Source organism: Hirundo rustica, chromosome 4, assembly GCF_015227805.2.
Source record: "Hirundo rustica isolate bHirRus1 chromosome 4, bHirRus1.pri.v3, whole genome shotgun sequence".
NCBI lineage: Eukaryota > Metazoa > Chordata > Aves > Passeriformes > Hirundinidae > Hirundo > Hirundo rustica.
In genome coordinates, this window is record NC_053453.1 from 55,847,262 (window position 1) to 56,135,619 (window position 288,358).

Here is a 288,358-nt window from a genome sequence, read left to right on the forward strand (position 1 = left end):
CAGTAGTCTGACCCCTTGCATGTCTTAGAGTGGATGTTTCTACCTATCAACCTAAAAAGACAGCACCTACTATCTTTGAGTTAGTCCACAACTAGTCATTAAATGCCATCAAGTATCTTTACAATTGGCTGCAGAAGATCCTTCCAAAATTATTATACCTGTGACTCAGGAACAATTCAAATGGTGCTATGCCATCGGCACATCTTTACAAAGTGCTTTACAAAATTTCTCAGGACAGATTAGTTACCATCTACAAAGTCTTAAATTATTGCAATCAGGTAGGATTACTGAAATATCCTTAAAACCACTGAATAGTCATATACCCCTAAAGGGTATCACTGTACTTACCAACTGGTCTGGGAAAAAGGGAAACGCCATTTTGACAGATATAACAGATATAACACAAAGACTGAGGACTGAGCCTTGCTCAAGGAGATTGACAATGCACAATTATTCAGTATATTAAAAGGTCCTGCAGCATACCATCCCGGCCAGAGATTGTCCCTACTATATTTTACATGTTAGAAGTCACACAAATCTACCAGGCTTCATTACAGAGGGCAATGCCTGAGCAGATCATCTAGGAAGCCCTGCTTGGAAGCACCACAACTGGACCTGCTTGCACAAGCAAAGGTTTTGGATGCCTTTTTCCATCAAGGTATGTGAGCCCTGCAGAGACAATTTACATTATCAAACTCAGAGGCTCACAACATAGTCAACTCCTGCTCCGATTGCCAAGGTTACACAGTGCCACCACAGCTGGGAGTTAATCCCTGTGGCCTAAGAGCCTTACAGATCTGGCAAACAGATATGACTCACATTCCAGAATTTGGAAAACTAAAATACGTGCATGTGTCAATTGACACATTTTCTTTGGCTGTATGGGCTCCTGTACACACTGGAGAAAGGAGCCAGGATACCACTGCGCATTGGCGATCAGCCTTCGCCGCTTTGGGTATCTCGCACACCATAGAAACAGATAATGGCCCTACGTATACCGCACACAACATTAGACAACTCCTTCAACTCTGAGGCGTAAAACACCACACAGGTATCCCCTGTTTGGCAACAGGGCAAGCCATTGTTGAACGTGCCCATGGCACTCTAAAATGTATTTAGAAAACCAAAAAAGGGAAATGTGTGGTGAGACCCCACGAAGTAGAGTAGCCAAAGCCGTCTGCACCTTGAACCACCTAACAGTCCCAGAGAAATCCCAGAACCTAACAATCCTGAATAATTTTCTATTCTTGCAGTCATCTGGGGATGCTCAATTATCTAGATGTAAGGTAATTGAATATTATGAATAAGTGGAAAGGTCCATGGGACCTTGTCACATGGGAACGTGGATATGCACATGTTTCTATGGACACCAGAATACAGTGGATACCTGCCAGGTGTGACCATCCTGCCCTACATCATGCTCAGGACCAGAGACAATATCCTCATGATGATGCTCCAGCAGATGTCAAGGAATAGTGACTTAAACAACTTGCACAGCTGCCACACAGAGAACTGGAATTTCTTGAGATGACAAGTCTATTTAAGGATTTTATCTATTTATGGACATGAAGGTTTTATACATATTTAAACATGAGGACTTGACTTGAAGATTTTGAGACAGATTATTTTTCTTCTTGTAGTTTTTCCCGGAGTTCTGAGAGTTGCAATGTTTCCTGTTTTTAGAGTTAAGTTGTAAATTTGTAACCTTTAGCCATAAGCCTGCCCCATGCCAATTTGGTAACTTGTTATATTAGCAGTCCCGCCTGACAGCTCCCCGAGAGTGAATGCTACAACTTCAAAGGTACATGGGGTACATCGCCACCTGAAAGGGGGCTGCAGCTGTTGCATTGAGCTGAAAACCTCATTAAAGCTTTTCAAAGCCTAGGTCTAGTTTTTTTCAGAATGCCATGTATGTTATCTTGTCTGCAAGGGCCCCACAGAGGGTGACAGACACTGCTTTTGTATTTAAAAACAAAAAGGGGAACTGTGGTGCCCTATATCTGGCCTGGAGGCCTCATAGTTAGAAATAATCCCAACACATCATTGCAACAGTTGGGAAAGGGAGAAATATCATTCCAGTTTTCTACATGTGAAGGCTTGCTTTGTTTTCTTCCAGATACTGGGGAGGCAGGCAAGAAGGGGCTACATCTCCTGCAGAACTTGAACAACTGCAGGGTTCCCTATGAGTTGCTTTTCAAAGTCTGCTCCTGGACAACGAAGTCTGCAAAACCTAAAGGCACCTGATAGAGCCACCACTGGTCTGGGCAGTCACCCAATCTGGTATGAGTGGTGTCTCACTCCCACAACATACGACAAGATATGACAGGACATGAAAGGATGTCACCCTCTTTTGCCTCCTGAACCAACCTGTTCCTTAATAATCTGGAGAAAGATTCTAATTACAAAGAAAGAACTTGATTCCAAATCCACTAAAACATACAAGACAGAATACACTGCAAATTAATTTAAGGAGTAAAAAAAAAAAAAAAAAAGCTAAACCAAAAATATTTTTAAAACTCATGCCAAGGTTAATCAAGTCCCTCTGCTTATACCTGACTTCCCTTTGAGACACTCATTTCCAATGTATTTGTATGCACTTGCAGTAATGCTGTATAATGGAGCAAGCTTCCAGCCTTTCGGACCTTCCTGCATCCAAACTCTGGCTATGATGCACTTGCAGATGCTTAATTTTAAGCATCATGGAGCTCCATTCCCAGGTCTTATGTGCCCCTTTAATGGCAGACCAGTGCTCAGAGAAAGGTTTTTGGTAACCAACTCCGTATCACTTCTTCACGTGCACAGCAAGCATGCTGAAAGCAGTGTGTATGGGGAAAACAGCACCAGGACTTCCAGATGTAAAATCCTGAACACATGTGGTTTCTGGAATATGGTTCTTGGGAGAAGCCCAGTCCTGCTGCTGTCTGAAATACATCAAGAAAACACCTTAAGGAGAGAAGAAACAACAAAAACACTCACAGCAGCCATTTCCTAGGCTAGAAAACAATGGAATTTTTATTGAACAGAGATGGCTCATAAACACACTCAAAGGAGTTCCACCTGCTGTTCAGCAATATTCATTGCTATCTGGTAATAACCTATGGGGGCAGCTGTATAAAACAGGAATAAAATACCAAATGGCTATATTCATTAATAACTTTGCCTCCTAAATACAGAACCGTAAGTATTTCAAGTCTGAAAATAGACCACAATTAGCATTTAAACCAAACCTTTATGATAACAAATATACAAAAAAAAAAAAAAAAAAAAGGCAGTCAATATATTAAACATTTAAATCAATAGCATACATTTCTCAGAGGTAAACATTGAGCAAACAAAGCCCCCGATGACGTTCAGGAATCAGGTAGAAGTTTCAAGGTCAAGCTCCAAACACTGTAGCTTTTCTAAATCCCTACTGGTATTATACTTTTATCTAGCCCCTACATTGAAAACTATGTAGCATGAACATTTGAAAATATAACATTGGCTATCCAGCAGGGAATTGGGAGTTACTTAAGTCCTCCTTGTGTTTTTATTGGAGCACCTGTGGAGATAGAGGGCAGTAGGAGTCAAGCACTTTGTTTTGCAATGTTGGGGTTTGAGTTGTGTTCTAGATGAGTGCAACAGGATCCTCATACCAAACACGAATTCCAGCACTGACAAGAGAGTATTTGCCTGACAACCTGAATGAGGAATCAGCCTTGCAACTTGCATTAAACAGAATGGGACTTGCACACCTGCCTATTTACTGAAAGCCTGTGCTATTTCTACTGCACAGAAAAAAAAACTTCCTTCAGTAGCTGATCTAAGCCTGAGGTTGAAAGCTTAGGATACGTACATACACTCAAAAATAATGTGATAAATCTACTATCGACAACTAATAAAAGTTTGTATTGCAATATTGCTCACAACATAAATGTACAATTTGCACAAAACATGGCTCTTCAACATGAATATTTTGCAAGCTACTATATATATATATATGTATATATAATATGTATAATTTCTTTTCTTAAAGAATTATATGCCAGAGTGCATGCAAAGAATTTCAAAGCAGTAGCACAACAGGAGCAATCACTTGTTTACAGGTTACTGAGACCATTCAATACAGAAACAGTGGGATATTAGATAACAGACAGACAAGTAGGTAGATGTATGTACACACTGCTTCTTCAGGGACCTCCCCATGTGATACCTGAATCTCAGACCCCTTTGAAAAACCAAACAGGGTTCTGAAGGTTCCCACACTCTGACCATAAATCACTTCTGTTGGAGATGACAGCAAAGGAGGCACTTGTCCTTTAGCCAGGAGTAGAGGCAAGCAATCTTCTCCATAGCCAACATCTATTCCATGTCCTGCTCCCGCATTTGTAAGCAGTGAGTGGTGAGCATCTATCCATCCAATGTTTTAGCTGGTCCCAAGCAGTCTCCTGCAGCCTTTACAGCTGGAAATCCAGGACTGAGAAGCTGGATCCCGTAAAGAGCAGTGCACAGCACTGCCACCATTCTAGTCAGATATGTACAAGGAATGACATGTATCCTCTGGTTTCAAATTTACATAGAGTATATACAAATAAAGCTATTCTATCAAGGTGCAAGTTTATTATTCTCTGGTGTGTTCCAATGAAGATTTCTTAAAAAACCTTTATACAGACCCACCGGGAGAGTTTACACAAAGTTGACGTTTTGTCAAGTTCATTATGTAGGCTTTCTTGTGCAAACTCCGTAATGGAAACTCCTGTTACTTTCACTTGGAGTTCTGCCTATGCACAGGGTTGGATTTGATAGACTACAGCCATGTCTAGAATAATTTCCTTGATTTCAAGACATTTTAAACTCTCATGAAGTGGCACCAAATGTTTGGGGTTTTTTTTCCAGGATATCATTCATCTCTATGAAATGAGGCAGGACATGTAACTGGATGTCAGGGCGCTTGCACTTCATGCACCCAGTCCAGCTTTCCTCGCTTTTCATGGGACTGTGGTGTGTGAAGCTGGCACAGTTTGGCCCTATGGGTATGTCTGGAAGTCCTTGGTGCTATTTTACACTGGCTGACGACAGGCGATGCCCTCAAAAGAAAAAAAAAAAAAAAGTCCAAATGCAATTTACTAAACAGACTGATGCTCTAAACAGATGGATATGGAATGCAACTTGTCTAAAATTAGAACGGTTGTTTTCTTAGGCAGGTCTAAATTAATAAAAATCTTTCCCATCCCACGCAGGCCTCATTCTGCAGCATGTAAATATATGATGCTTCTAATAAAAGTCATTGGGAATGCAAAGCCTGTGATCAAGGAGCAGGAGGAAGGCCTGCCCTCTCCCATTTCTCTTCAGCAGAAACCTCAAGTAACATCAGTACATGTTTACGATCCCTGCTGAAGCAGAGGGGCTGTGTGCAGTGACAGCAGGATTTGGCCTTCAGCCTTTATGGTGTACCAACCACAACTGTGCAGATGACTGGATGGGAAATTACATCTGCTAGTGCATTAAAGAACCATACAGCCTTGTAGTAACTCCCATTAAAAATTCCCACTGACTTCAGGAAAGATAGAGCAAGAGAGCAGTCTTTAGCAAGGGCGTGTTCTGCTCCACTGGAATTATGTCCCACAAAAATCTTTCTGTAATACTATTTTCCACCCTTTTGTAAGCTGATTATATCAAGGCATTCACAGCAGAGGGTTTGCACATGTCCTCTCAAGCTAAGGGAGGCATGTCACACTGGAAACAAAGATCTCATTAGGTTTTTTCCTTTTTCAGAGTAATGCAATAATAAAAAACAACTTGCTGATTTCACATGCTGCAGTGCCTTTAGACAGCCTTAACAAAATGATATCTTATGACAAAGGAATCATAATCTCATTGGAGATTTTAAAAGGATCAGCATCAGACAGACATTAAATGGGGTTTAAGATGACCTAAGGTGCACTTGGAGAAGATGCTGTGAGAGTGCTGCAGCAATTAAAAAAAGAATTCAAAAGAAATTAAATACAAACACACCCTTTAAAATAATGTTCAAGTTGTGGACGCAGTGGACAGAAGCAAAGCCATCACCTCAAATTATGGCCGAGCTCCTCTATTTTTTATACATTCCCTTCTACCTTGGTTCTGAGTGCCCCCAGTTAGTCTCTCTGGGGGTGGGGGGATTGTGCCGGATCCTTAACAGCACAAACCAGGCAGTTTTCAAAAGCATCTAACACACACAAGAGAATTGTATCTTTGAATGAGCTACAGATGCTTATCTGTCCTTTTCAGAAAAAAATATTTGGTTCCAGAAACATTTGTATTTCTTAGATATAATCTTTCTCCATTGAAAAATGTCTGCTACCCTATTGTCCATACTCTGTTATTTTGTTTTTATCCACCATAAATGGGTAAACAAGGGGGGAAAAAGCTTCACCTGTGTTGTTAATTATAGAATTATAGATGACCTCAAACATGCCTGTGAAGCCACAAACCAGTATTTAAGCCGCATCTGCGGGATGGAAGACAGGATCTGTGTGTTTGCTGATGATGGCTGTTGGGTTATGTGATCTTTCATTTCCTTCTCAATAAAAAGTGAAATGAAACCTTCACATAAAACCCCAACAAAAGATGGCAGCAAGCAAAACCACTTTACTAGGAAAAAAAAACCAAACCCAAATTCATAACAACCATAACAAATGCAAAACAATCATAACCATTACTGGGTTTGTATTACACAAATTAGGAGTCTGCCTAAAATCTGAAAAAAAAAAAAAAATCAAGATCAGCACAGTGGCTCTGCACATCTTATTTCTGGGACATCCTGTCCTCTTGTTTTCACTTTTCTTTCTTAGCTTTCAGTCCCAAGACATCTCAGGGACAGGTGGGAGTGTATGTGAAGAGGGAGAAAGGAAGTAAAGAGCTGTCCCACAGACAGTGCTGCTCTTCTGTCTTTTCGGGATGCTCACACAGGGACTTCTAATTTAGGTGTTGCTTTCAGTGATAAAGACATAAACCCAGCCCTTCAGAAGCTGATCATTCTCCATTTGAAGTTCAGACTGTGCTTTCTAATTACATATATGCATTTGGCCTGCAAAGACTTCAAAGGTGACACTATTATGAGAGATGGAAAACAGACCTAATCCACAGACTAGAGAAATCAATGAAAAGGCTTCCAGCCATTTTAATGGAGCAAATTTCATCATGCTGTCACGTTTTGGTTTGTGAATGATGTTATAGTAGAATCTTAACTTGTATTTTTTCATAGAACGTTCATATATTTTTAACATGTAAATTACTTCTTGAACCCTGTATCAAGTATTTATAAATGCTAAACGAGGTACAAAGTGAAACTCATTTGGGAAAGTGAAGCAGAGGGTGGTTTAGCTGCACTAATGGATATTGCATTAATGCTTAGCATCAAGGAAGGCTGACTGCCTTTAACAAGAAATCTCATTACAAACGTGACTTCACACCTCATAACATATCCTGTATATCTATTTACTGTCCATCTCTCTCTCTTGAACATACATACAATGATAACTATGGACACAAAATCCAAAGCACTGCACATGCTTCATCTTTTCTTCCCAATAACAAACCAAGCAAAACCCCCTCCAAATCCCCCCAAAACCAGCCAACCAACACAACACCAAAACCCACAAAGAAACAGAAAATTCTCAGCATGGATGACTGCAATTCAATGTTTTACAATCTCACTTCTGCTGTGAATGACTTAAGACACTTTCCAGACTTTAACCTAATGAAAAGCCTGCTCTGAGGATAACTAATGTACAAATAGCATTACAAGAAGCTTTCAGAGGAGTAGGACTGAAGGATGCTCTAGCAGCCCACCTGTTACTGGGGGTGGGGAGGGCAGGTTGAGAGAATGTGTTATTTCCTGTGGGTTTTTCTTTTCTCTCCTCTCCATGGTAGATGGCACAGCTAAGAGAGAGTGGAGAAGAGGAGCACTGATCCTAACTTGGGGCTGTAAACAGCAGAGATCCATTATTCAACCTTCCCCAAAATGCCAAAGAGACCAGTAGGAGGAATGTCCTGCACTGCAGAGAGCGGGATTTGCTTAACTTGGTGTCTGCATAATGTTCAGGCACCTCTGTTCCCCACTGGCACAGCACATATGGCTGCAGAACAGCTGCAAGGCTCCAGAGAAACAGGAACAAGAAGCAACCTTCTGGTCAAAATGCACCGATGGGATTTAAAAGGGTCAAGCTTTTCTAGTATGAATTGGAATCTAGCCAGGAACATGAGGTCAAAAAGCTCTGAGATACATTCCTATAGTTCATGTATTCTTCAATGGATAAACATTACCCACAACCGAAGTAAGACTGCACATTTTACTGCATCCCCAAATGGCACAATTAGTCATTGGCTTAATAATTGCAAGACAAAACTCAGTTCCCAAGGTATTGAACTGACTGGGTTAAGCAGGGTATTTGACCAAAGAGACTGCTCGGATGCTGGGGAAGCAGCTTTCACTCTGAAGAGGCTCCAGAGGCTTCCTGTGCTCCTTCCTACTTTCTGCCCCAGTAAGGCACAACTGGGGTACAGGGGGCTTTCGACTGTGCTGAGGAGCAAATCCCAGCTTGCAGATGTGTTGTGAGCTTTTCAAAAGCTATGCAGAACAGAGAGAACCTGACTTTGGAAAGGCTCATCTGAAAGCCTCTCATGCAGTAAGCTACCAGATATTCAATTTATCCACTGCTGGGAAGGGGAAAGGGTAAGGCTGGACTCTCTTGAACCTGTAGCTTTAACAAGTCCAGATGTTTTGAAACATGTTAATCTGTCCCTGCCAAAATAAGGTTTTGACCTTAATTAATAAAAATTACCTCCTAGCACACTGATTTTCCTAAAGTGGCAGTCTCTTTTTTTTTTTGTTTCTGAGAATCTCTCCTTTCTTTTGTGGCTTATTATAAACCATAAATGATTTTCAATTGGGTATTTCAGCAAGGCTTTCTCCCTGTCTTTGTTTGCCCTAGAAAAGCAGTAAGAAACAAGATTGCCTCTCACTGTGCTGGGCAAAGCCAAATAATGGAAGTTTTAATGATACCACAGCAGCAGAGATGATGGGGAGTGGGAAGACCAAAATTAACCAGCAGCAGCAGTGCAGATATTTGTAAGGACAAGAAAGTGCCACTGATTGCTTCAACTCCATGGCTATATCTGAGCACAGGACCAAACAAACCCTCTGTGTGAGCACCGAAGAGACTGGAGCCAACTGGGCTGGTTGGGAATGCCAAGCAAGTGGTGGGAGATGGGGCTGCTTCCCCTCTTCCTGCTCTCCCCTTCCCTTTGATTTCATGGAAACTCTGAGTTGGGGGACAAATGAATTAGGCAAGAGTGAACACTATACCTCTGGAATCAGAGGCAATGACCTGAGGTTATACATTCAAATTCTTGGACCTAATCCTCTTCCCTTACTAAGACCTCTTCATTAGTGTGCCATCCAGCATGGCCAGAAACCTGTGCCTAAGCTAAGCACGCCCATTCCATGCTGTCACCACCTCTACGGGATGAAAGAACAAAACGGTCAGCCCGAAGGTGAAAAATGCCTCTCCAAAGGAAAGGAAACAACCAAGTAGTTGTTCTGGTACAATCAAGTAGACAGATTTAGCCAACTAAACACGCAAAGCATAAGGTGATTGTAGAATTTAACCTACCCAACCAATACAACCTCGCTTTTAAGTTGCTGCCATGTCTCCTGTGTGTTTTAGCAATGGGTAGCCCAAGCAAATCACAAACCCCATCATCTAATGAGACTCTTGACTTTGAGGTGGTAAGACACCACATTTTAAGTCCTGTGCAGGCATGCAAGGTAAACACACTCTAGGCCAGTCATGGCTGTTCCATGCAAGAAGCCTTGGACAGAGCTGAAGGAATGACAGCTTAATGGCAACAAAAAGAAACTGAACACCCTCCTCCTACCCACACTGAGCTTGCTTCCCCAGCTCAAAGGCTCACTGAAGGGAGCCAACAAATTCCCATTAGTCTTTCTGCAGGTTTCCAGATTTTTCTTCTGCTTTGGGCACCACACACATAATATTCTCAGCAGTGGTCTCACTGAAGTCATGGAGCATTGAGCAACTTGGCTTTGCTGGTTTTTGCACTTGAAGGCCAGTTACAAACAACAGGTCAGGTGAAATTGTACTGAAAAGTGATAATCTGGTCAGAGTGGGCATCTGCTGTTTTCACCCACTGGAGATAACAGGCCTTACCTCAAAATAAATAACAAGATTAAAAAATAATAATTTTGTTATAAATGTATGGTAGTGCTGCAGGTTTGTTTGCTTATACGTTGACATCTAAAATTAGTAATGTTCTCATCTATGGGGTTTCAGATATTATCTGTGGGCTATTTCAAGGCTAACATCTTGCAAACTAGTTTATTAAATTTTAGGAAAATCCTAGGCAGCTTTTTAAATTCTTATAAATCTCAACATCTCTGTGCCAGAGGATGAAAGCTACATCAGGCCCTTCACTTCTGCAAAGCACTTGCAGAGCCTCATGAGAAAGACACTTTGTCAAACAAACTAACGTAAAGTCTTCGGCTTTATGTAAGTCTCATTCACCACCCTCACAATCAAACAAACACAACAACAAAAAACCAACCAACCAACAACTAACCAATCAAACCACAACCCCCCAAAAAAACCAAATGAAACAAAAACACACACACACACAAAACCCCCAAAAAACCAAACCCAACCCAAAAAATACCACAGTGGCTTCAGAGGCAACTTTAATGAGTGCAGGTTTCAGGCTGTCATCTTTCAGCAGTATTTTTAAAACAGAGCCAGAGCCAGCTCCTGAGGGACCTGAGGGACCCTGAATATGTGCAACTGACTTCAACTAGTTCTGGAGGTTCCCAGCTTCTCCCAGGATTCAACCCATAGACGGGAGCACTAGGGATGGCTACTTTTTCTAGGACGGCCTAACCCTTGCCTTGAGTATGTGAATGTGTTAACTTTAAAAAAAAACAACACTTAAACAGGGTCCTGGCATGCCTGAGTCCCCACAGACCTAGCAGCATTCCACACCTTAACAGAAGCCTCCTCTGATTTTAGGCAGGTACAGCTAGGAAGAAGAGATGGCCTTTCCTTTTTATCCAGAGCAGTTTATTTCAGTGCAAACTTCCCTTCTTATTTCTCACCTTTAAAGAGCAGCACATGTTGCTATGCTTTGAAACAAAACTGGAATTTATGAAAGCCCCCAGCACATCACACACTGCAGCCCATCCAGGACTTGTGCAACGTTTGGTATGAAGCCAGAGGATATTCAGTGGGAAAAGGCTCAGTGTCCAAAGCAGCACGTGGAGGATTCAGCAAGCAGCTCTCATTAGTGCCAACAGGAGCCTGGCTACTAAACCTTCACACCTTTTTAAAGATGTCTTTACAGACATTTGCACAAATCTACTCCGGAGCTGAAACCAAGCAGGCAGAAGTTTTAGCTGGGGAAAAAATAGTCTTAGCCATTAGAAAGCTGGCCCTGTTCCAGAACAGACAGCATCTGGCCACCAGCTGTGTTTAGAGGACAGCAGGCCTAAGGAATAGATCAGGGGAAAATCAGAGAAATAAGTAGACAGTGCTGAAATTTGAAATTAAAAGAATGCCAGCCTTCCCCTGTGATGTCCAAAACCTTTGCTCTCCTACATTCCCCATCCTTTTCTCTTTCCAGCTCTTGAGCCAATTATTGGAAAATCAGCTATTCAGGACAACAGATACCACTTCTGGGCTTGGGAAGGAATCCAGCAGGGCTCTAGAGTGAAAAAAAACCCCAAAAAACTGGGAAGTGTGGAAACTGGCAGGCAGCACACGAAGCTAAGTAGGAATCTGAGGAAATTCTGGAAACTAAGGGAGGACTGTGTAGGGATATAAGGAAAGATCTGCCATGAGGCAGGGACAGGATGTCTGTAAGTCCTCAAATATTACAGCAGTGGATTAGTATAACAATGACAGATGGAAAGGCACCTTCACTCATTACAGGCTGGAAAATGATGACTAAAAAAAGAAAATCCTAAGTTTTTCTAAGGATGTTGTATTTTTTTCCATTTTACCAAGTCTGGAGGCAATATTTGGCCTCAAAATGTGTAAATTATTGCAACTCATACAAAGACTAAAGGAAGAGAAAGCTTTTTATTTTCCAAGATGATAACACCATGTCTCAAAAAAATGCTAATAAAATGCTCTGTTGGAAAGAGCCTTATCTGATAGGGATGGTATTCATGGGCACCCACTGAAACTCACATTGTTTTTTAGATTAAATTGACAAGAGCCCTTCCCCCAGCCCCAGATTAATGGAATGAAGAATCCATGCATGAAGCCACATATAATAAAGGTTGGTGATTATGAAACAGGCTAGAAGACACGATCAGAATTGAAATTGATCTTGATGAAGTGGGGAAATTGCCCTGATTAGAGCAGAACAAATTTAATAAAGAGAAATTAAAAGAGTTATATTTTGAAAGGTGTAGTAAACAAATGCACAAATTAAGATAGAACTCCTTGGGAAGGCAGCAGTGAATCCCTCAGGAATTATAAGACAGACTAGATCAAAGTCAGCCATGGGATGTTCTTGTAGAAAATATTTAGAGATGTATTTTCTGATATGCTTTACATAAACCACAGCAACAGTTTCCCTGCTTTGCTTGTTAATGTATAAAACTCCTGATGAAGTACAGAAATTTGAGGAAAATGGGAAGCCATGAGGGAAATGACAGCAAAAATCAGAGCCTTAGAAAACACTAACAAAGGAACTAGGAAAGACTATACTAGTGATGCAAGGTGGATAATTCCTTTCATACATAGAATAACTTTCTAAAAAAATCTTGTAAGATCATCTGTTTTTCTTGTCAATCAGGACTTGAAGGAAAAGTGGCTTGATTTGCAATGAAGAAATTCTCATGTCTTTTAGGAAAACCTTCTGATTAAGAGAGTGGTGAAGATCATGGATCCCTGTGAATGGATTTTTGAACAGCCTGCCAGCTGCACATTGTCTGGCATGGCTCAGCTGGACCTCACCCAGCCTCACATCAGGAGAGGCAGACTAAAATCACCCTTTCTGAACTCTGCTTTTTGGATCCACAAAGGTTTGCTGGCTGCTTCCAGGAGAAACGAATGGCAAGTTTACACAGGCTGGCTTTTCTGCTGGCAAATGTCCTGGGGACCACTGGTCAAAAAAAATTGAAAGTTATGACTTTTTTTCTTAAGGTTTTCTTCAGTTATACGTCTGTGATGTTTCGATTACCAGTATTTTCAAGAGCAGAAGTTATTCCTGTATAAATCCTTAGCTGCAGTCCCTTCCTGTAACAGCTCGGGGTGCCCAAACACAGTGACCACGCCACGTACAGCCACCAAAGGCCCCACTGAGCCCTTCACTGCTGAAAGAAACCCAGAGAACTTCACCACAGGTACTCTCAACTCACAAGAACTAGCGCGGAGTTACCAGTGTTTCCCTCCCATTTAATATAACGATTATTGTTTTAAAAACTTTGCTATTTTAAACCATGAGGCTGCAGGGTGAGGTCTGCTCTTAGCTAGTTATTTTTGTCATAGAAGGATGGGTTTCCATGGATCAGAAGGCACACCAAGCAACAACAATCACCCCTGTGTTGCTGTTGTATTAACTATGGTCTTGCTTCTCTGTGATCACAACATTCACACAAAAGTAGCCATTACTTTAAAGTTCCAGACAACACCTTGAGTGAACACCTACTGTGCAGAAAGCAGTATCTAATTGACTGATATGCTGTGTCTCTGCAACACTGGTGGCAGTTTAGACATTTTGTCATTTGTTGCAGAAACTGCAGAGGCTTTAGAAGACCAAGCACAAGGAGGATTTACACATCAGAGTCATAAAACAGCTTCCTACTGATAGCTAAAGCCAAAACTGTGTTCTCTGAGCATGGGAAAAGCTGGAACATGGAAGGGGCACCTGATGTAGATGCTTCAACAAAAGAAAAAGAGGTTAACATGCAAACTTCTAAATTTCTTAGAATGGCACGCTAGAAAATAAATATATTAATGTCACCTTGCCATGGAGAAGACAACATCTTTGCCTGCTTCTGTGGTTTTCAGAGAGAAGGCATCCGGAATGTTGTGGCACATAGATTTGTCTTGCTAACAATATGTTGCAAAATAAACAAAGCTTTGACATTTAAATCACAACCCCCACCCCACCCAAGCCCTGCATTTGTAGATTACCTATACATTCTCTGGATACAGTGAGAAATCATTCTACAGTACATATTTAATTATAATTTTAAAAAGTCTTACTCAGACACAATCCCTGGCCAGTAGCAAAATATCCACACATCACTATAGTAGAGATCTGTTATTATCTCTTCACTGCAACAAACAGAAATCAGCATCTCGAGAAGGAGCTCCAGGGGTATCATATCGCAGCCAATCGCACCAGATAAAAAAATAAGCTAATTTCACAGATGAAGTTTGACAAGAAGTAACATTGCATTTGTCCTGGCAAAACGAAGCACGAACGTAACATTTCACAGGTACAGTTACCATGCAAACGCATGTTTGTTGAGTTTGTCATTGAATTCAACCCAAATCACGAGTAGCATGCAGTTCTCCTGCCCCCCCCAACTACTGTATTAGAGACAGTCTGGGTAATGTGCCTGTCTGGCGTAACCATAGCCCCTTAGGCAAGATTATACCACCCTAGGAAGGAATACAAGCAAAAATTGATCATACGTGTGTTTACACAATGTACATTTTTACCATTTAAAAAACCAAAACGTGTTACATAGATTCTCAAACACAGCTCTGTTGAAAATGAGAAATTAAGCTTAAGAAATAGGTTTTAAACTACAAGGCCACCCCATTATTTTTTACGAACAGTTTAAAAAGTTCCCACCCCTAAAAATCTGCCAGTATATTTCCTCAACTGTAACAGTCTTACCCACTCTCTAATACAGTTGATCTTTGCTGGACAGCAATAACAGTTCTTACATTTCTTAAATGCACGAGATAATGGACTCTGGGATAGATACAGTTCTTAATTCTGTAACACTGGAACAAATCTGACTTAAATGATTAATTGGTCAATTCAGGTGTTCCCCAGCACTACCCTTCAGGCAGGGACTTCTGCTGTTCACTGATGTGAGTTCTGGCTTTCGTTGGCATCAAGCTCCACGAACAGGCTCGTGTTCAGCATGTGAGTACAAGGGCAATTCACTGGATACTCTGGTACCCAGCTTGCTCAAAACCAGGGAGGAACTTTGTCTTCTGTATTCTCTCATCCAGGTGGGGACACAGCCCCAGCGCAGTGCCTTTGGCTGGAACAGAACTATTTGGATGCAATGTAGAATTTTTTACATTTTCTCTTTTTTTTTTGTAGTCATTTAAGCAACTGCAACAGGTTTGAGCAACTGCAACAGCAGACTTAACTTGCAGGGTCTTTGATTAGAGGGTTACCATCTTCCTCAGCTTTACACAACAGAGCCCTTTGAAGAAGACAAATGAATTGATTGAATCCTTGTGGCCAACGTCCTCTGTAAGTCCTCTAGTACATTCTGACCAGATGTTTCTCCATTCTTGTCATACAACAATTGTTTGAAAGCTTCGTTTTCAATGAGGACCATCATATTTTTTAGAAAGTAGCCTTCACAATAGGCAGATAGTTCTGTGACGCCGAGGAACTACAAGAAGTGAAATTAGAGAAAGATAACCATTCTGATAAAACCCAGGCAGCAAATACAGTGCATAAGAGCTGCACACAAACAAATACAGAAGCTAAGCCTTTTAGACAGGCACAGTCTAAAATGTGCTTACTTACACATATGAATGCGTGGAGAGGAAGGAGTTAATAAAACAGTATTTTATGCTATGATTCTCATAATAATTCCATGTTAAAAGACCCTGGCTGTTGGGGAAACAAAATTCCACAGGCTGAAGCTTTGCTCCCTTGGAAATTGATGGGAGTTTTACCACAGAGTTTACCAGACCCATGATTTCATGCTAGAAGTTACACCCTAAAACTGCAGGTTTGGGAAAACTTTACAGACCATGTTTCAAGAATGCTGTCCTTAGTAATGATGGGGCATATGACTGCAGAAAGATGTCATGCAAAATTTCATGCTTTGAGGAGAAATGGAAATAATCATCCTTTGAAAAACATCTCCCCAGAGCAGAGGTGGATTTCCCAGCATTGGACCCTTTAAGATGCAGCTGAGCAGGGTGCTGGGACATCTTGTCTAGACTGTACTTTTGCAAAGAAAGGTTGGACCTCGTGATCCTTGAAGCCCCTTCCAAGCCGGTATTCTACAATTCTATGATTGCAATTTTAAAAATGGAAAGCCCATAGCGATATTAATGATATCAATACTCTCTAGTCAGCTTTTATTTGTAAATATGACCAAATCCACATTACAGAATCACAGAATATGCTGAGTTGGAAGGGACTCACAAGGGTCACTGAATCCAACTCCTGGCCCTGCAAGGGACCATACACCAAACAGTATCTTTCTCTCAATCTTGATGACAAAGGCTGTGCTCCACGCGTCCCAGGGCCTCTGAAAAGGCAGGGAGGTCCTGCAAGGGCAGATGAGCTTGCAAAGCAGCAAGGTCAAGGAAGGTGTCCCTGACCATGATTCTAACTAGATGATCCTTAAGCGTCCCTTCCAACCCACTGAATTCCAGAAGTCAAAGATTCATGCACAGCCAGGCTGGCTATTGCTGCAATGCCTTCCACCCAGCAGTGCCAACATGACTCTGGCTGCAAAACCCACCCAGGAACCCCATTTCCACTGCTTCCACTGGGAGGTGCAGGCACAAATAACTTGAAGGTTCAGGCTCTTACAGGCAAACCAGGAGCTGGATTTAGCCACTGGGTTTGTTAAGTCCCAGCATGTAAGAATTTTCTTCAATCAGGATGTAAATAACAGACCCATTTCACAATTCAAAGAAAACATGATTTTAAAGCAAAATAATCATTTTTACTGACAGCAATACAAATTGAGAAGCTCACACATGAGCTAGAAGACAGATCAAATATTTTTCAAATGATTCCTGCACTGCAATTTTTTTCTTTTTACATTAAATGGACCTGCAGATATACCTCAATGCTTATTTTTATAGGTGGACCTTTGTGCTATTTCAAACACTGATTGCATATTATCTGTACATGAAGACCTAACATTACTATTCTCTGTAGGAAATTCCTGATGATGGGAATGGAGGTCAGATCGGCAGGGGTTTGGAGCAATCTGCAGGATTACTCTGTTCCATCAAACCTCCATGTCACAATGCATCAGTTTATGTTTTGTATAGACCACGCAAGTTAAGGGGAAAAAAATCTCTTAAGAAATGCTTGAAGAATATTTCACTGCATTTATTTGTGCGTCATTTCCATCTTCCAAGTGAAAATCAAACTACTACACACGAGGAGAGAAAAAACTGAAACTAATCAATGTGGTAACCACCTCCACCAATGCGTGAAAATAGGTTTTCTAGGACAAGAAATGCCACGCTTTTGTGTCTAATGACTTAGGCAACCTCACAAGCTAAGTATATAATTTGATTCCAATAAGAAACTCTCCAAGACATAAAATTCTCATTACCATCCTTGCAGGGCTCTGAGCCATTGCACTTCCACAACATGGCATTTTTATATATTGACAAGGTGTCAGCAGCATTGAGTGTATCACCCCACTGGGCTTCAGACAGGAAGAAACAGGTAATGGAAATGGGAAAATGCATCTTGGAAGGTGCAAGCAGAGATGCCTACTTCACCTAGTGATTCCTGTAGAATCAGCTCAGCAGTTTGTGCTGCTGTGAATAAGGGACGGATCTCCTGCACGATGGTACACTCAAATTGAGTTTGAACTGCTCAGGGAAGGGGCTGAGAAGCTGCCACCTTGGACTTAGACTACCTAATTTTGGATTGTCACTCGATCAGGTACCTATTAATCAGTCCCAGTAAGTGAATGACAAATCTTAAACATGCAACAAATGTACTAACCATATGAGATACAGACATATATATATAAAAATTTACTTATTATAAAACTACCTATACAAGGATGATGGCAGACACACAACATGCAAGCATATGCAGTTATTTTTACCTTGGCATGATTATAAATATCCACGCAGTTTTCTGTATTAATGCTTTTTGCACAAATTATCTCACAGTGTCGTTGTAAAGCTTCAAGCTGGAAAAATTTAGCAGCAGAGAGAAGCTAAAAAAACACAAAAGGCATGGAAAAAATAGTCAAAAACTGCTGAGCGATACAAAAATCAGAGCTTGCTTCTTTACTGTTTCATTATATTTTTTTCTCTGCCCCTTCTTCAGTTAGCATGAAAGTACTAAAAAAAGTCAGAATGAGAAGATTGCTTGGTTGTTTTAACCCTCTGCAGTCCCTTCTAAATCAGTGGGAATCTATACACAGAGAGAACACCAAGGACTGCTCAGGTGCACATGCTGACTTTGGAATGGGACAAGGAGGAAAAGAAACAGCGGCTTGAAGAATATTCTGCCACTTTGTAAACACTACTCTGCAATAAGGGACCCGCAAATACCTCCCCAAACCCCAAAGTTCTGGTTCAACTTTCAACTATTCCCCAAGATCTTATTGAAAAAGAGCACCTGGCTGTGGGGAAGTCAGCAGAAAGGTCAGGATCAAGAGTATAGAGGAATTCAAACCAAACAATGACGACCATCCTGGGCAGTCTTAATCTAGAGAGACAATAAACCTCAAATCTTCCACCTCAGCAGGCTCAAGGGAATAGAATCAGATTCCCATATGCTCCTTGTCCTAGCTTGTGAGCAGCTGTAAGGGGATTTCCAGGCCAGGAGCGCTGAAACACAGTCTGGGGTCCATGTTACTCCAAGGAACAAGTGCACAGAGGTGGGAACCAGCTTTGTGAATGTCATGTGTCTGTCACTGCTCTACCACAGCTCTCCTGACACCAGCACTGATGTCCCTCTTTGGCCCTGCATCCCCACTATGGCTATACTGCCTACCCCAGCACCTCCTTGGCATCTCTGCATGCCTGTGGGGTGAAAATGGCTTGAATTTTGAGTTCTCCAACTGATGTCAGCAGTATTAAGATTTCCTCTATTGCCCTTTGCCCTTTTTCTGTCCTTTTACAGCAGGAAAAGTAATTTCATTTTCTGTCTTTCCATGGTAGGTTACTGGCTCTCTGCTCTGCTTTAGAAAGCAGGTTGGAGTTCTTCATTGCTTGACACCTTGCTGTAACCCAGCCAGACCTTAGGCCAAGCTGTTCACATGTTTAAATAGCACTTTTTCAGGTACTCAGGCTTTTACACAGCCCTTGTTATTTGGGACTCATAACAAAAAGCTAACGTGCATCCCAAAGGGGCTCTCATGCTGCACTGAGGAACAAACAAAACCCTGAAACTTCCATGACATTATTCTGACTTCTCCTATGCAGTCTGCTCAAGATCTACTTTAATCCATAAATAAATCCAAGTGCTGGAAATCTGCAGTGCTGATGTGATAGCAGCCAGCTGGCCCCAATTATGAATTGCAGTAAAGATTTCTGTGGAGTATTTCTGGTGCTTCTTGTTATCATATTTGTAATAAGGCAAGTTACTAAATGCAGTTTTGAAAGATAAAGCCAAATCCTATTCCAGCTGCCTCTGTGGCTCAAGCAGTCATGTGCTGGTTTGTAATTACTTTAAACTGTGAGGAACCATGGCCAAATCTGTTATCAAGAGATCAATCAATCAGTCATACATTCTGGAGTCTCAGAGGTTTTGAGATGTCACAAAAGTAGAGCAAGCTGCCAGCTGAAATGCAGCACAAGCTTTTTAACAGCCTAGGTGATAACACACACATCTCTATAGAGCCACTGCACTGCCTGGTCTAAGATTCTCTTTTTCAGAAAAGGTTAGAAATTCAGGAAGTCTTTCAAAACTCTGAGTGAAATAGAGAATAGGAGAACTTTTCCTGTACAGCTCAGGAAGTCAGTGTGGGTATGCTTACTTAAAAATCCACTGCCTGCACTAGAGAGGGGTAATTTCAGTGCTGACCAGTTCCATACTCCAGCTGCCAGACTGTAGTGTTACAGGGACAGAATAATACAGGCAACAGTGGAACAGTGACAGGACACCAAGGAAATGGAAAGCAGCTGCACCAGGGGAAGTGCAGATTGGCCATAAGGAACAGGTTCTCCACTGAGATGGTGGTCACCCACTGAACAGGCTCCCCAGGGAAGTGCTCATGGCACCAAGCCTGCCAGAGTTCAAGGCACATCTGCACGACACTCTGAGTGATGTGCTTTAGCTTTACATTGCCCTGCAAGGAGCAGGGAGTTGGACTTGATCTTTATGGGTCTCTTCCAACTTGAGTTACTCTATGACCCTGTGATCATGGTGGGAGGCACTGATGATTACCAGCTGTTTAAGTAGCTCTGAATTCAGTATTTACTGACCTGCATTCTTTTTGGCTGCCTGAAAAGTCCCTGAATGATTATCAAGAATTTGCTCAGTATCTTAGTTCTGAATAGCTGGAGTGGTTTTGCTGATTATAGCTGACAATGACAGCACACAGTATTTGGAAGGGGATGACTTAAGGTGATCCATGAGGTTTGGTTGCATGGCTACACTGAAGGTTCAGTCAGCTCCAGCTGGATTGGTTTGCCTTTTGCAAAAGGCCACAACAGCACCTGGATGTTTTAGATCCAGTGAGAAAGGGGCAAAGAAGTGTCTATATCCCAGGGAGCAGATTATGAATGTATTCATAAAATTTGAGAATCACATGCTTGAAACTGAACTGAACTGTGTCTCCTGTGGACTTCTCTCATGGGTAAAGCCCAGCACATGCCCAAGACTTCTCCAATGTGAGGAACCAAACTGGGTGTTTTTAAAGCTGCTGAGATAGGGAGGATGGAACACTAAGCTGCTGGAAATTGGTTCCAGATTTTGGTAACACCAGTCTTGCCTCTAAGTAGGTATTCACAAAGTCTCCCAGTCTCCTGCAGGACTGCAGAGATCCTGGGCACTGCGGGTGAGGCACTGCTGGCTCTTACAGGAATGCTCAGGTCTTGCCCAATGGCAACGTGCCCTCAGGTGAATGGTACAGAGATCAGTTAGTATCATTCCCACCGCAATTAAATAAATGTGTCTTACCTCCATAATTTCATTATTTTTAATCAGGAGTGACTCTGCACCTCCATAATAAAGATACTGCATAACCAGCTGTAACAAAACAAAGGGAGTGTTTATAAAAACCAATCCAAGACATAGAGGAACAGAGGACAATGCAGGCAATACCCAAGGCTCTCCTAACTCCACCACAGATTTGCAGGTAAAAATGGCTCAAGCCTCCTGATTTCATATTCTCTCTCCCTGCAAAGCTCAGCATTTCCTTCTCACAGGTAGTTTAATGTCTCAAACCTCACCCCGAAATTGTCAGGATTTCCTGGTGAGCTCCAAACAGTTTGGATCCAAATGATTAACTCATTTTGAATTTTCAGTGTACTTCCCAGTCTGTTAAGTCCATCACTGATTCAGGCAAACACAGCATATATAACTGTTACTCCCTTACCCCTTCGCTGGCAAAGGCCACCTTCATCCAGCTGTGCGTGGGCATGCACGGATGGTAAGAAAGAGGTGGAAGAGGCTTTGCACTGTGATACAAGCCAGCTAAGAGCCCTCGGTGGGGAGCCCAGTTATTGTAGGCAGCTGGGAATTATGTGCAGCAGTAACAGGCGATACATGGAGCTGCCTGAGCTCCAGCTCAAGGCAAGGGAAGCATATCCATGTACATGCTACAGGAACAGAGAGCAAGCTCTGCCTTTTCATAGCAAAAAAACTGATTGGAGAGCACTGCTAAGGACAGGAATGACATGTATGTCTTCCAAACCTGTCCATTAAGTACAGAAAGAGCCAACTACAGAAAGAAATGCCTTATGCTGACAGGCAGTGTTTTGTGTGCACAGCCCATGTCAGTGAAATGCATGTTGTTTTATCTGCTGGGGCACATTTGCAATCAATAGCACTCTGCAGTGCTCGAACGGAGATGAAGCCTGCACTTGTGAAACCACTGCTCTGGTTTATCAGATATACAGGTACTAATTTGGAAACCACTGTGCTGGTTTATCAGATATACAGGTACTAATTTGGACAGGGCATGCATGGTGTTCCTCTTACAAGTTCCATTCAAATTCAGCGTGGGGACTGTACCTGAAAGATGGGGTACTTCACATAGTTGATCTCAATACAAGTACTATCAGACGAGGGCTTGCTAGACAGCAATGCTTTAAACCTAAATAAAAAGAAGCAAAATTGAAATACCAGCCCAATTATCTCTGTGGAAAAATGCAGCAGAAACAGTACAGAAGTGCAGTGGAATGACAGCATCAACTCTTGCAAAAACAGTATATTGAAATGAATGTATTTGCCAACAAAAAGCATTAAGATTTAGACACTAATGTAAAGTTCAAACCAAAAGGAAGATGCTTCTCTCTAAAAAGATTTCAATTTGAAATTTTTGAAAAATACATCTAATATAACAATAGCATAAAATGTACATCCAAAATTCAGATTCAGTAATGATGCATATTACGGATCAAATTTTTTTTCTTGAAGGCAACATGATCTTTTATGAAGGTTTGCAACATTTAAAACCTGAACGTTTTCCTTTTTTGAAGGCAATATATTTTGGTTTATGCCCATTATACTGGTTTAAAAAATGTTTTGGAACAAAATATTTTAAAAAGACACTAAAATTTTTAACGCTCCTATGCACGCTTAGTATAGTTGTGTAAGAAGAGGCAGGAGAGAAAACTGCATAGGTTGCTGTTCTCTGATTATGAAAACCCAAAATTCAGACACAAGTTTCAGGACAGAAAACCTGCATATTTTTAGTTAGGAGTTTCAGACTTATGTGAGATATAGACATATGCAACAATCTACCTCTCAAAAACCAGGTATTCCCATAGATCAAATGGTGAAAATGGGAAATGTGCTGCCAGAAACATCTGCCCTTGTATTTCTTCTCTTTGATAATTCACCTGACCTTCCAGTAGTAGTTCAAAGCTCAGATTATTTATCAAGACCAGCATTTTCTGGATGGTAACCTTTTTTTTCATATCAGGACTGCATCATCTTGTTAATTAAAATACAGATGACAATTTACTTGCTTTCACTAGTGCCAAACTCTTATTATGAACACAATTTAAAGCTGGAGCTTGGAACGTATTTGTACACCTACCAAGATGCTCTCCAAAACCCCAATATCCATTTCTTAACTGAAGGCAGGGTCAAGGTACTGCAGTTACTTTATGCAAATCTCCTCACTCTGTGCTGTGGGTTGGCAGCACAACTAGCATCAATTCCCATATATCACTTAAATTATCTAAACTTGGTGCTTTGTCTTTGCCACATCTTAAAATAAGCTGTTACGGAGGGTCAGTAAGATTTGTTTAAAAGCACACCTTGAATTATACAGCTTCACACAAATAATGTTTGTGAGCAATTCCTGGGTTGGTTTGAGCTGGGTAACCCACATTCAGCCTTCTGAGAACAGGAAACAGACTATAAATACTGCCTTTCGATACAGTATGGTATGTTTCACAGCTATTTAATTTTATTTAGAAGTTGTCAAATGCTGTCAATGAATTGTGTGATAGTAGCTTGTTTTTCCTGGAGACTGCTGAAACTGATGCAAGGCAGGATTCAACCACTCGTAAGACAAATCATTAAGAACCAAAATATCACGACTCCTCCATGGTCGAGAACTGTGTGCAATAACGAGCACCATGCCAATGTGCCTCAGTGGAATGAAGTCAGATACATGGCCAGAAGCGTGGATCATTCACTGGATGAAAATCTATTGACAGGAGCACTTGCTAAAAGTCTGGCAGATCAACCAGAAACAAGCTGTGGGGATGTTCTGATTAAGAAAACCTTGAAGACTGGACCACTAGACCACCTCAAAGAACTGTAACAGCAAAACAAACTGAAAACCACCCACAAATCCACAAAATCAAATTCTCTTTTTGTTAAAAACCAGAGATGTATCTCTATTTTACCTTGGTGATGCAGTAAATAGCAACACTCTATGAGCATAAAATGGTCTTCCTTCCACCAGAAATGTGACATCTGACATCTCTTTATTGTTAAGAAAATGGGGATCTAGAATCACAAAAAGAAGGAAACAAAAAAGCCAATAACTTTAATTTGGAAGAGGTCAGGAATGTACTGAGTACTTCCCTGTTTTGACAAAAGAAAGCAACGGAGTAGAAGGATATTGTTTTTATTGAGTAAAGCCCATAAAGCTATTTTGGACAGCCTGAGACAACCACACAGAGTTCAGACAAAGGGAATTCAAAGCTCTCTAGTCCATGATGACCTCTGCTGAAATGACAGCCAGCCGTCCCCGCCATGTGACGCTGGCACAGCCTCCCAGCTCTGCTACCCAGAGCAAACTGCAGCTCAGCAGCTGCTGGGGGGCTATGCTCATTTACACTCCATTAGGCCACTCTCCCCGTGCAAGGAAGTCTCTGTCAAGGGGAAGAGGGTCCTGGAATATTGCTTGGATCTTCTCTCAGTCCCCTGAAAGCGTCCTGGGCTCTGCTGACCAAGCTGGGAGGGCTGTGCCGGTGCAGCATCATCTGCAGCCAGCCAGGGTGGTTTGAGATCCAGACAGACCCTGCCTCCAGGCCCAAGGCTTGGATCCCAGCCTAATTAGCAACACAGACAAATCTTCGCAGATTTACGGCCACGCTCCAGCGCACCTGATGCCCTTCCGATGTCAGTGGGAATTTTAGGTCAGGCTAAGTTTGGGGCCCTTCCTTCTTCTAATTCTTTCAAACTGAGATCTTTCTGACTTGTGGCCTCCTCAAGCACCTGGCCAGCAACAGCCTTCCCACAGCTCTCCCTGGAGAGCCGACAAGGACCTTCCAGTCACACTTACCCAGGCGGGAGGTCTGCTTGCGCTTAATCTCCACAAGCTTTGGAATTGGGTAGGGTCCATAGCAATGAGTGAAAATGACAGAGAGCTGCTGGCTGATCACCTCGTTCTACACAAAAGAAAACAAATATATACAACGTAAGATCAGTATGCAAAGGATATGTTACGTTGCCCTCAACAGCTGCCTGTTTTGAAGGTGAAAAATGTGATTGCTGAATCTTGATTAAAAATAAGAGCTTACGATTATTAGCATTTGTTAGAAACTGCAGTTCTCATTTACTTGATTGCTATGTCTCCTGTATAAATCATTTTATATGAAGAAGTCTTCCCCTTGGATGACATGTCTTCTTTGCCTAAAAAACTTCATAGCCCAGTCCCCTCTGCAAAAACAAAGTTCCTTTACAACAGTGATTTCATTTTATTTGCAGACTTACTGTACTGGAAAATAACTTTTTTCTTTGCGCTGTAGAAAATGTTCACTGGTCACATCTTCGAAAACCCGAGCTACAGAGAGATGCAGCTGCGCAGCCTGCACAGATTTCTAAGTGCAGAAGTCTCACAAACAGACGATTCCCCTACAGAGTGACTGAGGAATCAGAGCCAGCCACTCATTTAATCCCAAATGTTTCATTAATGTGCTCTCACACCTCTGGCACCAGTGGGCTGTGGAAGCCACCAAGACCCTCCTAGAACCAGGTCTGGTCCCTGGCCTTACCCCTTTCTGCCCCAACTCTGGGAGCAAAGCACCCACAGGATGTTTTCCTAAGCACCTTGAGTATTTGTATGCTTAAGATGCAAGGGCAGTGAAATGGATTTAATGCTTAACTACCTAAGTCCCAGATGAAAGCGGGATTTAAAAGCTTTGGCAAATTTTATCCCACACTTTGCTGAGAACTGGAGCCAGTCTAGACAAGTTCAGCAGTGCCACACTGTTAATTTATGGTGCCATCTTCTAACTACCCTGTTGGCTGGTGAGTCTCCCCACACCAGGAAAACTGTGAAATGGCATGACACTTAGACATAAACAGGTCAAAGGCAAAGGTAATGAGGAGGTGAGGGACAAAAAAAAAAAACCAACAAAAAAACCTAGTATAAAAACTTGAGGAGCATAGTTGTTATACTAAAAATATCTCCAGGCTTTAGAAGCAGAAATCGAAGCTTTCCTTGCTCTGAGCACATTTCAGAAGTGCTCCTTAAATCCCACGAGTGACAAGGAGGAGTGGCAGAGATGCTGTAATGACTCTCTTACTGAATCTAATCAAACAGGGTGGGAAGGGGTAGAGCTGTTCCCCCACAGGCACATGCTGATGTCAAAGGAAATTACACACACTCGCCTGCAGGCAGGAGTTGGCTCCTATTACTACGTCAGACATAGCACTGAAAGAAGCGCTAAGATAAGAGAAATACTCATACTGAGAGAGAGCATGCAGCAGGCACAGGGCCCAGCCCTCAGCGAGGGGCTCACTGCTGTGGCTCTGAGACAAAGACGGCGTCTCACCCCAGGAACATCTCACTGCTCAGCATCCTCCCGTCCGAGCTGTGCAAAGTGCCTCACAAAGGGAGTGAGCCACAGGCTAAAGAGCAAAGGAAGATTTAAGGCCAGATTTAAAGAAGGAAGTGACTCAGCTGCTGGGAGGGAAAGCTTTACACAGACAGGGCAGAAAGAGAAACTTTTTCTCTACTTGGAAAGGCTGTGCCGAAGCACCAGGGCCAACTGAGTCAGCCAGGGAGGAGCACATCCGGGGGGATGCCGATTACCAGCAGGGCAGCTCCCGGTTGGGTCTGGCAGATGCTGGAAGTCAGAAAATACAACAGAAGATGGGGACAATTCCATGGTTAGAGCGGAGGGAAGCCTCTGGAGAGGAGAAACAATGCTCACCTTTACCTGCAGTGAACAAAAGCAAAGTGCACTGAAGAGTGCACTTGAGGCTGCTCCTGGCAGCCCCCTCCCCAGTCTGCTGGGGACACGACTGGTCCTGTCTGTGTCACTGAGGTTTTAGTGGGTTCCATGAACTCACCAGTCCCAGCCACAGCTGCGCCTACGCAACAGCTTTTTAAAAACACACACATGCATCAATAAAGACCGTGAATCTTCTCCTTCCAGGCTGTCTGTGGGAACGTGCTAGAAAATCTGGGTATTGGCTTCGTAGTGCCTTGTTCGGAGCTGGAGGCCCAACTCACCAGACCAAACCACTGCACCATGGACCACGACATCCAGCTCCACAGAGACCAGGGAAAGGCAGGCCAAACTCAGCCACCCAGGTGTGAGAGGGGGATCCCTGTTACTGAGTCCAACCAACATAAACAACCAGTCGTGCCTGGGGACAATCCCATGGGAGCCTGCCTACACGGGCGAGGTGCTGCCACCTCCCTGGGTCACCAACTCTGTGTGCAGATACAAGTCCACTAAAAAACCACTTTGCTCACAAGCCTGTGGAAAAAAAAAAAAGCGTAAACTAAGCTCCAATTAGCTCAAAATGTGATACATTTACAAGAGAGATGCTTAAAAACTCCAAGACATGGAACAGCGATGGGACAAAGAGAAAAGAGACCTTAGGATGGACACATCAAAGAAAGCAGGGCCACCAGACAGACAGTGGTTCTCGACCTCCAATGCAGAACACTGACCTCATTTGGCAGAGAGGAGGCTGGAGACCTTTGGCTTCTATTGGCAACATTAAATACTCACATCTCATGCCATCCAAAGGCCAAAAAATGTGCTCAGCAAGAAAGCTTAAGCAAGTGCTTATTTAGAATCACTGCTAACCAACAGCATCTAGGGAGGGGATTGGTAGGTTATTACAGCACACCAAGCTTGCTTCCCACACTCCTAGCACGTAGCCAAGCTCACAGGGCTGTGGCCCTGGATCTACTCCCCACCGTGCCTCTGCTGACTTTTACCAATAAACCAGGCAGAAACAGGAAAGGGAAAAAGGATGCTTTATCTGCAACTAGATGGCTGGGGGAAAAAACTGGCTTTTTTTAAGCCAAATCCTGCTCTTGGAGGACTTGGGCTGCCTGTGAAGTAACTGGGAACAACTGCAGCAGTCCATGATCTGGGGCACAAGCATTGCTCTGGAAGACAGGAGGACATGTTCAGCCTATTCAACCTTCACCTTCACACAGTGCCTACACTGAGGTGCTCAGAAGCTCCCATTTAAGCGCCAAGATGGATAATTCTTCCTCCTTTATCCTTTCATTCTGTCAACCTAACTGTGAAAGCCCAGTTGTAAGAGCTCACTGCAGCAGTTATGGGCAGCATTATGGGCAGCAAGATTAATACTGGAGGAGCAAATCAAAGTTTGTTTTCTTGCTACAGTTTGATGTTGGAAAACATTGTGCCAGGATGTGTGAGGCTGATACCTGGAGCGAGGCCAGCCTCCTTTAGACACGGGCATTCATTTGCACTCAAAGGGAGCTGATGCACATCTTCTGTGGGAGGGGGAAGAAAGCTTGGCACAGGATGTAATAAAAATATTTACCTAGCCATGGGGTAGTTTACAGATAGGCAAGAGGGAACAGGGAACAACAGCAAGTCTTCTAAGGGAGATGGTGCTTCCAGCAGAGAGCTGGTTGGTGAGCAAGCAACTTTGCTTTGTAGATACAAGCAGTCCTCTGACTTAAAAGCATTCTTCAGCAGAGATCTAAAGGAACTCCCCAGTCCTGCTGAATGCACTTGAACTGTGAGGGGAATTAATAAATTCTTTTGAAGCAAAGCTGGAGGCTTTCAAGTTGTTGGACCAGAGATGTCTCGTTGATTGATCTAAGAAAAGGTGAAGACCTGGGTGGGAAGTGCAGGGATATTTTTTTCTGAATGTCCATCTGACAAATGTCTGTGGCAGGATTCAGGGAAGTCTCCTCCAGGCTTCAGCACACACCCTGGGAGAACTTGCTCCGTTCCAGATTACACGGATCACTACAGCATAGCCATTCTGGGATGTGTTCCTACAAGGTACTGGACACAACTGGGAAATACATAGCCAATATTCTCCAGTACCTGTGCAAGACACGTGTCTATGCCCCAAATTCTGCAGGGTAAAATGTGTGTTGCAGACTGCTCAAACCCCACTGGTAGTTCCTACCAGCCTACAGACACCTACCACCTCCACATGGCTGCCCTTTACAGTGGTAACAAGTCAGGCTTCTTTTCTTTACCTCTGAAATCCCAAGCACTATTTTGAGGTTTTCTTCTTCTTCTTCTTTTTTTTTTTTTTTTTTTTTTTTTTTTTTTTTTTTTAATTATTTCTCTTTTTTCTTCTATTTCTATTTCTTCTCATCAGCTCAGCTCCATTAATGTTTTACCCTAAGTCTGCCAGGCCCTCAAATTCCTCTACCACATAGCCCAAAACACAAAAGCTCACCACATTAAGGCAGAAAAAGTAACACTTATTCTTCTGGGCTTGGTGTCTGCCTGTTAATACACATCTCCCCAGCAAGCTGAAAAATCACACTGCTCAGAGAACAGGGCCACTGGCAAAGATATCTTCTCTGATCCTGAGAATGCTCAGGGGACCCATTTCTCTGCTAAATGCAGCATGGCAGAAGTGCTGTTTCCAGTCACCATCTCACACACAGCAGCGGTAGTCTCAGGATACCCGGAGCCCACTGAGGACTCATCCACGACATGCTGGGATACCCTTGAATTAGTCCTCTATTTATGCCCCCCTTTCCCAGAAAAAGATGATAAAGAGTGAAGTAACAGAGAGGCCTTTTTGCTGTCCCCCATCCCTGAGACCTTCTCAAACTCTGAGACCTTTGACATCTCAGAACCGTCTCTGCCCTTGCACAGCTGTTCCCACTACCATTCTCTTGCATAATTCATTTTCAGCAAATGCCTCAAAACTAAATAAATACCACTTCAGATGGTCACTTCTAGATGGTTAAGCAGCATACACATAATTAATATTAGTCAACAGCTGGAAAGAGAGGGAAACCCCAGAGGTTGGAGCTACAGTTAGAGGCAGTGAACTGCACAACAAAACAGGTTTTGTTAGCGCTGGGCACAAGCCCCTCCACTGCAAGCACAAACGGAAAAGAATTAATCACAGGTAAGGCAGAAATGGACCCTTCCGTTGCTTCTGGGAAAGCTGCCAAGCCTCCTTTTCAAAAGGCTCTTTATATCAGAGCTGTGCATTGTATGTAAAAAGCTCAGATCCATGGGCACCGTCTAAAACCTGGGTGAGAGCCCAGAAAAGGGCAGGTGTCCCATCCACGGCATTTATTTATTGTAAATGAAGAAACAGTTCCTGCCTCTGGCAAGGAAACGTTTTAGAAGGTAGCAGAGGGTAAGAACAAAATCAAACCTGTGTTAGTAAGTACCAAGCTGAGTGTGTGTTACGAAACCACAGGATGGGGTTAACAGTGCGTTATTAACATGCCACTCGGTACCTGGCGCTCGCATCTCACACGCAGAATGCAGGATGTACATGTGTGGATAACCTGGGTCCGCCTGGCTCGGAACTGTTCAGACACAGAAGGGCTACAAGTGACAATGGGCAATGCTACCGATCACTGCAGTTGCTTGAGAACAGTGAAACCTGACTAACAAAATCACAGCAAGTCCCAGCCGAAAGATAGATCGCCGCGTGCTGGCTGGGCACTGGATGGCACACAGAAGGGCATTTGCCACTCCATGGAATCCATAAGCAGACCCTTTAGCCTGTTTTCAGGGTTGTTTTCAGGGATGTCTTCAGGGTTATTTTTAGTGCAGGTTTTGTGTATCTGTCTCCTCTGCGGAAACTCCACATTTTTCTTCAGCTGAAGTATTTCAGTTGCCAGCCAAAATATTCCATTTTCAGGTGTTAATTTTTTCAAGAAAGGTAAAATATCTGGGAAACAAATATCCTAGTGAAACCTTTCATTACAAAAACCTCAGTGTTATGTTGAAAAGCAGTTTAACGAGACCAAGAAGAGTCTTTCCTGATTGTCTCCAGGTAAGAGAAACTCGCACAGCACTCTACCAGGGGAAGACTTTCCCTTGGGACACGATTATGATAGAGTGCCTGCCCCACTGCTAGGCAGGGCTCACCTCTCCTCTCTACCCATAGCCCTTCCTGCAGAACAGGGCAGTCTGGCTTCACACAACAAAAGACAGCTTCACACAAGCTCATCTGAAACATTCATTTCAGCCCACCACGAAGCAACAGAAAAAAGTGGAAATTTCTATCTCCTTTGTCTTCCAGTGCCACTTTCTAGGTTACATGCAGACCCTGAGAAAATATTGATTTTTTTGCTGGCCACCATGCTGGGACTTAGTAGAACAGACACATGAGCTGAGTCAGTTGACATTCTTCAAGGAACCTCACCCAGCATCTGTTTTAGAAGAATCAAATCCAGAAAAACCCCAGCAACAGAGAAACAGAATGCTCATCTCGAGCTTCAGCTTCTGAAAGTTTTCTTGGAATACAACAGGCAGATGTTTCAGTCTTTCCTGCTGCCTCCTGTTTGATGGAGACACGAAAATACTTTTTCAGAAGTTAGCGCATCTGTGACGGAGGCTATTTCTGAAAAGATATATTTTAAAAAACACTCCAAGACTTTCCTTTTAAGAGATTTTGGTTTCCAAATGGAGAAGTTACTGCTGAAAGTGTACTTTAGCTTTTAAACATATAGGCTACATTTCTCAAGATACCCACATGCCTGAATATGAAATTCCATGCCGGAATTTTAAAACTGGTTTTTGTTCTGAATTGCTATTTGTTCTCAATAACTGTAAACACCAGACTAACGGTTGTTATTCAAACAGCTCAGCCTTCCAAAAGGACCTGTGCACTCCTGCACATTTCTTCAGCTGCCTGTAGGTGCATTTGTAAAGGCTGGAAAGCTGCAGTAATTTTAAATCCTGAAGAAACACCTTTGCAAAGCAGTTTCCTGCATTTTTCAACAAGCCTAGCTGCCCAACACCTCACTAATGGGCTAAATATTAAAATAAACTAAATGAAATAAACATGTCACTGACGGAAATGGATGGGAAGGACAAAGAGAGAGCTGCAGAATGCAACGAAGGTATGGCAGTGAAGGGTCGCTCCTGTGACTTCTCAAGCCGGTTTAGTTTTAGACAATACACTAGCAAGAACACTTACAGTCCTAAGCCAAGTTTTCATGGTGTGAAGCACCTCTAGGAGCTTCAGACAATGCTTCAGCACATGTGCTCAATGCATGTATGGACTCACACATGCACTTCAGCAATGCATGGCCTCACAGGGTCCAAAGAAATGGGAAAGAGCTCCTTACCTGTCCTATGGCGGAAAGAAAGAAAGCTGTAAGAGAGATTATTTGGAACTAAAAGATTGTGTATTTTGTCCAAAAAAATAGGCCAAGGACACACTGATGTAAATTGCTGTAGGCAGAAAAAGTAGTGGATGAAACTGGCTCATGACCTCATACAACTGGCACCAGTGCTGGCTCATCTACATGGATGGAGCTGGGTGATTTAATGACAATTCAGTCTTATGCAGAGCCCTGGAGTGGAAAACTAAACCCAACCTCCCTCAAAGGCCAGATGAGTTTAACTTCCAAGGTTGTGGGTTTGAGTCTCTCTTTCCAGGTTGTGGAAATGTCAAGATCAAACTGAATAGCACCAGGATTTTTGTAGACAGAGGACACAGAAACACCTCTGCTCATTCAGTGTATTATCCTTAAGAGAGTCTCTGTAAAAACAGAAGAGCTGACCTGCAAGCCTCACCTCAGACACTACAAGCCCACAGACCTGGATGTAGCCCCCACACAGCTCTTTTAAAAGCCTCTACTAGTGGGGAGCACTCCTCAGGCATATCCAGTCCTCAGGTAAATATGGTCCTCTGACATGGGGCAGGTGGGCAATCCAGCTCAGAGTCAAGCTCAGGCAATGCAAACATCAGCCTCAGCTGGAGGGAAAGAAAAACTTTTAGTCAGGAGTTTGGGGGAGTTTTCCCAGGCCAGGAAGAGCACAACACAGATACCAACAGGCAGGAATTCAGTTGTATCTTCCTATTGTTCTTCCATAACAAGATCTCCAGCATCATTTTAATTTTGAGGGACTCGACACTGCTCTACACAGCAGCTAAAGTTTAGCTCAGGGCTACTCACTCCCAGAAGTGACTCTCTGGCTTCTGCCTCACACAGCCCTGTCCAAACCACTTCTAGCAGGTTATGTTTGTGTGCTTGTCATCCAAAGAGACTGAATCCATGCCTAAATGGCAGTGCCTTTCCTAGCCATGTAGTGTCTCAAAACCATCACGTGTCATCGACATTTGTAGTGTCCGAGTTTTCCTGGTTTGGGTTTTGCTTGCTCTTAGGAGAGGTGCCTTAAACCAAGCTCTCCATGTCTTTGCCCCAGATGTTGCTTTCTCCAGAGTACTTTGACCCTGGTCTTTAATTTGGTAATGACCCAAACTCATTGCAGGACAGCAGGAGCCACGGAGGGAGCGACTGCAGAGCGAGTCTCTGTTCTCACAGCTCTGCCTCAGCAGCATGGAAATACTGCTACCTCCCCACTCCCCATGCAATTCCCAATGGTGCAGCCAACATTTAGAGGGATGAAAGAAAATGAAAGAGCTCCATCCCACTGGAAGCCACCAGGAGCTGGGTATCAAACCTTCATCTGTGCTTCTGGAAGATTTCCTCCAGGGCTTCGGTGCAGTAGTGAACAACCCATATGCAACCCATACACTATTCTTCCCCATTAACTTCACAGTTTGAAGAAAGGCAATAAACCCAGGGACTTCAGCTCAGCCAGTTTTGCCTGACTCGCCGATTTTTGCTGCTGTTCTGTGTTACAGCATCAGGACTTCTGCAAATTTTATTTTTGTTTCTACTGTCAACATCCTGGCACATAGATGGGAATGGAGTGCAGCCCTGTCACCAGCATCAGTGCTGGCAGAACTCCCACATAAATCCTCACATCTGTATCCTCTAGAAACAGCACTTTATAAACCATCTGTAAGACAAAAGGGATTCCTCATATCTGACACTGTTCTTGCAGGTACTGGTTACATTTTCTTTAATGTTTTCGTATGTGTAGCATTTAGCTTTTTTTTGCACGGCCTGAGAACCGGCAAGAACACTTCGTACGACAGTGGAAAGTAGAAGGTGGGGGCAGAAAGTTTGCTTCCTACCATGAAACCTGCCCTTATGTTTCCATGTGATTTTTGGGGAGCTTCTCTCACCAAATTACTCAAAACTATGAATTGCAGTCTAGCTTATCCAGGTTATCACAGCCTCTGAGACTGGGACTCTCACTCCATGAGACACTGAAAATCTGCCTGTTTAATTACCTCAGTTTCCCTGTTGGTGAAGGGAGGATAAGATCTTCTTCCATGTTAATATTAGTAAATTGTTCTGAGATTATGGGAAAGCTGGAACTATTTATAGTAACACAAAATGCCATTTCTAGGTGCAAGTTGCCATGCAATTAAAATATACCGAGCATCACAATATGTAGCAAATGGGACATCTTGTTTTACATCAGCCAAGAACTGCTAAGTGGCCCTCTGCTTCCTACTTGCTTATTTTATACTTTTTGCCCTGAAAAACTCATTAAGGAAATGTACTGGCCCAGACTGTGATGTTTAGCAAGAGTCATAATCTCTCTCGAAGTTTCCAGCCCACAGGGAAAAGGATGTCTGTGTGGGCAAATCAAGCTCCTCTCTCCACAGCTCTACAAAATGCATAGATTACAGTTTGCTGTCGAGAGAGGGATGTGAACCACAGTTATGGCCCTTCTGCACCTCTTAAAGGAGATTTCCATTCTGTGGGTATACACAAAAATCTCTGCTCTCAGCCCTTCCAGAGAAGGGGAACAGAAGATCCTTTAAATCTCAGCTTTCCTCAGCTGCCTTCTATGGAGTGACCAGGGAGAACTTTTATTGGCTCATTCTCCTACAAATGATTTTATGTAGATTCCTTCCAAAGGGTTGCATAGTCTCTTTCCTCATTTCTGTCTGGGAGAGCTTTGTAAGAGGCCATTTGGACAAGACCACCACAATAATTCATAACATTTGCAGACAATTTGTAAACCCTTACAGCGTCCCAGAATGATTAATTATTTTTTCTAAGACTATGAAACCTTGTGTGACTGTGTGTTTGTGAATATGCACGAAGACAGGCAGTTCCCCTAGGCCCAGGGGCAGGCATAAAGATCAGCACAGATCTCCTCCTTCTCATGTAGGGTTTTTTGTGATACTTCAGTTGTTTTGCCTCTCCATATTTTAGGTTTCTAAGTGAACCCAAAGCAGAAGGTAGCAGTCTTATTTTTTTCCCAGGTCTCCTACAACAGGCTGTGGAAAACCTAGATGTACCAAAGGTATAATCCTATGTAAGTGATTTGTTCTAATGATGATTGCTGGCCTTAGCTTCAGCCACCCAGGAGTAAAGCAATTAAAGTCACCCCTCATCCTAGATTACAAGGCCTAAACTTATTCTCTGTTAAGTTTTCAATATGATTAGTTTCATATCAACTTTCAAACCAAACAGCACTTTGCTGATAGTTTCTGGATGAACATACATTAACTCAACTGAGTACAGAACAAGGAATCTACAAATCCTAGGATTTGGAACAATTTCCTAAAACCTATCTCAAAATATTCTCCATAAATACCCATCCAATACAAACTAATCACAAACACAAGGCTCTTGGGAGCAAAAATCAGAACAATGCTGGAACAAATATGCAGGATTTGCTCAGGACTCTAGTCCAAGCCTGCTTTTGCAGCAAGATACAAGAAACAAATCCGTGTAAGCCATCATTAGTTAAACCAAATCTGGAATATTTAGTATTGAATACCTATACCAGAACCTCTCCCCTTTTCACATTATTTAGGCTATTGCTAAAAATCATTTGCTTCTTGCTGTTACACAGAGACTTGGGTGATAAAAGTTACTTACTTTCAATTTAACAATTAGAAGGCCATACCAATATGTATTGTGGAGCATGAGGAAAAAGAACACAAATCAAGTAATTTTGATGCTTTTCATCACTACAGTGGTCTTCTGGTAACAGTAGACAGTGACTGGGCATTCCTTGGGAGTGACTGGCTCTCAGGGTGGACTAGTAGAGAAGAGACTATTGGTTGTAACAAGTCTTAAATTCTTCACTAAGTAAGACATTTTCCTCTCCTTGCCAGCCCCTTCATCATCCCTTTTGCCATTACACTTGCATGCCCAATGGTACCTCCTTGGAAAGGTTTTGTTAGTCTGATTTGCTTGGTTAAAAAAACAGCTGAAAGACTAAATCTGGGGAAGCTGCAAGTATAAACATGCACACGGAACATTTGAAAAAATTATCCAGTTCTGTGCTTGTAGAAACCAGCCTCCTCACAAAGAGTCCAAATCCCACACAAAGTGAAGAGAAAGTCATAACAGGTTAAAGAAATCCAAGCTTTGTTGCATGGTTCCATAAAACAAGTTGTGTGAAATTACTCTTTGGGTTGGTTCGGTTATCAAGGTCTCTTGCCACACTGCCATGATCCTTTTTGTCTTTAATTTCACCACTAAGCACCAGCTTCTATTGTCTCTCCAGCTTATTGTTAGCACCTGTTATTAGGCTGTTCTAATAGGAGCAGTGATTAGCCTGTGTGTTTATAACCCATGCTTCCACAGTGAAAAAACCCAAAATACATAATACAGATAATAATAATCCTGTGCAGTATAAACAACCTTTGGGAGAGCTGTTCAAAAATAACACTGCAAGCGTCCATGTCTTACACGATGGGAATAAAGCTGATTTCCTTTAAAACACACGATTTATCCTACCTTGCTGGCCTTCAGTATCTCAAACATCAGAGGCAACCCTTGTGTGATAAGCTCCTCAGTGTACTCCTCTTCCTGAATGGACTTGAACTCCTTTAACAAGCACTGGATGAGGGGCCGTCGGTGCTGCTGGAAGGATGTGCGCAGAGACTCCAGCCACGTGTGCAGTGTCCAGGGAACACCTGCAGACAGAGGACACAGCTCAATCCCAGCTCCAGGGAAGGACGCGCCCTTCTGCTTTTTTATCTTTACTGATGCTAAGATTTCAAGCAAAAGCTGCCAAATCATTCAAGAAGTCAAATTCCTATTTATCCCGAATTGTGAAGGCTGACAGACATCAGTGCATCCCAGAGCTAATGCACAGAGGCCTTCCTCCAAATGCTAAGGGAAGACTGTGGTCTCTCTGCTCATCTAGCCTTCAGCTTCTCTGCTGAGACTACCAATTTGTGGTAATTGCTGTGGTGTTCTGCATTGCAAAAGCCTTTTGGAAACTAGATTTACACTAGCTCATTAATTTGAATGTGGTCCTGGAGAGCCATTAAATGGTGAAAAATCCTGATTTTGGTCACTACCTACCTGGATTCAAATTGGTGGTCTTCAGATTAAAACTTGCTTTAAGTGATAACCCATGTCCTCTCCTGATCATTGGCATTTTCCCTAAAGAGCGAGTTAAGTGATCAGCCCTTTCAAGCAGCTTGTCACGGCAGAACCACTCTCCAGGAAGCTAAAGGGAACAGCTCCCATGCACTGAGCGAGAAAACACATGGAGCTAAGGTATCTCTGCAGGCATGAGGCTGGATGTGACCTACTTTCTGCTCTTACAGAGCAGAGTGGAAGGAAATACAAGCCTGGTGTTTGGCAAGTGAAGGTTTTTCCTTCCATGTCAGAAAATGTTCAATGCCTGGAGAGCATCCCTGCCTCTCTCCTCTCATTCATCTCCACATCTTTGCTTGCATTGCACACTCTGACCCATATCCCATGTCCCCAGGGCTGGAGCACTGCCCCAGGCAGAGGTACACCAGGCACTTGGGTCTCTCTTTCTCTGTGAACAGATGAATGGGGATGGTAAATACACAGTCCAGATCAATTTCCATCTGTGCCACACAACCATCCCTCCCCGCAGGCAGAAGCAACTTCACAGTGGGCAGAAGCAACTTCAAGTCCCTCACTGGTAGAGCTGGCATATAAAGGAGTCAGTTTCCTGCTCCTGCCTTTGGAGTCTCAGAAAATAAAATTGTTTTAATGGTGGATTGCTTTAATGGTTGCTTTAATGGTGTATTGCTTTACAGCCGAGTGCAAAGGAGAAGCAGCTGGAGGTGGCCCATGACAGCTGAACGCTGCTCCAGAGCCTTACCTACACTCTGCCATGCAGCAGTGCAGATGGCTCCCAGTGGAAACCACAGTGTCCTGCAGAAAAAAGCCATTGGCCCCTGAACAGGGTGCGCTGTGGAGCTGGAATGGGCCGGGAACCTGTCAGATCTCCCACCACCTTCTATTCCAAAAGAGCTGAGGAAGATGTGGCCGTGGTTGGTTAAACAACAGCCCGTCAAGAGGGACGTGTTTCTCACAGTGGTCCTTCCCTGGACGAAGAGGAGGAAGGAGCCCAGGACTGACCTATGCTCCGGATGTCGATGGTGACGTCCACGTAGCCGTGCTCGGCGCTGTGGTACATGGCCTCCTTCAGGGCCTTCAGCTTGGCCTTGCTGTTGCGGCTGGCACAGAGCGGGGCTGCCGCCGAGTCGGGCAGGTCCGTGCCCTCAGCCAGGATCTCCTCCAGCGACAGGATATCACTCTTCTCCTTCTCCGGCTGAGCGAGCAGCTTGCGGAAAACATTCCTGTCAATCACAGCATGACAGACAGAGAGAGAAGGCAGGAGAGGAGAGGAAAGGAAAGGAAAGGGAGAGCAGAGTCAGTGGCCCGGCTTTCTCTGCACCGGGCTTACTTGCTGTGATGTGGCAAGTTAGAACACCTACCCAATAAATTACTCCATTTAATGGCAGAACCAGCTGAGAGCAGTCCCAAGGCAAGCACAGCTCCTGCTAGCACACCTGCACTGCCTGGGACATGTCTGCAAGTCACTGCTGTCATGACAGGAACCACAAAGATGTCACATGAGTGGTGGCATCTTGTGGGAACAAAGACTCGTAAGCTAAACGTGACTCAAGACTTCTTCAGCAACCAGGGAAGGCCAAGGTGCCTCTGGACAAGCTCTTGGGACTCCCACCATGGCAGCCACCCGAGAAGGGAGCTGCCCAGAGCTACTGAAAGCACCACCACTCGATTGACACTGAAAGCAGTCCGGGAAAGCTAGAGCAGCTAGACATTCAACAAGGCCAGTCAGAGCAGGTTCAAGCACAGCCAGGACTACTCTACAGATCCAGCTGAGCCATCAAATAACAAAGCCCAAACTCAGAGACTTTGTGCCCTCAGGTTCACACCAGCATAACCTCATCAACCTCAGTAGATTCCCTTGGTTTTGCAGCTGTGAGAAGAGAACCTACACTGGCTCCCAGCCCACCCTCCTTGTAGGCCAGGGTCCCCCCTGCTCCCGCTTAGACCGTAGCATGGTGCGTCCCAAACAAATTTAGGGCCGAGAGGGAAGGAAGAAGGTGTGTGAGTGTCATACAGGTGGGAACACAAGAGTTAGAGCCTGTGACGTGGACAGCCAGCAGCCAAGCTATGGAGAGCCCCAGGCTCTCCTCGGGCTTGTGGCCCCCATTCACATGGGGTGAATGTGAGACTTCAACCCCCAAAGCGTCCTGTCTGTGCCGGGGACCCCCGCAGGCCCCAGACGGGCAGAGCTGTTGAACCCGCCCTGACGTGCCGTGAGCGTGTTGTTAGACTGGCAGCTCGTCTCTAAGCAAACACACGGTAGGTACTGGCTCTAACCTGTATCTATGTTCCTCTGGATGGCTACAATCAGAAAAGTAGGAACGTGAAGATCATGAGACTAATTCATTACACTGCAGTCAACTCCTGAGTGTTGCAAGGTCATGCATGCCAGGTGCTCATCTCAGTAGGTTTTGTTGTTTTTTTTTTTAAATTTGCAGCATACGAACAACACTAAGACAAACAGGACTTTACAGTAAACAGATGCAGAAACTCTATTCAACAAAATTAAGGCTGCAGCAGTACAGACACGATTCACTCCAACCTGAGAAAAATATCGAGAAATTCAGAAGGAATGTTTTGCACATTCCTTTCTGCTGTCATATCAGCTGCCATTTAACAACCACTGCATTGAACACACCACAAGAAGTCCCCTTCCTTTTTTTTTTTTTTTTAATACATCAGAAATCAAAATGCAGCTTGTACCACCAACTGGTTTAATTCACGTGCTAGCAGTAAGCCTTACATCTCCGCTCAGTTGGTGGCACGTTCAATTGTTCATGCAGAAATTTCACCCATCTGTTCAGATTGGATGCCCAGGCAAAAAAAGTAGCACTTGAAGGATTCCACTAGACTTGTTCCCACTCTACCTGTGTCCATGTGCAGCAGCCTGACTGAAAGAGTTCATGTCACCTTGTGGAGTCATGGAAATGCCATTCCTGTACATTGTTCCTATCATGGGGTCAGCTCCTCGCTCCAACAGCAAACTGACCAGTTCAAAATTTCCTGCAAGGCAAGAGGTGCATTTTTACTCCTTTTAAAATCCTGTACTTGCTCACCTAAACCACAGATCCCACCTGAGGAATAGTTACAGTGGGAGGAGGAAGAAAGTCCTTACCAGCAGCTGCTGCCAGCTGTAGAGGAGTTTCAGAGTAATTTTCCTCTCCATGCTCTAAGGAACCTTCTACCTTTGCTCCAGCATCCAGCAATAGCTAGAAAGAAAATTCACCATTTAGAGCAACTGGGGATATCACAGTCTTCAGAGTTCATGAACAGTGACAAATGAGAATCTCTAGTGAACAAGAATGCTTCTTGTTATCTGCAAACCAGATACAGTGGAGACACGTGACATGCAAATTCTGCCCATTGTTTCACAGAGGCAAATTAATTCCTTTTTTCGCTCATTACACGCTGCCAAACACCAGAAGCACCAGCGTCCAACTTCAGAGCCAAAAAAGTGTAACCCAGTGTTTTTGAATGGGAAATGGGGTAAGGTCAGCGTTAGGAAGTAATGCACTGGAGATGGAAGAAAATTAACCCAACAAGCATCCTTCCTTCATGGTCTTCTAGAAGCCCAGCACCATCCAAAAATGGATCAGATTTCAATTGTCCCCATCTTTCATATGAAGACATGGCCAAAAGAAAGGCAATTCTTAAGAACCAATTGCAGCAATGAGTCCAAAAGCTGTGGTCCCCATCGGGGACACCTCCACATAAGCAGCAACAATGCTCAAAACAAAAGTCACCAAGGAGAGCAGGATGGAGCCTGTACTCCAGCCCCCTCTTGGCCACTTCTGTCTTAAGGCCTTCAAAGTTTTGGTGCTTGAGCGTGTCTCAGACACAGCTGTTTCAAAGAATAAACCTTCTCAACCTCTGAGATGCCAAAGCACAAAACCAGCACATCCCATGCGACACCTGGATGGGGTAAGGAGAGTGGGGGATTCTCCCCCTCAGGAGCAGCACGAGAGCTGTTGTCCATCTCTCTCCCACCAAGGCAGCAGTTTTGTGTTTGCTAGAATATTACAGTGTAAGAAAGTGCAATGAATGAATAAACAGACATATAAAACAAGTGGTCAGGAAGGAGCACAAGGAGTTGTCAGACTTTCTTTGGTGCAACTTTGCTTTAAAATTGTCCTTTTTAAGCCTCATATTGGTTAAGGTCTGAACACCATATTCACTTTGTAAGTCTATCATGTATCAGTACACTCTTGAAGAAGCAGAAGTAACCAATATGAGTATGACAAGAGGATGCTGGTTTGAGATGGATGTTATTAGAACTGAAGAGGAGAAAACAAAAAGAATGAAATGCAGGTAGGGAAATACAATAATACCTGAACTACAGGAATATGTCCATGCAACACAGCAAATGTCAGAGCTGTCCAATGGCGGGTCTCAGGGTGGACGGATGGGTATTTATGAGCAGTACTGACAACCTATAAACAAATTAAAGTTATTTTTTTTAAAGAGCTATATGTAACAAAATTCAACCTGACTGAAAGCCAGGCATGTGAGGGAGTAAGTGAAATAGAAAACCTGGGGAAAGTGCTTTATAAAATGATTTGCTTCATTTTTTTCCTGCAAAATTTTTTTCTCAATATTAAAACTGTTCATGCTGATTTGACAGCTTGATTTGAGATCTTACCAAATGAAGTCTTTTACCAACTACTGTAGCTCCATCTAAACCACTGGCCACCAGATTCTTTTGCACAAGGGCAAAACATCCACAGCTGATTACAACAGCACACACTGGGGAAGTAAGGATGTATCAGGACACTTACAGCTAAGGACCACTCCCACTGACTTCACCAGACCAGGTACTAACAGCCCTGATTCTTAGGACTGCTCCAGGACCAGCCAAATTTCTTTGCATTTAAATCGGTACTTTTGTCACTGCTGTCATGAAAGACACATCACAAGCCCTACCCTGGAGTTTGCTTCCAGGTTCCTTCTCTCTCACCAGAGGGGAAAAAAACAAAAAAGGTCTGAGAAGCAATGAGGCTGAGTGTCACTTCAGAAATGTTTAAGAAAATCTCCTTTTTACTTCCTTCTCCTGTCTGAGTTGAGCTAAAAGTGCTGGGTGGGGACAGCTGAAAGAGATGCAAACTATATCCTTAGAAAACAAAATGCTGGTCCTCATATTGCTCCTTCCATTTTCTATGCCTTAGTGCCTGGTGCCTCTAACGTAGATATTGGGGAAGATGAATAACCATCCTTTGCTTCAGTTTCCCTGCCTTAAAGATGAGGGTATTAATATTGATGAGGTTCACAGAGCTGGTAGAACCTAATGAACATTTGCAATCCAAGGCTGCACACTCAGATGGAGCGTGACACTAAAATTCAAAATCTTGTTATGGATCTTCAGAGAAGGACTAAAATCAGAGTAAAAGTTGCACCATCTCTCTGTCTCACCAGCCAGATCTGCTCTCACTACCTTGTATGAAATACTTTTATCCATACAGGGGAGCAGGGCCAGTCATTAAATATTCGGTTCCATCAGCAGCTCGCATTTCCAAGCACCACATGCAGCATTTTGCTAGAAGCAGGCCCTCAGTCCCAAGGACAGGGATGAGGGCAAAATCTGAAGACTCTGTGCAGATCCCACAGCTTGCCAGATCTGCACCAGCACCTGGCTGTTACCACCCAGATCTGCCAAAGAGCGAGCTCAAAGGGCACCACAAGGAGTCTGCTGGCCTCTGAACAAGGACACAGGGCTCCTTAGGGACTGATTTTGGACAAAAGGAAGAGGATTGAGCAGCTCAAGCCTTGGGGTTTGGGATGTAGAGCAAGAGCAGCAGAGTGTAAGGAATGGGCAGGACCATGGTTCAGTGAATACATCCAGCTTCTCCTCAAGCATGGTTCCCACCACTGTTCAGGGCAGTCCACGGAAAGCGGCAAAGAAGACGAAGTCATTTGAACTCCTTTGCTCCTTTTTTTTTTTTCCCCTCAAGATAGAGTTCTCTCCAACATAGTGTTTGCCAAACACCTGCAGCTGGATAAGCTTTTAAGGATGAGATTGGCTGAGCAGCTACAGGCCCCACTGAGTACAGAGCAAACTGCAGGTTCTCAGCACATCTGGAAATGAGTCCATTTTCAGTAAGGATGGGCAATCAAAAAGGGAGGTGCCCAGCATTTGAGGCTACTTTTGGAAACATATTTGCAAAATGAAAGGGAGAAAATTATGCAGGCACCTGACAGAGTATTTATTTTTGTTCATGGTTGATTTGCCTTTTTTTTTGCCATAATTGCCCAATTTGCACAGTTGGTTGTGGTGTGCACAAATCATCTTGTAATTGCACGCCATAATTATTCACAGTTCTCGTCCAAAAGTGTTTTCATTTGATTTTAGAGCAAACACTCTACAGCAATGAATTGGGGAGGTTCACATTCCTCACTGGAGCTGTTCTCTCATATGTCAGCAGTTTCAGGAAGACAAAACTGTTTAAATTTGCATTTGATTCAAGCCTGGAAGATTACTGGAGCAATCAGGAGGACTGCTCCTAATGAAAACTCGTCCTAGGAACCAAATAATGCCACCTCACATCTGAGCCACAAGGCAGGGTTAAGGAAGAGATCAGCCTCCCTGCCCATCCCGTCTTTGGTCTGACTAGGGTGTTCAGTTACTGCCAGCTCTGAGGGTGGTGTGCTCAACTGTGGGGAACTGAAATCACCAACCAGATGATTTCACAACATGGTAGTAACACTCAGTCTCCTACGTGTGACATCCATTTCTACCTTTTTAAATAAGATTTTTTAGAAGTGCAAAATGTCTGTCTGAAGCTGTGACTCCAATTTATCCGCTCGCTCGAGTCCAAACAGAACAGATGGAACACAGATAAGTGAAGCAGACAGCTTAATTTACTCATGACCTCAACAAATTGAAACTGGAATCATTAACAAATAACTCTTCCACAGATTTTCAAATGGCTCTTTAAAAATGTACATACCTGCATTGCACTGAGTTGGACAGCAATCTGTTTGGTGGACAGACTGTCTGAGTTTGTGATGTGCATTCATCAATGAGACATTTATATTCTGGAAGCTTCAAGCTCCTCATCCAACGGTTTTTAGCCCCAGGCACTTTGTAAAACAAAACAATGGAACCTATATGGCACTTGTGTGCTGGGGATGCTTACTTGGAACATCCATATGCATAGAAATGCTTTGGCAGGTTACCAGATGGGTGTTTCTTTCACCTTCTTCATTTAAAGTCAGCTGAGATGCAGTGAGTCCTTCTAGTAGCATTAGAGCTGTGCTCAGGGCTAGTGCTAATTATTGCCTGTTATTCATTTGCAGTGTGCAAACACAACTAAATCACTGTTACCTGTGGGTTAAGTCCGATGAATGGAGCCCTTCTCTGCAGCGAATCCCAGCATTAACCTAATGCCATTTGATTTCACTGTTCATTTCAGGTGGTCCCAATCCCAGATAAAACAGATCTGTTATCTTTTTAATTATTGTGATTTTTGCTCTGCTACAGTTTCAGGGGGGTAGTTTAATATATAAACAAACAACAGAAAAAAGATACAACCAACACAAAGTCCTCACCTCAGCATTCAGATCTGCTCCAGCATCTAGCAGCATCTGCACCATAGCCTCATCACCCCTGACACAAGCATACATCAGTGGAGTCATGCCCTAGTCATTTTTTGGAGTTAAAAAACAAAGGAATTGACAAATTTAACAGAGAACTCACTTTGATTTTAAAAAACAATTATTTAAGTATATATCATCAAGACTAATAGCATGTATTTAATGAAAGCCATTACCTCTGTTACAAACATGCCCCTCAGTGTAGCAAAAGTCAAACATTTCTGTAAAAATCTCCATTTTTGTTGTCACTTCTGCTTACTGCTTGTGTTTTTCATGCTGTCTTCAGCATGGTGAGTGAAACTGGGCTTGCTAGCCTCACCTCCATCCTATACTAAACTGAGCACCTTTGTCTTTGGGGCCCCAGCAGAGACACGTTTTCACCAAAGCAACCATTATTTCCACTGGTATTTTAAAAAGACAAGAATTCTATTCAGTTTTCTATAATCAGAATGTCTTAAAACTTTTCAATTACTGAAAGAGCCTTTAAAACATCTCAAGCTCCTTTTAAGATCAGTCAGATTTGAGGACAGCTTTTTCAACATGGATACTGTAAGGGGCTGGAAATGTCACGGCTTTGTATAGCACTCCCTAGCAAACACAGACTTAATTTTAAATGAAATGTCAGACAGCTTTGTTTCAAGTTGCTGGCTCTAGGAAAACATGGCCCTGCTTGGAGAAAAAGTAGATTAAGTGACCCTTCACTACAGAATCACCACAATGCAATTTGTATTAATCTGAAATACCTGCTACGCCTGATCACCATTTCCCTTAAGGGAAAGGAAACACTGCTGTGGCTGTGGCAATGAGTCCAGATGAAACCATGAACAAAAATATTAGATCTACTGCAAAGTATAACAGCAAAAGCTGCTTATTAAATACAGTAGGGGGTGTTGACCAACAGCCACCAGTTGCTTTGCAGTAAATCTCCTAAAGCATGCAGCTACTTCTGAGGCATGTTTACAGCCTGCCTCGAGGTCCCCCCATAAATCTGCTGTCAGACCACAGCCCATTTGCTCCTCAACCCAAGTGCTGCTATGAAGGGAAGTTATTTTCAGAGAAACTGGAGGTACCTGTCCTGGCCAGACACCGAGCTGTGACACTGCTCTTCCTAGCGGAAGCCCATCACCACTGTTTTTTGCTGAACTACCCCAGTTTTCTTGTTTGAAGGGCTAAAGGTAGTGGGTGCTTATGTGTGGAAGGGTTGCTCCTGTAGAGACAATATAAATTAAGATTTGTCCCTGCAAGGTCCTTAGATCCTTCTTGAAAGACATTGAGTATTTCACAGGATCCAATCTGCAGTGTACTCATGGAAAAGGCACTTGGGGCCCCATGCCATTATTGAGAAAAAACAAGTTCAGCCTAGGCAGGGAGAGTTCTTGGGTGACTTGAAGCTATTTGCAAAGAGAATTTGAAAGGATTTCAGCCAGAGCCAGTGGCAAAACATTTCCTTTGGCAGTCAGTAAACACTATGTGAACAAACAGGACCACGAGAATTACAAAAAAATTGTGCTTGGCCTTGGAACACGAGGATGGGGTAGCAGCTTCAAATTATGTTCCTTCAATTGTTTTTTTTTAAATTTCTCTAAGTGGCATCACTGGATAATTAAATCTTGTGTTCATTCAGAACAGGGGTCTGTAGAAAAGAATCTGAAAACCCGATGCTGGGGCTCCCACCGCAAGACACAGCACATGGGCAGCCACAGTGAGGAACTCTGCGGCAACATCTGGAGCAAAAGCTCAACTTGGGAACCACACAAGATGTTCTGACCCTGCTGCAGCTGAAGGAGGAGTTTACACGGACTAAAAGGGGCCCAGAATGTCATGCTGCAGTGTCAGGGTTTTAAAGAGTTAATGAGGATTTTAACCTCCCCTTGCCCTGCACTGCTGTCCTTGCTGCTTTTGCCTCTGCCAGTACCCCCAGGCTTGCCCACAGCTCAGCCTTGTGCTGCAGCACCACTCTACCCCCTCCCAAGCACATGGGAGGAATGGATTTTTAATGAGCCCATCATTAGTGTTCGAAGCACACACAGGAACACAGTAACAACGGGTACAGTCAACACAAAGGGCATTTGGCTTATGGCAAAATACAAAATTACTGTCTTTCTTCCAGCTTTGCATGACTTAGGGCTCTGTCCTGCAAGATGTGGAAGCCTGCAAGATGTGGGACATTTGATCCGGCAAAACATTTAAGCACAGGCTTAACTTTCACTCAAATAGGATGTAAAAGCATGTGTTCAGAGTTAAGCATATGATTAGGTACTTTGATGAATCAAGCCAGAGTGTTCCTGGTTTTCAGTCTGAACGACAGAGGAAATATGCTGTGAAAAGTTTCCAGGTTCAGACTAACTTAAAATAACAATAATTTAAAAAAATGTAAAGTATGAACCTTGGAATGAGCGGTCCGATACTATTTTTTTTTTTTTTGCAGGAAGTATTGCCCACTTCTAAAGCTCTTCTCAGAAAAATCCACAATACTGACTCAGACTGAAGCTACTGAACAGCAACATAATTCTCATGTTCCTGGAACAGCTTTCATCTCAGAAGACCTAAACCCATGAACAGTCCATCTCTTGTCCCACGTGACCACCTGAGAGGTGGCAGCTACCTGCCAAAAATGATGCCACGGCTCTGGAAACACAGTGACAAACTTTCATTAGGGGCACCAGAAAGGTCAGGGAAAGGTTAGTATCCACGGCTATCATTTCCCTCTGGGAAGGAGGAACCACCTCAGTGAGCACCACAGTCCAGCAGACAGCTGCCAGTAGGTAGCTGCAGAGGGCCGCTTTATCCCCAGGCACAACCACCAGCCTCACGCAGGCGTAACTCCAAGGAAATTTAGGCTCTTCAGCTGGTGGATGTTGGCCACAATGACCAGCAGAGGGGTAACTGCAGAGATACTTTCCCATCTGCGAGGTCCATTCAAACTGGACTGAAATCCATTAAGAAGCACGAGCAATTTACCATTTACTGACAGGCTGGGTGGTGCACATGAAGTGGTGACAGATCCCAGAGCTGTGTGCTCACCTCACAAAGCCCTGTCTCACAGCACTGTGCACGGCACAGAAGCAGTTTCAAGTATTCAGCTCAACACTAAGCTCTCTTGGGATCTTCTGCCTTCACTCGATTCAGTTCACTGTTAAGATTTCAGGGATGCAGTCACCCTCATGCTGAGTTACCTCAGAACTGGCAAATCAGTACAACCCAAAATGACCTCGCTTAACACGGACGTTCACCTGGCAGCGCTTTAACTCAATGCAGGGGAAGCATTAAGGTCCTGTCTTGTAGAGCTGAAAGCTGGGGCTCATTTCCTGTGACAAGCAGACAAAACTCTCCCATTTCACAGCTGCCTCTTTAAATGTCCATCCCCTTACCTGCTCGCTCATGCTGTTGATCCCATCTGGCCCCAGCAAGGATATGGCTTGCTTAACCAGATCCGTCCGGCCACAGTTGAGCATCCGGAAACCCAGGTCCTGCTTGAACTTGGCCTCGGTGGCAACTGCATCCAGCTTCCGAGAGGCACAGAAACAGTCGTCGATCCTGCGGGGGTGAGAAACGAACTCCCTCAGAGGACAAGCAGAGGACAGACCTCCCCAGGAAAATAATACTGTGCCCTGGTTTTGAAGGATTTAGGTCATGCACGCATCCATTCTCCTTTGACCTGCATGTGCAAGGGAAACGCTGAATGGGAAATGATAATGCAAGCTAATGGGAGATTGCCCTTGGTCTACCTTTCATGGGACAAGTTATACATTTCAATAAAAACTGGGGAAAAAAAGCACAGCTTTCATGTGATTTTGTGTCCCCGTTTAAGCAATGCACAGTACATTCTCGCCACAAATTTCTCTCTGTATGGCAAGGTTATCCAGTTCCCCTGAACCCTGAAAACTTTCAGTGACTTCAGTAAGCTCTGAACTTAGTTCAGATGGATGTATAATCGTTGATAATACACCAAAGAGAAAATACTGTCACTCCAAACCTTCAAGGATCTTACCAGCATAGTCCCAGTAACAGGGAAACCTTTTTGGAGCAGAAAGTGCAAGTCACAGAATTCCCAGGCTGGCTGAGGTTGAGAGGAACCTCTGGAGGACACCTAGTCCAAGCAGGGCCACATGTTCATAAGACCACCATGCAACTGGGGAGAAGGCAATCTTGCCAGGCAGTCATGGCAAAACACCAGAAATCCTTGCTGGCTATGTCTAACAGATGAGGTGTCATTCTTTTAAGGTCTTATTCAAAAGGTCTTCAAACTGTGAACTGATATCCACTTTAAATGAAAGAAGGGCTAGGAGTTATTTAGCCAAGATGTGAATCTACAGCTCCAGAGAGAGCCAGGCAATTCAAACCTAATGTTTATCCAAGTTGGTTTCATCTTGTTAAAAGACAGATTTGCTTTTCTTTCATGCTGAGGAGTGTCTGGGACAGAGGGTGGAGTCCAAATCCACAGTGCTTTTGGTGTGAACTTGGATAAAGAACTGTTTGGAAAAGCACCGCTTTAAATCTGCAGAAATGCTAAGTCAGAAAACGAGGGGCTACTTATGAAGGAAAAACAAGATAAAGATCAAAAGTGAAAACGTCAAGCATACATCAAATATTTGTTTTCTATTTCATATGTTAAAAACTGCAGCAAATCAAAAGAAAAATAGGAACGGCACATCACTATCATTTACATTTCTTCTTCAAAGTGCTTTATCAGACCTTTATAAAATATATAACACTGCTTAATATTTAACAGCACTATGCAACAAATATGCTGTTTATATAGAAGCAGTGGTATGTAGCAATAGCTGCTGCTCTTCCTCTTTCAACAGAGGAAGGAAAGTGAAATGCAAAATACAAAGTGTTTTGATCAAAGCTTCAGCAGGTTTGAAGCTGGCGTCTGATCGCAGACTCCAGTTTCTGTCTCTGCTCTCTGCTGTGCTGGGCCACAACCAGTCTGGAGGACACCAGATGTTTAGTTGATGTTCATTCTACTGCTCAGTTTGGGTTTTGACTGATAAAAAAGTTCATGTCCTAAGAATGGTAAAAAAGCTATGCTTGGAGTATCACCACTCAAGGGAACAAGGATGACGTTCCATCACCACAGGATGCTGCAAGATTAGTGCACAACACTCAGCCACAATAAACACACTGCACCAGCAATAACAGATTCTGCACCAGCAACATGCCCACAGCAGAGAGGAAGAAAGCAACACAGTAAGGCTGGGTTTTCTGCAGTAGTTTCTGATTGAATTTAAGCAAAAAGCAAAACCAGCACAGATGTATGCAGGGCTGAGCTCACTGACACTGAGATCCATGGGAGCAATCAAGGCTAAATACATTCACACCACGTTGCACATTTCTGACACAGGAGCTACAGCAACATTTGGTGCTTGTTACCCCCATAGCATGAGATGCTGGAGATCATCTGTGCCCTCCTTTACGGCATGGCGAAGATAAAGCATGCTCAGAAGTTAGGTGGTGGGGGTTTTGGTGCATGGAGGAGAGACCTCCCAGCTGCAGATGGCATTCCCAAATGATTCTGGGCTGGAAATGAGGTGGTTCCTCAGCAAAGTGCAGCTATGGAAAGATCCAGACATCCTCTGCAGAGGTGTCTGTTGCTATGAATCACTGCCTGTGTTAAGTCACTGCTTCATCATCTGTACTGAGGTATGTAACATACACTGAATAAAATGGGTCAAACTCTGAGAGAGCTCCACTGACGTCAACCCAGCTCAGTGTATGTGAAATGCTATCTGATCATCTTCCTCTTTAAAAAAAAAAGCCAGATTTGACCTGGGTTGCACACCCACAGAAGGGAGGAAGGAGGAACAAGGACCTATCTCACTTAGCCTATATGGGCTCCCCAGATCTCTACTCTGGCATGGGTTCAAAAACCACCAGGAACTCAACCAGGAACTGGCTCTGGTCTCCAGAAAGTGCGTCAGTTCACCTGCTTACTGTAGTCAAGGAAGGAGAGCCATAAATTCCTGCTGATATTTAGTATCAGCAAATGATTACTTCTCAATCAGCTGGGGGGTAAGTGTCTTGGTCCAAGGCGCTACAGCTGTAAAATCAGTGCAACAATGACATGGATGCAGAGGAGTGCCTGGGCTGCACAGTGGGGGGGCACCAGAGCTAACAAAGCCTGAGCTAGACGGAGTTCCACAAAACAAGAAACCACAACCGCCACCAGTGGCCCACTGCCTTTTTTATACCCCAAACAGGACCACTGTGAGTTACAATCCATGGGACATGGCAAAGGAAACTACAGAACAAAATTTGATACAGAACACGGCCTGTGCCACGATTGTCAGATGTTGACTAATAAACTGGATGGAGATCAAACTGCTGAGTTTCTTAGAACAGGAGCATGACACAAAGGAAAGGAGCAGAGCATGAAGAGAGAAAGCAACATCTCGAAAAGCCAGAGAGATGAATGAGTTAAGGAAAAAGAGATTAAACATGTACTGATAAAAAGCAGTGAAGAGACATAAAAAAATGATCAGGAACTACAAGTACAAATAGAAGAGCACAGCATCACTTTTAACTCTGGAGAAAGCCAGCTGGGAAGATGGCACAGCAGACAGACTGAGCTGTCGCATTTCAAAATGAAAACTGGAAAATTAAAAAAGAACCAAACCCATCAAAAATCAAACCTAAGCCAACACAGCACTGCACTTTCTCCCAAGTTCTCCTTATCATTCACTGCATATTACTGATTCCAAAAAGAAATGGGGGGCATCTGCTCCATATTATACTGTATAAGGGGGACACTGCTCCATCATGAACACCATGCAAAATCACAAACATTAAAGGTGCAAGATTAAAAAAAAAAGAGGAAGGGAATAGACTCTCAGGCTTGACTCTCTCGACTCTAACTTTGGACTGAAGCAAACATACTGACAAGCTCTGAAGAGGTGGGAAAGGGATGGGAAAAAGCTTTAAACATAAGGCTGACAGGGAACAAGTAAAGTCAGCTAAATATACAGGGTCACTTTTTAGAGTTGTGAAACTGTACCTGCTAAGCAAGAGAAGAGAGCATATGCACACACAGAGCTGGAATCCTTCCCAGCTGCACTGTCAGTGCGGGGCCCTTTTCCCAAAAACCTTTGTGATCTTTCCAAGTGCACAGGAGGCTGACACAGCCCAACAGCAGGATGGCCCCTCCAAGGCCACCCTGGTTTGTTGCCAGTCTGCCAGCCATCAGCACTCACACAGGTCATCCTTTCCCCAAGACCCTGCCCTGCCAAAAAGGGGCTGGGAAGGCTGATGGGAGGAACAGGAGATCACGGAGGGCCAATGCTCTTCTGCTCCTCTTCTACCTAGGGACAGTGCCAGGATGGCAGGACATCACCACACCAGATGCTGGTTGCATCAGGCAAACTCTGAGGTCTCCCAGAGGTGATACAGTGTCAAAGGTAGGACTGACCAACATCCTCAGAGACTGATAAGCCCTCTCTAACAACAGAGTCCGTTCTGAACTTTCCTATTTAGCAACCTGTAGGGCCGGGCAGACTGCTTGGCACAACTACCACTGCATAATTGTCCCATTCCCAGAATTGAGAAATAATATGTTTCAATTAATAATACACACTGATCATAGTCCTTGTGCTCAACAGCATACTCACCCCTCTAATTCAGGGGTTCAATCACATAGCCTGTCAACTCCCTCCCTTCCCTATTGTGAATCAAGCCAACAATTGCCTTTATAAATAAAAGGAAAATTAGAAACAAGTGAAATAATCCTAATTTTGCATCTGCAGTAAAATTGTGATCACATTTTTAAACTTGCAATGCGACACAATTTTCCCCAAGTCCTCTTTTAATTCCTGAGAGATACTGCCTGTACAGCTGTTATCTTCAAGATCATTACAGCGTTGCCACTGCACATAATTAAATGAACTGTGGCTTTATGTGGGGAATGCCATGGTAACATTAATTATTTGTAAATGGTCACTGTCAAACACTGCATGGTGACCACGATACTCCATCATATCTGAAGTACTCAAACGTCTGAAAGGAGTTAGAGGTAATCTTCTTCATTTGTAAAGGGTCCTAGCAGTACAGCAAATTGTTTTTCTTTTCCCAAACTCACATTATAAAAACATAACGCAGCACTTCTACAGCAGCACTTTAAACACAAGGGATGTTGCTTTTTTTCATTTTCACTCCAACTGGCTAAGAGAGAGTCTGTGCAGATCTTTAATAAGTTACTCATGGGTTGAATACATTTGGGAAAACGGATGATTCAAAGGCGAAGCGTTTCCATCGTAACTGGCAGACACAGTCGATTCAAAAGGAATGGAGTGCAGTCTGTGATGAGCAGCAGAACAAACGTTCCCCTTGGCTCAAATGAACAGATCACCGCACTGATAGCCAAGCATCAGTTTGTTCACCTGGGACTCCATGACCAGCCCTTTTAACTGAAAGAATGATCATCTACTAATTAAGTCCATCTTTTTAGCTTTGTAGAATTTATCCAGTTTGTCCTAAATATGAATGAGGTCTTGAGTCAGAAATTACAGTTCAGCTGGTTGGAAGCCTGGAAGGAGTCACATTTTAGTAATATACATGCATTTGCAATGCTGAATTTCTTAAGGTCATGGATCACCGTTTTGATCCGGGCTGCACAGCCCATGGCACAAAAGGGTCTTGCTCCTTGCCTGGGGCTCTTCAGTGAGACTACAGACATAAACAGTAAGACTGGGAGCAGCAGACAATTTGATTTAAATTTGTGAGCACTTTTTATTCCAACATGGTGCTTTAAAAAGGACTATAATGCTGATATCAATAGAACTGCAATATAAATACTATATTGAGGCAATTATTTGCATTTTCAGTTTTGGAGAGAGGAAAATGTAAGCACAAATGTTGATCAAAGTGAGGAAGAGCACTACTTTTTATTGCAGAAATAGAATATATCCATTTACTTTAATCAGGAGCTAAATTCAGACAAGAAAAAATACTCCAGATGTTTATTATCCAACCTCTTATTCTTGTCAAAGGTCTGAGAATAAGTTGGTTACAAATACTGGAAAAAACATTAAAAAAATTATGTGACTATCAAATCAAGACCCAAATCCGTATTTCAAAACAGTCTAAATACTCCAGTTCTGTGTATATAGGTCAGGAACCATGTTCAAAATTAAATCTGAGCTCAGATTTTGAACAAGGCCACAATGCCACAGGAAAGTTTCAGTACAGATTCATCTTTCATATAAATTGACAGCACAAGTCTTCACTAATGAGTGGAAAATGGTGTGTTATCTGTATCCTGATTACTGTATTCAGGAATGTAATATAGGGACATGCAATATATTTAAGGATGCAATAAAAGGGGCAGAGCATATGAGACACCGGTAAAGGATGCTGCTTGCAATGGGAAAAAGAAGGCTAGATCCTAAAGCCCATTAAAATGCAAGAGCATTCTGCCCTAAAAGTGAAGGAGAACATGAGGCCCAGGTCCTCCCCTTCAGTATTTTTTTTATTACTGCTGTCTTCAAGCAGACAGTTGGCAGGACAGGTTGAGATTCACCTCAGAAATCCATGCTCTAAGTAATAAAATCTTCATCAGCTGGCACCATCTGCCCCAAGGGACTGCTGGATTTTGTCAAGTAGCTTGTTTGCTACTGCTCACATTTTTATATCTAATTACAGCAAGAGCCATGGCTGGTGTTAAAAGATCAGTGAAAATTTGTGGGAAGAACAAGGACATTCAAGAGGCTAGGCAAACACCAACCATTCCTACTTAAAGGTGGCTGTATCTAATTAAACAGCAGAATTTCTTGGCACTTTATACTCCCTCTCTTTATCCAAGAAACCCAGCCCCTTTTCCCAAGAGATTTTAAGAGAGAAGGAAGAGGAGTGGAAATATTTTTTTCTGTTTTCTAATCCCTATTTATTAACCTCCAGTCCCTCCATTTATATTTCCATGCTCTAGTACAAGCACAAGATCTCCACAAATAAAACATTAAATGCAACTCTTCTGCTTTCACTTTCAAGTTAGAATTGCACACATGTGGTATAGCAGTGGGATGACACAGCAAATGGTATAGACTGCTCTGAAACAACAGAATAACAAATCTTCCCTTTACATCACTTTATTTTCCCCTTTCCATAGTTCTAAGAAAGCTCTCTAGAATGCACCAAGGATACTCAAGTAATATTTGCTTTTGAGATTGATAATCCAATTTGCCTGGAGAGCCTTCTTTAAGAGGGATGGTCCCAGACAGAAAAGCAGACTTAGGTATTCCCCAGACACAGCTAATTGGAAATCAGGACTGATTTTCAATTAAAGAGAGATTTTGTAAGGCACTCGGATCCTGCATTTGCCCAGCGACCTTTCTGAATCATAGCTGCAAATGCAACTCTGAGCACTGGGCAATGCAAAGGGCAGCAGCTGAGGGAGTACATGGGACTGGAGGTTAATAAACCTGGTCCCACGCTGCAGCAAGGCTTGGATACATCTACGCCTTCAACCTGAACTTACTCACAACTTGCTAATACTCACATACTCCTATGTCCATGCTGACCTTTAAATGGTGTATTTTTCCTTCCAAAGTGTTTACTCCTGATGTGTTTCTGGAGAAGAGCCACAGGTTCCCTCAGCACACACTTCGCTCAGCTGAATGAGCCCCTTTCTTCTTGTTTGCCTCCATGAGAACATTTTGTTAAAAAAACAAAACACCTCAGCCCATTTCTTTCCACTTGGTCCAAAGGGAATATTTTTTTGACCAGGACACGGGATTTGTGCTTCCACATCCCTTCCTACCACTTTCACGTGGCACCATTACTATTCTGTTTCTACTAGAAATACCTCTCCCCATGCAGCCTCAAAATGCATTTGCTTTTTTCATGGCTGAGGAGAAATCCACTTTTGTGGTTTACAATAATTCTGAGATTAAATACTGCTCCACAGCCTTTACCACCACCTTTCCAACACTCTGCTATCAACATAGTATACATTAGGATGCATATAGAGTGTATATGTTACATATACGGTGCAGTTTGTATATTTTTATTGAAGAACATATTTGCCTTCCATTTGTGGAGAACTGCATTTCCATTTGTGGAAAACTGCATTTCATCCCATTTATTTTGTCCCAGCCCTCAAGGTCATCCACTTTTTCCTGGATGATTTCCCAAACTTCCTCTGTCAGGACAATGCCTCTCAGCATCATGGCATCAGCAAATTTTAACTTCATGAGCACACTGCTAAGATTTGTGCCAAAACCCTTTCTGAAAATTAAAAAATACCAGTTTTCAAGAATGAGAGCTGAAAGTCCCTGCTTGCAACCCCATCTCAGCCAACCCAGCCCTTGCAACCTTTCTCAAAGCCAGCCCCTGCTCACTTTCCAATTTCCTTACTAATCCCCATCTACTTCCCCGCATGGACTGTATCAAATCTTCACTCAAGTCCAGAGAGATGCAATTCTACTGAATTTCCTTGGGGTAGAAAATCAGTTATCTTATCAAAAATGTTATTAGATTAGCCTGGCAAGTCCTATCTTTAGAAAATCTGTGTCACATTTTATCCCATTTTTCCCTCAACAACATGTCTTTAATCAGTCTTTGCTTGAAAAAACATTCAGAGGCCTTGCACTAACAGCCTGGAATTTTCTTTGGATCATTTCTCATCCTTTTCAAATGTTGGGCATTACTATTATTAATCCTTAGAGTTATGGCATCACTCCAGGCTTTGTTAAAAATATTTCCCTCTGACCCCCTAATTTTGTGAGGCAGCTTTTTCTCATCGTTGGGATAGAGGTTATCTGGTCATCCTGGTTTGAGTGCATTAAGCTGCATAATTTTCTCTTCTTCTATTACTGTTTCTCCATTTTCATAACCTTGTCACTTATTATTCGGTTTTCCTTTTCCAACAGGATTTTCTTCCCCCAAACCAGAGGCAAAGTGTTCCCTTAAATTCTTGGGTGACAGCCTCTATCTGCCCTGATGCACACCTCTCAGAGGCGCTCCAGCATCTTTACATCCTCCAGGATTGCCACCAGAAATGAAGACCGTGACCCTGACGAAAGGCACAGCAGCCTTTCAGCTGGGCAACACAGGATGCTCCTCAATTCCTCAGCCATCAGCCTCCAGCCCCCAGATGCAGTCACGCACCAGTGATCCTCCCCACCACATGCCTAACACACTGGGGCTTGTTTTAAACAAACATCCCACAGAATGAAGGAAGGAAAGATGTGCAAAGAGCTTCTTGTGTTTAGCTGGAGCAAAGGGAAAGGTACCCCTTGCAGATGTGGAGATGAGGGGAAGCAGATGAGGAGAAGCCAACATCTGTTTGCAGCCAGACAGTGCCTATGCAGGCTGAGCAGTGATGCCACCTGTTCACAACAGAAAGACAGGTCAACAAAGTTTTTACCACCAGGCCCCTTTCTGACAACAGATTGCCTTCATTCCTGATGCCTTCATTAACAAAAGGTCTAGAATGGGAAGCAGAGTACCCTGTTCATGATTCATGCCAGCAGAGAGCCACCTCAACTGACTACATCCAGCTGCCTCAGGTGCCCAAAGGGCCTGGGCAGAGGTGAGGCTTTAAGTGTGCTGTCCCACTGTGACAATATCCTGGACACAACTTGGGTTTCCGTCTCAGTGAGCTGTTGTGTATCCAGTACTCAACCCATCTGTGAAATCTAGCTCCTTGCAAAAGGTGGAAACAACCGGTCTGTCTAAAGCTTTCACTCCTGGGGGAAGGTGAACACTTACATCCCTGATCATCTCCCAAAGCTGGAGAGAGGGAAGAAACTCTCTGGCACATCTGCTGCTGTAAAATGAAAAGAGAATTGGAAGGAGACAGGCAGCTCCTGAATGATTCCAGCTTCCCTCACTCCTCTACTCAGAGCAAGAGCAGCTCCTCTTTCAGAAAAGGAAAACATTGCCAGAAATTAAGGTGATGGGCTCTGCTAAAAGGCTCAGAAAAAGGGCAAAAGAGAGGAATGAAAGGCAGTAAGAAAGCAGGGATGATGTACAAAACCGCAGAATGGGAACCTCACTGCTGTAGTATGTGATTGTGCTGGGAAGTGTAACACAGATTTGTGAGGAGACCTCCGTGCTGTAGTTCAGCTAAGAAGCTGAACATCTGGGTCTTATCTGAACTGATCCAGAACTTCAGAGCCTTTGAGATGCTGCCAATCTCTCCCTCTCCCCATATGCATGCTTTTCCAGCATGGAAGCTGATTTTACTTTATGCACTTGCAATGACAGGTAGTGAACCAACACCATGGAATGATGCAGTGTCACCTGGGACCATGGGAACTTCTGGGTTCAGGTCTCTGTTTTAGGGACTAAAGAAGATTGCTACAAAAAGCCTAGAAATGGAACCATTTTCAAGGTTCTACTTAATAAACCTTTCCCATAGAAGTCACAAAATTTATCAAGCTAACTGCACTTAAAATCCTTCCAGTTTCCATCCGTCATGCAGCTTACTTGAAAAGTCATCCCCTGCAAAGTCACTGTTTTCCCACCCCCAGTATGAGAATTTATGAAATTGATGCTCTTTGAGGAGTTAAGAGTTGGAAAGGCACCCTCCCTAACGGGGGCGAGCAAAGGGTTGGTGTTTGGCTTATGAAAATCAGGAGCGCTGAGGGTCTGCTGAATACAAATAAAATTACAGGCTGCAAAGTTCCAAATTAACATCCTGATGACTCATATTATTCTTCAGAAAAGCTCAGTCTTCCCTTTGATCTCAGGATTACAGGCAGCCAGAGTCTTATTTGCAGCTAGGCAAAGAACCTGCTGCACTACACCAGGCACAGACCTCCAAATAAAGCCTAAGGTACATGAACACTCATCTGCCAGCACAGCAGAGAGATTGTCATTTTGGGACATCAGTGGATGAATCCAGCCCCTGCAGCCAAATACAGGCACACTGCAAAGGCTGGTCTCTCTGAAATCTAGAATTGTCTCAGGAATAGTTTTCCCTTTTCACTCTCATCTGATTAATCTCAGGCTGTGCTCTTCAGGCTCATTCCCACTTTTAGGACGACCAGGACAACAATCATTTGCACTCTTTATGAAATGAATTCTTGATGGCAACCTCAAACTAAGAGCGGATTTGTTCCCCAGAATTAATACAGTCTTCTTCAGTATATTACAACTCTCCACAAGTTTCAATTGTTCTGAAACTTCCTAACAGAAACTAAAATAATGTAACAGTTGATGAGATTTTTTAATATATATGTGTATACATATATAAACACACACACATGTACACAGTGTCAAAATAAAACTTCGGGTTATATATTGTGGGGGGGGGGGGTTTTAATCCACAGGTATTTTACTGTATCTACCTTATTTTTTAAGCCAGAGCATATAGAATAGAAGCATTACTGCCTTATTTGCAATCCTACCTAAATACTTGGAGAAGTGTTAAATTAATTGTGCCTTTTCAGAACCAAGTGCCAGGTCTTCAGTCAGTGTGTAGTGCCTGTATATCTAAGTTCTGACATTTCAGCTGGGACACAGATTGTAGCACTTCTGGAAATGAGGGCCTTGGTGGGCACACCAAGGGGGAGCAATTACAGCCAAGGTTTGAAATCTGAAATGCTCATGATTTGGCCTTTGAAATTCCATATATTTCTTCAATTAAATATTGAATAGCTGTGACTATAAAAAGCCTACGTAGATCTGGCAGTAAAGTATTATACTCTCTGGTTAAAGAGCATGTCAAGGCCAGAGTTAACAGAAGGCAGCTGCTCCCATGCAGGCTGTCACAGCTAATCACGTAAATCAGCCCCCTGTGTTCTGTGTTGCAGGAAACAACGCATCTACTGCTGTATCAAGAGGCAGACTGCTGAAAATTGGGGATTCGGTACAAATTTGTGAAGCAATAGCAGTGAATCATTTCTGCTTTGGCAGATTCAGAATGCCTTTTCATATGAGCACCAAAACCAAACATATTCTTGACTCCAGAGCAGTCCTAGAACATACTTTTATCCAAGTACCTAATAATAAGGCAAAACAGACACTAAAAACACATCCCGGCAATAAATACTTTAAGACTTCATTAGAAAACCAGAAGGTCACATCTGATACATGAAAAAGTCAAATTATCTAGGCTGACATTTACAAGTAATTTGAACCGACATTAGCATGAAAAATACAATTTTACTGTACAAAGTAGTCTTACCTCTAAGTTTAAATGTGCCCTTTAAGCATTAATGCTGAAAACAAAGCCCTGAAAAATATCTGCAGCCCTGCCAAATACATTTCAGTATTTTATAGCAAAGCAACACGAATCAGACAATCAGCAGAAGGTTTCAGCCCCTCATTAGCAAGCAGACCCTAACAGGAAAAGGAAAAAAACCACCACCGTGTAAGCTCTGATGAGCAGTGAGATAGGCACCCATCACCACGCAACCAGCTCATCCACGGCTGCGAGCAAACACCAGGAGCTGATTTTGCAATGCATGCGGTGAGAGCCGGAGCGTGCCTGCGCCTCCCCGGGCAACACCAGAGCCCCGTGCCCGCCCGCTGTTCCCCGGGAAAGAGAGACAAAGCAGCCGATCCGCATTCCCTGGACTTACTTTAACTGCCGAGGCTCGCAGTCAACTCCCGGCAGCAGGAGCCTGGCCGCCTGCCGCACGTCATCGCTGTCCACCGAGAAACTGCGCCGGTGCCCGGCGTGAGCCACCGCCACCCGAATCCACTCCATCAGGGGAGGCAGCACGATGAACGGCCTGCGGAGCACACAGACATCAGTGCCAGGGCACACCAGCATCACAGAAACAGGTAGAGAGGAGCAGGGAGCAGGGGGGTGCGGGCGTGTGCGTGTGCATATGCGTGTGAGAACATAAACACAGAGAGAGAAGGGAGCACGGATAATGAAAGAATGGGAGAGCAAACCAGCTCAGCAGTTTTCATATAGGCCTAAATCAAGATGTCTCATCCTGTCTCCAGAGCAGGACTATTTGGAGAGTGAGACTGATGAGCCATGCTCATCCACGGGGCTCCGCGAGGTCAGCGCACCCGACTGGCAAGCCCTCCTCCCATCCTTCACATGGCGTAATCCCAAAAAGAGCACAGGAGTCTGGCACAGGACCATGTCCCGCGCTGGATGACACGCTGGCCTGGGTTCCTTCCCCTGTCTCTTTGCATCAGGGACAGGAGAATGGACCTGGGCAGAGAGAGGGGATGCCCCAACACTGAGATGCCAAGGATGGAGAAGGAATGCTGCAAGAAGTCGCCACCACCTCCTGCCGATGCAATGGGCACCTTGTGCTCGCTGCGGAAAATGGGAGACTTTGCATCCAGTGTGAAGGGTAGCTGTGAGAGAGGTCAGAAATCAGAAACCAGACTGTTTGGTTTCACTTTTAGCAGCATCAAACTGCTACACCTTCGGGTGCCAGCTGTTCTGCCGACAGCGCAAAACCACACAAAACTACCACCAAAAGTGAATGCTGGGATTCTGGGCCACAGCCTCACAAAGTGTGGGCAACTATCAGAGACATGGTCCTTCACTACACAATACCTGGACAGCCCCATGTCCCAGCAAGAGCTGCCCAAGCTGTAGATGAAACATGCAGCACACAGTTCACTCCATCTATGCTAAGAATTATTTGGGAACCAATAGAAAGATGCCAAACCGTAAGTAAAAACCCTAGCTTCAAGTCCTGTTTTAGAGGAAAATTAATAAAATAACTGCAGCTGAACACCTTGAAGGTCACTGCAAGTCTCTTGCTTGCCTTTCCTTCTGTGGTCCCTTTTCATGGAGGAAGGGAAAAAAAAAAGAATCTGCATTAGGTGCAGAGTAAGCAAATATTTTACATTTTAAATGTACAACTTCACCTCAAAAGGATCTGCCCTGAGAAAAATTATTTAAGAAGATGTTGATTCTGGAATATCCTTTTCCTATTTATAGCTCTTTATGCATTTATTTCCCTTTTTGAGGACTTGGCTTTACATAGCTCTGATATTAATATTCTTGAGGGCGGATGAGATACTTCAGAAGTGCCGAAGGACAGAGAAGCCCTGAGGCCAGTAACTCTCCCTAGGACACCGGGTTCCCAAATCTCACAGGCACGTAAATGAACAACCTCCTTTTGAAATATGACATCTTTGGCTGAGTTGCCACTTCTATCATTTTTCTATTCCAACACATCACCTCAAGACCAGGCTGCATTTGTTTCCAAGTTTCCAAGGCTTTTGCTCTCCCCAGACTTGCCATGGCCACATAAGGAGGCAGATAAGGACAGAAGATCATCTCCCACGGCTAACGTGAAACAATTTCCTGACCCAGCTCATTTGTCGTGACGGTGATGGGAGACAGAGAAGGAAAAAGGGGAAGCAGGGGTGTATATATTCCTGGACAGTGACTTCCAGGTCATCTTCAGAGCAGGAGGGACCCTCTTTTGAGGCATGAAATACCTGGGAACAAGTTATCAATGGGAGTTTTTTTATCACTCGCTGAGCGAACAGCAGAAAGTGAGCTGCAAATCACACTGTTAAACTGCATGTAGTTACAGATATAACTTGGTTCTAGGAATACAATTAAAGGAAAATTCAGTTTGAGGTTATGTTTTGCATGAGTGAACACAGTTAGGATCAGAAAAATTAAGACAGGCTTGTACAGGGCCTTCCTGTAACATCTGCTGGGCGAACAGAAAAGCAGAGAGCTGTGGCTGAACAGGGGGCTCAGCAGTTCACACTTTTTCCTTCTCTTGCGCAGGACAGAAACTCACCCAGAACAAAATCTGCCCCATCACAATAAGGAGAAGAGCAAATAAAAATATTTACAGGAACTCAGATAATTGCACTATAAAATTGCCTTTTTTTTTTTTCCTTTCCCAGTCTTGAAAATTTCAACAGAGAAATAGAAATGAGCATGGCTATTTGGTGCAATAAATCCCAGGACGGAAGAGAATCGGTGCTCTGCAGAAGCGGGGAAATTTTCTATAAAGTCCAATTTCAGTCCCTAGATGAGGATACGGAGTTTGCACACAACATATTACATTCCTTTTTCCAAGGGGGGGGGAAAAAAAAATCATCACTGCATATCTCAGCACATAAGAAAATCTGTATTTTGAGAAGAGAACCAGAGAACCAAATATGGCTGAGTGCAATAGGTTAAAAATACCCTTCAAGAGGCTGTGCACCGTGTGAAGGGCTGGGTTTTTTCTTTTAAATACTGTTTGTGTGCCAAAGAGGAAAGAGGAACACAGTGTTATAAGGGTGTGACAATCCACAAGACAATGTGACATCAGCAAGAAATATTTCACTTTTCAAACAGCACTGTGTGAAAATGGGTTAGCCAAATGCATCACATCACTGGCATATACACTGATTTATCTCTGGTACAAAGGCAGGTACCAACCAGGAGAATTCAGTAATTTTGTGTTCCAGAGCACACACAGAGCAGATAAGTCACCTAGCTACATGCTTTGGAAGCACATGCCTTAATTAAACTAATCTAACCATGGTGCTGGGCTTGATTCTGCTTGAAGGTTATGGGAAATCAGGAGCAGCTCAGCTGCTGCACAAACACTTTACCTGGGCTGTAGGTGAGTGAGTGGTCTGACCTCCTCCTCCAGCCCTTCTCTGTACCTGTGCTTAACTTTAAATGCATGCTTCCATCCTCTAATTCCATGCAGTTTAAAGTCAAGTATGGACTTAAGTTACAAAAAAAAAAAAAAAAAAGTTTTTTTTTGGCACAGACTTTATTTTCCTGAGCTCAAATCTAAATGGAAAAATATGCGAGATCAGGATGCATGGAGAGGTTTCTGCACAGAGCAACTCCCATCCCACACACAGGAGGTGGGAGAGGGCTGGGAGAGACGAACACAAAGCAGATCCCCATAGGGCTGGACCCTTTTGGGCCCTGTCCCCCTGCCCTTGGCAAGCGGGTAGCTGGCTCCTCTTGGGATATGCCTTCTCCTATTTCATCAGAAAAGGCAATTATGAGTGCCCCACCAAGCCTCACATCTCTGGTTCCTCCTCCCAGGCAGCATCCTTCCCTGTTCCCCCCTGCCACCCAGCACTCCTCTCACATCTATTTTTTTGACAGCTCAAGGTCCATAAGCTCCTATGCCTTGAAGACATCTGCAGGGAGCAACACCCTGCTGGCACTGCCCCACAAGAGACAAGTCCTCACTGTCCTGGCTGTCAGAGGTCCTTCTCCTCACTGCCTTCAACGCTGCAGCTCCCTGCCAGCACCCTCCCTCTTGAGGGGGGCAAATGACCCCTCCCTACCCCACCAGACCTCAAACTTATCTCAGTTTTGTGGGGCCGATGTCTCTGGAGCACTCTGAATTACAGAATGACTCATCAGAAAAGCAGATGTTATGGGGGAACCTAAATGTAACCACATGAGGGCTTCCCTAAAGGCTGCACTCCCCATCCAGAGCCACATGCAGCCTTCCTGAGCTGCCCACCGCTCCCCCTCCCTCGCCTGCTGGCACACAGAGATATTAAAAATCCTGTCATGCATATGCAATAACTCAGACTTTTCCATTATTATTAGCAGTAGTAGTAGTACTGTTACGGTTATTGTTGTTATTGTTGTTGTGGTAGCAGTCTACCTGTAGATAAACAGGAGAAACTGTCAGGCGGAACGCCATGAGAAATTGTGCACCATAAAATGCAATAGGATGCTTCATTATTTTTGCATGGGTCTGTGAGAAGATGGATGAAGCTCCTGTCTGGACACCACCCGCTGCAATGCTGGATTTGCAAAGCACTAGGGCCAGCACTCTGACAAATTCCAGCTCCAAATAATTCCTGGCCCTGGTTTTTCACATTTCCTACCATCTTTGCAGAGTGCAGAATCCCTGCTGGCTGCTGACCAGCTTCACAGTCCACATTCTGCCCAGAGCAGGGGCACTACACACAACCACTTTCTCTTTGATTTCCAGCAGCTGGAGCAGTTCCCCTCACCAGCTGCTCCCTCTCCCCTGGAGAGAGTAAGAACACTCATTACCTTTGAATGCTCCTCACAAAGGCTCACAGAGCCTGGATGGACCAGCAGCCCCCCGTTCCCAGCAGAGCCTACGGCGTGCTCCAGGTCCCAGAGCTCATCAGCGAACATGAGAGACTCCCAGACAATCACAGCGCTCCAAGGAAAAAAAATCATCATTTCAAGTGCAGCACAACAGCCTCTTTATTTCCAGGGGCACTTCACACTACTCTTCTCTGGACACCTATGGAGTCCTTGCCCCACCACAGGCACTCATTCACTGCCTGTAATAAATCAAACTTTAGGGAGAGGACTGGCTTGATAGTCACAATGGGAAGAGAGAAATTCCCAAGGCCTAATCCTCTCTGGATGTGAATTCCCACAGCTATCTCCTGTTGTCCCTTCCTCAGCTTCCCCAGCTGTGAAGTGGACACAGCTGAAAGACCTGACCTGGCTTAAACTTGGTTCAATTACTACAATTGCTTCAGATGATGTGTTTGCAGGGTCCTCTGGCTACTGAGGAAGGTGGTGGTGGTGGTGTAGGTGTGGAGCTCCTTCTCTCACTCCAGCCAAGGGTTGCCGACTGCCAACCTTTGTGGCAATGACAGGCAAATTGGTACACAGAGGTCGCTGCTGTTTAAATTTGCAAAAGCTACCAAGTAAAAGTTAAAGGTGCTCCTCAGAAGCATAAGGCTGTACTTTTACACAAAAAAGCCTTTCTAGATAAAGGTATGGAGATGGGGTTTTTTTGCAGATGTGAGTCAGCAACTTTAACATTGTAAAAAGCTCTTTATGTTTGTTTGGTTTGTTTATGTTTTCATGTGTGTTTTTTTTAAAAAAAATCTCAATATATGAATTGAAAAGCATCCTAAGTTCTGACAAGTCTTCACTTGGAACATATGATGAAAATTCATATGAGATGCTAGTCCATTTTTAGCATTACTGAAAGATAGAAAAGCATGGGCTTTTCCAGTGTAGAGCATGAATTTCATATGGGTTTCTGGGCTGCAAAACTCATTTATATTTACACTATAAGCTACTTGTCTTCAGAGGGAGTAAATACTTTTTGATGCCCTTAAAAAGCTGCCAGTCCCAATCCTTCCTAGAAACCCAGCAGTGCCAGCTGATGCTCCGTGTGAGTTCATGCAGCTACTCTATGCTATGCAGCTGCTCTGCCACCCCAGAAGCCCACCTAAGGGTGACCCAAATGGCAAGTTCTGCATCTTGTTCAGGCTGAAGGATCAAACCTCCTTGCTCTCACAGGCCTCATGAGACCTGCCCAGGCAGAAGAAGGATCTACCCTTAGGCTTTTGGGCACCAAGCCATTGGTGCTGCAGGGTCCACAAATGGATATCTGCAAATCATGGGTTTTGAACCCACATCCAGGGCTGGAATGAGCTGTCCCTGTTGCCTCTCCTGCATGAAAAACATTAATGGCCAAGACTTGAAACACAACTGAGTCAAAGTGATGACTCAGCCAGCAAGCACACAGGCAAGTATTTCACTGGCAGTTTTGACATCAGATTTGACACGACTGGCAATGGCATAAATCCCTGAGGACACAGCATTCAGAGAGCAGCACAGAACAGCCTGGATACCATGCAGTTCTCACAGGGCTGCATGCAGTTTCCTCTATTGAGAAAATCTTATAGCCATCCCACAGACAGAAGAAGTCCAGCCTGAAAAATTAGATGTAGAATACAGATCCAGTCCAGCAAGGATATTGCTGTGTAACAGCCAAGCTACAAATAATGCCTGAACTATCTCTTGTAACATGTGCCATCTCACGTGCTGCAGGCAGCTCCAATAACATTGCTGAAGGGATTTCTAGAAAGTGGGAAGTTTGGTATTTAGCATGCAAAGCTAGAGGATTTAGGTAAGGATGCATTGGGATTTCTTTTCAGTGGTTCCAAGTCAAATCAACCCTGCTCTCAATTTTGACTTCAGCAAGGCTACAGCTTTACTATGTGAAGTTTCCAATCTATAAGAATAGACAGGGTTACATGGGGACTATGGCATACTGGCACATCAAGCATGTGTAATCCCTCCTGCATATACAGGTTCATTCAGGTTTCACTGCAGGACTCCCATATTCCCAGTGCTTTACCTGTTTTTCATTAGCATTCCTCACCACTCTCTCCACTCTCTCCAGGTCTTTGCTGGAGACTGCCCTACCCCAGGGAGTTTTACCACATAGTAATTTAAATTAGGGACAGTTTTCCCTAGTTCTCTTACAGAATTTTTTCTATAGGTATAATCTGTACTACACACATGGCTGTAGCAGTTACAAAAATGCTCTCAAAGAGTTCAAATTATTTAAAAAATTGTTTTAATAGCATGGAACACTCCTCTCATTAGAAGGGCTGCATCACATTAATTAGTCAACTACCCAATAGCTACCCAAAGCATGAAACAAAAATGAGGTAACCCAAACTTCTTCACATTAATCCTGAATGACCACAGTCTACAATTCACAGGTGTAGGCATGTGCAGGGAACATGCATCTTTTTGTGTGTGTGTCCACGTGAGCGTGCAAGGCAGGCAGAAAGATGAAAAGCAAGCAATAACAGCCCATGGGAGTTTCCTAAGGGACAGCTCCCCACACAGGGAAGGAAAAGTGAAGGTTAAAAGCAGGTTATCCACAAGCTCAATTAAGACTGGAGGAGAAAAGCAAACGGCTGCCAGGTGGTACAAGGAGCTAATGCTCCTCCAAGGTGGAGCAGCAGAGGAAGCACTGCAGAAGGGACTTGGCTGCCTGTGAGCAGAATTAATGGGTGGTTCTGACTGGCTGAGCTGCTGAGCCACAGTTTCTCAATGAGTTGTTAACAAGGAACATGGCAAGTTAGGAAGTAATGAAGACTTTGTCAATACAGCTGTGGATAAAAGTGGGTAAGGAACCACTTAAGAAAAAAACCAAAAACATCACACAGATCTGCAACTACAGATTCTGCACTTTCCGGTGCTTAAGAAATTATTTGCAATAATTTTGGAAGCATTATAGGGGCTGACAAGCCAAACATAACCACAGGACAGATCTTTTTATTAAGATCGAAGCAGCAAGCAAGAAAGCAAGCTTGACAACAGTACCCTCATCTACAGTTCTTTCTCTTTTAATTCCCAGGAAAGCAAAAGAATCACAAACCTAAATAATCAGCAGCCTCCTGCAGGTGGAATCACTGGAGGAGCATGGCTTTTGTAGGCAACACCCAGCATAAGATAAATGGCTCCAGCACATCCCAACTGGGTGCAAGAGGGAAAGGGGACCCCACAAAGAGTCTCACCCTCTTCCCGTACCTCCATGCCTGCTGAAACAGCCATGTACATGGTATCCAGGGTCAGCAGAACTGCGCTGTATTGGTGCCAAAATTCAGAGAGTCTCTGCCAGAGGGGCCAGGGACATCCATCTTATGCTTGGGTTTGTCAGCATTTAGGAAGTGGGGAATATTTTCCAAGTTTTCTAAGCAATTCTGGCCATTCTCCACTCCTCCCCCTCCCAGGAAAGCAGCCCCCTCTGCAACAAGAGCTTCACTATATAATCATTTTCCCCTTTCATTTTCTGTAAAGATAAACACTATTAAAAACATAACTGCATTCTCATTTCTTTACCTCCATGAAGAGCAAGCACAGAGAAACGCTCCCTAGAAACTAAGTGCCGGATTTATTCAAAGGTAAAAACCCCTTTTTATGTCTCCCCCAAGGCTCTGAGGGAGGTACTGCTTTCTGAGCTGGAAAGTGCTAAGCCAGGCAGCAATGCCACCACACTGGATTCAGCTCCCACATCCAGCTTCTGCAGAAGCACATACACAGGTCTTGCAGCTTGGTCTGGTTCAGGGTCAAAATCCATGTGGACTGGAGATGTGTGGGAAGAATGGGGTGGCATCACGGTGCCACCAAGCCCTACAAGGGCTGGGAGAAGCCTTTGGCTGCATCCCACAGTGCTCTCCTCCCTGGGCTTGCACTGCCAGGGAGGAGGGGGCCAAGACAGTAGCCAGGCTGGCTTCACGAAGAGCCTATTTCATGGAAATACTGCCTACAGCCAGATCCACACCATCCTGGCTTCTCTGCACCAGCAGGGACACAGAGAGGCCAAGGATGGGGAAAGATGCCTGGACCTTCTTGCTTCCTTCTGAGCTTCTTCCAAAATAAAAGCTACTGCCGCAGCTGGAGAGCAAATACAGCACAGAGCTGTACACCACGAATCCTGCAAATATTTTGCATATAAAAGCGTCACATTTAACAAACCCATCTCCCCGCAACGCACAAAACCCCATCACGGAAACCGAAACCACCAAAGTTAAGTCATGGACCACAAAGCATGACTGCATGTAAAAAGCAAAATATGGGAAATGGGTAGGAAGGCTCTTCAGAGCACTACAGAGAGGTCGGCCTCACTGTTCTCCTTTCTGAGCAGCACAGGGTGCTTCCATCCAGCTGGTGAAACTCCAGAGCTCAGCTCCATGGAAATATCCGGGCTCACACTCAGCCCTGCACCGCTCCCACTCCAGCACTAAGTACTAATGGCTGTTTGATTAGGCAGCAGGAGATGAATCTGCTCCTTCCAGAAGTGACCACGGGCTCTTGGCAGTAACACCACGTACTTGCTCCGGCCCTCACCGCACGCTGCAGTCGTTCACCGCCCTGCCAAGGGAAGGCGTCCTGCCAGACAGAGCGCTCAAAATAAAGCCAAGAACAATCGTTTTACATAATCGGTGCTTCAAGCGCTATAACGAAGAAGATGTGTATTAAGGCAACCTCAGAGAAAGGAAAACCTATTAAAGCAAATGCTGAAAGCGATTTTTCAAATACCCCTGCCCTTTTCACTTCTGCACAGGGAAGTCTGAAGAAATCTCACAAAACCAGAGGCTCGGCTTGATTTACCCCTATATTTCCTCTGGTTCCAGTGACATTATTCCCACAGATGGGAACTACAGATCAGGTAAGGGTATATTCAAAATATTTTGTGCATACACTCTTGGAAATGATTTAGGCTTTCCACAATGGCAAGACTGGATGACAAATCATGAAATTAAAAACAACAACAACAAAACAACAACAAAACAACAACACCCCCCCCAAAAAAAAAAAAAAAAAAAAAAAAAAAAAAAAAAAAAAAAAAGAGAGAGAGAGGAGAGAGAGAAAAAATTCTGGATTCTTGTCATTTCCCTTCTGGTTTGGGTTTTGGTTTTTTTTTTTCATACTTTGGAAATAACAGAACAAAAAGTGACAAGCATGCTCACAGAGCGACCCAAACTTGAAAAGAAACAAAATGCCATCCAAAAGCAAATGGCAAAATTCCCAGTAACATCATTAATGCCAGAATTTCATCTTGTATGCTCTTTTGCAACTAATAAAAAACTGTATCAATTAAGATATCATAATACATACCATTTACAGCTACACATACAATGAGACCCTCAAATGCTGCTTTTGAGATGCATACCTCATCCTGCAACAATAGCCAAGCTCCGTAAGTGCAGATCAGAGTTCAGCTCAAATGTACACTGCAATACATACTCTGGGATGTAAATGTGCAGCCCAGCCTGACAAATCAGGTTGCATTTGCATCACCATAATACCCATCCTAAAAATTCCTACCCAGCGCTTTCTAAGCACAAGCTGTTCCTCTCATCTCTGTACTGGGGATGCCTGGTTTAGGGCTGGTGAGAGTGTGGCAAGGAAGCAGTAGAGCGTGCCCCAGCACACAGCTGGAGACATGGTTTAAAAGAGGGTTTGCTGGGCTTCTGATGAGAGATGGATTTATTTTCTTGGTCATCAATCCGTCCCCTGTGCTGGGCACCCTGCCTACCAGCTTCAGAGGCATCACCTTCTCGCCTTACATCAGACCCTAAGTCAGGACAGAGCCACAGGTGCACCTCCCCAGCCCTGCCCATCCCTGGAGCAGGGACAAGAGCAGCACAGCTGGCACTTGCCACATCCCTGGCCAGGGCAGCTCCGAGGTCACTCCTGTGCTCTGTTACTCAGCGCAGCTAGAGCCCAGCATCTTTAATGACTTCTCCTTTCTACACACTACTCTATTCATTTTCCATTTCCCCAGCCACAGGTGCTGAGCCCTATTAACACGCAGGAAAAAAAAATCCACACTTTTAAACCCAAACCTGCTAGGCCAGAAATAGAAGTTCTCATTTTCTTTTCCAAAACATAGAATAGCTGAGCAACAACGAAAGGAAAAGGAAATCTCTCCCAAGCGCACATCTGGAACCAATTTGCTGTCTGTAGCCACTGGGTGTCACTTTTGATATATATTGGTTCAGCCACGCAGCAGTTTGGGGAGAGCAGCAGATTTCAAGGAGAGGATCCTAAACCGAACCAGACTGCTCCGCAGCCTCTCGCGCGCAGGCTGTAATTAGCAATCAGCCAGCCAGGCTGATTTATTAACAAAACATCCTCGCCGCTACACCAAGCACCGTGCAGAGGCTCTCACCTCTCAGTCTGCAGCGTGACTTTCGAGGGCTCCACGTTGGGGTTTTCCCACTCCATCTGCGGACAGTGCATGAAGTAGCAAAGGGTGTACAGAGCCTCCGGCTCCCAGTAGAAGGATCCCTGCTTCTGGTGCATCGGCGTCCCGTTCCCGTGCTGCTTGGCATTGAGGGGCTGCAGGTGGTGCATCGCTCGAGACACCAGGTCGCCTGCAAAAAAAGCGAGAGCCAGGTGAATGCCAGGCTGCCTCTCCTGAGTTGCAAACTGAAAGGCACACCGGGTTGGTCTTCCCTTCCATTTAACCTCACCTACGCAAAGAGCAGAGGGTAGGACAGGACCCTGGGTGTTACTCGTCAGCAGGCTGAACTTTTCCTGGTGGTTTATGTGGTGTGGTGTGACATATCCAGGCTGCAGACAAGCCCACAAAGGCCTGCAGGAGACGTGTTTCTGCCAAGATGGTGCTGTGGGCAGCATCAGGCTGGCCCATCTCAGCACCACCACGAGAGCTGGCATGCTGAGGCCAGGATCACAGTCAACTGCTTGGCAGCCTTCGGAGGATGCTAAAACCCCACAGACCCAAAAAATGACAATGCAGGGTGGCACCAAAAGCTGCGTGCTCCTGGTCAGAGGGGCAGTGAAATCCAGCCCCTTGGAATGAGGCAGGAGGCAGTCAGATAACGCACAAAGCACTGCAGGAGGATGTGAATGAGAGTGTGGGTGAAGAAAAAAGGGGGGAAATATTGCTAAAAGACAATATAAACCATGTGCAACCAAAATTAATTTTTTAAGTACAGGCTAGGCCTGGAAAACCTCTTGTTAGCAGAAAAACAAAACCTATGAAGTAGGCTTACCTGGCCCCCCCACGTTTCCAGAGCACAGAAGACAGACAAAGAGGAAAACGCTCATCGTCCCCCCTGCACTGATATAGTTTGGGGCACTCCCTCACAAGGCACATACAGGAATCCAGCCACAACATGTGGACTGGGATCAGCAAAGCCAGCAAGTGAAATTACCAGGCAAACACATAGGCAAGAAGCAGCGCAGTCTCTTAGCACAACACTTATTGTAACTAATTAACTAAAGCATCTCTCTCCAAGGCAGTGAATTTTATGTCTATTGACTAGTGACCACTCTATCAAAGGCAGGGAAACAACTGTGGTTTAAAATGCCTTTTTTCACATGTTCAAATCACTCTGAGAGTGCTTTTGGGGGAAATAATGATCTCAAAACAAATCAGTTGGTTTGTTTTAAATGAAAATCTGAGCAAGAGCCCTTTGGGTCATTCTTAAGCTATACAAAAGCAAGTGGTGAGAAAAAGAGGACATAATTTTCCACTGTTAAGAAAAAGTCACGCACTTTCTCTTACTCGCTTTTCCCAAGTGACTACTGAGCACTGAAACTTGGAAGGAAAAGTTTAGAATGTACACCAAGGCAGGAGCATAAAACCAATTGCAGGGGGATAAAAAATGAACTCCTGGGTAAACTTAGGGGGAACCACTCTGACTGTGTGCATGGCTAACTACAGGTTTTTACAAAGGCCCACCCCTATGAACACAACACATCACCTCTCTCCAGCCTGACTCACACAGAAAATGCTGCTGCTGCAGTGATAATGTGTGCCAGGGAGAACAGAAATGTCTCACTTACAAATCTCAGCCCAGTCCTCCAAAAACATAGCCTTAAAACCATGAAGAGAAGAAAACCACTGGCATGAGGAAACTGTAGAGTCCATGATTTCAGGCTTTCCACACAAATTTTTGTTTCACTTTGCAATATTCTTCTGATTCAAAGCTTTCATTAAAAATAGCTTGTGTTTTTTACCTCTGCCAGGAAATTGCTATGATAGGACCAATCTTGCAGCCTTGCATGCTCAAAATTTCCAAGAGAAACCATGCATGTGGAAAATATGCAGGATCAGATCTGCAGAAGAGACAGATGTGCCTCTGAGATGACTCCCCAGTCCTGCACAAGGTTATTTGCAGGCAACCAAAAGCAGCAGGAAAGTTTGGGACCTCCTTCACTCAGCCCACTCTAGTCACAGTAGACGTGCACGGCGAAGTCTATCACAGGCCAATTTAACTGCTATCAGCTTTGTTGATAGTAAATTCCTCCATTTTCCTCCAGAAGGCAAAAAAAAAATGCATAGAAATGCTGTCTGCAACATCCAGCTCTAACAATAATAGCAAAGGCAGAGAAAAGGGAGACACACACACTAAATTCAGCCTTTTCAAACCCATGCCATTACAGCACTGAAGAACGTGGGTAAAGTTTAGCAAACAGCCAGTCTGATTTCAGTGGATCGAGACAGCAGGCACTAGAGAATGCCTCTGACTTCTGTCATGAATGATGAATAAAAATTAAGATGCAATTTTAGCCCAGATTCTGGCAGCAGCATTACTTCATCCCACTCCTCCCTGAGAGCTGGGGTGATGTGACCTCAACGCCACGCCCAGGACCAGAGGAAGCTGCACGGTGAGTAAGAAGGGAAAGCAGCAGCAAGAATGACCTGGGCAGGACAGGCAGCTAAGCAAGACTGCTGATGCGAGGCTGGAGGAACTCAAGCTCTGCTGAAAGGGAAAGATCCAATCCATATCAGTATGACCAGGAGTTCATCCTTTTATGCTGTATTTCCTCTACTGCTTCCTAAAAAACCCAAAACAATTCAGACCATTAAAGCTGAATTAATGCTTTTTATATTTAAACCTCATTTAATTACATTATACTAAGAACTCATTGCTTAGATCTTTCTTTTGCCTTTCCTATGCTTTCTCTGGTCACGTTTGAAATAATTTCTATATTAACAATTATTGTAACATTTCTTTGCCAATAAGTTGATTTATTTCTTTGGGTGAATCTAAAGCCAAAATAACCAATACCTGTAAAACACAGCTTCACAGAGCAAACATGAAAAGCCCCATTATATTGGTACCTGACAGACAGAGCTGTGGAGGCAGGACAGGAATCACTGCTGTTTTATTCCACAGCGTAACCTCGAACAATCCGATCGCTGCCCTAGTGCCCTTTGCCTCCTTAGCTGCATCCAGTTACACAACAATTCTCCAGGGCAGAGACCGTGCCTTAGCATATCTGTTCTCCAGGATCAGTGCCAAGAAGGCACATGTGCACGCTGCGTGGCAGCACCTAGGCAAACTGTAAAACGCAGCACAGTGCAACATCTGCTTCTAGGTGTGTGTGTGTTGTCTTGAATCCCTACCAGGTTTTGCTCCTTCTATTGTTCCTTGCTCATATGCTTTTGCTTCTCCATTTCCTTCCTTAGAATGTTTCAAGAGCTGAGACTCTTTGATTCCAAAGCGCCCCAAAGCCCACGGACGTGAAATCAGCTTCATGATGGGACTCACTAGTCCGTTCTCCAGCAATCAGCCAACTCCAGTCTTATCTGGCAAACCCAAAGTACACATGCTCTCCTTGCCACCTGTAAAAGCTGTGTTACGTCTGAACAACGAGGGCAACCTTGAATTTATGGCCAAGCACAGAGAGACAAGCCCCCTTCACAAGTCTGTGCTACCCGTTCATCAGTGTCAGCCATCTCTGTTCTTCAGGGCTGCACTCATCACAGAAAGGCTCTGCAAGGGCAGGCTACCTGCTCATAGCACTGCTGGCCTCCTGCTTATTTTTTCTTCCCTGAAAATATGTCTCAGCTGTATCAGCTGAACACATCTGAGAGGCCAATAAATTCCTCACGGCATCATTTACAGAAAAAACACCTCTAAAATAAAGTCCCCAGCAGCTGCACTGACCTTGTAACTCCACGAATGAGGTTCCTGATGGCTGTGGCACCATGACCCAAGGGGCTTGGCAGGGATCCCTGCCTTGCTCTCCACTGATGAAATTTTCACCCTGTACCACCACCTGAAGAAGCGACTGGGGAGCCGATGTGCCTGACAAGAGAGCTTGCCAATTTTATTTTGTTTTAAAATTAAACTCAATGAAAACTTCCGTAATTTATGCAACATAAGCCAAGTGAGCCAACGCACAAACTGCTTCGCAGTCACAGCCAGGGAGACAAAAACATCACACTGTGCAGGGTAAACACGAGAAAAAAGAAAAAGAACAGCGAAGCGGGGGGACATTCCAGGATATTTTTGCTGCCAAAGCTGGGAAGCCATAACTAGAGGACAGGATCCCAGCAAAGGCAGCGGCAAGCCCCAGGCCCCATTCCAGATGGGGAAGGGCTCCAGGAATGCGGCTCCACACTGGAGCTTGTCAGCCCAGAGGGGAAAGGTCGTGCCTCGCACACCAGCTACCAAAACCCCAGGAAACCACCTCTGCACCGCAGTGCGTGCAGCGCTGTCACTGCAGCTCCCGGCATTTCACCCTTCCCAAAAGCAAAGCAGGGCTCCCCCAGTGCTGCTGCTGTCAGTTCAGCACAGTCAGGGAACGCAAGGTCCACACGCATTTGATTTAAAGATTGAAAATGTTATGTAATGCGCGTGTTGTGACACGGGCCTGGTTTAAGGCAATAGTGAATATTTAAGGAAGAGCTTCACTGATTTCAAGCCACAGATATGATGTGACAGGCAAAGTAAAGCTGCTCCCATCTGCATGGGGGTGCAACACAATATACAGCATACAAGTGGGAAGCTCCAGCCTGAGCCCTCTCTGCAGTGACCAATGAAGCTTTTTTTAAAATTGAGTTTGGCTTCAGTAAAAGCTATTATCACTGCTTTTACTATGTTAGAGCCTGGTGTTTAAAGAATAACACATCTGTTTCCAATTCTGTACTCGGGGGGAGGGGGAAGAGGAAGGCAAAAAAAGAAGGATGAGAAAGAAAATGACAGATACCCAATGCCCATGTCTGAGAAGCTTCCTGTGGGATTTTCTGATCTATCACAATGGACCTGATGATGCTATCTATCCGGCCTGCCTACAAGCAGCTAACTGTCTTCAGACCGAACAACTGCCAGAGCCAAAACCATTCAGCTGAGTGCATGCCTGCAGAGCCACAGCCCTGAGGTGAATGACACGGACACATCCTTACACAGCCGCTCCTTATGACACCTACCTCATGTTTTTCTTGTTCCAAAAGCATGTTCTACAACTACCAGAACAACTTAGCAACGATGTTTTTGCACACTGAAAATGAGCCACTCAGTTCTTAGACCTGTGTCTTTCCTTCAAAACTCAGGGGGGAGAGAGAGGAGCATCTGTTTCTACCATAGCTGTCTTCCCACCTCATGCCCCGTTGGGGCACCGTGTGAAGCACCAAGAGATCGTGTTTTTAGCATTGTGCAGGCAGCACCCCTAAGTTTGATAACGCTCGTCTGGTCATCCTTCCAGCTGTCCTTGACTCCTACGTGTGTAGTCTGCACTTGGGAATCATGCCCTGCAGCAAGGCATGTTGATAGCAGCAGTGTTACTGCTTTGCTGTGCTTCCTGGGTGAAGATTTCCTCCTGCAAAGAGCAGGCCAGAGCCAGAGGCAGGAGTTGTGTCTGTCTTTCAGCACCCTTAAAACCTCCTGTGTCCTGCCCAGACCATAAAAAGGAGGAGTATGCATCAGGGAGCTGCATTCTAGATGCCAACTTCACATCATGGTCAGTAGATTTCCCCTTACAAGCACGCGAGCCAGGTGCAAAACTCATTTTCTAGATTCATTTCACACTTCAGTACAAAAGTCCTGGATCTATGGTTTTGCTCACAACCAGTTCTGGGGAGACTGTATTGAAAACGTGAATTTATAACCCTGACAATAAACCAAGTTCTATTTAATCAGACTGCTAGCTGGTAGCCACAGCCATTCTGCATCCTTCCCAAAGTGTAGCTAAGTCTCTTTCCCTCTCTACCTCCTGTTGCCTCTGGTTTCTGCACCAAAATGACAAATTGGTGCAGTTTGCCCCAGTACACACCTGTCAGCACATCACTGCAGGTGAATATGAGCAGTTCAGCTGTGTGTCCCATACCAGGTCACCCTCAGCCACCTGAGCCATCCCTACGCTCCTGATTCCAGCTGCGCTGTTACTCCACATTCCTCTGCCTCCAGTGGGACATCAATCTCCATGTTTCAAAAGTCGGCTGAGCCAAAACTGCTCGAGCAAAACCTGTCCTCAAATGATTTATTGTGAGGTTTTCTATTGTTAACTCAACACTACTCATCTATACTGGAAAAGCAGTGTGCATAGAGATAGGGTGGCTGCACACTAGAAAGTGTGCAGAAGGTACTCACAGTTGTGCATGGTCTTATCACAAAGTATCTTCAAACATAAAAAAGTTAAGTTGTTCTAGGTACACAGTATATTCCAGATTTTATTCCAGCTGCCTCAGGCTGTGGGTGTGCTTGGGGTGCCTTAACCCACAGTTGTGGGGCATCCAACGTGCAACAAATTCATCGTTGAGCTCACGTTGCAGAAACCTCCCCAGCTCTGCCATCTCTGCTGTCCCACGCTGCGCCCCTATCCGCTACCACGGGCAACCTCTTATTCTCCTAAAAGCCATTCATCCCTTCCACACGAGAGCACACGAAGGAACTGTGGCCCCAGATTCAGAACGGAGAAAACAGGACCAGGATGCAAACAGCCCATTTCCTGGCAGTGGTTTCCCTGTGGCCTCCCACAGATCATTTAATCTTTTCATCTTCACTTACTCCACCATACCAAGAACCTTCTATTTATATTACAGAGTAAATGTTTGCATGCAATTTAGTGTTTTCAAAGCCTTTGAAGACTGATAAATTAGGGATTGGCTATATCCCATTAAAAAGCCACAATAATAATTAAACCCTCTCAAGTTCACATACCTATTATAACAACACTTACACGTTTAGACTCTCCAATCCAACGTGGCAAGCGTGATGTTTGTATCTGATTCCCCTTAAGCCACAGCAACTTCAAACAAAACAAGCTTTGACTCGGATGAGCTATTCATGTGCCGACCTAATGCAGAGCCTTCACTCTGCAGAACACCACAGCCTTATGGACCACCAATCCCATATTTTCTCTGGCCTGACACAGACCCCCATCCTCAAACAGAATTTAAGAGTGCCCATGGCTGAGCAGGCCAACTAGGAGTGCTCACCCTGACCTGACCAAGGGCCTGTGCTCTGCACAGCAGGGAAAAAGAGGACTACAAGGAAAGGAAAATGCCATTTGGATCCCGAGTGTGTTGTGATGCAGGGGTTCAGACGGAACAGGAGTCTGTGCCTCAAATGTGGTGTACAATGGGGAGTTCTGACTTCTGTGAAAATTCACACTGGTGTACTGGCAAAGACTGGTGGAGAGTTGGAGCTCCAGCACTCCCCAACCACCACAGCAATACCTTTTGCCTCTAAGCATCAAACCTGAGTAGGCTTAAACACAAGAGATAGAAGCCCTGGAAGAACAAAACCACCCTGGGCTTGTCTCCAAGAAAGGCAAAGGTGGCTGAGTCTCACCCATGGACGCATCCAGGGAGCCCCCAAAGGAGCACTGAGGATCCAGACAAGCAGCAAGACAAGCTGCCCTTGTTATCCAAGACAGAAATCCACCGTCTTGGTCAACAGGGCAGTCAAAGGGAAGATAAAGTAGGGTGCGTAGGGTGTAACCTGGTATTTTCAAATCATCCCCCCTCACACTTCACCTCACCTCAATAAAATAAATTTATTGTTTTATGGCTGATGGCAGTGGGTGTCTCAGGGAGAAGAGAAGAAAAGCAAGATGTTGTTTGGGACTAAGTACCCCACAGCCCTTCCTGTGCACAGAGGCAGACAGTGAATGGAGGCTGTGGTCCATCACTCAGAGAGGGCAGCAAGGAGAATGGGGTAGCAGCTAGGGAAGCCTGAAACCATGCAGCCCTTAACAGAGGCAAGAAAATACCTACCATTTAAGCACTGCATTCATCTGCTTTCGGTTCTCTACTGGGGGGAGGGGGGAGCTTTCTCTGTTGAGGAGCATCTCAACAGCTTCCAACTTTTACACACAGACTGGATGATGTGTGGATATCAGCAAGGAGAAGCTGCAAATTAAGACACCTAGAAAGCGGGTGAGCAAAGATCTAGAGACCTGGGGCAATAACCCAGTGGAGGGCCCTTGAAAACTGGAGAAAGCATCACTGTATCTGGAGAGGTGATACACAGGCTGTCAGTCTATGGCCAAACACTATGCTGAAGGGAGCACTTCCATCTAAATGGTAGGTTTTGGCTAGTACCTCTGATTAGCTCAGCACTGTGCTCCATGAACCAAACCGTTCACAGGGAATAAGTTGGTCTTACTCTACAGGGCTGATTAGTCTGAGAAATACATCTGACAAACAGGGCTCTTGTTCTGGCAGTAAATCAGCAGAGCACGTACAACAAGACTCCTTCAGATGCCACCTTCCAGCAAATACCTTCACCCTGGCATTTGCTTCTAAGCCTAGGTTTAACCTCTTATTTAGAGCACATAAATCAATTTGTATGGCTCCAGCAGCGCTCCTTCCTGTTGGCTGCAGAGGATTGAGACTAGATGAAAAGGCAAAGGAGGAGATGCGACTTTCATCATCTCCTCCGCTGGGGCTTCGAGGAGAAATGAAAAACCGTATCAGTATGTGCAATCACATTCCTACTTACACTTGAGCAGTAACCCTCCCTTTCCTCCCTGAAAGGGTGCCAAGATCCAGTGGGAGGCTTTTATTTTGGAAATATATACATTCAGCACTGTGGATGCAAAGTAAGGAGGATGTGTAATGAAAAGAGGGGATGGAGGGTGGGATTTTTCCAATGGCAAAAAGGAAAACCTTGCTGAGACCTGAGTGGTTACAGGGAGGGAATACCAGCCTGAACATCACATCTGGGGACTCCTCAAAGTTAAAAAATATTCAAAAGCCAAAAACCTCTGATATCAGCAGTGTTAAATCACATCTTCAGATTATCACAGTCTAAAATAAAAATGATCATCCACTGCGGTTAACGCTTAGAGTGATACCAGCACCAGTCACCGTGGTTTGCACAAGTCTGGGTGGCAAACTTCTCACTCAGGGAAGCCATAGGAGATTGGCCATCTTTGCAGTCAAAACCCCAAAGTTTTTTGCTCTAACCTTAAGACATACACTAAGAGATGCTTTGGATGATATCTTAAGCCATAGTTTATCTCCCTGTTTTGCTTGAGACACAGTCTTTTGCAGGCCTATGAACACACATCAGCACAGGGTGGTTGTCCCACATCAGACACTAACCCATTGTCAGTCTTTACCCCAAGGCAGTGAGGGACAAGTATTTCTTGGTGCCAGGACTGGTGCCCAGTGCACCTTAATGCTCTGCTCTGCCTTCTCACCACTTACTTAGTGCACACTCAAGAGAAAGAGGGTCCTCCTTCACCCCAACAAACAGCAGCGACCTTCAGTTATGAGCCTCATTCCTTCTGCATTTGGTCTCCAAGCCAGCAGCAGTATTTTTAGATGGATGATGAATAGGTGTCTTGGAGCATTATTATGCAGTCAAATATAACATAAATTTTTGTAGATTGCAAACATGCATATAAAGAAGTTAGGAAAAATATTCAAAGATCAAAATGCAGTATCATGGGATCTCTCCACAGTAAAAGCTCTCCCTAATGCTCCCGTATTTTTCTATTCAGTCTACTTATTTCCATCTGAAAGGGGAAGAAATGAAAGAGAAGAACTAGAAATCTAGGAGAATCCCAAAAACTTTCTGAAAAAGCCCAAACAGATCTACTCCCTTTCTTTTCTAAGTCTGGTCTAGAAATACAGGAAACTTCAAGGAAAAAAAACTGGGGGAAAAAAAATTAAACAAACAAACAAACAAACCCAAAACAAACAAACAAAAAAACCTTGTGAAATATTTTCTCTAAGACTCAAAAGTGAAATACTGTCAGGCTACTGTTTAAAATCCTATTATTTTTGCCGTGCTTCAGTTCTTCCCAATGTTCTCTATATAATAAGCATTTCAAATGAAATTACATTATTTTAAAACACACTGTAGTAGGCAATTGCAACTGCTGAATACTAAATGCCAATATAACATAGACTAGATTTATTGTTGTTCCTTAACTTTCTGCCATGTTCATTATATTTTAATGAATAAGGTTTCACATTAATTTTTTAAGCCTTTGCCTTGGAATCACGCATTACTGCTGTAATTGTGGTGCGGAATTAGGTGTCTATTTACATTCTCCTCCTAAATCCTGGAGACAAAACCTCCCTTTCTTTTCCCCCTAAGTCAGCAACATGCCCTCTTCTTCCTATTTTCTGGCCCATGGCCAGTGGCGTTGCTTCACCGGGTCACTGCCAGCCAGGCCGTGTCCCAGCGAGGACCAGTGCCTGCTGAGCCCGGAGATGAGAGCAGAAGCACCAGGCAAGCAGGATTTGGCAGGACCAGAGCAGCATCCAGGAGTCCAGCTGCACCTGTCTGACTTGGAGGACTCCTCAATGGCAGCATCACCAGACGGTGATGCCCTCCCCATCTGGTCATTTTTGCCATCCCACCTTTCCCCAGTTTTCTCCTACCTTCTGTCACACCCATGGAGACCCAGGTTTACCCAAATAGTCTTTTCTAAAACACTGACAAGACATGAAAAAACCAAGGTTGCAGACACAGGAGGGCCGTCATGGGTAGGGCAAGGTAAAGGTACCACATGATACAAGGCTTTTCACACTGTGAAACTCTTCTTCCCCTAGGACAGACTGTAAAGAAATTAAGACAATTTGAGCTGAAATACAGGTGCTGGGCAGGACACAGGTCTCATTTGCAAGCTATTGTCTTCCATGGGACAGATTTGTTTCCCCAGTCTCAAAGCCTCCAGCAGCTCAGCTCACACTGCTCCATGCAAGGATGCTGGGTAGAACTGAGAGCAGGGGAAGCCTTTCCTCTGCACACAGACACTTGTTAATGCCAGTTATTCCATGTACTTACAATACTTCAATTATTCATGTCAATAAACTAGAAGAAATCTCATTCAATTAGAATTGGTTTTTAAAATATTTTTTTCCTGAGATAAAATTAAACTGCAAGATCAGTCTTTGCTGTTGTTTTTGTGCTCTTTTGAAGAGAATGAAGTAGCTCGGCCCTAAATGTGTGACAATATTTCCTTTACTTATTGCAGCCTTCAGCTTTCTGCCTGTCCATCATAAAAGAGACATCCCACTGAAATGAGACAGAAGACCAATAGAGAAGTGAAATCCTGGCTCTGGGGATACTGCAAGCTGATGGGACAATGCAAACACATGCCTGGGGACTGCTCACTCTGCTGGTCCACAAGCCGAGCTTCCGCCCTTGTCATCCACTTCTGGGTGCCATCTCCTCCTCCTCCTCCTCCTCATGATCCTCTTCCCAAGTGCTATCCTCTTAATTCCCTCCTATCCAGGGAGTCTCCCACATCACCTTTATTCACCCCCACAAAAGCAGGCGCTTTTCCTTATTCAATCCTTTCCTCTTATCTCATTTTCTCCATGGCAGTGCTTGCCATATCCTCCTTCTCCACAGCGTCCATCTCCCTCACACCACCAGGGCAACAATAAATCCTCCTTTGCCTTGTGCCTTCATGCCTTTATGATCCTCAGGTGTTCCCCTCACCTTCTCCCCAGTGCTCTGCATTTCTGCCCCACACTGTGGTTCCCCACCCACTCTCCATTGCAGAGGTTTTACTGTGACCTCTAGCTCACAGCCACTGCTGATGCCAGAGACAGACAGACAAGCACTGAACAAAGAGCAAACCTACTTGTACCCCCTCACTGCTCCATTTTCCTCCCACTTCGTGATTTTTCCTCCAAACTCAGGGGGTTTTCCTCATCAACATGCTGCAACTCCTTCTACATTTCACAGCTCGGTTTTGAACTTTGCACCGGCACTGCTCCACAGCACAGATCTCAATCCAACTGAGCATATCAAGCCTTGCAAGCTTTGCCAGTTACTGCTCCTCCCACTGCCGCTTCCCTAACATGCATCTGCTTGCAGAGGCCAGGGAGGATCCCTCGAGTTGGCCACAGGGCTTTTTGGAGGTCTACCAGCCAGCTGGATGTGCCAGCCTCTCCGACAGCTGCATCCAACTCCCACTGACGTGCTCTGTTCTTCCAACTGGCCACCCTGAAGAGCGTTTCGCCTGTGTTTGCAGTCAACAGATGTACAGAAAGCAAACCCTACCAACCAAGCACATGAGTCTAAGGTAGGACACTTAGAGGTGAAAGAGTTCAAACTCTAAAATGGGATGGGGTGCTCCATCTAAGAAGTTTTTTGGGTTGAGTACAAAATAAAAACCCCACCCATCCTGAAATACCCGCAAATTACTTATTTATTAAACCCCAATCATATGAAGTGTAAGAAAGAGAGCTGTATCATGCATAATTTAGTTGGCACACCGGCAGTACTGTTGTGTGTTTCATTCGCGTGAAATAAATGAGCATAAATTACAATTACTTCATTTGAATAACACCGAACACCTGATTCCAGAGATGGAGCAACACTTCACACTAAGGCTCTTGGCATGTTGGCACTGCACCAGAGCAAATGAAAATTAGCAAGCTGAAAACAGAAATTCATCTTGTGCCTTGTAGACAAACATCCTTGGTGCACCCACATGGCTCATGAACAGGAGGAAACTGAACCATGATGATGGGATGGAGCTACAGAGGAGACTCCCACTGCTACAGGAAGTGATAAAAAACGAGCGAGAGCTCTTTATGATGCATACTGGTAACACACAACTCATTAATAAGAACAGCAGTAGCTTGGGCAGCCTATATCTTCATGGATTTGAGTATTTTTAATTTCTCCCCAAAATTTCATAACAAACCATAGGAAAAGAATCCTTGACAGTATTTCTCACAAACTTCAGAAAAAACCCACTTTTTTTGTCTGAATGATTCTGTTTTCCCACACATAGCTTCCTGTATCTAACCACACCACAAACATGTGATTGGAATGCCACTCTCTTAAGAAAAAAGAAGTTTAAATAAAGCACTTCTGGTAACTTGATCTCAATGTCACATAAGGATGCATATGGCCTTTGCCTCCTACCATTTATTCGTGCCAAAAGCCAAGTTTTCAGATTTTGACAACTACACGGATTCCCATATTTCTCAAAAAGTGCTCTGATTAATAGCAAACAAATTATCTTTCAGGAATTAATTCCTCTGGTGCAGGGAGTTTAAGTTGTAGATCTGGAGAAGGAAAAGCAGGTAAAGGATCTTCTCTAACAGAGGATGAAGTAGCTCTGCCTTAAATATGTGTATTTCCATCACTTTTTGCAGCCTTCAGCTCTCTGCCAGCCCATTAAAACAGACACCCTACTGAAATGAGCCAGGACACCAATACTACAGACACTTGCAAATCTGGCCAGGCTGAGAGGTGCTCTCAAATACAACAAAGGGAAAGATGGAATAAAGCATCTTTCACCTTTAAAACTGGGAGCAATGTATGCAAACAAGCCTCAGACATTGCTGTGAGTCTGCACACTTCTTTCCTCCTGGAGCTTCAGCTTCTGAATTAACAAGGGAGCATGAACACAGCTAGATCTGCCCAACATGTCCTTCAACATTATGCAGCCCCCTCATCTCTCCTCAGCAGAACCAGGCAATGCACTGAACTTTGCTTTACTTTAAGGAAAGAAATCCAAACATCCTCAACAGCCTGGTACTTACTGAGTTCAGCGATGCTCCCCACGCGTGTGGCAAGTAGAGACTGCTCGATGGTCCTTAGCTCTGACTGGCTGAACATCTGCACCTCCCCGGGCTTGTTTGACCTCTGCTGGTCCTTGTGAAGGTTCAAGCTGTCGGGCAGGCAGAGAACACCTACAGTGGAATAAAAAGAAAGGGTAAGTCCAGTGTAATTTCAGCGAGTATGGTAACTTTGCTGCCACCACCACATTGTTTTGGGGAGATTCCAAGACACAGCCTGCGTATGCAGAGCTCGAAGTCAACCAACATCTGTAACAAATGTCACAGATGACTCATGCAGAAATGGCCCTTGTTAGCCCTTCTGAGTATCCTCAAGCTGATTACGATGTCACCTTGGGATAATTCTTACAGAAAAACCTAGGAGGGTTGATCAAGGAGGATTTCAAAGAAACCTCCAAGAAAATTCTCCAAACCTATAAATAATTATTAGAAAATGGTATCTAATGGTATCTCAGAATTGCTAAAGACTGGTTTTAAAATTATATATGAGACAGCCAACACATTTACAGGGTTTTCCTGCAAGGGGATTTTACTGTCAATTGCCAAAATAAGGGACAGCATCAAGATGCTGTAAGTGTCATTGATGGCTGATTGAATTTCTTTTGTAAATACAGCTCCCAGCAATTGAACTGCTTAGGCTCCAAAAGCCCATTATGCAGAAGCCCTTAGAGCAGTGAATTTTTAAGGTGCAGGGCAAAAGTAAAGCTACTGACATAAAATGATTTACATACACATTCATTCAGGCACAAAAGTCACTTTCTGCCATGACATGTAAACCCTCAGGAATAGATGGAGGGCATCTATTTATTCACCAAAATCATTGTCATGCTAAAAATGAGAACATATTTACAAGAGCAAACACTGCATTACCAGCCTTGGGCAACAGCTGCATTGGTCCAGCTAGCAGAGGAAGCTTTCCTCCCTTCCCAGGCTCTGTGTACAGTCAGCTATAGCTATGTTTTTCACAGCATCACCTTCCCAATCCCTCTGGGAAATACACAGGTGGAGAGCCACTAGAGGCAGTGGCATTTTACCTCTTTATGATGACTAAATAACATCTTATCTCCAAATATTACCTTTGAAAACAAGCCAGAGTAGGAAATGTATTTTTTCCATTAGTTTTTACTACTCCTTTTTTTAAATACAGAGAATAGGTTCTGCCCTTATAGACCAAGCAGACTGCAAAATCCATTAAGGAAGAAGTACATACATAATGTTTTCCTTCAAGGGAAGAACTTACTTAGTTTCCCAGCTCAGCAAATATATGACATCTAACTCTACCAACCAATAATTCTGTCAGTAGATTGATAGAACTGTCAACTGCTTTGGGGCACTGCAAGACCGGGAAACACACCTGAAAGGAGATGCTTCTCAGACATCTTGTTAGCTTCACCAAACTGCCTTGGATTCCCCTTCTCATATCCATCTCCTCCCTGCAACCAATTGAGTCTGCAAGTTATATCTGCAGCACAGACCTAAAAACATCCATCCTGGGATGAGAGAGGTGACACAGGTTCAAATGAGCCCATTCCAAAGGAAAAAGCAGGGGTATAACCTGGGAAAAATGAGGCCAAAGGTCTTGTCCACCACGGCCATGAGATAGCAACCTAAACTAGGATTATCCTCTGCACGCAGTATTAGCACCAGAACAAAATCCCCAATAGCCTGTTCGAATCTTGGAGATGGAATAACAGGAACAGATGTAACTCCCAGCCCGTGGCCCTGGTCCCAGGCTTCTAAGAGCCCCATGAATGTGTAGAAGGTCATGAGGGAGTAACAGAACTCATAAGAAGGTGCCCCGGAGAGAAAGAGCAGGATACCCTACACAGCACCGGGGAGGGAAGAATTCAAAGCCAAGAGGTAAGGAATGAAAAGTGACAAGAGCTTACAAACAAGCTCTTCAAATTTTACTGCCATCGCTCAGTGGGCTGACTCTCATAAACACTTGGTGCACTGATCAACATTTATATTCTGCTGATGTACAAAGCTCAGGAACTACAACACCTGCATTTAAAATGCACGCTTGCCAGCATATTTTAGTAAGTATTCTCTCTTTTTTTTTAGATTCTTCTTTATCATTTTAATGGATAGAAATTAAGACAAAATTGGAAGAGTCTTCCCTGCAGAAAACAGATGTAAAGATGATCTAATATTCTAAGAGATTTCTAAAAATCAGAAAATAGAGCACGAGCAGCTTTATGGCATCCTTAAAAAACGAACTGGATAATTCTTCTATGAAAACACACCTTAAGTGCAGAGAAAAAAAAATATTGGTTTAAGATAACTTTACAAATAAAATTCAAATGGTTTTAAATGATAATTATGTACAGAAGATGTTTCTCCGAGTGATTTACACAATGGGACAGAAAAATGTTATTCTCTACTTTGCCTATGACTCTGTTCCCACAGCCAGGCCTCTTCCTCACTAACAGCCCTGATGATTAATTACTCTGGTCTGTAGCGAGGGGAGAATATTCTTAGGCTCTTGGAGAAAAGCACCAATGAAATGCAAAATGAGCCATTGTTAGAAAACTTAATAAATTATAGGATGTGTCATGCCAAAGGGTTATACTTGGGTTGGAGATTGGCAGAGACGCACAATAGCCAAACATCTGATTCCTATATCAGCTTCAAAACTATAATTGACCACAGCGAGTGACCAGTGAAGTGATGGAAGATTTGTTTGTAACTCATAATTTTGCTGGATCAAATCTGGTTTTCACAAGCATGGAGAAAAATAATTTTATGGCTTGGGCATGCAGCTCAGCCAATCTTCTATCTTCAACTGTTTACCTCAAAAATATTAAAGCTACTAAAATATTTTTTAGAAGAAAAACCCACTCTCTTTTCATCAGTGTTTGATGTAAAGCTCAAATTTTCTGATGAAAGGCTACAGCAGGGAAGAAGAGAGCATACCAAACTGAAGGGGAGGGGGGAAAAGATAAAACACCTTCTGATTATAAATATCTTTTTTATAGATAGAAACATCTAAAAAGCCATCATGATCTTTCACTGGTTTGGCTACAGTTCAACTTCCTTATTTAAATTCTCTGCCAATTGGTATTATTCACTTCTTTTTCAGCCTTATTGTGTTGAACTTGAGAAAGAGGTGAGGACAAATTTCCAAAGGCATGAAAACCAGGAGTTCTTCCCTGTTTCTTTTCTGGCTGTCACCGCAAATTCTATCTGTCATTCCACACTGAAGATTTCTGTGCAGTATCTTCAGATATGAACAGTGGTACCTGTCTTTTCTCTCAACTGGCACCGTTCAATGTCCTTCCTTTCTGCATGGTTACTCAACCCTGTGCACTTCTTTGCCCATTATTTTATCCCTCTTCTTCCCTGCGAGTCACTGGAGTGGAAATCAAGCAGTCAGCTGCTGCCCGATGAATCCCGGGCCAGCCCCCGTCGGTAAATCCCTGTCTGCTCTGTGCCACCCAGCAATGTGCAGCCACCACACACCAGCTGCTGTGGAGTGCTGGAGCAAGGCAGGCCAGCCAAAGCACTCCAGTGTATTTGGATTTTGTCATCTCTTTTGGTGCTTCCCTTTATCTCTGTACCCTCCTTGGGGCATGGATCTGCCTAGCACCTGATTGCACGGACACATCCAGAATGGGCCATACCCAACATTGCTGTATTCACTTTGCCCTTGGCCTCAGAGTACCCTGCAATCTAGAGGTAAAAGACCGAAGAGAAATCCATACATTTTAAAATGAGCAGGATGCCAAAAAAAAAAAAAAAAATATCACAGTGATAAGCTCCTAATGCTCCCCCCACAAAATCTCTAGAGAAAAAGCAACATCATAGAGAAAATCTGATGCATGATTCATACATTTCACATTTTCCTACCTTCTGGGCTCAGCTAAAGCACAGGTCAGAGCTCAATCCCCAAGGACTTAAAAATCCCAAACTAAAGTATTGCACAAAATGACAAAGTGAAGGTGTCCAAGCTTATAAAAGGAGCAGTTATTGTAAACCTTCATGCAAATTCATCCAGAGACTGGGGTACCTGGTAATTCTTTCAGCTTCCCTGTGCACATTCCCACCTCTTGGGCTTTAGCTGATGCACCACCCCTGCACTGCAAAGCAGGTTTTGGCACAAAAGTATATGCTTTCATGCACACTCCTTTCAGAGCTTGCCACAGAGCTGACCAATGCTGTCCTTGCAGCACGACAAGTATGAATGCATCAGACAAATAACCCAAACTCAGTGCCCAGCAGCAGTCCCAGCAGAGCTCTTCAGTGCCTCCCCAGCAAAACAGCCTGAAGGACCTCAGAGTCAAGAGCAATTCCAACACAAGACACAGCAGGCATTGTGTGACCTCTTACAGCTTTTAGAGCAGGAGAAATAGAGTGTTCATAGACCAAATTTCACCTAAATAGAGAAGAGTTGTTTAAAAAGTATTTTTAAAAACCTGAGCTTTCTCCACGGCTTCTTAATATAGACAGATACCTGCACTTATATACCAGCTCTTGACCAAACACTTAATTCCTGATGTGGTGGCACCTATTGGTGCCCATACTCATATCTCATGACCATACCTCAACTATTGCTGAATTTATACATATACATACATACATATATATATAAAGTGATAAAACAAGGCAAGTAAAAGTGTGCACTGTCTATATTATGAGTCTGAAATATCTAATGTCACTCACATTTCAAATTATTTGCCTCCTCCCTCTCCTTTAGTATTCAAATCTCATGCTCTAAACAAAACAGATTTCCAAAGACATTAAATTAATCAAAATGTCCACTGAACAATGTGATTCAAATTCCTATGGCTGAGGAATCTAGCAGAAACCTAATACATATGTGTGTTTGCTTTCACTAAAAATTATAAGTGCTGTAAACACCATAAAATACTTCTTTCACATTTTCCCATTCATTTCTTTGGAAAGATTGCCAGACTCCTTTATACCAATTTAGAGCCTGAATAGAAGCGTGAACGCTTTCCTGTTGTATTTCTTTAAGTGCTCCTACTTTCAAGAGAAAGTAATTCAAATAATCTTTGACCTTCCTCTTTATTACATCTTAAGCCAACGTATATATCTGGAAAAGAGTTTATACTCCCACTGCAAGGAATAGCTGGATACTACTAAGAGTTTATAGAATTTAAGGGTGCAGGACAGATATAAGGCAAATTGCTATACAAAATGAGCCTGAAAATGGTAGTTAACCCTGAGCTGTCCCCAATACATGGTGGTGCATATTACATTGCTCAAGTAAATGCCAACCTTACCCAGGAGGACTACGTTCAGGAGTAGGAAATCCCCTCAGTCATCACAATTTGTAAATTTTATTACATGGGAACGCAGGACTAGAAAGTCTTTGAGTCCAGTATCCTGCTCTCATAAATAATCATGTGAAGTTCAAGAGCTCACAAAATATCCAATTAAAAAAAAAAAAAAACAAACCAAAACAACAACAACCAAATAAAAGCAAACAAACAAAAAATAAACAAACAAACAAAAACAAACCAAAAAAAACCCCCAAAAAAGCCCCAAAACAACCAAAAAAACCCACAACCTTTTCTTCTACAAGCTCATGTACAAAAATACTTTCTGGCACCAGAGAATATTCTTGAGATGTACAATATAAACATCTATGGGAAAAAATAAAAGGGTCAAAGGTATTGCCAGCTGCCTTTGCAACAGCAAAATGCTTGACTAGTTGCAAACCCCTCACAGTTGGTATTCCAACACGCAGGAAAACTCTCCTGACCACACGCTCTGCAGTAGTGGCAACCATGAGTATATGAGAAGGGTACCATCCAGCTGCTCAGCAGATTTTGAGGGATGATATGGGAACAGCAGCGCCCTGAGCTCGGCACACCTGGTGTGCAAGAGCTGGGGAATGTAAAATGACACAAACTGCTATAGTCAAAGCTCACACCTGGAAAGAAACCCTACGGTCTCCATTGTTTTAAACAACCTGCGCTATCATTCCCAGGCTCAGCCTGTCCACCTGATGGGCAAGGCAGATGGAAAACATTCTCCTTACAGAAATGAGACCACGGGGAAAACTTTAAAGCTAATCGAATCAGCCACTGCTTTCAGCTAACAGACGACCTGGAAACCATTCAAGACAAGAAGAGCAAAGTGTCTTCTTTGCACGCATTCCAACCCGGTTAAATAACAAGGAGTGGCTTCGCATGGAGAAAATGCAAAGCACTTGGGACAGGCTAGGTGGTGAGATCAAGTTTCTAGAACTGGAGTCTTACAGTAGGCAGAGCAGCCCAAACGAGGAAGGGTGGAGCAGGCACAGGAATCGGGAGACTAAAGAGACACTGCCTTTGTGTGTCTTTAACACCCAGTATCTCAAGACATGAAAAGGCATTCCAAAGCTCTATATTTCACCTCAAGACACTGGCATTATGCAGGTACGGTAATATTCATGTCTAGTACATAGAGAAAGTGAAAGTAAAGCATAGGAGAGTTTAGTAACTGATTCAAGGTGAAATAAAGAGTCCACCTTTGTTCTCCTGGTCAGAGAAAACCAGGAAAAGACCATACGGCCTCTAGTTATGCATTTTAACCACAGGAGACCACCCTTCCTCTCCTGGAAAAGCCAGGAGAAGAGCAAATGAATAATGCTTAAAAATTACAGAACTGAGAGCCTAACTGAATCATCCAAAGTAGAGCACCTCTGCGAGATACCAGAGCAGATGCTACAGGAAGGCAAGATAATAGAATTATATTACAAAATGTGACTCTGACATCTTTTCTTGTACCGAAGTTTCTTAGCACGGCACATTCTACTTAACTGGGATGTCCTCCCTATTAGGATCCCTCTAAAGGCAATAGTTTTGGCTTAATGATAATGAGTGGCAATCACTGCTGCTTAAAATGGTATACAAGTAACAACAATTCAACTAAATTAGGATATATTCTGTTAGCACCAAGCAGTTAAGTGGTGCACAACCAAGTGGAACGTGGGATGGATTTGATTGTTCAGGCTATATATACTACAAAACAAAGAAGAATCAGAAAATTAAATCCCCATAAACAAAGAAACTGAGCTCCCAAATCACCAACTGCAGCTTTACATTTATTTTTATTAGGATATAGAGAAAAGAAAATCTTAGGTCTTGACAAAATGAATTGCTAACCTTCAAAATCCTCAAAACCACCACAGGAGCAACTACAAAAGCAGTGAAAATGGAGCAAGCCAGTCCACGAGAAAAGAAATGGAGATCCATCTCCTCATGCTTATCCCCAAAGCCTCGCCCTGGTTTCCTAAAGCGGTCTTTGTGGTACTGCTGAAGATGCTGTTTTCTGGCATGCATCCATGGGCTGGACAGCACAGTGAGGGGCAGCTGATGCCACAGTGGGGGCACTGATGTGCACCCTGTGCCTTCATCTTCCTGTGACTTTCACTACTTCTCTCTCCCTGTTGGCCACAAAGGGGCTTTTTATCAACTTTGCAACAGGAAAATTGCACAACGGCACACTCTGCTCAGTCATGGTGTTCCACTGTCACAGTGACCATAGAAGTTTCAGTGAGAGTTGTGATTTTTTTGGCAGGGAGATGTTAGAGCCGACATAGTGCATTAATTTCACGTTGAACACCCATCAGCTTGAGATTTCCCTGATTTAAGCTATGCTGCCCTGGAACTCGCGACATGTGAGAAAAAGGCTTTGTCTTACCCTTTGATAGGAGGCATTCAGATAGAAAAAAAAAGGGAAAAACAATTAGAAATGCCAGTACCATCTTCCTTCTCTGCCACATGCAAATAAATGTAACACATGCAGCCCCCAGTGTGGTGAGCCAAGAAGAAGCCGAGAGGTCACCCAGAATCTGATGGAACAAAAGATAACGATGAATGTGTTGGCAGTACCAGCACCTGAGAAAGTTTGGAGAAACGCAGATTTGATGGCAGTCAAACCATGAGAGTGCCTCTTGGAGCAGGACCTAAGACACATACTCAAGGAGGAAAGGATGTGCACTGGTAGAAACTTGATTCTGGGCACGCACAGAACGACCAACTCATGCAAAAACGGGTTTGGCTGAAAACAAACACAAGTGCCTCTTAGACTAAGAGCTCAAAGAAGGTCTAAGCCTTTGAGTCACCAAAAATGACTAAGAATCTGTTAATAGGTTTTATTTTACAGAAAAAGACCTGTCAGCTGGTAACAGCAGAGGGAGAGAGGATTCAGTGATTCACAGCTTATAATACACTTTCCCAGAGCCTGTTATTTCCTTCATTCCTTACCTGGCCTGGACTGAAGCCTTCCCCTTCAGAACCATGATGTGGGCGCAGCCCGAGAGCCCCACAGTGCTGATACAGCACCTCTCCTGACCCAGCCCTGTCTCCTCCAGTGTTTGACACCCAAGGCACCAGAAGCTCTTCGGGCACTATCATGTATGAGCAGTCAGCTTCTTGTAACAGTGCTGGTTTGAGCTTCCTGAGGAGACCGACTGAGTATCAAACTGCAAATGAGTAATCCCATGCAAATACATAATCTTCTGTTTGTGCGAGACCTACAATCCAAACAGGCTCGTGTTCCAGGTACTGCAGCTGGAGTAAAACAGCACAAAATGCCTGGTTCAAAAGAGCATATCTTCTGTTGCTTTCTCTGTGTGCCACCATCCTTTTGGCACAGGCACCACATGTAAGATGTCTTCAAGGGTCAGGCACATCATTTCAAAAACACCTTCTTGCTTCCATTTCTGGGCAGTTGCACTAATACTCTACAATACACTTGGCAAGGATACTTTAAAAACCCTAAAAAACACCTCCTCCATTTGCTTCAATATTTGCAAAGATTAGTATGCTTTTTACAAGAGAAGGAGCTGTTTGCCAAAAATCCCTCCTTCCACTTCAAAATACCATCAGCTTATACAAAACTCTATAGATAATACACAGCAGACCAGACACACAGTGCTGAGACTGAGCACGGGGCATTCCCATCATAGGTACCAACTGCACCCTTCCTATTTCCCAGGTGAAAGCAGCTGGAAATGGGATTGAGGGGAGTGTGACAAAGCACCTGTGGTCTATGGAGCAATCGCTTGCACTTGGGAACCAGTTACATATGCAAAAGCTGATGCAAACCTGATACGTACAACAGGAATAAAGATGATTTGCAATTCAAACTGGTGAAAATAACTGATCGTGCAAGGGTGAGGCGACTGGTTGATGTGAGAATGACACCACTTCCTGCAGAGCTGGGTGTTTGCTCTTGGCTTCTTTAGTCACCTTCCATGAATGCAAAAACCTTGGACTCAGGCCCAGGCAACGCTACCGTAAAATCACAGAGCTGCTAAAATCATCACCAACCTTCATTTCAAACAACTAAACCATCAGGTCTAAAGGTTTATGGGAAGGCACTAGGTATGTGTTTTAATGAAATAAATGTAAAATTAATAAAATTAGTTAAGTCTGCAGTCGGTAAGCCATCAAACCCAAAACCACAACATACAGGGACTGCAAGGAAACCCCTGAGCCAATGAATACAAGTGAACAAAATTGCACTGCTGCTGCATGTTGCCATGCCTCAGCAAGAAAATGCAGGCAGCTCTGACAGAACTCTCACTGACTTAGGGTCAGGATGTTAGCCCCTCAAGGAATAAGTTTTGGACAAACTGGAGTGTGTGGAGCCCACAGAAAAGGTAAGTAATTAGGATTTCCTTTCAACTGCTTGCACAGATGACTATCAGATTAGCCATTCCACCCTCATCATGAAAGCCCATGCTTAATGAAACTAAAGAATGATAAAATGGTTTAGAAACACAAGCTACTGGCATTAGGGCAGTATCCCATCACCCCAAGAATTGACTATTCCCTCCTACCCTGCTAAGGATGCACTAAGCAAACGGATTATCACAGCAGGATAAAAACCACCTCCCCACGAATGGTACAGGATTATGGCAATCTCCCGAACTGCCTACAAGCCCTCAGCAGGACATGCCCCACAGTCTCTGTGTGGTTTGGTACATCACTTGGGGTATCCCAAGCAGGTGAGATGATAGCCATGACCCCCATGGGACCGAGGTACCCATCCTCCCTCAGGAAAGGGGCCACCTTCAGCATGTGCTTCAGTGGAGTTCTGCCATGTATTTAAAGCCAAATGCTCACCTAAAACTTTCACTGACTGGAAACCCTGGATGCCAGCCAGGTGACAGTCCTTTCTAAAAGTAACCTTTATATTATTCCAAAATTCCACTTGGCTTACTAAATAGAAATGGCCTGTTAATAGCATGTATTTCACTATTCAGACCTGCGATACATAGACACCCACAACAATAAATTAGTTCTGACCAGTAAAGGTTAACCTATATACTTATATATATGGCAAAATCATTACAGACAATGAGAAAACTTACAAGAAGAGAGGTTAGACTATGGTGCTAGCACACATTTATGACTGCTTGCCCTACAGATTGCCTGGCTGAACCCATTTCAAATAATTTAGGTTTTAGAAAGCTGATCGACACACTCTTCCCTACCTAGCTATAATACAAACTACTGCGTTCGTGTGCATGTGCTCTTTACATGGCTACCAGTTTATCTGAAAATGACTTAAGTTTATTTTACAGACATCTAATAGTTCTTTTTAATCCATGCAGGGTATGCATTCATATAGTCTGGATTTTACGTGAAGATACACAGTTTTATTCCTAAAATATCTAATAAATTGTTTAAAAATTATGCCCTCTATTACTTTTCCCAGAGAGAAATGGCTGCACATTTATTCTCAGAGTGGTTAAAGGTCAAACGCAGTTTTTATTTACGCATAATCTGAAGATTTAAACTTTTGCATTATTAATCTTCTCCTCTGCTTCACCTAGGAACTCGCAGATCAACACAGACCAACAAACACCAAAAACCCTGTAGTACAGGAATATGACCGTTTCTATGTCAGAGCCTTCTCCAGAGCACTGAACAGACAGTAGTTATGAATAAACACGCTCACTGTTTTATCTTTGTGGTTCAGTGTGGTTTCCAGCATGACTTTCACGTGACCGCATCTTATCCATCCTCTGCTCTGAATAAATGCCATTCCATCTGGGCTCCCATCTTCCCCATCGTGCCCTTGCAGGGATTGAGACAAATCCTCAGCAGTGCCTTGGCCGCTCTGTGGAGCTGCTTCACATCCAAGCACTGTTCCATGCTCCACCAAATACTAAAGCACCAAAACCAGGCTGAGGAACAAACCACAGAGCAGTTCTGCCCCCACAGCCTTGGTTTTAGAAACAGCTGAGACAACTCTGCTGAAACTAAAAAAAACTTTTAAAAAAACTTTTTTTAAAAAAAAAAAAGTATTTTTAAATCATTTTGGGGGAACTGGCTGCCCTAGAAAAAGCTAAATACTGCTGGACCATATCAGAAGCAACTGAAATCAGGAACAAATAACAATACAGCAGGTAGCTGTAACTGCCTTGCCAGCTACATCACATCTGCTGATTTTATCTAGCCTTTTCACTTTTAAGCAGACTGAAAGAAACCAAATGATGTTTGGAAACTTCCAGGCAGGGCTTCAGCAGGTGAGCATTACATAACTGATTGGCTGACTTAAGCAGAAGCACTACATGCAATGAAGGACACAGAAACTCAATGTAAATCTTCAAATTTGATTCAAGTCAAAAGCTTAGACAGGAATGACCCCAAAATAATAAACCAGTAACAATAAACTCAATTTTCTTCACTCAGGTACAGTCCCCAAACAGATGTATGTTCGTGGCATCATACAGGTGGTTATAGCTCCTAAACTAAAGTTGTACCTATTCCAATCACATTCTCTGTGGATAGACACAACAAGATGCTCCCTGATTTAGATTTCTTAATACTAACAATTATATGAAGCACAGGGAATTACAAGAGAATTATGAAGTTCATTTTATTTGTGAAAGACATGGATTCAGTGAGAACTACTGCTTTGTAGCATAAAAGCACACCATTAAATTTAATTGCAATTCACAACACTACAAGACCTACAAGCAAGTTTTCATTGCCTCAGCTGCACGTCGGAAGCAAAATGAACAAAAATAGACTAAATTTCCAGTTTGAAAATAAAATAAAATAAATTTGTAATTAATTATTTTAATTCTATTCTAGTAAAAAAGCAGAATTCTGCAGTTTAAATCATTTGCAGATTTGTGGTATCCAGCCATGAGAGGACGACACACTACTGTTGACCCTAACCACAGGGACTGCTACACAAAGCCAAGAGTGATCTATGAGCTTCATTAAGACATTTAAATAGAGTTTATATATACATATATACACATAAAATGTGAAAGTTGTGAAATTAAAGCAGGCATTTATATCTACCATACTTCCCAGAGAGCATCCACTGTTAAAAAACTGTCACTTACTTTGAGCTCATTTGCCCAGAAATATATAACCATGGAAGTGATTCTTGCTGCTCAGAGCTGGAATAGGAGTTAGGCTTGGCTGTGCAGAGATGCTTGGAGGGCCTCCACATACACCCCTCTTGGTGGGTCCTCACTGGAGCCAACAGACAACACGTACACAACGAGTTACCATGCCCTGTCCCCTGTTCATTTGCGCTTCCCTTCCACCTCAAAAGTTAACAGGCAACAGGATCTGACTCTTCTCACAGCATTTCGAGCGAGGGCTAAGTCACAGTACAGTACTAAGGATGCCGCCACGCAGGCATCTGACAGCTTCTGAACAAAGCACCCAGAGCACCAACCCACCAGCAAGAAAATACCGTATTAAGTAAATCAATGCAATTTCTCTTGCTGCTGTGGTCTTTTAAATGAAGTCTTAATGCACTCAGAGACAAAAATTTACTAACTAGTCTGTGCACAGGAAAAGCTAAACTGTTTTTAAAAGTAAATATTTTAAATGGGACACTGCAATTTTCTCTTATACCACTATAGGCATATGTTACACAGATGCAACATGTGAAAGATATGCTGCACATGGGTCATCTTTTCTGATGTGAGGTTTTCAAAATGAGAAGTTTCTTTCATCCAAATTCTTCATGTTAATCATGTCTCTAAATGACTAGCAATGGATTTAGTGGACACTCAGAATGGTTTGTTGTGTAAGAAAGTTGCTTCCAACCCTGGTAGATGTGGAAGCAGCCTCCCTCCTCCTCAGTTCCACAAGTGGAAGGGTATGGTACTTCACTGGTAATCCAAAACATGCAGGTCACCACGAGCATGGCTGCTGTGGGCAAAGCCTTCAGTATGAGAACCGAAAGACTACATTTAATCCAGAGGAATTTTGACAAAAAAGGTAAGCATCTTTTATTTTTCCATATAGAAATTGTTCTTGGTATTTCTATAGCATAGGAAAGCAGTGAAACTTTTTCACTTCATATATCTAAAGCTCCTTCCTTGGGCAGTTTCATCTTTGCTCAGCACTCAGGTGGTATGCCTTGTCCACTAAGCTTAGCTATGGAATTTGACACATTTCTATTTGGTTTCTGAAACCAGTTGTGTGAACACATCACCTGTACTGGTTTATGACCATGGGTTCTCTCCCCACTCTGCTTAGGCAGCCACTACTTGAAACTCTGAATTCAGAACAAACTTTATGGCAAACAGACAGGAAAAAACCTCCAACTCAAGTGATTTAAAGCAATGAGTGTAACAATCATGGCAAAAGCAATGACAATATACCTGTTGAAAGCCTTCAAAACCAGTGCTAAAAATGACAAACATTGGGAATACAGGTTTTACCCTACACTGAACCCCATAAAGATTAAAAATTCTACTAGTTCACATTTAAGGATCCCCAAGTAACCTTGACTTCGCCCTGATCACAATGGGAAATTCTGAGACAAGTTTTTCTTCTTCAGAGAGAGCTGGAAAGAGGAACTGAGGAACTGTCCTTTGGGTTTGACTATGGATTGATTATAAAGCTGCCACCTGGAAATTCCACCACCAGAGCTCTTAAGCTAAAAAATGTTTCAGAAGAGATCTGACTCAGAAAGGGCAAGTCCAGCAGCATGGCTTTCCCCAGCACACTCTGAGATAGGGAAACAAGATGCAGATGTAGACAACAATGCCCAGAACTCATTTCTCAGGATCCATAGCCACAATAATCTCAATTGTTCATACAACAAACGATACATTCTGGGGTCAGCACATCATGACAGGAAGTGAAGTAAAATAATGACTGCTACAGACAGTGCTTGAAAATCTCAGAAGAAAATGAGCAAAATATTCTTGTGATGACTTCAGAATCATGGGAGATAGGCAGGATGAAGCAATGGTTTTCATGTGCTATAAAAGTATGATTAAACCGTCCTTAGGCACATAACTCAAGAGTCAGCACAGACCAATATGATGTAGAAAAGAGAGATAAGGAGCTCGTGAACTGTGGTTTACTGATAGGACATACAAGATTAATGCAAGCAGCAGTAGAGAAGGAAAACAATAAAACCATAAATGATGGGAAAAAATCCTTACACTAAGCCACTCTGTATGCTTTTGGGGAATGATCTGACAGCTGAGCATGTGATAGCACTCATGTGATCTACCATCCTCTTCACTTTCATGAGCTAACGGCAGCTTACTGGGGTCTGTGGCAGCAACATATAAGGACAGCTCTGTTGAAGCAAACACTAGTTTGCACTTCATTTTAACTGTGCAGCATGCCTTAATTTAGGTACTTCAGAAGAAGATTGACCAAGAAACCACTCTGAAGCAAGCAAGGAGAGAGATTCAAAATACGTAATACTAACGCAGAGACAGATCATGCATCCTGGGGACAGCCAGAACATGCAGATGTTCTTTGGATGAAGGCAACATTCAGGACAACAGCTAAGGAAATGTTTTATTCAAAGACCAGAAATATATTAATAGAGATGTATTGCATCCAGCTCTGGGGTCCTCAACATACAAAAGACATGGACCTGTAGAAATGGGTCCAGAGGAGGTCACAGATGATAAGAGGGCTGGAGCACTTCTCCTAAGAAAACAGACAGAGAGTTGGGATTGTACAACTTGCAGAAGAGAAGGCTCTGGTGAGACAAGGAGAGTTGATTTAGGTTAAATACAAGGACAAAATTTGTTGATCATGAGGAAGTTAAAACACTGGCACAGGTTTCCCAGAGAGATGGTGCATGTCCCATCCTTGGAAACATTCAGGGTCAGACTGGACGGGGCTCAAAGAATTCTGATTGAGTTGAAGATGTCTCAATCATTGCAGGAGGTATGAATAGATAGCCTTTAAAGGTCTCTTCCAGCCCAAACCACTATATGAGTCTATGAATCTAGACTGGGTAGAAACATGTTTTTGTCAGCTTTCAGCTAGATAATGGCAGTTCATCTACTGACCATGAAGCCTTCAGGCCCTGCCAAGCCCCAACTTGTGCAGCCCATCATCTCAGCCACACAAACCCCTACAAGCACCTAAGCCGTCACATTTCCCCCTGAACTAAGAGCTCCATGGTGTCCCACCTTGCAGTCCAGGTGCAAGATACTTGACTAGTAACAACTAAACTGTTTGGCTAATATCCTGTTTTGATACTGAATACAGATGCACACCGGACCTGCTGGAAAAGCTGCCGCTAAGCTGGGCAGACCCCAGAGTTTTGGATGTGGAAGGTGACTTCCAGAGGCCTGCAAGCTGCCTGCAGCGCTGGAACTCGGCTGGTGACAAACACCAGGGAGCTGGCTGCCTGTGGAAATCCTGTTCCAGCAACAGCTCCCCACCGGTGCGGCCGTGCCCGTGCCAACACCTGCTCTTTATTCAATTCCCTCCGTTAGTTATTTTTGGCTGCTGACCAAATCTCCACACGCCACAGCCTACAGCCAGGAATCTGTGAGGGTGGCCAGGGAACAGCAGAGAGGCTGATGACACAGCCACACCGCTGCTAGCCCAAGAGAAGGGAAAGCAGCACTGCCCTGAGCTGGGCTGGCTCCTCATGGCTGCAGGAGGGCTCTGCAGCCACCCCGGCCTGTGAGAACGACCTGTCCCCCTGAGGGACTTCTGTGGCAGCCGCAGGCGCCGTGTGGTTTGCGGGCTGTGGCTGCAGGCAGACATGGAAATGGGCTCGGTTTCCAGCTCGTGCAGCTGCACGTGTTGGGGAGCATCCTCCGGCTTAGGGGAGCCACCAGCACAAAGCAGCCCTCGAGTTTGTAAAGCGCATTGATGGGTTTGCTTTAGCACCACAAACTGAGCGCTACTGCAAATGACTCCCATAAAATGAGATATATTGCTGTAATAAAGGAAACAATATTTACCAAGATACTTAGAACTCTTATTTTCAATATATATCTTCAAAGCAATTAACTAATATTAGAGCATTCATTTTCCTCAGGCCTCCATGACTCCAGTGAGTACAGTTAGACCTCTAAGTTTACACAATTAAGGTGTACTTCAGATCTGCTGCCTTGAATAGGAGCAGAGGTATCAGTACCTGCAACAAAACCAGAGCTCAGAGGTCTTAATCCAGGAGCCAAACCCTGCCTGGCCTCCAAAAATACCAATGCACACCCCTGTTTATCCCTGTGTAAAACTAGGGATGCCACGGAAGCTTGTTTCAGTGACATTTAGAAAGCACCTGTGCTACATAAGCAGCTCCTTCAGTAGGTTTTTATCAACAAACCAATTCTTGAAAGAAGCTCTAAAAATGGAAAATGGGAGCTTCATGGTGGCTTGTTTAAACACGGGCAGACTTGGCCTTGGTAGCAGAAGAGCACAGGCTCTGCTCCCTGGGGGCATTTCAAAGATTACTTGACTATGCAGAGGTGAAAATGAAGTGCTCTTAAAATAAAAAGCTCCCCTCACCCAGCACTGTGACTTTAATAAATCCAGATGTCTAATATTTCAATTCTGAAAACTGCACCTTGTAAAAAAAAAAATCAAAAGAAAAATGCAAGGATGAAAGCACACTTTATAGTCATTAAAGAGCTCACCAAACTGTACAGCCTCACCAGGAGAGTGAAAGGAAAGGGAGAAAAACCCCAAAACCGAAGTACAGACATTTCAAATCATACAGAGCAAATATTAAAGGGCAGTGAAATGTTATGAAATAGCTTAGTTGAACTGTTTAACAGTCTCAAAGATACTTTAAAACATTTCATTACCGGGAAAACAAAATGTCAAAAAGCCCTAAAATTGGCCTAAAAAAAAAAAAAAAAGAAAAGAAAAGAAAAAAAAGAGTAAAACTGGAATTCTTTCATTTGCTGCTTTATTTCCACAGCTTTCAACGCATGCTCTGCTCTAGTCATGCTGTCAAACTTACCTCTTTGAACAAGAAAAACAGAAATTACATTCTCCTGCAAGTCAGAGCAAAAGTTCTCAAGAAAACCCAGGAATCTGAGAGCTGGAGCTTTAGGAAAACCATCAAACAGGCAGAGAACTTTATTGACCACATCAGACATGGTTCTTAACTGGATCCTCACTGGTATCTCAGCCATTCAGTCTGAGATTTTTAGTAGCACCTTTCATAGATTTACAGGCAATAAATCTATCAAAGCCTTCTGCTTTTCTTTCATCTTTTTTGGGGGTGGGGAAGATGAAGAATGCCAAAGAAAAGCTTGTGTTGTCTTCTAAGGAAAGAGAAAACTGAAAATAATTCATCGCTACAAAAAGGAATTTGTATTGTCAAGAGTTTATAAAGATATGGAGTAATACACATATAATTCAGGCAAAAGTCCCAAAACAAGAGATCATTTCTTGTAAGTTGTTTCAGGATCTTATCATTTATCTCTTACATCACTCCAAAACTTCAAGCTTTAGCAATATGAAAACAGAAGAGACCCCTGCGGGTTTGGGGACAGAGGCAGAAGCTGGGGACCAAGTGCTGGAGCAGGGTCCCACCACCCCCCGCTGTTGGATCTGCTTGGTGGGACTGGAGACCTCCCACCTACGTCATGCTTTGCATGCAAACATGCCACAAAGGACTTGACAGAAGTTAAAAATTGTATAAACCATGGTGATTTTAAATATAATACAATTTGAAAATTTTGGCTTGGATGTCACAGCATTTCCTTGCTTTCAGCTCTTCCGAAAAACGTAAATGCATCACCCTTTTGTCCTTAAGAGAAGTTTAATAAAAACGCCAAGAGACAGTGATAAATGACTTTAACACGACCATGGATTCAGAAGAATATTCTAAACCAGATGAAGCCCGCAGGAAACAGCTTTCAGACAAGGCAAAACAAATACTGATTTTATCATCAGCACAATAAAGATTAGCATTGGTGGGATGTTTTTATTTGTCAACTCACCTGCTTTTTGCCTTTTTAAAATCCTACCATAAAAATAATATGCCAGTTCAAGTTCTCCATCACTACAGTGAAAAATGAGAAGTTACAGCAACAGAGTCACTGAGATAACCACCGACCAAAACACTTCTGGGAAGGGAAAATCTAGTCCCCTCTTTCTTTTTTTGGGGTGTAACTATATCTCATCAGCAGCTTCCTAATCACTTACTCACAAAATTGCAATGGGAAGCAGCGGATGCGGAGAGAGCCACCCATAAAGTGTGCAACCCATGCAAACAAGAGGCAGAACACACTTATCTCTGCAAAGCCTTTGTTTAACCAGCTCAGCTGAAAACACATGCAAAAGTTAAATTTACAAGTAATTTAACCTAAAATTCATCTGGGGTTTGTCAGTCTTTGCTGGAAACAACATTTGGCAGCCATACCCAGCCTCAGTGATGGGTACTCACAAAAAGCTGGCAAGATTTAACGTAGTCTGCTGGCAATTTTTTCAAAAATGCTTTTCTCTGTCATTTTATGCAAACTTTCCCTCAAGTTCCTTAAACTTTTATTTAGTGAACTCAAAGAACCAATTTTAACAAAAAAAATGAAAGAAAAATATCCATGAAAATCTGAAAGAGGAAAGGAGTGAACAGTTCGACCTGAAAGCTCATGTGTTGACCAGATTTTCACTGTAAGGCTAATCACTGAGGAAAGCACCGAATAGCAAAATTCACTCATCATAAACTTCAGAGATTTCAAGAAAGCACTTGACAGACTCCATCACTATTCACTCTGGAACATCTTGAAATGTTAGACTTGCCAACAAAAATAATTACATCATCTAGCCTTTATACCAAGCTGCAGCTTGAAAACTTGGAGATTTAAGTACAGGGTTCAACACAAAGGCTGGTGTCAGATCAGCAAGAAATCACACACTTCTATAGCTGGGCACTGCAACTGACTTTATTAGGAAAACAAACATAAATGTAACAAAGTAAGGTTTAACAACAGTCCTCTTTAAAATCTGGCCATTGCAGCTGTCCCCAAGTCCTCCAAGTGTACTCTACCCAACACACAATACTGATAAAGGCCAACAGCTGGGTCCAGCTTGGAGGATGGTGAAGTTAGCAGGCTGCTGCAGCGGGAAAAGTGTAATTAGAACACAACTTCCACCTTAGAAGTGATCCAGTTTATACAGTAATCGTGTGTGATTCACAGTCAACTGGGATAATGTCACCAACTGAGAAGAGGGCTGCTTAGCATCTTAAATGGGATTCACTAATTAAAAAAAATTATCTACGCCTCAAGCTCCTGAAGACTACAAGCCTTCAATTCAAAATGTTATTCCTGCCTTGATATACGGACAAGAAAGCTGTAAATGCGTGAATGGTACAGACAGATCAATGCTGTTAGAAGCAAATACATCAGAAAAACCTGGGCAAAGCATAAAATGAATTGATAAAGAGGTACAAGGATTTGCCCCAAAGGCTGTCTCTTATCTGTAGGGTTACCCAGAAAACAGGGTGGAAGCATTTGGCAAGTACAGTGGGGATTAATCAGAAGGAGGAGGAGGGAACCTGAAAAAAGTGGAAATTACACTCAAAGTTCTGCAAGCACAGGTGGCTTTTTGAAGTAGCTCCTTCTCATCTTCAGCTACACAAGCAGACGAAAAGCTGCATCATTAGATTCTGGCCACAGCAATACAGAAATACCAAAATGCTGCAATTTTGCTCATGTAATGGAATCTGCCCTTGGGGCTTTATGCTGGTCAGGCTTTGCCAGCTGACAGCCACACCAGCAGGACTTGGCAGCACCAGCACAGATCCAGCCTGCCCTACACCCACCCCCAGCAACCAGGGGCAGCCCCTGCGCCATCACATGTGTGAAAATACAACCCGTGGAAACAATACCATAAAAAACTGCCCACAATCAAGTATCTGGGGGAATGGCAATAAATCTGTCCCCCTATGTAACTGATCTTCACTCAAAGAGAAAGGTTTCATAGAGCTGCAGAAGACATGAGGCACTTACCAACCAGAAAGGAGATGCGATGTGAAGGGATTCCTCCTTTTCTGTTCTTACAATTTTTATGTTTCTATAAATACTTTACACACACATACTATCTGTCTTTATTTTAAGGTTGTAAAATAAAAGCTTATTTTTAAAAAAGACTCATTTTTTAAAGCAATATACATCCCCCTAAACAGCAAAAGAAGTCCATACCTTATAATATACTGCATCTACTAACAATCCACTAGTGGTTAAGTGACCAGTGTGAGCGTGACCTGGACTAAAATTAAACTTCACAGCCCAATATTACATGGCTGACAAAAATTGCATATATTTTAAGACATGCACTAAATACAAACCAAAGAATCCTAAAAACCTGGAAAAAGCTATGCACATGCAGGGAAATGATTGTACTCATCAACATATAGGTAATAAAATAAATCAATACTTCTGGGTTGAAAATTCATAAAACTTACAGGAAATTCCACACACAGCTCGATCAGAAACACAGAAACAAGTTAGTTACTGTATGCCCAAACCACACCAAAGGAAAATTAAAGTCTCAGAGTCATCTATTTCAGAATTAAGAATTGTCCGATTAAATTTACTACTGCAATCATCATTTGTTCTCCTGTGCATGCACCCTGCCACACATGGTTTTATTCCACTGCAAGGTTTTGGGTTTGTTTTTTCGGGGGCTTTTCCACAAAACTGAAAGAGACCTGCAAAAACTACTGTAAAGTTGGAAGAAAAGCAGAAATAACAGGAGATTACAGTGATTAGCCCGTCATTCTAGAGAAAAACAATAACAAAGAAAGAAAAAGTAACCGAAACACCCGCTGTGTTTCTTTGTCCTCCTGTCACTGAGATAGATGGTTTCACATCAATGTGTTTGCAATGTACACTCAGCCACCCTTTCTCTGGCTGGACAGCTACACAGTGATACCTTCTCCTGGGACAAAAATTAAAAAACTGTAACAGATTTTCCATCTGTAACAGGTAATATTACAGGCGATCTGGAAACACAGGACACATTTTTGTGAAATACTGCTTTGTAATGCCAGAGTTTTGTTCACCTTATTTTTTTTTCCTGTCCAACTGTAGGAGAGCCAAACACATAGTAAAACCCAAAAAAGGAAGCATCTGAAACTGCATCTCACACTTTATTTGCTCAGCTTTAAAATGGTATCCCCTCATTAGAGAACCATCTCATTAAACAGCCCATCTGGGTCATTGTGCAGGTTCTCTGCTCTAACAGGCAGCACAAAACCCCAGAGAATTCAGGCACTGCTGTGTCCAAGAGCTTTTTCTTTGCTACACTGAGCAAAGATTTGTCTGCAGTCTCTAAGGACCCTGACACCAAGAGGTTGGGAGCCTTCAGTTTGTTCTCTCCATCATTAAATCGCCAAGGGGAAGCACTGTCTTTCACTATCAGCATCATTAGCACTCCTTGGTGACTATGAATTCAGTTCCTTGAATCATCTCTCACAACTCTACTGCTAAAATCCTCTGAAGGAACTTGCTGACTCCTTCTAATTCCAGGTAAAAATCTTTGTATTACTAAGTTATTTAAGAGGACCTTTACATAGCACAAGGAGCACATGTTTCAAGGGTGAGCTTCACCAACAGAACAGGATGATGAGCATTACAGCAGTGTAGCCATTTTTTTTAATCACCTGAAGAACAGGACAGCCGTGTGTCCATACATCCTAAATCTCGTGTTTATTTGAGGTCAGAAGCAGGGGTGACTGAATCTAGATTGACATTTGTGTCCTCAATGACAATTCTTCAGTCATTTAACGATTCTCTCTGACCTTCCCACATGATCACTTGCGTGAACTTCACTTCGCTAGAACAGCTACTGAATAAATCAAGAAAACCTGAGAAGGTGCAAGACAAGAAAACAAAATGTCCTAAAGGCACTTCTCTCCCTGAACGCCACTAAGACAGAAAACAGGACCCTACTTGCAGTTCCAAAGGTAACAGACATTAAAGTGCCCTTGTGATCACCTTCCACATATTTCTGTGTGTAGTTCCAAACTCAGGAACTCTCAGCTAATATTGACAACAGACCAAGTGAACATTTAGGGCTTCATAATCTTCAAAAGGTAAATGCTTCCAGACCAAAAGGAGGTTTCAAGACTGCTTACGCCACAACAGACCTTTATGGACGTATTTAAAGCACATACATAGTAAACAAACAGCCTCAAATGTCAGACAAGCTGTTGATATAAGTTCTGAAATAAAGAGGAGACCCTGATGTTCACAGTTTCCCAGTGAAACAGCAGCTGGATGCTGCCACAATGCTGGCACACGTGCTTCAGAACATCAAAAAAACTCAAACTTGACATCAACAACTTTGAAAGCATGAACAAAACAACACCTTGCTTAAGCAGACAAGGAAGCACAGCTTAAAAACTCCAGCCTAAGATTCAAAGCATCTTAATAAAGCAGCGCGCACACACGTAAAAGCAAGATGTTCTAGACCTTACAAAACACCCCTTCCAAAACTCTTTATTTTGTTTTCTAGAACATGTACTTTGACCCTCATGCCTCTTTGCTGTTTTCTATTTCATTCAGAGAGAGCAAAAGGAACATTAGTGGCTCAGAGTTGGAGAGAACTACCCACATCAATGGTCTTTTTTGCACCTCAACGCTGCGCAAGAGTAAATATGCCAGATGTTCTCCATCCCTCCCTTTCTCCAAGACCACGTCCTCTCCTGGCTCCAGATGGGTCCTCACTAATCCAACCAGCATTTCTCCATCTGCTCATGGTGGCTCCTGGATGGGGACACAGACAGTCTCCCATCCACGCAAACAGCCAGAGTGTGGAACCATCATGGGCTGGGGAGCAGGCAGGCCAGCCAGGCCATCGACCGCTCTGCAGGGGCTGGCATTTTTGGGAAGGTGCCATGAAAGTACCAGGCCAGCTGGCACAGGGAAGGGTTTTCTGCCCGTGGCTTGAATCTCCTAGCAGGTAGCCACCATGTCAGCTGTGACCACCTGCATTCAGGGTTCCAAGGTAATTTTCTCGCGACTGGACCTGGCACAACCCCAGGGGAACAGCTGGCCCATGGTACCTGTGCCTCATGAGCTATCCAGAAGCGTGAAACGTTGCAAGTCAGACCAAATCCTCCAAGCTGAGTGGTGTTTTTCTCAGCCCACAGCATACTGAGGAGGCCATTCATTAGCTGCAGCCTTCACCCATTAGCTTTGTAATCCGCAAAGGCAAAATACTGCTGAGCGCTCACATTAGCAGGAAGTCTTAATGAGAGTAAGTGCTGGGAGCATGCCTCAAGAAAACCAATTTCCCAGCTTAATTTGGACAAGGTGAACCTGACAAGAAGATATTGCAGTTATACTCAGTCTGTCGTACATACAAGCTTAGGGCAGGTGGAGGCTGCTGGCTTCAAACCTGGGGCTGCTACTTTTACAAGGTGCCTATTCAGTAGACATCACCAGTTTTCCAGCAGATTAGGTTTACTCATCCCTCAGAAGGAGGTCATGGAAAGGCAAGATATACTACAAAGCACAATCCCACACCTGACATAATCCTAGAGTAGGTGTGCAACGGGGGCATCTTCCTGGCACACACCTTACAGAAATGGGCTTTTCCTAACACTTATAAAATTTCAGTCAACTAGAGAACAATTTTACATTTCAACCTCCTTTTTTCCTCTTGTACACCCAAACCAAAATAATTAATCTGACAACAGACATCATTTGCCTTTATGTCTGCAGTTAGTCATGGGGCTTCTACTGGCACAGGTATCTCAGCTGCAGGTAACACAAGGTTTAAGGATCTGGTAATTTTAGCAGAAAAATGCAGCTGATGCAAGACTAAAATTGTGGTGCGGGCTTTTAAGGAACATGGTCCTGAATTCCTAAACACTACCTGTCATATATATTTCCATCATCCTTTCTTTCTTCTTCGTGCACAGAAAAGTAACTTGAATTATCAGGAAACCTGTTTTCCATGCAAACACAAGGCAGGTTCACTCATTTAACAAAGAATGGCTTACGGAGCATTCTGCCTATCAAGAGACATGAACTCTATTTGCAACTTGAATAAACCCTAAACTTCCAAAATTAACCTCACAAGGAGCACAGAGTCTTCCACCCTGAAAACACATGCATATGTATATTATTGCTTAATTGAATTGTTATTCATACATATAGATGTTTGCAGAGCTGGGGCCTCTACCTCTTTGTATTCAAGTTGCTTGACAAGTAAAATGCAAATGAGGTGATGTGCTGCAAATGCAAATCATGTATTAATGATAAAAAGTTACCATCCAGCACCAAGACATAAAGAAAAAAAATACTGAGGCCTATACTGAAAGAAAGGAGTTTGAAAATTAGAGAATTTTTTTTAATCTGCATTTTCTACTTACTTCTGCCTCTTAAACATTTTTCTCTTTCTTATCCCTCGAAATGGAGCACCTTGCCTTGTTTGGCAACTTCAGACTGCAGACAGATGCTGAGACACTATTCTGCCTATCATTATGTCCTATTCTCCACATTATATTAAAAAATTCCCACAGAAGGCACTGAAATTGGGTGATGGCAAAGAGGTGAGAAAGGCAGGAAAGACTGCTGTGCTCAAAAGCTCTGTTGTGTTCAGCCACATATTTTTCTCATTTGTTTAGTCTGAAATTCCTCCTTCAGCAACTCTGGATTTGTTACTTTTCAGAAGGCATCGAGAACATCTGGACTCCATATGGCTCACACCTACTCTTTGCCAAATGAAGCTATATTCTGTTTTCTAAACCCTTTATTTCTCCCAGCCTTGCCACCGACGGGGTTTTAAATATCTCCACAACGGACTACAACGTAACCTCAGAATCACTTAGCTTGTTGACACAAATTCCACAGTACTGCAATAACTGTGTCTGGGTTTGCCAGCATGTTTTGCCTTATCTTCTTCACTTTTTTCAAGGTTTTGATAATGCAAAGGAACACATACTGAGAAGGTAGTTCAGCAGTTATGCCACCTGCACTCAAAAAAGCCACCTCACCAAGATAAAGGAACGAGACAGTTCATCCTGCTGGCCCTGGCAGAAGAACTTGCACTTCCAGATAAGAGTTAATTTTTTTCTTTCATCTTTTCTCTTCCAGCTCTTCATGGAACTCCCTTGAGTTTTCTTTCAAGAGGTTAATGATTTTCTGAAACTCGAATACTGGGGAGCATTTCATAATTTGTAAAAGTATTTCCATCTCCCCTGGCTAAAAAATCCAAGAAATACAGCTCTTTTTTGTCCCCTCCCTGCCAGACATTTCTTCATCACAGCATCTTACAGGCCTTTCTCAATATCCACTGCTGCTGGGACTGCAGCTACTGAAGTTGGAGCTGAACTCAGGTTTCTGCCAGTCAAACCCACTGATCCAGAGGTTTGTACCACCTTGAACCTTGACACAGGGTTGTTTTGCTGTTCCTTGCTCTTCAGGAGGGTTGCAGAGACACAGAAACACCCCGCTGAATATTTGGATGCTGTTCCAAATCCAAAGAGGGTTTGAAATATTGTCTCCATTCTAGAATAATTGGATATCTGTATCTTTTTCCTGCTGTACACCAAGTTCATTCAGAGGTGTTAATCTTAGCAAAAAATAATTGGCAATCTGTATTTTTTCCTGCTGTCCACAGGTTTGAGTCAGAGGTGTTAATCTCAGCAAGGAATCCACTCAGGTTCTTTATACTGAAGGAAACACCAAGCTCTGGATCCCAACTACTACAATGCATTTGTCAGCGTTAGAGATGTCCTGCTTTTCCCTGAGCTATTCAATTTTGCTTCGTCATTAACAAATGTCACCTCAGTATTCAGGCATTAGCCTGAAATGGGAAAGGCTGGTTCCACTTCTACCAGCTCCTCAAGGGGCCTGAGACAAAGCAGCCGTGAGAATGTCCAACCTCCGATCTTCTCCCACCCCATGTCTGCACACAAGATACCAGGCTTGCAAGGAAAAGAGACAGTCCTTCTGAGTGCAAGAAATGTCCTTACCATAATGCAACCAGCAGCAGCAGAACCTTCTGGGTAATATAATCAAATCAGTCACACTACCCCCAAGGCCCAGTTGGTACACAGGCTATTTTAAGTGTTATTGGTGAGACACTGGAACAGGTTGCCCAGAAGAAATGTGGATGCCCCATCCCTGAACGTGTTGAAGGCCAAACTGGATGGGAGCAACCTGGTCAAGTGGAAGGTGCCCCTGTCCATGGCAGATGTGTTGGAACTAAATGATCTTTAAGGTCCCTTCCAATCCAAACCATTCTGTGACTCCTCAGTTACGGGTCAAAACCCCAGCTATTTAAACCAGCATCCCAAACACTTATGGTTCAAGTAAAACCCACCTGTGCTCCCAGTGTGAATTTGCTATGACAAATATTAGTCCTCATAAGTATCTCTCTGTCACTAAAGATATATTTAAACTCTGCAGTAATTTTGGCAAGAATTTACTGATGTACAGAAGATGGCACCTTCCTCTTCTTCCAGGCCAATCATCCTCAGCACTATTAACCTTGCTGAGTAAGATAACAGTGCTTCAAGAGATGCCTGCAGACAAGACTATACATTTAGAGCAAGTTTTCTACACAGAGGCGTAGTTGTTCCATTACAAGGCACAAGCGCTCGCATCTCCCCGGACGTTGTGCAGCCCTTCACGTGGTCACAGCAGCGGCAGTGCAGCCTTCGCAATGTCACAGAGAGGTCACCCTGGAAGTGAACCAGGAGGGTAATGCACGCTGTCAGTGTCACATCAACACATCTACATGTCACCAGAGCAAAAGCTGGGACGGTTTCAGCAGTTTTTGTCTTCCCAACTCTGTCTCACACCAAATGTGGGACTCATGCTGCATGGCCAGATACACAGGCAAGTGGGGCTGTGCTCCCCCCTCCACTGCAGATTATTCGTCTTGCTCTGGTCTCATCCAGTGAGCAGCCCAACAGGCTCCTGGCAGGGCTGCCCACAGCATCAAACTTCTACAGAATGGAGCCCTTGCTCCAAATGTCCACCGACTCTTTGTCACATTTACTGCTTGCCAGATGCTGCACAACAAACTTCCTTACCTCCACCGCTTTCAGCATCCACAACCTCCTCACCTGTGTTCCTGGGGCTCAGACCCAATAACAGCTGAGTAATCAGGCTGTCATCCAGGGGGACACTTAAGGTGCCTCCTTGAACACCCCAATGCTGTTTGCACCGCGTGAGCTTGAAGTCTTTGCCAGGCCAAGGCTGCGGCTCTGACACCCGCTGCACCTCTTTGTGACTAGCCACATGCACGCAGGTGACAGGCACTTCTCTCTCACTCACAGGCACACAGCCATCCCCATGCCTCCAAAGCACAAAGGAAAACAGAGCTGTCTGTACACAAACATCCCGGAGAGGAGGAACCACATGTGGCAGATGCTGCTGCATTGCTTAATGCATCATTTAAAGCCTTTTGGGGACTGTGCTGCTGTGATGAGTAATTTGGCCAGAATATTGTCCAGAGACCATACTGTGTGGATTTGGGCACTCTGAAGGTCACTAGCTGGGTTAAAAGCAAGAAAACTCTGCAAAAATCAGAGCTTACCATCAGCATTTTCATCAGCAATGAAAATGAGAGCAGAAATAGGCTGTGTAATGCAAAAAACATTCCTTTCTTTCACTGCTGAGCCTCCCTGTGCATAAAACATGCTACAGACCTGTTGAAAAGCAGAGGCTGGCAGAACACTGAACCCTAGCTTCAGCTGCTTTGCCACTTGAGCTGGATACAAATTCAAACCCAAGGAGATGAGCAATCACAAACCACATCACCACAAGCACCTTTTCCTGCCCCACAGCAATGCAAACACCACATCTGTAAATGAGATGAGACAATCTCAACTAGTCCTTATCAAGAGGAGTCTCAGGTCAACAGGGATCACGACTGCTTAAGTGCCACCTTGATTTACACAGCTCTAAACTCTGGCCACTTATGAACCCAGGCAGAAAGGCAAGTTCATGAATTATGAACAAATACAGTGTGCCAAAACACATCAATCATCAGTCATGGACAAGCAAAGCGTAATGTTGACATTTGCACAAAACTTATACAATCAATCAATCAGATTCCATGGCTAACTGCAAAAGGAGATGTCTGGTTTATGTTACTTAATACAAGACTTCTCACTGAATGAGAAATGCTGAAAGACCTTAAAATAAAACTAATAGAGTCAGAGTTCTAGTCGAAAGTCAGATAAATGGTTTCTGACCACTAGATAAAATCGACCAATTCACCAGCTATTTCTTTTCTTCAAAGCCTGCTCTGTCCTCCCAAGGAAATGCAAAGAAAAAGCTGTAAACACAAACAAATGTTTTAAATGCTTACAACAAGGCTGTACAAATCACACAAGCAGCCAAAAGTTGCAAGCTGTCATATCTAAAAGTAGCAGGACTAGCAATATTTAATGAGCTTAATGAGTTTTGATGAAAAACTTGCTTATTGGCATGTCTTCTTTAAATTACTATTGTCAGCTACTTGGCACTATTTAGCCTCATTTTAGGACTACTGAGGGTTGCATGAAGACAGCTTGCAAAATGATCTAGCCTCATGTGTTTTGTGCTACAAACTGCAGAGTTTCCAGCACGCTCTCAGGCAGGAACAAGAATTTCCTGAGAGCGTGTTTTGGGCAGAGTACATTGAAAGGAGAGGAAACTTCTGTGGTTTTCTTTCTTAACTGACACACAAAAAGGACTTCCTTGTGTTTGAGATGAAAAGGGAAGACACACTTTCCAGATAGCCAAGCAGCCTTTGCTGCAAACACAAGGTGAATGCGGCTCTTGTTCTAGAGGCTGTACTGTTACCGGTAACAGCTCTTCCGGAAGGTTTTTCAAAAGAAGCTGCCATTTATTCACTGCAATAGTTTTACGAGGCACCTTAGATCTGTCACCAGAGCATGGGCCAACACAAAAGCAACTGCAAACCAGTTCTGCAAGCAACCACCTTGGCGAGGTGCGTGGTTCCACCAGCCAGCAGAGCATTCCCCCCCAAGCACCTCGACCCTCGGCAGGGTCCTGTGCTGCTGTCAGAGCCACCTGACTGCATGGATGTAAAGCTGTGTGAGCACACAGATGAGATAAAAAAGCATCTGCAATATTTGCTCTTCAGGCAGTAGTCCTCTTCCCTTCCGCTACATACATAAAGGATTGGGCACTGAGTCAGCCAAGCACAGAAGTATGCACTTACATTTCAGATAGCAAACACTGATAATAGTCACAATGAAAGAACTGCTGTTGTTATTTTCAAGGGGAGGCACAGGATTAAATGCAAGTGCTTTACTGGATTGATGTTTTGATCTCTTTTTCCTTGTATCTAATCCTGTGCCTGAGCCGGACTGTAAGACCCTAAACATGAAGAGACAAAACACCCTTCTGTGACCTGAAGATATACCACACACAAAAACAAGCACGTGAGAGAAGGTTTAACTATTTATGTAACATGGGATACAACTTCAGGTTTCACTTCACATTTGTGTGAGATTAAGAGCAACTGCAAAATAAATAAAACCTAAGCTGTCAGACACTCTCCCTCTCCCTGGGAAAAACTAAAAAGGTGGATTGGGGGAAGACAAGGGCTGTGCATGTCCTGGCCAGAGCTGAACACCTGGCTGGTGTTTCTGAGGTTGGGATGAAGCTCTGGGAGCCTCACAGTTTCCCAGTTCCACTTTGTGGCAGCTGTGGGACCACTCAGACCCCACTCTCCTGCCCTGGCTCTAGGCTCTGCTGGGTCTCTCCTCTTGGGTGCTGCACAACAAATGCCAAGATGCCAACAGCATCTCCCGGACTTTTCTTTTCCCTGGGATGTGGGACCTGGCCACGCCAATGCCTGCGAAAACAGCAACTACCCTTTGTCACAATGCCAACTGCCAAAAGAAAAGCCCTGGGTCAAGATCTCTCATCTGAAGGGGCAGGAAAACTTTGGTTTTGCAGCCAAACCACAGATCTCCATGGCTGCTGCAAGGAGGGTAAAGAAGAAAGTTCTGTAGGACACGGAGAGCAGCTCGTCACTACACCCAGCTCAAGACAGCAAGTAATTAGTGCATTTCAAGGTCGATACACTGCAATTGATTTTCCCCTCACTTACCAAAGTAAACTGGGAATAATTCCATCGCAGTTGATGCAAACATTAGTATAAAACTCACTAGTCAGAAAAGTACAGGGTTGAATGTGTTACTATACTGAAAAGCTGATCTCAAAAAGCAGTCTTTATTTCCTTGTAACTATGCTTCCCATCAATGAAATTTCCATGATTATCTTCATTCTAAGGCCATTGCTCAGATTCAGACTGCAATAGAAAGCACTTTCAAGTCAAAATTCAGACGCCCATAAAAATCCACCATCTTCCTTCTCTTGTGCCACAAGTTCTACTTCTGCAGAACACCCAGGCTGAAGGCACACTCAGCACGCTGAGAGATCCTCAAACATGAATACCATCATCCTCTCCACCTTTGTGCTTCTCCCTCAACAGAAATGGAAGTGCTTCTCCTATTTTCTCTAAGGGCAGCCACAGAAACTCTTCTCTGCATGAAAGAGGATTTTTTTCTATTAAGCCTCACCAGCACTGACATCCCATAAAGCAAGAGCGGATGCTCCCTACTAAGTATACGGAAAGTACGGTCCTATGATGCTACACACAAAAAAGTTGGTGGCTCAAATTTTATATATCAAAGGCAAGTCCCCAAGCAGGACCCAGTGCTTGCCTTTTGCTGTGTGCTCATGAGGGGTGATGCCCCACATCACATTCTGATAAGCTCAGAGCTACCCTGGGGTCCTGCAGCAAGGGGTGTGGAAAAGGACTGCAACAGTGCCTTGTCCTGCAGGACTGACAAAGTCTGGGTTTAAACAGCCAGTCCCCACCTCCAAAGCAGCAGAGGAATTTTCTAAACCACCCCAGAATAAAATGAGAAAAACTTCCTGATGTACTTTTAGAAGGAGATGGCAGATTTTCCTGACTGCTGCTGAGCGGAGCTGGGGCATCTCTGCTGTCTGATGCCCAAAGTAAGGGGCTGTCCGCTCTGTGCAAACAACATCCTGCCTCGCACAGCCTGGATTTACCCTGCTGGAAATTTACACAGAAATGCTGCTGTCAAGAGTTTAAACCCACAGTTGCCATGAGAGAGGTTTCTTCACCAGAGGTTTCCAAAGCTAGTTGCTATTTTCTCCAAGCATACAGACAATAGATCATGATGATACTCCTTCTTGTTTTGATCACTTTGTCATTAATGTTTAAGTAAACCTATCCAATGAGTCCTGAAGAAGACAGAACACAAACCTTGAGCTCTCTATTTGGGTCAACTTTCTCTCAGTTTAAAGTAACGTACATAAAAGCATAACAATGCTATCAAATGCAGATCCAGGGCTTAGCAAAACATTAGATTCTTACACCAATTATTATCTCTCAGTAAGCCGACATCTGTGAGATCACTCCTGGGCCTTTTAATTTAGCATGTCTTCTAATTAAAGAAAGATTAACTGTATTTCCAATAATTGCTCCTCCTACCTCTGCCAGGCTCAAGCTTTTGTCTTCCTCCGAAGCTCTGAGGGAGGGGAGCAACCTGAAAACACATCAGCCACGGTCTCTACCATCTGCAGAGCAGAGCCCAAGGCACCTGCTCAACCACAGCCGTGGTTTCCCTGGACAGCACCTTCATCTGAGGAAGAGACTCTCCCTGTGGCAGGACAAAGGCTGGATAAAACCATCTCCAGATTCAGGCTTGAACCCTGCTGCTTCCCACAAAGCTGGTGATAGAAAATTCACTTCCTCCTTCCAAAGCTGTGATCGGGTGTCTGAACTTAAATGGGACAAATGCTGGTGTTTGTGCTGAAGATTGAACATGCAGTCTTGGATCACCCCACAACCTTCTACTCAAGTCCAACCCTACCCTTATCCAAAGGGATATGCCATCCAACTCTGCTCGCCACCCAGGGTGCTTTCCTGTGCCTCCCTGGAGGCCTCCCCAGCATTCCCTGACCCCGCAGCTCAGTCTCCACGCAGATATTTCAGGCACCATCTATCTTCCCATTAAAAAATGCTGGGGGTTACATAGCTGTGACCTGAAGTGATCAGAAAAATCCACCTAAAACCCCTCCCTCGTGCCCCCAAACCCAGCCATGCTGGCAGATGGTCAGCAAGCCGCATGCACACAACACACACCCGCAGCTGCTCCAGGATAATAATGAGGTCTCCATATGCAAAAAATAGAGCTAGGAAAGACACATCTAGATCTCATTATCTCCACGAGGGAAAGCACCTCGTCTTAAATGAGTTTCAGGAGTGGTAAAGAGAAGTCCAGCCATCTCTTGAGCCTGGCATAAATCCTACCCCTGCTAACTTCCCACAGTAATGGAGTTTCTGTCCCCTCCTCAGGACACCAACCCTTGAAGACTATGGTAAGGGGACAGCTGGAACCAACAGAGACCAGCCATGAGAGGGGTCTGCCAAAATTTCCACTTGCAGAAACATCCTATAAAGAGCAATCCCTCTGAAGCATACCCTGGGGGACACACACCAACTTTCCAGACCAGTCTCTCCTACAAAGTGCAAATATTCAAGACTTATCTGCCTGCCAGTGTGATCTCTCATAGGTGGCGTGCACAAAGAGAGAAGTGCTACTGCACCTGAGGGATGAGGGTTCACTGTCCATCTGTCTGCCTGCAGCACAGATGACAGACAGGCAGCACAGGCACCCCCATAAGGAACTGCCTCAGTGCCTGCAAATGACACCCACCCTCCTGCTCCTGATGGATGATCAGGCTTTTCTCCTCACTGCCAAAGGGCCAGGAACACATCTGCTGGGCTCAGCCTGCACCCATGCAGCTTTGTGCAGCCGTCCATCCCACTCTGTTCCACTACAAGGTTGTTCCTTGGTTCTCTGGGAAAGTTACCACCTTGCCAGAAGTGCATAGAGCTGGGAAGAATTCGGCAAGGGGATGTTGGGAGACCTTCTAATTACAAAGCAGGAGCTGGAGCCTGCATGCTGGGAGCAGATGTGTGCCCAGACAGGCCTTCATACTGAGGTGGTGTGAGCGCAGCAGCTCCAGCAGCTCACAGTGTGGGAGTTTAGCAGGCTCGCTCCACCCACACCTGCTGCACTCTAACCTGCAGGACCACGTGCACACTGGGCTCAGCCTGTGGCAGCGCTTCGGATCCCCTGGCATCCCCTCGCTGTGGGAGCACCAGGCTTCCCCGGACCCAAGGTGTGAGCTGGTTCTCAACCACCTTCCCATCAGCAGAGGCTCCCCGGGCACAACCCAATTCCACCACCGCCAGACTCTGTAGAGCTTCTGATGCACGGTTTTCTGAGACACGCAATTGGGAGCTAAAATCAAAACATATGCAGAACTTTTTCCACACATGGCTTACTATGAAAACAGTGGCTAGACAGCCCAGGTACAGTAGCTGTCCCAGAAGAAGGGATGTGAACAGGTCACTCCACCCTGTGCCATATCAAGTTAGAGATCAGTACTGATCACTAACTCCACCAACAGCAATAGACTTTATTCCCATGCTAGTGCGTCAAAATGAGTAAGACATCCATTCCACTCAAGAGAATATAATATCGGACAATTTTAAAATTTCTCCATAAAAGACTCTTGCTCTCTCTCATTTAAAATCGAAGAGCCACTTCATCAAACACTGCTTCTCCTCTACAGACTAATTTTGCAGAAAGCAGAGGGGGCTCATGTGAGATCTGCTGACAACTTCGAGTGTGATACCGTACGGTACTCTCACTGGTCATGGGTCCCACATTTGCAACACCGTGAAATAGCACCTTCTCCCCAGCACCCACCACCCTCTTTCCCTTCCCATTTCATCTGAAGCTCAGATGCAGTGACTTCACTGACCTATACCTCCTGGGCCAGGCAAACACTCAGTGACAGCAGCAACAAACCTGGGCTGTGACTCACTCCTGCCCCATGTGGAACAAGACTTCATTCCTGCTCTTCTTCCTTCTCCACCCATCATGTCAAAAGGCCTCTCCATGTAATACACAAGGCTCAGTACAACCCTGCTGCTGGCAGAGCCAGTCCTGAAGCACAGATTACCTTGGCTCACACACGATGGTCTGTGAAGACAAGTTTCTCCAGGACACTTTAAAAATCCATCTTTCTGGGTGGTTCCCTGAAAGCTCAAGTATGAGCCTTTCTTATGTGGGAAAATGGGGCTGCTTCTATGCAGACAGCCCCTAACTAGGGCATTTTAATTAAGAGCTCAAGCATGTTCCAGCTTGTACAGGAACAGCTTGTAAAATAATCCCATATAACACCCATTCACATACCTATGGGTGCAACAGTGGGACAGGGACAAGGAGGTTCTGCACCACTGCGGCTCTCCACCAAGCTCTTCTCCCGCATCACCCTGCCAAAATGGAGGGGCGTGGGGGGCAGAGGTGGGAGTGGGTCGGCCTTGTCCCCAAAGCTGTTTCATCCCAGGGACTGTCGCGTGCTGCCACAGCCTGTCCGAGTAGAGGGGAGACCCTGGGAACCCACTCTTCTTCCTTCACTTCTGCCACAGCTCTCCACCACTTCAGTCCTGCTTTGCACATGGTGATCTGTTGGGAGAGGGACAAAAATCCCCACAAAAAACTGCTTCACAGAGCCCCCTTGCTCGTGGCAGAAAGATGCAGTCAGGATGCTCCCAGGACCACCAGCAACATCCCATGACCTGAGATACTCAGGTGCCTGACAGGCCTGTGTTCTTAACAATCATCTCAGCACTCCACTCTGCAGGGACTAATGAACTTCTTCTCAAAAATCCCCCATATATCATCCAGTCTAAAAAAAAGGTATTCTCAAGGAATACAATTTCTTCTCTCTTGTTTTTTTTAAACAAACCAACCAACCCCCAAAATACTGTGCAATTATAGGTTTAAGTATCACATTTAACATTTAAGAAATCTCAGGCTATTTAAAGGGAAGATTTACACTACAGGTATAGAATTTGGAAGGGTGGGCAAGCCAGTTTCAATCTACACCCAGGTGTTGCTGCAAACAGCATCGCCTGCACCCAGGGCATCACCTGCACCACTGCTGGCCAATACTGAGGTCAGTACCCTACTTATTTTTTGGAAAGAAGGGGAGAGCAGCAAGGGGAAAAAAAGAAGGGTTCATCTTACCTCGTGACTACTGGCACAGAGCTTGGGACCCTCATCCCACACATGTTAAAGTCAGTGAATTCATATTTACAGGACAATTTTCATCTTCTCACTCTGCTCAAAGCAGAATGACTCCTCCTCTCTATCTCTTAGCAACTCCTACTCCTCAAGACCTAAATCAACCTGATTTTCCTTTTTCTTTTTTAAATTTTTTCTTTTTCCTGGTCCTGGAAGTTCGAGCAAAGAGACAAAAGGAGAGAGTTGACAGAAGAACTAAATATGGAAACATGCAACCTCGCAAATCAACATGAAGAGCTCTCAGACATGAAGAAGTTCTGACAAGTGGGCTTGTACAGACTCCAGTATATTGCTTCAGACATCCTGTGTATTTATGAGTGGTCTCAGGGGGCCCACACTCCACATAAACACCAAGGGGCCATTTCTGGCCATGCCTCCTGCATTCCCCCATCTCCCACAGCTGGACTTCCCTGACAGCACATTTTCCCTGGCTGCAGCACCAAGACAAAATGTGGCAACCTCAATCACTGCCTATTTCTCCACATGGCCTTTTTCTTTTTGTTTTTTTCACCTGTTTGAACTTTCAGTCCAGGAGAAAAGCACAGACTATAAAGCTTTACAGTAGAAATCTTAATCCCTTAATTGTGGTAATCTCCCTCTGCTCTGCCTTACTTGCTCTTACCCACAGCCAGACCAAAACACAACCATATAAAGATCCAAAATCCTAAACCAGTGCAAGGGCAAAGGACACCACAATTCCTTCGGTGAAGCTGAGCTAAACACAATCTTTTATTCTGTGTTATAACATTGCTTTGTCATTCACCAGTGGCCAGGAATGATGCTGCTGCTTCCCTCAGAAACCTGTCCCAGACTGAAAATCGTGAAATTGCAAAATCCTTTCTGTTCTAAACTGCCTGAATATAGCCAAGTTTCACGGTGAGGTTCAATCCATTAGCTGATTAAAAGCTATAGATCACGCTGTCTTGGACACATTCAGGCCATTATGAATAAGACCTGTCAGAAAAGCTTCTGGCACAACTGGTATCTTTGAAATTGCTAGGGCTCCAGTTAATAAAACTTCACGTTCAATCCTTATTCAATCCTGCAATACCAACAGGCAAAGAAATTTATGGTATTCTTTGAAAATACACATTTAGAAGTGAGTTACAGGTACAGAAACTTTAATTCCCAAACGACAACAAAAACAGCATCCCAAAAGAATACCCAAGCCATTCTTGCATGCCAGAGACAGTCTGCTTATGAGAACTGTAAAAAAGTACTTTAAAAAAATCACTGATTAATTCCAGTGCCAGCTTTCAGATTTGCTTCTGACAAAGGAAAACTTTGAAGTTTCTCTACAGACAACTTTCTTCAAATCCATCTATTTTCCCCCATCACACCTAAAAAACATCAAACACCCCTCTAACCAATGCATCTAACTATTATTGACTGCTCTTGAAAGCCATCAGCTTCCCAGAGCATACTTTTAAATTAAAAAAAAAAAAAAAAAAATCAGGATAAATAACACTTTTTCAAGGTTTGCAAACAAATGCTGCCTGCCAATCAGCAGCATCTGGTTTTGAGTGCCACTGTGTGTGTGGAGCTCCTTCCAACTCACCCCCACCCCATATGCAAGGAGAGGCAGGCCCTGGGACTTCCATCATGCTTAAAATTCAGCTGTACCCCCAAGGATGGGGTGGGAACCTGCACTTGTCTGGGAGGCCCCATAGCTCCTGTGCTGGCACCAAAATACCACTGCCTGTAGCCAAATTAGACAAGCAAATTCAGAGAATGCAAATTGGTTTTGAACACCCCTGAGCTTACTGTGTTGTTGCCTGTGACATCAGTTCTGTCTTGACAGGGAGACAAGAAGACCACTGTGCCTCCTCTGCCCAGGCAAATCCCCCCTCGTTTCTGCCAAAGGAGAACTCATTCCTTATAAAAGCACTCTATAAATGCACCTGGACATGCTGCTGGCTTTTGTGTTGGGGCAAGCCCCCTATTACAGGAGATTTTCAAGACTTTCTATACACTCAGCAAACCTTCTCACTTCTTTTAAAATTCATACGATAAATAAGTCAAGATTTTTCATCTGCATATTACAAGGACACTTAAGCACTTGCCTCTTAGAGCAGCAAACCTAAATCTTGTCAAATTGCTGGCTGCGTATTATTTACCTAAATATTTACCCTTATATGCTCCATATGATCTTCAAAGAGGCTGTACAGGCTCCCAGTGTGTTCAGCATTCACGGCCATGAAAAGAACCATTTATGCAAATATTTTTAGCTCAGTTTATATTTGCCAGGTAGCTTCTGTGTCCCGATGCCAAACTCACCGAGGAAAAGAAAAGACCCTGTAATTATTTATTACTCCTTCTTCACCTGCCATTCTGTATGAATGGTACCCTGCGTGTATTTGCAAGTGTTCTGTGACCTTGTGAATAATTTTATTGTAGAATGTAGAAAAGCAGCTTTTCAGAATGACAGGGAGTCATTTATAACCTGCATAGTCTGGTGAATGATTTAAGTGAAACTCCACACACATATCAGTGTTCTTCACACATATTATTTTTGAATGTATGCTTATGGTTAAAATATCCCCCACTTTCAAAAGAGGAAAAAATACAGGAAAAAAAATTGTAATTATGGCTACATTCACTTTAGAAAAAAATTCTTATCCCACAAAATACTCTGGGCTTTACTACCCCATTTAATGAGTAGCAATGAAGTTATCAGATGTTGCATGTTTTGCACATCAAAGAATTTAAATTAGTCATCCCAACTGGCATATCACAGTCAAAATATCTAAAACTGTTTTTTTTCTGATGAAACTCTGAGGACGAAGAGAAGTGCTTCTCCAGGAAGGGGGCTTAGAGCAGCATTTATTTACTTTAGAAAAGAGAAGGACTTTTGGAACAATGAGAAGGATGGTTTTAAACTCCACTTCGTAAAAACTTTCCATCTGCACCACAGATTCACAGTTCTGTTGATGACAATGAGCATTTGCAGAGACCTTACAGGTAATACACTATAAAGTACCAAACAGAGGTCAGAACTTACTGAACAAATGGGCTGGGAAGCAAAGCAACCATTCAGGTAAATACTACAGGGAACAGGTCAGGTAACATCTGACTACCAAAGACTTTGAAGGAAATTCCAGAGTTTACTGGATCATGAGATGTTTTACTGTTTAGACTGCTTCCCCCCTGCCCCCCGCCCCGCCCCACTTGCCCATGATTTTTATGCATGAATACTGTGATGCACTTGCTAATAAACTGCTGTCATCTGTAACTGGAAAGAAAACACAGCATTTATCTCAAAAGGAAATGAGTGATCGGAGTATTCCTAGAAGCCTTGACCTTCAAAAGTAAGAGCTTGATTTCTTAGGGCAGCAAGACTGTGAAATAAGGGCATAAGAAATTAATAGAATGGCAACTTGACTGATAGTACCACGTCTATAAAAGACAGTTTTCAAGACTCAAGAGCTACTTCAGTCAACCAAATAGAACTCATACATATCTAAAAAAACAGTGTTACAAAAAAAACCCCCCAAATCTGTGCCATCTGCACTTGGAACAGAAGATCAGCTAACTAAAGGAAACACTTTGACAAGGAGAAGAATAATCGAAGGTCTAGACCTGTGAGAGATGGGTGAAGTGATCAGATTTGCTCTAAGGTCAGCAAACACATCAAAGGTTGCCACAAATAGAAACAAAACAATTAGTTCTCCACAATGACAGTATGCAGAACAAGAACTTATAGACTCAAACTGCAGCAAGGAAGATCTAATTTAGGCATTAGGGAAGGCTTTTCTCCAAAGGTAAAGACAACCCTGGGCAGGTTTGCTGAGGGAGCCTGGGAAATTTCCCGTGTTAGATGTTTACAAACTGAATATGCAAATTCTGCCAAACATGGCAAAGATGGTCTAGCAGGTGCAAGGAGGTAGACTTGTGAAATAATTCCTCAAGCTACTCTTATGAGTGTATGACAGATTCCTGGACTGAGAAATGGTAAACATTACTATAAAGAATAGAAAAGTTCCTCCCATCTGTGGGTGAGAACAGGAAGAAGGACAATGCTGATGGAAGGCTGGAAGCAACACTATTTGCCTTCAAAACTCTTGTTGGCTGGTATTGCTTAAGCTCAAAATGGCGAACTAATGATTCTGTTATCACATAAATGGTTAAACCATAATATATATGCACTGCTTGTTTAGTGCTAAACACAGACACATCATTGGTGGAAGAGTACAAACACGGTCTTAACAAATATACTGACACAAACTCGTAGATCCTCATGCCTCAGGACCCAAAGCACATCAAACAGCCTCACACTCAGGGAAGTGACATCCCCACTTTACACAGCAAGGTGAGGCAGACAATTTGGTTTTCCATTTCCAGTCAGGTCATTATGATGGGAGGTATGGACACCCCAAAGTGCTCACGACTTTCCCATCTTCCCAGCACTACTGCCATGAGATTTCCAGCTGATGTAAACCCACTGACTTCTTAATGACTACCTGAGGTCCCAGACCTAAACTGAAGAATGACAGGGACTGCAGAGGATTGAGAAGTTACTCACTGGGGGAAAGCTTGTGTCTGAAATTATCTGACAGAGGTGGCTGCCAGGAGCTCAGCAAGCTCTGAGACTGCATTAGCTTCCAGATCCATATGCCTGTGTCTTTGTTTTTTCCACTAAAAATGCGTGTTTGGAAGACTAGAAAGCTATCACTGAAAAACATGGGAACTGAGGATATTTCTTTTTGACCACGAGATAATACGAGCAATTTTCAGCTACCTCTGTCTGCCCTCTGCTTTTGTATTAGAGGACATTTATTTAAAAAAAAAAAAAAAAAAAAAAATTGGCAGGTAGGCGTATTTATAAACATCAAGCAACATTTCTCCCAAATGTAATCCTAAAATCACAAGTACACTTCCAGGTGAAACTACTGATAGCACGGTTACCTTTGCTGTAGCATCTGCTCCAAGCGCTTGCTTGCATTGTTTGCTATCCCCAGGGAACAAGACAATACTGCTTCAGTGCAAATGGAGGCTTGGGAAAGGAGATAACGTCCCAAACCATCATTTCTCCGGCTCTCTGAAGAGCTGGTACAGATACGATAAACAAACTACTGAAACTCCTTGACAGCGGTCAAAAAGAAATTTGTTCTTGGAGTCTCATTTCCAAGTTTATGAAATATGTTGGACTAAAAAAAGCAAAAATCACTCCTTGTATACCAGCAACACCTAAAAAAAGACCTTTGAAAGCCCACCATCATAAGCAGCCAAGGGCACTCACTGCCATATGCGGCTTCCTGCTCATGAGGACTTTTCAGATGATCCAAGGTAGAAGCCTTGTCAGGAGAAGCTTTAATGTACACTGTGCTGAAGAAACACAGAACCAGCGCGATAGATTTGTCAAAGGGAGAAGGGCTTGGCAGCATGCAATGCATGCCTTGTGCAATGATGCTCAGCTCAGGGATTTTATTGGGAGACCTCACTTACACTGGCTACAACTTTCCTATACAGTGCTGAACAGAGGTTTTGGCAGGATCCCAGTTCTTGGGGTTCTGCCACCCACCAACAAATTCTCATTCAGCCAATCCATCCTGCATGCAACATGACCACCATCCTTCTAGGCAACACGACCACCATCCTTCTAGGCAGCAGCTTTCAGATTGGCATTTCACTCCTTGACACCACCTTCCAGCAGTAGGCTCTCAAATGAGAACAGATTTCTGCCCCATTTTTAATCCCTGAAGGGCTAGCCCCTGATGTCTTTATAAGCATGCCCATTAGATCTTCAGATTAGCCATCTGAGGACATCTTCAATACATTTCAATTGCTAGATGGCTCACAGAGCTGTTATATTCCTATCTGGTTTAGCTACTGGAGTCATTTGACAACATATTTATCTAAAACCTCCTCCAAAATTTAGTAAGATTTTACTATGTGCTGCATTTAGTGTGATACAACCACAAAATAAGGATTTCTCTTATATTTCTTCTTCTCACCCAAGGGATCACTCCTGCCCACATGGTAAAAGACATTTTCTTGTCAAACCACTGACTATGGATACGCCAATATTACCCTTCAGGGCCAGTCCCGAAGTTTCCAAGCTGCTTAAGGAGGAGCAGCTGCTCATTAGAATTTTATTTTTTTTCCCAGCAAAAATACTTTCTCAAGCTGAGAATTAGATTTAGTTTACCTCTTTGGGATCTCTCTGTGCCTGGTAAGTTGGAAGCTTTACAGGCACAACTGGCAGCAGGGAAACAACATGGGAAACAACAAACTGTATGGAACAGATTTTCTATTTCTCTCCCCTTTCCCTTCCTTCCTCACCCCAATACACCTCTTAACACCCCCTTGGAAGTGATGGGGTGGTAGATGATGGGGGAGGCATCCTAAATCTCAGAATTTAATATAATGCTCCTGAGACAAAAACATCTCAGCAAAATGGCTCAGCTTAAGCATCATTAATTATTTAGAGAACTGCCAAAAATATTCCAATTAGATGCAATTCTGTTATCCTCTTGCTGCAGCCTTTTCTGACGAATTTCCAGAGCTCTCTACTCCCTGTACCTGAAATCTTAAAACTTTTCTACAGGAAAATGAATAACAAAAAACCACCTAAGTCCCTGTCTGAATACTGAAGCTCTGGCCCACCTACAGAGATGCGGCACTTTGTGCCCTGCGGCTTTTCGCTTCCTCTCAGTTGCGACCATAACCTGAATCCAAGAAATTTATGTACAAGCTTGTGTTTTCCGTCTTTCTTGCTCATCTTCTTAAGGATGCTGCTGTTACATATGCCGGCTTTAGATATTCACCGAACATTAAAAAGAGAAAATATGCTGACAGCTAATTTAATTTAATTTTTCATCATCCACTCTGATGGATTGGGTCAGGTCTTCAAGTCTGACTTGCAGTACAGAATGTGGAGACTCCTGAACCTATTCCTACACCCACATAAAGGCTGTATTTCAACTCTGGCAACATTAACACTAAGCCCACTGCTACCCATTGAAAATGAAAGGCAATATACTGAAGAAAGCATCTCTGAATTACAGAATATGATATAATCATCATGGCATTTTTCTGAATGACAATTCAATTGTCTCTATCCTAGAGATATACAAACTTTGCTCAAGTCAATCAATCTGTTATCAAACATAATACAGCTATTTGGAGTACCAATTAGCAATGAAGATTAGGTGAGCATCAGTTTAGCTTTTCATGTATTTACATATAATTAATTTTCATGCAAAATGTTACTTGATAAAAAGTCTTTACGAATGCCTCCTCTTTATTGTCTTGCAGGGTGCTGCACCTTGCTTTTCACTCATGTAACATAGATTTACTGAGTGCTCAGGCAAGCCTTTGCTTATTTTGAAAACAACTATTTATGCTAAATGTTCATTTGAAGATGACTCCTAGCAAACCTATAGACTCAAAGCAGGTCAACTAACGTACAGGCTAGAATCGGATGACACCAGTTTTTCATGGGCTTTTCTTGCCTACCCTCTCAAAATAGAAATTACCACCAACATAGACAACAAGTTCCCACACCCTAACAAAACATAACATTGCAATGGGTCTTACATTAAGAAGCTGCAAAGCTAAGAACAGGCCCAAAGAGAATCATTAATTTATTAAATCAACAGCATAACCTACTTGGAGAAGATCTGTTGCGTACTGCACTTGCACTGAACATTATGAAATTGCACTTCAAGTTTAACAGCGTTTCTCTGCAATGTCACACACTAAACAACTACCAGCAAGAGACTGGCAACATGACCCATGGCACACCTTACTGCTAATTCTGCAGTCTGAAGAATATTACCCATCCTCAGAAATTTTAACTGTAGCAAGATAATGCCAGGTACTTCAACAGCAGCTAAATTCTCAAAAAGCACAGCCTAACATCACCATTCTCTAAAGCTCTTCCCTTCAGACATAATCTATTTATATACACTTGAGCATCAATTCTAGAAAGTAAATTACCAGCTTCTGCTTGCCACAGTGGGGGGCAAAAAAAGATGACTGAAAGCACGCTCTGATTTAAAAACCTGTGTATTCCTGTCTTAACACAGGAATTTGAAAGAGAAAAACACACAGCCATCAGCACACCCATCCTGCCCGTTCCCACATTCCACAGCTGGGGCATCCCAGCTCCTGCCTCACAGGGTGCCCAGGCAGCATGGCTCTGTTCCAGCCTGCAGATAGGACCTTCCTGAGATGACAGCATCATCCCTGACCAGTCCTCCCCTGTTTGATCCTGGGCTATCAAGGCCCTCTTGATAGAAAATTCCTTTACAAGCTCCTCCAGCCAGTTTAATGCCTTTGAGACCAGTTCTTTGGCTGCGGACCACAGCAGCCCCCCTTTGCACCTCAACCCTGCCGCGTGTGCCAGAAAAGCTGCCCCCATAGGCTCTTTAATAACAACAAGCAATGACTCACTGAATTAAAGCAAAGCACCCTTACTCCTGGTAGTTACAAATTTAGCATACAACTGCTAAATTTCTGGCTGAGCCTGCCCTTGATTTTCAATCAGTCTTGAAGAGAAGCATCCCAACCCGAAGGGGAAAGGATGCTTCACCCCACATCACCCTTGTGGGCGAGGGGAGGGAAGGCAATAGGAGATGGCTCCACACAACCCCTGCGGCTCAGTGCAAAGGCTGCCCAGGCTGCTGGGGAAGGGAAAGGGAAAAAAAGCACCCCTCCCCCTCATTCACCAGCTGGGTCCCCAGGGCTGCCCGCAGCCACGAACATCACTGCTCTGCCTGCAGCCTCAGCCCTGGAAGTGACATGGTTACAACTGCCCCAAAGCCATTTGGCCTCACAGATAAGGCACTACCCTCTGGCAGGGTCTCCAGCTCCCATGCCATGGTGCTCAGCTGCTCTTCTCCAGGCAAACATTTCCATTTCCTCATCACACCCGAATCTCCCCCGCAGTCGCTTCCCCAGCAAATGTGATTAGAGCTACACATTTTCTCACATCCTCTAAATAAAGAGTGGGGTTTTCACATCTACAGTCACTCTCCTCTATGTTTGTTTTTCCAACTATTTACATTGGCAAGCAATCATCCTTGCAACCATTACAAACTAACCACTGGCGAGACCAAATCAGCGTGTTGTCCTGCAAAGGGCCATGGCCCACTAGTCCTGCTGCAATAACTGGCTTTTTGCACATTCTCATTTAAGCCGACATTTCTCCCCAGCAGTTTCATTATACCGGCTGTCAGCCAGCAAGGCTGACCCCTCCGGGAAAAGTCTGCCTTCTTGATTGCCTCGTTTCTTTGACCCTTGGCAGCTCTGGTCCTGTTTGCGTTCAGCCTCCCCCAGGTCATGCAAAGCTAAGAGGGGAGCAGGGAGGTGGGGGGAACTCTACAGGAGGTGCAGGGTTTCTATACTAACAAGTCCCACACTAATGCTTGATGTCCGATGGGTGTGGGCAGCACTGCTGCAGGGCAGGCTTTGGGCAGAAGCAGGTGCATGGGGCTGAGGGGCACCTGTGCTCCTCGCTAATGGTCTTCAGGCAGGACATTCCAGCACCTCCAAGGTGACCCATGAACGACTGACAGGATGCAGTAATGAATACAGGACAAAGAAAAAACCTCGCATGCCCAACAAGGCAGGCTATTGAGCCTGCGTTTTGAAGGAAAACCTCAGAAATTAGACATTTGCTGGCTTGATAGTATTGGGACCAGTATATAAATGTCTTTTTATACATTTATAGACATTTTCCTCACTGCTACCATTAGCTGTACTTGTGCCTGAATTTCCTTGGCTAAATGGCAGAAACTGCCACTGATAAGGCTGTTGGAAGCCTATGAGGAACTGAACGTGTGCTGGGTTTTAAATAACACCCAGTTTGTGCTATCTATTAAATTACCGGGGCGCTTTTCACAGGCTTGTTTTGCAAGTCTTGCTCTGTGTTTCAACAATGCTCCAATCAATTGAGAAATCAAGAAAGTAAACTCTGGAATCGAGGAATTACTTAGGCAAATGGAAAACTGGAAAATGGCCTGAAAATCAACCAGAAAAAGGACTTGAAATTCTCCTTTAATTGCTCTTTTGATACTATGAGGCTAAGAGGTTTATTTGAACCTTGGAAGGTTGAATTCTCTCATCCCTTTTGAGAAGCAAAGCATAAGCAGCAAAACAGAGAGTCTCAAAACCAGGTATGAAATGTCACCAGGAAAACACAGCACAGTTTTGCACAGATAAGCAAAAAGAAAATACCCGTGATAACAAGTTCGGCAAGGAGGGCACCGTTCTCAAACTGCAGAGAAAGGCAATTAGAACTATCTAATATCCCCACTACTTTCAAAGGGCTAGTTTGTGTGATTTTTTTGTTGTTGTTTTGAAATGGGGGCAAATTTTTCCAATGTTCAAAACAAATTTTGTGATGCTTGTAACGCTTCCCCATTGAGAACAGATGGCAGGTCACTCTCCATCAGCATGTACCCAATGGGTTTCTACTGCTGCATGCAGCACCCACAATGCAGCTTGCTCTCACCTAGAGAGAGATTTTTCCCTAGATAATCTGAGGCTCACTGGGGAAGCCCATGTATTATTCACTGAAAACTTTTAACATCCGTTAAATTATTACTTAATGTCAACGTTTAATATTCCGCACAAGAATGGATCTGTTTTGTTGCCCTTCAGAATAAATGTTTGTAGTAAAATTTCTCTTAGCACAGGTCGCCCCCCATGAGGAGGAAGAGTGAGCCAGCTTGGCAGGGACCTGCCCTCCCCACTGTTTTCCACCATCAGCTTTAATTTTACTGTTTTAACTCATCCCTCGGTGCCTGTGATCATAAAGAACATCCTTGACACAACATAGCAATAGACTGGCTGGGGTACTCTGGGTTTAACCTTTCTTCACAGAGGAAGGGGGACACTTAAATACCAAAGAAAGATTGGGGAGCCCCATCTTTCAGCCTGAATTTCCAGCTGGAGTGAGTCATCTCCCCAGTTTCACATCCGCCATCACAGCCCTGAGGTCAGCAATGTCATGGGTTTTACACACAGTGATGCGAAACACCTCAGGGCTGGAGTTTCCCGGAGGACTGAGCCCGTTCCTGCTATACACGATAAGGGAGCAGCAGCTATGGCACCCCCTGGAAGGGAAGAACAGCCCAGTCCTCAGCAGTTTCTGCTCTCCACAGCTGTGGTTACAAGAGACGCGTCCAAGCAGTTCAGTGCAAACATCCCCCTACTTCTTTTTTAAATCCTCATGCTGCCAAACTGACTTTCAGCTACGTGGTGGCTCTTGGGATCTCTGCTCTTCTTCTTATTTTGTGGAGAACACGGAGATATAGCATCCTTGCCTTAAGCACTCCTTTCAAAGAAGAAGCGGAAAAAATGTCTCAATCTCCCAAGGAAAGGACTTAACTGAGCATCTCACTAAAAGCATCCTACAAGGTGATGCTAGCAATGGTGTCTGCAGTTAATGCAGCTGCAAAGGTGCTCATTTTATATATACATATATATATATATATATCACCATAGGAACCCAGCCGGAAACAGTCAAGAAGCATCAATACCAAACTCCCCAATGCTGGCACTAAAATTTATGGCTGTACTACCTCCCGATTATCAGCATGTACATATTGCTTGAGATGGGAGTCTTTGTCATCACCTCCCGGTCAACAACTCTTGCTCCTGCAAAAGCAGTGCACTTAGGGTGGGACTTATGCAGCAAATTTTCACTATCTATTCCACCCTTGATAGTGTCTATAAATTACTTGGAGAAACCAGCTGTAAAATTGCTAAATTGCTGATGACATGAAACTGAAAGGAGTAGTAAATACAAAGCAAGTACAAGAGAGATCCAGAGGGATTCAGATCACTTATGTAACTAGGCCAATACACTTAAAATTAAATTTATTGCAGAGCAAACATAAACTATTGCTCAGTTATTGGAAAAGTGAGAAGCAAAATAACTGCACTTCTGAACTAAAGCACAAGGGAACAGGACCATGAAATAGTGGCAGACACCTATCAAAAATCTCTCTTGAAGGAAGAAAGCTAATCCAGCAGAGCCGCCACTTTGTTGGGATCTGCAGTAACTGGGAACAGCACAGCCCTGGCAAGGGGTTGAGCAATCTGCTGATCACACTCTGCTCGGAGACTATGGGGCAGCTATGAGAGCAGGCTGCACAAGGAGACTGCAAATATAAAACATACCTTCTTAGCAGGCAGAACTGCTGTTTGATTGCCAGCCCAGCCAAGGGCAAAGCGAGCTGCTTGGGGATAGGATGAGAAGCTCCCAGACCCGCTGCCCATGACTGCAACAGCCAGTGGGGAACCCCAAGCACTTGAGCCCAATAAAAGCTCTGAACTGAGAAATGCACTGAGGCCGGGAAACGGCATGAAGGGGCTGTGGATATAAATTATGGTTTTCCCAAGTTATCCAAGCAAGGACTCATTCATCTCAAAGAGGCACACAACATCTGTGTGTTACTTCATCTGTTAAACCCAGGAGAGCTCAGGGAGAATGGGAGCACCATGTAGCAGCCAGGGCAGCTCCACCACAGCCACCACACCACTCAGCCAATTCTGTGCCAGGGACATCGGGAGCTGAGGGAGCAAGGCAATGGCACCTGCCTGCCCCAGGCACCAGGAGTCCAGCAACAAGGGCTGCGCCAGCAGGGATGGCCACTGCCCAGCGGGATGGAGGAAGGGAGAAGCTGGCAGCCAAATCTGGTCTATTCCCACAATGACATTTCTCCAATGCTTTGTACAGATCCTTGGGAGGACAGGGAGGATGGGGAGGAGGCGTGCCTGCCACCAAGCAGCTTCTCTGCCAGATTCCAACTTCTTACTCCCACAAATATCTCACCTGAGCCAGGAACTTATTTCCTCTTAATCTCACTCTTGCAAAAATCCAAGCTATTTTGGATGTAATTCCTTCCCATTCCAAAATAAATAAAATAATGCAAAAGCATCACTTTGGCTGACCTTCTTGGGAAATTTCAGCACAGAGATTTATGATTTGGCAACCTGCAAACACATTATAAAGTCCCAAAGTGCAAGAAGTCAGTCAAAGGACTTGGCATGGTTTGCTACCTGCATTGCACACTCCATTTTAGAATTACAGAGGCAGAGACAGGATCCCCACTATAAAATATGTGAGAACGGTCTAGTGGATAGAGAGAAGTTCGTGCTTCACTTTAACACAGCAGGTCACTGGGTTGGTATTTCTGCCTCCAGCAGTGAGCAATACCTGATGCTTACAGCAAAAGCAGACAGTCTCAGGTTCCTGGTCTGCCAGGTCCTGAGCAATCCTGGAAAAGTGCTGCCAGCCTTCTCAGGGTACCCAAGGATGTTCAAGCTTCCTCGGCCATTTACAGGACCAAGGCTCCCAGGCCACTGTGCAATGCGACAAACTGTCTCTCCTCATCCCCAGACAAGCAGCTCTGTCCCGAAGGATAAAACTTGTTTAGTTCTACTTTCATATGGAAAACAGTATCTGACATAAATTACATAATCTCTATAAATACATATATAAATAAATAAATAAGTAGTTTTGATGCTTGGCTCGACAGCACCTAGTAAACATGAAAGGAGAGGGGAAACTTAAGGAAAAGATTAATTTTTAACTGGAAAACACAGAATGGTCTCAAAAAGTAAAGCCATTATGATAAAGAACAATATTGAAAATGTAATTTAAAATGTTATTAGACAGGAGAATAGAAATGAAAAAATTAACACCACTGATAAGCCAAATCTCCCACATAATGTGAAACATTATTGTTTATAAATCAGTACCAAATTTTACCACACATTATTTCCCCCCAGAAAAGCTCATGTTTTTATTTTTCCGCTTTTTTTCTCATAAATATAATATAGCTAGCTGACTACATTAGCTTAACCATTGCCTCTCCATCTACACCGAAATTTCTCTAAATGTATTTCCACACTGTGCCCCTCAACAGCAGTCTGCTATCCCAGGACAGGGAGTCCCACGCCTCCTGGCTCCCCTGGGGTCCCTTCTGAACCCATGAGCACCCTCACTCCTGTCTGAAGGAGAGAACAAGGTTTCCAAAACGTCGAGTTTCTCCAAAATGAATGAAAATTGACAGTGAGCCACAGGGTCAGAAGGAGCCAGCAGGCTTGCTGCCTCTCATCTGCCCACAGCGTGGGGGACGTGAGGGGGCTGGATGGAGCCTGGGGACACAGGGACAAATAGGGGACACAAACGGGGGGCTTGTCAAGGAGAGATTTAGGATTGCTGTGCTTGGGTAACACAGGCATGCACAAATTCATTGAGAAAGCTTTTCTTTTAACAACTAATCACAAATTACTCATTTTCCATCTGAGGCTCTGTTGGTTTTTTTTCCCCTCCCTGCCTGATTTTAGCTCATAATTCCACTACACACCAAGGCTTCTTCCCTAGGATCCTGCTGAATCACAGTGCTAAATTGGGAAGTCTCCCGAAATGTGTTTTCCCTTACAATGCCTATTGCAGGATTTCTACCAGCAGCACCCAGTGGTGAAAAACAACCCAGTAAGAAAATAAAAAACTGTTCGGTCGGTTTTTCTTTCCCTTCTCCTCCCATCCTGATGAGATTTCAAAACAGACATCAGTTCATGAATAAAGAAAGGTTGTTTTGTTTTTGTTTCCAAGACAATGAAGTATTGTATATTTTCAGTGCCAAGGAAAATAGATACAGAAGAAAAGGAATGAAAGCAGCATGGGCGCTGTAATTTCCATTTTCCTCAGCTCCATCATCTCCAGACTACGGTTCACAAAAGGAAGGACTGGGTCTTCCTGGGTGTCAAAACTTGTGATTTTATGCCATACTGAAGTCAATGGGACAAAGGCACATACTTATGTTTGAACAGCCTCTGAAAGACCTTCACTCAGTTCAGGGCTTCCTTTTGGTGGGAAAAATTCAAAACTGAAGAACTACCATAGGAGCATGAGCCACAGCAGCAGATGGGGATTTAAAAGCTTTGCAGAGGAGGAATAAAATGATGGCAGGAATGGGTTAACATCTGTAGCAAGGCTTGAAATGTAGCAGTCAGAATAACTGCATTTGGATGAGAAATACCAAAGATTAAGAGCTTGCCTTCTACAGCAGTGATCGGGTAATTGAGTCTTGGTTCTTTGCAGCTTACAATGAAGCTGGAGAGAAAGGCGAGATGGATGGTAATTGCCACAGGTATGAAGTCCGTGTGCAGCTGTGAGCACACCGGGTCAGTAGTGATAAACACGCCAATCTATATGGTTTCTGACACAAGGTGCTCTCCTCTTATGTTGGCTGAAGCTGAATTACTGCTAACTCTCACCCATTTGTTCTGTTCCCAGAAGGAGCAGCATGCAGAGGAACACCTTTGTCTAAACAGGGCTGGTTTTTTCAAACATGCACGGCTACACATCCCTGAAGACATGCTCCTCAGGAAAACCTAAACTGACCCCACAGCACTGGACAAGCTCACAACTCTTCCACAACCAAACCGGGCTTTTAGCGTGGCAGCTACCAACAAAACAAAGTCCACCCCAACAAGCAAATGAATATTTAGGATAATGGTGAACATCTTTTCAAGTCAGATGTCTGCTCAAAAACTATCCTTACCAAAGGCCTGACCTTACCACAGCTTAGTACACCTAGCTTCAAGTGAAGTCAACATCTGGTCCCAGGCCCATATGAGACCTGTTTAGCTCATTCAGAAGATGACGTGTGTGGAGCTACACTTAAAGAAAAAGAAGAAATGCTCAAGAAAGTTTAAACGGAACCATTAATTTCTCTCTATCACTAGCATTTTCCTCACCATCGACCAAGTTAACATCTCAGCATCTATTTATATCCATGGCACCCAAGGATTCATTCCAGAGACAGCAGAAATAACTCCTACCTCTTGAAAACAACTCACACTCCACTGACTATCAGGTCATTCCAGCTTGAGGGGCTTTAAATACACAGCTCCTGACCTGGAACTAAGGCCTCAAGCTCCAGCTGCCACTGGAAACATCTCCTGCAGCGCTCTGGGTTCATTTTACCATTTAAAAACTCACCTTGAAATTATCTCAACTTATGAAAACTGAGGTACATTTCTGGGCGAATGTCACCTGGGCCATGACTCAGAAAAGCAGGTACTGAGGTCCTGCTGCCACTGTCAGGACCCCAGCATCCACCTCAAATCTGGCAGGTGCTCAAGTGTTTCCTAAATAGCAGGATCTGGGGTCAAAATAATTTCTAGCCCTGGGCCATCCATGATGGTACCCACTGGCTGTGCCCCACAACAAGCAATCCCTGCATCCAGAAGCCTGCAGCATCTACAGTGGAGGCTCTGTGGCCCTCTCCTGAAGCAATCTTCATCTTTTCCCTATTCATTCCACATATTTTTTCCCCCTGCTGCTTCATTCATCACTATTTATATCCCAACTGACTGGAAATAATTGATCCCTGCCCACTCTGAAACTGTTCTTTATGTACTTGTAGATATTGTGTCTCCTCAGTTGAATCTTTGCACAGAGCTCATCCTCAGCCTTTTTCATTACACGTTTTCTGCTTCCAAATATTTTTACGGTTTCTTTTGTTGATCCCCTCTGACTATTTTCTAGAATATCCATTTAGATTAACAATCATATCCAAAAGTTAATACAGCAGAGGAAAAAGCACTGGAAGCAAAGCATAATAAATTACCCCGCTTTGCATCCGACATGCCTGCTACTCACTAGAGACCAGTGACTTTGAATGCCAGTTCCATGGGAACTGGGAGAGGTTTGGCTTTCAAAAAGCACAATTTTTTGCTTCCCAGAAGCACAGGGTCTTTTTTACTCAAAAAAAAAGTACCCAGTATCAAGGATCATTTCTGAAATACAAGCAATTTTTAAAAAAAACCCATCGGGTTATTTTAAGCAGACTTCTCACAGTTGGAGATGGAGGTTCAAGCCTCAATCCTCTCTCTGAGGACCAAGACATGGGTTTGTACAGCCGGTTGTTAGCCTTAAAATAATAAATGTACTTCATGCCTTTGAAGACCAGCTACTGCTGCTTCTCACTTAATAAAGATTTGGGAGAAAAGGGGAGTCAGTGACAAATGCAGCCGTATACATCAAGAAGATCAAACTATGCTTTGGTATTTCAAGTAAGAGTTTAAACAGAACATGAATCCTTCTGTCAGCTGTCTCCACCTGCATGAATTTAGCATTGACATATGGAGGGAAAATGGGTCCATGGATACACACATCTCTGGGTGATGTGGTAAAAGAAAGCTTCTGTACAGGTCTGGTCCTGAGCACACCCAAGACAGCCAGGTCTCAACAGCCTCTCCAGGCCCAGACCTATGTAAAATCCACTCAGCAGTTACAGCATGGGTAGAAAAGTCCTGCCATATTCCCCTCATGTGTTTTCTCTATGACCTGGAGAACCCACTCAAATTAATTAAATTACATCCAATACATCTTGGATCAGTTGCTCTTTTTGGGCAAAGCTTATGTTTTAGAGAAAACTGTGGCAGCAGCATTAGGATGCTAAGGTTAATTATTTAAATAAAAGACTGTTTAAACTTCATTTATAACAAATGCGAAATGCATTCACATTTAACATGTTCTCCAACCCTTTTCCTAAGGTGCTGTGCTTGCCTGGCTAAAGCTTCTTTGACATGCATAACCAGTACACGGGGTCAGGGGCTCAGATTAACCGACCACAAAGTTTTTTTTATTTCATCTGCCAGCCACCCTCTTCCCTCCTAATGTGCAACTGGCTGAAAAAGCCCAGTGTATATATTTTCAAACCATAATTCTTCTTATTTGCTGTCAGCTTTCTGAGCCTCTGGAGCACACATGCTTCATATTTTTGAGGTCTTGCACAGCCGCAGCATGTTAAAAACTGATGTGGGTGGTGGGGGTGGGATTTTTAGAAAAGGAAGAAAATTAAATGAGCACAGGAATTCTTCTGAAATCTCCAGGCAGTAGCTGGGACTTTAGAGGGAGTAAGAAAACAGCCCCCAAAACACTAACAAATAAAATCACAGAAGATGGCAATTGTTTCACTATTCAAGATGGTCACAAGCACCACCTCAGTGAACTGGTGGTCTACAATCATCATCCCCAAACACCACTGAAAAAGAAAAAACCCTGTAGGTTATACACCAACAGCAGCATGTTTTCAGTGCTTCTTCTGCTGCCAAAAAAAAGGAAGGAGGTTTAAAATCCACAAAGACAGACTTCGTGGTCACATTTTCAATCACACCAATTCTGTCCCCAACACCATTCAAGTTGATGCGAAACAGAACAATGTCAGTTCCTTCCATCTGTTTAGCTATTTCTTCTTACTCTGAATTTCCAAGGTCTCCCTTGAGAGGCCAGGAATAACTGGTTAATCAAAAACACCCTGTGGTTTGGGATAAAAAAACCCTAACTGATTTTTTTTTCTCTCTTTTTTTGGAGTCTAGCATTCCTGCTTGCAATCCACACTAACTGTAACTTTAGTTACATGACAGTATCACCTTGCTTAGGGTGGCTGAAGAACTTGGATTTTCTTGTTCATACCCAAGTTACCAGCTGGTATTCTAGAAATAAAAAAAAAATTAAATCCTTCCTACACGATGCTTTTAAACCACCACCGTAAAGTTACATCATTAAGTAAACAGTTCCCATGGTCCCAACTAACCAATGCTTTCCACTGAAAATTTCTGCTTTTTGTTTTGGTTTTGCAGGCTAGTATTTAACTAATAGCTCCTTGGTTTATCCCTGCTTTTGAGAAAAGTTGTTTTAAGTAACCAGATTAATAATATTGCAACTCCAATTTTAATTTTCATGAGAAAATTATTTGCATGCTTCCATTGTTGAAAATTGAGGAAAGAGATGAACCAGCGTCTCTTTCAGAGCTGTTGAATATGCAGAATCTCAACAGAACTGGTCTATTTGATTATGTATCAATTTATGTTTATGCAAAACTAAATGTGAATGTATCTTTACCTTAAAGGCAATAATCTGTCCCTTGCATACACACTTCATTCTGTTACTGAATGCCTTGCCTAATGAATAATGGCAATAATTAATTTTTATAAAAATGTTCAGGAAAACTCTCAGGCTATTTTTAAACCAGACGATTTTACCAAAGAAAAATGCTGCAAAGAGAACTGTTCAGCTTTACAAATCGCTATTAAATGCCTTGTAAAGCAATGGAACAGCCAACTCCCTGCCCACCCTTTTGGGCAATCTATTTCTGTATCCTCCACATCCTTCATGCAAAAGAAAGCAACCTATTCCTGCAGGAGGAAAAGGAGAGAATTCTATAGGGGCTTCCCCATACTTCAAGAGTCTCTACCCATTCAACACCCATGAAAACCTTATTATTTATGATTTCTCCTTCAAGGAAGGATGTCTCTGAAAATACAGTATCTAAATTACTGTTTAAGAGGAAGAACAAGCAACAGACTACTCAGGACCACTAAAGCAGCTTTACACACAAAACTTACGTTGTTTTCATTCGATTACAACTCGAGGAAATTCCTGTGTTGGGGAAAAACCCAACAACCACACAAGTACTACTGACAGCCAGATGTGCCAAAGGTAATTCTTTGAAAAGATCAGATGCTCTAGAAGTAGCAGCATGAAAAAAATAAAGTATGGGAAATCCTTCACTAGGAGAACAGAAAAAATAAATAATTGACAGATGCAAAGCTGAATTTAGTTGTTTCTCATAATGTACGGTTTTAAATTGTTTTTCAGATTGTAAACAAAATAGGCATGTACTAGAAAATGTAAATTGAATCAAAATGACATTTTTAAAGATAGCAAAAGCCAATTATTAGATTTTTTTTAAAAAAGTTAGAAGTATAAATGAAAATTTCTATGCACTACAAATGTGCTAGCCCAAGCTTTTAAGACTTGCTTTTTAATTTTTTTTTGCGCTGATGAATTCTCTTATTCTCTCTCCTCATCAAGCCCTGCTTTTTTTTCTACCTTCTTGCTTGACTCCCTTCACAGAGCTAATGTCCAAGTGGCAGCCAACATCCTGCCACATGGATTTATAAGGGTGACTCTCTGACATAAATGAGCAGAAAGCCATTCAGGCCTTCACCATCATTCCCTGGTCCTTTTTGCCTTCCCTTGCCTGCATCCTCATCCCCCTTTTCTGTGCTCCAGATTTCTCCTTTGATAAGTCCTGACTGTATCCCCAGCCACCGATAATTCCATCACTGTACTCGAAAATCGACACCCAAACAGGACAGACTCAAGTCATCACTCAGTTTTCTTTGTCTCAACAGAGCCTAAGGACAAAGGGAGAAATGAACACGAGCCCAGCAGGCAGACTCATTGGATTAGCTTCAAGCATTGCCCACCTGTAGGTTTTTTCCATCCAATTCCTGATGGACTGGCTGGTGCCTGAGTTCTGTATCACACCTCCCCTCCTTCAAAGGGTTGTTTTGCAGTTGAGAATAACACCTTCTATGATGAAAAGCACTAAATGCTTGATGAAGGTCAATGTCACTGTGCCCATGGTGAGAAACCTATTTGCACGACCTTTCTCCAAAGCACCAGAAACACAGTGACTTCTGGGGGTCTTGCAGGTGTTACAGCTGACTTAGACACTCTATGTTAAATTTCAGCGCTACTGCACAGGCATTACCTTTTTTGGGCTCCAAAAACTAGCCTGAGCACCAGTTTGGCACACATACCATTCATTCTTGAACCCATTCTTGGTGCCTGCCACCCATTAGAAGGCCATCACAGGCAGAGAAGCAACTTGTGTGAGCAGAGCTGTGTTTGCATCTGCAAGGCCAGTAACAGGTGTGGAAAACGGGGCACATGCTTATTTTGAGGTGGCACAAACTCTTCTGCTGCAAACATTGGTGGGACTGCAATTTTGCCAAGCTGGCTCAAGTCATCCTCCCCTCTGCACATGCAGAGCAAATACCAGCTGTCACTCTGCAACACCACCAGCACACACGTGCATTCCTCCTTAAAGCGCTGCCCAATCATTCACCCATTAATCCTGCCAGCACTTCTGAGAAGCAGACACCTCTGTTAACCCCAAATTACTGACTGGGAAGCCAAGGGATGGAACTGGAGACTTGAATATTCAAGGAGACCAAAAGGCCCAAGGGTGGCATTCAGCTACCCCAAATTCCCAGGTAAGTGGTGTATGTAGGCACAGGGATGCAAGGACCCCAGTTCTGAAGGAGCAGCTCCCAGCCTCAGCCTTGTGCTCAGGACCAAACAGCTGTCCACTCTCCACACCATCAAGCTGCAAAAAATAACACAAACCCAGGCCTCCGCTGGACAGACACAACAAGGCACCAAGATCAAACAAGCAGGGAGCAGACACCTGTCTGAACTCATACCAGTAAATACAGGTTGCACATCTTCAGAATTTTAACCAAAGCAAAAATATGAAAGCTCTTCCCATGGCCTGAACAATTCACCTACGCTGGTCAGAACAGTTGAATTGCATATTTATTTGCAGAGCAGGAATGCAGGTTCTTTTTCTTTCTCTTTCAATTTAACACACTTGACTGGACAGCCCTTGAGCAAAGTGACCTAAATTTGAAGTTGGTATTGCCTCGAGCCAGGTGTTGGACTAGATGCTCTCCAGCAGTCTGTTCAAGACCCAGTCCATCTCTGGCTCTCTCCACCACGGCACTAGAGCACTTCTGGCACTGGTGATTTGCAAGGCTCAGAGTGCAGTGGTACAAACCACACAAACGTCCACAGCCCACACCTCCCTTCTGGCTCCTTGCTGGTCTTGAACCCCCTTTAACCCACCGTAGGGAACTACTCATACAGGTGACTCTGTGTGGGGGGGAACTGCGTCTGAGGGCAATCCAGTCCTTCTGAGGTTTGTCTTAAACCAACACCAGGTGAAAAGCTAGTAAAATGATGTATTTTAGAGACATGGCCACAAACACAGGAAGCTGGAATAGCTTCAGGCAACATGGCTCACAAGGAGGCAGCAAACTGAAAAGTATTCAGCTAGAAGAAAGGCAAACAGAGCCAGTGCTGAGAAGGAGGAACAACAACAAGACAGAAGGAGAGAGGAGGGAAAGGAACCAAGGAAGCTGTGGAGAAGAGTGAGGATTTTCCCTGGTCACTCAGCAGCATAAGCCAGACTGACAACTGGTGCAAACTGGTCAGACGTGTCTCCATCTGCAGAACTGGCTGTGCTGGGGATGGGTGAAACTCAGCTATTGGTGATGGGGCTCCAGGAAGGAAAGCTGTTGGGGCACCTGCTGTTTTGCCAGCACACACACCCAGATGCTGACTATGGAACATCCAGTGCCATTTCCTCCCCTTTCTTATTTAAGGGTTTCTACAAGTATTTAAGTGCCTGCACTCAGAAATATGTGATGAGCAAAATACATGAGTTTTTACAGCAAAGAAAGGAAAAAAGAAATTACATGGATGATCTTTTGTGATCTAACCTTTCCTCAGGCTGTGCTCCTCACTACCTGCATACACAAATCCACCACACTTGAATCTCAGAGATCTACTGCGATGAGCTTTCTCTAGTCCTGAACTAGTTTAATACTTCTAGTCTCTGTGTCTAGTGACATGCAGAGCTCTTGTCTTCTCATATGGCACATAACACAGCAGGCAGCCACTCCTTAAATCACTGTACCTTAATACAGCCGATGTGGAACTACTATCCTGTAAAATGTTATAATGAAAGAACTACCAGAGCCTTTTAGTACAATTCCAGAAACGACAGAGCTCCTTCTTCCTTCATACACTAATTGCACTGAAATTGCATCCAATGAGACCATGCATATTTAATCAGGTCTGGGGCTGCTGAACACACTGCTGTTGCATGGGGTGCTATCAGCCAGAGCCATAAATTATTAACTTTGCCAACTAAACTTCTGCTGAATAATTTTAGGTTGGCGGTGCATTGTTTGACTGAGGCAAAGCTTGCTTTGTGTGTCCCCTTATCATTAATATTCTTCCTGTGTTTCCTATGGTACCAAAGTGCTGGGAAGGGTCACTGCTCAGCTCGAGACAAGGCCCCCAGGGAGGATGTGGTGCCTCAGACAGACTGTATTATATGCCATCGCTGAGTATTTTCCTAAGCAAAGCACCTCCTCTCAGGTCATGTCTAATCTCATCACTAATTATATCTCTTTGTTGAGGCCAAAGAACATATCTGGTAGTCATCTTTATTAGGCAAAGATTAATAAATAGACATGATCCTGCTTTTCAGCCTTCCAAGTAACACGTAAAGCACAGCTTAGTGCTAGGAAAAAAACACAGGGAACACATCCAATAAAAGAATCTTTGCCTTCACAAGGCTTTGCTCATTAAATAAAAGGAGGCTGTCGAGAGCTCTGCTCTGGGTACTCTCCACAAGCTCACGACCCACAGCCCGTGGCAGGGATGAGGCCGAGCACACCAGCTGTGTCCCTACTTTGGAGCACCAGCTCCACCGTCCCCTTCCTGAGCAGCCCTACAACTGCCCCCCACTTGCTTGCACCCCTCCCACTGCCACCCCACCAAAGAGCACCCAAGTTCTGCAGGCAGCCAGCAGGCGTTCCAGGTGGGGTGCCAGCACTGGCTGCTGCCAGGGGTGCACACCAGGGCAGCCTCAAGCTGCCGCTGCCGGGGAGTGGGGCTGCGTGGGGCAGCCAGCACATCCCGCCTCAGCTGCGCTCCGCGGGAATAGCAATGGATCTCTGCCGACCTGTGCAAGGGCTACTACAGCAGATATCAAATAAGATCTACAACAAGCAGCCTTGTGTAGGTAGGAGGGGCGCTACCCACAACTTGCTGCTGCTGAGAAGTAAAATTGCCAAGCTCTTATTTCCAGCTCTCACACACCTTTTATTAGGGAGTAGTGGGGTCAAAGCAATCAACTCTAGCTGAATCAAGATTTATTCCACGTTGCTAGCCCACAACTACATTTATTTTGAGACTCTCAAAATAAATGTAATGTAGACGTATAAACTATCTTTATTCAACTTTAATTATTATTAATGCTAATTCCTCCTTAACATGAAGTTACCCCCATGGAAGATGCAAAACATAGCCTTAGCTGTCAGTCTGCACAACAGCTGGCAGAGCTGAGAGGCAGGCATCTGCTTATCAGGGCTTTTTCCTGACAGGGAGGCAGCTTACAGTAAGGGTCACACCTCACACTAGAAATCAGTGAACCCCTGAGAAAAAAATGGAAATTCTGAACCAAGGAACAAAGCACAGATTGTATGTGGACCACTATTTGCTATTCATCAAGCAATCTGTACTAGCCCACACTTGCTATACATCCCTCTAAACAGACACTCTTTCCCAAAAAGTGAAGGCAATCAGTGCTATCAGCTCTGTTAAGTATCACAGAAAAGCTGTGCCCAACCTACTGTTTAGTGAACTGAACTCGGTGGAAGCCCCATGGAAATTGGCACCCTGGACCATAATCCCCCATGTACATTCCCATCACTAGATTTACACATAATATGTGTCCCAATTCAAGGAAACCAGCAAAAGGAACCACCCTAGCTCAGCTGATGCAAATTTCCTGGCCCAGGCAGCCCAGCAATACTTACATGAAAATTTAACTCGTTTGAAGTCACGCTTTTGGTTAACCAGATGTAATCTCTGGTAGGAACCAGCTCCCACCTGGGCACCCAAACACCCACTGACCTTGGTGGAAATCTCACACAGAAGCTGACCAGCCCAGCCCTAGCCCTGGTAAATCCCATGTATGGGATCGCTTCCAGCCAAGCTATTGCTACCCCAATCCACCCCATCTGCAGGTAACAGCAGAGGCTTGCTATGCAAGAAGAGCATAAACCCACATTTCTGGCACCTAGTAGTCAAAGAAAGGGATCCTATTGACTAGAGCTGTTGTGCAGGCTCGTGCCATGATCTCTTTTTCTCTCAATGGCAGCCATTCATTGGCTCTGCCAAAAGAGTCAAAAAAAGAAAACTCATCTTGTTTGTCACTAGCAAGATCAAAGTGTCAAAGGATGCTGGCAGAGCAATCTGGGTGTAGAGTGGTGGAAATGCTCCCAGCAGCAGCAGCAGCCTGAGAGCCAAGCACCCTGAGCATGGGAAGAGGGCTCTTTCCCTTCTGGCCCTCTCTGCAGCAATTTGGGATGCAAACGAGGTCTTGGGATTGGAGGAGGGGAATGGGTGGGTGAAAAGAAGAGCTAGTGCAGGAAGGAACACGAAGCCACCAACTGCTGCAGGGTGTCACCAACCAACGCCACTGTTGTCCTGAAACTTGTACAGATGAAGACCTCCAGTTCCAGCTGCAGTGTTTCTCCAGCTGTTTCCTGCATCTGAGATGTCAGCTTGTTTTGAGTTGCAACGTCACCTCAACAACCGCTCTGAAATAAACGGATCTGCCTGCGACACGATCCAGTGACAGCCCTGCATCCGTACTGGCAGCCGCTGCTCACGGCCTCCCCTCCATGTGCAGCACCAAGAGCGGCACATCCCCAGGATCTGCGTGCTGTGACACAAGATCATGAACGCACAAGTACTGCTGCACCAGAGGCTGGATTTTGCAAAGTCATCACTGAACACAGATTAGGCAATTTGCACCGCTAGGAGGTACCATATTTTGCACAAGTATGTTCACAAACACCCAGGCAGAACAAAAATCAGCGTTTTCAGCTAAGGAAGGCTGAAGGCCAAAGTGCAGGCAGGAGCTGCCAGAAGGTGTGAGCAGTGGAGATGTGTTTAACTGGAAGCACAGGGACACCAGACGGGAGTCTTGGTGAGGAAGCCAGGAGGAGCCATAATGGCAGAAAAGACAGTAGCTGAAGACCCACACCATACTGATACTGAAATACAGCATACTTTCAAATCACCCTTGGATGGAAGGAAGAGGAGGATTTGAGACAGCCGCAAGTAAGAAGCACAGAAACTGAGCTGAAACAATCAGAGTACTGTTGGTGTAATTTTCAAATACAACTGTGCAATTGAAGCACCTCCCATATGAGGCATGTAGTGAGAAGCCAGCCCAAGCCCACTCATGTGGTTCATGAGGTCACCAGAAGAAGCAGCAAAATTACATCCTTCTGTTGGAGCTACTTACTACTGAAGCACACCACGTTTTCTCTTGGCCCACAAGCGCCGGCATTTTAAAAGCCCTACAAACACACTGCTACTTTAACAACTTCCAGAAAAAACAGAACAAAACAAACAAACAAAACAAACAAACCAGGAGAGAGAGAAGGATCATTTTGCCTACCTTATAAGCTTGTCTCCAAAACACCCATTTATGACAGAGACCCCCCCACTTCTGTGCTCTTCCACTGATTTTCTTGGAATGCCATGGGGTTTAAGTACATCACAGCATTACAGCTTCATAGCTGTACTTCTCCTTTCAGTTTTTCAACAGAGGGATCTGCTGCTTCAGTAGCCAAAGGCTAAGCCTGATGAATACAATGATTTTAGTCTTGAATTAAAGACACTGGACAGATAGGACATTAAGTACCATGGTGAGCACCAAGCCAGACAGACCCTCATGGCCCCTATACAGGAGCAGCAGTCAGGAGCCATTCAGAAGTCTTTGGAATAGGAAAAAAGAAAACACTACAAGGCAAGGACGAGCACCTGGATACAGGGGCTTAAAGGGATAGGGGGCAATTGCAACAAGTTCCTGCCCAGCACAGCAGGCACATCTCCTCTGTGACCAGCCCACTTTCCCAGGTGTCCTGGCACCATTAACGTGATGCTCTGCAAGTGGGACCAAAGACAATGATTCACGCAGCATCAAGCTATCACTAAGGTTAAGTTTACAGACACCCTGAGTTGTGCAGGAGTGTTGATCTGCTGGAGGGCAGGAAGGCTCCACAGAGGGCAAGCTGGATAGGTGGGGCACAATCACACTCAGAACATGTGAGCACATGCTGCATACAAGATGCAGCAGATTGACATGACAAATCTCCTGAGCTGCTGCTTCATTTTAAAATGGGTATTTATCTCCACTAAGCACAGCACGATGATGTTTGGATCCCCCCCAAAAAAGTGGAAGGATGGGGGAGCAGAGAGGTGGCTGTATTTATAACAGCTTAGAAAGGGGACAGAGGGAAGTTAGATGGTCAGTGACAACATAAAATGCTGTACAAACATATACAAATAGCTCTTTTCTAAAATGAAAGAAATGTATGCTTTGCTCAGGGCCACAAAAAGCACAGCACTCAGCATATTTATGGCCTGTGTGTTAGTTTTCCACATTAAGATGACTGCCAGTGCCTTCCAGGGCTCTGGAAACTTAAAACTCTCACTGGAACCCAGCTTCTGCTGATTTATGTTTGCATCATCTAACCTCTGTGAACCTACCCTGGTATAAATGACTAAACTGTTCTGAAATAGGATTATATCACTTCTAGCACGAGCAGTGTGTGTAAATATTGGACTTAAGCTTCCAGAGCAGTCCAGCCAGAAAAAAATAAACCCACGTTTAGCCAGCTGGAAGTGGAAACAATCTGCTTTTTTGTTGTTGTTTTTTTCTTTTTAATAATGCAAAGAATTTACTGTGAGAATTTACTAAACTGGCATAAATACTCATGTTGCTATACACATTTTAATGCATGCACGTGTATTTACTCTATTTTCATATAAGAACATTAGGGATGCTTATGACCACCCATACCTTATGACCACCCATATCTGCATCTTCAGAACCTTTGCAATGTCCCCTGTCATTTCATACAAAACCCAGCTTCTGGTAAATAGCAAAAAGCACTCCCGCCAAAAAACCCCAAACAAACAAAAAACCCAAAAACCAACCAAACAAACAAAAACAACCCACCACCACCTCACATCACAACAATTTCATCTTTCAGTGCAAAAAAACCCCATTGTTTGCAATCAAATTCCAAGTGTATCAGCCTGTTGAATGCAAGTCTGTATAAAATCCATTTTTTGGAACTCAAAGTATTATCTGTCTCCTGCAGTAGTTCCTGATCTATTGGTTGTCCTTGGTTCTCCAAGGAGAAGAAGATTGCCAATGGCTACAGAATGCCCCTCAGAGATTAGACCTCTGCCTGACTTCTGCCAAGCCACATCCTCTCCATGTGTCCATCAAAAACCACTTCACTGGCCCAGAGGCCTTTCCTGCAGAGCTGCAGCACAGCATACATTCTCAGCTCTCCATACCTGGGTCCTTCTCTCTAGACCTCTAATTGACTTTTCCAGCTGGGCATGGCTGCGTTCATCTCCAGAACCATCACATTCCACACTGGGATGGAGACATCTGTTGGCTGCGTACCTTCCACTCCCGCACTATTTCGGTAAGCTTGCTGGGACACTTATGTATTAAGTCGAGAGCACACTATATATGGGAGCATCTACCAATGCATACAAGTCTCCCAACCCGTAAGGAGCAATCTGATCCTACCCACAGCATCAACAGCCAGTAATTGTAACCTCTCACAACAGCTGACAGACTAAAGCACAAGTAACAGCACACCAGGCAACGGGATCCCCCAGCAGGTGCTTTCCCCTGCCAGTTGTTGCAGGAAGGGCAGGAATGTTTCCCCGACCCCAGCACACTGCCGGTGAGAGAATACTTCCCATCACCCTCAAGAATGAAGCATGCAGCATGGCGCTGGATGCCAAGCTAAAATAGCTCATTTCAGGGTGAAGTATCAGGTCCCATCCCTCCCCACACGCAAGTAAACCTGCAGCATCCTGAAGCGTGGGGCCCGAGCCAGCTCCAAATTAAGTCAACAAGAGCTTTTCCACTGACATACCCAGGAGCTGGCTCGGACCACAAGTGACCACGAATGCCATCCCTAGAGGCTGGAAGAGTAGGTGGACATTTGGTAGGTCAGTGATGACCATCCACGATCAAGCATTAACTCAGCACACAGAGACCCCCCTTCCATACGTATCCAAAACAAGCTTTGCCTGTTTTGACAACTGAGGTTCAGTTTCAGTTACTGATAACAAGGAGGTAAACGCAATACAACATACTAAGTAAAAATGAAACAACCTTTTCTTCAGATGTCTTGGTAATTTTTTCCTGTGAAGTCAAAGGAGGCTAATTTTCATTTCACGTGGGAATTAAAAAGGCATTGCATATTAACACTTTTATTCTGTTTTCTTGCCAAAGCTGCCATTTCCCATAAGCTGTATTAAACAGTAGGCTCCAAGTCTGAGAAGATGGTGTTGCTCAGTGCTGTGAAAACAGTAAGACTGTGCATGTGACTGAGCAGCATCCCCTGCCCTGCTGGAGCTAAATAAATTATAACCTTCACTACTTTCAGAGGAACAGTCCCAGCTGCAGAGAAATGATTCTTTCAAATGACAATATAAAATGATACAGTCCAGCTGCCCAATTTCACTCCCAGAGAGATTTTCTCTTGGGATAAAATCTGGTTCAAAGTAGAGGGAGTTATCTGAACACTGCATCAGAATACAGAAGATAGAGCTGTCAGCAGTGGTTTCAGCCTCTTCAATACACGTGAAAACACTCACACGTAATTATTGAAAAGGAAGGGAGTCACCTCAAATGTTTTTCTATGTCCCTGAAAGGCTCCCTGAATGAATAAATATTCTTTCATTATGTTTCAGCTGTTGCCACTGCAGTAGGCTCCAAGGACAGAATTTAAACTCAGGAGGAGAACACCCCACAAAGAAAATACAATGTAATATCCAGTGGACACTTTGAGCCCTGAGAAACTCATGTGGATGCTCAGTCAGCACAATGTCCTGCAAGATGTACTCCCCAAGCCTGCTCTCTATGGCTCAAAACATTAAGAGTGCTCTGTGACTGCATCAGGCCTTGATATCCCAGGAAAATCTTCAAGTTGTCCTAAAAAACCTTCCATCTAACTGGGATGGCAGTCCTATGATTTGCTTGAAGATAAGATCAAGGAGTTTAGAAAGATGATAGCAGAAATATTCATGGCAATTGCAGAAAACACTGGAAAGCAATATAGTATGGAGACTGGCTGAAGGAGCCAGTCCCTAGCACGAGGTCAACCTAAAAGACACTCAAGGGGCAGGACAAAAGCTGCCCCGCGAAAGTCCATCTTGCAGCTGAGGAAAAACCCACACTGATTTGAAGAACTTCGGGTGCTGTTGATGGGGATTTTGGGTTTTTTTTTTTTTTGGGGGGGGGGGGGTGTTAAAAAAGACTAAACAAAAAGACAGTCTCACACTAGCTGGTTGCCTCACACAGTTGAAGGTTACCTTGTGGTACTACCAGGGAGAAAGCAATGGTCCCTCTTGTTCCTGTGCACCAACAAATTCCTTGGTGCCACTGCCAGCGCACTGGCTAGTGCTCACAGAGGGCAGTTCTGGCAAAATGGGCTGATAACAGAGAAGGATACAAGTCAACTAGCTGATGACATCTCACTTCCTTGTTTGCACATTCATCAAACTGCTTTTTTGAGCCAAAAACCTCCTTATTGTTAGTGGGTTTACTGAAATAATTGGATAACTGCAAACCAACAAAGCAACAGTGTTACAGGTATTTACTAATGCCTTCAATGACATTTCATACATAACATTTTGCAATATCATAGATGAATATGGAAGAAAAATCCCACACTATCCACCTATATTTACAGGAGCCTCTTAGAAGCACCACTGACATTTAGTTTCTAGCATAAGACATAAACCAAGGCTGCTGTATAGGGTGAATAAAACCACAGCAACCCAGGTCTCAATTCAGAAGCCCACTAACTCAGTTTATCCATCTTTATCTTGAGTTATGCTGCTGGAAATGACTACTTGGGCTTCTGATAACTCTTTTCCAAGAAGAACTCACTCACCATTTAATCTTCACCAGTTCTGAACACGCAGGAACAGGAGATGTGACCTTCACAGGATCTCAGCACACAGGAACAACCAGAGGGGCCATAAGGCACACGTTCTCAGAACATGCATCTGATGTGTAAGATCATTTGAAAAGAGAAGAGCAAGTCTTTTCTGGCACCCTGGCCATAACCCTCCAAAAGCCCTACTTTGTGGGTTTAGCACTTGTCTCTCCATGCCATGAGTGAGCAGATAAGAGGACCTTTTTATCTTTTTTTGTCTTGTGAGCATAGCAGGGAAAAAAAAACCCCAAACAGTTAAGCTTCCCTTGTTAGGTCATTCATGCAACGCAGGCAGCAAGAACTAACCCATCCGTGACAGCAGTGGGAACAGGTTCAGAAGAATCTGTTAAAGCTGGGAGTGCACTCAAGCACCAAGGCAGTGGATCAGTGGGGTGACCCCTCAGCCAAAAACAAGATAATCCAACACCACTTCCACTTTCCCAAGTGCTTTGAAACACGGCAGATAATTAAGAAAAATACCAAAGTGATTTTAGTTTTTAGCTGTTTCCATGACAGAAGAACCTACAATAAGTTTAAGTGTGACTTCCAGCCAAAGCTTGTTCCCACTGGCAAAACCGATATCAAGAAAGAAATCCAGGTCCTTTCTCATGCTGCCTCAAGTACAAACCATCTTATTTTACCACAGCGCACAGGAATGCTAAGCAGGTCCACTTAAGAATGCATTATTTGCTCTTGGTCATATTCTCTTGTAGTCCTGGAAGGCAAATAACATTTGCTTTCTGCAGCACATCAAACTGAATACTCACATTTGATTAGCTAGTTATGGGAGGTATCCTCAGGCTTTCTCTGCTCCTCTGCATTTTAATAATCTCTTTTTAATTTCTGTCTGATAGTTATTCTCACCCTAAGTGTATTACTATCTCCACACACCTATGCTAATTTCAGCACTGTAAGGAGCTGCCCATTCTTCTTTGCTGTCCTGGTCTTCTGACAGTTTCCATTCCCCAGCTGCTGCTGCCATGTGAAAAGCATGCCCAGTTTGCCATCTTCAGATAACTGGGTATGATACACCTTACTTTTGCTTCACCCAGGCTGCTTGTTAATGCATAGAAAGCTCCACAGAGACACTGTCAATATTCCTTCACACAGTACAGCCACATCTCAAGATTTTTCACAGCTTGAGCATAGATCTGCTCAAATAACATAACCAATCCATTAGTCCCATACAAAAAGCAATTTTTTAATTTTCTGCAGAATGAAAAATATAATGCTAACCTTGAAATAAAATTATTATTTGTATTTCAATCTTTTAAGTATGGGAGGGTTTTTTTCAGGTTTTGCTTTAAGCCCTGCTAGTACATACAATTGCTTGAAGCATTCTTATGTTAGACCAGAAGAAAGTAAACTGCATTTATTCCCTGCAGAGTCAATTCTGCACACCAACAATAAACACCTTAAGCCTGCCTCTTTTAATATGCAAAACCCTGACCTCAGATCTATGTGCAAAGTTGCTGCTGGCTTTAATGAAGACAGGAGCATATTTAAGGGCAAAATTTGTAACAGAGTCTGGTTTTCCTCAATATTTCATATAACCACTCTGCCAAACTCCTAAGAGCCTTTTTACCCAGGCTTCTGTAATGAGCTCTTGTGAGCTACACCTTCCAGTAAACCCCTTTCCCTCCTGACTCCAAATTTCAGAAACCTTAATTTAACTCTGCCTATAAGCAGCAACTCCAGAGACCATTTCAATTCCCATGTATTCCTGTGATGCCGTTTCACAGCCCGTTGCTTTTTCCGAGCCTCTGCTCACCCATTTGCTGCAGCACGCTGAAACAATCCCAGCCAGATGTTCAGCTCCCCAAGGGTCAGGCACATGGGAAGCTTTAGGACACATACCAAAACCACAGGTAAAGCAGGGATTTGGGGCAGCAGCCCATGACACTGCTCTTAGGAAACAGTGGAAAACCTTGGCTCAGGTGATGTACCCACCTCACAGGTCCAGCCCACCTAGAGGGGTAACATCACTCTGGGACCTCGACACTAACCAGCAGCCATATAGTAGTCCCTAATGCATGCGAGTAACTTCTCAGATGCTGAGTTTTGGGAAATAAACCAAACAAACTAAACCAGCCAAATACCCCTCTCCAAAAAGAGGCTCCTCCAAAAGCAGCAGTGTAGGATTTCTGCTCCTTCATGAACCAAGTCCACATTCAGCCTTATCAAGTCCAATTCTTGACCTATGCCAAGTACCCCATTCAAACAACAGAGCTGAGCACAAACCAAGGATAATTAACACAACATGGAGTTTCCTCTCGAAGGCAGAAAACCCAGGGTGGATGGAGGCAGAGACCACTACTGTGGGGGACCCCCACAGGGTCCTCCTCCCTGCCAGCACCCACAGGGTGATGAGGCTATGGTTGCTCAGGGGAGAGAGCAGCGCATTCTCACATCTCCTTGCTTGGGCCTGTGGCACAAAATCCTGAAGTTCACCAGCTCCCTGCTTTCTGCCTCCTTCCTTGCTGGCTGCAGCCACCCAGGGACTGGGCAGGGCTCCAGGCAGTAGTTTCAGCCCCTCAGCCTCTCCCAAGCTCACAGTGAACACAGTCTCCCAGGGCATCCACTGATGTTCTACGACCCCAGTCTCCCAGAAACATTCCCCTCCTTCTAAAGCACAGGAATAACAAAGCTTCACCCGCTCACAGCAATGGCAAGAAGGCAAGACAGGTTTCCCCCAGCAGCAGGGACCAAGGGGAAGCCCTCGGACACGTCCCAGGCGCGGGTGGCCACACGCAGGTCCAGCTCCCAGGCACGGGAGCAGCGCACGTTTTAGGAGGGATTTGGGGTTTTGCAGATGCCTGCTGCTGAGAACACATTTCTATTGTGCTGAGGGTGGGACGGTGAGTAAGAGCCCTTCATCACCCAGCACACCTCTGCACTACTTCCCTGTTTTCTTGGTGGAAGGCCAACAAGGGATAAGCTGGGCTACATGACATTCTAAGTTATGACAGTGGCATTGCAGAGAAAGAAAGGTGTGGGTTTTTTTATTCCTCCAGCTCCCTGCTGTAGTTTCCATTAGGCATAGAAAAATTCAGCTAGCACAAACCATTTCCAATTCAAATTATCCTGCTGTGCCCTCACCAGGACAATTCCCCAAGGAGAAGTTTCATTATTGCTGTTGCTGGAGATTGATAACGAGAGTATAAACACTGTATTATCCCGCTTTTAGGTGTTCAGCCAGATACTTACCTGACATTAAAAAGCAACCAATATTCAAAATTCCACCATCTTTTTCCAAAATGCTTGTGATCTCTGCATCTGATGTTGCATACGCTTCTTGAGATGAAGGTTATGTGAAAGGCAGACATTCCAGGAATGGTTGCAAGTGTACAGGTTACCTACAGGGCTACTTGCAGAGGTTAAAAAGAGCAGCTGACAACACAATGCAACACTTCTGTCCAGTTCACACACAGCAAAGCTCACAGGCAAGTTAAGAAAAGATTTAAAAAGTGATACTGGATTACACATTTTATTTCATTTTACAGATCAAATCCAAGAGACTGGGACACACACCCCTCCACATGGGTGAAGGGGACAAGGTGACAAAAAAAAGTCAGAACTCAACTACATTTTCATCCCTGGAGGCTGAATCCTCCAACAAGAACCTCAGTGATATTGCATTTCAACTCCAGAAGTGGCCACGTGTAGAAAATGGTGTTGGAGCTCCCTGCACTGAAACTGGATGGACATTCTCAGTGCAGCCACAACACAAATGTGCTTCCTATCATCACCAAAAAACATGGATAGAAAATAAATTTCCAGCGCCAAACACCTCTTCTGGCTTCAGGGTGATGACAAATGCAAGCCACACAAAGGATAAGCTTCGAAAATAATAATTTTAACTCATAAATAAATGAGCATGCCAGGGACTATTTGAAACCATACAAAAGGTATCAAGCAGCTGGATTTCAGGGAAGATCTCATCTGGAATTCAGCAACCTGCTGTACTGAACACTGGCCTTCCCAGGATAGTTTTTAGTCCTCAGGTCCCATCCCACCCACCCCTAATGACATTTTCTGCCGGCCTCTGGCATGTCACTTGGTTTACTTTCTTGAGTTTATCCATGTATAAAGTGGGAATAATCACTTTTAATTTCCTTGCAGAGCTGTTATTAGGGTTAATTAGCTAATGTTTGTACACTGCTTTGAAAAATGCTGGAATACTCTCTCTCCTCTCTCACTTTCTCTGTATATAAATATATGATGTCCTATTATCATAACCATCTGTGCCAGTGGGAAATTTTAATTGCTGAGCTAGCTCTTGGGAAAGACCTGCCATTCTGTAATATATAGGTCAGAGGACTTCTGTGAAGGTAACGATATGTGAAGGTAATGATAACACATTTCAATGGGAAATGCAATGAGACATGAGGTAATGCTAAATTTGGTTCTAGAAGGAAAGTGATTACTAAAATTCTAGAAGAAAAATCTTTGTGACCCTTCTGCATGAACCGAGTACTAAGGAAAGCACTTACAATCTCTCTTCTGCTAAACAGATTTATCTTCACCTAAAAAAACTGAGAAAACAGTGACCTGCATTTCAAGATGGAGAGGATTGGATATCCTGAAGGCTAACCTGAAGAAATACATGTGAAAGCAATTCCATTGCTAGAGAGAAACAAGTGGGTCAAAATAAATGGCTTCCCAGGCTCTTGGCATGAAGCAAGCTCATTTCTCAAATGAGAAATAAATTAGAGAGGAAAGGAAAGAAGTTGAAAGTCTGAATATAAGCTGGAGGTAAAACATTATAAGGTATAATGTTAAGGGAACAAACAGTAGGGTTTTTGTTTTGCTTTTAGCTTGAAAGAGTAATGGGAAGCAGGTATATGTTTTCATAAACATAACCAAAGAAAATATATGGAAGAGAATGGGTCTATTGTTCAACAAGGCAGGGGGATCACATAACAAGAATCCAGATGGATGAAACACTCAACAGTTATTTCCCTATGTGTTCTGTACGAAGGACAGAAATGTATTTAACAAGAGATAAAATGTATGGTTTAGAGAAGCCTGGAAAAAATGTAAAAAAAAAAATAAATTGCAAGTACATCCATTTAATCAATGTGCCAGATTTCTTCTATAGCAAACATCTACTGAAGTCAATGGACTTCAGGGATAAATTTAGCCTACCACTTTACAACTCAATATGACCAAACAACATGCACAGAAGAGATCTAAGGAAACCAAATATACACCAAGACCATAAAACTGCTGTTGAGCAGTCTCGGAGCTCATATGGAACCAGCAAGATGCGAGCAGTCTGAAGAGATACAGTTTGTAGAAAAGAGGTATGACTCAAGGATGGGCTAAGACACAGAGTTAGGAAATTCCAATCAACTGCTTTATTAGAAGAAATAAAATTCACAACATAAACCAGTACAATGAGTAAAAGAAAAGCATAATAAAGAAAGAATCTGCCCAGAAAAACCTGAATGTCTTCCAAATATGAACATGTCTTGGAGGGAATGAATCCTAGATTAATTAAGCAATCTTTACTACTTATTCTTATGGGATTAGAAGCATACATGGATGTTTATAAGAATAGATAGATTTCAACAATAACCCCATAAAAAGAGGGAATGGGGAAAGTCTCTGCTCAACTACAACAGCGTAAACCTGGATAACATTCCCCTGCTGCCATGGATTTAGCTCAGTGGAGCTGGAAGCCAAGGCTGACATGCACACCTCCCAAAAGCAAAATTTTGTGTCAAAGGCTGCAGGTTTAGGGGGATATGGGGGGAGGGGAGTAGGAAGACAGGCACAGCTGAGGAGATGCCACCAAGAGGATCAGCAAGTACAGGAAGCACAGGGACTTTGGGGAAATCTGCTTATGGAGTTCAGGGAGAGAAGAGGAAGTGAAAACAATTCATGCATAATTGAAAAATAGCAATATTTAGCAACAAGGCAGGGAGGGGGGGGGATAAAACACAAGAGATGAAAAGTCCTAAGCAGCTTCAAATAAGCATTTCTATAGGTTATGGTAAAATAGTATCAGACCCATCTGCCAGGGTGCAGACTTCCTGGTACTTAACCAAACAGCTCCTCTGTTGGCACCCTACCTCAAAATTGCTTTTTATTTGACATTGTCTGCACTGCCTGCAGAGGTACTTTGTAAATAAACCATAATAACACACCAGCAAGCAAGAGCTCCCTGCACCATCATTATTATTATCCCTGCCCATGGCAGGGCAGCCAGAATAGATGCTCTTTAAGGTCCCTTCCAACCCATACCATCCTATAATTCTACAATTAAGAACTGTCCAGTACAGGAAACTCCCAATCGTGCCCAGCATACCCCTCTGCCTCACAAGTGGGACTTAGCACACACAGGAGAGGACTGATCCTCCACCCCACCCCGCCCTTGCCTTTGAAGGGACACACTGACAGCAAGGCCAGCGCCTGGCGTTTCCCAGAGCTAACCCGTGACCTGTCAATAGCTCTGGCCAGTTCCAGGGGATTCCAAAGCCAGGCCAGGGCTGCCGCTGCAGCTGCCGATCCAAGGGCCCACAATACACTCATTTCTGTTCTCGCAGAACCTACTACAAGTGCCTGTCGTGTACCTCGTGCTTTTAAAAGGTAGCTTACCTTGTTGAGGCAGGATCAGGAAAACAGGTTGATACAGGCTCAGCCATTCTTTACAGAGTTCATGAAATACCTCCATCCCTCGGCCCAGTGCTCGGAGGTGCCAGGCATTCCCACAGTGACGGCTGAGGGGGTATTTGCAGCACGTCTGCCCTTAACGTGACTTCCCCACAAGTCCCAGGCCTTCCCGAGAGGCTATTCCCAACTCTTGTGTCAGCAGCTTGGGGGAGCAGCCTGGTGCCAAATGGCTTTATCAGGGATTATCAAAAGCTGGGCTGTTCCCCACATCTCTTTTTAGCTGCCTTCCTCCGCTCTTAGTGAAGTCCCTGGAACTCCTGCTTCTCCAAGAGCAAACATCAAGGGTTTTTCCCAGGACACCAGATGATTCAAGAACAGAAACAATGCCAGGTGATGCACTGGGAGACACTGGCCACATGCTAGTAAGAAATCCCTGCACTATGATGCCGAAATCCAGGTCCTTTGGTGGCAGGGAGCCTCAGCATTGGCTGTCCTACCAGTCACACTGCCAAAGGAGCCGCAGGAGGAGGATACCCATCCCATCAGTCTTGACATCCTACATATTTGCAAATTTCCATGGCTCCAGTTAACACCAGGGGCTCTTGCAGGTCACAGGGCTGGGAAAAGGAGAGCATTACGAGGAAGGGAAAGTGTTTGGAAATATGGTTTTAATAACTTTGAGCCTGTATCAGCATGTATCTTCCAGTGACAGGACACAGATTTTCAGAATTGTCACTGTGCTCTTTTAACCAGCTGCACGGTGTCATGAGGTTTTGAGGTAGCTTCATGCATATTCAGCAACCATTTATGAAGCACAAAAATAAAAGTGGAGCCCAAACCCATGTATCCTATCTTCACCCTCTCCATTGGTGCTGCAATGGTGACGTGCTTTTTCCCTTCCCATCCCAAGACTAGTCATATGTTAGACGTATTAAAAGTTTATGTCTAACCTATAAGACCATACTCAGCAGATCTAACTAATCAGAATTTTTGTGGCTGCAGTTAGGAACGAACTTCTGTGGCTCCCCCTGTCCCTGCACACCTCAAGTTTCATCCTATCTGAAGGACAAGATAGAAAGGATATCAAGAGAAAAATTAAGGAAACTCAACCATCACAAGCCAAACTGCAAAAGTTAAGTAACTAAATGCTATGGACACATTTTGTGTCATCCCAAAGCAGCAGAAGCAAGAGCGTCTAAAGAAAAAATTATTTTCATCACCACTGATACAAATTCAAAAATTGGAAAACCAGACTATGGAGTGTATCCACTTGGTTTGCAGGCCCATATGGCTACAGCAATTATCTCCACTCAGTTTACCTCTCCATGCACTGGAAAAAGGATGGATTTGGAAAGGAGAGAAAAATACTGCTTAGAAAGAGAAACACTTTTTCACAATTTCTAAAAACATTTCTATATATATAATCTCAGAAGGATATGAAATAGCATTATCACAGCCCTTGCTAAGCTGTGCCACCTCATAATTCACTATCACCACTACACAGGACCTGTATGGGGTAGATCAATACCCAGCAGGTGATACCAGGGATATCAGGACATCCCAGGACACCACAGCACAGTGGGGACAGCCCACTGCTGCTGCTTCTGGCAGCTTCAGAGGTTTAAAGAAAGAAATTAAGTACATGGCTAAATGCTCCCTTTCCTGTTGCTGTTTGCACATTGTTAAAGGGACAACTCCATTTCTACAGCACATTACAGGTCACATTGAAGAATTCACCACTTAAACCCACACTTGCTTTCTATTTTCAAAACCTCTTTTAATTCTTTACAAGACTGGACTGCACCACCTGGCATTCCTGACTTTCCTTTGCAATAGGTCACGATTCACAGCAACACTGGCTGCCTGTAACTCTTCACAGCTATGCCTGTAGGCATTTCATATTGCAACCAGGAAAGTCTGAAACTTTGGGGGAATTGCAGGAAGGCTGGGGGAGATGGCTGCTTAGATCTTCTCTGGGAAAAACATCACCTTCTGGCAGATGTTTACCCTATGGATGATACATAGGGAACACCAGAGACCACCAGCAGTACAGTAATTCCTAATTAGTAACAAATGCAAGTCAGAATGTATGGAATGTACAATAATTACTAACATGCTGCATCACTCATGGTACGTGACGCTGTCACTCCAGTAACCTCCAGTTTGGTGAAACAGGCGTAAGGTTAGAGTTCCCAACACAACGAGAAGTTGCAGTTTAAGGATTTTATCTGAAGGATGCATCGCAGTGACAGTCAAGGAACATCCAGGCTGGATGTTACGCCTCAGGCAAAAATCTCACGTCAGCCCCACTACTTTCCATGGCCTGTAGATTTTAAATGAAACCACACAATCCAAAATTAGAAGTGAAGCAGAAACCGTGTGAAGAGGCCGCTCCCTGGGAGAGACTGGGAGCACTGCCTTGGACTTCACTAGGAAGGTGCACAGCAGCGACGCAGGCAAAAGGCCACGTCACAGAGTGCCTTGGAGGAATGAGTGCAGAAGTGACATGGCCACAGCAGCAGTGGGAGAGGCAGCTGCCCCTATCGCTTCCAGTCAAATGCACGGCAGCTCCCATCACTGCTGAGTACAGGGGGAAGCACTCTGACATGTTTGGGAAGCACTCTGACATGTTTTCTGCACCCACTGATAGCTTTTTGACACTGCTCTTGCCTCCACTGTTTACACTTTGAAGCAAGAGAGAGGTGCTGGGAAGGTGATTTGCCTGTAGAAATGTCTGCCTCTCAGAAACCAGCCTTTTCATTTTCCTGCAGCACATACATGGGTAAAAATAAGCAATCGGCCTCAAAAACTGTTGAAGCTCTCAAACGTTGAATGGATCTGCTGCAACCTTCTTGGGCACCATGCAAAGCTGATCCTGCCTTCAAGGCCCCTTTAAAGGAGTGGGAGGAGAGCCATGCAGCAGGTGCACTGTGGGGTTTGACCACACTGCTCCCCAGGTACTTTATGTTATACACGGGTAACGCCATGGTTAGCTCTCGCAGTAAAGGGATGAATGTTATGTGTATGTTAAGGGAAGTTTTATGGATGTATAGTTATGTTATTGTGATTTATTGTTTGGATGTCCTCTCTTCTCCCCACAGCCCCCTTTCCCTCCTGTGTGGTTGCCAAGGCATGGCCTTTGTAGTCAGGATATGTGGAGGCAGGGCTGTACCTGTGCCCCTTGCATGGGGCACCTGAGAATGGGAAAAGCTTGTTACCAGGAGGCACGGCATGGCAACACCTGACCAATCTTGTTGCAAGAAAGCACCTCCAACAATGGGCAGCGAAGAAGAGTTGCTGACAGACTCTAGAAAGGGCCAGGGTTGCCCGATGCCAGCCCAGGGGTACAAAAGGCGGAGCAGCCATTTTATAGACGAGCTCGTGGCTGCCGGGTCGCCAACTCCAGCGCGCTGTCCTTCGTTGTATTTGTTACGGTTTAATAAACCTTCTAAAGTTTTAAAGTCAGCGGTCATTTCTCACAATTATATTACACTGGGGTGGAAGGGTTTTATCCCCCCCATATTGTGTTTCAGTCTCAAATTCAACCTAGCCCTGACTTACGGACGAGGAAAGGGAAGAGCGAACGCGGCAGAGGGCAGCACCCAATGTCCTGTCACCCACTGTAACTGCAACTGCAGAGACTTTGGCCAGCCCAGCACCATCCTATCAAGAAACATGGGATTAACTGACTCAAGATGCAGCCAGTACTCGGGGAAGAGCAAGACAGAGAGGGAAAGTAATTCCCATGGAGTTCAGTTGGTACAGGGTGACAGAAGGGAAGGACTGGAAGAAGTCTCCAGAACTCACTCCACACACAGGAATTCAGCCACTGCCTTTGTCCCAGGAACATCACTCCCTTGCCTTTTGTTACAGATCACAAACCCAACATCTACAACTACTAAAGAAGCAATTACGGGCACATCACCGAAATACTGCAAGGACAAAACTATTCCAAATTCACAGTGCACCCTCACTGCTTGCTGACAAGTGTCACTGTCACTTGCTACAGGCCTGACTCTGCACCAGCTCACACCCTGCAAGGGGGTGGAGCAACACTGCCTCAGGTACCATCAACACCTTGCAAAAAACCACGGAGGTGTCTGCTGAGCTGGGTTTTCAAATGCAGGCAGCACAGTATTATTTGCCAAACCCATGCAATGAACAACTGTGTATTTTCCTTTGAGGCACATCAACAGCTGGCCCCAGTGAAGAAGTGATCTAAGACATCTGCTACCCACTTTTTTTTTTTTTTTTGGGGGGGGGGGAGGTGGGGGGCAGTGCTGAAAGCCACTTACAACAGTGTTCCTGAGCAACCAAAACTGAAATAAATTCAACTTAGTGGGTCAAACAGATCTTAATTTTCACAGTGCTGCTGGCTAGTAGACAGCAAGCAATCATATATAATGTGGACATTTAAATTTCAGTCAAATTCGGATCCTTGCAATGCAAACGTACGTACCCTTCATCAAGGCACATGCACTTTCCAGAGAGGAATACTGATACACTGCAAGGGAAGAGTCTGTCTGTCCGTGTGGCTTCAGGTATTGATCCTGACACCCAAATGGCATCATTTCAGGAAAGCAAGGTTATTCCCCTTGTCCTTGTATTTTTTTTCTGCATAGATGTCTTGGCCCAAAATGTTGCTCGTATTCCAGGTGTCTTTCAAGACACATATGCAAGAACAGAAGCGTCCTCTGTTCCCACAGTATGGTAATTGCTATTCCTGCAGGGATCCACCCTTCGTTTGCCACTTCCCTTAACTCTTACGTTCTCTCAAGGAATCACTTGCATGCAGGACAACACATGATGCATAAATCCCCCCTCAGTTTCCTCCAAGTTTAGGCATTCACTTCACACAAGCCAGAAAACATATTTGGCCTTTTATTACTTTTATTTAAAGACCATAAATCCCTCCTTCCTTCTCTGGAGGAGCCAGCAGGACTTGTTAAGCCTTCTGGTTCCCTCTGCTGCCATAAAAAGGTGCAGAGTTTCCGAATGCGACCAGCTGCTGCACAGAGGCCCAGCTACAGTCTTGGAAAATATCCAGAGTTCAGAGACCTCCTGAGAGCCTCCCATGGGATGGTGCCAGCCTCCCAGCACTGCTGGGGGACATGGTGCTGGCAGCAAAGGTCACCTCTGAGCAATTGAGGCTTCCAAGGACCCTCTTCTTGGCCCCAGGTCTTTGGAAGCAACTAGGCTTCAGAGCTGACTATCTACACAGTGCACAGGGCTGAAAGGAGTGGTCTGGCTCTGCAATGGAGATCAAGAAGTCAAAGCACTTGAGCTTTTGGTTTCTACTAGGCTTCCATGATACAGTCTTTGAAAAGAGCAAAGCTGGGCATCCTGCTCACAGAGACAGAGAGCGGTACACCAACAGAGCATCTCCTTACCAGCCCATCGGCATTCCAGACTCACAGCTAAGAAAAAGGGGAGCACAGAGACCCCAACCCCAGAATCCTGCATGATTTCCACCTGGCAGAGCCCAGGGCTCATGCAGAACAGTAAGCCGGGTTGGGCATGTCAGGAGATGTACCATTTCCATATGCAAAGGCAGTACCTACCCCTACTTTACATCCCTTAGAGCTTCCCAAGAGTCAGGGAAAAAACTCCCACAGTCAGGCAGCTCTTGCTACACCAAAATGAGAGGCAAACTCCCTCTCTAGATAGTTACAGCTGCACTGGCCACTGATGCTCTCCTGCATGAGCACCGAGGTGACAGCAAGCCTCAACATCCCCCGACTGAAATAGCTGCACAAGTACAAGGTTGGTTGGTACAGGCTCAAGGGAGGTGGTGTTTCCCAACACTACATTTACATATGTAAAACACAGGCAAACTGGCACTAGCTGACAGCTTATCCAGCACCCTGAGGCACCAGGACTGCCTCAAATGGCTCCCTGTCAGAAAATCACTAGCATTCACCAGGAGAAGGCATGGGGAAACCTGATGAACACGGACTGTGGAGTATTTGCTGTATCTGGATACCATCCTTAAGCTGCCCTTAAAAATGGGTGGCACACCAAAGCAGGGACATGCTGTGCTCATGTCCCCACTGGCCACTCACTTCAAGTGTTATAGACAGCCTCCATCAACAGCTTCTTTCAACAGCCTCCCTTAACAGCAGTGCTTCAGACACAAAGGCTGGTATCACTGAAAATTGTCTAAGGAGGGAAGTACTGTACAAAAGTTCAAATGTAAGATTTTTTTTCCAACAAGCACACTTCAGAAACAAATCACAGTAAAACACAGTGATTAACACAAGTACATACATCTAGGTCAGCTCTCAATAACTCAGGCAGGTACCAGGTCACAGACTCATTTGGTGGATGAGTCCTTTCTTTTCTGGTTTTTTTTTTTTTTTAAACCCAGTTATATTGACTTCAATGGATCTTTCCCACTCTTCAACCTGATGATGTATTTACCTAAATACATGAAACTGAAGACACTTTCCCTCACACTAATGATAAGACTAAGAAAGACCATTGCAGCACACCACCAGATATCAGAAGCAGAAATTTCAGGAAGGTTTACAGTAATACTTGAGGCCATGAAACTAAATTGTGCTTTCGTAGAGTTTTAGGCTTGGACCTGCTGCTCAAAGTCTACAGACAGGGTAAGGGAAAAATCAGCCAGTATTTCCATCCTTCTCTGTAATTTGAAACCACTGAGACATATCTCAGGGTATAAATCACACAGCTCTATAAATAAAATAAATTACCATTTTGTACTCTTTGGAAGAAAGCTGACACCAATTTCACATAGCAAATCCAAGAAAAAATAAGCCTGGCCCATGGCCCAAGCACATAAGAAGCTCCCCTTGTTCCCAGGGAGGAAGCTTCACCATCACCATTAGTTTGCCATTCCCTAGGGGACTTATATCTACAGGTAGTCTACACTACACTAAATGTCTGTCTGTACATAGCCCCTCCAGGTAAAGCCAAGCGTTTATTAACAGAAAGTACTACCAGCAAAACTCCTGCAAATCCCCGTGAAAGGCTGAACTGCTCTTTTCAGGTAAATAAATGGGAAATCTTCCCAGTTAGTCTCAGTCCCAAGCGCACATCACACAGATACCTACAACTGTTTCTCTCTGCTACTTGCAGTGTCCCATTTTTTAAACACTCGCTGTCACTTGTATGACCTGAAGTATGACCTCTCCCTGGCACAGCCTTTTTAAAAGAAAAGCTGCTACATACATATTTAAAAGCAAGTAACCCACTACCAGAAAAATACTTTGTTTTGTAAAAGCCAATTATCCTCTGTGGTAAAAAGATCAGATAAACACAGTTTTGAAAGTGTGTGGTTAGAAAGTGATTAAATGTATCATTTTGGTTCTTTTATAACAAATTAAAAGATGAGACTGAAGGATTATTTCGTATCACTAAATAAATCTTCCAACAGAAAATTGTCACTTAAAATCTCTTCATAAACATTCTATTCAGTTTCAAAGTGGGGGACAAAAGTACATTATAAAGTACTTTGAGAAACGTATTGCCTCTATTCTCTATCCCTCCTCCCACCCATAGTACATAGCAAAGAAAGCGGGGAAAATATCTCGGAATCCGCCAATACAAAACCAGCCAGAGCTCTGCCTGCCAAAGACACCAGGATCCTTGGTGATCCTATAACCCCCCTGCCAGGAGCCAGGGCTGCAGTTCCTGTAGGCTTCTGTCTCCTGTACGTGACACAAGCGTGACTCTTCAGGGGTTTACAAGAAATAACGAATGAGCACGTGCAGACCCATATATCAAAATCCTTGCGAAATAGGAAGTTGCATTTCTTACCTCGTTTCTAAGAAAATGAGTTTTACGTGGTGGCACATGCCTGCCAGTCCCCCTCCACCATCTCCCAGCAACCTTCCAGCTCAGGGACAGATTTGCATCCCCTCTGGACAACGACTGTAGCACAAAGGATGACCACTAACAACTCCAAGTGTTATGGAAACCAGAAATTTAGGAGAGACTACATCGTTTTCCTCCATGGCAAGGCAGGCTGGCAGCAAGGTGAACTCTTGTCAGGCATTGGAGGAGCAAAACCGGAATGTGTTGAATGACAAAAAGATAGAAACAGCATCAGTCAACCCAACCCAAACATGTAGCCACTCTCCACTCCTGGGTTTTGGCCACAATTGAATAAAATACAGAGACTACTCACTGTCTGACCAGCCCATCCTGAAATGGAGTCTGCTTCGCTGTCTGAGCGGCCCACCCTGCCTTTCCCCAGGGTCTCCTCCTGACACCGTGCCTGGATATCACAAAAGGGGCCACCAGCCGCTTTTCTCAGTGAGATCAAACCTTTCCCCGAGGGTACAGCACTCAGCCAAGCACCACCAGCCTCTCAGACAAATCCAGTGATGTCAGAAAGATGACAGACCTCCGCCTAGACCTCATTCCTGTTCTCCACAATCCCATGGGGAAACACATGCAGGCAAAGCCTTGAAGTCCACAGCCCCTCCACGGCACTTTTCCTCCAGGTCACTCCCCACAGTTCTCACAAAGCATGGGTGTAAGGAAGCAGAGCAGCAGCCTCTGGGACACCACTACATGATGAACAGGGAAACCCACTCCCATCATGAGACACTTTTTTTTTTTTTTTAAATTTTCCTGTGAATAATCCCAAAAGAGTGGGGTCAAAGTCCTTGCACAGAGGAAGTTGAGCTCAAATGCCCTGCATTCACTTTTAACAGAAATTGCTGGCAGCACTTAATTGCAAGAAAGCCACAATTAATTGTGCTACAGTATCAGTAAACGCACTGGTCAAATCATTAGATCCCATTATTTTCCCTTCAAGAAATTACATTACTACATTATTGATGCAACAATCTAGTGTAATGAAGTGGTGCTTTGCATCCTTCTTTCTGCTTTACAGCAAGCTCACAGTGCTATAGCCCTGATACCAAATTTAGTGAGGCTTGTACTGTTTTTGTCTTTTTTTTTTCAGTAGGTCAAAAATTCCAGTTAACAACTTAAAAAGCAGCTGCAGAAGAAGTTAAAACACCTGTCCCTAATCAACTGCAAAGGCTTGGGTTTCTATTTGATACAACTCAAAATTACAGCTATTTCTAAACACTGCTTCGACAGTGAATATTTTTACCTCATATTTGTACTTGGACAGACTATTTTCAGAAAGGCATTCGAGAGAGATTATGCCAGAAAGCAGTAAAATAGCAAGCAAGCTGCTTATGTAAATACTGAACTTCTTTGAACTTAAGGGGAAAGAAAGGAGCGTTATCCAGAAGGTCACCACTCCTAATGAAGAGAGCACCCATGAAACCCAGGGAAGGAAGAGTTGCTCATGTCAAAATGGCAAAAGAAAACCTGGAGAAGTGATCATGAAAGGAGCTCAGAACAGCAGAACACTCAGTCCTGAGGCTCTCACTCATTCACAGGACTACTGAAAGCACTACAGGTTATTCGTGTGCTACTGCAGGAAGCAGCCTCAGTTTGCAGCGCCCATCAGCAGCGAATGGCTCTCCAACACAAAGGGCAGCAACACCCATCACATCTTGTGCAACGCCTGCAAAGGCTGTCCAAGCAAAGTTTTGACTAAAACACAAACCAGTACTTCCTCTGCAAATATTAATATAGGATTCATATAATCTTTAGAAATAGTCTCCACGTGCATAACCCCAGCACGTTGTTTCCCAGCCACTCCCTTGCAATTACACAGTTCCACAAACCCCCAACCACGCTGGGAGAAGGAGAGGGCTCTTTAGAGTAATTTTAAAATTACTCTTTCAGTCTTACATCTTGGCTCTCTGCAAAAAAAAAATCAGCAGTTGCTCAAGTTCCCACTTTGCCCCTCAGTCCCTCGCATGCTGCAATCACAGAATCCCCAGGTGCTTGCTTTCTGGACCAAATAACACCACTGTGGTTGACTCTCACTGTACAGAAACAGTCCCCATGGGGCCCCCCCCAAATTTCATTATCTTTTCTTCTGTTTGTTCTGTTCTTTCTCTTTCTGGAAATCAGGCTATGAAACTGAACTAATTACTCCAGGCTCAGAGGATGTTTTATGTGGGGTGCTGAATTGTTCTCATTTTTCCTTATGCCATGGCCAACATTTGTGTTCAACTATCAACAACTTTTTCTGTGCATCAGTGTGATGCCAACAGCACTGCAAACCTCTAAAGGAAGAAAGAACTCACCCCAATGATGCTTCTCAAGTCACAGTCAAGGGGACAGGTAAACTAATAAGTCATCATTTTCTTAACACCTCTTCACTCCAAATGCTGTCCTTGCCCCCAAAAAAGGATGCTTCCCAGGGACTCACCCAACTCAGACCCTACCAGACCAGAAAATGTGTAAACCCCAACCCTAAAGATCCCAGTGTCTGCACTCCACCCTCTCACTCCAGACAGGAATGTCTTACCAGCACTGTCAGAAGTATGCAACGTGGATTGCACAAGCAGTCAATGGTGCAGGTTTAAATCTGCTCAGCAGCCAGATTTGTAGCCAGTTTTGCAGTTGGGATGTGTTTGCACTGTTTGCATGAGAAGCACCTATTAAGCAGGCAGCAGCCTGGTTCCAGGTAAACTTCCAGGGAGTCTCAAAACATAGCCCGAGGTTGGGCAAATCAGAGCCATCTGGTATCAGGCTGACAAGGTGGTGGACAGGGTCCCATCCAAAGGAAAACCTTGCCTTGCCTCCTCACTCAGTGAAAGAAGTCACCTGCAATAGTGGCTGACACCTGAGCATCCAGCCCCAAACCTCAGAAAACACTTTGTGACTCACAGCTCCTGCCTCACACAGCCTGTAATTAGAACCTCACCAGCCCTGATAAGGCAGTGTTCTCCCACCCACCTGATAACTCGAGTCCCTCCACAACCTCAAGCTCCATCTCGTGCCTTTTTCTCCCCATGACATCTCTGGTCAGAGGAGGCAGACATCAGCATCCCCATCTGCTCTGGTGGTTTGAGGGCTCTCATCACCTCAGGTCTCCTTATAAAACCTGCCAATTATCCCACGCATAGGCAGTTTCTGTGTGCTGGAGAGAGGTGACTGCCCACAGATCCTTCCTGAAGATCAGCTAGAGTATCTGCACGCTTTAGGAGGAATGAGTTTTGGCTAGGGTGTTTTTCTCTTGTATTTAATCTTGCTTTAGAAGCATTCAGCCACCACAGTCTAACTGCTGATGTGTGTCAGACAGACAGCGTCACCAACTTATCTTGGCTCCCAACATTCTGCTGCAAGAACACTGCTACCTAAGTTCAGCATCCTTGCATTACATAGGTGTTTATGTCATTCCTGCATTCAAACCTGTAAAATATTTCTAACTACTCCTCCTTGTCTTACCCATGCGTTACCAAATATGCCTCCTTAAGATGGAAGTGAGGCATCATACGCATTCCCACAGGCAGGAATTTTTCATTAAAAAGAGTCTGCCCATTGCTGGTGTCTGTCCCTGCACTCAGCCAGCTTGCAAATCTGTTTCCATTCTCCAGAAACAGAAGGCAATTCTTTTGTGAGCACCCTGGTATAACGAAGAACTAGCTAATAGGTAAAGCACAACAGAAAAGCAACAACAGATCCCAACTGCTGAGGGGTGGCTATGCTTGGGGTTTTTTCCATGTCAGAGGAACTGCGTATTTTCAAACTCTCCCTCCTCCTCCTCCTTACTGAGAGCATGCCAGATAATTAAACAGAACTTCTTATTTTTAAAATCTAATTTATTTTTGAAAACCTACCCTGCTGGACTATTTTTAGAATTTTTCTTATCTGGGCCAGTGGAAATAGGCTAGAGCCAGGTAGCACAAGGCCTCACAGACCGCGCTGTGCAATCTTTAAGCCGAACACAATCAGTGAAACAATGGAAGAAATTTTCTTTCAAATTAGGAGTAAATATCTGCAATAAGGCACTGATACTCATCTTCAGTTTTGGAAAAGCTTATCTTAAGCAAAACTAAATCTGGGTCTACAGTTTTGACTCAGGAATTTCTTTAATTTTTAGTTCTTTGTTATCAAATGCAAGAGCTTATCTTGGTGTTCAACAGGCTGTCCTTACCACCAAAGTCAGTGGGAATGTTGCCCAAACAAGGGGATTGGTTTAGCACTACCTTTGGAACAGCTTGTATCACTCAACACCCCACACAAGACATGCACTAGAGAAGTTAAATAACACAAGTAGCACAGGGATACTTTTCCTGAAGTACTGAGTTTTGTGACCCTTATTTTATAAGCATCTAGTGAAATAAAAGCATCAGAGGTACCTAGCCCTTAGCAGTTGTCTCTTCTATATGGCAACCCAGAGCAAAATAATCTACCTACCCAGACTTACAGTGAATTATACAGTGAAACTAATTTCTGTGATATGCTGGCATGCAAAGAAATGCCCCTATATTACAGAAAAAAAAAAAAAAAAATCCTTCCTAGCATTCTCCCCAAAAAAAAGCACCTCAGTGGGTTGCCAAAATGACTCTGACCTCTGAAATCTCTCTCACTTCTGCTGGCAGCACTTCCCACTGAAGGTCTGGGAGTCCAGCATCCGTCCCCAGGCATCTGGCCCACCTCCCCAGTGGCAGCTTGCCTTGCTGCCGGCCACATTCACTGCTTAGAGGTGACAGAGGAGCAAAGATGCTTCATCTGGGGCAAAGGACCTGCAGTCTGGGGACTACATATGGCCCACAGCACCACAACCTCTATTTTTCCAAATCCCTGCTGGGTAACATCCCAGAGAGAGGCTTGCAAGACTTGCTTAGCTCTTTGCAAGAAAAAGCCAACCTTCCCTGACTGTAGCAACTCGATCACAGCCAAACACAACACATAAGCAAAGGCACTACATCCCAACAGTGTTTATCCAAAACTACCACAGGGCCAGAGAAACTGCAGAACACTGCAGGATGCAAAGTTTCCTTCAATTATTTGACGGCCTCAAAAATGCAAATACATTCAACATACCTCTGCCGCAACCCCAGCCCCGCTCACTTCCCCCACCTGGGAGCAATATTTCATAGCAGTGCAATTTAAAAACAAGGTGGTTTTATGAATTTTAAAGCCTCAGACTCTTGCAGGTCCAGGTGCTACTCCACAGCACTTGAAGACAGAAATCCGCTCCTCGAAGAGGCCTCTTCTCTAATGTTCTTGGGGGTAACTCTTTGCCTGCTCGCTCACCAGCCTCTCCCAAGACCTTTACGGCTGTGGGAAGTCCACGCGCTGCTCACGTGAGCAAGGTCTATGCACATAAGGAAAAGCCACGTAAGGCTGTGAATTTGCTGACCCAGAAGTATCACCAGTCCCTCGCGGCTCAGCTGCAACGCCTCCGTGCGCTCCTATCTCCTGGCGAGCATCCCGCCGCCTCCCACGCACCCCGCAGCACTGATCCCTCCCTGCACTCTCGCTTTCAGCCGCCTTAAACCGCCACAGAAAGAGCTTTACCTGTCTCCTGTGCTTCCACGTATCTTTTGGAAGATCCCAGTATCAACATCCATTACTGCCTGAAGCACCGTGGCAGGAAGAGGCCAGTCCCCAAGTGTCACAGCAGCCAAGTTCCCACCAAGCAGATCAACATCCCATCGAGCACCAACAGCCGTCCGCCACACACCACCGCCCACAGGGATTTACACTGGCTCTAACACTGCTTTAAATGGCCTGGAACCAACCAGGGTGAACAAGTCCTTCTTCCCTTATCCACCTCTGCCAGCTTGATTCATCAGGCTCAAAATCACCTGTCCTGAGGTCTCGTGGTACAGGGTGTCTAATTTTTGTCCTGTTCTTTATTATCAATCCAGTATTGTTTACACCAAATCAAAGACAATTTCTTTTCCTTATCAGTGATGAGCAAAGAGAATCCCTGTGGGAAACTTCATGTCTCTTGAGCACCTTTTCAGCCGGTCCACATATTTACCACTGGATACCCTCTTACCATACTATAAAACCTCTTGGGTTGTTTTCAGGAACAATTACACCAAAAAAGGGTACTGCCTACTATGAACTCAGCCTAGGAATCAAGGAAGAGGATAAAATACCATCAAGATGACAGGCACCTCTTCAGTGGAGCCCAAGAAAATGGTCATGTCCCAAAAGCCATGCTGTAGAACTTCCTCCCTACCCACAAACTGCCAGAGTAAGGAAGTGGAAGTGTGATGATTCAAGAGCATCAGCACATCAGGTTAAATCAACTAAAGTAACTGAGACAAGCCTCAGCAAGGTGTCAGCGTGCCTGTGCCCCATCCATGCTGCTGAACTGATCCACACCAATGGTGGCTTCTTCTTCAGCTGCTCCCAGGAACATGACCCTCACTCCTGCTGTCAAAACGAGCTGACAGCTACCTTCTCACTGACTCATTTCACCTTATCAGTGCCCTCCTCTCTTCTGTTTTTGCAAGAGAGAAATGCAGACCTATGGAAAGCAAAAGGAGTGACTAGACACCGGATATCTCCTCACATTGTTTAACAGCAGGATAACTAAGTCACCTTCTGGGAAAATGGGAAGTTTATGTGCTGTCAGACTAAGGTGGCCACTAATAGAAACACTTTGTTGTAGGAAACCCCCAAAAGCTAGGAAAGACCAAGAACCAACCACATGTGACCATTTGGATGGCACAGTCCTTCATAATGTCTGTGTTTTTTTCAGGCTGCCTAACTGAACACTTCTGGCAATGTAATCAGAGGTTAATAAGCTGGCCACGCAAGCCCTGGGGTAGTTTTCATTTTATGTCTTTTGAAATCTTTAAAATACTTACCAGGTATATAACAACTGTAATTACAGATTTATAGAGAGATGGTGCAGTGCACTGCTTTCGGCCAGCAAGTAAACAAGGACAAGAGCAATGAAAGAAAATAGTCTCTACTTCTTTCTTACGTTTGCTAAAGCCACCTGTATCCTGGGCAAACAGCCTGCAGCCGGAACAAAGGGACTGGCAAGATGGCACCACTGCCAGAGACGGACATGACAGCCCAGCCTGCGAGACTGAGGCAGCAGCAATCTCAGAACTGGGAGGAGACTGAGCAAGCGAACAGGCACTGATGTGATCCACCACCCACCAAGCATCCACTTCAGCCCCACGAGTACACAGAATGCCAACCTGCTGAATGGCAGCAGTGCTGCTGCCCATCACACTCTCTGCAAGAAAACACAGCCTGGTGATGAACTCCCGCATCCATCCCCTCCTTGCTTTCCCTGCACATCCTTTCCTGGGCCAGCAACAGATATATTTTGCATGGAAGCTGCTAATTTCAGCAAACCACCTGAAAGGAGTCCCCTCACTCTTGCTGCATCACACATTGGCCAGACGAAATTACTCCGGCCAGAGGACTTAATTCCCAACACCCATGTGCTACAGGAAACAGCTCTCTCCTCCTCTGGTGTCATCTCATTGGGCAGGGCTCTCTTCTTTCACACCTGCATTAGGAGAAAGGTGAGGGGAAGATCATAAAGCTTTTTTTTCCCCAATTCCTGAGACAGGAGAACTCAACCCCTAACCAGGACAAGGGAGAAGCGGCTCAGGCTGTAGATGTTCCAGCCACGGCGCTACTTGGTATTTACTCTGGACAATGTGGAAGGTTTGTAGCTGACAACCAACTGCTTGGTATGACACACACTGCAGAAACACCAACACATTAAGAGTGGTGTCTTTTTCATTTTTATTCACTTTGAGCAGGAGAAGAGAGAGCATTTGCAGTAGCATTAGGAAAAGGCGTAAAGTTGTCCCTAATGTTCACCTGCACCTTCTGTCACCAGCTCATAGAATGGCTGAAAAACTACATGAAGACTGCCAGCACGCAGCAAAAAAAGCCAGGAACCCAATATACTGCTACTATATTGTTATTCCCCTAACATGCTCCTTGTATACACAATCACATTTCCCAATCATCATTCCAAAGCCTCATTTACATCAGAAACTATATAGATGCAGCCTGAAAACTCCCTAGTGTGGCCAAGGCTATAAATGCTATTAAGGTACTTTCCAACGTGACAAAAAGAATAATCATATTGGCAAACATAAGCTTTATGGGTATCCTGGGTGCTTCCAGTATAACCATTTCTGGGTTGTGGGGGTCTTTTTTATATTTTTTTGTTAGACTCATAAGTGAAACAAGTTACATGAATCAAAACATCCAGAGGTGAAACCTTCAGCACCCAGTCAGTCAAACCTCAACCTCCTGATGGGTCTCCAATTCCCAGTCCCACTATTGCTCCCTTCTCAAGATGTCCTTTCAAGGCAACAGAGGTCTTCAAGAAGCACACACAAGCTGGTTATCCTTCTGTCCCACTCCTGCCAACACCAGGAGCCAAAGCAACTCATCCCACTACAGAAAAGGAGCACAGTTTCCTCACTGCCATCCCAGCTTCCACCAGCATCAGTGACCACAAACCACAGACAAGCAAAATCCTCTGCCCTTTGGGGATTTGTCCCCCTCTGCCCACTGAAATGGAGAGGGGACAAATTCACAACTTGTTCAAAGAGTGTGTGGAAGTTTGTTTGGGAGGTTGTCAGGTAAGAGAATCAAGAAAAAAAACACATAATTTGTAGTACCACCACTCATGTCAGCCTCTTGGCATGGGAATCAAGTGCCCTGAAATTGATGGGAAAAACAGAACAGCAAAGACCTCTAAGTATAACACACACTGGCACACATAAGAAACTTCAACTCGATTCCTTTCTCTTTTTGCAACCAGCAAAAAATACAATGGAAACATAATGGGGAGGTGGGTGGGAAAGGATATTCTTGAGCTTACAGTTTAAAATAGGCCCAAGAAAATAGCATAAAATTCCATTTTGTGCCAAAATATTCCCCTATCATTTTAGCTGAAATAGGTTTTAGATTGATTTTTACACTGCCCCTAAGGCCATAATGGCATCCTGAATGGTTCAATTACAGCAAAAAGCAAGAAAAGTAACAGATAACACTATGCTTGCCAGTAAAAGAAGGGTATGATCTCTGTACACACACATGTATGCATACTTATGTATCAAAATTTAAAAGCTTTTATTGATTTGGTTAAGCTGTGCTGATATACTGGTACTGCTCATTTGCTTGGAATCACCCTAGTTCGCCTGAATTAGGAGAAGAGGCTGAGGTTAAACTGAGGTTAGCTGACACGTGTCAGCCAAGCCTGACCTAATCCTGGGTTTCTAACTAGTTTGATCTTCTTCTCTAAATAATATTAAGAAGAGGAAGAAACCACAGGGATGCAGATGGGTTCCAAAACACTGTTTTTAGAAGCTGTACTCAATCAGACAAGGCAGAGTTGTGCATGCTGACTCCTCCACAGAAAACTCCAGCTCGTGATGCCCCAGCTCCCCAGCTTGTCCCTCCCACCACAAGTCCTGCCACAAAGGCATGGAGACCACTGAAGACTAAAACAGGGAAAAACAATTTTCTTAACTCTGTATTAATTCAAGCATTGTCTAATACCATCCCTCCTCCCGGTGAAAGAGGAAATCCATAATACCAAGTAGGTGACTTTGAGCTACTTGGACCTGCCATCCAAACCCCCCCTTTAAAACAACATACATGGATCTACTCTAATGATTTGCATGGATCCAAGACCTGGGGATCCTTCCCATTCATCTCAAAGCATTACTCAGATCTGGCCTAAAAGTAAGAGTTGAATGAGCAATAAAGAAACTAAAATAATATTGCTTAAACCACAGAGGTGCCAGCTTTTACTGCCTTTCATTGAGCACACAGTATTTTTCTCCCACTGTTCCAAGGGAAATAACACTCCGTGCAACTGTTATAGGATGTAAAACGTGCACTGTGCTGTTCAGACAGAGCTCGTAATTGAAACATTTAAGCGTCAGTGAAATCCCAAACGTAAAGTTCTTAATTTTCATTCAGCCATGATGTTAAAATTCTGGGGGGGAGTGGAAATTACTACCTCAAAGTGCTTCTAAGGTCTATTCTTTCTGATGCAGTCATCAGAAAGACAAGCTCAGTGAAGATGCCAGCAGCTGCTGCCATACTCCAGCGGCTCGCTACCAACTGCATCACCTGCTTTGCCTTTGTCACCCCTGCCCTGTCCCACACAAGAGGTTATCAAGGGGCTTACCAAGGACACATGGCCTGCTGCCTGCAACACATGAAGGACTGTCACTACCTTCATCCACGGGCTTTCAGCCCTGCAAGAGCAACGAACAGGCTCCCGTTGGAGAGTGGGGCTCCCATTGAGGCAGGCAGCAGTCCAAGCTCAGGACAAACACACCCAAAAGAGGCCCAGCAGGCTCGAGGGCCCATGGAAAGAATTGGCTCAAACATCTTTGTCTAAAGACACGTGACCATTGTTTATAGGAAGGAGAAGGTTATCTTGCAATACTGATCTTATTCAGCAGCTTCCAAGTTGACTGAGTATGACATCAGGCTAGAGAACCTCAGCTGAAACCACTAAAAATTCTGCAGAACTTACAGGGAAGCCCTGAAAGGCTGGTTCGTGTCTCGCAGATCCTCCAGCCACCTTCCCCGACACTCGCGTTCACAAATTCTGCTAGAGCAATCTTGGACTGCATCACACACAAACTCACGTTCGTTACATACCTGCAACCCATGATGCTCACGGGTTGCCTGTTTCACAGTCTGGATGAACTTCAAAGTATTGAATTTAGCCTGGAAATTTTTTACAGGTTTGATATTTGCCTCCCAGAGAGAGGCACATCTCCCCATAAAAATTTGCCTGCAGATAAAGTACTGCTACAGAGTCTGCTTTTGCACTGCTTTCCATCCCCCACCTTCACTCAAATCACACTGGGCATGGTATCTCCCGAAAGGACCCCACCACTGCTTCTTGTCCACGCCTGATGGATCAAATCCACTGATTCCAGTGCTTGTGTGTTCACGTGCAGCCCAGCTGGGAAATGACACCCCAACTTATTGAACCTCAAGAGTACAAGACCTGTATCTTCTCCTGGAGAGGCGCAAAGAGATGTGACAAGTCTGCAACGTGCTAAGTTGTGCTATCATGGTTTTTCAAGTACTGAGGACAGAGGAAGGATGGACTTGTGGTTAGGCCACTAAATAGAGATGTAGCTTCCAGCAGTCCAAGCCTCCTGCCACAAACTGCCCCAACAGTTTCAAGCTGGTCAAATAATCTCTCACATCAGACTTCCCTACCCGTCTTAAGTGCCTGAGAAGGAAATATCTGCAACCAAACATGGAGCACTCAAGACATCAAAATGGTGAGGACTATATAAACAGATACATACCTCACTGGTGAAGACACAGACTGATGTGTTTAATGGTTTATAACACCTGCTTTAGCTGCCTTGAAAGTACTTAAGAGCCAGCAACACACCCTTGGATTAAACCTAAATAATCATTTACAGCAGTAAAAAATGGCTTTTACCATAAGGAGGCCTGGCTCTCGCTTGCACCTGTAACTCTAAATATATTTAACAGGATGACAAACTGTGTATTGTAAGGTGCTAAAAAGCCAAACAGCATTACAGACATTTGCACAGAAAGCAGGGAGACATAGGGAGAGAGGCAATACAAAATGGACAACTCGCTAGGGTCTGATTCGAACACCTTAGAAAAATGCTATTTGCTCAACTCAGGACCAAGCTACCAAGCAGATTTGTAGCAGCTAAAACTACAATAAAATGGAGATGAAAACTCTGTCTTGTGTCCCTAGAAGGGAGATAAATGAGGCTCAGAATGAAGTTCATTTAAATCCACTGAGCTGATACAGAGGGAGTTAGAGAGAACCGCAAAACAAAATGAAAGGCTCAGAAGGAGCCTGCACAGCCAGTGCTGCAATGTCAGACACGCAACACAGTGCCATCTGAAACCTACAGGCACCGTAGCAGGACTCGAGGAAAAAAACAACAGTGGCACTCCTGGGGAAGCCATGCCTGCCCGCACCAGCGCTGGAATAATGCACCAGGGCCCTGCAACACAAGCCCCCAAGAGCAGATGCATTTTGAGGGGTGGTTCAGCGAAGCCTCTGGGGAGGACATCCACTGCTGGAGTAAAACCACCAGAGGAATAGAACTAAGCAACATCTATTTACAGCAGGGAGGAGTATCTGCCCCTTTCATTCACTCCCACCTGGCATCTTCCTTTGGGTCTGTCTCTTATGGGATAGAAGGTGCCTTAAGACAATAGATAATTAGCTGTAATGCATCCTCTGTGGCTACAACAACTTAACAAGGCTTATTTGGAGACGTAATCCAGTTCCCCTTGTTCTCCCAGTTCCCTTCTCCTCTTCCACACCACCCCGCCCCCCCCCCCCCCCCAAATATTTGCATCTCATCTTGACAGGTATTTTGAATTTAAGCTTAATAAAAGTGTTTGTATGTGTCTGTGCACGCTTAGGAGAAGGTACCAAAAAAACACCCTATCTTAACTCTGCCTCCCTGAAACGCGACTCGTTCCATTTTCCCTTCCCCGACAAACTGAGGGAGCTGAAATAAGGAACACCAACTTTGGAATGCCACTCTACCGAAGGATAACTTATTTAAAACATTAGATTCATCCTTTAAAAAACGAAGGGAAAAAATGCCCAGGAAACTGATGCATCACGGTGTTGCATTTGTGTCAAGCTCCGGGTAAACATGCAGCAACACGAATGAAATCTGTCCAGAAAGACTGCATTTCAGCGCCAACCACGCAATCGCCGGCCAAACCACTGCATATGTAACAAAAGTTTGATCTCGCCTGCGAGCGCTCAGCTGCGCTTTTGCCATTTCCTGTGGAAAACTGAAGCCCTGAACCACCGTCTCTCAGCCGGCCCTCGCCGACACCCAGCCCATCGCGCCGCGGCAGGCAGGCGGGCGGGCGGGCGGGCGGGCAGCCCCGGCAGAGCCGTGCGGGGGATGCTCGGCAGCTCCCCTCCGGCCCTCCCCCGCCCCGGGCCGGGCACCGCCGTGCGGGGACAGCCGCGCCGTTCCTCCCTCCCCGGCCCCCCGGCCTCGGCGGCAGGTGCGGCGGCGGCCCGCCCAGCGCCCGGGGGCCCGCCCGGCGCAACAGGTGGTCGGTGGCGCCCGGTCCCGCCCGGCGGCCGCGCTTACCGCTGGCGTTCTTTCCGCAGATGAGGTGCTGGTAGGGCTGCAGCAAACCCCAGAGCTCGGGGTCGTTGTTGACCGTCTGCTCCAGCGCCTCCAGGGTGAAGCGGGGCGCCTCGCCTCCCTCCTTCTCCTTCTCGGCCGGGGAGGCGGCGGCGGCGGCCGGGGGGCGTCCGGGCGGCGGGAGCGGGGCGGCGGGGCCGGCCAGCACCCGAGCGTGGATGTCGCGGAAGAGGCTCTCGGTGCCGGCGGTGAGGTAGATGGCAGCGTGCTCGTGGATGCGCAAGGCCACGCGGCTGTCCACCATCCAGCGGTAGAACTTGCCCACGGAGAAGGCCAGTCCGCACCGGGCCGACTTGCCGCGGCTGAAGCGGTCGCCGCCGCTGCTGCTCATGTTGTAGAGGGAGAGGGCGCCGAGAGCGGCTGCCGTGCAGCGGGCCGCCAGCGTCCAGCCCAGGACGATCTCCATGGCGCTCCGCACCTCGTGCTTGGTGCACTTGGCGAAGCGGAGGCTCAGTCGCTGCGCCTCCCGAGCGATGCGCACCAGCGCCCGGCTCACCAGCGTCGAGAGCCGCGCCGCCGCATCCCGGCTCCCGGGGCTGGCGGCGCCCGGCGCCCGCGGCTCCCGGCGCGGCGGCGGCGGCAGCAGCAGTGCCTCCACCTCCTCCAGGCTCCAGGGGACCTCCTCAAGGTCGGGCAGGAGCCGGGAGCACTGCTGCCCCGCGCAGTCCAGCACCTCGGAGTCTTCCGCTAGGACGGTGTTGACGGTGTCGAAGCTGTTGTGCCGACTGTGCATGGAGTCAGTTAGGTGCGGCCAGCAGCTTCCTCCATAGGGGTACGCGGGGTGCGAATCCGAGCAGCACAGCGACAAGTTGGAGGAGCGCACCGAGTCCGCCGCACCACCATACCCGGAGTCCAGCGTCAGGTCTTCCAGCGTCCTCACCGCCGTCTTACCTCTCCGGGCCATCCCCGCACTTCATGCTGCACCCGCGGGACCCGGGCGGGGAGCGGATCACGGAAACGCGGGGGGAAAGAGCAGCGAGCGGGCGCGTCGTTACCCGACGGCCGCTTCGCTCCGCTCCGCCAGACGGCAGCGAAGCGGCGGTGCTGCCTGCGCCCTGCTCCTGCTACCGCCGGCCGAGCCCCGCCGCCGGCCCGGCTCCGGCTCCTGCACTGCGCCGCGCCGCCGGCCCGACACCGCACCGCAGCGCAGCGCCGGCCAGCGGGCGCGGGGGGCGGGGCCATGCAAAGAGCCGCCGGCTCCCGGCCAATGGGGAGGCCGAGGGGCGGAGACATGCAAAGCAGCGCGCCCGGCGGCCAATGGGACGGCGCCCTGCGGCGGCCGCCCCGCCCTCCGCTCCGCGGGGCCGCTCCGCGCCGCGCCGCGCGGGCCGGGAGGGGGCGCGGCCCGTCCGGCGCCGCCGGCCCCGCGGCGTCCCGGGCCCGCCCGCAGGGCCGCCGGTGCGCGGAGCCCGCCCGGGCTGCGAGCCCCGCGCAGGCAGCGCCTCGAGGACTGGGACTTTCTGCCCTGTAAAGCGAAGATGTGTTAATGCGGGAGAGTGCGGCCAGCCGTGTTCTCTCGTCCCCGCGGCTGGGAACGGCGCGGCTCTGCTACGTGCATTTACGCCGTTCCCCAGGCGTACGAACTAGAGCCCCGCTCCAGCCCTTGCTGGATTTTCACACCAGCAGTTCCCTGATGTTGCTATAAACAAATGACAGGGAGCGCAGGCACTCACACATCTCATCAGACAGACGAGATGTTTTGAAATCAAGCAGAAACTGCCACGTAAGAATCCCATCCATCACTCGAGTCGGGAAGAGCAATTTCCAAATAATTAAAACAAGTACAATATAACCCTTTGACATTCTTGACGTTAACCCATTAAGTATCATGAAGGCTTTGACAAGTAAGAATTGTACTGGGCTTAGGGCACATTTCCTATGCATAGTAAGATGGGCTTTGTGCAAGACAATTTATCCTCGACTAATGTATTTTAATCTTACATTGCTTGGCATTAGCTTTATCAGGAGTTGCCTGACTAATGTCTGAGGCAGCAGACTGGAAATGCACGTTTGTGTGCTCTGGTTTTGAAGAAATCTTACATCCTTTTAGGCATAAAATACCAGCAAATTTCTATCCCTTTAAGGATAAAAGCCTAGCAAACACATTTCTCTATCATGCCAACAGAGGCAGCCAAAATTCTTGGACAGACAAGACAACTCATGTAAGAGATTTCCCCATCCAAGCAAGCCTGGCACTCCTTCAATATCAGCTTCCTAGAGGAGAGGCACGAACACAACTACAGGTAGGCTCATTTGTCAGTCGGGCTGGGGAGAACTAGGACACCACCAAAAACACCAAGAGGGGGTTGCTTTCCAAATGAAGTCAAGTGCTGTCAAAAACTGCTTTCTCAGCATAGTCTTGGCCTTTCCACAAGATGCAATATGCACGAGGGGTTTCCACAGATTTCCCAAACGCTGCCATATCCTGATAAAAGGTAGAAGAGCTGAGAATAGGAGCAACCTGAACTTAAGCCACTGTCACAAGTGAAGTAAGATGCTGAGGCCCGCGCTGCTGGCAACAGCCCGCCTTGGGACTGGCTCACCAAAAATGAAAGCATACTTCGAGAGTAAAAAAAAATCCTGCGGACTTTGCAGCAATCCAGCAGTACATCTGGCAGTAGAGCCCTCTGGTGTCTTCACCATCTCAGTGCAGTGGTTGTTCAAAATTCCCCTTTCCATTTGGTAGGAGAAGGAAGGCACCAGCAGGTGTAAACCCCTCAGGATAGTTATTTTTCTTATTCCATTCACCTGACTCTGTCCTTATGCTCTCATAGAATGCCACAACTGCACATGCTGAGCATACAAGAACAGGTCAAACTCAGGGAAAATTCAAGTTGGGGAGATTTTCTAATAATTGGTTTCATAGATAACACAAGGTGGGCATCCAGGGAGGATGGAACAAGAGAAGCAGGTTTTTTGTTCACCAACCTTTGTGAAAAACTGCAAACCTTTCGGTGCAGCATAAGTTTTAGGCTACAACATTACATTGAGATGAATAGGATAAATGAGAAGTGGACAGTTGTCTTAGGCAACATGAAGACTCAGGCATCTCTATCATTGACTCAGAAACAATTTTGACTTCTAAAGAGGTTGGGGTTTTATGTTTTTAATTCAGAAAGCAAAATATTGGGTCTTACTGGAGATTTTGTAGCTGCAACCTTGCACACGGCAGTTTGGCTTCCAGCCACACTACCCGCTTGGAAGATGTTGCAATGCTTGGACATACCAAAGGCATGTCAGCAGCACTAGGCTGGTTTAAGCTTTCGAAAGTGGTAGTAAGAACTTCTGAGTCATTTGTTCAGAAGACTAATTACCTTCCCATTGAAAGGGCCTAAGTTCAAATAAGTTCAGTGTGACCAGTCTGGATCTCTGGTGATCTTTTGGTACCCAAAGAATTTCACCTGCCCTGGTGTGGATACGCTAGCTGCTGCATCCCCAAGCGAGATTCAGCATTATTTGGAAAGTGCTCCTCAGACAGGATTCTTTAAACCGCCCTTGGAAAAGACAGGATCAAACAGTTGGAGCAAAACGCACCCCTGCAACATGTACAGTGCCTGCATGGGATGAGCTCTGGAGACAGTCCTTAGCTCTAATCCAGAAAGGGCACCACACCTCTTCTGGCCTGGGAGGAAGGGCAGGTGTCTGCAGCTGCACTCCATTCTGCAAGCCTGACATCCAGGGTCATTTGCCTATGAGACAAGAACACCCACTGCAGAAAACAAAGTCCCTTTATATGTCAAAGGCTGGGTGGAAACAATTTTCAGCTTGTCGGAGACAGGAACATCAATTACCCTTACAGACAATTCAGACAGGGACTGATTAAGTACCATACCAGAATGATAAGTGCCAGCTAACCCTCTGAAAGAAGGAAATTGAACCACATTTTAAAAAGGTGCTTAGGGCAAATTTAAGCAAATGGGAAGTTGGCATTTTTATGGGGAGAGCACCAAGTGCTGCAATTCTTTCCTTCCCCACCCAGTCAACTGCCTGCAAAAGGCATCTTGTTGACAGCAGCAGGGAAAAATATGACAGCAAACAGGCTGCGAGACAGAGCAGAAATTCACCAAGGATTGGGCCACCTCATGTAATTTTTGTATTCAAAATTCAGTGTGCTGCACTGCAGTAACAGTTCAGATCAAAAGCAGAATTCGCAGGATCTCCCTGTCCATATCTCCAGCTGCTAGGAACAAGGAGCAAACCTTAAGAGGACCTTGCTTATATTGTTGGGGGAGTCGGAGTGCTAGTGTTTCTAGTCACAGAAACAGGAGTTCATTTACAAAGCAAGGCTGTAATCCTGTAGCAGTAAAGCAGGTGTGAAACACACATCCCTGGCAGAGGAGCCTCTGGGGCTGCAGCATGTGTACAGTGTGCTGCAAAGAACGCACCCGTCAAAGGAGCCGAGTGTTGGCATCAGGTATCACCATCCCTGCAGGACCACTGGGAGACTGCTGCCAACTGTTTTGACAAGCAGGCTCAGGGAGATGACTCTAGTGTTGCTCCTCAAACACATACAACTCCAAAAGCAGTGGGAATGAGTGACGCAATGAGGCCATCGCCTTGCCAGCTGGAAGGGAAGCACTGGTGGTGCCTCCAGCATGAGTGGGAGGGAAGAACACGTGGCAGGGAAACGCCACGCCACCCGCTTTTTCCTGATCAGCTCCATCCTGCTGAGTTCAGCAACAAGCTGGATTAGGACCCCTGGCTAGGACTTAGCAGGAACATTGCCCCACGGGAGAAGCAAGATTCAGCTGATCAGCTTCCCCTCTTGCAGACACTAAGGAATAGGGCTGCCCCTACATTTCAGCTGACTATTGCTTAGCCAGGGCAGCCACCTGCCTGTATTCCTCTGCTGTGCTGTGCAAAAGCAGCAGCACCAACTTCCCATTGAGCTCAAAACCCTTCCTGACTTTCTTCCTGCAGCCCCCGTGCCCCCTGTGTGCTGAGAGTGGACTTTTGTAACAAGTGTAGACTTGTGCCTGACATGGAAGGGAAAGATTTCTCAAAAGCCTAGGATGCTCTGAGAAACTGCCAGCCTAAACCAAATCTCACCTCGTATAACAAAGCTGTGGAGCCCATGGCCATGGTACAGTTTGGAAGCCAAGAGCACAAATGATTTCAGAAAGAGATCTGACAAATTCCTGGAGGCTAAAGACACTGGTAACTATTAAACACAATGGTGCATGTGCAATCTTCATCTCAGAAAGTTTCTCAACAGCTGTTTGCTAGAAATGAGGTTATGCAAGGGGACAGAGGACTTCGTAATCGCTCAGTTACTCAATGGGTCTGTCCTTGATGGCTATACAAGATGAGACACTTCACTGCAGAGACAGGGCCATAGCCCCCAAGGCAGTTCTTTGGTTTGAATACTTCCACACCAGCCAAGGGCATTACCACCAGTTCACAAGTGCACCTTGGTTCTGCACAGCCAACAGAGAAGTATTTGCTGTCTTTACAAGATATTGGATCTCGTCCTTTGTTCTAAGACAGGATCAACTGCAATCTCTACATGAACCCTGAAAGGTTTTAAAACTTCTTCAAACCATCCATGACAAAGTGTCTAGAACTTCCCTGGATGCTCTGTTTCCAAGTCCAAATAGTCTTACTGCTTGAAACAGCCTTCCTAACACTGACCTAACCTTTACCTTGGCACAAATGGAAAGAATAAAAAGATGCTACCAAACCTTTTTAGTGGTCTGGACTAGCATCTCTGTCTTGTTTACTCTTAGGCAGTATGAAAAGCATATAGAGCCAAACAGAACACAAGTTAGCCCCCAGCATGCAGGTATAGGTTTTTCTCACATTGCACTGCACCACTCCAAAAAGCATAACAGTGTTTGCATGCTTTATGTGCAGTAAGATTATACATACATACTATGTTTTGATCATACATACATACTATGTTTTGATCAGAACTGAAAGAAACAGGAATAGCAGGCTTCCCAGAGGACAGACACAAGGAAAGACTGTTCAGCCAGTGATAATTTTCTTTCCCATCTAAACCATGACAAACATGCATAAGGGATATATGTAAGCGTATATGGGAAAACAATTTAAAGGTGAACTCTAAAGTGACAAATGGGCTTGAGATCAGCAGTGGCTGTTGAGAAAGCCAGCCCTTTATTCTTCCCATGGGGGAATGTCCAGCATAAAACTGTTTCAAGTGACTCTACTATTTTAAGTAATTGCTTCTCTCTGTCTGTCACCAGTGAAATCCTCTTCCTGTTTGGTAGTTCAGGAATGACGGTTTATCACCTCAAGGTGCAGACTGCTCAGACTTGCTGGCTGTTTGCAGGAGTTCAGCCTCACAGTGTAACCATGCTTGCTGCATCCTGATGCTGTGTGGAGGTGACAGGTGGCTCTGGTGCTCACTAGGCCCATGGTGTGCCATGCAGTGCGTTTGTATACAATCCCTAAGGGGTTGTAGTCATTTGTCCTTGTTTGCAATTTAAAAGTCAGTTCTGATTTTAGAAGAAAATAAGTATTTTGTAGGTTTCAAATACTATTCTTCATGGTACTGTTGTCCATGCAATTTTAGGAGGAACGGGTTCTACAATGTGACATTTCCCACTGGCACATGTGCAAAAGGAAAGGAAAGACATAAACCATGCTCTCCATTGACTCCACTCATGGGGGCTTCTTTTAAAACAGAGCGGCAGGGAAAAGACTGAGAAGGTTATCTTTAAATCCATTCACACCTCTGCTTCTTGCCAGCACTTCAGGCTTACTTACATTTCTGCTATTAAAAAAGCATGCTGTCTTATTCCCAGCCAGCACTATTTGATGACGGAAACTCCCAGGTAAAGACTTTCTCAGTTTTCTCATTAAATGCCCTTTTTTTTTTTCCTTAAGGGTTCCTTTGCAGGTAGACAAAAACCTTGCCATTCACATAGCTCTCCTCAGCACCACAAGCTCCCATCTTCACTGTGCACACTGCCACAAATGAGGTCCTGCTCCCAGCATCTCCCATGGCCTCAGTACCACATCCACTCATGGGTGAGTGGGCAGCAAAACAAGCTACCCCAGCCATCTCAGCAGGGAACACCTCTTACACTATCACCCTTCAGGCCAGTTCCAGGAAAAGGGGCTTTTGCAAACAGGTTCCCTACATCACTCTTTTCTTATATAAACATGCAAAGATTTTTTTTTTCCCCCTTTCCCCTGCAATAACTGGGCTGCAGGCCTACCCTATTGGAAAGCACAATTAAGATAAGAGACTAGTAACTCCCTGATATAAAGCGAGAACTTTCTATTTGTAGGCAAATCAAAAAATAAGCCATTTTAAGATTAAGTTTTTTAGTTTCTTGTTTTGGGTTGGTTTTTTTTTTTCCCCTAAAAATAAGAAAACAAAACTGAGGGATTTTGGCATAAGCTAACATTTAAAGAACTGAGCAGTATAATGTAATATCAATCCCTTTCCTTTGTCACTTACAAATTCTTTTGCTTGCTTTCCCTTCAAATGTTGATCAAAGCTTCATTTTTTTAAAAACATTACAGCATTCTGTTCATTCTTTGACTGACCAAAAGTATTGCTGAAATGCTCATAAATAAATCAGAAAAAAAACAAAACTCCACCCAGCTCGCCTCAAGTCGAGTAAGAACTAGGGTTCTTACTCTTACTAGGTCGACTCCAGAAAAACCCATATTGCTTTGAATGCTTTTTCTTGCAGAGGTGTCACATCATTGCTGTCTACCAGGTTCAACACAATGGTACATGTAGCAACATATAACACAAATATCCTTTCTTCTTTAAGATCGATAGTAATTTTTAAAGATTAACAGTAGAAAGCACTAGGGGATGAGAACTGACATTTCTGAACTGTCATGAGGTGTATTTCTTCATTGCATGGAGCCCCTGATGAGGTCCAGCACAGGTCCCCTGGTGAGTCAGAAGTTAAGGGCATGGCAAGATAGGAAGGGTAAAGCCAGATCTCTGCTCTGGGGAATGCACTTGCACGAGGTTCTGATTGGCTTAGGGTAACTGAGGACTCACCCCGCAAAGGCGGCAGCCTCCACAGGGGAACAAACATCTCCTATGAACCCACTGTGGCTTCTGAGTAGCTGTTTTCAGGAACTGGGAAGTTATTATAGACTCCTGCTTTCACACATGGTGAAGGTGGGGGCAAATCATAAAATGTTTGTGGGAAATCTTTCCCTCTAATCAACCCATAATCCTCACTTTTCTCCACCGTCTCCCCCTCCTTCTCTCCCATTACTGGGAGTAGATAAACTATTTATGATGCATACACAGATTATGCTTTATCTACTTTATCCAGCTACCCGCTGGAGTTTTGTGTACTTTAAGAAATACGAGCTACCAAACTGCCTCTTCCAATTGCTATAATTTCAAGTATTTTTTGCATTTGCAGATGCCTAAAGGCTGGGAAACAGGCATTGCAGAAACAGTAAGAAGGGCTAGAAACCATTTCTAGCTCACAACACAAGCTCTCAAATGACGTATATCTCATTTAGAAACCTGTCAAAACACCTCTCCAAACAAGCAACTTATTCTCCTTTCAGAGTTCCCTGTTGTACATCTTGAAATACCTCAAGGCTGATGTCAGTTGCAAAGGTGAAAAAACATTTCCAGTACCTGAAACAGAGGCTGGCAAGGGCTTGCACTTGACAGCTGCTGGATGCTTGAAAGAGACTGTAAATAAAGGACCCCGGGCCTGGGAGGAATTTTGGGTTAAGCACACATGCAGTTTTATCCTGTAGTTACAAGGACTGTGGAAGGGAAGGGCTAAGGACATGCTCTGCCCTGTGGGCAGGGCTTGTGTGCAGGTAAGTGCCCTCAGTGGCTGATGAGCAGATGCTGCACAAGCTAGGTAGGGCCCAGTTTGTAAGCACAGATGGTTAAGGGGCCGTTAAAGACTAATCCTGTGATTTTCTTCAGCTGTGTTTAAGGCATCGAGATAAGCTCTCCACAGACTCACAATGCCTGAAGTTTGTTAGCCCCAAGCACAGAAGATCTGTGGTGATGGTGATAGCCTATTGCCTACATCTGGACTCCCATCTAAATTTCAGTTTAGTCTTAGGAAGTCTCTGAATCCCCATGCCTCGTGGTGCTCATGGACCTGGAGAAATCGCTTCATGTCTCTGAGCTTATACTTTCCAACAGTAAAATGGAGATAATTATATTGACCTTCTTCATAAATGCCTTGCAAATGCTAGACAACAGCTGAGTACTATCATGATTATTGTACAAAATAATCCATTATGGCCTCTGGATGCCAGAGAAGAAATAAATGATGGTGGGAGTCCACATAAACATTGTGTGAGATCAATGCAGGCACTATTACAGTGCTGATCTGGTCTCCTAGTGTTTGTTCCCACAAATCCACATGGGGATGAAAACTCCAAACATATCTCTTGGCTGACAACTGACTGAAGCCGTGTTACAGAGAGGAAAAAAATATCTAACCCCATTGTATTAACCAAACTACATAGTTTCTGCTTTGATCACAGAAGGAAAAAAGTTACTTTGGCCAAGTTTTCTGCATATGAATAGAATTGTTTTAAGTTTGTTTTGGGGATTACTTTTGCAGATGAATGATCTGAGTTTGAAGAAGGCACATTTAAATGTTTAACACTCTGTCAATGTGAGGCACTCATCAGCTTTAAAAATTAAAAATTGTCTGGGAACAAAAGCACTGTCCCGTTTGCTGACAATGAGAAAGAAAAATCCCAAACTCCATGCAAGCTCAAAAAAACATCTTCTGTACTCCACTGAGCAAAGAGGGAAACAGGAGAGTGAATTCAAAGTTTTTCTAGGAAAGCTTCAAAAGAAACCAGCTTAATTCTATGCTGTGCTAAAAGCCAGTCCAAATCCACTTGCTACCTTGTTGAGAAACTGTCTGCTTCCAACCCTCCCTCTACACACCCCAGTCATCACCAATCAATGCCCATTAAAGGTTTAGAGGAGCTACCTTCAAAAGCAAAAGACACTTGGTGTACTCAAAGAGAAGTGCATTGCTTTCGTTCTTATAGTGCTCCAACTCTTGCATTTTTAACGAGGGTGTGTGACAGATGTGCTTCACCTGCTGCTGAGCAGAGAGCAGTAGTGTGCCACAGGCTTGCCCAAGTGGTGGGTATGGGTGTCTTCTCTGAATCCCCCTGTACTGCCCAGGAACGGAGCTGCAGGGTTGGTAGACACTACTCAGCCTTTTCCAAAGTCCTACAATAAGGAAGAGGAAAAGGTTTATATGGATATTTTCTTCTAAAAAGAACTGGTGGAGAAGCTTGGTGCTCAGCCTCTGCAGTCACAGGATGCTGCACACCCTGCACAGCCCCGTTTGCTCGGGCATCCAGATCAGCATGTAGGAGCTGGACTCCCTGGGGCCACCATCTGTGCAGCACATCTGTGGTACCCTCACCAAGCACAGCCAGGCTGGCATGGTGGCTGTCTTGAAGGACAAGCTCATCAGGGTCCACATGACATTGCACTTCAGGGAACACTCACAGCTTGACACAGGCTGGTTCCTAAGTGCCAGGGTGGTTATTAGTCCTTCCCAAGGCATTTCAGCTGCTACCCATGGCTTTTCCAGAGCTACAGAGCACAGAAAGCACTTATCTAATAACATGCAGAAACCTTAATTCTAATGTGTTTCCTTCCTTCCTTATACTCTATGCTTTAAGCCTCATGATGCGTTCCTTGAGGAGACTTGTTGCTCCAGGTACATTCTAATTTTGTGAATGAAAAACGCCCCAGTGACATACCAGCAGACAGAAGGACCATGTGTCTCAGTGAGGCTTTTGGTTGCAAAAACCCATCACCTTAAACTCAACAGCATATAGTGCAATCATCTTCCAGAAAAACAGGGGATGTGGGGGTAAAAGCCCAGGATTCAGATTTTCAATCATGTGGCCTAAAATCAGAGGTCCAGCCTGAGATTCTGTAAAAGCCTCACATATTCCTCTTGGTCTCAGCTGTGGTTTAAAAAAGACAATTCATCCCAGGAAAAAGCATGCACAATATTGGATAGTTAAAACCTGCCACATTAAGAAATATAATGGTGATTTGTCTGCACATATCTGAGCATCCCTGCCTCATGAAGGCACCAAGTTCCTGCTCAGGATGTGTAGAATGCATTTAAACTCTGAAATAATTTTCCTGCCATAGCCCAAGTTTATTTGGAAAAGAGATGACATTTATTCAGTTGGTAAAATAATCCAGCAGCACATACTGTGCCCCACTCACAGCTTCTGGAAGAAAGCCCAATATACACATTCTTACTGGTATAAAAGCTTTTCTGCAGTCACTGGCAAAAGTATTTGGAAAGGGTTTCAAAATACCAGTATCAGCAAGATGCATATGCCTGATTTCTGTTTGCATGGCTCCAATTGCAGAAAGTCATGTAAAGAAGCGGTAAAAAGGCCTTTGGTTACATGTTAGAAAACAAAGTGATGGCAACAGGATTTAAAAGTGCCTTTGCTAATGGGAACCAGGCGGCTAATGTCAGTCCTTTCAGTTGTTTGACAATAGCTAAACCAAGGAAGTTAGATCCAAAGGCAAATAAAATAACCCGTGCTCGCACATCCACCCGCAGGCACAGAAAATCTTCTGTTCCCTGGAGTATGTCCCTGCCCCAGCGCAGAAATCCCCAGCCACACTGGGGACACTGGTTGCACCACAAATTGCAGCAGAAAGCTGAACTGGTGAGAAAAGTAGTGTGGAGAAATCGAAGGGGGAAGGGGAGGGCAAGAGCTCCATTCTGTGATAGAGTTCAGAGCTGGGTCAGCCTTCTAGGTGGATATAGCCAGATGAGGAGAAGGGGGGAGCAGGAGTGAAGGCACAAACTTGCGTTGTTGCTAAAACCAACGCTCAAAGCCCCAGCGCAGTCGCTTCTTAGACAGCCATAGCTGGAACACAACCTCTTTTTGCAAAGCTGTCACCTCAATACGGGCAATTTTTTCTCTCCTCTGATTTTCCCAGGTCAGGCCAGACTATGTTTGGAAACTGAAGAGTGCTCAAGGGAAACGTTGCTCACATTCATTGCTGTACTTTGCACATCCTACTGTTACATCCATGCAAGTGACCACATTGCTAATGTAAAAACTCCTTCTTCATAATAATTTATTCCTAGATGTTGCCACAGCAGCATTTTTTTTATTATTATTTTTTTCCCCCATTAAAAGGTACGACTGTCATATTGGCTTGAAGCATGAGACCATTTAATTGAATATCTGATTTCTGGCAGTGTCTGATCTTGGCTTCTTCCAAAGAAGTCTTAAATATGCTCTGTAACACATGCTACTGGGCAGCAATATGTTGTGGAGGAAGATTTTATTTCAAAGATGACTAGAGTTCAACATGTTTTTTGAGTAGATAGGATAAACAGTATAATTGTGCATTTATTTTTTCTATGCGAATGTCTCAAACTGACATTTCCAAAATTAAACACTCTAAGCAGTGACCTTGGGGCAGTAGGAAGAGCTGAATTTTTGCAATTTTCTCAGCATCAAATGTCTTTTGGCTCTACAAATGAACATGCATGGAAACCTAGAGGCAAATTGTTTAACAAATCAGAAAAATAGCTGAGCAACCTCCCCTCATCCCTGCAATGCCTCAAAATTATTTCTGGGGTTTTTTTTAAGGTGAATTGGAGTATTTAAGTCTCATCCTTCATCAAGGTTTTGCTCCTCCTTGATTTTCTATTAAAGCAGAGAGTGCTTAGTAACACTGCTATTTGTTCCTCCCCATATTCTTGATTTCACAGATTCTGGTTTTCATCTTCTGCTGAATTCTTCAACAAATTTTGGCTGATATACTAATGCATTTACATCTAGCTAGCTAGCTAGCTACCATTTTAGCATTATTCTTCTCATGAGGAAACCAAGACAAATGCTATAGCAAAGCAGTGCTGATTTTCCAAGCAATATTACGTTTCTGTCCCTGTACTGTGATCAAGGGATTTGTTTGCTTTTTGCTCTAATACAACCACATACTCTGTTTCCAACACTGACATACCTTGTGTTCTTCCTTCGAGACTGCCACTAATTCCAGCACAGCCAGATGAGACAGCAGTGGATATTGTTCCTGACAGGGTTATTACTTTGTACTTAGAATGCTGAAACATTTAGAAAAATTATCCCAATTTCAGTGTTTATTCATATAGCATGACATTACTGTTCCAGAAGAAAAACCACACTCTGCCATTAATCCTGTGTGACAGGGCCGCTCTGTCTACTGATAGCATCTGTGTGAAAGGAAGAACAGAAGATCAAACCACACATAAACTGACTCCAGGGCTGAAATTAAGAATAATCCTTCCGATGTAACAATAAAGGTTTGGAAAGAGTTGACATTTTTTATAATGTACTGCCGATAAGACAAAAATGCGACAAAGGCTTCTTGGTTCAAAAATATATGGAGGAATGCTGAAAGCTGTAATATACTGCTCATTTAGGACCCCGCTGCTGAGAGGGTAGGTTCTGGTGAAGAACCTAATTTTTATGCTTAAACACTTTTCAATTCAGAAAGTTCTGTCTCCAACTTACCCAGATGCTGTAGGCAACCAGAACAGGGTGAAGAACAGATCTTCAGCTTGATGATGAAAAATTTTAAAATTATGAAAAAAAGTAGTTTGTGCATGAAGTAAACATTTTGTGTTGTTTAAACATTTTGTCTTTGAGCATTTAGAACTTTCAAATTGAACCTGAAGAAATTTGATATGAAGTTGTGGCAAATCAGAAGATGTTGAAAAGAATGGTCCAGCTGCTTTGAAGTTTGGGTGCTCATTTCTCCCCCCATTTTGTGTATATGAACAATTTGACTAAGCTGATAATTCAGTCTCCAAAGTAACTTTTTTTTTTTTTTTTTTTTTTTTTTTTTTCCCCCGAGAGAACCTCTGGCTATCAAAATGTCATCTCTCTGTGTAGCAAGCAGATACAAAGAGAAAGGTTCTCCCAGTTGCGTCCCTTTAAGTTGCTACTCCTTAAAAGTGTGAGATGTGACACCTAAACCCCATCACTTCACGGCTGAATTACATACAATGAAAGCAAAGTCACAATGACTGCTTTATACTGACAGTAATTTCTGATTAATGGTATCCACTTGCTGAGCTGATGTGGAAAACCATCATGCTCCAGAAGGTCAGTTCAATATAAAGTTCTATAGAGATTAATTCATAAAAATCATCCCTTTCAGGAAAGAAGCTTCTTGTGAAACCTCAATGAAGAGAACTTATGCCTAGATGGGCAGAACAGTTCCTGTTACAAACACCATCCCGACTCCATCCCATCTGACTCCTTCCCATCCTCCTCCTTGCACAGCTTCCTGCGCCCTGGAGAGCCAGAGATGCAGGACTAGGCTAGTGCAGCCATTTCTCTCCTTAAGAAAGGAGAATAATAGGAAAGTCTCTGACGGGGAGAGCTCCCTAAGACCCATCTAACTGTAAGAATCATGTACATCTTGGCTGGATGTCGACAGAGGTGAGGCAGGCATACAGCTGCTCAGTGTACCCTAAATAAGCACAACTGCTGTGCCTCACCAGTGACATCCACTGCAGCACCTGCTTCCAATGTAACAGGCCTGAAAGCAGCCAAGTGACTCTATTTAAAACTAAAGAGAAAAGTACAAAGCTTTGAAGTCAGAAAGCATATAATGAATTCAGCAAAACTTTATATTTCAAAGCCAGTTCTATTTGCAGAAGCCATCTGCCCAGAGAAGAGCTCGAACATGCACCTCTGACAGGAGTCAAAAGAGTTGAGGGAAATAGATCTCATTGAAGATGTTTCAGATCATCCATTCCCACAATATCTGAAATGTCACTTTGTAGTGGAGCAGCTTCCATCTTTATATCAATTACAACATTTACATCCAGCTCCCGCAGTGTTGCTGGCATTTGAAGAGACTGTCCAGTCCAGTAGCTCCCAGCAATTTCTAATTAGATATGCCAATAAGACATCACTGCTTGTTCCTCCTAATGGCAATTGTGAGCTCTCTGAAGCTTAACCTTAAGCCACTGTCTTACTTATCCCTCCAATGATCATTGACCTTCCTCTGTCCCCTTGCCAGTACTCAGCTTTTAAGCCACAAAACCAGAGACAGCTCCATCCAGAAGGACAAGGGGTATTGTGATGTGCAGCCCTTGCTTTCACAGGACAGGAGCACAACCTTTGAGGCAAGCCCTTATGAGTTGCCTTCCCAGGCAGCAAATGCAAACCCACCTCTGGAAAGGCCCAGCAACAGAGACAGCTTTTCCCAGCACCATCTTCCCAGAGCATCCATCAGCCAAACTGTTCTTTAGCATGCAAGGGCTTATATTTCTACTGCAGGCAAAAAACACTGTGTAAAGCTCAAAACAAATCTGTTTAAGAATTCCCTCTGATGTCTCTGGTCTTTCCTATGACCCATAAGAGCCATTAAAATTCTGTCTGATAACTGGTTTCCTGAGAGCATAAGAGCCAGGCAAGACCATGGCAGACTCAGACTCTACTAGTATTTTTCCTGGCTTAAAACAGACACTAAGATAAGCCTGGAAATCATCTGTGAAGCCAACCTTTGTCTTAGACTTTGAAGATTATTCTCTTATTCACAAGGAAGCAGAGAAAGCCAGAGGTTATTCCCCTGGGAAAAGGTAGAAAACAATCACTGGAAGTTTACATCAGGCAGCAGTTGGGGCAGCTGAAAAGAGGTTAGCCATGGCCACTGGTTTTAGCACAACTTGTAACTGTGTGTCCTAGGGTAACTTTATGATGCTTGTATCCCCAATCACCTGTTCTGTTTGTGCTGTATATTGAGTCCTGTGCCTTTAAGACTGGTTCTAAGAGCAAGGAGAAGCGCGGAGTTTGTTTTGAAAAAACTGCCTGACTCCTCCACATTCTTCTGCGGACAGCATGTTCGGCGGAGGCTTGGAGAGACTGCAGGACAGAGATTTTTTTTTTCCTTTTAGTTAGTTTCAGCTAGCTAGAGCAGGAAAGTTCCCTGGACTGTTTTTTTTCCTTTTTCTTAGAACTGTTTAAACCTGCTCTGGACTGAAAACCCAGGGGAGCACTGGGGGCTGCACCTGCGGCCCACCGGGGCCTGGACCTCGGCATTTTCCAGCAGCGCCGGAGGGACTGGGACTGAGGAGAGGCACTGAGAGAGAGCCGAGCTACACCCACGGCAAGGACTTTCTCAATTTGCTATCTCACTTCAGAAGGAGAGGTTTTATTGTTTCATATTATTCATTCTTTATACTTGTATGTACTTTATTTGTTTAGTAAAATAGTTTTTTCCACTTTTCTCCAAAGAGGTTTTTTTTCAGACTAGTTAGAGGGAGAGGCCACTTGGGTTTGCTTCCCAGAGGGATCCTATACAAGGGTTTTCCCCCAAATTTGTCTCCAAACCAGGACACCGTGTGAATGCTAACTGTCCACAGGCAGCATCTCCCCAGATCTCTGCCCAGATGCACTGCTGGCATTTACAGATATCGTAGGATCATTGCTGTCTTTGATAGAGAACAGTGACCCTAATAGAGGCAAAAATTACCATGGAGAATGGGGAGGGTATCAGCCAGCCGAGAGAGAGAGCGATAATGTGACTGTGTAAGCCTTATTTTATTAGAAATAATCTTAAACCCAGTTTCCTCTTATTCCTAAAATCTTTACTTTGTTTTAGTGCTCACTGGATGCAGTCCTTTGTAAATGTATACAGTTCACAATAATGTAGTGTTTCAGCTCATCAGAATACTTAGTGTATTTCACTCTTTAAGATATTCCTGTCAAGTAACTATTTCTTCATGCATGGGTTTGGTTAAGACATTATCAGCCTTTTCTCACCTGCACTCATATTTATGCCTGTGGGAAGCCATGTCCTGAGCCCTGCTGCATCACGTCACAACACCCTTCTAAGAAAGGCTCTCTAGGATGTGGAGGAAGCAAAGTGCAATATACATCCTTGATAGTCTTGAAACAGAAGCTTTTAGCCTCTGCAGATTTGTCAGTCCAAGAGATTGATTGTTTTTCTGTGCCTGTGGATGAAAGTGGGCGTAGAGATCCTCCACACTCTGACAGTGATTCAGAAGGGTGCTCCAGAGCCCCTGTGCCACACAGATTCACACAACAGTCCAGTGCTTATAACCAAGCAGTTAAAATTGGGTTGAAACCACTGGCACACAATCCCACCTCTGATCTCACTGTGACTCCAGGAGAGGAAAAAACTCCACACTTACACACAGCTTCTCTGGCTTCAGCTGGGCTCTGTCAGCATCCAGCTCTTCTTAGGTCAGTACCTGCACAGCAAGAGGAGCAAGTCTTCCAGACTTTTTCCTAGTCTCAAAATAGCTGCTGTAAAAGAAAAAGCAGATTCTTCCCAATCAGTGACAATTATTATAATAATGATAAAAAACAAAAACCCACAATACTCACTGATATTTACATAAAGAGATTCTAACTGCAGCCTTAATACTGCCTGAATTAGCATAGCATCCCCACAGGATTGCAGACCCCATCTGAGCCACATGGCGCATCCTCCAGCTGGTGTCTGTCAGGACAAACCCAGACAGGCACGATCACCTCTAAAATGCTGAGGCTCAGGTGCTTCTCACTGCCTCAAAATCTCTGTTCATCCTACTGGAGGACCTCCCAGGAGCTGGTAGAAAACCTGCTGTGTTGCTGCTGATGCCTAGTGATAATTCCCCACAGAAGAAGTTGCTTAACATGGCATAATCCTCAGCCCTTTATCTTAAATTTTTGTACAGTAACTTATTTCTTGTTGTTCTCAGTTTGGCGGGGGGGGGGGGGGGGGGGGGGGGGCTGTGCTAATTTATTATCTGGACACCTTCACTCAGCAGGTCACCTCCTTCTCATTCTGTGGCCAGCTGTTGTCTTCAGAGGCACTGGACAGCCAGATGGACTGAGCAATGTGCTTACCTGTTCAACACTGCTCTATCAGCACTGCTTTTGGTGAAGGGTAAGACAAGGATATGGCAAACACCAGTGGCTGTTTTTTTCCACCTTTTCTTTTTAAAATGGCTACCCCTCATATGTTGTGGGTTTATTCCAAACTGAGCATTTTTTTACTTTTCATTCTCAGAAAAAAACTGTGGCAGAACAAGCTGATGCATAGTCATCGCTGGTAGTTAATGCATTGCTGGGTTTTAATGCATAGAGGTCGGCACTGGAAATAGGTTCCTTTTGGCCACTGAATTTTATATGGAAGGATGGGAGAGGGAACAGGAGCATTTAAACCTGAAAAAATTTCTGAACGTAGAAAAGAGTGGCAAGCTTGGTTCAATAGTCTCATGGCAGACTATGGCTGTAAGGGGCAGAGGACACTTTTCCCAGGGCAAAGCTGCCTCACCATGGAGGCCAAAATGTTGGATTTGGAATCCAGAATGCTTGCTCCCAAAACTTTTTAAGCACATACATCAAGGAGTCAAGTAAGTAAAATCACAGCTACTAAATTATTTGTGTTCCAGCAATATACAACTGAAGTGCTAATACATACCAGCTGTACCTACATGTCAGCTTTTTTTAAACTAAGGTAATTTCTTTGCTGTACCAAGAGGAGGAGAAGGTCAACAAAGACACATTTAGTCCAGGTTCTGCACTGATAAGAGGTCTAGTGCAGGCTGTTAATTCTTTCCGGCTTCAGAAGGTCCGAAAAAGCAGGAGCTGGACTCTTCTTCAGTGTAACCTGACATTAAAATGACATTCTTCAAAAAGTGCCTGCAATAAAGCAGCATTTTATTACTGAGAAGGTGTGCTCCCAGAAAGGATCAAGGTCATATCTGCTGAATTTAATGACAGAAAATAAGCTTGTGACATATTACTTGTGCGGAGTTAACTTGACCAAGAGATAATTAATGGAAGATGTGTAGTTGAGTCTCGTGTGCTGCTTTGAAAGTCTCAGGCTTTAATTGGTACCATTGGCTCTTATAAAATAAACTGTGCTTCTGATCCAGCTCAGAAATCAAAACATGGCATTAAAAAAAAAAAAAAAAAAAAAAAGGAAGAAGAAAAGAGAAAAAGAAAGCAAAGCATTTTACTCTAGAAACTGGCCTTCTGATAAAGTGTTTTTAAAATTTGGAGTGTTTTAAATGGGTTCCTGGCTTCCAGAGTTGTTACTCTCCCCAATGTTGTGTTATATACTCTCTGATTTCCCACCCACAGCTCATACTTTATGTAGCTGGTGACTCTTGATGACGCATTTTGATGCATTCAGCACAACCACACATTAGCATGAACCAGAGCTTACCATATTTCTGGCTGTGGAGCTTGAGTAAACATGGACCTGTGCCCAGACAGAGTTGGCGGTGGCTAGAAAACCAATACTGAAAGTCTAATGAGAACTGGCAAAAAATCTTCTCTACTTGAAAACATGATACTGGAGCAAAGCTGTCATCTTTCAGGGTACTGAGGGCTTTCAGGCAGCCTAGTTTTGGTGTTGGGAGCAGGCGCTACCCTTTCCATTTCCCTGGCTCCTTCCCATTCTTCACAGTCACTTGGGAGCCATTTTCACAAATCTTACTTGTGCACACAGATCAGGCAGAGCTGATAAGGAGAAGAGGGTATGATTGCAGAGTGTCTCTGCCACTGACTCTCTGTGTGGCCTCATCACACCACGGCTCAATTTCTCCCTATAAAATGACTAACAGCACTTCCCTACCTCCTGGGGAAATCATGAGGATAAAAACAGTGACAGCCACAAAGCACAAGGTTATTACAGCCATCCGTCCAGGGTGACTGTCAGCTCCAGCACACAGGCTGCCCCCCGACACCGTGCTGAGGGCAGTCCCAGCCGCAGCCCTGTTGGATGGAGCATGTGCCACGCTTCTCTGGTACAGGTGCCCCTAGGCTCAGAGGGTTGAACCTCATACTAACTATATTCTGCCTCAGAAATTAAACCTCTTTCATAGGTTTCCTAGTTTCTTCCAGGAGAAGGCAGCAAAGGAAATCTCTGCCACCTTGGACTTGCTGGGGAAAACTGAGCATGGGATCACCCTCTGCTTCATGCCAGGCTCCTCTCCTGACAGGGAGAAGCTGAAAAGCCATACTGAGAGCCACACTGGAAGCCTCTGCTCTTCCCTCCTCCACAAAAGCAACAACTAGGTGTGGAAAGATGCTGTCAATCCCTATACCACATCAGTTCTTGCCACAAGCGCTCCCTCACTTCTAACCACCCTGAAAGGAAGCACAGTGTAAACAGTCTAGTAAGATCTATTCCAGATGCCTGCTGTGGTACATCAGGAGATTAACATATTAACTCTTAAAAGCCCTCTAATTTTAAGGAGAACTCTGTACTTAAACTGAAAGAAGTTTTGCAGAGATCAGCAGAGTTCCTCTGATAGTAGGGAACCAGGGTAACCTGTGAACAGCAGACTCTATGGATAATTGGGAAAATTATTCAATGATACTTTTAAAGTACTTTGGATTACAATATTATATGGTCGGTAATACTTTTCTAATCTTTTCAAGTCTACATTTGCAATGGTTTGCTTATTGCTAGGTTTTGCCTTGCAATCAGATAAACATACTCTTTGCTCCAACTGGAGCTCCAACTAAGCCGAGAAAGTAAAGTCAGACATGGATAAATATGTCTACTTGATGCAATAAGATGGGGGGGCGGGGGGGGGTTGAGCGGTGGTTTGGGGCATATAGTATTACCTACAATCTGTCATTAAAGTACTAATTGTTAGAGAAATAGGAGACGAAACAAACATCTCAAAATTGTACAAGGACCTGAGGCAGATACCAAGATGGCCCATGGGGCAAGGAGAGGCAGCAGCAAGTATACAGTAGAGGTCAGCACAGTGGATGGGAGGGATAAACCTCCTGAAATATCCAGCACTGGCACTATGCCCAATATATGCATCCAGGAGCCTGGCAGGCTTCTCCTAAAAACAGGTTTCCCAAACAACGCTACATCAGTTGGACCATCCTGCCACCAGGGCTGATTAAGGAGAGCAGTCTGCCTGTGACCAGCTGCATCATGTAGGCAAAGGGGAGGAAGAGGTATGTGTTACATCTTTTACACCACAACTGATTTTTTTCCATGTCTTCCACCATGCCATGTTCATACTCTGACTGAACTCTACAGAAATCAGCAGTGACAATAAATGTGCTTTCACAACCAGCTGCTCCCATGCCCCCTTCACTTGGCCAAACAGACAATATATACGGCTTTTTAATTATCAAGCAGCAGTCACAAACAAATGCTATGAAAATCTGGCCCTGAAACAGTGCTCAGAGCAAAAATTAGCCCCAGAGCAATTGGATGTTAGGCGTGTTTCCCACATTTTCATCTAGACATACTAAGCAGCAAAAAAGCTGGTACAACCAGAGAGCTGGGAGCATCCCTGGTGGAGAAAAGATCTGGCTGCTAGGGGTTTGCAGTGGTTGCTCTGGAGGAGCTTCTCCATACTTCCGGGCAGGCAGCGCTGGAGAAAAAAGGGACACATCTAAGGCAGTCTAGGCTGTCAGGGAGCCACAGCAAGAGTGGTGTGTCATAGCTTGCAGAAACTAGAGTCCCAGCTTGCCCCAGAAACCCTATTCTTGGCCTGGTATGCATCTGCTCTCACTCCTGAGCAGCACCACATAAAGTGTCCACATGGGACAAACGCTTCAATTTAAAAACACTGAACCCAAACCAGCCAACAATTCAGGAACCCAGAGCTGCTGCTTTTCCTCAAGGCAGATTTCTTTTGAAGCCAACTATTCATATTTCCTCCTCAGTCTTGTCAACAATGGTTCAGGCAAAAGCTGTTTGGTTAAAGTAGGTTATTTCCTTGGTTTTGTCCTGTCCCTTTCACCTTTACATTACATGAGGACGATGCATATTCCATTTCATGTAAGCCCAGAAGTATGCAAATGATTATGTATGACCAGCTACATATATAATTGTCTTAGATGTAGGCCTATAAATGATTCATTAAGATCTGTATCAGCTGGTTATTTAATGTGTCCTGCTAATTAAAACATTGTGATAAAGACAACTACAGCTCTCTGTAATTATGCCTCTGGACAATGCGATGCACTTATAACCATTATTTGAAATCCTGGTTGTAAGTTGACTCCTAAAGTAGGGTAGAAAAATATAGGTTAACTACTGCTGTTAATTGCCCTTCGTTACTAAGATTATTTTAGAATTTCATTGCACAACTCCATGAAACTCTTCTGCACAGTGTGCATTACAGTCACCGTTAGGTGACAATGCTGTACACTGCATTATCCTTTTGTATACCTGAGAAGCTTGTGGGGAAAAAAAAAAAAGGAAAAAAAGGACTATTGCAGCTAGAAGGAATGTGTCTGGCTTGGCTCATCTGGAAGGGAGTGGACCAAAGAAATGTTTGAGGAAATGCAGTGTTTTACCCTACATAATCAAATTCAGCTTTTTGTGCTCAAGCTAGAGATCCTGATAGGCTCAGTGTAAGCTTCTCCTGAGTAAGGTCCATAGATCTGTGGTCACCATATGCAGTATACAGCTTCCGTAAGGGAAACACAGTGACTCAGAAAGCACATTAGGCCCTGTTTTATTGGTTAAAAAAGAAACTCCACCAAGTTTATGTCAGCATAACTAAGCAGGTCTAACTCAGTTTGTCTACAGTCTTGATCTCTCAAAAGGTGTTTGCTGTTTAAGGGAGTATGTCTATATATGTAACAAGTAAGAGCATTAAAATATTTTTTGGGATGGCTATCAATGTAATAAAACGTCAGTAACAAGTGATAAATGAAACTTTTCCTAAGCAGTTTATGTTAAGAGTATAAGCCTTGCCCCACTACCAAAAGACTACATTAAGTGTCATCCTTCTAATCCCATTTGCAGCCTGATATCACCACTAGGATAAACATTAGGATCAGAATTTCCACTGCAAGTTCTGCTTGATCAGACACAATGGGAGATGACTGCTCCTGTGTCGACATTTGTCATCTCCCGTGAGGATACTCAGCTGGCTCCTGCCATCATCAGTCCAGGCCATGTTTCACCCAGGGAAATGACTCAAGTATAACTTGTTGGCTCTTGTTAGCCATAGAATATTGCCTAAACCCTAAAGTCTGCATCCCATGGGAACAGTACACTAATCTAATCTCTGGTTAGTCTCTATAAACACTAATTTGTGAAGACAAAACAAAAACTATGGAAGATGTATCTATCAAATGCCTTTGGTCCCCAAAGGTGACGTGGTATAGTCCATACCACCGTGGCCAGTACCATTAACTCACCAGTGAAGAAGCAGCAAGAAGTAAACTCAACTCCATGCTGACCCTACATGCTTTCTTCTCCCTGCTGTCTTTTTCCAGCTTCTCATACCCAGCCTCATTCACATGATACCACATCCTCAAAAGCTACTGAAGGAAGGAGCTAGAATGCAATAGTTTAAGAAAGTCTTTAAATATAATTTTGTTTTGGTTATTAAGGCTTCTACTGACTGACCTTGTGCCTATAATAGCATAGAAGTAGTATGCAAAACCCTTGACCATACTGTATAAAGAAACCTAACAAAGCCCAGTTTCCTACAGACCTATGTCTCAGGCCACCTTACAGTGTCTTCTCTATTTACTTTTCTGTTACCCTCATGATACAATGGATGTGATTTGTCCTCAATCACTGTTGTCTCATCTTTTCTTTGCTCTGTGTTGATGTCTAAGTTTCAAGTTAAGCTCCTCAGTCATTTCTGATTCCATGGCTGATAGCAGCCTCTGGTGATTACTCAGGGGAGCACTCACAGTGTAGCTTTCTACACTATGGGAGCATTTCACAGGGGTTGTCTCTCCAGTGATCTTCTTTAATTAAACTGATAGGAACTTAACTCTGGTTGAGACTCCTACTGGTCTTTATCAAAAGTGATTCAGACTGGTCAGTCTCAAATAAAGAGGTGCAGACCAGCTGAGTGTTTGTCTCAAATTTCCCATGTCAAAGAACTTTACAACAGGATAACTCCGTGTGCACCAGCTCCAGCCTGTGATGGCTGTAACAATGCCAGCACATTGTAATAGCTTGTAGAGAAGGACTCTGGGTTTAAAAAAGAGAGAGATGAAGCTGAAGCTGTTCAAGAATTCCACAGCAAGCACCAGTCTTGCTCCTGTCTTTAAAAGATGTCTCAGACAACTTTGTTCTTCCTTAGGAACGTCTTGCAGAGTGGCCCACTGACCAGCAGTATTCCCAGCAAGAGAAATTAGGTAGTAGACAACACGCAAATGGTTCACCTGTACACAACTCAGCACCATTTTCCAAGCTATTTGTATGGCCACCTTAACAAACCACCCAGGACGACAAGAAGCAGCTTCTATGGGGTGATAAAATCCAGTCAAGTTAACTCTGACCTGAAACTATAAGATCAGTCAGAAACTCTAAGTGCAGCTTATCCCTGTCAAGCCACACACTTGAGTAACACTGTAGAGCAGTAGGTGCCAGTGAGTGAAGGGCAGGCACAGACCAGGCTCAGGTTTAGCTGCAGTCACAGGTGCATGGCTGTGGCAGTGCACAGATGGAGTACAAACAGGGTGTGCTGGCAGCAGAACAGCAGCAGGAGCACCTAGAGCCTGAAAGGAGGAGGAGAGTCTGCCTGCTACCCAACAAGGGCCATCACTAGGACGGACACATGTGCAGCTCTGAGAGGGAAGAAGGGAGATTTTAATGTCACTTAACTGAGCTGAGGGCTCAGTGAGCAACTCACGGCTGCAAACAGACTTGCTGAGACTCAAGACTTGCTGACTTTCCACTGGGTGCAGCAGCACTGCTAGAAAAGCCTCAAATTCCCATTGCAAAACCATTTCACTAAATAGCAGAGGCACTCAAACAGGGAAAATACTGGTTCCCACTTGTGCTGCAGCATTTACCTGCAGCCTTTGGGTCGCATCATCCTGGCATTCTCCTCCAAAAGCAGGTGGCTACAGACATTGACTGATGGGAGGAAATGAGTTATCATCTCCCCTGAAAAGATATGGAAACAGAACTAGGTTAGATGTTTTACCCCAAGGGCCATGAGAAGAAGTGGGGTCTAATCCAGAATTAGAGTGAGGGTGCTCTAACAATAGGCTACAAGCTGTAGGTCTGCATGCTAGCACAACGTGGCCATAATCCTGCTGAGGCCTCCAGGCAGCACTGCAATATGCATCATCATCATAATAATGAGTTTCTAATCCCAATCAAGTGCCCAACCCAGTAGGCACCGCCTGACTCACAGAAAGGATTAGCTGACAGATGTAAACAATAGTTGTGGGAGTCACTGTGTCCATTATGCAATCCTTTTATGCTGAGTTTACAGAAAGAGCTGAGAAAATTAGGAGCTTTTGCTGAGAACATAAGTAACTGAGATTTTTCAAATATATATAATGGGTAGTCTCATTCCTCAGCCCTGGGGATAACCCATTGATACCAGTGCACCCCATTTCTACCTCTCGAATCAACCAGATTAGCAAGGACATGGACTCATGTTCATACCATGAGACAATAAAGACTAACTACTTACAAGATGATCCTCTGAAGCATCCAAATCATGCCTCTTCCCAGGTCCTATTTTCTTTCATCACAGAAGCGTCTCTGTCACAAGTTGGAACATGTGGGAGAAGCAGGGGATGCATCGGAAAAAAATCAACAGAAATTAGAGAAATTTACATTTCTTTATGAGTGAAATGAATGAAAAAAAATGGAGAACAAATCGATGTTTTGCTATAAAAATGCGTGCTACTTGTCTGGAATTTAATTCCAGGAATAGCTGAGATCTGGCATCTAGGAGACAGCCGGAATTGCTTGAGCTACTGAAACGCAAGAAGAACTTGTCTGAGGACAGACAGCTCTATTGCAGACCACACTCAGAGACCACATCATGCAGTTTCACCAAGCTTGGGCTTCATCATTCACCTCACAGGAGAGCTGCTTAAACCCTCCCCCCAGTTCAAGTTAGAGTGAAGGTGCATTAAAAAGGAGTCAGCTAAGGACAGTCTTCAGGTCTCACTTTTAGTTAATTATGAAGGAAACAAAATAATTGTTTTTTATTAATTTCTCAACATATTCAGCTTTTGTAATTTATGATGTTTTCATGTAATTTGTTTCTATTTTTGCCATCTTTTTAATAAGAAAAACAAGATAAGCAATAATAAATCCGACCTAATACTTACCATTCCAGATTTTTTGCTTGGGGAGACAAAAACTCTTAGAAACAAGGGTTGCTGCTAACCTTGTCTGCAGGCATAAAAAAAATCAAGGGGAATTTTGTGTGCTAATTTTGTTATCTTTCTAAGGTTTGTGATCTCAAAAATCCTCAGGGGTTTTTTGAGATGCTCCCTCTCTGTCAGTTCAAATAGGAAACATGCTGCATGTGCATTCCTCAGATGAACAGAAATTAACAATGTAACAAGAAGTATGATAAATGATGAACAATAATAAAACAATGAAAGTTCCTGCCTCTTCATTTGCCTTTTATGCACTATCACAACCTACTCTTTTTTTTGACCAAGCAGGACAAATATGCCAGCACAACTGAGGGCAGAGCACTTGTGTTATGGACCTCAGCAGCAGTAGGACAGGGGCAAAGCAGATCTAAGTGAAAGGATTTCAGTATGATCTGGAGCCTGTCAAAGAGCCCTTTAAGCCTTGCATGCTGGGCGATGCTGAAGTCAACAGCAGCAATGAGCACTTCGTTGTTCACATAGTTGTGGTCGTGCCTGTTGGATTTGTGCGGGGGCTGCTGTCCTGCACCAGCATCCTCAACAGCCTCTGATCCATGGGGCAGCCCATGAACAACAGAGTTGATATTCAACTCAAAAACGCACTGCCAGGGTGATAGGGAGAAGGGATGACAGCTGTGCTCTGTCTGGGAAAGTGCCCCACCACACCACAGAATGGACCAGGGTAACTGTAGCTAAAGGAATTAGGTATTGAACTAATGTAAACTTTGCTTACTATTACAACATGCTGAAGTTAATATTGCTTTGGGAGGAAAGATTCAATTTACTCTACTATTTGTGCTCCAATTTTAATTTTTCTCATATGCTTACATGCTCACAAGACAAGCTGTCTAGTTTTGGTAGGTTTCAAACTGCAGGTTTTTGCAAGAGAGGTGTATAACAGGCCAGGGACTGCTGTTTTAAACACAAGTACTTTTGCAGAAAAAACAGCTAGAGAAGCATGGGCTCAAGTAGCTGCTGCTGGATCAAGCTGCTGGCCCTACTTGACCCAAGCCAAAGGTCACTCCAGCCAGTCCAGTCCAAAGCCTCACATTGGCATCATGCTAGGCTCAAGTACACAAAGATTGCTGAGAACACCAAAAGAAAGGGCTGGGGTTGCTCATAAAGATCTGGAACTAATATACCAAAAATAACAAGAGTAATCAAGTGTGCTGTAAGTATCTATCAGACCTGCAGAGCATTTTCATATCTGTAACAGCAAGATAATAATAAAAGACTTTTGTTATTAACTGTGAGGTTTAGCAAATATTTCCTTTGCTTCATACTGAACACTGACAATGATTTAGTCACATATGAAAGCAGAAAGGTTGCTCCTTACATGTAGTGCTGCCCCAACACAATGGGTACTTTGACCATACCTCTGTACACTAGAGCATCCTGCAACTCATTTGTTTTCCAGAGAATGAAGTTGAAGGTTGTAGCTGACTGTGCAGCTTATTATTCCCTTTGCCCTTTTCTTTCCCTGTATCTTATTTCTAGGTAAGTAATAATGTAGTTTATTTTTGCCATTGCTAGAGTATCTTTGTAATGCAGAAAAATGAGATCCATCCATACCTGTTTGGTAAAGCAGAAGAAACTTTTAGAAACAAGGCCCAGTGGTGGGAAAAGCCGAATATTTAGCTATGATCACAAGGCTGCAGAAAGTCAAAGACTGTGAAACCAGACTCCAAAAAATGGTCCTTGAGCAATGCACAAGAACAAGACAAATCCCAAGGTTTTGCCGATTCACCACATGAGGAAATTCCTTCCTATCCCAAATGTAGTCAGAGCTTCAGCAGCGTGCCTGGGAGCAAATATCGTTAGGGCTGATCCAGCTTGTTTTTATCCAGGCGTGACACTGGCACTCAAAAGATGAAGTTGGGTTTTGATCTTGCCTTTCAACAATTACACAAGGACTCTCCCACAGCAAAAAAATCCAAATAGTGATTAACCTTCTAGGGCAAAAACCAGACTTTCCATGTGTTTGATCTAAATTCAGTTATTTTTTAATTTCCAGGAGTGGTTATTTTTCTTCCTCTCACTGCTTAGTTCACCTATATTCAGGACCCTGTGTGGGTCCTGAAGATCCCCTGAAGACATGTCAAATGCTAAATAGAGATCTGAGGTTCAGTGGGGGTGAAGGTATTTAAGCTGTGAAAACATGTTTCTGTAAGTGGCAGCACAGCTATGCAGAAATCTTGAGTATGAAGTAATTTCACATATAAAGAATGTCTTGCGGTTCTCAATGGAGTCAGGTTGCTCTTTTAATTTCCATTCTTGGGGTGGTAGTGGCTGCTCCCTGACAGGGAGAGCAGCGTGGGGCTGTTACCAGATGGGCCTCCTGGGGAGTCACTGAGCACATTGGCTTTCAAGGAGTGCAGCTGGAGTTGAGCATATTCTGCACTACAAAGGATCTGGCCTTTCAAATGCTTTTCACTGTTGCAGGCCAACATAATAAAAAAATCAGGGGGTATCTTGTTTATATATTGATGTTTCCCATGTCCAGGCACTTTATGATACTTACAATGGTCATATAAACTGTTCCTAATCTGATTTGGCAAGCCGGTCCAATGATTCCTGCTTCTGATTAAAAGTGTTTCCACACTTGCTGAGTGAAGACTTAACTCCAGTTAAGCCCTTGCATTGAAGTGATGAACAGCAGACCCAGGAGATAATTTATAGATTCCAAATCTGGTTGTTTAGTGGTATTTGGCAGAAATCAACTTCACTGGCAGCAGCCGTCTGCTGCCTACCTCTATGGCTCCACCTCAGAACACAGATAGCAACTTTCTGGAAGCACTGGTTGTCCCAAAAGTGTGGCAACAGCAAGCTGGGTCATAAAATCAATCTCCATAGTCATGACGTGAAAAACTGGGCTCAGTTCTAATAAAATAAGCAAAAACAAAATAAGCAGCATTCTTCAGTCTTCTTGCAGTTCATCATGTAGCCTGACAACACTGCTCTGTGTAACAAAACTTCTCCCAAACCAAAGCTGCACTAAGATATAGCTGAAGGGAGACAGTTCAGAATAGTATTTTGGGATAAAAAGCTACAGATACTGCAATAATCAAAAATCTAAGTATTAGATATTCAGCACAAAAAATGCACTGAGAAATAACACAAGCCTGACTGAGCACTGAAATAAATCGTTCATGCAGTCAAACTATCTTGCCTCTGTTTTAAGGTGGTTCAATAGATGACCATAAAACTCATCCAAAACTGTGGGCAGGTAAGTGGGATCAGAGTTACAGCTGGATTATTTTACAAAAATTTAAGGTTTAAAGATGTTAACATAAATAAATAAATGCAGATCCCAAACATTAGCTAGTAGGTCAAAACGACATTACCCTACAATATATTTGTAATATGCTTTGAGAACCCTCTTCTCCCTTCCTTTATTCCATTGTCTGAGCTAGTGTATTTTCTAATTAAAAAAAAACAAAATAACCTTGTATAAGGTGGGGAAAAATTTGACTTAGGAGATCAGGAAAAGGGGATGGGTGAAAGAGTAAGTCTGCTTTTATTTTATTCCATTCTTGATCCCAAATATAAGTTCAGAAATACTAAAGTATCCGATCCTTCATCATATTAGCTATCTGAACAACAGGATGGAGGGAAAGGAGAGAGCAGAATGGAGCCTCTGCCTCTTACTTGAGGAGCGTCTTCCCCCTATGGAGTAGCCTGGAAGCTGGTAGCAAAGAGATGTCCATGGAAAAACACATCTGCTGGGGATGGCACTAGTGCTGTGCCAGCAACAGCATGGAGAGGAAAGAGAGGGAAACATCACTATCGGAGCTGCAAGAGGGCAAGTAATTGCAAGTGTTGCCTCTCAAGTTCTCAAGTGCATCCTGCACCAGTAGCTCCTTAAAAAGAGACACGCTGAAAGAACCACAGCTCCCTTGCTCTTTTTGCTGCTCTGCCTTCTTGCCAAACTCCCACGTGTGCTGGGCTTCTGCATGTGCTGATGTCTTTGCTCATCACCAAACTGGCAGGAGATGGGAGCAAGAGAGACTCAATGGCAAAAAAAGCTCATCACAGCTGTATCAACATGGTCAACAATGGTGATATTGAATCTGCTTGTTGCAGACCCACTCAAGCCTCCTATGAGACCTCTGTGTCTCATTTTGGACATTGTCCTTTTTCAGCTTACTTGTTTTCATTGTGCAGAGTTGGTGGATTTTAAGATCTGGGAATACCATGAATAGCACCCAGGATCTTTCTGCATCACTGGTATTGAGACATAGGAGAAATCCTTTCCAAGCTATGAATTCTTCCAATCTTTTTTCACTCTTCAGAGAGGAACACGTACAGAGCTGAATGTTTTATTATATGCTAAAACAAATAGTACATTAGATACTTAATTCGTGCTCTAGGACTCATGAATTCCATTTTACTCCCATGCTATCCTTTGGGGCCAGCCTACCTTGCTCCTTCCAAGGTTATGAGCAGCACTCAAGTCCAGTATGTAATCCTGGTCTCTTGCACATGTTTCCCGCCTGGCATCATTGGATCCAGGAGCTTCAGCCTTCCCAAGGTGCAGAGTCCTTAGATGTTTGTTTTCAGTTTAGCTATCCAGGAAACAAATAGGGAGAATTGCAAGGATTTTAAAAGCCTCTTCCTAAAAGAAAACCAAAGTTATTTTTAAATTACAAGGAGGTGTGCAGTCACGGAAAAGCAGAACACTGAGCACATCTGCCTCCCCAGTCACCCGTGCTGCCATCAGGTCTGTGATATTTGCAGGAAACCCAGAGACTCCAAGTCTCCTACTTCTGCCTCTTGCTCCAGAGAGTCCCCGTTCCTCAGTGGAAGCCTTTTCTCTCTAAAACCGTCAGCCTGTGGCGCTTCCGCCCATTCCCTCTCTACGAGGATTTTCTGTGTGCCAGTCCTCAAATGGAAACACTGACAGAGCTATTTTGAGTCAATGACTACCCATTGCTGCCAGGGATTTTGTCAAGGTGGGGTGTGCCTTGATGGGGTGGGGAGTGCTTTGACATGCCTTGCTTCAGTGTCTGAGACTGAGCTGGTTTCCTGGTGCCAAAACCCCCACAGTATTCTCCAGAACAGAAATTAATTCATAGGCTGCCACTGATGCTCTCAAAACCCTCACTGTCTTTCCAACTTAGGTAACAGAAAATGGAGAAGTTCTCAGAAACTATCTTTCCTACACAGGGTAGGCAGTGTACAAATTGTACCTTACTGGTTTGGGATTTAAAACCCGTATTCTTCATAGCTGAAACCATACTAGTTTTCTACATAAAATGTGCGAGAGCAGTTTTTGATCAAAGATGCATTCCCAGAAAATTCCCCCCCATACTTGCTGTGGATACCCAGGGTGGTATGAATCCTCAGAGTGTGTGCGCTATAAATACAAAACAGTGGAAAAAATCCCTGAGAAAGAAAAGTTAGTAACCCATTTATATTTAGAGCTAGTATTTCATGTAAGCTGTGATGTTACAAAGTCAAGTGTGTGTAGTTTTATAAAGACATTTCTCTTTGCCCCTTTGTACATAGCTTGACAGACGCAAGAGAAAGTCTCTGACAGATGCTGATGAAATGAGCTATCTGGTTACAGAGCTGAATTATTTGGAAAAGACACAAGTGAGAACAGAATTTATTGCCTTTGTGAAAAGGGGATTTAATTTCTAAACTATCCACACGTGGCAATGAACAACCTTGTCTGTGCCCTCTGGTGACAGTCTGCAGGCACCATGCAATTATGATTAAAGCCTTTTATTGTTTTTGTCCCAGATTAGATTAAGTTGGTATTTAAAGATACAATTTTCTAATTGTGTTGTCATGCCAGAACAGAAACGTGGTTGTCTGTGCACTTTTACTGGGGAACAAAAAAGAAATCTGAATGCTTTGAGGTAAACATGGCTAGCAACACTCCTAATTTCCAGGAAGAGCATAAGAAATAATTATGATTCTTCTAGATTATTATTAATTCTTAGTGTTCATTTTAACTGGGAAAACAATTTTTAATGAGTTCACACAGTCACTAAAGATAAGGCAAGGAAGAGAAGGCCACTGCTCTGTGCCTCTAGTGCTGCTTACAGCAGAGATCCTTTCTGGCCACAGCAAGGTCAGCATCCCTGGTCCCAAAATCATGCCACCTTTGAGGTAAAAATAAAGCACAATGACTTACACTAGTCTGGATAAAAATCATACCATACTGGTTATTAGCTGTATTCCAGTATCACAAAGCCAATGGGTCTGAGTGTGAGACAGATCAAAGAAATGCTGTCAGAAAAAGGAAATTTTGAGAAGGAGCTATGCATGAGTACTTCCAGGTATCTAACATGCTTAAGTTTAAGAAAATGGACCAATGGTGACAAAAACCCAGCTAATTGTCCAAACAATTTCAGAGATACGGGTATGAAGGAAAGAAGAGACAAATCAATAAGGAGGTTGAGATGACAAGACAAGGAACACCAGCTTGAAACAGAAAGGGCAAAGGAAACCTTTTTATGAGACCTGTTTAAATCCCTCTTCCTATTCCAAAAAGCAGTAGATGGCTCAGGGATTTCTCCAGCATAGCATGTGCCAAGTAAGGCCCAAGGGATCCTGAATTCTGTCTTACAGCACTTACACCCCACTTACTGTGGGGATTTTGTATAGGAGGAAGTCTTCTGATTTGTTTCATGAGTTGTGGACAGTGAGCTCCCTGATTTTTTTTCCTGTGTGGATACAGAATGTCGCCCAAATATTGAAAATAATACCTTGGTGCTGTGAAAGCACGTGGAAGAATAGCAGTCATGTTTCAGTACATCATTTATCAAAGTGAAAGAGAGTTCTGCCAGCAGTCGCAATGGTGCCATGTAACAAAGCCAGCTCGTGCTCATCCAGCAAACAAGAGACCAGAGCAGCCATAGGCTTGCTGCATACAGAACCAAAGGCACCAAAGAGCCTTATATTGAAACAGCATTGGACAACATTACAGGTTTGTTCTGGCTTGCATGGGCTGCTGCTTTCAATCTTTTGGGATTGACTGTGATGCTTTCACCCCCCCCACATCGTGCCAAAGGACATTATAGCAAGATATCAAATCTAGTGCATCATGGGCAGCACCTTCACAACTGCAGCAAAGCAGTACCCCAAATGTGGAGTTGGCCTGGATGGACACTAGTGCCTTCTGCAGCACAACCCCTCCAGGACCTGGTTATTTCTAATTATAATGCCTGGCAGATGTGCAGCATTTTGGCAGAGTTCAGCAGAGTGTTTTGCTTTGCTTCAGATTGACTGAGGGAAGCAAGTGCCACCAGCTGAGTGTCTCCCAAGGCATGTTCATCAGCAAAAGCAATGCTCTCCAATTAGCAAGTCAGCCCCAAGGCTTTTTCTTTCCTCAAGAAAGAGAAACTTTCTACCAGCAAGAGGCTGAGCAAGAGCTCCTATGCCTGCCACTACTGGCTGAGCCACAGCAAGATGGGGGCTCTGTGGGAGGGGAGCTCTAACTGAGATGTCAGGCTGATACCAAGCAAGTCCCTGCTGCTTTCCCTGCCTCCACTACCAGGCTCACCAGTGACATGATAGGTCCTTCCTTACCCTACCACCCTTTGCCTTATATATCTATGGGAGAAGATCCTCAAGGCAGACAGTGCCTTCAATATGAGTGCTTCCAGGATACCTGTCTGATAGTGCTTCCAAGGAAATCCAATTTCACGTGGAGGCCCCATGTACTGTTACAAAGTTATTATGAATGATCCAAACTTACAGTGATGCAGAAGACCCTAATGTTCATCTTAAAGAAACAAATGGGTTCCAAGTCCTGTTCTGCAGCCTATAGTCTAGGCAGACCTGAGTGACCTGCATTTGCAGGAGCAGAACATGTTTACTTGTTTTTAAAATATAAAGAACAAACATTTTGTTGACTATTTCAATGTCATGTTTCAATCTCTGATTTGGGAAGTGGGTTTGTGCCATTTTTAAATAGAAAATACTTGAGTTGTTCATGATATGTTGAGAGTCATATGCAGAAAATCTATCAAGTCCCCATAGAAATTGAGGTAAGTGTGGTTCTACAGCTTTTTTTAAAAGGCACTTGAGAACAAGACTTCATAACAATCATTGCTGAGAATCTGCAACTGTCACAAAAGGGAGTGGAATACATGTACTATATTAAAAGTGTCTCTCTGACATGCTTAAGAAATAGTCACAACAGCCCCTTCAGGATAATAGCTCTGAAAAATCTAACTGGAGAGATGTATTTCGTATACAAGCAGAATATTCAGCTTCTCTCCCCTTCCAGGGCTCTGGAAACACTTTCTTTAGACCTGTCTGGGATTTTCCTTCTACTCCTTCAGCTTTAATATGATGAGCTTCTGCTCATGTAGAGTCATATTCATGTGGTTGTCCACCCTGAGCTCTAACTGGGCCTCTATTTTTTAACAATCTAGCAAAAGATCTGAGAGGAAAAAATGGTTCTTATGAATAAGAACATCCAGAGACTTAACACACTTAAGAATATTAATTTCATGGCTCTAATGGATTTGTCCTAATAATCACAAATATCCTAGTAATGATTGCTCTTCCTCCTTCTCCCCCACCCTCATTTAAAAAGCAGTGAAATTAATAGAGCCACAGATTTACATTTTCTGTTCCCCAGCAATCCTCACCATCCCAGCTATAATCTGTTCCCACCCTCTGCTTCCACCACCATATGGACAGGCAAGATGCTGGATCAGCATCAGGTAGACTGAGCTATGAGCATGGTGATCCCTTGGTGGATCCCTGGCTGGGCTCAACTTCTTGATTTAATGAGCCTCTTCATAGATCTGCTGAGAATATATAATTAGCTTTGTGACTCCCAAATTTCTCTCAAACTGATGGATTTGGCCAGTGGGATCAAACAACTAAGTGTCAGTACCCTTCCACTGGGGGCTGGAAAAGGTGTCTATTCCATGAATGAGGAGCAAAATTCTCCACTCCTCCATGGTGCCCACAATCCCTTCATCTCCTTCTACTACCCCTCCTTACACTGCTACTGCAACAACAGTTTCTGGGAGGCAAGGAGGACTCAGGGCAAGCTGTGAGCAGGGTGGAAATGGGAATCTTCCTTGGGGTGCTATTCCCATTGGTATGCCCTTTCTTCTCATGCTATGCGAGTCTCACAGCCCATTTTTGAGTCTCCTGACTTAACTGGGTATGCTCCAGGTGGCAGGTACCTGCACAAACCCCACTAATTACACTGCACAAGTTAATGCTTCGTCCAGAGAAAATAAAGGAGGAAGGAATTAAGTCATCATCCTTCCCAGCTATATTAACAGGGTATTTTACAAACACAACACCCCTGGAACTGCCCCCAATCTTCAGGGCAACAAAGTAGCCTGTCTATTACCTGGAGGCTACACAGCTGGGACAAGAAGCGCCAGGCCACACCTTGGATTGCTCCAAGCTTTTTAAGTGCAAAGCTGTCCTGCTCAGCTTCAGTTAGAGGACTTTCCTCCACGGAAAGAAAATCTCCCTCTTATCCAGCGCGAGAAGGGTCCATGAGAAACTGGCCTTGGAGGCAACCCTCCAGGATGACCTCCACACTCCCTGGGCTGTCTGATTGATACCCCTGCACCTCAATATTTAAGAGACATGCCCTAGGGTTGTTAAGAGTTTACTTTACTCTTGAAAAAGCAAACTCAACTGCTTCTGCTAGTGCACAAATCTTCCAGCATTTGAAAAGCAATTCAGGAGAGAGCCCACCCCACAAGGCTGAGTGGCTCCAGTACCAACCTGGTTGGTATCTGTCATGGGGGAACGTGGCCTCTTTCCCTGCCTTCTTCTCCAGCCACTGAGCTTCCAAATGTCATACAGACAGATATAAACATAACAAGTGGTCTGAAGAACTATAGCGAAAGAGGCTTCTGGAAGAGGAAAAATAGTACAGGAGAAATGCGATAAATCAAGTTTTGCAATACGAAAATTCTCAGATTTTTTGGCAGATAAAGAAATAAAACATTGCTGTCTGAGAGGGAAAATGAAAGGTGTAGTTTTAGATATTGCCAATCCCTGCCCAGGACAAAGTTAGGTACATAAAAATTCTTGAGGTATTTGGGAGAGCAAGCAAAAGCCTTACATGGGCATAGGTTTGGCAGCCAAAATCATAGTCTGCACAATACAGGTCAGGGCTGAGTGCTCTCACCACTGGTTACTCAAGCAAATGGTTACCAAAACAGGCAAATATCTGCAAAGTGTTTCAGTGAATTGGCATCTTACAGCAACACAGGCTGCAGAGGCCAGATGAACTCTAGGCTACCAGAGCTTGTTAGAGAACATGGTCCCCTCACCTCACGGTCTGCAAAGGGCTCCCAAGAGCCTCTACATGTCCAGTCTCAGATTTAGAGCCCAAAAACTGCTGCACAAGCTGCTGCATCTGCTAGCTGCATTTGATAAGCTTGTCCAGGCACCTTGGGCTCCTAAGAGCTGCAAAGGGGCAAGACCAAGACTGCAGCCCTATTGAGAGCTTCAGTCACTCAGGGATGCTCAGATGTCTGAGAGGCACCTGGACACACACGCTTGTTTCTGCACAAATCTGCTTGAATGCATAACCTGGCTGTTTTCTCCCCACAACAAGCAAAGAAAATTTGAAGCAGTCACATCAGCTACAGGGAAGGATGGAAAGAAAACCTCAGACAACAACACCCATCCTAGCTGAGCGGAATCCCTAAGAAAGTCACCTGCATGGGAAGCTGCATGTGACATATGTCAGAAACCCGGTTTAACCAAAGAACAAGGACAGTGATTCTGGCATAAGCTCAGGCATTTCTCCTTTCTAAGGGCACCTGCTTGGGAAGAAGAGCCTGATTGGTAACATAGGAGAGAGAAAACAGGAGCAAAAGTGAACCCCTCCCCCCATACTTGCAGGTATGGAGACAAAGCATAATTATGCATATACACACTTCAATTATTTCATACCCTCAAAATGGGAAAAGGCTATATTCAAAAAGATAACTTAAAAAAAAATTGAAGCATTATTTATTGTGGGGGTTTTTTTCCCTGTATTTCAAGGATTCTCTTTAAAGATTCCAGGAATCTAAAAGAGTCTTTGACTTTTCTGTCTCTTTCTGTCTTTGCCTTCCACAGCTGGGAGAAAAATCTAAGGGCCTTAAATAAGTTTAAATATGAAAGCTAAAAAATGGCTTTGAAAAAAAGCTGTGAAGGAATGCTCTGTATTTGAACTCCACACCAGAGAAAATTAAAATCAAGGGAAAATGTAGAGCTGAAACTGTAATACATCAGATTTTTACATGTATTTATATATATATGTATTTCAATCAGTGGACTCAATGTCTTACAGCTTTCAATGGGACTTTTGTTTGTGTGAAGATGGAAGAACAGAGCTCTGTTTCACCATGGCTCTGTGCTTTGTCTGCTATCTCCAGTCCCCCAAATTTTTACTCCAAACTGTGGTAGGATACCCGTCTCTCAGAGCAGCTGAGCTCGTTTAGGATGGGAGCTTTTTCCTTTGTGTGGCATCAAGTGCCAAAATCCCAGGTCTGCTGAAATCAGTGGCAAAACTGCTCCAAGAGAGGTTGCTTCCCACTGCCAGGCACACACGGCCACCTTGCTGATTCCCCCAGCGCCCTGCCACCCCACAGGTCCCCCTGCCATGTAAGATTATTGTGCTTGTGCTCACAGGGACTGTGCCTTGGTGGTTTTCTCACCTAGGGATCAGACTGCTCTTGGCACAGCCTTTATTGCCTTTGGGCTGGTTTCCATCACCTGTGTCAGCCCCCAGAAACAGGTGGAGGGAGTAGGGCTGAAGCTGAGTGGACACATACCTACATCAGGTGGCATCCTCCAGTGACTGCTTTTTCCTCCCCACAATTTGTCTCCTGATAGCTGCACGAAGGTCTCTGTGGCAGGTTTGAGTCATTGAAAACCGATATAGTCACGGACAAAAAAACCTCTAACTAATTAAAGTTAGAAAGTGGTATGTTTATTCACCGGCGGGCGGCACGGGAGTCATCTCCGAAAGGCGTGGCCGCACCGAACAAGGCTCTTTGCTCTCTATTTATTTTCCAAGATCTTACACGCAATACATATGCATAACCCCAGCACCTCCCATCCCCGCTCTGTATTAAAATGAGGCTATTAGTCTTTCACGCGTGCGCAGTTCTTCTCTTGAATTGGGTCGGTGGTCTCAAATTGGGTCAGTGGTCTCAAAGGATGAAGTCAGGAGAGTCTTCATCAGGTCTCTGTGACCCTCTGGCACCGTCCAAGGTCCCCTGCTTCGTGATTGATTGATACCAAGTCCAGGTGCTGGCCATTGTTCTTAGTGGTTTCAGTCTGTTCTTATGACGGTTCACTTACTCTACTTTTTCTATAAACAAACTCATAATAAAACAGTTAGCTCTAGCTTGGGCATCTAATAATCATTAACCTACCATTTACTAATCTAACTTACATCTTGATCAATATAAATTGCTTCTAACCCTTAGCTAAAATCTTAACTCTTAAAAGTCATGTATCATTTCCCCACTCCTTTTTCAAAGTTAGTAAATTCTTTTACTAATATGTAAATTCTTGTTTATCTAGCAAAACTCTGTGGTAGGGGTCCTTTAAAACTGTACTATATGCTCTTAATATTAAAATTAAAGCTGCTAGTTGCTTCAGCATTCTCCAATTCCAAAGAAGTATTATAACAAACAAAATCAAACTTAAACAAAACAATAATCAAATAAACCAAGGTATTGAGCAAACCAGTTGCAGCTGGTGACTACTTCAAAAGCACATCCCACCAATGATGGGATGGGCCTTCTACTAACTTTTAAATACTCTCCGTGTAGTCTCTGTGTCAGGATGCATTGCAATCATAGTTCTCTTTTTTTCTAATTTTTTCTTCTTTTCTTTAATCCATGGTGTTTCAATAATTGTGCAACTGAAGTTAAGTTCATTTCTATAGGCACAGGCAATATTTCTTGAACAGTAGTCAAGTTTGCCTTTATATGTTGGTGGGATACAACATGTGCCTAATAGGAAAAATCACATTCTTCAGTTTTGACAAAGTTACAAATGGACAAGTTAAATTAAGTTTACTTACACAGTTGCATTTGCAATTTTTAGCATCTGAATCAGAGACTTACAGGAGATAAAATCATAAGCTTTCCCTTGGCACTTATATTTACCAGTCACATTATAATGCAGTGGTGCTGCATTGGCTGTGGCTATAGCAATGGTCATAAATGCCACAACTTTCTAGGCTATACCTATTTGATTACCCATTACAATTACAAGCTTTCTTATTTTTCAAAAAGTTGTTATATTAGAGTTATCATTTATTTTCTCAAGAAAGTTTTAATTTTAGTTCATTTTCACCCAATATAACTTTCCAGAGTTTTTCAGAAGCTTTCTTCACTTGTGAGTGATGGATCCAGGTGCTTTGTTCCTTGATCTTGATTGTATTAAAGATGATGAGGAGCACTCGGAATGGTCTCTCCCACCATGGTTCCAAAGTTTTTCTGCAAAAGACTTAATGTATACATAATCCCTAGGCTATACATCATGTACTGGTCTATCTAGTTCTCTGGTTTGAGCCCCAGTTTTATAATTTGCTGCTTAATTTGCTGCACAATTTTAAAATAAAATATGGCCCCCTATCTAAAAACATTGTGGCTGGGACTCCAAAGCATGGTATTATTTCTTATAACACTGCTTTAGTTACTTCTTGCACTTTGGCAGTTCTGGTAGGGAAAGCTTCTGGCCACCCTGAAAAGGTATCTGTTAATACCAATAGGTATCCATGCCCTCTTTTCCTGAGTAGTTCTAACAAATCAATTTGCTATTGCTGCCCAGGTACATATCTTTTCCCAATTTGCCCAAGCTCTGGTTTAAAAATATTTTTGGGATTAGTTTGGAGTCAAAGGTTACATTGGCAAGTCACCTAAATTTCTATATTTTACAAATTTCTAGCTCTGATTCTATATTTCAAATAATTAATTTATTCCCCAATGTGTTTTTTTTTTTTTTCATGTTCCTCTTTCACTAATGACTATAGCATGTAAGAGGGGGAACATAAGTCTTCCTTTTCTTTTATCTGTAATAGCCCACCCCTCTTGTCCTTTTTACTGTGCTTTGGCTTACCTTCAATGGAAATTTGCCCATCTGGAATTAAGACTGCCTATCTCACCTTTAGCTGCTTCTTTTGCCTTTCTGCCCGCCAGCTTGTTTTCTTCATCCAATTCAGAGCTCACTTTTTCATGTGCCTTGATATGCATGATGGCTACCTTTTCAGGTAGCTGGACTGCCTCCAACAGTTTTATTATCTCTTGTGCATGTTTAATACTTCTTTTCTTGTCAACAGTCCTCTTTCTTTCCAGACGGCTCCATGTGCATGAACTACCCCAAATGCATACTTTAAGTCTGCGTAGATATTAACTTTCTTTCCTTTTGCCAGCTCTAAAGCCTGAGTTAAGGCGATTCGGCCTTCTGTGCTGAGGTGTTGGTTGGTAGTGGTCCAGATTGTATTACCTCTCATCTTGTGGTAACCATATACCCAGCACGCCTTCCACTGATGACACAGCTGCTTCCATCGGTGGACCAGGTCTCAGTATTCTCAGCAGGGTGTCCTTCAGATCCGGGCAACTGGAGTAGGTGGCTTCGATGGCCTCCAGGCACTCATGGATCACTGGTTCTCCCATGCTCCCGCTGAGGAAGGAAGCTGGATTCACAGATTTAGTTACCACAATCTCAACATCTTGGTACTTCAGGAATCTCTGTGGGGAGAGCTAATGTCCCCCTTTCACTTTTAGGACTGCAGACACTGTGTGGAATACTAGCACGGTCATCTTCTGGCCTAGGGTGAACTTGCATGATGTTCACTGCCACTGCTGCAATGGCTCTGAGGCACCCTGGCCGTTCCTTAGCTGCTGCATGCAGCTGCTTAGGCGACTGCCCTGTGATACGGGCCCAGATTTTGTGCTGGTATTCCCAAAGCAATCCCCTGCTTCTCATGTGAAAACAAAAAGAACGGTTTACTCACGTCTGGAAGTCCCAGGGCTGGAGCTGACATGAGGGCCTTCTTTAGCTGGTTGAAGGCTTTGGTTGCTTCTTTTGGAGATCCCTGCTCCCTTCTGTGATCAGGGCATACAGAGGTTTAACAAACAAGCCATAGTTAAAAATCCACAGTCTGCATCACCCCGTCATGCCTAGAAAAGTTCTCAGTTCTTTTACTGTCCGGGGTTTTGGGGTCTGGCATATTGCTTCCTTGTGATCCTGTCCTAAGGTTCTTGGTCCAGTACTAACCTCGTAGCCCAAGTAAATAACTGTTTGCTTCACTATCTGGGCTTTCTTCTGGGATATGCGATACCACTGTAGGCCCAAAAAGTTTAGGAGGCTTACCATCCACTCCAGACGTGCCTCTTGAGTTTTGGTAGCTATCAGGAGGTCATCCACATACTGTAACAGTTGTCTTCCTGATGGAGCTTCCCAGGATTCCAGATCTTTTGCTAGTTGTTCTCCAAACAAGGTAGGCAATTTTTTTTTTTTTTTTTTTTTTTTTTTTTTTTTTTTTTTTTTTTTTTTTTTTTTAAACTCTTGCAGAAGCAGTGTCCATGCGAGCTGAGTTTTTTATTCAAATGCAAAAATTTTCTGGCTGGCTTCATGGAGAGGAAGGCAAAAGAAAGCATTCTTTAAATCTAAAACAATAAACCATGTTAGTTCGGTATTAAACAAGTTAACAAAGTGTAAGGGTTGGGAACCATGGGGTATAAATCCTCAGTTATTTTATTAACAGCTATGATCTATCAGGCTTTTTTAACAGGAAAAAGAAATTCAATCACTGGGCTAATCCCTTAACTTTTCTTCAGGGGGTATTGCTTAACTCTAACTAGGTTGTTGTTGTTGTTTTACTTCTAATAGTTCCAGTAGATCACTGCCCAAAAGTGCTGATGAAGCATTGGGCATATATAAAAACCTATGAATTCCCAATTGTTTCCCAAGTTTATATTTCAATGGTCTACAAAAATAGGTTTTTCAGATTGGCCAGTTACCCCTTTTACCATAACATAATCATCTGTTATTGGTATTAAAGCTTTATTTAACACTGAATATGTTGCCCTTGTGTTTATCAAAACTTTTTTTTTTTTTTTTTTTTTTTTTTTTCTTTCTTTCTTTCTTCCCTAGTTTCATTATAACTAGAGGGTCTCCTAGGATAAGATCTTCCGGTCCATCTCAGTTTTTCTTAACATGAGCAACCACTGCTTCCCCGTTGTGATGTTCTCTTCTTTGGTTTGTTTCTGAGTCCGGGATGCTGTAGGACCCTTTGGAGAGGACTCCTCTTCCTCACTGTCACTGCTGGGCAGTGGGAGAGATTTAGGAGTAAGTGGAGTACTCGGAGTAGGGGATAAAATAGAAGATGAAGCTGAACTTGAAATAGAAATCAGAGTTGATTCAGCTGTGCTTAGAGCTAGAGACGGAGTTGAAATAGAAATTGCTTTAGTTAAAGCTGGAGCTGGAGTTAAAACAGACTAAATGTGTTAAAATCTTTGCTCTAAATCAGCTTGATCAAGGAGCTGTTGTTTACACTGGGCACTTTCTCTGTACCAGTTAGCAGAAGAACAATAGTAACGTCCTGCACAAATTTTACACTGCAAAAGCACCCAGGAACAGTGACAACCTCTAGATGCACCAAAAGCTGCAGGAAAATTCCCAAAAATACAAGCTATTCCATTCACTTCTTTTTGACTTTCTAAATTCTCCACAGCCCATTGCTCCTAATCCAGAGCCACTAGTCTCCCAACAGACATCTGATATAAACCTTCTAAATACATTCTCTTATTTCTTCTGTCTATTTGCCAGTTTGCTGAATTCACAAACTCCTACAAGTCAAGCCTAAACCACTTAGGTAAAGGAATTCCTTTTATTCATCTGGTCAGATCGAGTTCTCAGACCAAAGTTACCCTTATTTTAATTCTAACAATCTACAAACACAGTTTCCATACCTAAAATTGCAACTAAGCTCTTGTCAAGGGTTTCTATTCCTTCTTGCCAAACTGGTTCTGTCCTTTGTCTGTCCTCAATCTACTTCAAAACCATTCACGCTTCAGATCTCAGAGGCTAATCAACTCTTTCACTCAGCATATGCTGCACTTAAAACTTTTAACACAAGATGGATGTTGCCTCAAAAATAGTTAGAGTGAACACCCTCCCGGTAACCAAAACACACACACCACAGTCACAGCAGGGAGGGGGCTTTAAGGGTTTTCATACACCCCACTCGCTTTGTTTTTCCCCGGCCGTTTCAGTCGCCCGAAAACGGAACCACGGGTCCAAACTCCTCAATCGCTTCGTGCTGGTAGCACGTCTCAACAAACTCTCTCTCAATCGTTCTCACAGTCAGGACACATTCACACAGAATAACAACCACAAATCAGGATTTGCCCTTACAATTGCTAGTCTCAGATTCTAGCAAACTGAGCCCTCTATGGCACAGCAAATGGCAAAATCCCCTTCTGCCAGCAACAACAATCCGAGCCCTCCATGGCCCGGTACAGCAGCTTAACAGCTTTCTCTGCTGGCGGCCAAGTACAACTGCCCAGATACCAATTAAGCTTGCAAGCACACTACAGAGGCACAAGTTGTGCGTGGGACGTCTCCCACGACTTACCAACAGCCTTTCCTGACCATGCGTACGCCTTACAGGTCAAATCACTTACAACACAAACTCTTACAAAACACAACATATACGGTGCACCAATAATTCTTCCACAGCCTAGACACGCAAACCCACAAAACACAAATCTGTGCACACTACACACACACACACACACACACACACACACACACACGGCGCGCGCAGAGCCGCAATGAGGATTTTCTGCGGCCCACGACAGGACTCTTTGCGTCTTAAAACTCAGGCTAGCCTCTCGAATTATAGATGACCAAGGTACCCTTAAACCACAAACTGACAACAAAACCGGTTATCCTATTGCCGCTGTTGCCCCCACCATGGGACACAGATTATCAAGGCACAAAAAAACCGGTTGCCGCTCCCCACCACGGGACACGGGTTACCAAACAAAACCAAGCCAAACCAGGCTCTGCAGAGCAACCGAGGCATGCGTTGTGCACGAGACGTCTCTCAGTGTCTTACCAACCGCCTATACCAGAAAGGTACCTATTTTTCAAGTATAAACATACCTTTTGTCCGGAGTTTTAGTAGTCAGGAGTTCTTGTCTGCTACTGGATGAACAGGTCGGGCAGCGGAGCCCACTCTTCCAGGAATATCCCGGGGGCGCCCTGAGGGGGTCCTCCACCCGAGCTGGTCTCACAGCCGAGCAGAACCTTCTCCTGGCTGGCTCGCCAAATTGAGTCATTGAAAACCGATATAGTCACGGACAAAAAAACCTCTAACTAATTAAAGTTAGAAAGTGGTATGTTTATTCACCGGCGGGCGGCACGGGAGTCATCTCCGAAAGGCGTGGCCGCACCGAACAAGGCTCTTTGCTCTCTATTTATTTTCCAAGATCTTACACGCAATACATATGCATAACCCCAGCACCTCCCATCCCCGCTCTGTATTAAAATGAGGCTATTAGTCTTTCACGCGTGCGCAGTTCTTCTCTTGAATTGGGTCGGTGGTCTCAAATTGGGTCAGTGGTCTCAAAGGATGAAGTCAGGAGAGTCTTCATCAGGTCTCTGTGACCCTCTGGCACCGTCCAAGGTCCCCTGCTTCGTGATTGATTGATACCAAGTCCAGGTGCTGGCCATTGTTCTTAGTGGTTTCAGTCTGTTCTTATGACGGTTCACTTACTCTACTTTTTCTATAAACAAACTCATAATAAAACAGTTAGCTCTAGCTTGGGCATCTAATAATCATTAACCTACCATTTACTAATCTAACTTACATCTTGATCAATATAAATTGCTTCTAACCCTTAGCTAAAATCTTAACTCTTAAAAGTCATGTATCAGGTTCATCATCCACAGTCACATCAAGGCGAGCCTTTCCTAGCAAAATCTGGTGAACACTGGCCCCTCACTCTCCCTGTTCCATGTCCTTCAGCACGAAGTACAACATCCCACAGCACAGAAGCACTCCCCTTCAAACAGCCCCAACTCAGCTACAAACAACAAACACACTTTGCAGGTTAGAAAACATATTTGTGTAGCCTGATTCTTCTATCCACTGAGTTTTAAAATATGGCCCATTACTACAACATCTGAGCAAAAGACTAGGCATGGTGCATGCTGCAGATCCAGTGCAGTGTTCTCCTTTAGGGTCAAGGAAAATAATTTATAGGCAACAAAAGATTGGACAGAAATGAAGGGAACAGATAATGTTTCCTAGTAACTCAGAGGCAGAGGAAGGAAAATGCTGCCACTTTTACTATTGTGGTTTGTAGGAGCAATGAGGAGGATGGCTGAAGAGAGTCTATTTTAACAACAGTACTCACATGCTAGAGGGGAGAAAATTGTTGAAGCTTCAGTCAGCATCTCACAGCTTCCTCTGTTCCATGCGCAGGACTCCAGGGGACACAGCAGAAAGTATGGCATCATAATTTTTTTTTTTTCCCTGTTTCTTCTCCAGAATCTCTCCAGCCTCAAAACCTCTCACCTGCATGCCATGGCTTTGCCTCCAGGAACAAACACAGTATCCACCTGCATGAACTGTTGTGGACTTCTCTGCTCACCAGGACCGGTGGATGCCAAGTGCCTAACTGCAGTATTTTTCTTCTTTTGTAAAGGCAATTCTTGCTCTACCTGGATTAACTTTCAGAGAAAGTGAGGGACCTGCTTTCTATCAGACCATGGCAGTGCCTTTTGCTTTTGATTAAAAGAATTTCAGATATCCATTAAAGGGCACTGAACCAGTTGTTATCATCTGACTCCCCAGGTAAAGCTCTCTTTTGGGAGGCAGCATCTCTCAGTGGATCTATTATAGCAGCCTCACCAGAGAGAATAATTCTCCAGAAGAAAAGCTAAATGATGGAGCAAGACGGAGTGGGTGTCTCTGTACATAAACATTAGAATTTGTTTACTAATGAAAACAGCTCTCAGGGTGAGAAGAAAGTAGCAGAAATATTCAGTTAAACATTTATCTCAGTTAAACATTTATTCAGAATTTACATATGATGACACAGACAGAGGTGGTGTTTGCATGGCTGACACTATTGGCAGTGTTGGATTTTTTAGGGATGCTTTCCCAGAGCATTTTTCTTGCCAGGAGAATTTTTAGTGAAATTGTAAAAGTGTAACAGATCCATCATTCACATACAGTGCTGTGCAATTTTTCTTCCTTCCAAAGAACAGCTTGTTCCTGTATTTACAAGGTATTAATATAGGAGGTCCTATTCCTGACACTTGGATACAGATTCTCAGGTTTCCCACATGGGTTCAGATCTCTGCTGATGTAACCCAGTGAGGTCAGCGCATAAAATTGGAGGGAAGTTATCAGGTTAAGGTCTTTTTCTTCAAACAACAAAAATGCTTCGATGTACATATTCCACTAGAAAGGTAGCCCCCAAAGCCAAGGACTCCCTTAGAGCACTTCCTACTGCTGCTATTACAGCACAGTGCTGAGAGTTAAGAATGGAAACTTTAAATTAACTAGAAGATATGAGGGAAAACAAAACAAAACAACAAAAAAGAGCGCTTAAATTTTACTTTTCTCAATCAAACTGAGATGTAAATTAGATAAATAATACAATTGTCTAAATGCAGAGCAGAATCCACAAAGCACTTCATCTTTACTAACTTACATTTTACTTATATTAAAGTGTTCTGTTAGACAGGATACTTTGCCCAAACAGACCCTGGGGTAGGATACTTCAAGAAAGTTAGGTCCCATGTCAGTCACATGTTTATGTTTGAAGGTTATACTTTCCAGGTGTGCATTTAACTTCTCATCAGCTGTGAAAGTCATCTGCATAACTGAACTTACAGCTCTGAACAACAGGGCCTGATTCTGCTGCAGCATAATCAAGCTCTGGTCTCTCAAATTTATGATTGATTCAAAAAAAGCATTTGTGGGGTAGGTTTACTATGACAACCTGAGATGCCATTACATACCTTCTCATGCCTGAGTCCTTCATTCTCATCCACAGGTAGAGAGAGAAACTTCTGCCCTCTTTTCTCTCTGACAAGGACAACTGAAATGCAGTAGGGCTCTCATGACTCCAGGAGCTGCAGCTGTAAAAAGAAATGCACGAACAATTGAGTGCACACATTGAAACCATGAAGTCATTGTGAGAAGTGCCATTTTTCTGGTCCAACTACAATTAATTGGAACATTGCTACTGTTTTCCAAGGCCAGCAGGAATGCCTTTTCCTGCCTGCTGAGCTCTGTGGCAGGTGAGTTTCATTGGGATGAAATCCAAATTAATTAACAGACTAAAGAGGAGAGGAGAGGGAAAAAAAAATAAATAAAAAGCCCAGACAACAGACTGTTCTTATAGTTCTCTCAAAATGAATATATACATCATATAGGAAACAAAAAGGTAATAGAAAGAAGCTTAGCTGCCTTCCACTCCTAGGAGATGCTAGAATGCTAGAAACCCATTGATACTATGTTTTAAAATATCATTTATAATGGCACTGGATACCTTATTTGGAGGACTCCATGACAGATGGATTTTTTTTCAATCATTGACAAGCATCCATTTCCTCTTGTAGGCCACAAACATAAATATAGAAATAGATCATTCTGAATTGGTCTGTTTATGATTATTTACTTAATGGCTAACCACAGTGTCTCCAGCTACTACTACATAATTTAAATGTCTCACAACTACAGCACTGGTTTTCAATTCATTCTCTGTACATATTCAATAAACTGAGCATGTGAAAATAATAAAGGAAGTGAGGCCTCAGTTATCAATTCTGACAGGGTTCACAGTCCTTCTAAATGTGTCTTTAAGTCATTTTAGCTTGCATTTGAACATAATTATCATGACAGGCATGGCTTCAACTGAGCCAACAGAGCTTTCAAATAAATACTGGAAGCTGCTTGTTCAACGTTGATGCAAGGTCTGAGTCCCAGTCTGGCAAACATCCCCATTTCCCTCAATAATCCTGGGCCTGGCAGGCTGAGGATTCTTTGTTAGCCAGGGTGAGGGTCACCAGAAATGTCTGCAGGAAATAAATACCCATCCTTGAAATTCAGCTTTTGTCATGCCTCCACTTCTTATTCCAAAGCCATTCTGAATTTGGGGCCTATTTGCCCTTTGTACAGGGGTGAGCATCCCTGCTGTGCCCCACCCCCAGAAGAGCAGGACAATTTTTCTGGCTTTCTGCTGAAGTCCCCCAGTGTCACTGTTGGACATGAAAGAAAGATGAAAAACCCCAAATATTGCAGAAGGCAAAGAGTATAGAAAAGCCTTGTTGTCTAATTCTTACTACCTTTTATAAGGTGTTCCAATACAGACTTAACATGATTGGTGAATAGGAACAACACCTCTCTAATTCCATTGGTTAAACTAGAGAAACAGCAAAACACCACCTGGAGAAAGACTGTTTTGGGAAAGGATAGTTGTTTGCCAAGATTGTTTTGAGAAGAAGCTTTCCTGAGAGCTTTTCCCTTGGGAACAGTTAGCACTGCTAGCAGTCTAAAATCCCTTCAGACTTAGAAATGTCAGGCCCACACAACAGGACCATCTGTGTAGCCTGTTCTGCACAGTTTCAGTACTTATGCTAAAACTCTTTGCGTGTGAAAACATTGCAGCCCACATTTCACACTTACACTAATTTAGGCTTTACCAGGGGATCCATTTCATATTGCAATTAAAAGCTACTCTAGCATGCAGCAGTTTAAGAAAGAATGCACCTTTAACTTCTAAGTATACTGTATCATGCTCCAGGAAGCCAGATCTTCAATGAAATCTAGTCTGCTTTGATTAATAATTGATGACATTTTTGCATAGGAAAGGGAAAAAATTCCAAAGACACTCTTCCTATTGATCTGAAAGTCTCAAATAAATGAAACAGATTCAAACTTTTGCCTATGTTTGTTAATAAATGAAAAAAATGGCAGTACTGAGCAGAGGCAGTCATAAGTACAAATGTAAGAATGGTGATAGAGAGAGTTTTAAACTGCATTTGGTTCAACTTCTTGAAAACCTTATTTGATGTTGAACAGCCAGAAGACCTGTGTATAATATGACAGTAGAAGGTTATGCATATCTTCCATAGGTATTGCAATATATATTAACATACAAGAAGTAGTGGAAATTGTGCAGGCAATTAAATGACAAAGATAAAGATTTGGGGTCAGACCTTGAGCTTGGAAAAGAAGTGGTTTAAAAAGTATAGTTCATTAGTCTGACCTCTATAATGTACAACTTTTTCAAATAGGTATTGGAGAAAATAATACTCAGTATGCAGAAATAAAAGGAGGCCAAAAGGCAATATGATTTTAGGAAAGACAGATCACATTAGACTAAACCTATTTGGATAGGTGCTTGTCTTGATCAGAGAAAGGTGATAGATCTCATCTTTGGACTTTGCTTACATTTTACTTAGGCCCACATGGAAAGTTATCCGTGGAGCTGGAGAAGATGTGGATTGTTTTTTGTTTGCGGTTTGGTGAGGTGTTTTTGTTTGTTTTTAATTTACTGCCATTGCTCCAGTTCACTCCAACAGGAGACTAGCCCTCTTTGAATTTCAACAACTTTCACTGAGTTTGTAGGTTGGGACTCTGAGCACTGATAAAGACAGAGGGATTTCTTCAGTCAGAAGCTGCCATGGCTTCTCCTGTGGCTGACAGCAGAGCCAGCAGGGTCTCAGCAGCACCTCGGGCTCAATATCACCTTGTACAAACCTGGGGAGCTGCTGGAAGATTTGGCTGGGTAGGAAGCAGAAGTCTGCTCCATTCAATTTGTGGAAAAATTTCAGAGTCAAGGTGAGTGGATTCTAATTAACCAGCCAGGATGCACTGGGAGGACATCTCCAAGCAATGAATATTTGATTAGAAGAGCTGAGAGGCAGAGGAAATCTATAAAATAAGACTGATGAGTCACTGACTCTCAGTCTGTGCCTACCTGTGCATCAATATTTCTACTGGAAGTTCACAAAATTAAAAATATTAATGGGTCAGATCTGGCCCCAGAAGCTTTGAAAAAAGTTGAGTGGAGTTATTTCCACAAAATCATTTTATCTTTCCAGCTACATTTAGCTAGTGGCACGTACTGCTGTTCTCCGGTGTTTCTAGTCCCATTGCTTCTTCCCAGGTTTAAATTCCCCTCTCAGACCAAATGGCCTGGATTTGAGAATGGCTCATTTAGCACACATGAACATTTATAAAAATGCCCTCCTAAAAAATGCCACTGCACACAATTCTCCGTAGTAGGACTACAAAAAGGAGCAAGTCTCCTATGACAGACATTAAGTACTGTCAGAGGGAGAGCAAGTCAAGATGAAGAATGACATCAACAAATCAAACTAGCCAGTAGCACATCCCTTCAAGGCTCTTTTTCCTTGCATGTCTACATCAGGCTCATGCCTACTGCAACACATCAATGGTAGAAAGCAAAACAGAAAGCAGATTTAAATATATAACATATTTGGTATATGAAAAGCAGTTAAAGCTGACATTGCTCAATTGAGAAGTGAATACATTTCACTTTTATTTACCTTTGACTATAGCATTGCATGGGACAAAGTTGAGGAAAAAGAGCAGTAGTTTCCATTTGCCAGAGAGATCATTGGAAAGGACAGGTATCCATTCCAATAGCTGATAATTTAAACATCTGAAGATTATCATATTTTGACACACCATATTTTCTTTTATGTTGGATGATTTCAGCCTGACATTTTACACCTAAGAAATTATTCTGGGTGGAGATGCCTGGATGTGCACAGGTCACTCCTCAAATGACTTATATGAGAACTGCCAGGCTGTGCTTTGCTTTTGTGGAGACTATTTGGTAAGTCTGTTAAATCTAGTGATTTCCCACGTGATTATGGATAAGGACTTCAGACTAGAATCTGTGTCTATTCCTATGCCAGGACAGGTATGAGAGGTATTGTTTCACAGTCCTCACCACCCTGCAAATACAGTTCAACAAATGAGTTAATCCAGTGACATCAAAATCCATATCCATTAGCATTTTATACTGACTTTAGTACAGATAGGATCAGACTCCCTATCACCTTACTCCCTATAACCTACCTTACAAAATAAAGAGATAAAAAGATTAATGAAATCAGTGAGGAAATCCCTGTGACTCTGGAGGCTTGGGAACAAGCCTGTGGTGTGAAAAGCCAGCAGGATACCTTCTGCAGGAAACACTAAGCAGAATGGCTTTTCATTCAGTAAGCAGTAGAAAAGCAGCAGCTACTAGACAACCCCTCACAAGCTGAGTGTACAATTGAATCAATACTTTCAGTTTTACACAGACGGTGGATGCAAAAGTGTATATTCCAGTCACAATATCTGATGGGTCAACAACAAAGACCATTAAAGAAAAATGAAAAAAAACCCAAAACACAGAGGCATTTAAAAATCCATTCAGTGATAATGGGTACCTTGCCTTTATGTAGGAAATGCTTCTACTAAAGAGACTTTAGCAAAATTAATTAAGTCATCAGGAAGGTTTACAAGCTACATTCACTGAGATAGCATTTTTCATGAAGCAGTCTCTTGAAATAGCTAGGTAAACTCTAGAAAGAAAAACCACTTGCTGGGTATATCCCTGCGGATTAAATGCACTTGGTAGAAGGAGAAACATTTTAAAAATTCAAATCAGTCTTCTTGCAAGCAGTGAATGAGGAAAAAGTCCTCCCATGCCACATCTCCAACTTTAAACATGTGCAGAAGCACTGTTTAGGTCACTGAGAAGCAAGTCTGCCCTTTGAGCAGTTCAAGCCTTTCAGAGAACAGGCTGTGCTTGCCCTCTGGACACAGGTAACCTGTGCCTCTACACCACTTCTGGTGCAGTGCAGGGTACAGGAGGCTGAGGCACCCTTGGGCCGCTGCAGACTGCAGGAAGCAATGTGGGACTCAGCTTACAGCCAACTTGGTGTTAATGAACAAAAAACAAGAGACTTTCGTCTCATTGATCCTATATTATGTACAGTTAAGATTGGTGGTAAATTATCTAGCTGCATGTCTGTTGGTGACTGAGGGGTTACAGCAGCAACCCAGCAGTGCCCCTAAACACATGCTTAGATTTGTCTCTAGTAAATAGCACACCTGTTCTGCTGCACCCACATGCTGTTCTGCACTTTTCTACAAACCCCTCTGCAAGGTGAATGAACTCATTCTGTTAAAAACCACTGCATTCAGAAGCAATGGTTTAGACTGGACTGCTCTCCCTATAGGCTCTCAGAGAGAAGGACCAGGTAGAGCCACCCCAGAGGAGATGAGAGTATAGCAGCAAGTAAGTACTGTGCACAGGAGCCAAAGGGGTGGTACAGCATCCAGTGAGTGTGACAAAGGGACATCCTGGGGCCCTATATGGCAGCACTGCATGATGTCCTATGGCTTTCCAAAGCAAAAACATGGTTACCATTTCTTATTTTGTCAGTCATGTCCCATTTTCAAAATTGACTTGCAGCAAAAGCCGTTTACAATATCTACGTAATTTTTGAGGATGTAGTCTGAAGACTCCATAATTTTTAAAAATTTTATGTGAACTGAATTGCTCTTGAACATGTGAATGTAGAAAACTGGACAAAAGCTCCTGAGAAGCAGGTTAGTGCCTTATGTGGGCACAAGCGTAGAGATCCTGCTTCAATTCAGAAAAGTGCTGCTCATCCCAAAGGTGAATCTTTGCAGTTTGAAAGATGTCTGCCTTGTCTACAAAGAGCAAAATGTGTAATTCTTTAATGCCTGAATGCCTGAAACTGTCTGCAGAGTAGTCAGCAGACCCTAGCAGCTGACAGCTCATCTCAGGGAGCAGGCGGCTTCAGTGATACCAATGCTTGACTTATTTCCAAGGAAAAAAACCTGTTTCATAAAACACTGATTAAAAGCAGACTTGGGTTCCTAAACTAAGTCAGCCCCAAATATCAGGAAAAAACCCAAGTGCCATAGATTGAAAACTTTGACAAAGCTGCTGCAGACCAAAGCAAAGGCATATGAGCACTAAACCATCAGTATTTTAGTGACTGGCTTTCTTGAATGGGGAGCAGCAGTAAAACCTCTGCCTTATACAGTGCTGTGCTGTATAACATGGAAATGCCTTCCACACAAGTGTCCAGTGATTTGTACAGTGTGGGTACTCACACACTGCAGTAAAATAAATATGAGTAACAAAAAGGGAAATCTGTTTTTTTTTCATAATTCCCTTCTGAGTAGATAGTCTTCCCTTTGGAATGTGCTGCTGCTGGTCAGGGCTGGCCTGGAGAGCCCATGTATGATATACATTTCCCTAGTCAAGTCCTTGGGCAAGACACCGGGCGTTTCACGGCACCTACCTCAGGTTCATGTGTGACCATGTTTTCTCTTGGATTGTCTGTGACAGCTGAGAGCTAGATGTGTTCTGAACTTCCAGCAGAGGCCTTCATCTTGGTAGTTCTGGCAGGGGGAAAGGCAGCCCTCTGCACTTCACGCTCTTGTGCAGGAGCTGCAACTTCCTGGGGAAGCCTTTGCAACCACCATGCACATCAGCCTCGCAGCTGGTCCCACACTCCCATGAGAACAGCTTTGACACACCTGGGGGCCTCAAGAACAACGATCTGTGTGGAAGCTCCTCCAAGACAAGACACCAGAACCCACGCTAGTCAGAGCAGCCAGAAAGTAGCTCTAAAGAACTGCCCTGTATTCAGGAGAGCTATAAATCCTCCAAGTTCCACAGTGATATTAGGAAGGGCTGAAATCTTTGGAGCGACCCCAAGTATTTGCTTTACTTCTAGGCCCACAGGTCCCCTTGAACCCTCCTACCATGCTATCTCTCTCCAGATTGTATCCCCTGGCTTTCCTCAAAAGTGGCACATTTTCTCAGGTGAGTTGGTACATGGTCAGAAATACATTTTTCAGTGCTGAAAACCACCATATGCCAGGTGCCACCACTTTTTCCACATGTGTGGTTCACCCTATGGCAGAGCACAAGTACATTTAACACCAATGATGATGATTCAACTCATAGCTAAGACATGTGGGCAAGTGCCCTCTGCAGCAGTTGTTCCTGGTAGTACTTACTGTTCCTTAGGGACCAGGGCCTCTCCATGCCAAATGCATAGGTTTGTGTTACCACCAGCAGTACACAAAAGGTGTCCCAGAAGATTTGGGATGCTGGGCAGCCTGAAGCCACTACATACAATTTTCAGTTTGCCTGGCACCACCTTACACTTCTTGAAGTTTTCTTCACTGTGCCACAGAGCCTCACACTGCAGCGGAAAGGAAAAGAAATAAACAGGACCCACAGTTTTAAAGCTGCCACGGGGCTTTAAAAGGCATTTTGTGCCCTGCTTTGGCACACTGACTCAAGGAGATGGAAGAAGAAAGGCAGAACAGCAGATGGGATTCAGTGCTGGATAGTGGATCAGCTAATGGAGGAAAAACAACTCTCTGAGTAAGAAGACTGAGATGATTATAGGACATAGAGTGTGCAAAGAAGGGTGATAACTAGAAGATAGTGGGATGAAAGAGGAGAAAGCGGTAACCAGGATAGAGAGCTGAAGATTTGGACAAAGTCTTTTAATTACAAAGCAGTGAAAATGCAACTAAGAGCTGCACTGGAAGAAACAATAAGCTCAGGAAAAAGGCAGAAATTCTCACAGGATTGGCTGACATTCCTTATGTACTGCTGGTACCACACAGACATGCTCCACAAACCTGTCATAAGGCAAGGTCTGCCCCAAGATCACTTGCTGCTCCAAGAACAGTAAGCTTTCTTTGGCTATCTCTCAATACCACTTTTTCCACACCTTGACATTTCTCCCTGTCCTGCAGCACAGAAGAGTTGCTCGCCCTCCAGCCCTCCAGGATAGAAAAGACTTTAGAGAAGAACTAACATTTCCCTCCAAGGTGAGGAGGAATAGGCATTGTGCTAGTGGATACTGGTGTTATGACCCGTGCAAAGGCAGAAACCTCTCAGGGCAGCGTGGTTGGGTTGTGGAGGAGTCTGGGAGAAGAGATGAGACTGGTTTTGGTGTAGGGCCCTGGGCAGTGGGGCACTCTGGAGAGTAAGCTGTGCCCTCCAGCAACGAGGTAGCAAACAATCACTGCTGCTCCATCCAGATGCTGAGGGGGCTAGAAGAGCCTTTGAGTGGAGAGTTAATTATAGGGATTGTATTTCCATTTCCTACAATTAAGGGAACCCATCTGTAGAGATTTTAATTAATAGAGATCTTATGGGGAGTTTCAATTTGGCTGGATGGTTTTACTGGGTGTACTCTGTCTCCTTGGTACATTCTGTAGTTGCGCAGTTAGCTTCGGCCAATAAAGACAGGGAGACGGCAATAAATGAGGAGTGGACAACATAATGATTTTTATACATAGCAGATGGACATATCTGCCTCTTCCCCTGATTCCCACCATTATTCCCTAATTAATACAACCACTAGCTACAAAAGTCTTTTTTTATTAAAAAAAAGAAAAATGGGTGGATGGTACAATTCATGTGCATGAAGCTACTTTTTCAAAATTAAATGAGGACATTTCACCCCATATAATATATCAAATATAAACAGGCATAGGGTGAATATTAGTAAAAATTATCAAAATAAACTCTTCTTCTATCTAAAGCATTTTAATTCCATTTTTTTCCTGTGCATTACAATTAAAACTTATCAACATTACTATTGATCTGTCTGCTTTTTCCCAGCTTCCTTTAGACATAACCCTACTTCTGGGATAGTTTTTATATTTTTTTAACCCACTGTGTTTCTCCTAAATGTATCTCAAAATGAGCAGTTCTTAGAAACAAAAAGTAACTTAAACCATGCTGGCACATGCTCAGCATGTGCCTAAGGCACCACAATGCACTGAAGTTTGGGCAGCCATGAGTGCATAACTGAACGCTCAAACCACTGGCCATCTCCTCTTACTGCAGGGACTTTGGGTCTGGCATGTGCACATTCACGAACTGACAGAAAGGTACCACACTGCCGGCTCCTGCTGAAGACTACTTACGTTTTGCTTGGTTTGGATTATTCTTCATGCCCTAATTATTCCGTTTCCCCAGACATAGCTGAGGGCTGGGAGCTGCTAGGCTTGCTTGGCCAGGCAGGGCTGGTAAAGCCCTGGTGTGAAGTGAGGAGACTGAGCCCACCTGGTTCACCCTGCTTGCAAAACGATGTCCTGACATAAAGAAGCCATCAGGTCATCCAGGCATGACTGACTACCCTTTGGAAGATTCCATCACACACTGCCTCCAGCTGTATCCTGCCTATCCTGAGATACAACAAAGGTGCGGGAATGAAACCCCTGCAAAGCAATAGAAGCAACCACTCTGTGGTTCCTAGACCCTGCATGTTGAATGCCACAACCCATATTCCCCTGTGTTGCAGCCCAATTCAGACATTCCTTCTGGGCTCAAGCCTCAGCTGTGTGGGAGACGCTGCTGTCTCCGGGAGGGTCACAGGGCTGGAGGAGGTCACTGTTGGGTGCTGTAGTTCCACAGATGCAGCTGGAGTAGTTTCTCCACTTATATGAAGGTGCTTGGACTTTCTTGCTGCCTGGATTTTAGTTCAGTTCCTTCTAATTTTTTTCCCATTTTCAGAGACCATTTTTCATTTGCTATCTATAATGTGACATTCATTCCACAGCAATATATAGCCCATCAATCTTTCCTTTCAAGAGCACTGCTGCTTTTACTGTTCCTCTATTCCTTTTATATACAAGGCCATACACATACACTCATATATATGTGTATATAGAGAAGATTTCTTTCCTTCTGTCTTTTTGCTCTTTGCTGTGTTTAAGTTGTTCGCAATGTTCTTGTAATTACCTGGTCTTTGATTACCTTACTGATTTATTGTTGCCCCCAATACTCTCTCTTACATGTCTCTCAGGAAAAGTATTAACTTTTCTGTTATTCCCTTTCTATGCCATTCCTGCTTTCTAACTGTCTAGTGGGATCTATCTATTCATGCATAATTTTCTCGTGAAATGCGCTCTGCAACAGTGAGGAATATCCATTCTGATCTTTGGAGAGTTAATTTGTGTCAAAGGTGGGTTCTGACTAACCTCAGATTACCATTTAAGAGGCTCGGTAACATCTACCCTCCTAACAAGGTCTACCACATTGCTCAGAGCCCCAGGAGACAGCTCTGCTTCCTCTCCTCTTCGTGCTCACTCAGCTCCCAGTGCAGTCATTCCCAAAGTTTCAAAGCCAAAAACCTTTACATATTGTCTCTTCTCCGTCTCAATGCCTGGAACAAGCTGTGGTGGCCTTTACTACTCAGTCAAGTGTTACTGAGAACACCATAGAGAGACAATATGCTATGCAAACCATCAGGCCTTTGGGGGTTTGAGGCAGGGAGAAAGGCAACTTCTCCTGTGGGAGCGGTGCAGAAAAACAAACCAGCTGTCTGGACTGAAATCATGAGCAATTAACAGTAGTTTCAATTACCCAGAACAGAACTTTATAAATATTTGCAAATTACACCCTACCTATTTTTTGCATGATGAGTGGCAACCCATGAGGGAGCTCTCCCTAGATCAGAAGGATGTCATCTGGAGGAATTCTGAAGGTCAAGGGTTCAAGAGATATTTTGAAATTATCTTCATAATTAGAAGCAGCACAGTCTAGTCTGCTGTGTGTAGATGGGCACAAGAACTACAGATTAAAATTAGAGAGGGAGATTGGAGGGAAACTCTGCCAGCAAGTTCTCATCATAAGACACGGCATGGCAGGGATTCCAGCGGGAAGAGATCCCACCCCTGCCTGCCTCCAGCATCCAGTGGAGACGCCACAACCGTCAGACTGCAGTTAGCATCGGAGAAAAAAAGGACCCATTCATTTATACTTGTCCCAGGAGAAGAGATTGGCTTGAAAATGAGTGTTCTTGCATACTAGAAAGATTTCCTTGGCTGAGGGTGGGCCTAGGTTTTCTTTTTCAGGCACTGGATGCTGAAAGAAACTTATGGATCATAATATTTATCACCTTAAAATGCATCATGTCATGATAGCTGTAGAGATAGAAACTCACCCCAGATTATCTGATAAAAATAGTTACATGGGGAATGGAATCCACCACCACCTCAGGGAAGCCACAGGAATCTCTTTCCATTGTAAATATGCTCCATATAGTGATGCCAGCTCTTGCAGGAGCGATAGAAAACATAAATCACACTAACTCATAACAGCACCCACCAAACAATGCAAAATGGCTACAGATTGAGGCTTGGCTCTGCCTGAAGAGAACTGTGTCTAAACTTGGAGCATTTGCTAGGGCAGCCAGAGGAGAGACTCCAGGCTCTGCTCACAACATGGGGAGGAAGACACAAACCTGGGACAGACTTCACAGAAAACAGTCCTGTGTATTTTATTGCTATCCCGCTTATGGGGAGATTGTTAGCGTGCAGTGTGTGAGCAGAGGCCCATGTAAAGAGTACTAGATTGAATTTGGGCAGGAGCTACACACCCATGGCACCTGTGAGAAAGAGGCTATGTACCTATCAGTGTCAGATGAGAAATTGCTCAAAACTGAGACTCTGACTACGTTTGGCTGTCATCAATTATTTAGAAACCATCCAAATCTGATTTAGATCCTGAGGTCAGGTATTCAAATTTGAAAGCCTTGGCATCGTCCCATCTCCCATGGCTCTATTTCTGTCAGGATTTTCCACATGTAGTAACAACAGCAGTAATAGGAAAGTGACTTCTTTCACTGGCACACATTCTCCCGGCCCACCAATTCCAAGGGATTTACACACGTAGCCTGAGAACCAGCCTGGGATTTTTTAGTGTTTGTAAACTGCAAATTAAATAAGAGCTCATCGAGCAGTGCTGTTTTCAGGGGGTTCAAAACTGCGTTATTCTTTATCTGGATCCACAAACATAGGTTTGATTAGGCTGTAAGTACATGTCGAAGTGCCTTGCAGTACAAATGCTACACATTCATAAAGATTACATTTCAATAATTTTTCTTCTATCTACAGACTTCACTGCTTTGGGTGGTATTTTATAGTATGGAATGTAAAACCATAATAAATGTTTCAGATAGTATCTTCAAATTTGCACTAAGGTGATTTTGCCATTACCAGTAGTGAGTTGATTTGGGTTTTTTACATGTTTATGCTACACTTTTGGCATTAAACCAGAGGATTAAACCAAAGTGTTAACCTGTTTTTTCTGAGTTTTTTATAGCCTTTTGATTTTTCATAAATGGAGTCAGATTTTTTTTAGTTATAGTATAATATTAGAAGCAGTTTACCTTTTTCCCACAGATGTAACATAAACAAATCCTTTGGTTTTCATTCTCTGTCCTTTGTTTGCATATTTCTAACCTGAAAACAATTGTAACTAACAGTTGGGCTAGCCACTTAGCTGAAAGGTGAAAAACCCCAGAAGCCAATCTTCTGCTAGACCCACAAATGTATAAAAAGTAAGAAATAAAACAAAGAGGCTCTCTCTCTGCCCAGATTCAGCCTTGAGCCGGATCGGAGAAGGACCTCTGCCCTGCGAAACCTCTCTCTCCGTGTGACTGCTTTGTGTGTCTCAGTAACCCCAAAGCTTTCCAAAGTAGGACTATTTACAGGCTTCTAAGTCTTGTCTGGAGCCCCATTAATAGCTAAGAACCCCATTAATGGAAGGTGTCTCCCAGCACTTGCTGTTTGCTCAAGACCAGGCAACTATGAGAAACTAAGGAACGGTTCTTAATTCTCCCTATGGTGACCTGGGCCACAGTGGGGCAGGGAGGAGAACCAGAGGGAGAATTACGAACCATCCTTGGAAACCAAATTACTCTGAGTGACTGACTACAAGGTGTTTCTGCCCTGCAAGTGGCTTTTGTTACACAGCCACCTCAGTGCTCCCCTTGCTAGCCAGGAGCAGAGCTGCACAATGTATTTATATCGAACTCTGCCAAAACCACGCAACACCACAGACTACAAGCATCTAAAATTCCAGCTTTTTCACCCTCAACACACAGGGAGAAAAAGCCTCTGATGAGCTCCAGCTTCTCAGGCAAAAGTCTAACAACAGGAGCCACAGCAGAGGAGGGGACTCCTCATCAGTCAGTGCTGTAATTAGTAGCATTTAAGGCCACAAATAAAATCAAGGCCTGACTGCACTAATTACAAAAAAATACACATATGAAAACATTTTGCATGAGGCAAGACAGTCCCTTAAGTCCCAGGCAAGCTCTGCTGGGTGCATAAGAGGGATGCTGAAGCACCTGGGGCACCTGCTCTACAGGAGGGAGAAAGGCCTAGTGTGCTACCCCAGAACTCTTCTTTCCTGGAGGGGCTGGCAGTAGAACTGAGACCAAATCCATCAAAATCCACAAGAACCTGGAAAACAAACCCTATGCAGTGCAAGTATTTCAGATATTTGTAACATTGCGTAGCACCTAAACTACCTGAAAGGATTATTTTCTCCTCTTCTTCACCCTCTTAAAAAAAAAAGGCTTATGTTATAACCGAACAATTATCCAGTTAGCCAAGGCCTAATGGATGCAAAATGTATCCATAAACCCTTACCTACCAATGGACTTACATTTCTTACTTGTTTTTTTTTCTCCTTCTTTTCTTCAGCTAGCAACTTCCCTTACACCATCCCTTTAATTTTCCTTCTTCCCTCCCTAAGGCTTCTGCAAAAATCCTTCCCTACTTCCATCCATCTGCCAAGCGTTCTTGAAATCCCCTGTTCATGGGTGTGTAGCGGCCACTCTGATGTCTGAATGCAATATCGTTTGTATGTGCAAGCCAATCCTCAGAACAGGGATGTGTTTCCACCACTATCAGGTTAAAATGACTTTGCTTAAAAGTATTCCTAGCTCCATCAGGGTAAAAGGCACTTGAGAAAAAAGTATGGTCCAGATAATTAAAGACCTTGTGATGACCACACAGTCTGAAGCTATAGAAAGCCAAAGAGACCTGAAGAAAATTCTTCCTCTCTGCAATTGCTGCATATAAATTGCTCTTGTTATTAACTAATGTGTTTATTGGTTACTCCCAGTCAGAATAATCATAGTTAATAAGATTATCTTCTTGTGTTTTGTATAATTAGCAGGGGTAAGAAAAGCAGAGAAAAGTATAATTTATCTTGCATTAGGTGCACAAGCTTCCACTTACCAGATTCTTGGATGCAATCCTGAACATTGGCTGCATTTTGGCATTTTGCAGTTTTCTTTAAGAGTTTTGGATTTTGAAATTTCCACTAAGACTGGTTGCAAGCAAGCAAACCAACAACATCTCAGAGAAAGAATCTCATTTTGGGTCTCTTTTCCATTTCTTTTATGCCTCTTCTGTCTTTCCATTCTGCAGGCAATTTTGTAAAAAAAAACATTGAAATCAACTACATTTGCATTCCTTAGTTTAATATTGAATTAATTTTGCATTTGCAGTGCACACTGTTCAAAAGCAGGACCTTAGATCCCTTGAAATCAACATTAAAATAATTTCTCAATGTCTGCTTTAAATTTCCCCATGCTTTCTGGATCAATGCAAATTTCCCCTCCGCCCGGAACTTTTCACCGTTTTCGAAACTTTAAATTTCTGGGGGAAAAAAAATTGCAATAAGCATTCGAGTTGAAAGCTGAGGTAGCAAGTAAAGTGTGAGAATTTCATTCACTTAGTCCTTAAAGGGCGGGGATACTTGCCCAAAGAACACTTTTCTGTTGGAAATAAGGAGCACAAAGAAAATAAAGGAGGCTCTCATTGTAGCCTGCTTAATCTAATCTAATCTAATCTAATCTAATCTAATCTAATCTAATCTAAAACAACACAGCTGCCAGGAAGAGCCTGTGCACGAAGGCTTTACCTGAGTGTCTTTAGCAGCTCTGATAGAGCAGAGACAAGAACCTGCATCTCAGGTGGCCTCGCTCCATGCTCTGGTCCAAAAAGGCTTCCCGGGGCCAGCAACAGCCCAGCAAATATTTCAAATAGGTAAAAAACATGGACAGTCCTTAAAAACCGGCTTTTGGAAACAATCTCTAGGCAAAGCGCATTTGAAAAAGAGTATGTGCGTCTCCGCAGGCAAGCACACACGGCAGTGTTCCTGAAAAGCACCTCCCAGAGTTACAGAAGAGGTTTGGTTTCCGACCGGGAAGCACAGGGTAGCCATTATGTAGCCGTTCCATAGTTCCCCGGTATTTTCCTTTCTCCGGAGCACTTTGTGACCAGGATATTTGGGATGACGAGGCGCTGGTTCGGCGGCCCGCCGAAGGCCGGGCTCGCCCTCAGGGCCGCGCCCACAGCGCCCCCTGCAGGCCCCGCGCCGCTCAGCCACAAGGAGCCCGGCTCCCCGCGCCAGGCGCGCCGGAGAGAGAGACACGAACCCTGCGCGGCCAGCGCCGGCACGAACGCGCACCCGGAACCGCAAGGGCCCCGTCTTTACACCCCTTTTCTTCCCCTCCTTTCAAACACCTCTCTGAGCAGGTAGTACCGGTACAAGACGGGTCGTACAAAATTCCTTTGTAAACGCTCAGCTTCCAAATGCTTGAAGACGCTTAATACTATTTTTTTCATCCCAAATATCCCCTAAAGTTGTTCCTGCACGCTTCCAGAGGACACTTTTAGGTTTCCAAAAACCGCAAGTCTGCAAACTCTCCTCTCTCTCCGTCTCCTACCGGCCCAGGGAAGGGCCAGCTAAATCCATTGGGAACAGAACTTTTTTGAGGTCTATTTCAAGCTCAGTTTCTGGAGGAAAGGTCTAACAAGCAACAATATCCCAGCCCTTATTCCACATTGGATTTATAGCACATGTCCAACTCCTTGAAAAATCACAAGGGGGTAGTGGGGGTGGGGGGAGAAAAACCCTACGTTACAACGGTTTTAGCAATTTTTTTGTGTGCAAACAAAGCCTTCACCTTTTTTTCTTTATTTTTGTGGTCCTAGCACTTAGTAGGTTGGAGGGGAAGAATGAGGCAAAGGGCTTTCATGAAGCTATTGCTACTCTGAAGGCAACTTCTCCCCTCTCTCACACTCAACTGATCACAGACCGTTTCTTCCACCACAGTCCTGACACCAGAACCCCTGTCAAGGCAGCACACAAACGGAACAGCACCTCCGCAGTTCTTCCTTTGCTGATCCAAGGATTTGCCTATGCCAAGAAGAGGAGTACTCCTTTCAGCATGTAAGAAGAGGGGAATTAACTTACCATAAAAATAAACTCCTCGGGAAATTTCTTCTTTCACCTTTTGAACTTCCAGACTGGTTGGGGGAAGGTAATATTTAAACAGATGTTATACCTCTATATCCAGGTAAAACTCCCTGTGGGAGTTTCATAGCCTAATCATTCAGAGAATCTAGGTGGAATAATTAATTTAGATGCTATGGGGGTTTTTAGTATAAGGTTAACAGAAAAAATAAGCATTATCATGCCTCAGTAAAACACGTCTTAAGGTAGTCTAGGCCTATGCGTGTTTTTTTCTATTTTCAGACTACTTCAACAAAAAAAAGGATTGTTTATTCTCCTTATTATGTATGTCCCCAGGGAACCCTTCCATCTTATTTGGACTGATCTGTGGAAAATACTTTGCATCTGCTTCTCTATTCTCCCCACTGAGTTTTTTCATCGATTTGAAACATTCTCTGCCTCAAGACAGAAGACATGCCTCTATTTTCTTAGTAGTGCTTTTGATTTTGCTATTGTATACAAATCAGTATGCAGAGATATTTACATTAACAACTGTTAACATTAATCTAAACTCTAGTACCGTGGTAATTTATTCTGCCACAACAACTCTGTTGCATTTGTTAACCCAAAAATCTAATCTGAATTTTAAACCAACGCACAGAAGTGTCTCCTGTCTAGAAGTCACCAATGTTGATATTAAGAACAAGATAATTACCTCCTCTCATTTTGAAATTAATAAGTAATAACAACCATATTCAGTTTAACAAAGACAAGTGCTGGATTCTGCACCTGGGATGGGGCAACCCTGGATATACGAACAGACTGGGAAATAAGATGCTGGAGAGCAGTGCCGTGGAAAGGGACCTGAGGGTCCTGGTCAGTGCCATAGTGAATACGAGCCAGCAGTGCCCTGGCAGCCAGGAGGGCCAACCCTGTCCTGGGGTGCCTCAGGCACAGCATGGCCAGCCAGGGGATTGTCCCACTCTGCTCTGCACTGGGGCAGCCTCACCTCCAGTGCTGGGGCAGTTTTGGGTGCCAATATAAGAGGAATCTAAAGCTCTCAGCCCAAAGGAGGGCAGCAAGGATGGTGAGGGGCCTTGAGGAGAAGCTGTATGAGGAGCAGCTGAGGACACTTGGTCTGTTCAGCCTGGAGGAGACTGAGGGGAGACCTCATTGTGGTTATAATTTCCTCTCTGTGGTGACCAGTGACAGAACCTGGGGAACTGGCCTGAAGTTGTGTCAGGAAAGGTTTAGGTTGGCTATCCAGAAAAGGTTCATCACCAGAGGATGGTTGGGCACTGGAACAGTCTCCTTAGGGAAGTGGTGACAGCACCAAGCCTGACAGAGTTCAAGAAGTGTTTGGACAATGCTCTCAGATACACGGTGCCTGAGATTCTTGGGGACGGTGCTGTGCAGGGCCATAAGCTGGATTCGGTGATCCTTCTGGGTCCCTTCCAACTCAGGATATTCTAGGATTTTAATTTGGGCACCCATTCAAACAGGAAACTAACCTAGGCATACGTAAATTCATACTGCTTCTTCAGAGATCTTAATGGTCTGAGAAAACACTTAGATACAACTTCTCTAAACTTTTGAGACAGTATTGACTGGAGCATTCAAGCAAATCTGAAATCAACACCCTCAAACAGCAGCAAATTAAATGCACTGCAGGAAAGACTATGCAGCTATCAAGCAAATTGTAATTACAGCAGGGAAAAAGACCAACCCAAACACCTAGATTGTGAAGAAACACTTAATAAATACATTGGTGAAAAGCAGTTAATGGTCAGAATACATACATGCAGTTTCAAGAAAAAGGCCTAAATAATTTGAATATTGTTTTGCTTCAGTGTTATGAAAACTGGCATTAAAAGGTAATATAGCTCATTGTTTGTGACTTCCAGATTCAGCCTAAAAAGAGTATTTCTCTCCTTTCTTTTCTGTTTGGAAATTTAAGCAGGAGCAATAGAGTACACAAGAGACCAACATATGTACCTATATATACAATTTCCTTTTATTAACAAGGTGTGTCATTACTGAACAAGGCAACTGAGAAATACAAGGACTGGACATATACATGAAAATCTTACAACTCGACTAAAATTGGCATGTGTTTTATATACAGATGTGATTAACTATGGTTACAACCCTACTGTATTTGATTAAACACAGTCCTAAGCACTTACATTACAAAAATATGAAGTTGATCATACAGAGCTCAAATATGGAATCTAAAAATAATAACAATTTAAAAACTTCCAAACTTTCTATTTTCACCTGTTTTTCAGAACAGCACTTATAGCTTTTCCTACTACCATATACATGAAAGATTATCAAAAATATATTGATGGGTCTATCACTAATCATGAATATTTATATTTACAATAAGTTAGCAAATTCTTCACCAAATACTTTATATACAAAACTCAATTCGCCCTTTGTTAAAGAGTCATTAAAAAGTTAAAAACCATAGAAATGCCAGTTAGAAATAACGAATTCCAAAAATTGGACTTGTTTACAACAACTGAGACCAACTGAAAATAATTTATGAAAAAGTATGTAATTTTAGAACATGAACTCTCACATCACTTTAGTTTCAATACAGAGTAGCAGGAATTTTGTCCCAAGTGTTCTTTGAATGGCAAACTTCTCTTCCAATCAAGCTGCAAGAAAAAAAGAAAATAAAATATTCTTAAGTAGTTTAATGTGAGTCTTTGAAGACAGAAGTCATTCAAGAGACCAGTATTGTTTCCCCCCTTCTCAATGCAGGAAGCCCTGTCCCAATCTGTATTGGCCCAAATACTCAGAATTCTTATTTCTCACCTTAAGAGGCTAAAAGGAGAAGGAAAAAAAATAAGAGGAACCCAACAAAAGCCTTTGTACTCTGTACTTTAGTGCTATTCAGAAGTGCAAAACCTTTTGCCAGCAGTATTTTTGAGTATGATCTTGGCTGATGTTGGTATTGACTATAATGCTTTTGCAGCATGCTTTGAACACCCCTAACAAAATCATCTTCTCTGCCAAACTAAAAACCCCTCCAACCTGTCTCTCAATTGAAAAAGAGCTTAGACAGGAACCAGACGTTCGCTCTGCAGGTACTTCTTCTACACAGACACGAGCACCTAAGGAATTCTGCAATACAAAACATGGATGCTGAATGAATCTACACATACTAAGGATTAGACAGCTACTGAAACACAGACTCTCTTGGAATTATGTTCCACTCAGGCCCATCCAAATAACAGAAATCAGTTTGAGAACACAGAAGCAGTTTACAGGGCTTCCAGTAAGTGAGAAAATAGCAGATGGATCACTCACTAAGGTCTCAGCTCACTTCCTCAATTGACAGCATTACGGAAACAATGCTGTGGTTCTGCGTGTAGTCAAATCAGTGTGACACAATTGTTCCTAATGCACCGCAGTAACTTTGACAAAGTGCTGCCATTGTATAAGCAAAATTACATCTTGCTGTCAAAACCAAATGAAGTAGACTGAATTTCCCTTTTTATCTCCAGAGATGATGAATGTATCTCCTACACTTGTTACATGGAATCCCTGTTTTCCAGTTCCAACAGTGTCTCTCCATGTGCTATTATCTCGATTGTAGTGCTATTCTTACTTATTCTTCAAATTTCATAATGACCAATGCTCCACTTGTTTTTTTTTTTTAAACATCTCAATCACCTTTAACCTTTGCAGCCGCACTCCCAGCCTTGAAATCCTGTCCCCCCTAATTTCAGACAGTCCTCCATTATTTGGCTTTCCTCCTTAGTAATTACTCTTTAATTTAATTTAGTCTTAATTGTTTTCAATTCATCTTTCTTGCACCTCTCACATCAAGGTTACTGGGGGACGAAGTATAAGAATTTTGGCCTTCTCTTTCCTCTATCCTGTTCCCAACTTTATCCAAAAACCACAATCAACTTATCTTCTCTGTGTTGATGATTTTACACATAAAAAACTCCCTTCTCCAGTTTTCTGCTTCTCTCTCCACATTTTCACACCTATTTGTGTGTATCCATCTACAATGCCTTCTCCAAATGTAAATCTTTTTAACCACAGCTTGACAAACTTGGGCAGTCTGAGTAACTTGCTGCAATTACAGACCAATGACAAAGGCTCACGTCTTCAAATCTTATTTGTCCCTACATCTTCACACTCAAGAACCACATCAGCATTTTGCAGGTTTTTGGCAGTATCTCTGTGAACACACGTTCTGCTTAGTCCACTTATATATCTAAACTAATCCAGGCCCTGAGCTCTTCCTCTTAAGTTGTCTTAGTCTCCTGATTCAGGTCACTATATATTCACACAAACAATGCTACTGGCACAACTTAAGGTGAGATGTGGGAGCAGAGAGTAACTGAAGCTACTTAAGCAGCTCTATATTAAAAACACAGCTTATCCTTCTTCCTTGCATTAACACCAGGATCTGTGTCTGATAATCTTCAGTCTGGCTCTATTTTTGCAACTACTTCCTATCTCATACTTCAAAACCTCTTAGAGCCAGAATTTTGTACTGTCTCTTTGTAGAGTCCCCAGAAAAGAAATATTTACAGCAATAGTTAAGGATCCTTTGCACTGCAATGACACGAATGTTATCACAGACACAAAATTTGTACAGAACTTTGATAACTTTAAGGTGCCTTGGATCTTACCAGTTTAATTTGTGCTCTGCCGCTGGACTTTTGGCCCAACGCTCTGAGTTTCTTCTTCTGGGTTGGGGCGTTTCCCTGTACTAATGCCAGTACCAAGGGCCGTTCTTCCTGATAATTTAAAATCAGTGTTTACATTAAGACTCTATTGCACCCTTATATATGCAAGAAAAGTGTTTGGGATTTTTTCGTCGTTGTTTAAATTACCTGCTTGCAATAAGTGTGATTGCTGATTGTCTCCATGGGCATAGTGTAAGATACTACTTGCTTGACAGTAACCTGTTCAGATACAGTAGATATTTATTATACTACATAAAATTTAGAGCTTCAAGCAAGTGTAAAATTATGTTCTTTATGACAATGGAAAGGAGCCAATTGATTTATTTTCCATAATCAAGAAAAATCCTGCCAGAAACTATCGTGAAGAATTCCTATGCAAAAGAAAAAGAAGCCGCATGGTAGTCTACAGCAGTTAAACATATATGCACTTATATCTGCACAGTGAATAATATTTAGTGCCTACATATTTATGCATTATATTTGCAACAAGCAGAATGCTTGTATGTCCAAAAACTAAGTTGTTATAAATTTTAACATTACTTCTGCCAAGTCTCCTTATCCTTCTTATTATTTTGTTATAGCAATGCTAATGAATCCCTGGCACAACTTAGTTGTAGAAAAACAAAACAAAACAAAACCCAAAACCAAACCAAACACACAAAAAAACCAAACCAAAAAAAACCAAAAAACAAACAAACAAACAAACAAAAAAAAAAAAAAAAAAAAAAAAAAAACCACAAAAAAAACCCCTACAAAAACACAAAAGTAACTTAAAAGGAAGATGAGAATTTTCTTCTGATTCATGTAAACTATCTACTTGCAACCTTGAAACTGAGTGTTCTGCATGAATAGTGCAATCAGCAGAAACAGTTGCAAGGTTTCCTGTTCTGAAGAGTTGCAGTGTTCCGGTTAAGTTCTGGGTGCTTAAACAAAACATAGATTACAGCCTTTCCTGATCAGTAAACACATCACATCTGTTAAGACTGCAAAGAAACAAACAGTTGGGTTAAATTTCATTGCAACTTGGATTTATCACAAACCACAGCTTAAGGTTGTGTATAGTTAAAGTAACAAATATCTGCTTCCACAATGAGAGACTATCCACACAAAACTGTGGAAATTAATTATATATGGAAAGAGTCATAGTGAAATCAGGGAAAAGATATCATAAAAATTTTGCTATCCAATACACAAGGTGAGCTTCTGGTTTTCAGCTTCTTATAAAGTAGCCTAGGATATGTTTTTATTAATGTTTATTAATTTTTTGTTTAGTCACACTTTTGATCCCTCCCACTCAAAACATACAAATACTGCTCTAGATGAGCACTTTAGAGATAAAAATAACAAGACAAGCAAATTCACTCTAAAAAATAATTTCTATGTTTCAAGAACAGAAACAAGATCAGTTCATGTTGCAGACAGCCGCTGTCACCCAAAATCTATCCATGCTATTTTGATGTTTTGTCTGGTTTTCCATAGTTGCAAGGATTTGGAGATCCTCTACAGACAGGCACTGCCACAATACCTTGCTGCTGAATTCCACTTGTTCCTGTATGAGAGTCTCCCAGGGCACATGACTGAACAACAGAATGACCATCACCAGTTCCCAGCTGAGCTCCTGGAGAGGCAGGGAGAAGACTTAAACATAACAGAAGGCACAACTCCAGTTTTGGCATTTAAAATGTGGTGCTTTACCCCCCTCTTCAAGAAATAGGCTTTTTATTGTGGCTTTTAAACTTTTTTTTTTTTCCCAAACCACCTCATTACAGGTCCAAAGCTCTAATAGTTTTTGTCTTTCCAAATTCACTGAACCTCCTACAAAAGGAATACATTTCTGATGTGAAAAGTGTAGTAAGTACATGTACACATGAATGCATTTTAAAGAGAAAAAAGTGCACATAATGTTAATTCTTTAGAAATAAACCCTTCTTGTCTTATACACATCCTAAACTTACAAGAAATAAAAGCTTAAGCACCCAGCATTAAGGAGTTTGTATTTTAAATCTAGGGGAGCTGTACTGGCTAAGTACAGTAAGGTCCATCTTCCTCAACCATCTGCTTCTAACTTTGACTAAAGCCTACGAAGAGTATAAAACCAGGAGATTTCCAGTTCTGCTGAGTACTTTCACATTGAAGAATCTAAGGTGTATATAGTATTTAAGATACACCATGTGTTAATACAATCTTAATACTGTTCTTATTTTTTCTTAGTAGAAATAAATTCCATTAAGCAATCTAATGCCAGAATTAGAAAACTTTACAAGTTAATAATTCTCACTTGAAAGTTCGCAAGTTGTTCCTTAATATAAATATCAGGACACTTACACACTTCTAGGAGAAAATAATATTCAAATGCTTTTGAAATAAAATTGTTTGCTACTAGCTAATAAGTAATTTTTGGAGAGGGGAAAACCACAGGTGAAAAATATTTGCTTATCTGAGATTAAAAAAATAATTTAATGACGTCTATATACAAGTACTATCCAACAGTGAATAAATTCAAAAATATTTGTGACTTGCACTCAAAACTGTATCATGAAAGCAGTTCTTTCTTGCAATACAAAATGGCAAGGGCATTATAAAAGAAGTTCATGTAGTTAAGTCCCAATAATTCTAAGTATTGAAAGAATTTGACTGACCTCCTGTACTACCACAACCAGAAATGCTTTCTCCTGGTGAATAGCCCATTAGGCCACCATTTCCATTTCCATTTGGATTAGAAGGCACAGTTGCAAGAAGACCTAAAAAACAAAAAAATATATTAAGAAAGATAGCAAGGGAAAAAAAAAAAAAATCAAGTGTAGCATTCTGTTTTCCTTGTGATAGAAATTCTCCACCCTCACCTTGACTCATTTACTTTTATGACAGAACATCTCTCTGTCTTGTGTGTTTCTGTTTCTTGCCAAACCATTTTAGTTCATATTTACTTAAATTGTTCTACATCAAATTCAGCATAACTTTTCCAATAATCCTATGTTACACATGTCCAATATGCTGGGATTAAGTGCAACATATGCTGATTCAATACCCAATATCTGAACATACTGACTGCTCACACCTTCCTGAGCAGTACAATGCACCTGGTTTACCTCTCAGAGCAAAGGGGAAGAATCTATAAAAGACTGGGTTGGTGCCTACTTCTGCAATGGCATTTGCATATACAAATACAGTGTCACTGAAGTTATGAATCATTAAATTTCTAATCACTAGTACTAAACCTAAACTGTACGAGAGTTTATCTGAATGCACAAAAGGCCCAGCATGACAAAAGCACTTCCAAAGACCCAGAGAAAAAAAATCCAGGCAATATGTGGAGAGGCACACCCCTCAAACTCTTTCCTTTCTCAGTTATATGTAATATTTACTTGGATACCTGAGCTTAGACCTGATTCTCACTGCTATGAGACTAAACAATTTATTGCTATAAGGTGAGAGAAGTTTTAAATAAATAAATAAAGCAAATAATCTATAATCATACCCAGTCCTCTGTATCGTGAAAGCTGCTGGTAGATCTGTTTCATCCTCTCAATATTCAGACGGCTTGCTTCAGCATGGTTTACCATTGGTTTGGGATAATTAACTCCTATAATACATTTTGCAGCCTTCTGGATGCTCTCTGGGGCATTCCAAGGATCATAGATGTATTTTGCAGGGAAACCTCTAAGTACTGGCAAATAACGTCTTTAAAAAAAAACCAAAAAGGTAAAAAGGTCACGTTAAGTATAAAGCTGCTCGATAGTTTAAGCAACTCATGAATCAGTCATTGCTATTTCTGGATTATGAGTTACCTGATATAATCCCCATTTGGGTCAGTTCTTCTGCCAAAACCCACTGGGCAGTAGCAGTGAAAAAACTGCTGGAAGAAGGAACTACAGGATAGCCACATCCAGCTTCCAGCATTCACACTCCAATCTGCATCAAGTAGCAGCTCTTCAAAGACCTTAAGAAATCAGTGCAACAAGTTAGTCTGGGCATGGCATACCTTCAAGACACCTACCTTTCCAGGACTAGTTCCTGAGTTTCTGACATAAGCTCTTTCTTACCTGGCAGCATTCACAGAATGCTCAGTATGGAATTGCAAATGCCTTAATACCAAACTCACGAACAAAAGAAAAAATTCAAAACCAGGCTTTTATCCTGTAAACAAACTTGTAAACATCTCAGGAAGCTACACGTTCCTCCCTAAATACATCCTTGAAAAATAAATCCCCAAAGGATGGCTGGAGCCTCATGGCTTCCAAGTGGCATTTGCTGCTTTCAGAAGAATTGCTTCATCACATCACAGTTTAGTAAGCTTTGCAAACTTCCAGAAAACAGGGGACATACAAAGTACATTCTGAACTCAAATTGCTGGTCTGAATACCCCATCTTGCACAGCACTTTTCACTATGCTAGGAATCCCAAGAGTAGAATTGAAGAGTTTCAGGGCAGCACAAACATGCAGAAGTTGTGCTCTTGAAGGCTAATAGTTAATCTAGCGAGTCACAGTTTTGAGAATATGCTCAAATTCCTGGAGGCATTATGAACCACCAAGAACACTGAAGGATGGTGTGACAGAAAATTAATTCTGGTCTGAAAACCAAACCAAAAAAAAAAAAAAAAAAATCTTCCAAACACTTTAATTCTGATTTTCTACTCCTATTTTTTATATATATATATATTAAAAAAAAAAAAAAAAAAGTGAGAAAGTTGAAGATTTATAAGGGTTTTACTTTAAATCTGGAGCTCAGTAGCTGTGAAACATTCAAGCTTTTTCATCTTCAATACAGATAGTACTTGTACAAAAGGAAGTTTATCTGCTCAGTCAGATCACTAGCAATGCAGGCTAACAAAAAAACAGAGTGAAGCCTCATTCTGTGAAGGACAACACTCAAGGATCTTTTATGAAAGGAGTGCACCTAGCAGTTTTAAGAATGGATACTTTAATACATGTTCTTGCAACTTCTGATTTTCCTTTCAAACTTAATTTCCAAATGTTCCAAAGCAACCATCTTTCTTTATGCTAAGGCACTAAAAACTCCATGTCTTAGTACTGCCACCCAACTTCAACTAGTATTATTCCTATACAAGGTCAAAATAAGGTAATATCATTAAATAATGATCTCTCAATCTCTCCCTCCATATACTCAATAAAGCATTCATTCCACAGTGTACACTGAATAAGTGGTACAAAATTATCTTTTACTAAATATCTGCAACTACTTGGGAAAAAAGTTTGCTTTAAAAAAATAGGATTTATGTTAAAATGCTTCAAAAAACATTTCAAATGGATGGTGACTCATAATGCAACAGGATCTTTCGACATGAAGTGTGTTAGCACACAATTGTTCCACTAGATGCTGCCATGTAGTAAGACTTTGGAAATAATGCCATGTGAAAGGCCAGATTAACTTTTGCTAGCTATGGAAACTTGAGTTGAACATTGTTCCACTGCACAAGTCTGGCGCCTTCATATAGCTGTATTATTGCAAAAGAAAGACCAAGCTGCCATGTATCAGTAATTTAGAGAGTAATTTATCTGTAATATACTGAGTTACCAATGTATGTGCATCTTCAATGTCTGTATTTGTGAACTGCAGAAGTAACCAATTTTTTTTCTAACTGAAAGGTGTTTGTTTACAACTGATTTGTTAAGAAAGGAAATTTCCTATGATTATATGCACATAGAAATATGGGGTCAAAATCCTGATGGCAATTAAATTTTTTTTTATTTCAAAAATAAAACTGTCCAATTCTCAATTTTTCATGGATTATTACAGCTCAGTAAAGTTATGCTACCCTTCTAAAAATGTAAAATTAATTCAAAGGCTTAATTAGAGAGAATCAATTATTCCATTTTTTTCTTCAAAAACCTGACATCAGCAGGTTTTTGAAGAAAAAACCTCAGCATCTTATACTTGCATAAAATTAACACACACATTGAGCCTTCAGCCAAACCATGTTGCCTTTAGTTACAGTTCTAACATTGGGCAAAGTGACAGAAGTTGTTATTTAATTCCCATAGTACTTCTCCTTTGCAGGGAAGCAGATGAAAAATATGAACAGAAATTGTTCACACACAAAAAAGAATGACTGGAAAAAAAATCTAAATTACAATCGTTCTCCACGTTTATTTGTCAAGATTTAGGAAGAATTCTCAAATTTAAAAGAATTTCAGACCTATTCTGACTGCAAGAAACACTCTTAACATTCCGATAAAAGGAGACATTCAAGAGGTAAAATTTCAGCACACCTAGTTTATCAGAACCAATTTAGTTTTGCCCACAGTTTAAGGTTTAAAATTCAATTTACGCTATACAAGAACAATTCTAGAATGACTATCTGAAACTTTAACAGGCACTTTAAGAAATTCAAGAATAAGGAACAATACCTTCATTCCTTCTTCCCAGCTAATCCAAAGGTCACCTCGAGTCAAAAAGCATGCTACAGCATGCCGGGCTAAATGGTGAATCCAACCTTCCTGACGAAGTTGTGTCATAATTGCATCAATCCAAGGAAAACCTGTCCTGCCTTCTGCCCATTTGGCCAAAGCCTCAGGATTCTTATCCCATGGAATTTGAACACAGATAGGATTCCCCTCCATTTTATCAAACCGTGGATTGTTAGTCGCCGCTGTGTAGAAAAATTCACGCCATAACAGCTGGCCATAGAGGGAGAGGGGAGGGGAGCTGTTCTTTTTTACCTGAAGATCATCATGAAAGAAAAACATTTTATTAGGAGAAGCTGGGGAAAACTATGGCATCTAACAATACGTATCTGATTAAACAGAAGTCCTACCTTTTTGTACAGATCCGTTAACTTGAAATAAAAGAGGCGACAGGACAAACAGCCAAAGCGGAGGTAGGGACTGAGCCCCGTAGGGCTTGCCAGAAGGGAATTTGCATTCATTCGTGGTCTCTCAAAGTTTGCTACCCAAGCCTTAAAAAAACAATACAAAACAAAACCCACACAGCAAAATCAGACGAGAGGCTACATAGCACCTTAGAAAAGGAGAAATCACACACTGTGTGTAACTGAATCCGAACAGTGGACAGATGGTCAGGTCACCTACGATACACAAGCGCTCCTTTTGAATCAGCAGAACCTCTAGAAGGTAATTCAACTCAATGCAGAAGGCATGGACTGTCTTCCAGAACTATCTGTGCCTTTCTTTTAAGTACACTGGAAACCTAGACAACTAGCAATACATTAGTTGTCAGAGGAATTCCCCTTCAAAGTTATAAAACGTATGTTCCAAATAAAATTGCTTCAAAAATAAATTTATTGGTTTTAGTACAAAATAGAAAAAACAGGTTGTCTCTAAAACTCATATCAAAGATAATCTACTATCATCTTTAAAAATAAACTATTGATTTATATCACTGAGGCCTTGCATTCCAGTTTGTGGGGGCTTTTTTTAACACAACTTGCCCAAATCCCTTTAGGTTTCACAGCAAAGAGTAACTATGTTTCCCAGACATGTCAGACTTGCAGTGATCTGAAACATACCTTTCGTTCTAAATGTCTTTCTAATCGTGTGAGAGCTTCAGTTTCTCCCCCTGGCCATACTGCAGAAGGCAGACCATCTGTGTCAAAACCTGAAAGACAAATTGAAACATGGAAATTGCTTGTTAGCTTACACTGTAAGGCAACAAAATCATAGCATATTGATTTGTATCTCTACCACTGCGAAAAACCCTATGTTGGACACATGAAAAACTGTGGTTTAAAACAGTAGCAACCCAGTCTTCTCGAAGTACATCCAATACCTCTAACTTGCAGCAAAACTCAAGTTTTTCCTTTTACATTTATATTAACATACATTACAAATTTTAGATGCTGAATCATCTTACTTCAGTCCCAATTCTTTTGTACTTTTGGTTGGGGGTTTTTTCCATGAAGTGACCCCTCTATCGTTTTCCAAATGTGCAAATATGCAGGCTATTCTAAAGATATATCTTTTTTTTAAATTACTACTACGAAGCAACAATTGCTTTTGCAATTTACAGAATGTGTAAAAACTTTTCCACCAGGGTAAAAGTGTGAGTGCCATCTTCAGAACATTCCTAGATATCACTGACCTCAACTTAAATAAGAGAGATCATTAATTTGATGATAAATGCGTACTTGAGCCGCAAAAGAAAGATAAAAAGAAGGTAATCAGATTTTTTTCCACACCCTCCCAACCTGCCCCAAGATTCCTCACCAGCTGCAGGGGAGAATATGTCTGCCTACAGTTTAACCACTGCATAGTGAGATCACCTCTTCTTACAAAGGCTTTAAAAACCAAGGTCTCTTTTGTGAGAGCTCAAATGGACTAGACAGGGCAGTCACAGGTTAACCAAAATCTTAATCCAGACCCTTTTGTTAGCAATTTGGAGGTCATAGCACATTTGCCTGTATTTTTGGATGCGTGGGGAAACAGGAAAGAAATTAGGAGATTCACAGGACAATAGCTGATACTATTCCTTAAAAACACATTTACAGAAATGTAAGACTTGTTTCCCCCAAAATCTTCTAAAGTAATTAATTTTCTTATTACTATATTTTTTTAGTAAATCAAGAAAAGAGTGGGTTTTTTAAACCAGCTTGTTAAATGACACATTAATGACCTGAAGCACAAAGATACAAAGTGTATTTAATACAAAATGAAACATCAAAGACTATTAATTAGTAGCCTAATGATTATTTGGTGCCCTGGGAAATTTGCTATGCTGTATTACAAGAAGCCAAACAGTACTTAGTATAGTTTGACTTGATCTCTCATTTACCAGAAAACAACCAAAATTTACACAGTTGATAATCTTTTTTTGTTCCTTTTGTATGCCATAATTGCATCAGGTTAACAATTAACCAATAGCAGGACCTCACTTGTTGTTTTAAGTATTGTGGTTGTGGTGGTAAATTATACCTTACTTGTTTCAAAATGTCAAAGCAATCTCAGAACATACCCAGCTCTTCAAGTGATGGCACACCGTATTTCTCATCATGGTCATCAGAAACTGGAGTAGTACATTTTTTCATTACTTCTGGGGTAATAGTCTCCACAGGCATCTCCAGGGGTTCCATTCTACTAATTAGGGTCTGAAATCGCTTGTACGTAAGAGGAGGCTGTCCTCCATTTAATTCTATTATCCTATATTAAAGAAAAAAAGAAAAGAAGTATGTTAGACAATAGCACACAACAGTTTTTCTTATAAAATATACACACCTACATATACACAGAAATAACTTCTTGCCTCCCTCCAACTTACATAGAATCCCCAATATACATGGTAATCCAGACAGTTAGTACTTTAAATATACCATCCTTCCTTCCCCACTAGGGAAACATAAAAATTAGCTGTTTATAACCAAGTGAATTTTCTTCATTCCTGGGTTACAGAAATGCCCTCACAAACAAGGATATAAAGAAGTAGACAGTTCAAGGCAAAGAAAAGAACAAATCAGTAATACAGACAGAGATCCCAGCTACATACAGAAGTACTCAAGTCACGTACAAGGCCATGGTATTTACATTCAAAGAAATTCACTTTCCCCTCCTGGTACTGAGAATAGTGGTCAATATTAAAGCCGTCTTAAAATGGGGAGAAATTAACATGTAACTTATACACACTGACTAGTGTAAAAACACGGTTCCATGTGTTGCATTGCCATTTTAAATATATCTGAAGTTGTGGAAAAAAGGAAAACTTCAAAGAAAAATTTACAAAGTGATAGATGGAAACAAATGCTTATTTAGCAGGGTGTTTGGGTGGGAGGGGAAAAAAAGAATTTTCAATTTGGGATTAAAAAAAAGTCAGTTATTGGTTTCAAAAAGTAAATACTTCCAATTTCACTGCCCTTCCACGCATCTAGCAGTCACTTATACTTGTAACAAAATAAAATGGGCAGCTATCACAATAAATCACTTAATGTTAAGAGAAGACAAGTCATACTTGTAACTAGTTTGTGGATTATGTTTCTATAATAGCAAATTAACACTAATATAAACAAGACATTAAATAAGGCAACATAGGGATAGCAAACAATCCCCAATTACTTATTGAATAGATAATTGGTAGGAAACAGTTATTAAAAAACTTAAAGGATTTTCTCATAACTTGTGCACAAAAAGTGAAATAAAGACAAACCAAACAACTAAACAAAACCAGATGTTATTTGGGAAAAGTTACAGGCATGTTTGAGTAACTTAATTATAAATGACAGCTAATTAACATGAACATTATTTTCAAAAGAAATCCAAATTAAAACTGCATTTCAGAAAGAGTTACATATAATTTTTTTAGAATTTCAAAGTTCTGCTCAATATGTAATAAAATTTGGATGGATGGATAGAAGTGAAACATAAACAAATGTGTAGTTTTCCTAACTATGAAGTGTTTTGTGTGGAAAGTAGCCCACAATATATAAATAAATACTTCATAAAATTCCAAGGTTTTTTCCCCCCTCCTTTTTACAATCCACGGTAAATGGTAACTTACTTGTCTAGGTCATACAACGTATGGGAAATCCGAACAATGACCTCCACTCCAGCTTCACTAGCCAGCTTCTTGATAGCTGCATCTCTTTCCTTCCCAAATGGTTCAGAATCATATTCAATAGAAAGTTTTGCAATGTTCCATTCCTACAACACAAATCAAAAGTGTGGTCCTTTAGCAACTCAGCTGCATGACTGAGGGTCAGAGAAGGACGGGGGAGAATGGAACTCCAGCTGTTAACCTGTGGATAGCTATCAGAGATACAGAAAGAGCCAAAATACATTAGGCACCCAGAATAACAAAAATGAAGTCCAACTTTTTGGCATCTAAGTAGCTATCAGACATAAAAAAAGCCCCCATCTATCCTATTACCATAGGTGCTCACTGTAACGGAACAATTTCCATGCAAATTTTGAAAACTCATCTCTAACTCCAGGATCCACATGCCTTAAGAGAGTCAACAGAAGGGGAAAAGATGGCAAAGGCTGTCTTCTGAACATGGATCAGCAGCAGTAACTTGCTCTGCAGAAAAGCTTTTTACATATGCCTGTCAGCTTTAGCAGCAGAACTGAAGTTTAAAGGGAGTGGGGCGGAAATACTGCCCCACCCTATCACCAAACACTTTACCTTTTCCAAATCCCTTCTCCTCACTCAGACCATCTTTAAATTTAAAGATTTGAAATTCATTAAAAAAAATAAAAGGCTGTCTTCTACAAAGAGAATGCCTTATGCCTTGAAGTCTAATATTCTTTATGTCACAGATGCTGTTACCAAGGCCAACAGTAACAGGTGAGGAAAAAGAAGGGAACAAAGGGATCAATAATGACTAAGGCTTCTGCAGCAGCAGGAAATCGGAAAGGTGAAGTAGGCACAACATGATCCTAGAAAGTCATTACACCAGTCAAATACCTTTCTAATCCCTCAAAATCTTAATGACTTGATTTAATACACCATAGTATTTCAGAGAATTCAATTTACACCAGAGACAAGGGCAATCAATGCTAAACACCTGCGGTTCACTTCTGAACTCTGCCGCTATCCTAGACGAAGCCCAGCCCCGAGGATAGGTGATTCCAAGGAGTGCTTGCTCTTTGAAACAAGGCTGGGATCCTAACATCCTTAAGTCTGCCAAGACTAACCCAGCAGGCTGTGAATCCTCAAGCAACCTCCTACACCATCATGCAACATTTACTTCCCGTTTCATAATGCTTCATAACATAAAACCACTGTCTGATGAGTTGCAGCAGATACTTTTGTAAACCCTTCTTTCCTCTGGCTTTTTGCAAAGAAGACCATAAAAAACTCGTGTCCAAGACACAGTCACATCCCTAAGGGAGTCAAGAAACTCTGAGACAACTGCTGTGTAATGTGAATACACCCAGATCACATCAGCATGAGCCAGGCAATTAGAAGAATCATGGACACAGATCAGTTAGCACATACTCATACTGCTAAACGCTTCCAGCAACACTGATGCATGAAAAAAATTAGTGATTGTTTCAATTCTATTTTCTTCATTGAGCCAAGCCCGAAGAGCTAAAGATAGAAAGCAGAGCAGGACAAATGGAAGAGGATGATGCAAGACAAGCCAAAGCTTAAATGAAATGAAAGAGCCTAGAGGTGTTTGAGGTCTTTTGTAAGGATAAAGATAGATCAGTGTTCTGCCTTTTGAAGGAGCTGTGATATGTTCACTCCCAGGAAATCTACAGATGCTGGCATCTGTGATAGGGCTTCAGACACCTTGATAGGGCCCTACAGAACTTCAACTATCTCCTACCTTAAGTAGGAGATAACTTAATATAAAATAACTTAATTGAAGTTATTTTTCCAGACTTAACCGAATTTATCTTTTCCATGTGTTCGTTCTTCAGGATCAGGATCATTGCTTTATTCAGTGTTATAAGCCCTTCACTGCACTGCAAGTGTCTGATGTACAGTTACTGCTCTGGCAAAAGAAGTTGTGAGATATAATTACAAGACAGAGATGCAAGTTCCAGGTAGGCTTCAGCCAAAAGTGAAGAAATCCTCAAGAGCTTTCAGTAACTTGTTTCAGCATAGAGGATGTCCTGAAAAGCCCCTCAGTGAACCAATTTATGATAAAGACATTAGGAACCAGAAGACATAGACAGATGTGAATGTTCTTTTTGATTGCTGTATGCTATCTATATTACTTTATACGCAAATTACTTTAACTTTCTTCCCAGTGCTAAAATTAATATTCTAAAAATGTGGCAATCCAATGCTGCCAGGCATAGAAAGATCAGCCTAGCAGCAAAATCTGAAACAGAAGCTGTCAAAGTAGCCACTAAAGTATTTGAGAAGACCTATCACAAACCCAGAAGGCAACACACAACAGGAAGACCTTTGCTCCTATTTAAATGCAATCAAACGAAGTTTGGCAGACATCTATATACAACAAGCTTGAATATCTGAGGGGTTGCAAGCAGTAGCTAATGGCAGAGTACTCCTCCAGAAAATTCTTCACTGAGGGGAAATCAAGGAAAGACCAGTAGAAGTATAATCCAGTTAGCATTTCACAACAAAAGCACAATAATGAAGATGGAAATGTGAGTTTGGGTTGTGTTTTCAGGTTGGTGTTGAAGACCTGGGAATAAAAATTATGAACGTACGACCTCTAAGGAAAAATGGGTATCTCCTTTTGCCCATCCCAGTCTCGCTGGTTTCAGTCACCTCAATTCAATCATTCTGAAAAAACTTGTCAAATCGATTTGCCAAGTGTTCATTTTTACTATACTATTATAGTATTACTACCTTAAATACACTATTATCCATAGACATCTTACTATGAGTAACAATCACTCACAATTTAATTTTTTCAGTAAGACCGTTTCTCACAAAAGCCTTAAATTTCTTTGACTAGAAATTGCTTTTTAGTTACACTGTGCTTTTAACAATCTTACTACTAGAAAAAAAATTGTTAAATCACCTTTAATAGCCAAAACACAATCACAGCAGATGTTTGGCCTAAATAAAACATTGCTTTTACAGGTCAGGCTTTGAACTTGGATTCATGTGCACAAAATTTTATTTCAGTACTACAAGGGGAACCTCTAAAGGAAAATGTAGTAATATACAGTACCTACACTTAGCAAACCATTTGAAATCAATTCTGTTTCTGGAAAGAAAGAAACAATAACCAGTAAAGTCTAAAAGCAACTCAGCTGGTGATATCTACATTAGAGAAGAAAAATTCAAAACAAACACAAATAACCTTAATAAGAAACTGCAAGGAAAGATCATTCATTTCACTGAATGAAACAGTACAAGAAATATTCCTAGCTGTAATTAGTTTGTCGGTCATATTTGTGGATAGAAACAACAACTGCAAGGTGGCATTTACCTTAAAAAGCCTGGGGAAAACATCGGCTGGCTGTCCACGAATAACAAACAAACGTGAATTCAGTTTCCGTAGATTGGCATCAAGATCCTCAAGACACTGAAGCAGGAATCTGCAAGAATTTAAAACAACAATTATTTTCTGAGGCAAACCAGAAAATTTCACAATAGAAAAAGGTAACTAAGAAGAATAATCAACAACAATTATCAGACCTTGAGCGCTTGGTGCATATTTTAATGATGCATGCATGTTCACATCCTAATTACCCTTGGCTTACAGTGGTATGACACCATGTAATATCTTCCACAATCCATAATTCATGAAAACAAACCACACTGTCATTTCAGTTTTCCTCTCAATGTTATTCAGCTCTGGAATACTCTAGTTTTATCTAAAACTACAAGTCTCTTGTCATTTTAAAGACAGAAAATCCCTACATTACAGAAAAAAACCCAACGAACAGAGATAACCCGCTGTTGGCACGCTGCTACTAAACTCAATCCAAGCCCTTCTTACAACACTGAACTGTTACTAAAAGCAGCATACCAGAGGACTACAGTCAAAACTATCCCTCTGGCTTTCAGTTATAGAAACAGCCCTCTATATAACATGCATCTTGGCTGTAACCTCACCTGAATTACTTAATGAGCAAATTAGCACATCAGGCAAAAAAAAAAAAAAAAAAAAAAAAAAGAATGGGGTGCTGCAAATCCACAAGTGTTCAAGGGTAACATTCTCTCAAAGAATGTTGAGACAGGTTCACATGTGCTAAGATTTGTTAGCAGATATAATAACTAAAAAAACTCCAATGGTGAAAGTGGTTTGGGAAAGAAATAAAAACAAAAGGAAAGAGGGGGGGAAAAAAAAGAACTCTACCTTGCAGCCCCTGGAAAGAGAAGTGCTAGGGATGCCCAGATGAGTGCCCTTCTCCAGCCTAACAAGTGGCTCCTCCATAATATTTTCCTTGTGGTCAGCAGGTTGAGGGAGGTGATCCTCTCCCTTTACTCTGCCCTGGTAAATCTGGAGACCAGATCTGGAGTGTTCTGAGGTCCCTAGCCCAAAAAAGACCAGAAACTACTGGGGAGGGTCTGGTGGAGGGCTACAAAGATGATGAAGGGACTGGGAGCATCCATCTTACAAGCAAAGGTTAAGAAAGTTGGGCCTCTGTAGTCTGGAGAAGACATGACTGAGAGGGGATTTTATCAATTCATTCAGATATCTTAAAGGCAGTGTCAGGAGGATGGGGCCAGACTCTTTTCAGTGACACTTAGCAACAAGACAAAGGGCAACAGGCAACTGCATCTGAATATAAGGAAAAACTTTTTTGAGGGTAACAAAAGACTGAAACAGGCTACCCAGAGAGGTTGCAGTCTCCTTCCCTGGGTATATTCAAAACCCACCTGGACATGGATCCTGTGCAACCTGCTCCAGGTGAACCTGCTTTAGCAGGGACAGTTGGACTAGGTGATCTCCAGAGGTCCTTTCCTACCCCAACCATTCTGTTATCCTGTACTTACAATATACATTTCAGCAGGAGCTGCTGAGCCCTCTCAGCCATTCCTTCTTACAGTGCTGTTGGCACTCAGCAGAGCACATGCTGATCAGGGCAACTGCTGAGTCAGCGCCAGCTGGTCATTAACTTCTGTGCTCACACATTATTGCATCCCCTGCCATAAAAAGGGGAGGAAAAAAAAAGAGGCAATTGCCACACTGCAGTCCATTATTCCTGCAAAATGCTTGTGCAGGTGCAAGGCCACAGCGATAACACCTCTGGAGCAACCGCCCGACACCAAGGCAGGGGAAGCAGCGCCACAACAGCTGGAGACTGCCCCTGCTGGGAAGGTGCACAGCAGCACCTCTGCAGGTGCCCACAGTGTTATGAAGACAAGGTCACTGAGCAACCAGGTTTACTAAAATCAGGAGTCTGCACACACCCATTTTTAAGACAAATCCTAAAAGCTAACCAGATACAATGAAAATGCAACACCTTCAAGGAGGGATATAGCATACTTGATTGCTGTAAACCTGCTAATATCCACTTTCTAAGTGTTTAGTAATATGTAAATGGTGCCTCCCTAACACACATTGCTTCCAGCTTTACATGGGGAAAAAACTTATCAAAAATAACATCTAAAATGCTGGGAGGAACCTCCCCTGGCTGCTATTAAATACCTAAAATGTGTGGCTCGCTTGACCTGAAAGAGTAAGAGCAGGCCTCTTGGCAGCCAGCAAAAAAGAGCACAATGGCTTCTTGGCTGGCAAACTACGTTTTGATGTTTAATGACTAGAACAAACCAAAAATGGCTAATTTGCTCACTTTGCTCAGTTTTGTTTTGAAAAAACTCTGCGACAGTTAAAAAAGAAGAAGAAACTTCTCTATACTGATTTCGTTAGAAACCATGCAGGAGTTATTTTAAGAATCAGATGGGAGCTGCATATGCTTCTGTCAGAGAGAACTTGAGCCCCATGTTCAAGGACAAAGCCAATTTAATTTCGACTCTGAAAATTACAGCCTCATTTTATTGGTTTTTTTTTAAAACCTGGAATGATAGACATTATTTATTAGTCTTATACATGTGAATCTTTCTTTCACGGAGCATGCACATTCACATATACTTCACAAATCAATAGGAAAATGAACTGCAATACTGTCCTGGATACCTTTGGAATAGTCCAGGAGGTCAGGTTGGGTATTTTTGGCTTGGGTTTGTTTTTGGTGGAGGTTTTTCGGTTGTTGTTTTTTTTCTTTTTTTTTGGGGGGGTGGTATTTGTTTGGGGGGTTTTTTTGGTTTTGGTTTGGTTTGGGGTTTTTTGTGTCCTTTGGTTGTATGGAATTTTGTTGTTGTTACACTGGCTTGTTTGTTTGCTGTCTAAACTTATCTCATTGAGTAGAGGGAAAGGTTATGGAAAAAAACTGGTGACAAAATATTCATAACTACTCCTGTATTTCAGGAAACTTGATTTTTTTTCCTATTGGCATTTCAGTTCCCTCTATTATGTCAGTCTCTTTTCTTCCTACCTGACTGACCACAGTATGTAATTTCTAGTCTGGACTTGGCACAAAATCCTACTCAAGAAGATATAACATGCACTGACCCAGTCTCCAACTCACATCCAAGATCCCTAACTTGCCCTTAATACTGTTTAATCTCTATTCGTTGGTTTCCCAAATCCCCTCTATTATCTCTCTCCTCTCTCACCACACTCCAGCATTTCAATCTCCACAAAACTCCTTCAGGTGCTTAACAAAAATAACAGTGTAGACTTACACTGTTAAATACAAGCAGGAAGAGAGCAGGAGGGTAGCCAGGGGATGCACACACTCCCACTTACTTCAACAAAAACCAGAACAAGTTAAAAACAGGCCAGCCACAGTTTGTGTTGCAAGACTCACAGAAAGCATATTATTGAAGAATAACAGACCAAACCAAACCCTAGTGATCCTACAATATCTAGAGTAATAGCAAGGCAAAAGAATACTGTTTTTCACTTTTGGAACACACACTCAGTTCACAGTTACTCAAAACAAGCATGCCATTTATTAATCATATTTGAATCTTTCATATGAACCAAATATGTTTTAACAAAATGTGATGCAAATAATTAATCACCTCTTTTGGTTTCATTAACCATATTTATGCTATACCACATCTAAAGGCATTTTTTCATTAAAGTGGTAATAGAAATTGTCTAACATAAAAGTCTTTTACACAGATTTATAGAATCACAAAATAGTTTGGGTTGGAAGGGACTTTTGAAGGCCATTTAGTCCAATCTCCCTGCAAATAGCCTTGTTCAATTAAATATGAACCTTTTTAAATAATTGCTTTTAAAAACATACATTACCAAGAAACATAATCGAATCAACTACCTGTCATAAAGTTTTAACATCCTCTTTCTTATTAGCACCCCTAAAACTTGCAGAAGCAGCACAGCATCTTTGAATGCAAAATTACTTGACCTTTCTCTCCAAAAAGATACACTAAAATGTTTAGAAACACATTCCTTTCACAGTATAACAAACCTGAAAGTAGATGGTAAATTAATCTATGAATTAAAAACGAATATGAACCCTCCATCTCATAAAAAATATTTCTTTTCAGTATTTGAGCTCTAGAGGCAAAGTTCCTTCATAGCAGCTATGAAGCAAGAGCTACTAGGCTTGAACTCTACTATACTTTACACCAGACTCTGACAATTAGAAGATATTTAAGTCTCTCCCTACAATAACAGGTCATGTTTCTGAGTATGAAGTCTAAACTAACTTTTTTCCCCTCAACCTAAAAGTCAATGGGAAAGCACTTTTTTTTTTTTTTTTTCCACTTTGAACGAATTATATGAGCCATAGGACTTCATTAGAAGACACAAAAAGGATGCCCAGAAAATTTTTATCAAATCAGAGCATCAGTCCAGTTTTCTGTATCAGGTCTAAAACATCACTTGGGCAAACCAGAAGGAAATGTTCACTAATAATTTCACAGCAACAAATGATGTGAGGTGCATGCACAACTGACATGACAGAGGGAGGCAGAAAACACTTATTTTAACATGGGGAAGATGCTGATGAAAAGCATACCTATCTGCAAGCAGCATTCATAGAAATCATTACACTCATTGTGCCAGAGACATCTAATTATATTCAGAACTTTCACAAAAGTTGCTGAAGGCTTCATTCTTTAAAAGACATGCACATAAAATCTTAGCAGTTGACTCCAAGAAACTCCACAAACCTTCCATGCTGTCAATCATACATGGTACGCTTGGGGTCTAAAATACAAATTACTTGCCAGAAACTGGCAATAATTGCATAATACAGCTCTTAGTTTTAGCTACTATGCAACCGAAAGAAACTGATACCAATAAAGTAGCTATTCAAAAACTTCAATAAATAATTGTTAACACAGTTAACCATTAACAAAATGACCTAAAGCAAGCACTATATCACACAATGTTCCTGGCTCTGCACTATTAACACAATTAAAGACCATACAGCGAAGAAGTCAGGAGAAGTCTGTTAAAAAGGTAACACTTTTATTTAGGGAGGAGACCTGCAAGAAGAAGACCTGTAGATACACTACTTAAGGCTACCCTTAAGTCTTGTTTGAGGTTATTTTTAGGAATAATAAACACCCAGAAACCACAATCACATATAAGCATCCTTGCTAGTATGAAATGAGGGCAGTTGCTGGGAACTGAGGGGACTTAACATGCAATGACTTCTCTTCCAGGTGCTACTGACATCTGAAAATGCTAGTGCACTAAGCCATTAAGAATATTTTTTCTGAACTAATCCAGATTCTGAATTTAACCATTAGCAGGAGTGTTAGAGTGCACACACAAAATATGGGAATTTAGATAGGCTTCCTCATTCTGAGAGGAAGTTGAAGAATTTGAGTGAACAGTGCTAAAACTTGTTCTCTGCCTAAGTTTAATACTTTTTACCTATGACTGGTCAACTTTCAGCAATCCATCCAAACTTGTGTTTAACCTCTCTTTTAAATACCTTTTATCTCGGTCCTCACACCGAGCCATTGATTCCCATCAATAGCAAAGCTATGTCAAACAAGAGACTCATGCTGTTACGGGTATTTGATTGCCACCCAGACTTTGTCTATCAGACTTATCTTAGGCAGCCCAATATCTGCTAGTTTTACTACCCTGTTGAATTGTTTTTTCCAACAATGCTATCAGATATTCCTCCTTCATCTTTCAGAGTTCAGTAGAACTGGATTCAATAAAAAGAAATAGTATTACACACTGTATAATACCAACCACATTTTATTAGCAGGATTATGATTTACAGCATTAGACCCCAATGTAGGAATCACACAAATCATGCACCATTTATTTCTCTTTAGAGAGAGAAAGACAGCGCTTTTCTTTCACACATACTTTGCCATATGTTTGATTAGGTTATAAGGAGATTTCAGTATAAGGCAAATATACGTCTCATACTAATTTCAACAGGAATCACAATGTGAATACTAAATCAAAAACTAAAATAGAGTATGAGGCACTGAGAAGTATCTCAAATTTGATGTCCCTTTACACAGATATTTAGTATTTTACCAGTATATCTCCCTGTTTGATTGTCACCAATCAATGTATCTTACTGCAAGCAGTATATTCTTACGAAACCGTAAGAAGATTAAGCTCAGACAGGATTTAAGTGTTATGTACACTCCACAGCATCCTTTGGCAGCCAGCCACAGTAGCATTTTCCTGTTACCAAATCAAGGTCACAGAGGCATCCCTTATTGTACCACATTGTTTCAATGAGTCCCACATCCAACTTCCACATCCTAAAATGGTATACAATAATACATTTCATAAAGGTATTATCCTTTGAGCTTATACACAGGAGCAGGAAAAAGTTCATGTTATTGAGCTCCAGATACTTTAGTGAAGTAGCTGTGGGAGTTAGCTAATCTCCTGCAGGGTCGCTCTATAGCCAGTGAAGGAAAACCAGCTCCTTTAGAGAGCAATTCAGGACTACAGCATCTTTCATAACTTAGTTTAGCTGATCCACTTGCAAAAACAAAACCAAACACTGACCGTGAAGTGCATCACTTGACTTTTTTCCCCTAATAGTTCCTACTTTTATAATTATTAAGTCAAAGCAGAGCTGTGATGGAGGACAAATGCAAAATACATCCAAGCCCATGTACAGCTGCAAAAGAGGTTTTCAAGGGGGAAAAAAAAGAGGCAATTCTTTGAAAACAGATGAAAAGAAAAGGCTTTGAACAATAATCAAGAGAAAACCATGTTTAAAATTTAATCTCTCCAAGCTGAGTCCTTTCGGGTGCATCTTCTTTGACACTAAGGAATAAAGACCATTTCAGATATGGAATGGGAATAGAACATCAACCACAGCAAGCAATACTGCTCTATTAGGAACAACAAACTCATTTGAATCAAACCTAGCTCACATTGGGCACAAAGCTAGAACCTCCTTACACTCCATCTCTCATTAATTTCTTTCCAACTGAACTAACTTTTCAAGGTTAGCACTCCCCAAAGGAAGGAAACACATAACTTTTTTGTCCTATTCAAAAGACATTCATAAACTCCCAAAGATGAAGGAAGCAGGGTAATAAGGCAGGATTACAACCCTGGACTTTTGAAGAGAGCTACCTCTGGCTGCTTCAAGGACTTACTTGGAGGAATCCCACGAGTTAAGACTCCAGAAGGTAGAGAGGTCCAAGGGAGCTGGTTAATGGTCAATAATGCACCATTTCTCCCAAGCTACGGACCAATGCACTCCTATTAGTAAGAAACCAATTAAAAGCATCAGAAGACCTATACAGATAAGCAAGGAGCTTCTGACAAAACTGAAGCACAAGAAGAAAATTTATGGAATATGGAAAATGGGACAGGCCACTTGGGAGGAATAAAGGTACGTTGCCAGGGTATGCAGAGATATGACAAAGAATGCTAAATCCATTTGGAATGGAATCTAGCAAGGGATGAGAAGTGTGACAAGAAGGGCTTCTTCTACACCTTTCCTACCTTTTGCTACAAGTAGCAAAAGGACAACTAGGGAACCACGGTGCTGAATCAAGTGGGTGCCCAGGTGACAAAGCATACAGAGAAGGCATAGGTACTGTATGGTTTCTTTGCTCAGTCTTTATTGCTAAAGCCAGACTCCAGGAATTTCTGAGCACGGAGGTAAGAGTGGAAGTCTGGGAAAAGGAAGGTTTTCCTTTGGTCAAGGAAGATCAGATTAGATATCCTTTAGTCAAACCAGAAATCCATAGATAGTGATGAGATGCACCCAATGAGTGTTGAGGGAGCTGGCAGATGTTATTGCTAAACCATCATCCACTCTCCATCATCTTTGAAAGGTCATGGAGAACAGAAGTGCATGAAAGTACCAGTACAGGTTAAATGTTGTCCTGCTGGAAAGTAGCTCTGCAGAGAAGGACCTGTCATTCCTGGTAGGTAACAGATTAAACCAGAAGCCAGGAATGTGCCTTTGTGGCCAAGAAGGCCAAATGGTACCCAGGGATGCATTAGGAAGAGCATTGCCAGCAGGTCAGGGGAGATGATCTCCACTGGTGAGGCCACATCCAGAGTGACATATCCAGAGCTGTGGCTGGGTATGCTGGGTTGCCCACTTCAAGAAAGCCAAGGAGCTCTTAGAGAAGGTCTAGGGGAGGGCTACAAAGATGATGAGGGGACTGGAGCATCTCTAATGAGCAAAGGCTGAGAGAGCTAGGCCTATGTAGTCTGGAGAAGAGATGACTAGGAGGGAATCTTATCAATGTATACAGATATCTTAAGGGTGGTGTCAAGAGGATGGAGCCAGACCCTTTTCAGCCATGTCCAGTGACAGAATAAGGGATGATGGGCAAAGTAGAACACAGGAACAGAACACAGGAAGCTCCATCTGAATATGAAGAAAAACTTCTTTACTCTGCCCCCAGAGCAGCTGCAGTCCCCTTCCCTGGAGATACTCAAAACCCACCTGGACACATCCCCTGCAACCTCTTCTGGCTGAATCTGCCTTAGCAGGGGAGGCTGGACTTGATGATCTCCAAAGGCCCTTCCTACCCCAACCATTCTGTGATTCCATGAAATAGCATTATGAAGCTGTTCCTATTTCGTGAGCCACACATCACAGCAAATGATGTATTTAGCTTCTGGATCTTAATTTCACATTCAAAGGGCACCCATTACTCACTTAAATTATTCCCATATAACTTGAAACGAACATCTCAAATTACTTCATGTTACAAAGGTCAGCCTGCTGGTGATAGAAGACTAACAGGCTCACAGCTTCCTAAATCTCTTTCTCGTAGTGCCTTCTCTTCTTTACTATACATATTCTGTGGTTAATTTTTTCTAATCCTCTAGTTCCAACCTGATAAATCAAAGTCTTTATTATTTGACTTTAATTCTTTATGCCCGTTCTCTCCAGAGAGAAACTAGTTGGATCCATAAAGGAAAACCAAGAGCAAACAAAATGTACTGGAGACAACTAGGGAAATATTACCTAGAAGCAAATTACAAAATTAGAGTTACTTGAGAGTACAGACATGGCCATACATAAATTTAAACCACCTTATTCTCATGTATCCAAGTTCTCTTATTTAAATTAGCAGCTCTTAAAGCATGATGTAATTAAAAGAGAGCTAGCCTGCTTTATAAAATATTTCAGCCATGTTAATTTCAGCAATCTAAGCTGTCCACGAGAAAGTAGCAGCTAAAGCTCATTTCAAAAGAACAAGCACAGTAAGAACACTCCAACAAGATAGTGTTGCAATCTGATTCTAAAGGACAGATTTTATACTGCCCTTCATTTACTTGAATAAAACCTTCTTCCTCTCCATAAATTAAAGTGGCCTTTTTAAGGGAACAACTAGTGCTAATAAAAATTTGCAGTTTTATGTTTCTTAGAAATAAAACACTGGCTTAAATAAATATATTTCTCAACTACACTGGATAAATTGCAAGTCCTTAAGGTACAATTCCATCATCTCTGGCTTCCCATATCTTAAAAATCTTTTAAACTAATAGAAGAGAATTGAGGATAGAGCTGAAATCCTTTAGCAAGCGTAGAAATTGGTAGAAAGTTTGGAAAATAGAAAGAAATTATACTGAAGCTATTCTTGGAAATCTTAAATAAAATTGACCAGTGCTCACCTTATGGTGGTCAGACTTTCAGCATTGTCTTAACTTCCCATTGCTACTATTATGAGTCAAAATAACAACACTTTCTGAACTGGTCTTTCAAAGCTGAAATTAGTCATTTATAGCTGAATACAAGGTAAATTTGATGAAGATGTATTCAGGGGTTTGAGTAATAATCATATAGAAAAAAAAAATTACATCCCCCCCACCAAACAAATAACTGAAACAGATTTGTTTATCAAGCTGCATAAATCCTGAAAACTTCCACTTTGTCCTCAACTATCTCAGCATGTGGACAGACTATGGAGGTAACTCTTCACCTTATGCTGCAGAGGCTGATGCTGGAGATGCAAAGAGCTCAGTCACACAAGTCCTGGAAAACAGAACTGAAATATAGCTCAAGACACAATAGATGAAATAATCCAAATAACCTCTAGATAAACGTGCTATCTTCATCTGCCACAACTTCAGCACCTCTCTGCAATGCTGAAAGTCAGGACCAACAGAAGGTACATCACTTGAAGTAAATAAATTGATCTTAAAAAGTTACATAGTACAGTTAAGTAAAAGAGTCTGATAACTAAGGAGTGATACTCAGTCATCTCTGCCCAAGCTATAGGAATTTAGATAAAAAAATATTTTATGAAGAATGAAACCTTCACTATAACAACTGTACTTTTACGTTTTCCCCATCTACCCATTCCTTTTAGAAGACAGGAGATGATTTCCAAAATTCACTTCCTAAACACCAGTGACAGCTTTTCTTATTGCTTTGTTAAAGGAATAAAGGTAGACAATTGGAGAACATCCTTTTATACAGAATCACTGCACTTTTCTCCAGTTTGCTTGTGTGAGGGTTAGAATTAATAGCAAAAGAGAAGACTCAGACAACAACCTGCCGATTAAAAAAAGGGGCAGGCACCAAGACCACCTTCTTGAATGTGGATAAACTTTGTTGGAAACAAGTAGTTAGTATAAGAGCAGTGGAATATCAAGAGAAACTGTGAGCATTCCAGAAGAGTGATACTCATAGAATTATAGAATATTCTGAGTTGGAAGGGACCCAGAAGGACTAATGAGTCCAACTCTGGGCCCTGCACAGGACAACCCCAAAAATCACACCATGTGCCTGACAGCATTGTCCAAATACTTCTTGAACTCTGTCTGCCTTGGTGCTGTGACCACTTCCCTGGGGAGCCTGTTCCAGTGCTCAAGAAAGATTTTATCTTCTCCAAGAAAAAGGTGGTTCTCTGTTTGTTTTAAGTCTAAAGTTATTTCTATAGGCAAAATTTATAGGGGAAGATTTGTAGGCTCTGAACTCTGGAAACATAATCACCAGTGATAGGCATTATTGTTATGCAGAACCTTCAAGGAAAAAAAAAAAAAAGTTCCCCATTAGAGGTCACCCTGAACAGAAAAAAAAATCCTACTTGCTTTAACCTCCTATATTCAACATCAGGGGGCAAGACCACGGGGGCGGGGGACAGAGGGGAAGGAGGAGTTCACAAAGCCTGCAGCTTCCATTGTTACGTATCTCCTAACCTGATCATTTCCTTATAGCACTTTCAAGAAGAACATTTCAATATGAATCAACAAAAATAGTTTCGTAAAGTAGGTCGTTGCTGCAGCAACCAGGCGGCTGTTTGGACTACTCCCTGCCACAATGACCTACTTTTCCAGTTATATGTAACCGCTGTAGTAAGATCCGACTATTCCTTCCTACGGAGCTGCTTCGAGAGGATTCCTGTACCACAACTGAACTTTACTCCTAACAGGGACAGAGAAAAGCTTCATCTGAACAGATACAAGCAGCGGGTCGGTTCCGCTCCTCCTCTGTGTCATATTCAGAAGCGTCGGTGGCTAAAGGTTACGTGAAACCCAATATGTGCTCGGAGCTCAAAAGGTGCCACGGCAGCGCTCAGAGCCGGAGGAGCTGATAAAGAATGGAAGGGAAGGTGTGAAAAGGAACAGGCGCTCGCGAACAGCGTGTCCCCTGCCAGACTCAACAGCTGGCACCGAACTTCGGCACAAACAGGCTGTTCCTCTACCACCATCCAAGCACAAGCTAATGGACACCACCCTCTATTTTACAGGTCTAAATAACATTAAATCTGCATAAAAGAAAACCCCTGGTGAATTGCAGGTAAAGCTCACGTGTTTATTTTAAACCCTATTTACCCTGCATGCGCTGGAGAGGGGAGACACAAAGGTACCACACAAATCCAGGAAGAAATGTTGACAATTACATAATTTCCTGTTTACTGTTGCTGTTAAAACCAGCATTTTTCCTTATGACTAAGGAAAAATATCACCTCTTAAATTAATGAAGGATTTAATTATCTCTGTAGAAATAAGACTACAACACTTCAAACATCAATCACACTGACTCGTAGCTAATATTTTGTTCGTCCATGTATTCAATCCCAAGTTCAAAAGCTTTCATTCACGGTAAAATTAAAGAGACAAGCACAAGAGACAAACATTTCCAAGCAGAAGAAAACTCATTCCAAGAAAAGGCAAGCTAGGCTTTACCATATTGGACACCATAATTAGAACTCCAGTCAACAGAAAGCTTCTGACAGATAATACAGCTCATATGATGAAAGCAGAAAAACGAAGAACACACAAAAAAAGCTCTCCAAAGCTTACTTTACGCTTTAAAAGTATACTCTAGATACTTAGGAATGCTTAAAATTTCTAAGTCCACAGGAAGGAAAAATACTGCAGCTGGTGACAATATAGTACTGCAAGTGGAAAAGTTTTTGGAATTTCCCACACACTTGCATTTGGGAACAAGCCACTTACAATGACATAACTGTGCTTGAAAAATCTCATACCCTTCAAACAACAGTAAATTAAACAGCAAAAAAATAGTATTTTTTTTTACTAAAAAATAGTAAAAAAATTTACTTCAAATAGTAAAAAAAACACCCAAAAAGCCTAACAATTATTTTTGCTTTACCACTGCACTTGACAAGCCATAGAACAACAACTGCAACGGTAGGATTCTGGAATAAAGACAGACTAATAGAAGAAAAAAAAAGTGCAGAATTATGAAAAGAAATAGGAAAGGCTGCCGCTGAAAGAGCAATACATGATTATCAGAAACACTTTCCAGTTTCAAAGTGCGACTTCCAATGCCAAAAATGCAAGCTTTGTTGGGCTGCCTCATATGGAAGCTGTAAAGAATTGGAGTAAAATTTTCTTCAAATGCTGCAAATGCAGCATCGAAGAATTTTGCTTTGTCAAACACAATGTTTCAGTGTTGGCACTGAAAGAGGGAGGTTGATGGAATTATATTCAAAAGAATGCAGAAAGCAAAATTCTAAATTGTAAAAATAGAAGCATGCACATTATCCCCCACAAACTCATTATTTTCTTCATGGTTTAGAAGAAAAACACACTACTGCTGAAATAAAGTACTCTTCAACAGTACATTTATTGGCAACTAGCTTACAGAAAGGAAATTTCAACCAAGTTAAAAAACACTACTCATTGAAAAGCGCCATGACTATATGCTTATTATTTTACACAGATCTTAGGTTATGAAAACCTTGAAATAAAAGGGGAAAATACAAAGCAATTAAAGCAGAACTGCCAATATCACAGCAACTTACAACTTTTTCCTTTGGCATAAACTCAAGAAACTACATACTAGGAGATGTTTCCAGGTCATACAAGTGAAAGAATTTGCTAGAGAAAAAAATAAAAAATTGAAGCTTTTCACAGAGACCTTTAAGGAAGTATTCACAAGATTTGGGAGATACTGTGCAAGAGCAGTGAACAGCAGTTACACTCTTTCTAAAAAGAAACATGGATACAGCACAGTAAACTAGACCTTACCAGGCCTGTCATCTCCTGAAAAGTAATGAAGGAAAGCCACAGGAATTATCCCTAGGCAACACAAATAAAACAAATAATCCAGATGCCATCCTTGGCTTGATCACCCTCATTAAGACTTGGATGGTTTCAACTTTTGGAGTTCACTAATAGCAAGACTTACAAAGAACAAAACTGAGATATAACCTCCTCCCCTAAAAACCCTTCTGAAACCCGTATGACAAAAATCACTGTGTAGAATATTTTCTTTTAAATGCATGTCTCAGTTTTGCAAATGTAGTCATGCTTCTCCCGTGAGACAGGAAAAAAGGGGAAAAAATATTAGGTAATCACTGCTAAAAGCCACAATGTTTTTTTCAACTTTAAGACTTTCTTAAGACTTCTAGAAAAAAAATGAGTTTGTTTAGTCTCTAGAATATAAAATATGAAGGAGAAAGAATGAAAAAAAAAAATCACTTGATGTCACAGGATTTACAGACAGAAAAATTCAGTGCAGAGGAAATTCTACAGAGAACATAGCAAAGACAACATTTATTCCATTCTTCAATGAATCCAGTATACTAGTATCAAACCAGTAACTATCTTCAATGCCAGCTGCTCTATAAAATGCAGTATCACAGTGCTCTCTATGCTTCCTCAGTACTTCAGAACCGCACAGACTGAAATCGAGGTAAGTTTGCCATGGTGCTCTGTATCTTTAGTGCACAGCAAAACCACAACCATTCACACCATGATCACGTTTTATACAAGGCATGAAGTAACGAGCAGCCTACATGAACAAGTTGCCTACTTATTTATTTCTCTGTCTGATGCAAATTACCCTCCTGTTTTTTCAATCCTCTGTTTTTTCAATCACTTTCTCTCACTCTCTCTCTCAATTGCAGCACAGTTTACCCCTCACCGAGAAGGTCAGTAGAACTTTGGCACTGAGAAACAAACAAAAAACCAAACAACAAACAAACAAAAACCAACAACAACAACAAAAAAGAACCCGCCCAAACTGAAAATCTGCAAGCACTGAACTCCACAGGTTCTTTACTACTAAAAATACATACATACATACATACATATATATATGTATATATATTTTAAAAAGCATTTCCTAGGCCACGGATTTCATACTTTGGATAGACAACAGATAGAAAAATCCAAGTTTTCTTTAGAGGAATTGTTCCTACATAACTTGCACTGTATATATTTCATCACCATCATGGAAGAAATTCATACTTCACAACTTCTCCATTTGAGAATAAACAGAATTTTTTCAAAATTTTTGGTTTTAATTCTGAAAGGATAAGGGTTTGTGTTCTGAAAGGGTCAACCGTCAGTGCAAGAACTTTAGTCTTTATTTTTCATATCTGTGAAATAGCCACAAACACAAAGATGTTAAAGAAATGCATGAGAGTGAACAGGAAGGGAACTGCTTTTCTATAAATTAAGAAACACTGAGATAAAGTACATTTCTAAAACAGGTCCAGAAACTTTCTCAAGTTTCATTGTAGGAGGAAGCAATACATAACACAAAAGCTCAGGTGTACTTCACATGCCTGTCAAGACAGAAATTAGATATGCAGGACACATCCTAACCAATGCTCAACGGAAGAAATCCATTCCATCTCTGATAAAACGGAACAGGTTTTACGTTATTGCAAAAAAAGTTGTGGCACTAGCACTTTCTAAAGAGATTTTAAGCAACAGTTTGACACCCGAATTTACTAATTTGCTTCTGAAACACTGAGGATTATGAAATTCTTATTTCCTTCCCAGGCTTACCAACTTTGAATTTTAGACCTTTCAAATACTAACACAATTTAAAAATAAATAGTTAAAAAATAAATAAATAAAGTACAGAATTTTTTTTTTAAAAAAAAAAAGGCAGATTTTAGGAAGCTCTGTTCACTGCAACTCACCTACTGTCTAAACTAACTCTAACAAAGCTCATGTGTTGGTTTTTATTATCTCCACTGGTCATTGGAATGCACTCTGATTTTTAACTGTTCCAACAGTATAGACTTTTGCCACAGCCATCTCCACTTACACACTGGAAACAGAACACTGAAATATGGGCTTGTCCTTTCCAGTCTATCCTTCACCTCCATTGAAGCTTTATTCCCTTATAAAAAAATAATTTACACTCACTAAACTCCAAAGCAGTGAAAGCAAATGATTTATGGTGACCTGAAAAACAAATGGAGGCTTCAGGGTTAGAAGAACACTGCAATTACAGCTCACCTCTTGACCTAGATTGCAAGAACATGAAAGCCAAAAGTACACAGAAGCACACAAACTAACCTTGTTCCATGTTAATTTAAGAGTTCTGAGAAATCTAAGTGAAATTTATTGCACCAAAATACTATCAAGTTCTTATCCCAATGCTTTCCTAGGGGTAACCAAAGGTATGGCTATTAAACCTGCTAAAAGGTGATAAGCAAATTATTAAGCCCATGGAACACAAAGCCACATACTCTTACACAACTCACTCATGCTCAAGCTGACTCTTGCCTTTTTAGGTCACTATGGGAAAGTCACAAAATTCCCTAAAGCAAAGGGATTCTTTCAGTATGCAAATTCATAACATGACAGATTTTAGTGTGACTTCTACACTGAAAATGTGGCCGACTTTGCTGGCAGCCTGACCTTCCTCCTATCACAGGTTATATAACTAACCTGAAAACCTGCCAGGCACTGAGACACATTATGGAAAAGAACCACTTGTGAAAATAAAGGCTTCCATGCTGTAGATAAACTGCTAGAAACTGAAAAGTTCAGGCAGTGCACAATTATAAACAGGCTTTTCTGCAATATTTGCATAATATATTTAAAGAGTAGCTTCCATTGGTTGGGACAAAGATATTTTCCTAAACTGGAGGAGAATATACTTTATTGTATTAAAAGGGCCAAAAGAGAATGATAATATATTAAATAAGTTGCTTTGAAGGACTGATGCAGAATTCATTGACACTGCCCTATATTGATCAGTTAAGAAAAAAACCTAATTCTGTATTCTTGATTGCCTAAAAAAAGCTGCTTTCACATTCATCACAGATGGTATTTGTTGGGGGTTATCACCCTCCCTGTTTGTGACCAGAGCAGGAAACACTACGAGGTGTGGACAGATTACCTTGCTCTACTCAAATGAAGAATGTGATCTGTTGATACTTTTGTGAAATAAAACAAAAACATATTACTGGTCCCAAGAGAAGGAAGACTAAAAAAATCCTATGGACTTGTTTAAAACCACATTTCTCCCTTAATACTCAAAGTCCACATACTATTACATATCAAGAGCACTTGACCCAGATCATCTCTGGACATCCTCAAACCTGGAGATTAGTGATGTAAAACCAGGTGTCTAAAACCTCAAAATTTCTCAACCTCAGGAATTAAGACTCCTTCAAGATCAACCCTGGAGTCAAAACCCAGACTGTAGAGATGCCTGCTATAATTTTTCTGGCCTATAGTAACTGCTAGTTGGAAAAAAACAACTTACTGAGCACAACCCAATTTGCAGCACCGCCTGCTGCCTCCACACCAACCCATGCAGTCTTCTTGTCCAATTGAATAATAGCTACATTACAGAATCTGGTGATACAAGATCATTCACCAAAACATGGAAACAAGCACAGTGTAATTTCTCAGTTAGCATGCTTATTTCTCACATTCTGACAGTTTGACAAAAAAGGAATTACATATTTTTCTAGCGCAGTAAAAAGGCCAATGCTTATTTTCAGCAATGTAATTTCAAAGCGTGTCAACAAATGGCAAGCCACAGAAGAAACCAATAATCCCCTTCCAAAAAACACCTGTGGTAACTGCAGACACGAGCAAAACAGGCCAAGGGTGATATGACCAGTGTAATCTGACTCAAATCCATACTGCCACTGAAAGAAATGGTACCTGCCCTTCCCACTCTTTGCCTCTTCACTACTACTACAGTGACCTTTTTGCCAGCACAATTTACCACAGAGCTAATCCCACCAAAACTGGCAATTAATCTCTTTTGGACAGATTGATGAGCTAAACTGGCTCACCACAAAGTTGTGTGCTATCATAAAAGGGTGGAACCAACCCTTTCATCAACAGTGCAGGATTAAACCCATGAGGACATACGTCAGTGTGCTTCAGTGACGTACTTTGGAAATCATAGGGCTAGATCATATAACACAAATTATAGAGGGAGTTGCTGAACTGAAGGCACTTTGGGGGTAAAAAATGGTTTTTGTGGAAGAGAACAGGTGAGCAGCCTAGGCGTGTGGCACTGGGGAGTTTCTCCGATCTAACCACAGGTACCACAGAGCCACCATCCGAAAATGCAAATTCTGGAAACAAGCTCCAGACTTTCCACAGATTAATCACCGTCAATTTAATGGGTCGGGTGAACAGGAGTGCTCCAAGTGGCACCCACGGCTCTGGAGCTGAAGGCACTCATTAGAGGGTATGATGGGTTCCACAGCCAGGTTTTGGTATGGGGGGGCTGCAAGGGTGGCCTCTGTGAGAGGCTGCTGGAAGCTTCCCCCATGTCTTTCCAGGCCAATGCCAGAGGGCTCCAACAAGGACCTGCTGCCGGCCAAGGGAGCTCCTCTGGGATAATGCATCTGACAGGAGGAAAACGTTATTGCTGGGGAGCCACTGAAACCAGAGAGGAATGAGAACATGTGAGAGAAACAACTCCCCAAGCTCCTAAGTCAGGGATGAAGGAGGGAGAGGACGCACTCCAGGCACCAGAGAAGAGATCCCTCTGCAGCCTGTGGTGAAGACCACTGAGAAGAAGGCTGTCCACCTACAGCCCATGAAGGACCATGGCAGAGAAAATAGGAGTGTGAAGAGTCTTTTCCCTGAGAAAAAAGCAGCAGAGACAACATTTGATGAATGGACCAAAACCTCAATTCCCCATCCCTCTGTGTTCTTCAGGGACAGGAGGTAGAGAAAATAGGAATGAACCCAGAAAGAATGGAAGGGTGAGAGGAAGGTGCTTTAAGAATTGAGTTTATTTTTTGTTACCCTATTCTGATTTGGTTGGCAATAAATTAATTAACTTTCCCCATGACAGTAATGGCTGAGTGACATCTCTTTGTTCTTATCTTGACCCACAAGCTTTTTGTTGTATTTTCTACTCCCTGACTATCCAAGGGGAGCGACAGAGTGCCTTTGGTGGGCTTCATGTTAAATATTTCATAAATCAAATAGATTTTCATTCCAAGTGCTACACAATAAAGACTTAAAGGGAGGTTTTCATCAGGGAAGTTATAAATATTTCTGTGCATTCCTTTTATAAGAATGCCACCACAATTAACAAAGTATAATACACAGATTTTGTCTGTCTGAATTACATACATGAAACTCAAATCACTCACAGATTAATTCTATTAAACTTTTTACACCAATCCAACAAACACTTCTATTGGACAAATCATACCTACATAAGCTGAAACTATATTTTCAAAACCAGATGCACAGAATAGCAAAATTTATTACATACTTCAGAAAGACGTCTAAATATTAACTTTTTAAAACAAGTTCACATTTCCATGAATTGCAGTGATTGTCCTGGAAATTAAAGCTTTTTTCCTCCTCAGGTTTTAATTTTTTATTTGCTCAAAATTTGAGTGTGGGAAAGAGAAAATCGCCTCTTTTTTTTTCTCCAAAATCAACACCACCACCTGGTATAACTGAAGCAGCTAACTTTGAAGGATCTTGAACACATCACGATTCTCACAAAATCTAAGAGGTATACAAAACAAATTCTATTACTCTTATTTTAAAAGTGAAATCTGTTCTCTTCAGGAATGGTTAAAGAAAAAGAAATACAAGGATTGGCAAGATAAGACTTCATCTTTATAAAATCAGCTGTTGCACACCAGTGTTTTAGCTATCATATCAAAGACAGACATACATACTCAAAAAGACAAACTAAAAGTAAATTATTACCTAAAGTAAATCCTTATGCAGCAACTATCAGAATGTTTGCATTTCTTTTCAGATATTGTGATCAATTGCCACTTTGCACTAAAACCGGGACTAAGTGAAACTCTCCCCTAGATGATGTTAAGCATGAGATTCCGTTCTCCTTAATATGGAAGTCTGTGAGGACATGCAAACACATTTTTTCAGAAATAGGTAATGGTTACTTGTTGGAGTATGCAAGTTACATTCTTTGCCTGCTTTGTTGACACAATTAGATGCAAGATTATTTTGGTGCCTAATGTTTAAGGGCAACTGACAAAATTTTAAGAGAGCTTTAGTGTGATTTTAGCATTCAGCATCTCCCTCCACCATTTCTCCATCACCTCTTACTGCACCAAGTAACTTCTCTCTCTCAAGTGTTGATCTGTGAACAACACTGTGAACTCATCCCATAGAAAAAGCATGTCTCAATGAAAGTACATCTTGATTTATTTCACAGCTTGAAAAAAAGGAACAATAAGAAGAAACAGAACTGAACCAGAAAAAAATGAAGTGAGCTGAGGGAGGTCCTGGCATTTGTTATGTAGCATTCACAAATTTAGAACAGGTAGGCTGAATGCCAGGAGAAAGGAGGTCAGTAAGACCATGTGACTGCTTAGTAATTAGACTTGCTCAATAGTGCAATTACACAAAAATATTAGTTCCTGATTGTTACATGACTGTTTAAGGAGAAAAGTTAATTAGAAAGCACCTATGTATTAAAGGTTGCTATTTACCGGATTCAACACACATTTGTTAATATAAACCACAACTGGTGACCCTGCAGAGTGACAATATTCTAACAAGAAACTAAACCTCCTGGTTTCTGTATTCTTTCACCATTTTTTCCTCATGTAGATTGTGTTAGTCATAGTTTGACAGAGAAGAGTTTTGCCCAGGACACTAGGACCACAAACATTTGGTGTCAATCAACTCAGATTAAGAAAGGACCAGTGTAAATTCACACCAGGAGGTTAAATTTGACTCACCTTCCTAATGCTAAAGGGCTTCTGCTCCTAGTCTCAAATAAAATGTTTTTGACTAATTCAACACCCTACTCAACAGGCATGTAAGCAATGATTTTGCTCATAGTCATCAAGTGAGAAAGAAAATAAATTGTTTTATCATTAATTATAAGTGCAAAATGAGACTGGTAAACCAAAAAATTGCATCAGAGACCTTGTGTGGGCTTATTGGGAATGTATATGTCTGCTCTGGTTAAAAACACCTCATCAAAACCTTGGAGCCTAAAGTGAATTCATACAAAAGTAGTAACTGTCCATTTAAATAAAAATGTATTGAGAAGAACCATAATAAACATACAGCTTTAGCAGCCAGTTATTCTATAAAGTTATTGTACTTTTAGACTTGAAAAAACCTGATCTCACAAAACCAGGCAGCAAGACTTCCTACTCAAATACATGTGCAGCTTCTGCCTTTGAGGGTATTTGAGTACCAGAAGATTGCTTGAAGTGCTTTGGACAGGGGGGTTGTAATCTACCCCAAACTCAATCCCTCTAACCAGCAACTAAAACCAGGCATTTTTCTTCAAATGCAAAATGCAGTGGAAGGACTAGTTGTCTTCTAAAACACTAAAAACACTGTTAAAAGTAAACCAACCAACAATATATCACACACAAATGTACTCAAGGACTCTATTAGCTAATGATCATATTACACAGTCATTGAAGAACCAGGGCAATAGCACTGAAGACATGAACTTCCTTCTGCTAGAATCAAAGTTCACATTTGTCTATCATTCACTAGCTCAGAGAATAGAATAAAAAACTGTTCAGCATTTCAATTGCAGCGCACATTAGAGACCTAGGAAGTGTTCTTAAGACATGTGATTTCCTTAACACTTAGACTTGCACCAATTGTCCACATTCTTTTAAAACTTAAGTAGCTGTTCATGTTTCATCCATAAAATTAAGCGCTCTGAGCTTCTTCATGAAGTCAAAATGTTATTCAAAGAAACTTTACCCTTCAAAACAAAAACAATTTAAAAGTCTCTTATAAAAGAGATGTACATGATGAATCTCAGAATTATAATTAATCTAACAATTATTCGTAAGTTATTTTTGTTAGCGAAAATTAAACCATCAAGTCAAAGTTCACAAAAAGCACCTTTAGTATTTCTATCTCTTGAAAACAAGAAGAATGCAAGGAAAACCTCTCAAAATCAAAAAAATCCCCCCAAAAAAACCAAAAAAGCCCAAACCCACAAAAAAACCACAATGCCCAAAGATAAGTTACCTGGTTGGTAAAGTATTTAATAAGCTAGGATACTAATTATTAAATCTGAAAGGAATAATCCTTCAAGTAAACTCAACTGAAACCTGAAGTATCTGAACTTTGTCATTCTTCTATGGTATAGTGGTAAACTAAGTTTCATTGTGCTTATTCTGTAACTAGCCAACTTCTCAGCATAGTAGTCTGGGTGGGCTAAGATCACGAGCATTTTAAGTTCCTGACATTGGAGGGACACATGACACACAAACTCTACTGCATTATCATTATAAGGGAAACAATTTTCAGATTCCTACTGATGTTTTAACTAATCTCACATGACAAACATGCACAAAAGTCCTATTAATCTCTGCCTTATTATGGCACATATTTAGCATGCAAGCGTCAGTCACAGCTCCACAGTAAAGTTCATTTTTAAATCGGGTAGGAAGGAGAAATACAACTATCTTGACGGTACAGGAACAAATCTGCATGGTCCGGAAAGGGACACTGCATACCGAGCCAGTCAGAGCTGAAGAAGCATTTAGACAACGCTCTCAGGCACACAGTGGGTTTCCTGGGGCTGTTCTGTGCAGGGCCAGGAGTTGGACTCCATGACCCTCGTGGGTCAGTTCCAACTCAGGATATTTTGTGATACCCTTCCGTGCAGGAACGCTACTCCGAGAAAGTACTTCTGAACTAAGCGAGCAGCTTCACAGTTTCTCCAGGAGTCGGCCCTGGGGTTCCCGGCTGCCCAGAGTTCCCGAGATGATGCAAGCCCTCCGGGCTGCTCCCCACAGGGCTTTCCACCCGGCAGCAACGCCGCTCCGTGCACCAGCGCTCGGGTACGGAACGGCCGCCGTCGGGAGCGAGAGCAAGCGGCCGCCCTCCCCGAGAAGCCCCAGCCCACCGCCCCGCACTCCGCCACGGGCTTCCCGGTTCCTTCTTCCCCGTCCCTCCCACGTGCGCCGCGGGAGCCGCAGCCCCGGCCGGCGCTGGGCTGGGTACGTAACACCGCCGGGCCCGCGGGGAGGGCGGGCGGCCGAGGGAAGCCGGCGCTGGCGGCGGCCCAATCGGGCGCGGAGGGGAGGGGAGGGGATGGCGGGGAGGCAGCGTGACCGAATACATAACGCGGAGATTAGGGCCCCCGCAGCGCCCCGCACTCACCGCCACCTGTTGATGCCCACGTTGGAGGAGCCGGCGAACCAGGGGTCCAGGATGTAGACGCAGCGCACCGTGTCGGCGCCCTGGATGCATTCCCGCAGCGCCGGGTTGTCGTGGAGCCGCAGCCCCTTGCGGAACCAGTGTACGGCGTTCACCCCCATGCCGGGCGCGGGCGCTCAGCGGGAACCACCGCCGCCGCCCGCGGGGCCGCTCATGGCCCGGCGCCGCCGGGCGAGCACGGACGGGCGGCGGGGCGGCCCGCGGGGCCTCGCTGCGGACGGCTCTAGGACCCGGCGGACACGGCGGGAGCGGCCGCCCGGCGGGGACGCATCACCCCGCGGAGTCCCCGCGCCGGGGAGAGCAGAGACGAAAGGTGGGAGCGCTGGGTCGGGAGGTGAAGGCTCCCCGCCCGCGGAAAGCGCCGTCGGTACCCGCAGCCGCCTCCTCGCCGCTCGCCCTGTGACTGCGCCGGGAGCGGGGCTGCGCCGGCCGCTCCGCCCCGCCCCCCCGCCGCCCATTGGCCGGCGCCGCTCCCACGTGACCGCGGCCCCTCACGTTTCTGAGGTGTGTTCGCTACCGGCGGCGCGCGGGGCAGGCCCCGGCGGGTGGCCGTGCGCCCGCGGCGGGGCGGAAGAGCCGCCGGGAGACCCGCGACCTCGGCGGGAATGCCACCCGCCGGGGCGGCGCGGGGCCGGCGGACCGCGGCGGCGGGGGGCGAGGCCCGGCTCTCCGCCACCCCCCTGCGGTTCAGGCGCGACGGGACCCGGATGAGCACGGGGCCGCGAGGCGGCTCTCGGTGGCGCCGGTTCCGCCGGGAGGCGCAGGCGCGCGCGCGCCCCCGAGCCGGTTACGTATCGCGGGCCGCGCGCGCCCGCGCCGTTCCCGTCAGCCGCCCGGGCTGTGCCCGCCGTGCCACCGCACCCGGGCCCATCCCGCGGGAAACAGGCGGGCGCTTATATAAGCGTGTGCGTAGGGAGCGTCTGCTGCGGGAGCGCGCCTCCTGAGGTCCCTTCCAGCCCTGACGATTCTGTGACGCGGGCCCAGGGCTCCTTGCTGCCCGGTGCCGTCGGGACGTGTTGGTCAAAAGGAAGCCTCGGGCAAGAGAGAGCGGCTTGGCCGTGCGGCGCTGCCGCACCCAAACAGGCTTTCAAGCAGCAGAACGAGTTAAAATGGTCCCTCTCACACCGTTAGCAAAGTCATTACTAAACGGTGAATTTCTCACGCCTGTTAATTACAGAGCTCAAGCCACCGTCTCCGTGCTACCAACACAGCGGGTCTCCCTGGACCTGCTCCTTGGTTACACTGGGCACGGCCAACAGCCGACGGAGGCACCGCGCTGACAGCGCTCAGGATGACCCTTTGGAGCCTTAACAGGGCAGCTCTAGAAGCAGATCTGAAAATAAACCTCCACCTGTGGATTGCAGCTCAAATCTACAGCTTCCAGAGTGCTCACGGACAAGTGAGTAGCAACAGCAAGAGTGGTCTTTTTAGAAAAAAATGTCTCAAGTAAAAGGCAGAAGACCCAAATCAGCACTATGGACGTTTCTTAAGTTTGAGAATGCCAGACAGTACTTTAAGAACTATAACTTTTCTTCCTCCTAAAATATTATTTCTGCTAAGATCCACAGAAAGTAAAAGTCAACGAGAAGAGACACATGCACCATATGTTTTCCCTTCATGCTTTTTCTTTCCTTTTACTTTGAATGACATAATAGACACAGTAATAGAATCACAGGATCATTTAGATTGGAAAAGACCTCTGAGGCCAACTTTTGACTGACCACCACCATCTCAGCTAGGCCATGGCACTGAGTGCCACATCCAGTTGTATCCTGAACTCCTCCAGGGATGGTGACTCCATCACCTCCCTGGGCAGCTCATTCCAGTGTTTAACAACCCTGCCCGTGAAAAACATTCCTCCTGATGCCCAACCTGAACCTCCCCTTGTGCAGCTTGAAGCTCTGTCCTCTCATCCTGTTACTGCTTGCCTGAGAGAGAAGGCCCCACCTGTCACTGATGATCAAGGCATGCAAAGGCCCCAGCCACAATTAGAATCCCCTTCTGCTTAGTCTTGCATAAAATTCCTTTTTAAAAGGTGCAGCCTGTGGAGACTGAACAGTTTTTAAGCACTGACTTTAACAACACCGTAAATTATGATGAGTTTTTCAATAATCACTTTGTTGGATGTAGAAAATCATATTCCACAGGTCATTATTCTGATCCAAGAAGAACGTATGGATTCCCGTCACATACCCTTGCCGTGGCTCAGAGTGGGGTCACTGTAAAGTCAAACATTGCTTTCTCAATTAATACAAGTATGTTCTCATTTGCCCAGTTGTTTTTTATTATCATTATTATTATTATATGCCAAATATTCAGTAAATAATTCTCAAATAAATAGAAAAAGGAAGTTCAGTAATTAATGACCGCTGTCCATCAAACTCATTTGAATTCTATAGTTTTTGAACACACTGAAGAAAAAGATTCCTGATTTTCAAGGAAAGTTACTTCACAACATATTTTATTTCAAACATTTTAATTTCTTTTTCATGCTCATTATGTGTCCCCCCGCACAAGGCTGCTACACTGAAGACAGCCCTGAATAAAGTCCAGCATCAACCAATCTGCCTTCTTGGGAATACTGGAATACTGAGGTGGAAACAGCCCTTCCTCACTAGAGCTTATGGTTTCATAAACAAATTGCAGCCATGAAAACCATCAGTCTTTAAGCTGTTTGTTGCTACAAGCTAAATAACAATTGCAGTATATCATTAGCATATCATTATGTCAAAACACAACTTGGCTCTACCTGGCCATGCCTTCTATGTGAGACAGTTTGTTCTTGACTCAGAAGTGAGAGAAAGAACATATTAATGTATAATTAATATTGTATTAGGATATATTAATATATAATAGATGCAGTCTATATTAATTAAAATGTCAGCTCTCAAGGGAAGAGCCACTCCAACTTAGTTAAAATAGAAAATAGAATGACAGTTAATCAAGGAACTCATACAAGTAAACCTCTCTACAGCGTTCTCTTGTGAATAACTTTTTTAAACAATATTGCTAATTTAGCCCAGACAGTGATTGCAAAAATGAAGAGCGGGGAGAAGACGGGAAAAAAGATAACATGAAGGCAAGAAAAAAAAAAAAAAAAAAAAGAAGCAAGTATACAGTACATTTTGTGTTACAAATTAGAAACTAATTTTTTTTAGATGCACGTTTTTAACATCATTGTGCGCATTATATTCACAGACTTTAACTGTTCTTGGAACAGCTGTTATTTAGGAGACCAAGCCTGAATCCTGTTCCTAGGGCAAAGTTTCTTTCTGTAGCATTTCTCTTCCTCATTAGCCCATTTTCACAGATCCAGTACAGACTACTGAACATGTAGCTGACAAAAGAAGGGTTCACAGACACAACAGTAGTGATTTTGACTCTCTGAAAGATGTGATTGTGCAGATGTGTAGTTAAAAAAATCCAGACACCTCTAGTAAAAAATTTCTACTATAGAAATCATTTATGTGACTGCTGATTTGTTATTCTAGATGAGAAATATAAGTAATTATGGGCAAAAAGAATAAGATAGAGGAAGATAGTTCTCACCGTCACAACTCAATGAACTTCTGAAAAGCCTCCAGAAAAACAGTATGAGCCCAATGACTACATGTGAATTTAGTTATGTAATAAGGCAGTGGTCATATGAAGAAAATAAACTGGTGTAAGACAAGCCTCCCCTCATGATGTCGGTGTTACCGCATCAAAAGGATCATCTGCTTCGCGTAAGAGCAAAGGCACTCCAATAGTCTGACTTTTAAATGTTCCGTTCTTTGCTATTACATAATTTAGAAATTACTACATATATATGTATATTTATTTATTTATTTATTTTCCCCTATTTACCCCACTACTACTCTGTGCAAGCTGTTTTAATCCAACGGCCTTTCACTTTTCCTAGCGCCGGAGGTTCGGGCGGCTCTGCCCGGGTCCCGCTGTGGGACGGCCGCGCCCTCCCGCCCTTCCCTCCCGCACATGGTACGTGCCAGCGCCCCCCGCGCGGCGGCAGTGGTGCGGCCCGGCGCGGCGGCGAGGCCGGTGAGCGCGGCCGGGGGCAGCGGGCGGCGGCGGCGGGGGCTCGGCCGCTCTCCGGCGGGCCCGGCCCCGGGGCACGGCGGGCGGAGGGGCCGGCTGGCCTTCCCCTTGTCGTGCTCCGAGCGCCGGCGCGGCGCTGAGGATGGGGCGGGCGGCGCGCAGGGGGAGAAGCCGTTCCGAGGGACGGGCGGCGGGGGAGCCGCGTCGGCGGCCGGTGGCTGCGACAGGAGCGGCTGCGGGAGCGGCGCTCGGGGCGGGATGGGCCTGCTGCCGCCGCTGCCGTGCTGGCTGCAGGAGAACGCCCGCCTCCTGCCTCTCCGCCCCCAAGCGGAGTCCAAAGGGTGGGAAAGGGACGGCGCAGGTGGCCGGGCTGTGGGAGCAGATTGTGATGGAGACCCTTGTTTTGTCCGTGCTGAAAGCACCGCCACTTAATGGCAGGCGGCTTAAGTAGTGCGGTGCGTCCTTAAGCACTTTTCAAATGTCTTTCGTTTCCTGGACGTAAGAAAAAGCTTTTTCCCGATGAGGACAGTTGAGCAGTAGAACAGGTAACCCACAGAGGCAGGCTGGGCTCCATCCGTGGAGGTTTTAAAGACCTGACTGGACAAAGCGGCCTGGATGCTGCAGACCCTGCTTTGGAGCTCTTGAGGTCCCTTCAAACCTGGATTATTTATTTTTTTTCTAGAAAGCTTTATATTTGTCTAGCATATATTGTATAATAATTTGCCTTATTTCCACCACTAATGCAAAGCAGGGATTAATTTTTTCCAAGTGCAGAAGTGTGCATTTACTGTGCATTAATCTACAAAACTGCAACTTCTCACCACCCCAGATCCCTTCACAAACCATTCAAACCCTGTCTACACTGCTATCTTCTAGGTAGATACCTACTCTTCTTGGTTCACTCAATCTAGGCATTCAGTAGTTCCATTAAATTCTCTACAGCCTACAAAGTTTCCTGTAATGAGAATGGCAGTGCTCAGGAGTCATACTGTTGCCCTCTTTACTGAAAGATTTTGTGAACAACCCCGCATGAGTAAAAGTTTGGGTTTGCTAATTTTCAAAAAGTGATATTTGAGTCTCAAAACACCCATTCAGAAACTCACATGAGGGATAAATCAACCAGTTGATCCTTGTATATATTTCTTATAGAAGATCTACATAGAAGTCTCATTAAATAATGGAGCTTATAGCATCCCTTTGCTCTGTATATTCAGGTCTCTGCAAGTGCGCTAGCAAGCAGGATCGCAGGTAACTGACATTGGCTCACTTCCTTATTGCCGTTCTTACACTTGGTGGTGAGAGGGTGCTGCTGGCAGTGAGAGCAAGCATCTTAGCTGAGCTGCCTGGGTTTTTTTCTTAA

At 43.3% G+C, this 288,358-nt stretch overlaps 3 protein-coding genes across 6 annotated transcripts in view; 1 reads left to right on the plus strand and 2 right to left on the minus strand.

The window, feature by feature from the left end:
• Positions 1 to 2,994: 2,994 nt before the first annotated feature.
• ABTB3 (ankyrin repeat and BTB domain containing 3) lies at positions 2,995 to 187,062 on the minus strand. 4 transcript variants are annotated; one of them, XM_058420229.1, is made up of 18 exons: positions 178,486 to 179,376; positions 178,299 to 178,428; positions 84,682 to 84,831; positions 71,125 to 71,329; positions 60,319 to 60,471; positions 48,169 to 48,334; positions 44,753 to 44,842; positions 41,539 to 41,640; positions 40,326 to 40,419; positions 40,078 to 40,213; positions 38,213 to 38,433; positions 36,602 to 36,780; positions 24,875 to 24,980; positions 23,991 to 24,093; positions 22,141 to 22,222; positions 21,085 to 21,153; positions 18,056 to 18,169; positions 2,995 to 15,628 (listed from the first exon to the last, which is right to left on the minus strand). In XM_058420229.1, exons 1-18 carry the CDS (start codon positions 179,257 to 179,259, stop codon positions 15,419 to 15,421), a joined length of 3,084 nt encoding a protein of 1,027 aa, XP_058276212.1. In that variant the 5' UTR covers positions 179,260 to 179,376; the 3' UTR covers positions 2,995 to 15,418. The 4 variants fall into 4 exon arrangements, with proteins under 4 accessions (XP_058276212.1, XP_039917604.1, XP_058276211.1 ...); XM_040061670.1 differs by lacking the exons at positions 178,299 to 178,428; positions 178,486 to 179,376 and adding exons at positions 39,488 to 39,511; positions 170,725 to 170,813; XM_058420228.1 differs by lacking the exons at positions 178,299 to 178,428; positions 178,486 to 179,376 and adding exons at positions 86,072 to 86,150; positions 111,222 to 111,286.
• A 56,499-nt stretch (positions 187,063 to 243,561) lies between these two features.
• On the minus strand, positions 243,562 to 283,103 carry CRY1 (cryptochrome circadian regulator 1). The gene is made up of 14 exons (XM_040061678.2): positions 282,907 to 283,103; positions 260,098 to 260,206; positions 256,740 to 256,882; positions 255,207 to 255,391; positions 253,765 to 253,853; positions 253,054 to 253,194; positions 252,647 to 252,958; positions 250,065 to 250,216; positions 249,755 to 249,957; positions 248,916 to 249,017; positions 247,802 to 247,894; positions 246,424 to 246,495; positions 246,220 to 246,327; positions 243,562 to 244,224 (listed from the first exon to the last, which is right to left on the minus strand). The coding sequence occupies exons 1-13, from the start codon at positions 283,062 to 283,064 to the stop codon at positions 246,224 to 246,226; spliced, it is 1,863 nt and encodes a 620-aa protein (XP_039917612.1). The 5' UTR covers positions 283,065 to 283,103; the 3' UTR covers positions 243,562 to 244,224; positions 246,220 to 246,223.
• A 3,867-nt stretch (positions 283,104 to 286,970) lies between these two features.
• Positions 286,971 to 288,358, plus strand: part of MTERF2 (mitochondrial transcription termination factor 2) — an 8,535-nt gene continuing 7,147 nt past the window's right edge. Inside the window, exon 1 of the mRNA XM_040062100.2 lies at positions 286,971 to 287,001. The gene's annotated coding sequence lies outside the window, so the exon portion shown is untranslated. The remainder of the gene's footprint in view (positions 287,002 to 288,358) is intronic.

Bases quoted from the DNA above. Each gene is read 5' to 3' on its own strand.
- CRY1 (XM_040061678.2), bottom strand. From the start codon at position 283,064: ATGGGGGTGAACGCCGTACACTGGTTCCGCAAGGGGCTGCGGCTCCAC. The intron at 256,883-260,097 runs GTAAATGCCACC...TTTGTGTTGTAG, and splicing joins TTTTCCCCAGGCTTTTTAAG to GAATGGAACATTGCAAAACT. The intron at 249,018-249,754 runs GTATGATTATAG...TTTGTTTTTTAG, and splicing joins TTCACGATACAGAGGACTGG to GTCTTCTTGCAACTGTGCCT.
- ABTB3 (XM_058420229.1), bottom strand. From the start codon at position 179,259: ATGGCCCGGAGAGGTAAGACGGCGGTGAGGACGCTGGAAGACCTGACG. The intron at 40,214-40,325 runs GTAAGGACTTTC...CTTGCCTTGCAG, and splicing joins ACAGCTGGCAGCAGCTGCTG to GAAATTTTGAACTGGTCAGT. The intron at 24,094-24,874 runs GTAAGTGTGACT...TTGTGATTCTAG, and splicing joins CAAGCAGACCTCCCGCCTGG to ATCCCCATTTTCTTAACAAT.